Source organism: Zalophus californianus, chromosome 5 (genome assembly GCF_009762305.2).
Source record: "Zalophus californianus isolate mZalCal1 chromosome 5, mZalCal1.pri.v2, whole genome shotgun sequence".
Lineage (NCBI taxonomy): Eukaryota > Metazoa > Chordata > Mammalia > Carnivora > Otariidae > Zalophus > Zalophus californianus.
Genome location: NC_045599.1, coordinates 114,263,758 through 114,543,701, shown reverse-complemented (window position 1 = coordinate 114,543,701; position 279,944 = coordinate 114,263,758). Strand labels below are relative to the sequence as shown.

Genomic DNA, 279,944 nt, shown 5'->3' with positions numbered 1-279,944 from the left:
AGTTCTCTTCCAGTTCTAGGTTTAGCTGCAAATTATACTGAATTTAGAATTCTTTAGGCAAATAGACCACTTGTTACTTTAGAATTTCAGTAGAAAATTACCTATGGATATATGCTTTTTGCAAAAGCTGTTCATCCTAAAACTTACCTAAACCTTAATTATTTGAAAACTTTAAACCAGGCTGACCTGATATACTCTTCTTTGTAGTTTTTCCTAATTGATGCAGACCATGGGTTCAAGCTATAGACAGGAAGCTATGTGTATGTACTTGTTTGGGACTCTGACTGCAGCCTTGTGTCAGGGTTTGGCCATCTGCCTGTGAAACTGCAGGGGGTGACCTCACTGAGTTATCCAAGCTGCAAGTTCATGGAGATCTCAGTGGGAGGTCCTTGGGCAAATCACTTGGAGCACCATACAGCAACTGCTGAGTTTGTATCTTCCCTGGGATTAGAAAAACAAAGACTTTGGCCAGGTCATTCTCTCCAAAGCTACCATAGATGTGATTCCAGAAAATGTCAGGACAGTTGTCCCCAGAACTTTTAGGGCCTCAAACAAACATATAATTCTAGCTAATAAATGCCTCAAAGAGTGAGTGAAATAGGTGTGAGTATTCAGTTTTTTTTTTTAAATCTTCTGTTTTTAAAAGACAGTTTGACCCATAACTAGGGTTTTTTTTTTTTTTTTTTGAGGACCTTGACTAATTGATATTTACATTGAAGAGTAAAGGACTACATGTAGTCAAATGTTAGAGATCACTGAGAAGGGAGAGAGGCAGGATCACTTTTTACCAGATTGCTTTATTTGCCATCATTTTAAAATAAGAGAACAGACAATGGACCAATGAAACCAAACAGAACCCAACAGCAGATTCCACCTATCACCACACATTTGGTATGATAGACATGGGATTGCAGATCACTGAGGACAAGACTGTTTAATAAATCTCACTGGGAAAATGTTATGTATACATAAAAATAAAATAAAACTAGATCCCTACCTTACACCAACAGACTGGTAAATTCCAGGAAGATTAAAGATCTAAATGTGAAAAGTATAACTTTTAGAAAAATTGTAGGATGTAAATTATTCTCTACTCCTTAAATCACAAAGATAAGACAAAAATGCCAATAGAAAACAAATTTGAAATTTCCCTGCACAAAATTTAAAACTTCTACATATTAAGATAGCAAAAAACAAAATTAAAAGAAGAAAATGCAGACTGGGAAAATAGATTTGCAATACATAGTTGATAACACTGAAGGTTCTTACAAAGCAAGAAGACCAAAAGAAAAATGGGCAAACAATCCAAACAAACTATTCACAGATGAAGGCATCATATTTTCCAATAAACGTGCCTCTCCATTAATTAGGTAACCCAATTTTATTTTTTTTCAAAAAATTTTTTTATTTTAAGTAGTTTCCACACCCAATGTGGGGCTTGAACTCATGACTCTGAGTTCAAAAATCACATGCTCTACCAACTGAGCCAGCCAGGCGCCCCAAGGGAAATCCAATTTTAAAGTAATATACCATTTCATACCCATCAAATTGACAAAACGTATAAAGACTGACAATATCAAGAGTTGGTGAGGAAGTTGAACAATGGGAACCATCAAACACTGCTATGAGAATCAGATGGTTTGGAAAGCAACTTGACAATACCTAGGAAAGTCTGAAGGTGCGCATATCCTATAGCCCAGCAATATCACTTGGAGCATGTATCCTAGAGAAATTTTTGCACACGTGGAAGGAGATATTAAAGAAATAGACATTCAGTATTCACTATCAAAGCAAATAATTAAATAAAACTGCTATCAATCAGAAAAATGATAAGTTGTGGTATAGCTCTGCAAATTAGTGAGTTAGCACTGTGGGTGTCAGTACAGAAATGTCTCAAGTTAAGACTGAGTGAAAACTAGTTGCAGAATGATGTTCCATGTGCTATTTATATAAAGGTTAAAACAAAATAATTTATTATTTTTACATAAAACTACCTACATATAATTGTCCTACATATGTAAATAGTTATTAAAAACATTCATGGTTTCATTTACTATATGGAAGTAGGATGAGATTTGGGAAAAAAACACAAAGGGTTTTAAATATATTCAAAATGTTGTATTTATCAAACAGAATGGTGGAGTTGCAGATGTTCGTTATACATAGTTTGGATCTCCAAAATGCTTCAGCAAGATAAAAGGCAGTAGGTTGATGATCTTCCAAAGAATATTTATTTTTTTAAATATTTATTTATTTATTTTAGAGAGGGAGAAAGAGCGTGAGCAGAGGGAGGGGCAGAGGGAGAGGGAGAGAGAGAATTTCAAGCAGACTTGCCACTGAGCACGGAGCCTGACATGGGGCTTGATCCCAGGACCCTGAGATCATGACCCTGAGCCAAAACCAAGAATCAGATGTTTAGCTGACCAAGCCACCCAGGCACCCCCAAAGAATATTTAATGATAAGATTTTGGTGATAAGGAACAACAACAACCAAGTTACAACTTGAGAACTCTCAGACTCCAACTTAAGGAACTCTCAGATATCCAACAATATAACCAATGGTTATTAAGCTTGTATGGGTGGTGGGTATGTAGCTGGGTCCAAAACACAGGTGTGCAGGCAATAATTCTTAATTTTAATAAAGATAAACATCTTTTCTATTTCAGGCTACCATTTGGGTCTTGTCATTAGTGACAAAGAGGAAGCTGTTTGGTTTGGGTTGTAATCTATCCTGGAGATCTTTGTCTGGCTTCACCATCCTGATTGGCCTTTTGTCACTGACTGTTGCAAAATGTGCCCCTCCACTTGTGTAGCTCTCTATGCTCTTCCCCAGACATGTTTTGGGTGCAGAAATCCTTCTGTGAAAACGCCTGACCTGGCCTTGACTACATGGGCAGAAGGTGGAGTGAGAAGCATTAATTGCTATTTCAAGAATAGTACCCTATTATATACTTTCATTTTGTAAGTGGGCTTACAGTCTAGAAAGTGAAGGGGATTAGAATATGCCACCACAAAGTATGCTGCTTTGCCATAAGGATTGTTTTAAGCTGGAAGTAACTGAGAAACAGCGGACACACAAAAAGATCTCTATCCTCTCATTTCTGTCTGAGGGTAGGGCATACATTTCCCTTTGTGAAGCTGTCCCCTTCCTTTCCCTTGTACCTGGAAGAGAAGATGATTATTGTCATTGAAGACAACACCAACTTGAATCTGCATAAACAAACGTTACTGAATAATGCTTATCTCTTCTCCCAGTTTCTCCCATATATTTACCTTCCCCAAATTTACTGCTCCTGGAAGTCCAAACCCCTTTTCCTTTGTCTTGTTATTTCTCCACAATTTATTGCCCTTTGTTATAATGGTATATAAGCTCTCAGGTCTAATTGCTTCTTGGGATTTTCACTTCTTTTATATGTAGCCCTCCAAGCCACATAAAAGTATTGACATCAAATAAAGCTTGTATGTCTTTTTTCCTATTAATCAGTCTTTCCTCATTTTTATTAGCAGGGCCTCAGGGATTGAACCTAAAAGGGTAGAGGAAAAAAGATTTTCCTCCTCTACAAAATGAAAGTGACATACGGGAGATGGGGGAAACATAACTGCTTTTTTTTTTTTTTTTTTGACACCTGAAAGGTAACTGCTTAGGTAAACATGGCAAGAGTTAAAGACTTATCTGATCAGTAATTTTTTAAAAAGATTTTATATCTTTATTTGAGACAGAGAGAGAGAACAAGTTGTGGGAAGGGGCAGGGCGGAGAGAGAGAGAGAGAGAGAGAGAGAAGCAGACTCCCACTGAGCAGGCAGCTCGATGCAGGGCTCAATCCCAGGACCTGGAGAGCATGATCTGAGCCGAGGGCAGATGCTTAACGACTGAGCCACCCAGGTGTCCCTGGTCAGTAATTTTTAAGAGCTCACTTATTTAAGAAAAAGTACACATATTGCAAGATAGCTAAAAAACACTACATTTCAACTCCACATATTGTCAGAAACATTGTTCCTACTAGTTAATAGATAATAAAAGCTAACTATTAACTAAATGACATGTTTTTAAAATTTTTTTAAGATTTCATTTATTTATTTGACAGAGAGAGAGAGAGAGCACAAGCACAAACACAAGGAGGGGGAGCGGCAGGCAGAGGGAGAGGGAGAAGCAGGCTCCCTGCTGAGCAAGGAGCCCAATGTGGGGCTCGCTTTCAGGACCCTGGGATCATGACCTGAGCCGAAGGCAGAAACTTAACCGACTGAGCCACCCAGGTGCCCCAATAACACGTGTTTTAAAAAAATAGATTTTTATAGACTGAATGCTGTGTGCCTGTCCCACCAATTTCATGTATTAAATCCTAACACCCAGTGTGATGGTATTAAATCCTAACACCTAGAATACCATCACACTGGGTGTTAGGAGGCAGGATCCTTAGAAGAGCTCTGCCCTCATGAATGGGATTAGTGCCTTCATGAAAGAAGTTCCAGAGAGAGAAAAAAAAAAAAAAAATTTCCAGAGAGCATCCTTGTCCCTTCTGTCATATGAGGTTTTAGAGAGAAGATGGCCATCTATGAACCAGGAAACTGGCTCACCAGATACTGAATCTGCCGGCACCTTGATCTTGGACTTCCCAGACTCCAGAACTGTGAGAAATAAATTTCTGTTGTTGATAAGCCACCCAGTCTATGGTACTTTGTTATAACAGCCCAAATAGAATAAGATGCCGATGCATTGGAATATCTTCAGATTTGGCTAAGACTGTTAGAATTGTGAAGTCCTGATTCAATTCAAGCAGGGTTAAGAGGTGGGTGTAGTTGTATGGGCAGACTTCCAGAGAGATGGTGGAGGCCTCAGGTCTAGAAAGTTTTACTGGACCATCATCTTCTGCCTTGCCAGGTCTTAGCTTGGCTGCTCCATGGGAAGTGGCCTTCTGATTCTCTTTTTCCTTTTCTCAGGTTTATCCCAACTCTTAGGAGTTTAGAATATTTTCAGGAGCCTGTTGGTACCCCATATTCTCTCTACCTCTGATGTCTATAACTCTTTTGCAACTAGAGACACATTTTTTTTTAAAAATCAGAATTGGAGACGTCTTTAAGATCTGTTGCTGGGATAACAGTGGCAGGAACTTCTTGCTCAGCCAGTAATCCTCAAAAGATGGTCTTCAGATCTGCAGCACCAGCAGGACCTGTGGACATGTTAGAAATGCAAATTCCTGACCCCCATCTAGACCTCCTGAATTAGAAACTCTGAAGGCAGGCCCGACATGCTGAAATCTGAGAACCACTGTGCTAAACTGAACAAACAAATGACTAAGATCAGAGCTTTCCACACCTCCGAGTTACAACTTAATTGGAAGTGAAGTTGAGAGACCAAACAGAAGAGCCTTAGGGCCTTGGAGGAGCAGGTGTAGAAAGCACAGACGCTGCATCAGTCGGTGGTCAATGGGAACCAGACCTGAAGATTCGTCCTGTTCTTGGCTGCCCGGTGGACTGGTATAGAAGCCAACATTGACGCAGTTTGTTAAGTGCTTAATTACCTTGTTGAATGACTGGCTAAGCACTGATGACCTACTATGTGTGGGGCATGAGGGACAGCAATGGATAAGCTTTGATCCCTGCCCACACACAGCTTGGAGTCTAGTGGGAAAAGCAAATAAGTAACCCAACAGTTGCCCTCACTGTGACTCCTGTGACAGTGTGGTAGATGCTAGAGAAGCTGATGAAGGGTACCTATGCCCAACTTGGGGGGTTGGGAACGGTCTTGAAACTTAGAGCATCAATAGGAGTGTGTCACGTGAAGGGAGTGGGGCCTGGGGTACAGAATTCACTGAGTTTTCTTTCTTAATAAAGGAGCTCTGTCTCCAGATGATTTATCAATCTCTACCATCCCACGCAGTACATAAAAAAATGCCCAAGATGTTTCCTAACCTGTTGAGAAGTGAAATATAATGTACATAATAAATAAGACAGCTTCTGATTTATTTGGGCCCTTGAGGCCCTCATTTTGGCCCGATAACACTTCACTAGGTTACTCACACTACAGATTTAGATTAGAAGCTATATAGGAAATTATACCCAGCAAAATTGGAAAATGTGATAAAAAGTGTTACAGGATCATTTTGCATGGAACTTACAAATCATTGTTGTTTGTTTGACCAGTGTTTCAAGAAATAAGTGGTAGTATCCTGAATTTATCAAAGGAGATTTTTGTTGAGTGCCTCTTTTTGACATTTTCACTGAGCATCTATTAGATGGTGATAATGGGAGATGAAACAAGCTGGTAGTTAAAAATTAATAGTACTATCAATAAGGAATAAGGCCCAGTGTTCCTTCTAGTTCACTCCACATAGCTTCTTTCAGGGTAAGTTACCCCGAAGAGGGGTTTCCTTCAGTGTACATCCTCCAAGGCAGTACCCTCAGCCATCGGAACACTTGGCTCTAGATCTGTCGGTCTCAAATCTATCAGACCCAACACCCATTTCTATTGTAAATACTCTGATTATCCCTAGATGAAATATTTATAATGTAACTACTTTCTTTGTATCCATCTTTTATATTTCCATTAGTAGATTACATTATGCTGATTTTTATAATTGTATGTAGGGAGATTTTCTTGATAAATGTCAGTATTGCAGTAGAGCTCAATTGCACTAGAAGACATAATGAAATTGTAAGAATATTTTTGTAGAATCATCTTGAATGCTACAGATACAAATGCAGATTGATAGTTATGTTACTTTTTCATATTATGACCAACTTAGTAAAATCCAAACAAAACAATGTGTAATAGTTCCTTGATTTATGTGGTAGTTGCATTCTTGGAAATTTTATGAATATTAAAACCATACACAAATTTTCTCCCTTCCTTCCTTCCTTCCTTCCTTCCTTCCTTCCTTCCTTCCTTCCTTCCTTCCTTCCTTCCTTCCTTCCTTCCTTCCTCCTTCCCTTCCTCCTCCTTTCTTCCTTCCTTTCTTTCTTTCTTTTTCTCGTAAAAGAAAACATAAGTCCTTTGCCTAAATAATTATAAACAGGTTTTTTAGCAACATGAATATTCTTGGCACATTAAAGTTCCTGTGGGTTTACTTTCTGTTGTGTGAAACCATCCCTTTCACTACAGGCAAACTAGCATCCCTGGACCATGGCCCATAATCAACGACTCTCCTCAATTTCCAAAATGCCTTCCAGTAGACAATATAAACTTTGTTCCCCACATACTTTGAGAACCATTATTCTAGAATCTATGACCTAGTTGAATTTTATCTACTCCTTTCTCAAACCAGGCTTATAACTAGCTGCCAAAATAGAAAACATCTGAAACTCAACACAAATGTCTTTGCCAACGTTACCTCTATCTTTCTTCCAGGGATAATTTACCTTTTGTTGGAATGAATGATTATCTAAGGGACAAAACTGGAGTTTTGAAGTGTAGCAGCAATTTTGGTGATAGGAATTTTGCCAGCAGATCCTTCTAAGTTGCCTCTTGCCATTTGGTATACCTACAGAGCAGGACATATGATGGCCAGAAGGTGGTGTTTTGCCTTTAAATCAAAGTTGTGGTGTGAGCCTGACCATCTGGACAGCAGCAAGAATTCCAAAAGGTTACTGGCTTTTGGGAGGATGCCACAAGCCTCAAGCAAAGTCACCTGGGCTAGGTCTGGAAAAGCAAACTGGTAAACTGTGCCTAAACAGGTGTGTACTCATGGTCCCAGCAGGAAGTGTTACACTCATATTAGGATAATTCAAGGAGCTAGTTCTAAGGGATTGTTTACACATGTGTGGACAGGGTGAAGGAAACCTAATGGACAGTGCAGGACTCTGAGAGCTATTACTGCCCCTAGGTCTTGAAGGGACAAGGGAGGAAAGAATTCCGGAAAGCTGGAAGGAAAAGTTTCCTTAGAGCCGCTGCTTGGGAGGACCATTGTTTTTTGTGAAAGAATGCAGTCAGTCCAGGTGACCCTACAAGAAGGGATTTGGGAAAATTGCTTTCCTCCTCTGTTTGCTTCTGGGGAGGATGAACCCAATGCGAAGCCTGAGGGCCAGGAATCCTGTTGTAGTTCATGGAGGTCTACTTCCTGGGCAGTGAGAGGGTGAAGGGTGGACTTGGAGGGCAAACAGTCAGAGAGTTGTTGAGTTGGACGTTTTCTAACTTCTTTGGTAGAACTTTTAGAATACTAGTATGTTGTAAATTGATATAGTCTTATTCTTTCTCCTTAAGTGTAAACATATTAATCTGCCTCTAAGATACATATACGGGGACATGAGACCAAGTTGAATATATGGTACCTAGTGTATAATTAATGTTGACAAATAAAAATGGAGAAAATCGTGCTTGTGACCATAGGTCAAGAGGATGAGGGTGGAGTTGGTGAAAAGCAATTGCAAGAAATTACTGTTTAGTTTTTAGGCTACACCCTGGGTCCTACCAATATTCAGTCCTTAGTAAGTGATGGCAATCTTGTGTAAAGGAAAGACCACAGGCTTTGGACTCAGATCTGGGTTTGAATGTTGCCTTTGGAGGACTAGGATGATGTAAAGTTGGCCAAACAACTTCACTTCTGAGCCTTAGTCTCTTTGTCTAATGGAGGGAAAGGGCTAATGAAATCTAGCTTACACTGTTATGAAGACTAATGAAACTGCGAATGAAAAATGAGATACATGGAGGCGCCTGGCTGGCTCAGTTGGAAGAGCTTGTAATTCTTGATCTTGGAGTCGTGAGTTTGAGCCATGGTGGGGGTAGAGTTTACTGAAAATTTTTTAATTTTTTATTATTTAAAAAAATTTTTTTAAATGAGATACATATGAAGCACCTATGCAACATAGCTACTTGGCCAGTGTTAGGCCAGTGGTTCTCAAAGTGTGTTCTTAGGTCAGCTGCATCAGCATATCTAGGAACTTATAAAGAGAAAAGCAAATTCTCCAGGGGCGGGGCCCAGCAATCTGCATGCTCAAGGTTGAGAACAATTGTGTTAGACCTTCTTGTGCAGATGAAGAAGAGGCAGCACAGATTTTGGTAGATGTGTGGCATGAGGGACACCTGAAACTGAAACTCAGAGAAATCCATGGTGGGTGCCCCCGTTTCTTATCCTCTTGTCTGTGTGGAAGAACTATAGTTAGAGGAACCTTGCTGTCCCACTCCTCTCTTTGATTGAGAGCACTTCTCCCTGCACTTTTGTTTTGCTATTTATGTGTTCTGTTCTTTCCATGATTGGGTGGGTTGGTCTAATTCTGAAGTCAAGTATTAAACCTTGTTTATGGCCATATAGTTAAGCCACCTCCTCCATTTAGCTTCTATCAATAATAAAGTTAATATTTTGATCTCTGTTTAATTCTTGCATGGTATCTACTTTTCAACTCATTCTGGCAAGGGTATATAAAGGAGTGTTTTTTCAAATTATAGCCTGTAATAGCCTCCCAAATCTCCCCCACCCCCAGTGATCCCAACTTCAAGTATTCACACCCTACCACACAGTTCCAGAGTTGGTGTGTCCAATACGATATGTCAGATGTGATGGTATGTCGCTTCCAAGATTAGGTTATGAGATTCTGTGACTTCCAACTCTCTCTCTCTCTCTCTCTCTCATCTCTCTTTCTCTCTCATAGATCATTCACTCTGGGGGGTACCAGCTGCCATGTAATAAGCAGTTTGATTGAGAGTCCTACATGACAAACACCCATGTGAGTGAGACTGTTACTTGGGACCATCAGCCCCAGTCAAGCCCCCAGGAGATGGCTGGCCTGGCTGACACTTTGACCACAACCTCATGAGAGACCCTGAGCTAGAATAACTCAACTAAGCTGCTCTGGATTCCTGGTCCTCAGAAATTATGAGATGGTACATATTTGTTGCTTTAAGCTGCTAAGTTTGGGGGGTAATTTTTTACACAGCAATAGATAGCGAGTATAGATGTAGTACCTGGAAGTGGGGTGCTACCAAACAAATACCTAAAATTGAAAAGTGGCTTTGGAACTGAGCAGGGGATGGTAGCTGGAAGGATTTTAAAGAGTGCCTTAGTGAAAGCCTAAATAGTCTTCAACAGACTGTTAGTTGAATTTTGGACTTTGAGCAGGTTGCTGGTTGGGGTTTAAAAAAAAGCGAGGAAAATCTTATTGAAAAAGGAGTATGGGGTGCCTGGGTAGCACAGTCAGTTGAGCATCTGACTTGGTTTCAGCTCAGATCATGATCTCAGGGTCCTGGGATTGAGCCTTGCTCCAGGCTCTGAGCTCAGCTTTAGCATTCTCTCTTCCTCTCCCTCTGCCCCTCCCTTGGCTTGCACATGCACTCTGTCTCTCAAATAAATAATAAATCTTTATAAAAAAAAAAAACAAAAAAGAAAAAGAAAAAGGAGGACAGAGAACCCTTCTTATACAGGGGCAGAGAGTTTAGCAACATTGTTATCTTCAGTAGTGTGGAAGATAGAAAATGTACCTAAAGAAGTGAGTGATCTAGCTAAGGAGATTTCCAGCCAGAGTGCTGAAGGTGCCACTGGTTTCTCAGAGCTCTTTATAACAACATCAAGAAGAGAGCGATACAGTTAAGGAAGAAATGGTAAGCAAAAGGAGCCAGGACTTACTAGTTTTAAGAATGGTAGTCTCTACCTATGACAAACAATGCTAAAAGGAAGAAATGTCTTTAGAGCGAAGGTTAAATCTAGGACACGGTCAGGCGAACATGGTCTAAAGATGAAGCTGAGGGTGTGACTATAAAATCCTTTGTTATTATCCCAGAAAGATCAAAAGTTGTGCCCTGGAGTACCAATTTAGTCACATAAAACGTCCTCTAATGTTGATAAGGGTATAGCTCACAGATCCTCTCAAGCAAACAATTGGGCCCTCAGCAGAATCCCTAGGTAGAGAAGAGGTTATCTCAAGGAGATTTGTGGGTGTGACTTCTGTCTAATAGAATGGATCTGATAAAATTTGTAAGAGATTCACAAAATTTCTAAAAAAGAATAATATCAGCAGAAACATTGCCAATTAGAGCTCAAAGGGACAGAAAAAGTATAAAATGAAAAAAGGCCTTTGTACCTCCCCCCCCAACCCCCACCACACACATTCTACTGTAAGTTTGGAAAATTATTCACCTGTTTACAGGTACTAATTTTCAGGAAAAAAAGGGGGGGGGGATGGCTCAGGAGGTGTAGCCAAGAGCCCTGGAGAAAAACTCCTGGTAGGAATAGTGCTGAGTCCTAAGGAACTTCCAACATTCACCTGGCTGAATTTCAGAGTAACTATGATTCCTCCCATTTCCTCCCTTTTGGAATAGGACATAAATGCCTGTGCTGTTTACCCTACATCTGTTCTACCATTGTACACTGGCTGTAGGGAGGACAGCTAACTTTTCTCTTTAGTTTACTGGTTTTTAGATTAAGCAGGACCATACTAAAGGAACTATACCCAAGGAGCCTTCTGTGAACCTGGACCTGACTTAGATGACATGATTCTGGATTTCGAGCTGATGCTGTAATGGAAAGAGGATTTTAGAAGTCTTGGGATGGGGTGAGTATACTTTATAAGTGCTGGGGGGGACATGAATCACTGGGGCCCAGAGAGCAGACTGTGGTAGCCAGTGTCCAAGTCAGTCCCCTGCTGGTATCCTGGTATATCTCTGGAGAGTCTCCTTCCACACTGTGCCAGGATGCACCTGCAACATACCACTATTCCCAAGATTAGGTTTTAAAAGACACTGCGGCTTCTCTCTCTCCCTCTGTGCTTTCATTACTCACTCTAAAGGAAGACAGCCACTGGGTAATGAACATTATCCCATATAATTAGCATCCCAAGTGACGAGGAATGGCACCAAATGAATAAGCTTGGAAGCAGATTCTCCAGCTCCAGTAAAGCCTTCGGAAGTCTGTAGCCCCAGCTGACAGCTTGACTATAATCTCATGAGTCAGAACTACCCAACTAAGCCATTTCTGGATTCCTGACCCTAGAAACTGTGTAAGATAATAAATGTTAAGTTCTTAAATTTGGGGGTAATTTAAAATGCAATAATAGATAATTAATATGCAGCTCTAATGCATTCATCATACTTTTACCACATACCATAAGTTCTCACAGAAGAGTAATTTTTTAAATTTGCGTGCATAGTTTATATTTTCAGAACAAGTCCTTCATGCATGAAGGAGCAAAGAAGATTCTTCCTCTTCCTTCAATATAATCCTTCTGATAGGAGTGAAAACTTGAATCTGGCAGAAATCCTAATAGATATTATTCACACTTTTTCTTTATTTTAGACAGTTCTAAATGGATGAAATCAACCTGAGAATTTTCTTGGATTTAATTTAGAATCAATACCAGTTGAGTTTTCATGCAACTTTTAAGTTGGGCTGGCTTTAATCTTAGCAATATGAATATACTTGGAATTCATCCAAATCTCTAAGCAATAATCTTACTCGATTTCCTTTAGTTTCTTGAAAGAAGAGCCTAGTGAGTTGGTGGAAATTCTATTCTTTTAAGGTTTAGTTTTTGTGGAGGTATCTTTAAAACACCCAAATGGGCTCCAGAGACAGGATAGGAGAGTGTCACTCATAACTTCTCTTTGTCTATGTTTTACCTATTTTTCTAAGTTCTTATGTGAATTTTGATATTGTATTTTGATCCTTAACTTTCGTAGAGAGTGGTGTTGAACACAATGAATTTTTAAATGGTCCAGCTCTAACATTTGCATTCTCCTTCCACAAAGCCCATACACAGCAATCAAAATCCACCTTCACCTCATGAGTGATGTTCACCCTCAAGTTCCTACGCATTTCACATTCTTCTTCTACCTACAACTAGTTTGTCCAATCAACCGGACATCTGCTTTTCTTCTCCCTTTTTGGAAAACAGGCTGCTCCTGTGTTTTCAAACCCTCCTATCTGGAGCATGTGAAAGCTTGTTCTCAGACTCCTTGCAAGCGAAACACTCGCTCTGAGGATCCAAGTCTGGAAGCACTTTATGAGCAACAATTGGAGATCTGTCTGTTCTGTTAGCACATTCCATGGGAGTCTGGGAAGAAAAGCTCTGTGCAGGCCACTTTTTCATGGACAGCATGGATGGCGCTAAATGTCATTTCATTTATTAACATTAAATAACTGGTGACCAATAGCATTTGGAAAAATAAAGACAGAGTGAGGAAAAACCTCACTTAGGTTTGATTAACAATGTAAATGACTTTAAAGATCCTTTACTTGGTCAAAATCTTTTCTCCCTCACAGTTCATACATTTTCATTATGAACCCCCAAAGGGCCAAATTTCTACAACAAAACTATGAATCCTTTCAGGATATAATCCTGCAAATTCTCTCCTCTTAGCAACTTCCAACTATAGAATGCAGCATTGTTAACTAGAGTCACCATGCTGGACCTCACATCTCCAGGACTTACTGATCTTTTAAGAGGAAGCTTGTACCTTTTGACCTCCTTCACTCATTCCCCCTACTCCCTGTTACGCCCTTGCAATTCTTTCCTGAGTGTTTTTAGATTTTTTTTGAAAAATTAAAATATAGGCAATATATGATGATAAAGTCAATATGTGACACTCCCAGGCATGAATAAATCCTTTGCCATTTCTTTTTTTTTAAGATTTTAAAAAAAAAATTATTTATTTGAGAGAGAAAGAATGAGACAGAGAGAGAGCATGAGAGGGAGGAGGGTCAGAGGGAGAAGCAGACTCCCCGCTGAGCAGGGAGCCGGATGTGGGACTTGATCCTGGGACTCCAGGATCATGACCTGAGCCAAAGGCAGTCGCTTAACCAACTGAGTCACCCAGGTGCCCAGTCCTTTGCCATTTCTTAATATTTGAGCCTCATCCTTGCCTTTATTTTCTTTTTCCTACTTTCTTCATCCTATATTCTTCTCTTTTTCTCCTTTCTTTTCTAGACTAGGCTGCCCTCCTGAAGATGACCCTCAGTGAGATCGGGCACTGGGTGCAGTCTGCGGGATGCCCCAGGTCAGAAGGGGCTGAGCAGGAAGGGAGGTGTCATTAGACAGGCAGCTCAGTTATCAGGCCCTCAGTGGGGGCAGACGGGGCGTGAGTCTGAGAAGTCTCACCGGGGAAGTCATGGGCTCTTGTTCCCAGCAGCTTGCTCCTGGGTCTCAGGAGAGCTGCCATGAGCTGCCACGAAGGAAGATCCAGGGCTCTACTGTCAGTTCAACACTGTGTTTTTTAAACTCTCCTCAAGTCTGGCTACATGTATATGAAAAAGCCATATTGGGTAGAGATGAAAGGACTCTTAAAGTTTCTGACCAGGTTCCCTGCATACCCTTCCTCTGCCAGAAGAATTTGCAGTGAACCCCTTTGGGGTTGCCCTCGACTAAGCTTTTGCAACCAGAAGCCATGAGGAGGGCACAGGGGTGACAGGATGGATACTGAGGCCCTGGCCACTGGACTCTGAAGTTGGGAGTTCCTCTGAGGAGATATGTCAGGCCCTGGCTTACCACAGACTGGCAGTGGGATACCTGAAAGAGCCACGGATGGGCCCTCAGGACTGCTTCTCAGCATACAAGATACCAACCTGAGTTACCAGCACCAGAAGCAGAAACTTCCACTTTTCTGAACTCAGCTCAGTTTGCATGTAATAGTCAAGACAATGGGTCAGGGCGTGGCTCCATCTGGGGTTTGAGCTGCAGACGGGAGGAAGGAACAAGGAAAGACTGCTTGTGTTTCTGCGGTTTGGCTCAGCTGGAGAGGAGCCTGTGGGATAATGGCTGAGTGCTCGTGTCAGAATCTCTGCCGTTGGCCTGGTTGCTTCTGAAGCTGCGTCACTGAGCAGTGGTGGGTAGACAATTGAAGCTGGTCCTTGGACAATAATAGCCACTGTTTCTTCACTGCCTCTCATGTGCCGGACAACATTAGGTGCTTTACACACACAGTCTTAACAATCTAGAGAGTCAGGTAGTATTCCCATTTGTGAAATAAAATGTCGGGCAGTCCAGAGAAATTTAGTGGTTCAACATCAGGTTGAACATCTACTAAGTGGTCAACATTTCAACTCTAGTATACAGTTATTTTTGCTACGATGTCATATGCATCCCTAAAAACCCTTGCAGTTGGCAAAATAGTGAACCAGAAATAATAGAGTTTATAGGAGAAATGGGGTTGCTGCTAGAAAACTTTATTATTAGAAACTGTAACCCCAATAACAATACAAACAAATACTAGCCCATCTGAATGCCCTTCAGTGTTTGCAGCTAGCATTACAGTTGGAACACAGGTCCTTTTTACAGCCTTAACATCCTGGGGCTCAGACTTCTTCCTAGCTACCGTGCTTGACCTCAGGGCATTCACTGCCAGTAGAGAATGTTTGCATCAGCATTGGAAATCTGATCTGGGTTTGAATACAGAGGGGTGCATCTCTGATGTATCTTCACCTGCACCTGCGACTCTACCAGAGACTTTTCTATAATGGAAAACTTAGGTGGCTGGTTTATTGGCTTTAAGAACCACTACTTCATTGAAGGTCCTCATGTGTAGACACAGTTTTTTTCCTGAAGTCTTCATATATTTCTTTTTTTTTTTTTTTAAGATTTTATTTATTTATTTGACAGAGAGAGACACAGCAAGAGAGGGAACACAAGCAGGGGGAATGGGAGAGGGAGAAGCAGGCTTCCCGCAGAGCAGGGAACCCGATGCGGGGCTCAATCCCAGGACCCTGGGATCATGACCTGAGCCACCCAGGCACCCCGAAGTCTTCATGTATTTCTAAGACCTTCTCGCTAAATGTAAGAAAGCTTACCATGACTGCAAAAATCATGTATTCAGTGACATAACTTCTGACTCACATTTTTCTCTCCCCCAAATTCCTGGTCATTTATGAGGTACATTGCACCAAAAGAAGCAAGTGCTATTTTGGATCAGAAAATCCCATTTCAAAGCCCATGCAAATTTCTTCCCTGCTTTAGAGAGGCCTCACTGGACTTGAGGAAAGTTTATACTGGCTGGAGCATTTCTAACTGATAAGGTCTGTTTTTTTCTCCTCATATAATCATGACATCATGATCAGACCTAACAAAATTAACAGTGGTTTCTTAATTTCACCTAATATCCAGCCCATATTAAAATTTTTTGATAGTCTCAAATGCTGTTTATAGTTGGTTTGTTCATATTAGGATCCAAACAAGGCCCATTTATTGCATTTGTTTGTTACATCTATTACGTCTTTTGTTCTATACCCTCCTGCCCCCTTTAAATACAGTTCATTTATTAGAGGAACCAGTCCTTTGTATTATGGAGAATTCCACATTTTGAATTTGGTGGATTGCTTTCTCATGGTGTTGGGGAGTTCCTCTATTCTCCATTTTTATTACCTGTAAACTGGTTGTTAGATCTTGAAGCATGATTTAGATTTGGTTTCCATTTAATCAGTAAAAATACTTCAAAAATGGGTTTTTATAGTTCCTGTTGCCTTGTACCTTGAAGTGCAATGCTGAGGCCTAACTCAGTGATGCTGAGCTAGACCAGTGTATTAGGAGGTAGCAACTGGATCTCTCTGTTATAAAGTCCCCAGCAACTTGGCACTTATTGATTGGTTAGCCATTAATCATTTCTTAGATCCACTGTTTCTCCAAGATTGAAAAATGGTGATTTTCTAGGTCTGTTATTTCTTCTGTATTTTTATGAAGAACTTGACCTCATCAACTCTTAGATAAGCTGAAACATAGCTGGTTCAGGAAAGGTGGAGTCTTGATTCTTTTTTTTTTTTATCAATTTTTGGCGTAGAGTCGGTACCTTAGCAGATTCAGATAGTGACCAGTCTTTCCCTGAGAGTCATTGTAAATTACTGAATTTTTCTATATTGATGTTTTAAACACCCATGTCATTCTTTTTTGCTCAAATTGCCCCAACTTTGCCAGCAGATGTCTTTTCAGCTTAGTTACTGTGTACTGTTGACGTGACCTCTTTAGCGTCTAATTGTTTCCTTGCTTTCTGGCACAAAAACATGTCTGACTCATTTTGTAAATGTCCTCTTGTGGACCTGAAATTAACTATTTCTCAAAAGGAACGACTTTTAGTAGAAAATAGTACTTAAAGATCACAATTTGGTCATTAAAGAGAATTTTACTATTAAACAAGAGCTGAATGCAATCAGACATAAGTTTTCTAATTATGCACTAACATTTATAAAACTTTGTACTGTAATCTCTTCAAGAGAAAATATCCTTATTGCAAATTTAAACTTGGTTGTTTGACTCCAATTGCATTATGAAAAAACATTTTCTGTTCTTTGATAACATGAGTCTTAGGAATACAATTCAGTTTAGTCAAATTGATAGAGAAGTGGACTTATAGCAAATATTAGGAAACTACCCCAAGTATTTCAAAATGTCCAGCTACGAAGTTTTGGACTCAGAAGTTATGCTTCAAATTTTAGTTTTGTTTTTGAGTTTAAAAGAATAAACCTTAACACACATTTGCTCAGTTTTTGGTTGGGACGTTGATATATTTTCCATTTTATAGATTATTGTAGTTTAAGAATATTTTGTTTTTGTCCTTGGTTGAAAAGTCTGTTCATTTTATTTGTGGCAGTCATTTGCAATTCTTCAAATTAGCACATGAAAAAAATCCAACTCCAACTTTATTAGTAACCAAATGATATGCAAATTAAAACAAGAGCATTTTTGTTACAACAAATTAACAAAGACTTAAAAAATTATATTGTGTTCCAGGGAGATTTAAATGACAGTCTCACTTTTTAGGCCGGCTCTGCTATCGTGATTCCAAGATTTGTTTTTTTTTCTACTTGGGGTGTCTTCTATTTACTCCCCCAAGTATCAGAACTCCCTGCTCCCTGACACCTCCCCCAAGCCCTCTCTTCTGGCCTGCCAGACTCGTAGAGACAACAAATATACTCTGCACAGAATTCAAGGTTCTGCTAATTCTTTCTGTAAAGGGCTAGATAGTAAATATTTCTGCCTTTGTATGCTGGGCAACAACATAATGAAGATGCTATGAAGTTACTTACATAATCATTTGAAATGTAACCATTAAAACTATAAAAACCATTTTTACTTTGTAGGACTCTACAAAAACAGGTAGCCATTCAGACCTGGCCCATGGGTCACAGTTTGCCAACCACTGGTTAGATCCTCCTGTAAGGAAGGACATGCTGCCCAGCTGTGGGGAGTATTCTCTAATGGCCTTGAATGGTTAGCTTCATCACAGTCCTCCTTAACCCTGAGCCCAGTTTGTACTATTCGTGCACAGCCCCCAGTCAGTGACTGAGCAGGGTCTAGCCTCCTATTGTCAGCCAGCAAGGGAAAGGGACCTAGCTGCAAAGAACGGAGGTCTGCCAACAACCTGGATGAATTAGGAAGTGGATCCTTCCAGAGGGCCTGCAAATTAAGAGCCCAGCTGCCACCTTGAGGGGGACCTTATGAGATCCTGAGCAGAGAACCAGCTGAACTCACCCAGACTTCTGAGTTACATAACTATGTGATAATAATTGGGTGCTATTTTAAGCCACAACATTTATGGTAATTTTGTTATCCAACAATAGAAAATGAATACACTGGGAATTTTTGTTTGCAGGGGCAACAACCCATGTGACACAGAGCAGATGGGAAAGAGAGAATAGATCTGAGAGCAAAGAAGCCAGTGACCAGACGAACCATATCACAATTTTTTTTGAGTACATCCTATAGCTTAGAGGCTTTTGGCAAATATGAATTATTCTGTTTTCTCAATAACTATAAAGATTTCATCAACTATTGAATGAAGCTTTATTTGTGATGACAACAGGAATGTTAGACATCTCACTTGATTATTGTTAGTCTTAGTGGAAAAGGACTTTATTAATTGATGATGGTCATATAAGCCTTCCCCTCACCCCAAACTGGTTTTCTCCATTTACTTTGATGTTTGTAATTGAGAAACAGCTACCAAGAGGTGGAGGCTGCACAGAAAAGTCCAGGGCCATGCAGATGAACAGCACTGAGTATTCCCTACCGGAAGCTTGGTGACGAGCTGCTGTTACCCACCGCAAATACCTGTGACAGCACAGAGGGAGTGACGGAGGCAACCAGAGGTGCATTTAAGTAGAACAAAAAGCCAGGCCCCTAATGATCGCTTATAAAAATCCAAACAGAACAGAGAAGTCTCATTGCCTAGCTTTTAAAAATCCATTATTTCTTCCAGACAGAAGCACTTAGGGGAGCAAAATGGCTTATTTTGGTATACATGTAGAGAAAGCAATGTAACAATAGAGCAAAGCTTCACGATCTTCTGATCAAAGACTTGTGAAACTAATAGCTAACACAGAAAAGAGATAATAGCCCTTTTGAATGCATTTTGAGTGCTCCTCTGAGATGTGCAATCTAATTGGGGTGTAATTGCCAGCTACTGATAATGGTTTCTTCTCTCTGGTTTGTGTTACCTGAGGTCTGCATCTCTTAGGGCTAGAACTGTATGGATGATCAGGGCTAGCCAGGATACCTCTGCAACAGTAACTTAAGGTAAGAAGGCAGATGGCATAGCATTCAGTTTCCCTGATAACCAGTTCAAGCTTAATTATACAGAATTCTGAGGTCTCATTAATGAAACACAATATAGAGAATTTATACTAGAAATCACATTCATCGATTGCCTGATTTCAGAGTAAGGAACTGAAGGGGGAAAAACTTAGAGTGTATTCTGCTTTTATTGTAGCAACTGTTGTCAAGAAAAAGAAATAGTCCTTGTCATTAAAGTAAAGCTCTTATTTACAGAAGAACATTAGCAATGAATGTAGAAATAATGATAGAAATAGAAAATAATAAGTTTACAAGACATAATGAAATAATTAATCCAGACAAAGACCAAGAATGAATGCTAAAACTGCTAGCAGAATGGGTGACAGAGCCCTAGACATTCACTTGGTACCAAAATATCACCCCCACAAATTACTTGCTAATAGCAAATGTGGGGGAAAAAACCCTTTTGAAATAGAGAAATATGGGTATCATCACTTGGTAATTAAACTTACTATCCAATTTTCCCACTATTAGTGATGACAATGCCTTATAAATTATACAGTGTTTATGATGGAAGTTGGATCTGAAGGCTTGATTAGATTCACATTAAAGGAAATACGACACAGAGAAGAACAAATTAAGTAACACTATGAGGAAACAATTGGACACATTCAGAATGTGGGACTTCTATGATAACTGGTTTCCTAAAAAAAGTCAATGGCAAGAAAAAAAAAGGAGGAGTTACTGGATTAAGAGACTAATGAGGCAGAACCAAGTCCAATGTGGAACTTTTGATTGAATTTTGGTTTTTAAAATAAAGCTTTAAAAATACTTTGGACCAATGGTGAACATTTGAATATGGGCCATTCAAATATCAGGCAAGATCTTCACAGGAAACAGATGACAAACTCAAAAGAACTTAATCATGAAGTATTTAATGGCGATACTATTGAGAGGTGTGTTCAGGGCCAGACCAACTAACAAAGGATGCTGATGTACCTGGGGATTAATAGGGAAGCCTGATGTGATGCAGCCAAGGCCAGACCAGCAATCTGGCAAGGAGGAGCAGAGTAAAAGCGTCCCAGATGCTCCCGCCCTTCATCCCTTCCTGGTGCTTCCTGTTGGCCTCCAATACCTGTGGGTGCTTGCTGTTGGCTGAACCCACCTGGGAGCCTGGATATGACAGTCTCTCTCTGGGCTCTGAGCCCAAAAGAGAAGGTGGGTAACAGGTGGGGAGAAAAGGGACAATAAAGCACAGTTGGCTGGTAGAGTAGATTAGGGAATTTTTGTTAATTGTTAGGTATGATGTTGATAATGGTGTTGTGCTTATATAAGAGAATGTCCTTAGGTTTTTTTTTTTGTTTTTTGAAATGCATGTTAGAATATTAAGGGATGAGATGTCATGATGATGTTTTATTTTGGGAAATGGTTCAGGCAAACAGATAGGTAGGTAGATGGATGGATAGATAGAAGAAAAGAAAGAAAGAAAGAAAGAAAGAGAAGAAAGAAAGAAGAAAGAAAGAAAGAAAGAAAGAAAGAAAGAAAGAAAGAAAGAAAGAAAGAAAGAAAGAATAGATACTTGAAGCAAATATGGAAACAAGCTTGTAGGATTTTCTTCTTTTTTTTTTTTTTAAACAAGGAGTTTAGTTTTATTTTCTCTGTGCATTTGCAAAACACTTAGGACCAACATAGAAAAAAAATAAAACCTCCTGTGAAAAATATTACACGTAAGGGGAAAAAAAAAAAAGGCCTGAGAGGGATTAGTGCCTTAGCCATAGGGAGCTACAGCAACTCTGACTGGTCCAAGGAATTGAAAAAATATTGGGAAGATAGAACAGGAGGCAAGAGAATGAGAAATTACTGAGGAAGAGGGCCTCGAAGTGGGCCACGAGGGGGAACTGGAGGCTGGGGGTTGGGACGGGGTGGAGGGAGGGGCCCCCGCTGGTAGCCATAGGGTGGGGGTCGTGGAGGCCCAGTGTATCCATGAGGAGGCATCAGTGGAGGAGGTTCACGCATCCCATGTGGAGGCATAGGACCTGGGTGACCCATGGGAGATCCAAACGGAGGCCCTCGAGGGGGCATGCCCATCAGAGGAGGTCCAGGATGAGGCATTCCGGGTGGCGGTCGGGGTGGTAGCTGCCCCCCAGAGCCTGGGGGCCCAGCATGGGGGTGTCCTAAGCCATGAGGGCCATGGTGGGCCAGCTGCATCTGAGACATCCCTGGATGGGGCATCCCACCCGGTGGGAATGGGTGAGGATGTGAGTGTCCATGTCCAGGATGTCCAGCCCCTGGGGTTCCTGCTGATGGTGGGCCATGTCCTCCAGCCCCAGGAGGCATAGGTGGTGGGGGCATAGCTGGGGGTATCCCAGGTGGAAGGGCTCCAGGAGGCGGCACTGGGGGTGGGAAGGACCCAGGAGGAGGCATGCCTGGTGGAGGAAGCCCGGACCCCAATGATGATACCACAGGATTGGGGGCTGAGGGTGGAGGAGGTGCATCTGCAAACAGCTGATGAGGGCGGTCGGCCTGGGAGAGTGGGTTCTGGGCTGCCAGAAGTCATTCAGCTGCTGAGCCATGGAGCTCACCCTTGGAGCCCTTCTTAAAGGCATAGGACACGGTTACAGAGATACTGCCCATTCATGGCCTCAATAGCCGCATCCGAAGCATCAAAGGAAGTGAAATTAACAAAGGCATAACCTTTGCAGTTGCCTGTGTCAGGGTCCCGCATAATCTTTGGGGTTTGTAAGATGACCCCAAAGGCGCTGAAAGTATCATAAAGCAGCTTCTCATCAATCTCCGGGTCTAGACTGCCAATGAAAATGTTGGCCCCCACGTCCAGGTTCTTGTTGTGAGCTGATGCTTTGTTCACCCGTATTGGTTTCCCATAGAGTTTGATCATGTTCATGATCTTAATGGCATAGTCAGCAACTTCCTCACTCAAGAATTCCACAAAGCCATAGCCTTGGTGCTGACCTGTGACTCTATCCTTTGGCATGTGGGTGTTGACTACTGGCCCTGCCTGGAGAAATAGCTCCCACAGCAATGGTTTGCTAATCTTCTCGTCCAGGCCCCCGACGTAGACAGTGGCATCCTGGTTCCGCTTGGAGATCGGCCCGGCCTCCATGGCGAAAGAGCTCCCGCCGTCTCAGGATTTTCTTCTTTAATGCTAGCTGCTTTGTGTACTCAGGTGCTAATTTTGTCACTCCTGAAGAAAAAGTCTTTTTTTTCCCTTTTCTTCAACCCAGGATCTGGCACATGAAGGATGCCAAAAATCGAATTGTGACCCATATATATATCCCTTTCTCAGTGTATTTGCTGGCTACCCTATACATACTATTACAAATTAATTTATAATGTTGTTATAGTTTGTCTTTCTTGCGAGCTGTGAGTCCCCTGATAGTAAGGGCTTTGTCTTAGTCATTCTTGAGCATTACTGTGTCTAATAATAACCTATAAAATATGTCATGATTCAGTTCTATTGCTCACAAAAGAAATGCTGTAAGAGGTGACAAGATTGAGAGACTAGAAAAAATAGGAACAAAAGTTATATCAGGTGGTAGAGCCTTGCTACAGACTTTGTTGTGTCCTCCCCAAATTCACATGTTGAAGCCCCAGGCCCCAGTGTGATGCTAACATGAAGGGTTGGGCCTTTGGGAGGTGATTAAGTCATGAGGGTAGAGCCTCATAATGGGACTAGCACCCTTACGGGATAAACACAAGAGGACTAGTGCCCTTACGGGATAAACACGAGAGATGACCTCCCTCTCAGCTATATGACGATACAGCAAGAAGACAGCCATCTGAAAACCATGAAGAGGGTCCTCACCAGACACATAATCAGCCAGCACCTTGATCTTGGACTTCCCAGCCTCCAGAACAGTGAGAAATATGTGTTTGTTGTTTAAGTCTATGGTATTTTGTTACAGCAGCCTGAGCTAAGACAAGCCTCACTGAAGGGTCACACATGATCTCAGAAGAGAGAAGGGAAAGTAAAAGACAAAGCTTTAGAGGAGGACGAAATGGCAGACCTCAGTCTGGTCTGAGAGTGAATGGGAGGTCCTAGGGTATGGTAACACAAATTGCAGTAAAGGGCCTGGGGAAGAACTAAGGTCTTTGGGAGGTCCGGGATGTCCACAAGTAAGGAGGAGCCAGGTGGTACTTAGTCACTCAGACCAGCTAGCTCATAGGCAGAAGTGAGGTCCAGATGTGGTCAGGCCTTGGGATCCAGGGATCAAAACAAGTAGATAGAGAGTGTAAAATCCAGACAGGAAAGCTGACAACATGATGTGAGATTCTGTACAGGCAGATTTGAGAGGAGGCAAACTATGGATTGATGTAGATTATTGTCTCTGGAAATTCTAGTTAGTGACTCACTCCAAACTTGTATAGCATGGTTTCACTTGAAAGGCACATGTGCTATAATTATATATGCACACATAATTAGGGCTAATACTTATTAAGCTCTTAGCATGCACAAGTTACTCTTTTATGCATACTGTATGTAACCCAGTTGAACTCACATCAATGCCATGAGGGTAGATACTAATTATGCCAGTGTTACAGATGAGGAAAGTGAGAGATAAGAGTAATTTATCTGAGACTGATCCTCTATCGGCTGACATGGAAGAAAGGAGCTGGCTTACTGCAAAGTTCCTTGGAAACTGACAAGGATTGATTGCCTTAAACTCTGGGCCATCGCTGAACACAAGGCTTGCTCTCCATACCAGTGCTTTACCAACCATCACTGTTAAGGTGATGGATCCTGCCACTGGCATGTACCCTAGTTCCCTGATCTTGCAGACAGAAGGGCTGGTTCTCCCTTCAACTACCATTGCTGAGCTAGAAGAACAGGGCTAGAGGCAAGACCTACCCCACCATATTGCTAGTGTGCTCCAGCTTCTGATGACAGCAGAGAGGAACCGGAGCTTTCCTAATTACCTAGCTTGAAAGCTCCACAACCCAAGGGTAGAAGGCCCCTCTCCTGAAATCCAGGGTCCAGATCTGTCAGATTGCTGTGTGCTATCCTAGAATGAGTAACTGGAGACCCATACACCTAGCTGTTTTCCTATAGACATTTCCAACCGACTTCAGATGGTTGGCCATTTGCCCTTATTTGAATGATAACCTAAAGCATGAAGAGGAATTTCGAAGGTCACATAGTAAGTGGTAGAACTGAGATTTTAACTTGGGCAGACCAGACTCTACCATCTCTTATGCATGATTTCTAGTGGGTAGGTATGTCTCTGCATTTCCCCATGATGTGTAGCATAGAGACTTACAATACATTCTCACTAAATATTTGAATGCCCGTTAACGGTGATCTGAAATAACAAGGAAGGGAGATAGCACTGATTTAATCAGAGATCTTTTATAAAACTAGCCAGGCAAATTCTCTTACACACAGTAGACAAATGCTTTGTATTTAATTGTTAGAGTGTTTTGAAGTCGAATTCAAATTAATAAATACTATTGCATCTGTCAGTTAAATGAAAGGGCCAATAAACAACCAATGCTATTTTCCAATCAAGAGGGAATGGTCCTTTAAGGAATACAGAGAGCTTAAAAGAATATATGATCACTGTTAAATTGTCTGATAGACTTTAAAAGTCTAAGAGATGAGGCAAGAGATAAAGATGAAAATGGAGTGGTTGGCATAAGACTTCTCACAAATGGGCCTCCAAGTGGATTTAGGAGGAAGGATAAGATTTGAAGAGGAAAAGTGCCTCCAGGTATAATAAAAAGCAGATACAGAAATGCACACAGAAGTTATTACGGGAGAAGGGTCATGATCTAAATTAGGGAAGCATGTGATGTTTGGCAACAGTGAGAGAAGGCAGAAAAAATATGATGTGACATATTACATGTTTTCAAACATTATCAGTGGACACTTGAGCTAGAAAATATTACAGAGTTCACAGGTGATAGCAAGTTGTAATGAAAGAAAGCTGAACTTTGCAAAAATTAATCTGATAGTGATGTTTAGATGGACGTGAAAAAGACCCATTAGAAGGTTATTTGCAGACTCTCAGCAGCATAATAAATGGAGCTGATGCAGACAGATGCTTCCTCCCACTACTCAGAAATGTGAGATCAAATATTAATGGGTGATGGACAATGATGATAAAAAGGAACAATATGATAGATGACATGAAGAATGGGAATTGGGAGGATCAGATTTAAGATTCTAAGGTCCTTAAATGTGATGTGTACACTGGCTTGAAAATATAGTACTGAAAGAATGAGAAGAAACATATTTTCCAATCCAGTAGCAGGAATAAAAACAATCCAAGGGGAAGGAAGGAATAGTGCACACTGGAACACAATAATAGATTATAAAATGAACGGTACTTCCTTATATGTGATATAAGCATTACACATATGGGGGAACAGCCCCTATTGATGATAGAATAGTGGTTTATTCTGGAATTGTTAAACACAGGGGGGGAAGCAAATGGAGCTGGGACAGGGTTCAAAAAGGCTTCAACTCTCTATGTACTGTTTTTGGTTTCTTGAAAATATCTGAAGCAAGTACCTTTATCTCCTTACTAAATCTTGGGATGAGTATATAGATGTGTATGTTCTTTAATTTGATGTTGTATAATAAAATGTTTGAAAAGCTATTGATGTAAATAAAGCCTGAGGTGAAGAGTCAAATTAGACGTTGGATAAGAGGAGTCTTCTAACAATACTCTAGGCATCTCTACCCCTGGCAGGAATCCCCTAAATAATATCCATGAAGCTGGTATGGCAATGAGATATGAAGGTACAAATTCACCAAGTCTCAGATGCACCTTCTCACTTTTGTTACTAACAGTTTAAGATTCTGTAAGACAAATGCTGCAGTCAGCTCTGTATGGGAGGACAGACACTCAGGTTTGTTCTGTAATCTGTTTATTGTGCCCTCTACTGGTGGCTCCGCACGATTCTCTAACGCAAAGCTCACTTTTAACTTTACATTATTTTCCAACATATTAATGAAAACCTTCATAGTGGTTCTCTGTCTGATGTTGTAAGTCAACAGGTGCGATAGGGTTATCAGTCATAATTTCATTTCTTATTTAAAACTTGGTTGTGACCTGACTTTAAAAATTTGAACCTAGGGCGCCTGGGTGGCTCAGATGCTTAAGCGTCTGCCTTTCGGCTCAGGTCATGATCCCAGGGTCCTGGGATCGAGTCCCGCATCGGACTCCCTGCTCCTTGGGAGCCTACTTCTCCCTCTGCTTCTCTCCTTCTCTCTCTCTCTTCCCCCCGTCTCTCATAAATAAATAAATAAAATCTTTAAAAAAATTAAAAAAAATAAAAATTTGAACCTAGCATCTTCTTGGCCAGTGGTTTTTACTTGGAGATGTACGTTAGACTTACGTCTGAAGTTTTATTAAAATGTAGTGTTTAAGACTTGCTCCAGACTTACTGACTCACTTTACTTGGTATCCTTGATATATTCTTGGTATATACCACCACAAATTCTGATAAATATAGGAAATCTCATCAGAACAATTTCATATTATTTCTGTGCTTTCCCTGTGCTTCCCATATATTCTTGAAAAATTAGCATATTGACATGTCTTTTGGGGCTTCCCACGAAGTACAAAACTTCTAAAGTATTGTACTGATAACATTTTACCTGTACAAATTTAACAGATTTAACCTACAGTTAAAAAGAAAAGCATGACTCTTTCACTATAGGAGATGAATGAACAATACAATTACATAGCTGAATATTCTGGAATTTCTCATATTTGCTTAATAATAAAAACAATGACTGCCTCAGAACCCCATAGAAGGACTATTCCAGGTACTTTGAACTAACGGCACTTCAAAGAATAGGGACTCTGGGTACAGGCTTCTGTTGGCATTGCTTAGACAGATTTTAGTCTGTCCCTGAAGATTGAGTGAGGATTACCAGAATTCTGTAGTTGAGAAGCAGATTGCTTCATAGAACTGCTAACCCAAGATATGACAGAGCAAGAACTGATCATATGGAACTTAAAAGAACTGATGAAGCATGACTGTGGTTGTGTGTTTGGAATATTATTGATGTTGCTTTAATGCTATATTTTCTGGATATGAAAGGAAGCCTTTTCCTCTTCAGCTTATCTGTACCCCATAACAGTTTCGTTGCCTTTATCTGTAAACTGAAATAAAACATTTTTAAATGATATATTTTTCTCACTAACCTCCCCATCTCCTGTGTCTTGAATTCAGAAACTATTATTGTGTATTCCTACTTTTCACAACAATATAGTTACTTGCAAAAGTTCAATAAGAATCTGTGTTTTTTGTTTTTTGTTTTTTAACCAGGCCATAACTGGGAAAATTGATTGAGAAAGCAAGGCTCCTAAAGCCTTGCCTAGAATGTCATATATGGGAAAGATGCCCATTTAATCAGATATGACCAGACATTTTTGAGGAGCTAAGGGAGCCTCCAAGAAAGACTGTCCTGGTATCTGTCTTATAGGGTCTAGCCCTACAGGTGAGCCAGGAAGATCATTTCTGGGCAGGCTAGGAAGCTTGGGGTATTTGGGGGACCTCCACAACAGAGAAAGAGAATTTGTCCACATTCATAGGTACTGCCAGTGAAATCTGGAGGAGAGAAATTTTTCAGCTTGGCTAAGAGGCTAATCTCAGGATAGCAAATGATAGAGTCCATCTTAGATTCCTTATGATAACTTCCAGGAAACCAAACTTAAGGAGTTTGGTTTCCAAACCAAACCTATCATAAATTAATACCCTTGCTGCTCCTATGTAAATAACCAGGCAAACCTAGGTGGCTTTTCTTACTGGTCTAGATGTCCTCTGTGTTGGTTGAGTATTAATATTCTAATTAAGATTTATGTTTAAATATGCTACTAATATGGTCTCTAGTTCTTTTTTTAGGTCATAAACTGATGCTTTATTAAATCAGATCTGGTTCTTTTTTTTTTAAGATTTTATTTATTTATTTATTTATTTATTTATTTTTTAAGATTTTATTTATTTATTTGAGAGAGAGAATGAGATAGAGCATGAGAGAGGGGAGGGTCAGAGGGAGAAGCAGACTCACTGCTGAGCAGGGAGCCTGATGCGGGACTCGATCCTGGGACTCCAGGATCATGACCTGAGCCGAAGGCAGTAGCTTAACCAACTGAGCCACCCAGGCGCCCAAGATTTTATTTATTTGAGAGACTGAGAGCGAGAGAGCACAGAGGGAGAGTGAGAGGGAGAAGCAGACTCCCCACTGAGCGGGGAGCCCGAGGCTTGATCCCAGGACCCTGAGATCATGACCTGAGCCAAAGGCAGATGCTTAACTGACTGAGACACCCATGTGCCCCAGAGCTGGTTCTTTCTTTATAAATCAATTTCTTGGTTCACTATTTACTACAAATGAGATGGAAAGAAGAATGCAATCTTTCAATTTTCACCAATTCACAGCTCCCTTGTAAGGGAACGGTGCAGAGGCAGAAGAAAAGAGAGAGGATGGTGAAGGGGATGGAGTCCAGGAGAGCAAGGAATGAAAACAGAGAAGTTAGGGTTAGGTTTCAGGAAAAGGGTGCAGGACTCTTGACAGAAAGCCACTCTCCTTTTTCTCTTCTGCCACATTTGAGAGAAAGGGACATTTCCAATTTTGCCCTTAATTCTGAGAAAACAGTATTGTTGCCCTGAAGGTGAGTTTGACCCCCAATAATAATGATTTGAGGTATATTTAGATTTTTATTTACATAAAATATCTAGTAGTATTAATTTCTTATTCCTTTTGCTATTTTCTTTCAAATTAAAAAAAAAAAAGAATTGGAGAAAACCTGGCTTAAACAGCTTTGATTTTGCTCACTGCAACTCACAGCACACTTCTGGCCATAGCACAAATGCAAGTATTTTCATGTGCTTTTTTGTGTTTCCCCCTTCCCCATACTTCATTGATCACTGTAGATTTTTTTTTTAAGATTTTTTATTATTTGAGAGTGAGAGAGAGAACTCAAGAGAGCACAAGCGGTGGAGAGGGGGAAGCAGGCTCCCTGTGGGACTCTATCCCAGGACCCTGAGATCATGACTTGAGCGGAAGGCAGCCATTTAACCGAATGAGCCACCCAGGTGCCCTGATCACTGTTGATTTCAATTACTTGTTTAGTAGTTCATATTGTGTGCTGCACTAAATGGTGTAAATACATTGTGTTCAAGACAAACAAAATGACATTTAGAATGGAAGTGACAAATTCTAGATGGCATCTGCTCTAGTGGGCTTTTCTTCCCCTGGGTCACCTGTGCTATTCTGGAATTGCAAGTGAAGAGGTCATGATGAGGGTTCTTCTGGAAGATTTCAAACCAGTCTTTACTAGATTAAAATGGTTTTGTGTATGCATTTTTTTTAAAAAGAAGATTTTATTTGAGAGAGAGAGCGAGCATGAGCAGGGAGGAGAGGCAGAGAGAGAAGCAGACTCCCTGCTGAGCAGGGAGCCCAATGAGGGGCTCGGTCCCCGGACTCCGGGATCATGACCTGAGCTGAAGTACGCAGCTGCTTAACTGACTGAGCCACCAAGGCGCCCGTGTGTATGCATTTTAAGCATACATTCTCCCTTATTTTATTTCTGAAACTTTCCATGAAATGTGTGTGCCAGTTGCCAGGCATCTCCCTCCCCCTCCCCATTATCAAAACCTTTCTGATGTCATATGAGGTGGGTGGGGTGTGGGAAGCAAACAGCCACCTCCAGGGTGTAGCCCAGTGATTAAGAGCTTGGACTTTAGGGCTCTGCTCCTCATATCCCAGCTCCCTACCTAAAGCCAGCTATTTATATTCTCTGTGCCTCAGTTTTCAAATCTGGAAAATGGGCTTGGTCACAGTACTTAGGTCACAGGGTTGTTGTACAGATGAAAGAAGAAAGCTGTGCAGAAAGAGCTTCGGGTATGGCTAACACATATAAAGCTGCTACAGTGTTAGTTTCAGGCGCTGCAGAGACTGCATTCTCTCACAGGGCTCCTAAAGAACTGTCATCACGATAGGAAACTACAACACAAGACAATGAAAAGTGGCAGGTAAACTTTGGATTTGGAGGTCAGTTATACTTTCTGTGTATTTGATAGAAGTTTTCAGTGAAGTTTTAGAAAAATGAACTTTTGTTTACTGTAATTATCAGATAGCAAGTAACTGAGTTACTTACTTTCTACTCTTCAGTGTTAGTGGAGGCCGGGTGCTTGGAAGCTGGAGCCAGGATCTCTGAAGCTCTTGAGGAGCTTTTCTTAATGAGAATCTGAGGAAGTCTGATGGCTTCTGGGCAGCCCATGAAAGGGGCTTTCCCCTAGGCCCCCATTCGTGTCAGACACTGTTAGAAAAGACTGGGGTTATTACTGTGCATTTCTTTTCCATCATGCCTTTCTCTCTAGTTCTTTTCTCTCCATGCCAATGTATTGGAGGGGAGAACACCTTTCTCATACGGTGCTTCTATGTAGCGTCAGCCCACGGGAACAGTTTTTGTTAGCATCTAAGCCCAATACTTGTTGGCTCATTACCCTGACTGCTCATTTACGGGGACACTTTAATCCCCCTACAGAGGATTTCCTCTACCATACCTTTCTAGGGAACCCCGGGCAGTGTCTCATTTGTGTGCAAATCAGCCTGTGCCTGCTGCGCCCCCTTGGGTAGGTCACGTTTCTCCCATTTGTCCTGTGTCACTTCCTGGAGCCTGCTGCCCTGCCTGGAGTGCTGAGTGTTGGGCTGCAAGGGCTTCCAGGCGCCAAATGGAAAACAATGCCTGTCAGTCCTTTTTGGACCAGGAGAGGGCCAACTGCTGCACTTCCGTGGAGTTCAGAGGGTCTGTGAGCCTGAGCTGGGTGCCTGCTGCCAGACTGAGCCACCACTGTCCTACCTCTCCTCCATGGTTTCTCTCTCAGCACCTCCCTCGCTCTGCCTCTCATGCAAAGCATCCACCTGGGAGATGAACCTCAACCTCTTAGCCAGCCTCAGCTAAGCCTTCCCTCCCCTGCTGTGTTGTCTCACCAGTCAGTCCTTACTTTCCCTTGGATATTTTCTGCCCCGCCGCATGGGTCTCTTGTCAGAGGACAAATAGATGAATAGTCCATAACCAGGGCAAGGTGCATCTCCTGGGCTAGACATGGTCAGCAGCTGGTAGGCTCTCGAAGACTCTAAGAACAACAAAATGAGTTTGGTTTCTGAGGAGAGTTCAAAGCTTCCCCATTGAGAAGCTGACCCCCATGTATTGCCTCTTCCATTCCTGCCTGGAGCCCTTCAGGGGTTCTCCTGATCCTGGGGAAACCCCTGAGGTGTGAGTGCGTGTGCGTGTGTGCGCGCACGTGTGTGTGTGTAAGAGGTAGGTGTGGCAAGAAAGGGATGAGTTTGCTGTCTCAAGTGAACAGCACATGGCTGGGTTCATTCTTCCGTTCTCATCTTCAGACCCACCCTGTTTATCCTTAGGTTTGGGTGTCACTCTTGGCTCTCCCCAAAGTAGCTGCATCGGCGTGGGAGAGCTTCTGCTTTGGACCTTGTTCCAGGTTCTTGCCTTGGAGCTGACACGGAGTTGCCGGTCTGCTCTTTCTGAGGTCTACGAAGAGCCTCGGTGTTGACAAGGTGACACTTCTCTCTGCCCTGCTCCTACCGCTGGTCATTCCCTCCCCGCCATCATGCCACGTAGGAGCTAGAGCTCTACCAGGAAGCAGATGGTATGTTTAAACTGGGATGATTCAAACTGGGTTTATTTACAAAAGGACCAAATATAAAGGCGTGGGTGGGATATAGAGGAACCGCAGGTCGAGCTCTGACACCCAGAGCTAGCAGCAGTAGAGTTGTTACCTGACAAGGTAAGGACTGACAAGACACGGAAGGGATAGGTGATTCCAACTTGAAAGGATGGAGTCCTGTAGAGCAGGTGCCCTTGAGAGAAGTTGTCATCTCCAGTGAGGTACACAGCCAGCCTGGGGGGGCCTTACGGAAAGGCAGCCAGGGAAATAAGCATCCCAGCGTCCTCCCTACTCTCTCTCTGATATCCTGCCAGGGACTCCCACTGGCCAAACCCAAATTGGAGCCAGAGAGCCTGGAAGTCTGTTGCTGTAATCCCTATTGTTCAGCCTCCTGGCCAGGAGCAGGATGGAGGGGCTAGCCGGAGGTATTTGGCAAACTCAGGGCCCTCACAGCTCATGAGAAAGAAAAAACAATAGAAACTTACTTAACATTGAGCAAGTGGCTGTGTATTGACCCTACCTGGTATTCTTTACCCATGAGAAGATCCTGGGGGCATGATCACTCATTTTCCCACCTAATAGTCTTCCTCTCCATGAATGACAGTTAAAATATAACTATGGCCAGGTGGACTGCATCAGATCTTGGAGCTTTCCCCTTCTTCTGGACTGGATGATGTCCCTTCCCAGACTTTCAGGCCCCCACACCCAGAGCAGGGCCTCTGCTGTGGCTTCTGACTCCCTTGCAAATCTAGTCTCACTGGAGCTCTGAGCTTCTTTCCAGATGTTCCCCATCTCAGCTGTGGTGCCTTCAAAACCTGGAAGCAGTTCGCCTAGCAGCTAGAGCTGATGTTCTTAGGCCCATCTTCACAGTTCTGGTGGCAAAATATTAATGCCTAGGTCTGTTTCCAGTGGCCTCTGCTTCCAAAGGGTCCTTTCTCTGTTCCACTGCATAGTGAGAAGTCACAGGCTGCTCTCTCAGGCAGAGTGAGATCCCATGGTGCCTGTCAGGAGCACCTCCAAGTTTGCTCCCTCATGGTATGGCTTGTCAGACCCCTTTCTATTGCTCCCTCCTGCACTGCCTTCTGCAACAGCCTTGCAAAATCTTGCTCCCCTCTCCTTTTAATGCATACTTCATGTTTTTCCATAGCTTTCAGTGACATGAAGCAACTGTCCATGACTCTAAGACATTAGCCCAGTTGGAGCCAACCATAAGGACCTGCAGAAGGCCCAGTCTCCTGCCCCAGCCAGCCCCTCTCCGGGGTTCTAATGTGCCTAATAAAAGTGCATTCAGCCTCCTCCCTCTCTTGAAGGTGCTTTCTAAGCCTTACTAGCTTACTCCCCAGCTAGCAACGGCGGGCCATTTGTAGCTAGCTAATCCACCTCTTTCCTCCTGGTCTGTGGAGACTCTGGTGCAGACACAGGAATTTTTCCAGCTGTCTGTAAAATCAAATGCTGATTCTATTAACACCTTCCAGAAGCCAACACCATAGGAGGTCTGTGGGACTGCATATAAAATTTCTGAAATCCTAGATTTTTATATGCGGTTTCTGGACTCCCACAAAAGCAGACCCTAAAACAAGGATTTGGACGGAGGTTATTAATTTGATTGGTGACTCTAGGAAATATGATGAGGGAGTGGACAAGTGACATAGAAAAGGACAAAAACAAAGTTTGCATTAAAGAGGTTACTACCGTGGGCAGCTGGAGTATGAAGCTTTGAGCAACTTTGGAGAACACCCCTCAGAATTGTCCCAAAGGGAGGCTAGGAATTTGGGGTATTTACAAACTCTGGCCCCTCTTTGGTTGAAGGTACATCCCCAGGAGGGGGGAGGTTAATTCCTTTCCCCCTCCTGCCAGCCTCACATATGGAAGCTCCCTTGCCCAGAGATCACCCTCAGCAGAGCCAAGCAGGAGCCCATCAGCACTTGAGGGAGTTGTTGGCAGCTGAGTTCTGGGCTGGGCACTGTCATTAGTTCTATGCTTCTTTCCAAGAAGCATAAACAAATATCCTTTTCTAATGTGCCGTTTAAAAAATGTAACATGTTAATCTTTGGAAACTTTGGAAATTAAATGTTTTCCCCACCAGCTGCTTCTCATGGTTCACATGATGGGAAGGAAGATATAATCAGGGAATCGTGAGTGACTGTCACGTGTAGGAGTTGGTAACCTCTTCCACAGAAAACTCTTGGCCCAACATCCCCCGAATTTCCAATGTTCTTCATTGACAGATGCAGCAGAATGGCATCCGCAGAGCGGACATGCCCACAGAAGACCCAGTCCTTCTCCCAGCGATAATGGAAATCACTCTTTTGAGTCTTTGGAAGAAAAGAAAAGTTTAATTTTCCCTCCCATTGAGAAGGAAGTCTGTTTTTTTTAAAATAAAATTTGATATACTTAAGGTGTACAGCATGATGATTTGATATACATATATGTAGTGAAATGATTACACAGTCAAGCTGACTAACATATCCTCTCACTTAGTTACGTGTGTGGGGTGAAATCTACTCCCTTAGCACATTTCCAGTATGCAATACCATATTAATAGTTGTAGTGATCATGCTGTACATTAGATCTCCAGTCTTATTCATCTTACGTAATTGCAACTTTGACCAACATCTTTCTATTGCCCCCACTCCCCAGACCCTGGTAACCACCATTCTACTCTCTGCTTCTACATACTTGATTTTTTTAGCTTTCATATATAAGTGAGGTCATGAAGTTTTTGTCTTTTTGCGTCTGACTTATTTAACTTAGCATATGTCCTCCAGGTTCATCCATGTTGCAAATGGCATGATCTCCTTCTTTTCTAAGGCTGAAAAATACTTATATACAAGTATATACCACACTTTCTTTATCCATTCATCCATTGAGACTTAGATATGTTTCCATATTTTGGTTAATGTGAATAATACTGCAGTGAACATGGGAATGCAGATGAGATACTTTCCTTTGGGTATAGACCCAGGAAAGGGGTTGCTGGATCCTATGGTGGGAAAAACTCTTTTTGAACCACTTGAGCAGGGGTACAATCTCCCCACTATGTTTGTTTCAGCTACTGCTGGTCCCATAGCCTCAAATTATGAGTGACTTGCATGGAGAGAGAAAAAAGAGAAGATGTTTCTCTGTGGGAAAAAGGGCAATGGTGGGAAATTACTACTAGGTCTGGTTCATGTTTTGGGGTATTAAGTGGCAGTAGAAGGAGCTTCTGATACAGGGATTTTGAGACTTGGTGTACAAAAAGCAGCACTATCTCCAGATGTAGAGGGCCAAGTGTGACTCAGATGGAGAAATATTTTTTTCTATTTCTGTGCTGTGCTTTTTACAGTGTTTGGGAGAATAAGGACCAGAAGCCACGCATCCCCTTCAGCGTGTGGAGTGATTTGCAGCTTTGGGAACCCAGGAATGATTTGGTAGTGGGGGCAGCCTCCCTGAAGTATCCAGAAGCAATGAATACCAACAAGAAGAGTGGAAGATAACAGTAGCAGAAGACCTGCCCACCACCGTGTCATATCTCCAAGATTATATTTGGGGGAGTCCAAGGGGTATTGGGTTTGCTCAAGACTCAAATCCTGTAGGAGAAGATGGGGGCAAAGAACCAGCAAAGTGGGAAGAAAGCTAAGCTTGACAGCATAGGGATGAGGGAATATAGGAGGCCTGGAACATTTGGCTGAAATCAGAAAATTAACATGTCTTTAGCAACTTCACTAAATGAAAGTCATAAAATCTGTTTCCCTTTCTGTTGACTTCTGTTCTTTGCTGCTTTTAGTTACTCTCCAAATATAGATCAGATGCACAAAAGAAATCAACTTCCAGCATGCTGAATAAACAGTCTCCTAGGGATTACCTTCCCTCTAATCCTTAAACTAAAATCAGCGGGTATCATGAGTGAATATGAATATCCTGTGTGAAACTGGCTCATTTGTGTGGGTTTAGGCAGCTCAGTAGAGAAGCTCTACTGAGCGTCTGGCTTATTTTCATGGGGTCTTTCTTCATGAGCTCCAGGTTTTAGGCAGTAGCTATAATTATGATGATTAGTTATAGAAAGTGGTTGTTAACCAACTTGTTTTATTTTACTACCACTTTACTTAAAATCAATTGAGAAAGGAAAAAATACAACCCATACTTATCTTTAGAGGTTTAGAGAATATATAAACAAAGCCTTGACATTCTTCCCAACCAGAGGCATATTCCCATTATCAAAAAGAACTGAAGTTTCTATCCACAATAGCCAAGATACTTGCTGGGTCCATGGTGCTTGACAGCATTTTCCTTTTGGTGTTTCAAGAAATGTCATTAGTTTCCCCAAAAGTGTTCTATGGCTAAATGAGTGAATCAATGAGTTAATGTCCAACAGATTCGATTACTGCAAGATTACCTCTCCGAGACTTTGATGTGCTTGTGAATGTGGTCTGGCTTCCCCAACAGGGGAGTATGAATGGGTACACCATGGACAAATAACTTTGGGATACTGCCAGGACACCTTGCAGAAGGCTGGTGCTCCAGAACATAATTTCAAAAATGTCATATATGATAGACATGGAGCAGCACCACCCAGATCTCCTTTCAAGGTAGGACTTGTTGCCAAGGTACGGGGAATGTTGTAACAGACCATCTTCAGCTGCCCGCTTCTTCAGAATCTGCCTCAGCTGAAAAGAGCCTCCTTGCCCTTCTATGAGCAAACCATCTGGTGGCTGGGCAAAGTGTGTATAAGGGACCCATCCTCTTGTCTAACCCTGACAACACATGCTTCTTGCAGAGCTGCTGAGCAGGCTGGCCCAGGCTTTGTCAGCTCTGCATTGCTGTTTGACTTCTCCCTCTGTCCAATCTTGCTTCACCTCTTTTCACAGGTGCTGATCCCCAGTAAGTATCTTGTACCCCAGACTCTGTCTCAGCATCTGCTTCTATAAAGCCCAACGAGGGACATTATTTAACTATGTGAGATTATTGTAGTTTATGAATGAGGATCTTAATGCAATGGACTGAATGTTTATACACCCCCCACTCATATATTGAAAACTAATCTCCAATTTCATCCCCTAAATTGGGATAATAGTAAAATATCTTCATAGGATTTGAGTGAGGATTCAATGAGATGTTATAAATTCCCAAGAACAGTGCCAGGGACATTTTGAGGGCTATAGGCCATTAGATGTTTTTGTTACTGAGGCAAAGTATATGAACCTGTTACATTTTAAGTAGATGATCCTGGAGAGGTAGTCAGGGGCAGATGATGCAGGCTTTGTCCAGCCCTCTCAGATCAAAGAATTCCCTCTCATGACATAGAGGATGTGAGAGGAGAGGTGGTGGATTTATTTTAACAATAATAATGTGATCCCATTCACTCTGCAACCACCATCATCCACCTTGGGAGGAACTGAAGCACTCAGCTAAGCCACTACTGAACTTCTGACCCACAGAAACTAGGACAGTAAGTGTTTACGGTTTTAGACCAGTAGGTGTTGGAGCAATTTGTTTTACAGTAATTGAAAATTACAGGAGTCTGGGTCATTTAGCTTTGTATCATCCTTTCTTATGGATATTTGGCAGTGGGGGCAGCCTCCCTGAAGTATCCAGAAGCAATGAATACCAACAAGAAGAGTGGAAGGTAACACTAGCAGAAGACCTGCCCATTCTTACTCATTCTTTCTTTCTGTTTATCCACCAAGTATACTGTAATACAAATATTCTTAGAAATCATTCTTCATATAATACTGGGAAGATCTATTCCTATAGTTGTGAGATCACAAAAAGTATTTTTCTATTCATGTTTGGCTATTTTCTATTCATGTCTCATAGGAGACATGGCTCAGGTAATTTCCTGTTGACACTGGTGTGGGATCTTTTCATTCTTCTCTTGATAAATCTTGGTAGTTACATTTAGTATGTTATTCCTCTTGCTCATTTCAAAATGTGCCTAATTTTCAAAGAATTCCCATTCTTTTTTAAAAAAATGGTATTTTTTATTGCTCCAATGCTTCAGTAACCCTTTGGAAAACTTCTCTTGTCCCTGCCTTTCTTTACTAACAATAATACAACCTAACTAAAGGAAATTTCATTCTGAGTGTTTATCTCTAGATTTCTTTTTCATTATTTGCTCCTGAATGCTTCTGTGCTTTTAAGGGATCAGCCTTTCATCTTTGTGTAACCAATGCTTTTTCCAGACCTGGCACATAGTAGGTACTGAATTAATGTATGCTGCTAAAATATATTTGAATATTAAAGGTCACTGAACATAGAAATACATTCTGTATCTTATCCCCTCTGCTGCCTGCAGAGCCAGTGAAGCCATTCTTTAAAATAGCTTATTTTTAATTGCTTCACAGTTATACCTTTATATGTTTTTTCTTTTTTGGTTAACATAGCTGAAAATGCCCCTTTCTTCCATAGTATAAGATGATTATCACAATTAGTGTTAATGGTCTCCTTCCCCATGTCCCTTCTTCCACTTTGTCTTGGAGGAATTTTCCTGGTGATTTTCCATACATTTCAGACTTAATGGTATGGATGGTGGGTGGGCTAGGGGTGAATATTGAAAGACCTATGTAAGGGGTATAATTAGGGTGGTGGTTTTGTGACCCTAACTCTCCCTTCTTTTTTCAAGAGGTTATCTAAGACACATCAGTTACTTATCTTTATGACAAAAGAGTAAAAACTTAACTCAAGAAAAGATAAAGAAATTTATTTATAGCGTCCCATGGAACTCATGGATGACAAGGCAGTCCGATCTCTTGAAGGAAGTGGAAACAGGTACTGGGAAGCTAACAGTACTCACCTTCTTCCTCTCCTCTCTTTTTATCTATATACAGATTGGTTTCCTCTTCTCTTCAATCCTATGGCCAAGTATGGCCACTGAGTTAGCTGGGTCCTCTGTGATAGAGACCTTGAGATGGAGTTAGGAGCATAAGGTTTGTTGGGATGTAAGACCTGTGAAGGAGAAAAGGAAGAGGAAGCTAGATTGGGCGGGGGAAGTTTTCACAACATGATGCAGACCTGACACCTGCTACAGGAGAGTGGGGAGGAAGCAGGATCCGGCAGGAAGAGCCTCGGACCATAATGCAGACATGAGGGGAGCTCCAGAGTGAAGATTATCTGTTAGAGGTGTTCTGTGTTGGCAGAAATGTCCAGGCTTCAGTACCCTGTAGTGCTTAGTCATTAGGTAGTGGTTGCCTGGAACCAGGTTGGCCTGGGCCCAAAAGTTGAGGCAGATTCTGCACGCTGTCAGCTGACTCTACTCTTGCACTTCCTGACTCCAGGTCTTTCTTGAACTGAGAAGTGAATAGTATACTTCCATGGCTGCCATGGTCACCAAGAAATCAAAGTTCCCTTGTGAGCATCTCCGTAGAGAGTTTACCTATGGGAGGGCCTGTGTGTATCTGCCCCTCAAATTACCAAGGGAGGGTTTGGGCCCAGGAGGGTGTGTTCATCTTTTACAAAATGGCCTCTGGGGCCCACTGCTGTGGTTAAGAAGATGAGGGGCTGGGAATTTTCTCCAGAAGATATTGTCCTTATAAACCTGGTTAAAATTTGAAGGTTGGAGGTCACCAAATAGAGGAACATGTTCACCACTTTATCCAGTTGGTGCCAAAAGGCATGATGAAGAAGCATATTTTTTAAAAAGAACCTATTTTGGGGGGCACCTGGGTGGCTCAGATGGTTAAGCGTCTGCCTTCGGCTCAGGTTGTGATCCCAGGGTCCTGGGATCGAGTCCCACATCGGGCTCCCTTCTCCTTGGGAGCCTGCTTCTCCCTCTGCCTCTCTCTCTCATGAATAAATAAATAAATAATCTTAAAAAAAAAGAACCTATTTTTTTCTTTTTGTAACCTCATTAGAAGAAAGCATACTTCTGTTCAGATGTGTTACTTTGAGATAGTAATCTTATGGAAAATTATCTTTGATTTTTTGTTTAATTGCTTCAATCATAAATAGTCAGTTCTTCTACTCCTGGCCCCATGTCCCCCTCTTAGAATTTTTCCAGGATTCTTTTGACCCATTCTATTCAGATTTATATCATTCATCATGCAAGGGAGAGCAGAGGTAAATTAAATGTAAGTATTGGTAGAAATATATAAAGGGAAAGCAATACCACATTCCTGGAGGAATTGCAGAGATTTTTGAGAATTTGAAAGATGTCACCATTGAGAATTTGGAAAGATGCAGGAGTAGTGCCTCCCACCACATCCCCATTCGACCCTCCAATTTGGCCCGTGCAGAAGATGGAGGGATCTTGGAGAATGACAGTGGATTATCATAAGCTTAACCAGGTGGTGCCTAAAGTATCACTTTTAGATACTGATACTCTTTGGAGCATTTGGCAAGCCTCTATAGGTGAATCATAGTGCAGACTTTTAGGAATTTTGGAGCAAAGCCTGGCCATCATCTGCAGATAACTACTCTCTTTTTGAGAAACAACTCCAGGCCTGCTACTGGGCCTTAGTAGAGACTGAGCATGTAACCATGGGCCACTAAGCTACCATGTGACCTGAGCTGCTCAACATGAACTGGGTGCTATCTTTCTGACCCACCACATCATGAAGTTGGGCATGCACAGCAATACTCAATCAACAAATGGAAATGGTATGTATGTGATTGGGTCTGAGCATGTCCAGAAGGCACATGAAGAAGTGGCCCAAAGGCCCATGGTCCCCACTCCTGCTATACTTCCTTCTCTCTCCCAGCCTGCCTCATGGAGAAGTTCCCTTTGATAGTTGACAGAGGAAGAGAAGAATGGATTATAGATACTTCTGCATGATGTGCAGACACCACCCAAAAGTAAACAGCAGAAGCACTAAAGTCCCTCCCTGGGATATCCCCGAAGGATAGTGGTGAAGCGAGATCCTCCCAGTGGGCAGAATTTCAGGCAATATGCCTAGTAGTTCTCCTTGCTTAGAAGAAGAGATAACAAGATGTGCAATTATAGACTGATTCATGGGGTATGGCTAATGGTTCAGTTGGATGGTCACGGACTTGGAAGAGACATGATTAGAAAATTAGTGACAAAGAACTCTTGGGTAGAGGTATGAGGATAGACTTCTCTGAATGGGCAAAAACTATGAAACAATTTGTGTCCCATGGGAATGCTCACAGAGGGTGACCTCAGCAGGAAAGGATTTTAGTATCAAGTGGATGAGATGACCCATTATGTGGATACCAGCCTCTCTCCCTTGTCTTCACCCAATGGGCTTACAACAAAGGGGCCATAGTGGCAGACACGGAGGTTATGTCTGAGCTCAGCAACAAGGACTTCCACTCACCAAGGCAGATCTGGCTAGGGCTACCACTGAATGCTCAATCTGCCAGCAGCGGAGACCAACACCAAAACCCTGATATAGCACCATTTCCCACAGACAGCAGTGAGGTGGCAGGTTGATTATGTTAGACCGTTTCCATCATGGAAGGGACAGCATTTTGTTCTCACTGGAATACACACTCTGAAAACAGATTTGCCTTCCCTGCATGCAGTGCTTTTGCCAAAACTACCATCCATGGATTCATATGGTGCCTTATCCACCATTATGGTATTCCACACAGCATTACTTCTCATCAAAGAACTCACTTCACAGCAAAAGCAGCACAGCAATGGGCCCATTCTCCAGGCATTCACTGGTCTTACTGTGTTTCCCCACCATCCTGAAGCACATGGCTTAGCAGAATGGTGAAATGGCCTGTAACTGAGTCTACAGTGCTGGCTTAGGTAACAATACCTTGAGGGCTGGGGCAAGGTTTTCCAGAAGACCACATCTGCTCTGAATCAGCATCCAATATATGGTGTTGTTTCACCAATAGCCAAGATTAACAAGTCCAGGGATCGAGGGGATGAAATGGGAGTGACAAAATTCACTATTCCCACTATTGACTCACTAGCAGAATTTTGTTTCCTTTCTCACAACTCTATTGTCTGCTGGCCTAGAGATCTCAGTTCCAGAAGGAAGAATCCAGAGGCTTTCACCAGGACACACAACAATGATCCTATCGAACTGGAAGTTAAGACTGCCACCTGGCCAGTTTGGGTTTCTCATGCCTCCAAATCAATAAGCAAAGAAAGAAGTAACTGAGTGGGATGACTGATCCTGACTCCCAGGGGAAACTGGACTACCACTCATAATGGAGGTAGAAGAGTACATTTGGATTACAGGAGATCTCTTAGGGCATCTCTTAGTCTTACCATGTCCTTTGATTAAGATCAGTGGAAAACTACAACCCCATCCAGGTGGGACTACTGATGGTCCAGATCCTTCAGTGATGAAGGTCTGGGTCTCCCTCCCAGGTAAAGAACTACAACCAGCTGAGGCACTTGCTGAAGGCAAAGGGAATATAGAATGGGTAGTGGAAGAAAGTAGTTATAAATACCAGCTACAGGTACAAGGCCTGTAATTGTATTTCCTCCTTATTTTGCTATAAATACATTTGTGAGTGTATGTATGTAGGTACGTGTGTGTATGTCTTTGTTTTCTTTTCTTTCTCATCTCCTTTCCATGTAACAAAAGATGTATTGATTTTATATATCATATTCTTAGTATCTAAGTATTGTTAATTTTACATCACACTAATTAAATTACGGGAGATCAAGGAGAAGAATAAACATCATTCAAGGATTTTACCTCCTCTTCTGGGAAAGGGGTTAGTGCATTTTTTATTTTACCTCCTCTTCTGGGAAAGGGGTTAGCTGTATCATGTTAATTATGGAATTATGCAATTAATGGAATTGTGGAATTATGATCTTATCATTGTCTTCATTTGGAGATTAACTACCATTTAAGGAGATACATATGAAGGCCAAGTTGAAGGGTGAATTTGTGAATGTTAATTTTATGTGTCAACTTGGCTGGCCTTGGGGTACCCAGATTAAACATTATTTCTGGGTGTGTCTGCAGAGATTGTTTCTGAATGAGATCAGCATTTGAATTGGTGGACTCAGTAAGGTAGAGTACCCTCTTCATTATGGGTGGACATCAACCAATCCATTGAAGACCTGAACAGAACAAAAGGCAGAGGAAGAAGGAATTAACTCCTTTTTTTTCCTGCCTCACTGTGAGCTGGGACATCTCATCTCTTCTGCCTTCTGACTGGGATTTACACCATCAGCTTCCCTGGTTCTTAGGCCTTTGGACTTGGACTGAATTATACCACTAGCTTTCTTGGGTCTCCAGTTTACAGACAATAGATGGGGGGCACTTCATAATCATGTCAGGCAATCCCTCATAATAAATTTCCTTTTTCACATAAACACATATATGTATTCATACAAATGTGTGTGTATGTATATGTATTACATAGGTATTATATATAGTACATAGATAATCTGCTATTGGTTCTGTTTCTCTGGAGAACCTTAAGTAAGGAACTAGAAGTATAGTAAGACTCTGGTTGAAAGAAAATAAACCATTGTTAACTAATTCAAGTAGAATGTCAGGATTTATGAAAGTGTGCCAAGCTATGTTTTTTTTTTTAAACCAATAATACACTAATGGTATATTAGTTACCTATTGCTGTGTAACCAACTGCCACAAACTTAATGGCTTGAGCAACACAAGTTGATACTCTCATAGTTTCTGTGGGTCAAGAATCTAGCTTCCAATGAGCTAGGGCTCATGGGCTACAATCAACTAGTCAGCTGGGGCTCTCAGTTAAAGCTCAGGGCCTTCCTCCATCCTCACTTGTTGTTTATTGGCAGAATTCAGTTCTTTATAGTTGTAGGACTGAGGTCTCAGCTCCTAGAGGCCACCTTACTCTACGGGAAGTTCATAGTGTGATATTTGCTTTCTTCCTTCTTTTTAAGGCTTCTTCACCACATTAAGACAGACCCACCAGAGATAATATCCCTTTTAACTCAAACTGATTTAGGGCCTTAATTACATCTGTACAATGCCTTTTGCTATATAATATAAAAAATCATGGTAGGGATATCTCATATTCATGGGTCCTTCTCAAGGAGGAGGGTGTTATACAAGTGGACCCCAGGGACAGCAAGTTTAGGAACCATTTTAGAATTCTGTTCACCACAAATGGACCCAGTCTGAATGCTGGAAAACTGACAAAATCCCCTTCCCTTCTATCTTACCTCTTCTCTATGACAATCTACTCCCCTCAGATTCTCCAAATTATCAAGGAAGGGCTCTGGCCTAGCTGGGTTGGATGCCCAATTCTGGTTCCATCAACTACGGTCAGGGGCACGGTTTCATGTGTAAAATGGCTCCTGAGGGCCCACTGGTGTGGTTGGGAAGCCAGGGGTGGGGGGCTGGGAAGATGCCCCTAAGAGATTTACCTCCTGCTTGTCTCTTATTCTAAAAGAGGACTTTCTTCTGGAGGGTGGGGTAGAGCAGAGAGTGAAAATGACCCTGGGTAGGAATGAGAGTGCTCGTGATCTCTTTTATGGCACTCTAGAATTTGCCCAGAAAGAAACTCCTCCTAAAACTAGGCTGTGTTCTTGCATGCCACATTCAACAAATCTAAACAATGTAAAACTGAAATAAAAATTTATCTAGAATGATAGTGGAGGAATGGGGAGTGACTGTTGATGGATATGAGGTTTTCTTTTGAGGATGATGAAAGCGTTCTAAAACTAATTTATGTGTATTCCAGTACGGACTATAGAAATGGCCTAGAAATGATGAGCAACCTCAGCCCTAGACCCAGATCTCTTAATACTTACTCAATTAAAGATGGGCTCTTTAGGGGTGCCTGGGTGGCTCAGTCGTTAAGCATCTGCCTTCGGCTCAGGTCATGATCCCAGGGTCCTGTGATCGAGCCCCGCATCGGGCTCCCTGCTCAGTGGGGAGCCTGCTTCTCCCTCTCCTACTCCCTCTGCTTGTGTTCCCTCTCTCACTGTGTTTCTCTCTGTCAAATAAATAAATAAAATCTTAAAAAAAAAAAGATGGGCTCTTTGGGGTAATGGCTTATTTCAAGTTTGGGTCATGGAAAGTATCAGATGTCTTGTGTCACAGAGCAAGAATTCATGAATTAATGGGATCATGTGATAGGTTTGGCCAGTTTTAGCCTCTTCACATTGGCTACAGAGTTGTGGATTCTGGCTTGGCCATATATGTCCTACTCAAGGGAGTAAAACAGAAGAAAGCTTTATTACTTAGGCCCCTAGAAAGTCCTGCAGATGATGCTGGAGGCTGGGGTTGGAAATGTTGCTTGTGCCTGCTGGGTCACTGTGGAGGGCTCTGCAGTTACACCGTACCTTTCCAGTGGTGGTGTGTGCCTTTTCTGATATATTTTACCCTAATTCTGTTCCTCCCATTACCCACTTCATGGAGTTTTACTATCTCAGATACACTGTACAACTGTTTGTGTGCTATGGCCCTTTGAAGGGTCATAGTAATATCTAAGATTTTTTCACCTTCCCCTAACCCCACAAGGATCACTTTTTAGCTTCTAGGGGTTGATATCACACACGCTCTGCATACTGTAGTCCATTTGTGCTGGAAAGCATGGAGAATGTGGACATTTGTAAACTGATAAGACCTGGAAGCCCAGAAAGGGCCAAGGCAAATATACTCCATTATTGGGAATCAAAGCTACATCTTCTCAGGTCGAGACCTTGGGTCACTGTGACAAAGGAACAGCAAGATAGATTTCAGGCCCTTATCTCCCACGGGTGCTGATGCTCAGAGGTCTTGAACCACAGGTATTGACTCTGAATATATCTCCTGCATGCTAATGCCCATGTCAGGGTCAGCTTCCTGGGAACACATGTGTCCCAACTTGAGTGTGTTGTTGACTTATTATTGCTGTGGCAGTGGGCAAAACCTTATCACCATGAATACCTGCTGGATTTCTTTCATTGCCCTCCAGAGCCACTCTCCCCTGCTCTGTGCTCAAAGAGAGACTGACCGCATGGATTGCATCAAAGGGTCCCTTGCTTCTGGTTTCCTGAGAGTCTTGGCCACTGCAAGGCAATGTGGTGGGGGTTGGGTGGTGAGGTTAGAGTGTTTCTTCTCCCAGCTCCTCCCCTCTCAGGTCACAGTAGTCTGCCTATGTGTCTCTAGAAAGGCCTCCCTTCTGTCAGATGGACCTGTCTATAGTTCTCACTCTCGGTTCCAACAGTTACCTCCTCTCCTTGGCTTCTCCAGGCCTAACGCTCATAAGAACGTCCTGTTCTTGCTAGCCCTAGGGGCATCGCATTACCTCCGTGCTTCTCCCCAGTTCTGCCCACCTCTGTAGTAGTCGATTTTTTGAACTCTCCTAAAATTACCCCGCTCGCAGATGACACATTTCCTGCTGGGAACCTGGCTGACACACCTAATGCAGTGACTTGAATTAGGAACAGTGTTTTGAAATCTGGGTAAATGTTTCAGTGGGTAAAGGTCAAGTGGGATGTGTGTGCTTGCAGGAACAGGAGGAAGGAGAAGGAGATTCGGGTGATGAATGTATGAAGATGGGTTTTGAGGGGTACAGTCTTGAAGGCAGTAGAGTATAAAAGTACATTTTTCAGGGTTTGGGAGAAGTATTGTACAGTGCTGTGAGAAATGAATGTAATGCAGTTCATAAAAGCACATGCTGTAACTACCAAGATGTTATCACAAGGAGGTGCTTAAGAGATGGCTAGATTGTTGCAATGCTACATGGTGGCTCCGAAAAGTTAATGTTTTGTAGAAGAAATGAACACTTGAGTGTTTTCTCTGTGCTAGAGTGCTGACATAACACTGCACTTAAGGAGACAAGTCTGTTGATTTTGTATCCTTCAGTCTACGAAGCCCATGAATTTGCCACGACATGGTGCATTTTGCTTTGGAACTTAAGAAAAAGACATCATCAGAATAGTCCACTATGAGGACTACTGGCTGAATGTATCTTCCGCATGCCAGTGCAAACCTTTGAGGTTTCTCCTGCTTTTTGATTATTATGGACAAATTCTTGTAGGTGGTAAATTTCTAATACAAATTTTCATTAATCCCCACTGGATATTACAATTAAAGGATTAAAAATGGGTTCCACACATGGACACAACCCACACATCCAGTTTCTTAGTGGTCTCTCTAGTTTCTCCTGTGATCAATAAGCTAATACAACCTTAAGTTTTGATTATTCTTTGCATCTATGAGATCTAAGGTCTTGGTTATGCTCTGTTTTACAAACGACATAGACAGCTTAGTGAAGCATGTTCCTCTAGAATTCCCACCAAGGCCAGGAAGATGGTTCAGGAAGTTGCTTACAAATTTGAATGACCCCAAGAAGATCCTTCTGCCCCAAAATACGTCTCTAATAGCTTGTATTGTGTCTGAAGTACTCTTTCCTAGAGTTAGTCCTTCAAGTCATGACTCTTTGGGGTCTTGAGCCCCAGAATAAATGCCTCAAAGCTCTTTTTCCAGTAGGTATTTGCTTTTTAAAGGCTAACAGAAACCTACTCAAACTAGCTCTAAAACTAAAGACAATTTTATCCAAATGATACAAATGTTTCACAGAACACAAAGGTACAGAGCAGCTTGGGAATTGGTTCTTGGTAATTTTTTGGTTTCTATAGAATTCCTAACTCCAAGGCAACTATCCTCTCTGAGGTTGTGTGCATTCTCATTTCTGATATTCCCTACAGAGAAGAGTGAGGCAGACATACAGACGGACCTTCTCTGCCTTGGCCCTGTCATGGAAGGAAATGGCCACTTCAACTCTGTGCCCACTTCAGTCCAAGGGTCAACAGGGCCTAATGTTTCAGAATCCCAATTCCCATATCTCCATGAGAACATGGTTGGCTCAGCTCTGGTCAGGGGTCTACCCCTGGACTGGGGAATGACGCCACACGGTAGCTGCCCAGCCATGGGTGCCATTGGATCAGGCATCCATAGAAGGGGACATGCAAGGCAGGTTTTCCAAGAGTGTGGGGGAACCGTGTAGAGACATGGGAATCTCTTTTACAACATTATGAGGACAGATACCTATTAACCAACTCCTCTTATCTGATGGCAGGGCCCTCAGATAAAAAAATGTGCTTTTGAGGCACCCGCCCCTTTGCCAGCCTTCAGTGCTGGAGATAAGGCAATCCTGGATGGTCTCGTGAAATGGACAGGAAAGGAGTTGCTGGAGTTGAGAAGTGGGGGTGCACATGGAGGAAAATGATCACATTTTGGAAAGCACTCTGGCAGGCTGTATATAATCAGCATAATACCTAAGTCTTTTTTTTTTCTTTTTCCATTCTTCTCCATTTTTTTTTTTAACTTGAAAGAGACCTTGTAAATTTAGTCCAGTCCCTTGTTCTCTTTTCCAGCTGAGAATGAGGTTCATGGAGGTTATAATGATCTGCCTGGTGTTACAAAGCTAGTTAGGATCCTGACTTTTATCTCTGCCCCTGACTGCTGGTCCTTCATGCTACTCTCTGCCCTACCTATCTCCTATCCTGCATTTTCTTTAACTTGACATCCTTATCTGACCTCTCAGTTAAACTGTGTTGTGGAAGAAATCACTCACAAACCCCCAAGAACCATTTGTGAGCAAGCTACAGTAAATATTTCTTGGGAATTTCCCTCAGGTTAAGAAAGCAGCCTCGAGTTTCTCAAGCTTAGTAGCTCAGCAACTAAAAAGTAATGTTAATACCACCAAAGGGCTTAAAAGCAAATTGTGGAAAAGGGGAAAAAATAATTTGATCATAGTTGATAAAGACAGTCCTGGTATGACAGGGAAGCTTTAGTACTTTCCTCCGGGGGTCTGGCTTGGTCTGAACCTTGTCTGCACAGAATTAGTGACTTGTAGAGTTACCCAGTAACATCTTATATTTGCCAAGACCTTGATTAATGTTTAAAGAAATATGGGCAATGGTACATGCTATTCTTTGCAAAATTGCTGCTACTGAGTGAAATGGGTCAGCTTTCCCCTCAAAGAGCTTCATTCCTCCTGTGTGTTACCAATAATAACACCTAACATTTCGTGAACACTTCCTATGTGTAGGGTTCTGTTCTAAGTGTTTGATATCTCTTCTAATCCTCAAAACAACCTTAAAAGGTGTATGTATTTTTCCCCTTTTTTCCTGGCTAAGAAGAAATTAAGCCTTAGAAATGTCGTGACTTGCTCTGGAACAAGCAGAGAATAAAGGGCAGAGTGAGGATTCAATACAGGTCTTTATGTCCCTAAAAACTTTACTCACATTAGTATGATGCCTCTTTAGGTATATTTAGGTAGAACCAGCATAGTTTACGCTTGGTAGTTTTCAATCGGAAAGCAAGGGTTAAACATTTATTCTTCAAAAATTTCCCAATTTTCATCCTGCACCCCCTCACAATAAGAATGACCTAAAAGCTGCAAGGGTTAGACCAAACTGGGAAATGGGCTTAGTGTATGAGGACTTTTATTTGGAATATGAAGTCAAAAGACAAGAGGAATAAGAATTTCTCATTTATCATTTCAGATACTGTTGTCTCTTATCTGTGTAATTCTAGTCTCTCCCACCAGAGGGCAGTTATCACATAAAAATATGAAACCCCTCCTGGCTTCACTTTCACACCACCAAATCACATCACATCTGGATTTAGTTTTACAGATCAGTACAGATCCTGAGAAGATCTCTGCTGCTTTCAAGTATGAAGCTAATATGTCATGCCTTGCTTTTCTTTTCTTTTCTTTTCTTTTTTTTTTTGCCTAGCAACTGAAACGAGCTTCTGACATCTTAGAAACCATCTCTTCAAATGGGAAAGTTAATATGGGGCCAAAGACAGATGCTGGTATGTGTCCTATTTTGGAGGTAAAAATCTTGTACCAAATACTCAGTGACAGTCAAAAGCATTCTTCTGTGTCCAAGAGTTTATAATCTATTTCATTTAAATACCATCTGGGTTTCAGTAACCTGTATTGCTCCAGAAAACTGGATTTATATGATTTTTCATGAGGATTCTAAAGATTAGCAGAGAAAAAAGATTGAAGTTTTTGATAGACAACAAATAACTTTTCAAGTGTCCAGCCTATGACCTAGAGAGGCAACTAGAAACACTTCTATTTATTGATCACTTAGCACAATGCCTTATAGAGAAAATGCTTTATGGCCTGAATCAAATCCAAACTTCCCAACATCCCTGGGAGGTATGTTTTGTTATTATACCCATAGTAGAGATGAAGAAATGGCAATATACTCAGGTGAAGTGACATGCCAAAGGATACACCCTTATTCCATGTTCTTAACCACCATGAAGATCTGTAAGAGATGAGATGGGTCCAAGGACAGACACTTGGTTCAAGATCAAGGTCCACTGGTGCTCAGAAAATCAATGTCAGGAAAAGGAGGATGAGCTGGTGTGGGTAGGCTACCTGTCTGCTCTCACTGGCTGCACTGCAGGTTCCACTGAGTCCAAGGCACAGCTGCTTGAGCAATGGTTACAGACCATCATTCCATGGCAGGCCATGATCCCGGTGCTGTTTTAACTCAGAAGGCAGGCAGTCTGGCAGGATCCTGGCTCGCAGGTGGAGGGCAGAGAAACTAGTATCTGTGCCTACAGAAAGAACAGGTGGGCTCTAGAGGGGTACGCTGGCCCCAGCCATGGGGTTAAGATTCAGGACAGGATCCAGGCTGTAAGAAGGACTGTGGAAGTTGGCAGGGAAGAAAGCAATGAGAGGAGAAAATCTTGGCCAATGTTCAGCTTTACAAATTGGGCTAACTCCAAGAGTAGGAAGGGCTATGATTGGAATCTGGCTGGAGACTCAAGAGCACAGGCAGACCCGGTTGTGTGGCTCTGCCACAAGGTCTGGGGAGGTTGGCTTCATTGTAACAGTGAGGCCAGGCTGTTGATGAGTCATCGGCCTCGGTTACAGTGGATTCAGGAGCAGGAGCAGGGACGAGCCTCAGAGTGGGTGCCTTGGTGAACCCAGCAAGAAGGACTTGAGGAAGGCAGAGTAAACACAGTGGGAATTCATTCTGAATCTGAACTCCTGCCCCTCACATGTCCATTCCTGTGCCAGAAGAACCTGAATCTAGGATGATAACACTCTCCTCAGCAGACATAAGTGGTCTCTTCGGACCTGTGGACCTGAAGGGTCATGAGCACATTAGAACCAATTGAATTAGTAGAATCTTTCAAAGCTCTTCTCCTTCACTAGTTTTTTTCCTTTTTTTTTAAGATTTTATTTATTTGATAGAGAGACACAGCGAGAGAGGGAACACAAGTAGGGGGAGTGGGAGAGGGAGAAGCAGGCCTCCCACTGAGCAGGGAGCCCGACATAAGGCTTGATCCCAGGACCCTGGGATCATGACCTGAGCTGAAGGCAGACACTTAATGACTGAGCCACCCAGGTGCCCCTCCTTCACTAGTTTTTGAACACCTGCTCTATGTCCCATGATTCCTAGCATTAGTACCTAACTTAATAATGTGTAAAACTAGACCCAAGAGTTTAGAACTAAGGTTCCAGGTGAACCTCATCCCTAGCAAGTACAGGACAATTATTTTCAGCTGAAGATATATGGGCACTCTACAGGGAGGAGTACTGACCCTTAAAGGAAGGACATCAGAGCATCAGCAGTAAGGTGAGGTTGAGGGCATCTGTATAGTTTCCTGTGATTATTGTAACAAATTACCACAAACTGCCTAGTTTACCAATAGGTGTTTATCTTCCCCCAGTCCTGAAGGCCAGCAGTCCAACGGCAGGGCTGCCTCCCTCTGGAGGCTCCAGGGGAGAATCCGTTCCTTGCCTTTTCTAGTGTCTAATGGCTTCTGGGATTCCTTGGCTGTGACCTCATCACTCCAATCTCTAAGACCAGCATCTGCAATCTCTCTCTGCTTCATCTTCTCTGTGCCTGCCTTCGTGTGTGTGTGTGTGTGTGTGTGTGTGTGTGTGGAATCTCCCTCTGCCGCTCTCTTATAAAGACACCTGTGGTGGCATTTGGAGCCCAGAATAATCTCATGTCAACACCCTTAATTTAATCACATCTGTAACATCTTTACCAAGTAAGGGAACATTTATAGATTCCAGGGATTAGGCCATGGACATCTTTTGGAGGGCCATTATTTAGCATCTCATTATATTATTACAGCATCTCAGCTGAAAGAAAGAGCATGGGAGGTGGTGCGAAGCAGAAGGAGTGTTTGGAGGACAGCAGAGTAGTTAGTCTAGAGGATAGGGATCATCCAGAGCAACACTCCCGACCTATATTTTTGGTCCTTTTGGTGGCGACCAAAGAGTTGGGAACATATGATGGAGGAAGTCCTATAAATGTAGGTTTAGACAGAATTAATCAAGATCAGATTGTACAATGGCAACAGTTTTCACATGAGAGAGCCTAAAACCACCGCAGGTACTTGATCAGAGGAAGGACCCTGTGATCGAATCAGTGTCTTAGGAAGACTGCGTTCTCCAGCCTCTCAAACCCTGTTAAAATGTATTTGTGCTTTTTATGGCTCCCATCTAAAGTAAAATCCTTAATAGCCATAAGGCTAACATTGCAGAGCTGAATCCAGCCTACAAGATTGCAGTGAGGTCCAATCAAATCTCCCTTAAATATCTTGGGGTCTCTGTAGGCAGGGGTGCATGTTGCAACTTGGCTGTCACTTTACCTCCTTCCAGACTGCTGCTATGGTCTGTTGTCATTTCATGACTGCTTCTCTGGGCAGCCAAGGCCCTAGACTCTGGTTTACCCAAAGCATGTGTACAGTACCTTTCTTAATTCCCCCAAAGCCTAGTTGATACCAGGCTGTAATGTGGAACAAAACCTTATTCGTGACTTTAGGATGACAGAAGGAAAATTCTTTAAAAGAAATGTTTAGGGGCACCTGGGTGGCTTAGTCAGTTGAGCGTCTACCTTCAGCTCAGGTCATGATGGCAGGGTCCTGGGATTGAATCCCACCTCAGGCTCCCCAATCAGCGGTGAGTCTGCTTCTCCTTCTTCCTCTGCCCTTCCCCCACTGTTTGTGCTCTCACTCTCTCTCAAATAAATAAATAAAATTTTTTAAAAAAGTTTAAAACAGGATATTGGCCATCCAGTTCTCAGCTCTATCAGCCATGCCCCCCTCAGAAAGCCTTGCTAACCAGTTCTCTCCTTTCCATCAGACTAATGGGCAATTTTCTTAAAAGCATCTAATTAAAACAAAACAAGCCTTTGAGGCCTTATGTCAGCCTCTAGGGAATTCTTTCCATCCCCCTCCCACCTGGCTCCTTGAAATTGTAGTCTGGATGCGATATTCATTCCCCAACCCACTGCAGTTTAACTTCTGCCCCTGCCTTGCCTCTGACTCTCCCCTTAGTTAAGTCAAAGACACCCTTGCCGCTAAATTCTATGCTCCCATTCTTGTCTTCCTTAACCTCATCAGAGTTTGACAGAAGCCATACTGTTCGGCCTTGGTGCACTTCTCACTTCCCTACCTACTCAATGTCTTCCCATGGCCACAGAAGGAAAACCAGTTCAGACCATCACAGTCTCTCTGCAGAGAAGTAATTCACCCCACAAAGACGGTAAACTGCCTTCCTTGATAACGTAAAATGTTAACTGTTTTCCATACCGTGGGTTGTGACCAATTTGGGGGTTGTGAAATCAACTTAGTGAGTTGCAAGGCTCACTGTTAAGCTCAGTGGAATTGAATAGAGACCATCAGAGTGGATCACAGTACTAAAGCTAAGTGTTTTGTGCCTAGGATGTGCATATGTGTGCTCAATGGGTGGGGATACTAACCAAATTTCTTATTGTGGGTCTAGTCAGAAAAGCAAAAAGTAAAAAAGGCACTGATTTGGGTCTTCATGAAGGTAACTCCAATATTCCAGAATAGAACCTAAGTTTTAATTTGGAAACACAAAACAAAAATCTTTCACAAAAATCTTGATTTTGAAGAGATAAAAAAAAAGTGTTTATTTTTATTTTTTTTTTTAAAGATTTTATTTATTTGACAGAGAAAGACACAGCAAGAGCAGGAACACAAGCGGGGAGTGGGAGAGGGAGAAGCAGGCTTCCCACCGAGCATGGAGCCCGATGTGGGTCTCAATCCCAGGACCCTGGGATCATGACCTGAGCCGAAGGCATATGCTTAATGACTGAGCCACCCAGGCGCCCCAACGGTGTTTACTTTAAAATAGAATTGTGCTTCACTCCTAGAGCAACTACTAAAAATTCAGACAGTTTTGACAATGTTATTTTGTCCCAACAAAAATAACACACAAGGTTCTCCACAATCTGGTTCTTGCTCACCTCTCCAGCCTCATGTTCCTGCTTCATAGTCTGTAGTCTGCATGGCAGCCACACTGAGTCCTCTGCGTCCTGCAGTCACACAGTTCTGGCTCCAGGCCCTGCCACATGCCATTCCGCAGCAGGGAACACTCCAAGTCCCCCCCTTCCCTTCCTTGCCCAAAGCTTCATCTGCCCCACTCTGTTGTCCATCTCATCCGTGAGACATAACTCTTCCTAGGGAAGCTTCTCAGACTCCAAGCCTTGTTGTTACTGGAATCCCCCAAATAATTCCCTGTCCATGGAGGTCCAGATGAGCAATTCATGAAGCCGACTAGAGCAGTCTTTCCCACCTGTTTTGTTATTGCACCGTGCCCCCCCCCCCCAGGAGTCTTTTAAGACATTTTTCACCTAATGCTCCTCCCTCTCCCCTGTGAAATTTTAATACCAGAGATATACTATGTGTCTGTTTATGTATGTGTGGCCCTTTGGAGGGCCACAGACCATTATCTAATAGCTAAGATTTTACATAATCTTAAATTATATGCATTTTTTTTTCTCCATGAGGACCAATTTTTGTCCCCTTGTGGGTGATATCGTCCCCACTAAGAACACATGGAATAGAATAAAACTCTGCTAGTCCTCTTGAGAGAGCTAAGAAAAAAGCAGTTCACATTCTTTCCTGATGAGATGCTTATGTCAAATGCTGAAGAGGTGCGGGAAGATAAAGTTAAAGTATAGACCTAGCAAAGAGGCTGACTTTGACCTAACTAAAGGTGGAGTTGGTGGTAGGGCAAAAGTTATTCTGCAGCAATGTGGAGAGTGACCACTGAATCCAGGCTACAAACCCAAGGAGCTGGGCTGTGAGGGGATGAGAATAACTAGCTTATAGGTGACAAAAGGTCTAGGAGGTCTTGTTTTAAAAAGATGAGGCACACTTGACTTTAGGCTGATGGAGCGTGGATCCTGAGAGACTGGAGAATACCCAGGAAGGGGTAAGTGGCTGGATGAAAGCCCAGAGGAGGAGGAAGGGAACAAGGGAACAAGGGAATAGGGCAGGGATAAAGGGGTAGAGGAAGATTCTCTCCCTCTGAGATGTCTGGGTGTGAATGTTACAAGGCCTCAGGGGAAGTCAGTTCATTGGGAGAGTGAGACCAGGCCACAAGGGAAGACCTGAGGAGTGGAAGACATCTACAGCCTCCACTTTGGAGAAATAGGAGAAGCTGATCGAAGTACAGAGAAGGATGGCCAAACGGCACCAAGGACCAACAGAAATAAGAAGTACAAAATCTATAGCAGTGTGACGTCTTTTTTCCATCACTTTCCAGGTGCTGTCTTAGGTGCTGGGGATGCAGCAGTGAACCCTAAGTTTCTGACCTCAAACTGCCATTGTCTGCTATTGTCTGCCTTCCCCAACTGGAATATAAAGTCACAAGGAAGAGAAAATACATTTACAGTATTAGACTGGGTTTATAGAAAAAAAAAAAAACAACCCAGGGAGGATGGACAGTAGGGCAAGAGGTGGGGCAGAAAGACCAGTTTGGAAGCCTGGTAGACTCTCCAAAGGGAGAAAGGGTCGAGGCAGTTGATGAGGAGGAGGAGGGCAGTTCAGGGGTGGGCAGGGTCAAAGGGCAGTTTTGGGAAAACATTGAGAGAAGTCTTGGGTGTTGATCAGAAAAGTGGATGCTCATTTCTAACCCCAGCAACTCACACACACAATCCCATATGGAAACACCTCTCACATCTGGTCCTCCTTGCCTCTTTTAGAGGTTCTTGGAGGCGAGAAAGTATAAGATTACTAGACACGTTTTTCCTCTGCCCACCCTAACAGTATCTTTGCAGTATTTTTTAAAGAGTTTATTTTTTAGAACAGTTTTAGTTTTTAGGTTTTCAGTTTTAGTTTTTTAAATAGGCTTTATTTTTTACAGCAGTTTTTAGAGCATGGTCAGAGGAGGGAAGGATGAACAGGTAGAGCACAGAAGATTATCATGGTGGTGAAGTTACTCTGTATGATACTATAACAGTGGATACATGCCATTAAACATTTTTCCAAATCCATAGAATGCACAACGCCAAGAGCAAACCCTAATGTACACTGGGGGTGATCATGGTATGTCAATTTAGAGTCATTAGTTGCCACAAATGTAGCTCTCTGGTGGGGGATGTTGACAATGGGGGATGCTATGCCTGTATGGGGGCAGGGGTTAGATGAAAAACCTCTGTACCTTCTCAGTTTTGCCTTGACTGTTGCAAGTATTTTAAGGCCAAATCCTTAATATCTTATCTATTTCCTGCCACCGGCAGTGAGTTCTATTCTTGACTTACCCCTCAGAGCAGCACTGATGAAAACAGCTCTCAATATTTTATGAGTTGGAGGACATTAAAATATCTGAAAGAGTACATGTTCCCCTCCAGGGCCACGTACCTATAAAGCGCAGGTCAAAAAAGCTGAGTGTGGACAGCATTATTAAGGCATGTTCTTAAGTACATACCAAAATGTCCGCAGAGGTTTTTAGAGTAAAAAGGAGCTAAGGGAGGTCATTCCCTTCTGTTTCTGATGTTTAATTTTTCAGACATTTTTCTTTCATTCTAAGAAAATGGATGTATGATTTTTAAGGAAAAGTATTCCTGAGTCTACCCTTTCTAGAAAATACTATCCTCTGTGGAGTGGAAGTTTTCTATATCTTAAAACTTCTTGTGCATTTGTACCTTACACACACTGTAGGAATAAAAAGCACAAATGTGTTTATGGTGAAAAGCCAGTCTCCCTCCAGCCCCTGCCTCCCAATCACTGTCACCATCACAGAAGGCAGCCGCTGTTCCCAGCCACATATCTTTCAGAGAGGCTCTATTTATATAAGCAAATACCTACTTACAAAAAAAGCATAAATAGTAGCATATTATATGCTGTTCTGGACTTTTCTTTTTACTAAGCATGTCTTGGAGATCCTTCTACAGCAATGGGTAGAGAGTTGCCTCATTTTTTTTAATGTAAATTGAATATAAAGGGTGTGATAGTTAAGAAATTATGTGTCATTTATTTTGCCAATTTAGTAGCAGAACCACAACTAGATTAATCCTTAGTTTTTTGGGCTTTACTATCAAATAGTTCCAACGCTTTAACATTTTTCTCTCCCCTGTGGCTTTATTTTCATTGCTAAGTTCCCCATTCTATGCCTTCCTCAACCCCCATCTGAGGTTTGACATCATTATCTAACTTAGTCATCTGATCTCATTTTTGATGAGTCAGATGTAATAAACCCAGATGACTTGGCTCAGATATCCCTTAAGGACAAATGATGAAAAGATGAAAGAAAAGAAAATCTATAGGACAGAGGGCTGAGAGTTGGTTGCATGTCTGAGATTTGAGTATCTGTGTCAATTATAGCTACCTTCATCCCTCCCAGCTTTGCACTTGGAGACAAGGACGAATGCAGTCTTAGCTCATATTATAAGATGAGTGCATATCTCTGGACTGTTTTAAGAAGCCACAGTCCCTTAGATCACTGCAGTTCACAAGGACAGACACTCACTCAGAGATTTTTTTTCAAAATACTGTTTCTGTTTCTAATTCTCTTTTTCTCTTGAGGCAAGCAAAGCAGACACACTTGCCAAGAATAACCGAGAATGTAAGGAAGATCCTTGCCTGGGCAGCTTGAGCGGGCTGCGTGCTAAATGAAACTTCGAACCATGCTCTATAAATAGCTGTTCATTGTCAGCGTGTGTGAAAAGACAAGAGTGGGTGTGTGGTGGTATGATTCAGGCTTAATTAAGTAGTTGTGTCTGCGCAGGGTTACAAGGAGCAGCTGTTCCAGCTGATAATCTAGTCAGTAGGCAACTGAGAGGTTCGCCTCTGACCAAACAGACGGAAGGGAAGCCGTTCGATACTGGTTCTGCCTCCCACCATGGCAAAAATCATCTTGAGGCACCTCATTGAGACTCCAGTGCGCTATGAGGAGGAGTTTGAAGCTCGAGGCTTGGAAGACTGCAGGCTGGATCACGCTTTATACGCACTGCCGGGGCCAACCACTGTGGACCGGAGAAAAGCCAGGGCGGCCCAGGTTCCTCCGGTGGACTCAGAGGCGGAAATGCTGGCCCAAGCAGGCAAATCCCACTTCCAGATCCTGCTGGACGTGGTCCAGTTCCTCCCTGAGGATATCATCATTCAGACCTTCGAAGGCTGGCTGCTGATCAAGGCTCAGCACGGAACCAGAATGGATGAACATGGTTTTATCTCAAGAAGCTTCACCCGACAGTATAAACTGCCAGATGGCATCGAAACCAAAGATTTGTCTGCCATCCTCTGTCATGATGGAATTCTGGTGGTGGAAGTAAAGGATCCAGTTGGGACTCAGTGAAATCTTAATCAATTCTTGTTCATACGGCAAGAGGAAGATTATAGTTCAGCCAATGGTACCACAGGAATGTTTGTATTAACCACCTTTGAAATGATTTTTATGAAGATTAAAAATAGAGACATAGTTCCTGGTATGTTGAGGTTGTGTTTGTTATTCTTACTCAGAGAGGAAAATTGTTAAATGTTCCTATAGCTCAAAGGGATGCTATTCTTATACCTGAAACGACAGTTTAGGAGATGACTCGGATACTAGTGAAGACTCAGAATTATTTCTTCATTACTCCAAAAAATGCCCCAGAAACTGCATTCGTAATAATTGATGGCAAAAGAGCCATATGAATTTCTTATCCATTTTATGAAAACCTCTTGTATTGCTAAAAAAAGTTGTGATTCCCTTCACTTGACAAGCTTTTTAATGAATTTTAATTAAAGTGGAATTTGTAAATATAGAGTCTGAAGATTAAAATGTAGCACTTAGAAATTTGGCCTGAAATATATTTGATTCATTACAGCTGTTACTGCCTTAAACATAATACTGGAATTTTCAGATGTAAATTCTATTTTTAAAAAGTTCTAAATCTGTACCTCATTTTTTAAAAGTCTATTTGAGTCCTGTTTGAATGTATTTTTAACAACAGCATATGTTCTGTGGATATTTATGCAATATTACAAAGATATGTGTTGACTCATTCATATAAGTTTGTATTAAGTTTAGGAGACCACTTTAAAAAGTGTAATTACTGAATTCAAAGAGTTTTACTCTACATTCTTTGATGCTACTTAACATTTTAGATTTCAGAAGATGGCAAAATGCACCACATCTGCTCCCTGCATAATCCTTAGCTTTAAATAGCCTGGCAGGTAGTAGAGGTTCCTGGGCTGGAGCTTGCACAGGGGCCAAGAAGGGCTGAGACATTGGTGTAGGTTAAGGATTTGCTTAAGGAATATTGCCATCTATAGCTGGTCTGTGACATTCCAAAGATTTGCTATCTCATTCTGTACATGCTAAATATTTCTCGGGAGGAAGTAGCCACTTTTACCCCACACCCCACATGTGTTGCTGGTGAGCCCGTGCACAGCACTGGGAATAGAAGGGGCTGAGTGTGCAAAGAGCCGGGGTGGATGCAGGCCACTGACCACACCCCTGTGCTCCTCCACAGGGCTTTGTCATTTGAGTGAAAATGCAAGAGACACGAAGCAAGAGAAAAAGAAATCAAACAGTTCTCAAAGAAGTTTTGAAAGCAAACTTGATTGGAGAGATTTGTTTACAATGTAATTAAATTGAAAGGATTTTGAAACTATGTGTTAATGCTTATTCACTGAGGTTTGTGCAACTTAAGAAATTTTGTTTGACAAAGTGAGTATCACAGACCAGCTCTGCTACATTACAAAGATGATCATAATTAATGGGATTCTATCTATTATGATTACAGCTGGGATACCATTTGTCCCACATTAGATAATTCTTTCTTAATGATTGGCAGGATGGTGTGAAAACAAAGTAGTGCTTTGAGAAACCAATCAATAAACAAACAAACAAACAAAACCCTCTCATTTGGCCTTAACCCTACTCTAGCTGAGATCCTACTTCTGGAAAAATTCAGGAAGTAAAATTCTTTTTTTCTCTTTTTTTAAGATTTTATTTATTTATTTGAGAGAGAGAGAGAGAGAGAAAGAGAATGCACACGTGTAGGAGCCGGGGGGGTTGGGGGGATGGTCGGGGTGGGGGGACAAGCAGACTCCCTGCTGAGCAGGGAGCCTGACATGGGGCTGATCCCAGGGCCCTGAGATCATGACCCCAGCCTCATGACCAGAGCAAAAGGCAGACGCTCAACCGACTGAGCCACCCAGGCGCCCCAGGAAGTAAAATTCTTACCATGAGGAACCACCGATAGAAACTTTTCCTTTAAAAATGAACACTAAAATAACCACATCATCCAATTAGCATTTTTTCCCTAAGATATATTTTAAAGTATTACACAACCATTTTTTGATTTGGAAAATATATAAAGCACTGTAACAAATAAAAAAAAATTCTTTTATTACTATGAGGTTGCTACTTTAAATTTCTAGTTCAGTCTTCCCTTATGCATAAATACATGTATCACTTTTCACAAAGTTAGGATTATATTTGCATGGAGTTTGATACCCCAATAGTACTGGTTACTGTCTGTTGCATGCCTCACTTCATGCCAACCCAAACCCGTCCTTCCGCCCTTGCCAGCTCCACTCTGCACCCAAGCAGGCTGACCCTCACGGGCCTCCATCACTCTAGTTTCTAACTGGGTTCAGACAATGGGAGTGCTGACTGGAGACCAGAGATTGGAGAGAGAAGACTGGTGGGCAGGAGGGGAGAAAGGTCAGGGCATTTCCTTCTATCAACCTGCTGGGGACTAGGTCCCAGCAGGTCTGTGTCCCTCCATGACTACACCTCTGGAGAAGCGGTGTAGTCTAGGCCTCCCACTCAGACTGGGTTCGGGTGTTCTAATGCCGTATTTCTTCCTTTTGCCCCGTCAGCAGTTGGCATGATCATGTTTTCTGCCCTTTCTTGTCCCTGGTCTTCACCATCCTCTATCGATTCCTTTTACTCTGTCTGCTTTCCCATCAATGGGTCCCTTCATTAGAGTCTCTTTCAGATGACGGAATTCTGTTTCCCTCCAGAACTCTGCTTGACTTCTTGAATTTTTTTTTTTTTTTTTTTCAGTGCATCACTTGCGGGGCACCTGGGTGGCTCAGTTGGTTAAGTGACTGCCTTCAGCTCAGGTCATGATCTCAGGGTCCTGGGATCGAGCCCCGCATCAGGCTCCCTGCTTGGCGGGAAGCCTGCTTCTCCCTCTGACCCTCCCCCTGCTTGTGTTCCCTCTCTCGCTGTCTCTCTCTCTCTGTCAATTAAATAAATAAATAAAATCTTTAAAAAAAAAAGTGCATCACTTGCTTTTACTACCAAACATAAACTGATTTGTAATGGCTATGCACTACTCCAACACAGATAAAACATATTATAATTTAACCATTCCTTTTCACTACTGGTCCCAAAAGGAAACAGATAGCAATGTCAAAATTAGAATAATTCAAATTGGAATAATTTATTTACGAAGAGATACATTCCAAAGGAGTGGGCGTGAAGAAGAAGAAGAAGTGAAGAAGTGGGGTGAAGAAGAGCTGCAAGGGATGGTGTATAAGCTGAGAGTAGCGGTGTGGAGCTGTTCTGTTCTGTAGGTCCGAAGAGATGAGAGGAGGAAGCAGGTCTCAGAAATCAAGAAAGTCAGATGGAGGAGACCATGACCTGTGACTTTCTTTTGATGATACAAGCAGCCCCAGGTGACCTCTCCCTGGAGCCAGGACAATAAATGCTTTATCCCTCTAATCTCCTACCAGGGCACCCCCACTGGTGGGACTTAAGTGGCAGCTGGAGGTGTGGGTGCCCTGTTGATAGAGTTCCACAGCCTCCCCGAGCAGGGGGCAGGGTGGGAAAAAAGTGGACAGTGACTACTCCTGGGGACAAGGGGAAAATATCCAGCCCTCCTGTAAAGTGAGTACTGTTGTTTCAGCTCTTTCAGAAAAACTTTCCTACAGAATACAGCCTGAAATAAGGATTGGAGTGCTGACACTTTATTTGGGAAGTACAAGCCCAGAATGGTAAAAGTGGGAAGACAGGGGAAAAGAGGCGAGAAAAAAACAGGAAGCCAATTGAGGTGAGGTGTCACCCTGCTGGCCACTGCTTCACAATGAGTCACGAAGAAACTCAGCAGGCTCTTGGCAAGGATGTTGGCTTAGCACCTGGAACTTCTCCAGAAGATCTTTGGGAAGAAATAAAATCTTAAAGCGATCCACAGGGAAGGAAAAAAGAGGGAATTTGTTTGCCTGGTCCCTACTACTTCCTGTTTCCGCTTAGTCAAGGTTTAGCTCACAGGGACTAGACTCTCCTGCACTTCTGGGGTGTATCATCCAAACCCTTAGTGGCTGCTCAGAAAACCAGACCCCATACCCCAACGGTGTGACATTTCATCCATGCTGAGAGCAAAAGGAGACTCAGCATGGTTAGGGCTCACTCAGGGTGAGAAACACAGGCTCAGGGTTTCAACTTGGCCTCCAGCCACCTTAGGAGACTTGGCAGTGGCTCTGATGGCAGCAGCATGGTCTGCAAAGCAGGTGATACCCCCAGAAAAAAGAAGGCAGATGGAAAGGCACACAGGGTTTGTATCCACCATAACCCCAAATTCAGAGCTGCGGGAAGGGGGAGCCAGGCAAATTACATAGTCTTATAGCATTATCGCCTATGTACTCCAGACTGCCTTCAAATATTATGGGCTCTAATATCCTTATATTTTTATCTAATTTTTTACTGGCTTAAGTGCAAAGTCAGTTCTCTTAAACCTCTCCAGGATTTTTCTTTTCCTATAGATTGTGGATCAAAGATTTGTTTTTGTTTTAAGTTGCCTAATTCTTATCCTGGAAGCCCAGAAGTCATTCTGATGTGGGAAACAAAGGCAAAAGAAAAATTATAAATTTCCTTACTCCTTACAGCCCATTGACAAGTCCTTGAAACAGGCAGAGTGACATTCCTCTAGGAGCTCAGCTGCCTCGATGTTAATACTTTGCTAAGGGCAAAAGGTAATCTCAGCCTGACCCTCCAGAATCAAAATCCTATGTCAACATTGACATATAAAAATTCCTTTGGAAACTTCCTTTATCTCTATTCCCCAAGATACACATTGGCAACCATTCCCCAAGCATATGATCCACCGATATACATCTGAAGGATTTCATGACTCAGGTTTTATTAGACGGTAATAAATGACCTTTTCCCGACAACAGCTAGTCCCCTCAAGGTCCTGGAAACCTTGCCTCCAAAATTCCTTAGAGACTTAGGTTATCCCTAACCCCCTCCCAGCTTGAAAGTATATAATGGGCCACTCGTCATGACCCCGGTGCAGCTCTTCCTGCCCACAGGTTCTGTCCCCGGGCTTTAATAAAACCACCTTTCTGCAACAAAGGCGTCTCAAGCATCAGCTTTGGACCCTAATGTCTTTCCTATATCAATTGAAGACTTTATTTCCCATTGACCTCTCTGAGTCCAAACTGCACTGGGATCTGGAACGTGCTGTTGTTGCCTTACTTCTCACCTACTTGTGATTGTCTGAAAATTACTGTTAGTGGTCCTTAGCACATACAAAAAGTAATTTTAAAAAACACAAATGGCATACAACTTCAAGGGAAAAAAATACATATCATTTCCTCAAGCTTAACAAACATCTCTTTTTCACAAGGCACTGTTCTCTTCAGAGATTCTCAAATAATTAGTTGGAAAGAATAAAAATTGGTTACACATTTATGTACCAAATTGGTTTGGTATACCAAGTACAGCTCGCATATTATATTTTGAAAATAACTTTTGTCTTAGCAATTCTGATGTCCTCCCCAAAATGTGAGACAGTATTTTAAATTTGAAAAATAAATGATCCTAATGTTTTCTTCTACATTTCCTCAGCATTGTTTAACACACAAGAGCATGCGTGTATATATGTAATATAAAATCCTGTTTATTAATGTCTTCTAACTTCAAGGACAAATACAATGAAATCTACTGTAGTAAAATAAAAAGGTCTATTTGATCCCATTCTTTGTAATTTGTTGAGATTTTCTTCATGACCTGGTGCATAGTTATTTTTAAAAAATGTACCATATATATGTGAAAATAATTTACACGTATATTTTCTATTTGGAGTATATATTTTTTGCATATATGTAATTAATTTTGCTATTTTTTGGTTCAAATATTCTTCCTTTTTTTGTTTATGGCAACTAGAAACATAAAGATTGGCATTCAAAAATCTTTCCATATGGGGGGCGCCTGGGTAGCTCAGTGGGTTAAGCGACTGCCTTCGGCTCAGGTCATGATCCTAGAGTCCCACATCGGGGTCCCTGCTCAGCAGGGAGTCTGCTCCCTCTGACCGTCCCCCTCTCATGTGCTCTCTCTCTCTTTCTCATTCTCTCTCTCTCAAAAAAAAATGTTTCCCTATGAAAGGACAATTGAAAATTTAAAAAAAATTATCTTCCATTTTTTCCTTTGTATATTTCCAGGTTATGTTTTTTTTTTAAGATTTTATTTCTTTATTTTGACAGAGAGAGACACAGCAAGAGAGGGAACACAAGCAGGGGGAGTGGGAGAGAGGGAAGCAGGCTTCCCCCTGAGCAGGGAGCCCGATGTGGGACTCGAACCCAGGACCCTGGGATCATGACCTGAGTCGAAGGCAGACGCTTAACTACTGAGCCACCCAAGCGCCCCTCCAGGTTATGTTTTTATGTGATTATACATTTATAGTTTATTTCAGTTGAATTATGTCTTATATTATTATGTAGGCTAACTCTATCTTCATGTAATGCATTAAGTTGTTTTATCTGATAATATCATTTTTTTTTGTTTTACACTGTGACACCTTTTTTTCTTATATAGTCAATGTAACTATGTCTTAAGTTTGTTTCTTAGAAGCAGTAGCATGTAGCTTGATTTAAAAAATATAGTCTGATAATCTCACTTTTAATAAATTTAACTCCATTACTTATTGCCTGAAATATTTAGATGTATTTCTTACTGTGTGTCTTTATTTATCATGGTTTCCCTTTGCTTTTTCCCTTTTCTGTCTTTGGACTATCAAGTTTTCTAAGCTTACCTCCTTGTTTTTTTCTCTTGATCTTTAAGGTGTTAAAATTTAAACACTGTTAGAAAATGTATAGGTTAATATACATGTTTGAAGGAAACTAATAAAAGCATAAAAATGTAGACATTTAAAATTCTTTCACATTTCTACTCTCCTGAGGATTTGGAGAACGTTTGTGTCCTTACTACCCATTGACTCCTTCACCCCATCTTGCTGCCATTGTTAATTTTTTTTACCTTTAACTATTGATTGTTGTAAAATCCCACTACTAAAATTTTTTTTTATGCATTTGTGTGCCCCTCTTTGTTTCTTATTTTCCACAGTTTTCCTTCTGGATTTCTGTCTCTTCCTAAGGCAACTCATTTTTTTGCAAGGGTCTATAAGTGGAAAATTCTCAGTCTTTACACTGCTTCATTCTTGGATAATATTTAGGAAGGTATAAAATTGTGGATGAACAGTTATTTCACCTCAGCCCTGTTCTGTGTCCCAGGGGACCGCACTCTGGTTTTCGGTTGGATTCACCCAATGGAAGGTGCCGGCAAGAGAGCAGCACGTAGAATGAAAAAGATACTGGGGTAGTTTTCTCTGAGTTGCTGCTTTGGTTCCAGGTTCAGGAACTGAACTGCTCTGATGTACAGCTGTGATGAGGCATACCCTCTCCCCACTGGGGCTCTAGCCCACCCTGGAAAGTAGTTCTATTTCCTTTCCCTTGTTCCTTCTGGCTCAGCAGGGTAAGGGCTTCCCACTGTTCCTGGTTTCTGGGTGCCTACAACTGTGCACCAATTTTAACTTGTGGGTTTTTTTTTTCCGGTACCACCAAGCAACTCTGTGACACCAGCTGGGTGTCCTACAGTTCAACTCAATTCTACCCAGAGAGAACATCAGATCCCAAAGGTCAAGGGTTCAGTCCTATAAGACTGCCTTCCTCCCCCCATTTCAGACACCAGGCACAAACCCAAGCTGTCACCCATACTTCTGACCCACTGGCTACAGATTGGAGGTTCCAAAGACCCCCTCCGTGCGTTCAGTTAATTTGCTAGAGGGGCTCATAGAACTCAGGGAAACACTCTACTTAGTTGATGACCGGTTTATTATAAAAGGATATAACTCAGGAAGAGCCAGATGGAAGAGATGCATAGGGCAAGATATGGGGAAAGGGTGTGGAGCCTCCACGACCTCTCCAGGTGCACCATTCTCCCCAAATCTCCAGGTGTTCACTAACCCAGACACTCTCTGAGCCACCCCTTTTGGGTTTTTACGAAGCTTCATAACATAGGCATGCTTGATTAAATCATTGGCCATGGGTGACTGAATTCAATCTCCAGCCGCTCTCCTCTCCTTTAGAGGTTCCTGGGTGGGATTGAAAGTTCCAACCCTCTAATCACATGGTTGGCTCTCCTGGCAACAAGCCCCCATCCTTAGGTTACTTAGCGGCTTTCCAAAAGTCACATTAACATAACAAAAGTCATCTCTGAAGCACTCGAGGTTTAGAAAACTCCAAGGGTCTTAGGAGCTCTGTGCCAGAAATTGGGATGAAGACCAAATATGTATTTCTTATTAGAAATCATAATAATCATAATACCATGTGCCTCAGCATTTTTGTTGTTTCCTCAGCTCTGCCCACATCTCTGTAAATCATCACTTTATTATACATTTTTTAAAAATCCAATCTGAGCATGCCTTTTGTTTCCCTCTGGGACTCTGAATGATGTATCCACCAAGGTATTCTTCTTTTGGCATGAGAAAGACCCCTTTTAAACAAACAAACAAGAAGACAACAACAACAACAACGACAAACCAGGAAAACAAAGAAACTTTTACGAATTAAAAAATATTTGCAATTTTTTGGATTTTGTCTCGTTTGCGTTTGAGACCAAAAAGCATGATTTTCTGTGTTGCTGAGTATGGTAAAAACAAAACAAAACAATATTATTGGCTGCTGGTCTGTACCATAAATTTAGCACAATTTTTCTGTTGGTAGTTTTAAGGCTCTTGATATGATTTTAGAAGTGAAAGAGCAAGAATTAAAGAATCTACTCTAATGATACAATAAAAACTTTGCACAAATATTTGTGAGGCATTCTTTAATTTGAAGTATTGAAAATATGAGACATTTGTTAAGCAAACTAAAGTCTATCCATATTATAAAATCCTGTACTGCCACTAAATATCATCTTCTAGAAAAATATTAAATGGAGTGGAAAAATGCTCACTAAAATTAAGGAGGGAAAGCAAGCTACAAAAGTCGTACCAAATTTCCACCTTTAATTTCAGTGGGCATATTTCCATGTCAATATGTTTTTGTTTAGGACATGATTTTAATGGCAGTGTTGCACTCCACAATATGGAAATGCCATAACTTATTATATGTAGGGAAGGAAGAATCAAAGGTAATCTAAAAATATCACAAGTGATTATATATTTGGGATTTTAGAGTCTTTATATTTAACTGTAGAAATACAGAAGACAAATTATTTTATAATTAGGAAAGAAATAGAATAAATAGTCTATAAATGTAACATTTAGTAAACAGCACAGTGTCTTGAAATAAAGTCCTAGCTGCACCTGCATAGGATGTTATAATACTGGCAGAAATCAAGTGTTTTACTCATTTGATGAACATATCCCATCTCTCTTTAGTTATTCCAAAGAAATCAGAACTTTCAGGACCAACAATCTCAAGAGGTTATGATTCTATACAATGCAAGCAGCACAAATGACTTTCTAAAAATCTAAATTTCAGTGCATTGCAAGTTATTTTCCAATTTGAACTGTAGTTGCAGCCCAGAACCTCACTTAAGCTCGGAGAGTTTATTAGTGAGGAAAATCCAATGAGCTGTCTTGGCTGAATGGCAGGCCAGGAAAGCATATCGCCTTTCTTCCCCTCCCCTGGTGGACTTGACTGGATGAGACAGCCACCATCACTTCCCTCTGTGAAATGCTACACTGGGGTTGCTGTGCTCCTCAAAGCAGCTGTCAGGCACATACCATTCTCCTGAAACACTGCCCTTCTAGAGGGTGGAATTTCCCCGTGCCCTTGTTTTGTCTCCCTAAACACAGTTTTCCAAGCAACATTCAAAGTCTTAGAGAACTTGGGGCGCCTGGGTGGCTCCGTCGTCAAGCATCTGCCTTCGGCTCAGGTCATGATCCCAGAGTCCTGGGATCGAGCCCCGCATTGGGCTCCCTGCTCCGTGGGAAGCCTGCTTCTCCCTCTCCCACTCCCCCCTGCTTGTGTTCTCTCTCTCACTGTGTCTCTCCCTGTCACATAAATAAATAAAATCTTCAAAGTCTTAGAGAACTCAATGTGGCTTTAATTCTCTGTTGCTGTTGAATGGGATACAATTAATTTCTTGTGAAACTGATTTTTAATTTGCCAGGAAATTCTAAATAGGCTATTTTGGTGCTAAGTCCATAAATAAACTTTATCATCCCGGGGATAAACCTCTAAGGATTGTAGCTTCCTGGCAAAAAACAGAGTAATTAGCAAAGTAGACTTTGAGAGCAAATAAATGTAGCAAAACAGGGGTATGAGTACCAACTCTGCAACTTTCTAGTCTGGTGATTTGGGTCAGTTTGCGTAACACCCTTATGCCTCAGTTTCCCCATCTGTAAAATGGGGATAATTATAGTCTCTATCACATATGGTTGTTTTGAAGAGTGAGATGAAGATGTAGGGTGGCCAACGAGCCTGATTTGCCCAGGCCTGAGGAGTCCTTGTGATACAGGATTTTGAGTGCTAAGATTGGGGCATTCTGAGTAGACTGGGATGGTTGGTCACCCTATAAAATGTCAGGTACTAACACAATGCCTGGTATCAGTAAATAAGAGCCATTATTTTATGTATTACAAGTATCTTTGAGAACATTTCCATGGACACGTTTTCTACATACATTAATTAGACACATCCTGATTTTGCCTTTTATAAAGAAACTAACAGGTACAATTAAAAAAATAAAAAGCTTCATCAGTGAATCAATATCACTGTCCAATGCTAAGGTCTACTTGGTTATTTCTAAAATTCTACAAGTCTATTTTTTTGCTCACTGAAGCCAACACTTAAAAAACTTCACATTGTTCTGTGAATTAGTATGCAAGAGCAAAATATTTTCAAAAGTGCACCTATGGCAAGATAAAAAGCTTTGTCATGATAAGAAATGAACTGTAAAATAATCTTTTTAGTACAATGAATAAAAAGTCATTTAAGGAACACAAGCTTTTGGAGACAATATTCCCATCTGGAACATTTCTAGTTAAGATGGCAGACTAAGCATATTTCTTTGTCTTTCTTACTTGTCAATCTCATTTACCGACATAAATTTCTTTTGTCCTTTTTCACTGGCATTGCAGAGACCCAGGCGGGGGCTCCTCAGGTGACCTCAGACTGTAACCAAATTCTGGCTGACCAAAAGTAATTGGGGTCACATGGACAACGAAGGAAAAGGGATCCAGAGCCTAGTCATTGTTTTCTAAATTTGTCTGGTTTTAAGAATCACCTGGGGCTTTTTTTAAATATATAGATTTCCAGGTCCCTCCAATAGAGATTCTGAATCAGGTAGAGGGTGGGGAGCCCTTGAATCTGTAACTGGTTGCTGTCCCCTGAGATGTTTATGATGGGGCAAATTTGGAAATGGTTCTCAACCTATGCCCGGGTGCCTCTCAGCATTTAGTGCTAAATACTCCACAGTGCTTGAGCCAACACAGCACATGAAAATAAAACACCGAAAACAGGACAGCACTGTGTAGAATTTTAAATGGAACTCTATCATTTAGACACTTCATTAATGTTTGTTAACTTAACAAAATTATAGATATCCCAAGGAGCTAGACTAAATATAGGCTGACCTGGTAATTTTCCAGCGGATGATAACACCCTCTTTGAGGGACAAGGGAGAACTACTTTCAGGCAAGTAATTATTTTTAACTGCTCTATTCCTGCTATTATTTTATTCAAACGTTACTCCAATGCTATGCTGTAAATATAACACCAGGGAAAGAGGTATACTGGTCCTTCCAGAATAGACATTCTAAAAGAAAAAAAATAACTGTGTAGAAAGGTATGTTTTTAACAAGTCTTATTCTCCATTTCCTCCCTCCTCACTGCTCATCAACATGGCATGCACTGTGTTTGTTCTGTCTCTGTCTCTATTCTCTCTGTGGTGGTCCCCAGATATTTTTAATTAGGTGCTCAGGAAGTAGTTTTTAAATGAGCAATAGATGCTCTATGGTGTTGCCATAGAGCATGGTGGATGTGGGGCAGTGCAAGTAGTTTAGCCCAAGGGTTCGAGGTTCTGCATGATTGGGCCCCTGCCTCCCTCCCCAGTTGTGTCTCCCATGCGCTGCTCCCCTTCTCTCATGCTGAGGAGTTTGAGCTTTACCAGAAGGCAGTGGGGACCCACTCCCCACAGGGGAGTTTTAACCAGGGCCGTGACATGATCAGCTCTGTGTTTTAGCAAGGTAACTCTGGCTGCAGTGTCAAGGATGGATGAGAGGGGGACGACTTAGGAACCGAGAAGGTCATTTAGATCAGTAGTAGTACTTCAGGTAGGACAATGCACAGGATAATCACCTGGTACTTTTCCAGGGCCAAACTCAGACCATTTAAATCATCTCTGGAGATGGAATCCGGATATCAGAAGTTTCTAAATTGTCCTGGTGATTCCAATGAGAAACCAAGGTTCAGAATGACTAACAGAAGTTTAGATAGTTGCAGAATGAGAAAAGGGGGCACAGACACAAGGGCTGTTAGTTGTAGAAGAACAGCATAATTAGTGAACAGAGCAGGAGCAATGAAGATAGGGAAGGAACTGAATTACTTACAGGTTCTAGTTGGAGTCATGGAAATTGGGAGGTAGGGTGACCAAACTTCCTGTTTTGCCAAGGAGTATCATGGTGTTGTACTGAATCAGGTCCCTCATCCCAGGGGAGTTGGTGACCCTCCAGGGAAGCACTGCCATCCAAGATAGGCAGCGAAGGATCAGAGTGCAGTTGGAGAAAGATGATTAATGTTAAACATGGGTGACAGCTGCTGAGTATTGGTGACTAACACCAACCTAAAGCTCATAGCTGAGGATCAAATGGGCTAACGACCCCACATTCTAAATTCCTAGGATGACAGCTACTGGGGCCATCCATATCTCAACAGTGCTTGTTAAGAGAGACCAGGAAGCAGAACCAGTACTACCACCTCACACCCTAATAGAAGATGAGGTTGAAAGGGAGAAGGTTGTTGCCTTTTGTAGAAGTACACTGCTCATGTAGAACTATTTATTCCTCCAACAAGGTTAGGGGTGGGGCTGGGCTACCTCTCCTCCTCAAAGTCAAGGGAGGGAGCTGTCGAGAGGACTGCTGACAGGTTTGTGGGTATCTGATGTGCTAGTCCCTTCTGGGACAGTTATGAGGTTCTAGGCTCACTGTCCAGCCCCTGTGCTGCCCGGATAGAGGAAAAGTACATTGGAAGAGATGGCATAGAGGGGGACTGCCAGGTGTGGTGGGGGCAAGACTGCCCCCACTCAAGGTCTGAGAAGTTTGGAAGATGGATCCTACATAAGCCTGAAGACCTAGGAGTTGGCTGTGGTGAGTAGATCATATTTAGAGCTTCGGTTTTATCTGGGAAAACACAGCATTGGGTGAAGAGGGGTACATATCAGAGAAATAGGACACCAGGCTGCCCCCTCAGGAGCGGGGACTGAAATTGAGAATGAATCTCTCTCATAAGGGCCCCCTAGCACCTTGAGTTTCTGCTTGGGAGCAAATCACCTGTCAGATGACATTGACAGTCTCCATCTGTCCACACTGAGCACAAAGACTGGTCCCGCCAGGGCACTTCTCCCTTCTCTGTCCCTCCTCCCTGGCCATTACCAGCAAGGTATGTGATGGGAAGACACTGGTAGGAGGGGGTGAACCAGGCCACACTCTCACACCCCCATTTTGCTGCAGGGGTTGGAATGGGAAGAGGGAGAGAAGAGAGTCATTCACTGGATATGAAAATAAAGGTTTGAAACAAAATCACTGAATCTTGATGATACGAAGTCATTGTTTTTGTTTTTGTTTTTTTAAAGATTTTATTTATTTGACAGAGAGAGACACAGTGAGAGAGGGAACACAAGCAGGGGGAGTGGGAGAGGGAGAAGCAGGCTTCCCGCAGATCAGGCAGCCCGATGCGGGGCTCGATCCCAGGACCCTGGGATCATGACCTGAGCCAAAGGCAGACACTTAACGACTGAGCCACCCAGGCGCCCTGGAGTCATTGTTTTAACAGCTGTCAGTAATCAGTAATGTTACTGTAACTATTCTAATAACTGTGACTGAAAAGTTATAGCATTGGGCTAAAACATTAAGAAAGTCCACTTTTTATGGAAAAGGGGATTTTGACACAGAACTTATTGCCGTGTCATGAGCAACTTTATGGAGCAGCCCAGTAGTGAGAACCTGAAGCCTTCTGCCAACAGCAAAGAGGATCCTCCAGGCCCCTCCTCAGATGACCAGCTTGCCTGCAACGTCATGGGAAATCCTGACACACATCCTGGAGCTTCAAGTCACCTGATCTGCTATGACTTGGATCTTGCTTCTGTCAAACACAACTGTTGTTGCCTTGAATAAGGAAGAATACTTTGCAGGCTCAAGAGAGAGGCCCAAGGCCTTGGAAAGCCAGGAAACAAAATGGACTGTAGTTGAGTCTGTCTCCTGCACATGCCTGGGTCCACTTCTTCCACCCACACTGTGATAGAGCTGCTCTGCTAGAGACAGATGTAAAAATCCTCAGATGCTGTTGCTCTCTTTCAGAGGCTTTCAGTTAATGGAATTAGCTTATTTATCATTGGAATAAGGAGTAATTTAAAAAACAAATCTATGGGGTGCCTGGGTGGCTCAGTTGGTTAAATGTTTGACTCTTGATACCTGCTCAGGTCATGATCTCAGTGTCTTGGAGATCAAGCGCCATGTCTGGCTCCACGCTGAGCACAGAGTCTGCTGGAGATTCTCTCCCTCTGCCCCTCCTGCTTATGCTCTCTCAAATAAATAAATCTTAAAAAAACAAACAAACACAAATCTATGCTAATAGGCTCATTTGGGGAAGACAGTTGGCTCCAAGATTCCAGAGGAGAAGGGGAATTACAAATCTGATCCTGGTCTAAGACATTTCTAGATTGAAAGTTGCCCGACGTCTAACTCAATTGAAATGAGTGTTAGGAATATGTGTGAAATATATAGTTTCCAAGTTTCCTTGTACTTTTTTCCCCCAGATTTCTTTTAGCTCTATGACTTTACATTTCACAGACTTAATATAGAAATGGCTTCGTAGGCTAAGGTTACAGAACAAACAGAAGTCTTGATCCTGAATCTCACTGTTGGATGTTATGTGCTCTTTATTCCTATGCTTGAAGATGAAGATTTAAGTGGTTTCATCTTGGGGACATGTTTCATACAGATGAATCTAGATGCCCCTTTTCTATATATAATTGGTACAATTGAGACCGAAATTTTATTTTCCACTTCCTCATATGAAAATAATATAAGCAGCATATTAAACAGCCCCTAGACCAGGAAACGTACGGGCATTATAATGAATAATCCTAAGCTCATTATGATCTTAGTGAATAGGTTTAGATTCAGGACAATACTGGAACAGATATTTACTAACTCTGATGGCATCAAGTGCATGCCTGATCAATTTCAACAGTCATTATTTTGTATATGGGATAAATTTAATGCACATCACTGCCAAATATAGTTATGCTTATGGAAAAATGAATTACAGCACAATTTCATGCCATGCCAGAAATAATGCTATACATGTATACATGTCGGTTATACATGTAAAAATGGCCCCTTTCCCAGGCATATACACTTATATTATGATCCCCCAAGAAAGAGTAGTGGATGATGGTCACCCCAAGGCAGAAACACAGTTCCTTTATGAAATAAAACATCTTGTAATACCTGGCCCCTTCAATTATCACACTACATTTAAGCCAACAGGGTGAGGACAAATTAGATTAAGTGCAATTTAAAGCAAAGCTATCTAGCTGGCTGTTTTGGTGGAATCTATTTAGCTGTAAATGACATTTAGAGTTGTTGCTGGTATTTATCTTACACTCCTTATAACCTCCCATCATCAAACTGAACTGCCAGATGCTCTATTAGGAGAAATAAACTCCCCTGGGCCTCTTCTTGGGTCAGGAAATCAGTGAGCAGCATTATGGAAATTTTCTTTTTTTTTTTAAATTCCATCCTGGTCTGGATTAACAGCTTGAATTAAGTCCTGTTTGTGCAATTGCGTGACTGTGGGGAAGGTATATGACTTTCCTGAGCTTCAATTTCCTCACCTCTGAAATGAGGGTAGTGCTGTGGCCTATAGTCAGCACTGAATCAACAGTGGTCACCACCAGATAAAATGTATCAGCAGGTTTGCTTTGAAATTCATTTCTACTTTACATGACTTCATGATAAGAAACCTGCGACAGAATGTTCATTCTGTTCTTTTCATGGCTCCTCTCTCCCTAATAAACACGGGAAACAAAGGAGAACTCTTAGGCAAACAAGACTAGATAGTGTCCTCTAGTGGTAAACAGGCAAAACACATGAAGACCATTTATTTATTTATTTTTACTTTTTAGTATTCAGACTGAAATTGATCACAGAAATAAAATGTAAAGCTATAAGGTGAAATATAATTAACATTTGGACAGGACCTTAACTTTCACAACTTCCTATACAACAATAAAGAGAAACTTCTTTGTCTGTTATAATACAAATTGTAGTTTAATTATATGAGCCACAAAATTATTGAGCCAGAAACTATTTTGTTGTTCAATCGAGTGTGAGCCACTTTGATTCATTTTCCCACTTATGATTAAGTATTACACAAAGAAATTATTTCGGTAGTTCAGTGGGATGCATTAACAGAGTTCTTTCTAGGTTCATATAGTAGTATATAATTTGATTATTTCACAGGATTTCTAATAGTTTAGGAAAAAATAAATGTGCAACAGAGCCTTCTCCAGTGATTCTAAGTATTAGATGTTAGTCACAGAACTTCTCTTAACTTGACATGATCAGAGTTGTTCCTATCCATCTCTGATCTCTCACAATCTCCATTTCTACCAACACTATTGCTCTTGAAATTCATCAGGGCAGTATCAGAGAGTGATTAAAAGCATGAATTCTGGGGTGCCTGGGTGGCTCAGTCATCTGCCTTCGGCCTGGGTCATGATCCCAGAGTCCTGTGTTCGAGCCCTGCTTTGAGCTCCCTGCTCAGCGAGGAGTCTGCTTCTCCCTCTCCTTCCCTTTCCCCTCCACTAGTGCTCTGTCTCTCACTTTCTCTTTCTCTCAAATAAATAAAAATATTTTTTTTAAAAGCATGAATTCTGAAGCCCAATTGGTCTAAATCCCAGCTTTACCATTTATTGATCATGTGAACTCTATGCCTCAGTTTGCTCATCTATGAAACATCAGTGTTAATACCAGCTGCCTCATACAGTTGTTACAAGAATTGATTAAGCTCAAATATGGAAGGTGATTAGAACACAGCCTGGACTTACTATTAGTGAATAGCTTTTATATGCCCATCCTTTTCAGTATTATAGAGAATGCATGAGAGGCTTAAGATACAGGTCCTGACCTCAAAGAGTTTATAGTCTGCGTGAGAAGATCTTGCGGGATTAGTGGTAGGGGTGATTTATCCCACTTCTTGGTTTGTAGGAGGAGGACTTTTCCTTAAACATACCCCTGGCACTCACATTCTTGTTCTCCCTGGGAGAAGTGGAATGACTTCCCTGGAGTGGAGTGGCTTTGGGAGCAACCACATGAGGAAGAGACACATTTTCCCATGCAGTTTGAAGCCCATTTGACTCTCGCTCAATAGTACATCCTACAATTCAGCTCAGTTAACAGGGTGATAATTTGGGCTCCACCTGCCAACCACTTGGTGTACAGTTCCTCATTTCTTGAGAACTCAGTTTGAGAGTGGGGAGTTATTTATCGATGGATGGGACCCCCTGGAGATCCCAATAGAACATACCGACTCACAAAAACAATTCAGTGCTTATTTGTATGGTGTGAACCTACCATACAAATATTTCCAGAAATGAGAATTTGGAGTAGGCTGAAGCGATAGGAAAGAGTTTCACAGAAGTGGGACTTAGGCTGGCTCTTAAAGAATGGGATTGAATTTGGAGGAGGGAGAGGGAGGAAAAGGAATCCTAAGCAGAGAAGTTTTTTTTCTAAGACTTCTAGCAGTTTGTACTTCTGTGCAATTGGAAAAAAGCATAAAATACTGGCTAAAATTAGAAAGTCATATCTCTGCTTGATGACTACATGGTGACACAGCCAAGCTATGGCTAAGAAGTAGGTGACACAGTTCCTCACCACCTGGTTTTCCGATCACGTGTGACATGCCAGGAATGTTTTAACTACTTTACACATATTAAGACACTTACTCCTTACAACAGCCCTATGATAGAGATATTATTATTTTCCCCAGCTGAGGATACCAAAGCATAGAGAGTGGCAATCTGTCCAAGGTCTGTAAGAGATAGAACTTGGGTTTGAACACCGGCAGTCTGACTCTGGACTTCATTCTCTCATATCACTCTGCTTTGTGATTTCTCAGTCCAAGAGAGGGGGTTGCAGTGGTCTTTCCTTGTGAAGGGACTCAGTGAGGAGACCAGCCTGACTACAAGGAAGGTTTGGACTCTGGAGGCTGTAACTTGAGCTGAAAGGTAGGTAGGGCTGGTTTAATGGGGGTGGATAGTGTGTGTGGGGGGGAGGGTTGAAAAACCAAGCACAGGAGTTTGGAGGTGGAGATAAAAAGAAAAGGTAGGGGCGCCTGGGTGGCGCAGTCGTTAAGCGTCTGCCTTGGCTCAGGTCATGATCCCAGCGTCCTGGGATGGAGTTCCACACTGGGCTCCCTGCTCAGCGGGAAGCCTGCTTCTCCGTCTCCCACTGCCCCTGCTTGTGTTCCTGCTCTCGCTATCTCTCTCTCTCTGTCAAATAAATAAATAAATAAAATCTTAAAAAGAAAAGGCAAGATTAATCCTACCATGCTCCTGCTCAAGGACAATTTTGTATTACTCCGGGTATGAAGTCCAAAGATTTCAAGGGTTTCAGTATGGGGAAATGGACACTGTAAAAACATGAGGAGATGGGAGAACAAAAAGAGAGCTTGATCCTCTATGTCTTGGCTGGGCCACGGATGGGCAGGGCATGGTGACACATGTTCTCATCCTTTCCAAAGGGCCTGCCTAGAGGACAAGCATGGCTGGAGGTATGAATCTGAGATTTTATACATACCTAAGAGCTGAAACTGTAAGAAGTGAAGCTCCCTGACAAAAAGATGCCAAAAGAGGCAGAAGAGAAATATTGGTGGGAGAGGGAATGTGGGCAACCCAGTGCTGTGGATGGTAACTGATCCCCTGCATGACTGAAGAATTTCTAGTCTAGAATTTCTTCAAAGAGGTGGTTGAAGATGAGAATTGGTACAAAGCCAGGAAATTTAACAATGAGCTTGAAAACAAGGAAGAGGAAATGAAACATGGCTTCTTCCCTTACAACACTGTCACATCAGGTAAAGAGAGGAATGTCTGGTTAATGTCAGCCCATGTTATCATAAGTATATACTCTTTCCTGTATAAAGGGCATAGTTACGTTATCGAGTAGATATTTGTTATGAGTCCAGTTCCCCCCAGGAAAGCAGAAACCATGATGACTGCTTGAAATAGGGGATTTGTAATGCAGGTAATGGAAAAGGGGAAGACAAACAAGGGATAGTGAGACAACCCAGAGATTAGGAACCACTTCTACGCCAAGTCTAGAAGGTCAAAAGGAAGAGGCAGTGTTGCCGGAAGTCAAAGGCCAATTTTACCCGTAGAATTTGGTAATGGTGGGCCTGTTGGGGGAAAGCTGGATGGGGAAGAGCAGCAGCTGAATAGGGATAGGGGGATACTCTGGTTTTTCTCTTCTTCCCACTCAACAGTCTCCCTCCAGCACCTTCAGTGACCAAGCCCAGCTGGATATTAGCTGACAGGCGACCCAGGGAAAGGCAGCCAGCAGAGGTCAGGCCCAGGATACACAGCAAAGCAGGCCGACTGGCAAGAGGGCACCTGAGGACAAACACGTCCCAGACCTGCATGGTACTCTTGTAACATTTGGTCTGATGTGAGGATGGTCTTTTCCTTGTCCTGGGGAGCTAAGGCCCACCTGAGGTGAAGTCACTGTTCCTCGACAGTCTCCACAGTCCTGTCACCTGCCTTCTCCTACCAGAATCCAATTAGACTCATTCTTTAGCCTCAGTTACAGAAGAATCAAGGTGTCCAATGGTGGCTCTCATGGTAGACCAGGCAGTTTCTTCTGCACGCTGAGAGGCTGCTGGAGCTAGAATGAAGGGTGAGGGACGAAAGCCCATGAGCACCTCCCATCCCCTGCCTTTAGAAGCTGGGAGGGAGCTGCTCTGTCCTGAGACAGGTGGCAGAATGGCACCCACGCTGGGTGCTGGAGGCTTACGAGTTGTGGTAGGAAGAGAGACCTATACCGCATAAGTCAAAGGGTTTATGTTTCAAATACTTCCTCTTTTGCTCTCTTCCAGTATTTTGGTAAATTAAAAAAGACATTTGGGGCCCCTACGTGTGGTGCTGGTGTTAAGGAGGTGAGTGATGAGTGGGGTGGAGTGGTGGGTTTTTGTCCAGGCTTGTGCCATAGCTCTAGAGTGGCAGTAGGTCCCTGGGGCCAGTGTTGGCGGGAAGATTGCCGTGACAGAAGCCCAAGAATAAAGTGAAACTCAGATCAGAAGCTCCAGGCACAGGGAAGCAACTGGTTATGTGCCCTGACTACAACCCTACCGCTAAGGCTTAGCAGTTTGGGGGTTTTTTAGCTAGTAGTTACTGAGCACTGTCTAATGCCCTGCCCCATTATAAGCACTTTGCCTGTATTAATGAATTTCACCCTAATAACAACCCTCTAAGGTAGGTACACATGATAGATGTGGAAATAGAGGCGTAGAAGTTCAGCAACTTGCCCTGGGGAAACTGTAGTGCCAGGATTTAAATTCAGGCAAGATGTCTCCAGAGCCTTCATATTTAACAATTACAGGGAAATCTGAGCACCTTGGAAAACAGAAGAGAAGATGTCTGAGAGGAAAGAGACAGAGAAGGTTCTGGAAAGGGTAAAATGAAAGAGGGAAATTTTAGGAGAAGATGGGAATGACCGGAGAGGAGAGGACAAGAGACTGATTCGGTGAGAGCTTATGTGCCATTCAAGATTACACCAGCCAAGCATGGAAATGTCTGTGAGGAAATGGAAACCACTCTGGTACAGTCTGTGTCTAATGATTCCAGTACTTAGATTCCTGGTATATTTGTTGTTTATTGCTTCTGTTGGATCTTATTCATGGTCTTGTCTCCTCATAGTTCTGGCTATCACTGAATGTTGGGGTTGTACTTGATCATAGTTTATAGAAGTATTTTGAAGCAGAGACTTCTGAAATCATCTTCAAAAATGTTTGCTTCTGAGGAGTTGCTGGCAATCTGGGGTCAGCTTAACTCAAGTTCAAGCTTTAAGGTTTTGTGAACCACCAGATGGTGATAAGCCAAGCCTGCCTTGTATGAGCTGGTTTATTTCTGATTTACACTTTCTCCTGTGGCTGTGGGAGGCCTTTTGGGTCTCAGGCCAAAGCAAAGGATTACTTACCATGGGAAAAGTGTTATAAAAATAACGAGAAAGCAATTAATAGGTTACTATCCATTCCTGAGTGGGTTCTGCATTTCTTCTCTCAGATCTCTGCTCTCTCTGATCCTATCAGTAATGGTGATTGTGGCACATTGATTGATGCCGGTGGCATAGCAAAAGGTCAGGGTGGGGAGCACAATCAGTAAACTGGAGAGACAGAAGTATAGAAGTGGTTGAGTGGAAATTCAGTGCTGAGCTTTTAGAAAGACCCTGAACAATTCTGCCTCACTCACTCTGTTAATGAGAAACAAAATTCACAATGACAGTGCCACAAGCTATGACATCCTCTCATATCATGAAGAAACAATGAGGATGAAGAGAGGAGGCTGAAAAGGGGGGCTGCTCAAGCACAAAGGGGCCTGGGCCGAGTGGGCTCCCTCACCTTGTTTTTCCTTACATATCTTATCACTTGGCTGCTAAGGGGGCTCCCAGGAGCTGATAAGGGCAAACTGAGTACCATGACTCAAAACTGTCAGGGGCAGGGATGGTCAGGATCTAGGATATGACTTTATCTTATTTCTAAGCTAATAAATTAGCCTGTTACTGTTTCATGAATGCTGGCAGAAGATATCTACTCATACTTCAGGAGAGAAAGGACTTTAATGCTCACGGCACAACAAGCAGCATCACCACCAGCACATCTGCATTGGTTCCTCTTCCCCTCACCCCTACCGAGTCTCACAGGAGCTACCCAGAGGGGCCCAGATGGCCACCTGTGCATGCAGTGAATTGCATTACAGCAGAGGACACTGTGCTTGGGGAACCCACTGTTTTACAGCCAGCAGTAAACAGCCTCCGCTTTGTCCCAGAGGGAGACATCATCTCATTCCTCAAGGTTGCTCTTTGCAAACACACTCTGAGACTAGGTAAAGTGTGGCCAGGGCCTCGGTTTCTTGATACACCAAGCAAGCATGTGTAGGGATGCTCAGAGCTCATGGTAGATGACCTTCTCAACAGAGATGGTGTAGAGGGATTATTTAAAATATGCATAATCTAAAAAACCATTGTTTTCTGTTGTATTCTCTAAATTTGGGTTACCTAGACTGGGTCAAAGCCCCAGCTGTTGGGATTCTGCTATGTGGTCCCAGTCTGTCTATGTAGCACACTCCGTCTACTATTCTCTCTTGCAGTTTTTCTTCTCATTTTAATCAGCTGTGCTTGTTTTCAATTATGTTCTTTCACATGCTCTGCTTTTTTCACAAGCAGCATGCACAGTGGAATGATTGCTGATTTTTGGCATTAAGAAAGCTGCATTCAGGTCCAAGCTCTACAACTTGTCAAATAAGAGATCAACACACCCATCTGGCCACTCAGGTAGTAAAGCTGGGATACCACAGTGCCCTTTATTTAGTGAAGTATATCTTATCATTTTGAAAGTCAAATTTCTCCTCTTCCTTCTAAAACTTATTCCTCCACCTGCACACTTTATCTCGCTTACAGACATCATCTGTTCATCCAGATTCTCCATCTTCATGCCTCTGCATCATCAAGGCTTGACAGTGTTATCTGCTAAGTATTGTTATTATCCTTTTCTCTTCCTGCTGACATTGTTTACCTTGATCATGTTTCACCTGGAATCATTCAAGAGTTCCCTTAGGCTTGCCACCTTAAATGGATATTACTATTGCTTGATCTTGTCATGTCCCTCATTGCAGACACCTCCCATCCTCATACAGCCCCATTTCTTTACAGCATGTGCTCCCCTTCACTGCTCCTATACCTCACCCTGTATTATTTTATATCGTAATATTCCTGATTTTCTGTATTTCTCAGTACCCACCATGGGTATTTCATATTCTTGTGTTTTTGATGTTTTCCCTGCCTTACATACCAATCCTCTTTTTAACTAAGCACTTTCCCTTTAAAAACTGAGGTCTTATAATAGCCAATGACATGATACAAGAAAAGGAAATTAAAAGTATAATATTTGGAAAGGATATTGTGATCCAGGAAACCCCAAAAGAAAAAAAAACAGAAAAATTACTACCAGTAGTAAGAGAATTCTATGAGGTAGCATGGTCAAGATAGTACCCAGAAATGTCCATCAAATGGGGAATGGAACACTTAAATAAATTATGGTACATCCATATAATGTGATGTTACGGTGCTGTAAGAAAGAATGAGAATACTGTATTCTGACATGGAGGTATTTCTAAGATACACCATTAAATTTGAAAAGCAAGTTGCAGAACAGTGTGTATAGTGTACCACTCTGTGTAATGCAGGGGGAGGGATAAACATGTTTGTGTAAGGGAACTTTTGAATAACAACAAGGAACTACAAGAGTTTTTGCTTTTGGACAAGTACGGTGAAGAGGGCTGGCAGTAGAGAGCGGTCAGTACGGGAGCAAAACTTCCCACTGTGTGCTTTAATGTTGTTGAGTTTTGAGTTATGTGAATTTAACATCTATGCAAAAGACAGATACCTAAAACAAAATAAAATGTAAAACCTCAGGCATTACCTCTACTCTTCTATGTCTCTTTCATATGAGAGGAAGTCCAGTGAGGTGGCTGAGAACAGAGGCTTGGCACCAGGCCCACCTGGGTTTAATCCCATAACTGCACTTACCAGCTTTTTGACCTTAGGAAAGTCTTGTACCCTCTGAGTCTCCATTCTCCTCCTTTATAATTTGGGAATGACAAACCTCAAAACAACCCTTCTGAGTGAATATTAAGTGTGATAATGTTTGTAAAATAATTAACACAGTACTTTACATACAATTAGTATCTGGTATTTTATACATACAGATGAGCGATATATAGCTATATGCATATATACACATATATACATGCATAACCACCTGTAAATGCATACATATATATTTGTCTATATTAGCATATATATCCATATACGTATGCATTTGACTAATACACTGCATTGAAATTATCAAGTGATCCATTTGTGTCCATTTCTCTCTGCCTCAACTCTCCCTGTTCCCATCCCCACAGACTTCTATGATTTATTAATATTTTTTTAAAGATTATTTATTTATTTGACAGAGAGAGACAGCGAGAGAGAGAGAGAACACAAGCAGGGGGAGTGGGAGAGGGAGAAGCAGGCTCCCCACAGAGCAGGGAGCCTGATGCGGGGCTCGATCCCAGGACCCTGGGATCATGACCTGAGCCGAAGGCAGACACTTAATGACTGAGCCATCCAGGTGCCCCTGATTTATTTATTTTTTTTTTAAATTTTATTTATTTATTCATGAGAGACAGAGAGAGAGAGAGAGAGAGAGAGAGAGAGAGAGAGAATGGCAGAGGGAGAAGCAGGCTCCCAAGGAGCAGGGAGCCCGATGCGGGACTCGATCCCAGGACCCTGGGATCATGACCTGAGCCGAAGGCAGACGCTTAACCATCTGAGCCACCCAGGCGCCCGGTGCCCCTGATTTATTAATATTTTTATCTCTAGTACTGGCACAAGAAATATTTGTTAAATTGTTGATGAACTAAGCATGGCCAGTTCTTAAGACTCTCTGAACAGAGGGAAAAAACCAACAGAAATATCCTGAAAAATTTCAGTCAAGTCATCTAACTCCTAAGGTGGGTATTATTGCAAGTTCCTTCTGTCCCTATACCTTGCCCCTCTATGAAGACCAGGAAAGTACTTATGGACCAATCAGAGCCAAAGTTGGAGATTCTCTTCCCTTCTTTTTTATTTTTTTTTTTAAGATTTTATTTATTTATTTGAGAGAGAGAAAGAGAGACAGCATGAGAGGGGAGAAGGTCAGAGGGAGAAGCAGGCTCCCTGCCGAGCCAGGAGCCCGATGTGGGACTCGATCCCAGGACTCCGGGATCATGACCTGAGCCGAAGGCAGTCGCTCAACCAACTGAGCCACCCAGGTGCCCTCTCTTCCTTTCTTATCGTAGGTTCTCATTAGATACAGTTGAAGGTTGAATGGAGGACAAATGCTGTCCCCACGTTGCCCTTCGGCTCTCCCCAGGAAGCAGCTCCCCCAAGTACTTGCACTTACAAAACTGCAGATCTAGACTATGCTTCAATTTGCTGATGAAGTTGGCTTAAAATTTATGGAAGCCCAGATTCTAATCAGCAGCACAAATAGGCAATGCTAACAGCTTTCTTTGGATTCCTCTGAAAGGAAAAATCCCACTTTAGTTAGGCAAGAATGTGCATCCCATTTCCTTCTACTAGTAGTTTAACTTACCGTTGAAGCTGGGTTCCCTGAGAATCTGCTGGGGTCGAGGAAAGCCTGATTATCTCACTGGGGCAAAATCTCTTCCTCCCGAGAGTTCAGGTTTGGTAGTCCACCCGGTGGTGCAAATACTCTTCCCTTCTAGACACAGAAATGGCACAGTGTTACGTCTTCTGCCAGCTCCCAATCCACCCTGCCTCTTTGCATCAAGGCAAAAGCTTAAGCCTCTTATGTCCTTCCCAGAATAACAATGCTGTTTAAAAGAAATTTCAGGTTTATAATTTTTCTGCATGCCTGATTTAGCCATCAGACTTATCTCCAGATATTTATATATAGAAACATGAATTTATAGAATTTGTATGAATTTATATAGGAATGTAAATTTATAAGGACCCTCTACATGTCTATTTCATATGTTGAAAGGATTCTTTCCTAAGGAATTCATTCATAAGATTTCCTAAAAAGAAAACTGTCCATGTTCACTTAAAATGTTTTATTTACCTGAACCTTAATTTTTTAAATTTATCCGTTATAAAAGGAGTGCTTCTGATATATGTGTATGTATGTGTGTAATACCCTAGATTAAATGATTCCAATATATGCTTTTTCCTTTTCAAATTCTTCTGTAGGTATATTTCTTCCTTTTTTCTTTTAAAGATTCATTTATTTATTTATTTGAGAGAGAGAGCGAGCACACAAGCAGGAGGAGGGTCAGAGGCAGAGGGAGAAGCAGCCTTCCCACTGAGCAGGGAGCCCGATGTGGGGCTCCATCCTGGGACCCTGAGATCATGACCGGAGCCAAAGGCAGATGTTTATTGACTGAGCCACCCTCGTGCCCTGTCTAGGTATATTTCTGAGTCAGTTTAGAAAACTGTCATGATGGCATTCAGCGGCTCTGTAGATCTTGAAGCAAATTTGTTGATGTCAGTGCTGTCTCTGCCACTGAAAAGTCATCTGACCCATTCCACTACTCCTCCCTCCTCCTCTGATTTTTATAAACATGTTCTATCCGTTGCGCCAATATGCATAGATGGGACGGGGAAAATGTTTAATCCCAAGCAGCCTGCCTTTTCCTGTTATGACAGGAGACATTTGAATGACATTTGTCATCTTAAAGGGAGCAGAGGTTTTCTTTAAAGCCGTCCACAGCTGCTCTGGAGAAAATCAATTCTAGTACCTTGATTGGAAATGGGCGATTCTCCTCCAGATGTCTGTTGTGCTTGTGGCCTGACCTCCTTGAACCTCTTAAAGCATTTCCAGGAGAAACACAGTTCGTGCTACATAGCATCACCTCGAAGGGCTCAGATGTTTTCTCCAGCAAGGATTAAGGCAGGTAAGAAGTAACCTGGACTTTCAAAACGAGTGTTGCAAACTGGAAGCCAGTAGAGCAAATGTCTTCAGAGACATGTCATTTGACTCACATAATGTTTTAAAAATCAGGACACTTGATATGCAAGTGAAAATTACTGGCTTCTTAGAAAAATCAAGCCATGTGGCAATATAGGGCCCATATCTGCCCTGTCCCCTGCCCGACTCCCTACCCCTCTGGACCCCTCCACCAGGACTGTTCACGTGACTTGCCTGCCCCATGCAGGCATTTGAATTGATGGCTTCTTACTTAAAATGTTATTTATATCTCATATTGAAGCATCCATCTCTCATGTTTAAATAATACGTCTGCTCTGTCCCCAGCCCATGTAGGTTAGATGGCCTGATTAGCACATGGTGTTACCCTTACAAAATCTAATTTGTAAAAGCAATACTCTCCTACAATGCTATGTTAAGTTCTTAGTGTGATAAATGTTCTATTATGTACATATTATTTCTCTTCCAAGTCATTTCCTTGTCTTAGACATTAGTATGTTTTGATCGGTGTCGTCAATATATTGCAAAATCAATCTTTAGTAAAATTTCACTTAGGTTTTGTTTGGTTGTTTATTATTCAGGTTTGCTTGTTGATTTACTTCTCTGAATTTTAGATTCTCCTGTAATTTCTGACCTCCAGGCAAGGTGAATGAATGGACTCCTGGTAGGTTAATGAGATAAATATCCCACTAGAATTAATCAGAGAACAACGGACACAGCTGCTCCAGAGAGAGCCAACATTATCAGCAATAAGGGAAGTAAGGGTTCTCTCAGAGTACCAGGTTCTTTGCTTGGAGTAACAGGATGCTCCCCCCACCCCCTTCTTAATCTCCTACATTTTAACTTTAAAAATGACATTTTTCTTTTTTGAGCTAAAGGACGAAAACAGAAGATTCTTTCCACTTCTGCATCTAGGAACTAAAACTCACCGTGTTTATCCCAAAACATCTCCCTCAATTTTTTTCCCAAAGTTGACTAATGTCCACATTTATAATACGCTTACATTTCCTATAGCTACTATACATCTGATTACTTCCAACATGAAATAGTTGAGTAACTCCTGTATTCCTGCCATTAGGACAACCACAGAGAATGTAGATATAAACCCAGGATAATGACAGTCTATGAAAACCATCACCTCAAACTCTTGGAGTGTTCATCCTGAAATCCATGTAAAGGGGGCAGATAGGTAGGCTGGTAATGCATCTGTAACACACTGGTATAGACACCACGAAACAGGTATGAACAGAATGCTTTGAGAACTCAAGGGAAGAAGTAAGTTATTCTGCCAGAAGCTTCTTGGGGGAAGAAGAATGGGATTTTGAAGGATGACTAATGATTTTGCCAAGCACATGAAGAAAGGTGGGTACTCCAGGTAGAGGAAAGAACCTGGTGAAAGTCCCAAATCTCAACACCCATATAGCCTGTTGAGGAAATGGTGGATGAGCTAGTATGGCTGAAGAGAGAAGTAAGTAATACCAGCATTTCAGGGGGCATTTGCAACAGTTCATTACAGTAAGAAATGCAGTGGACAGGGTGAAGAGGGGCTACCTTCAGGGTATAGGTGGGAGATGAAGGAGCAGTAGGAGTCAGTGGTACCTGGAGTTCCCCCCGCACGAGCATCTCTGCATGCTGACAAAATCATCAGAGGAAAAAACCCAAGTAGCAGCAGATCTGGGGTTAGCCAGCAGGGTTGGGACACTGTGGATCTGTTGAATGACCTCTTTGGCTAAATCCAAATGGATGTTCTTCATTGTTTTCTGATATGACTTTCCCCTTCTTCCCTGAAATTTTTTCTCTTATTTTCCCAGACATCACCCTCCTACACTTCTTCTTACCTATGCAGAGGAAAAGGAGTGACTGAAGGAGGCTGTGGGTCATCGGTCTGCAGTTCCTCTCGTGTGTATGCTCTTTCATTCTGGTAATTTCCTATTTCACAGCTCCTCAATTATCACCTATGGACTAACTTCTAACTCCATGTCTGCCTCCATCTCTCTCTAGGTTCCAGACTTTTGTGCAACTGCCTCCTGGGCATTTCCACCAGGGTGCAGGCACCTCAAACTCAATATCCAAAACTGTACTCACCTCCCTGGACTCTCATGGATGCCTCATCTCAGCAAATGACCCTCCATCTACTTGGTTTCCCAGGCTCCTCTCGATTCCAAGTTCCACGGGACCATTTCAGTCTTGGTTACCACTAGCCCTGTGGGTGGCCCGCACATAGCAGACACTCAAATATTGGTACAATAAATGAAGGAGGCAGAATGGGCCCTTAATGTTTCTGGCTTCTATCAAACCTCCGGGGAAAAAAATGTCATCCTCTACACTTCTCCCATCCTACTTTCGCCTGAGTTAATCAAATTAGCTTTGATTTGCTTCAGAAAGCCTTCCCTGACTACTACCTCACCTCCCTCCCTGGTCTGCTAAATTCCATAATTTACTACACACACCCTAATCATATCACATAGCATATGGTTTCCATGCATGCCAATTTCACCCACCAGCTCCATAAGGGATAAAGCGGGTATCTACATCCTGGTGTCTATTTGCTTGATGGGAGGAAGCAAGCAAAGAGGGAAGGACAGACTGGCAGATATTCTGTGGAAAATGTCCAGAACATATATGGAAATGAGTGTGGAGCTCAGAAGAGAGTTGTGGCAGAGAGAGATTTGAATTACCTGTGGTGATGCCAATGGGGTGATTGTTTTCACCCTGGAAGATGTGTGAGGGACAAACTCTCCCAGGTCTATAGGGGCTGAGATGGAAGACAGTCTTGGGTATAAGACACTAAAGAGTAATGGGGACTGTGATGAACTAGCAATAACAGCCCTCTTTAAAGGGGACAAGCTAATAATTGCTATGCAGAAGTGCTGGCCCAGTGTAGCCAGATCTTCTGATTTTTTTTTTTTCCAGAAGAAGTCAAAAGTCCCTATTTTTTAATGAATGAGAAGTCTCCTACATTTTAAATGCTAGTCAAAGTAAACATTAGGCCAGATTCAGGCTGTGGCTTGGCAATTTGTGACTTTTGGTATAAAACACTAAGGAATGCTGACTTATAAACTATGAAATTGTATATATATTGATGATGGGAAGAAAAACATGTCACAAATCAAAAAGGGGACAGAAAAGTATCTACAAGAACACACTCATCAGCCACTAGATGAGTTAATTTAGGAAACACACATTTGAGGAAAGAGGAAAATTTATAAAAGGGGCTATCAGATAATGAATATTGGATCAGTCCTCAGTTTGATTTTGGAGTAGGAATGAGCTGTGTGTGAAAGAGGTCCAGTATTGAAAAATGAGGGATTTCTTTAATAGTAGTGGATAATTTTTTAGAGACTTGTGGTATATTCTCAGCTATTCATAGCACTGCAGACATGAACATCATAAAATCCAAATATGAAAATATGTCCAAGTCAATGAGCTCTCTACTCACCTCAAGAATGAATTACAAAATTTGAGAAATTAATTTTAACTAATAATTGAACCATATTTTAAATTATATTAAAATTAATTCTATACCCTGAGCATTGTGTGAACTTCTGAACACTATATAAATTTATGTCATTAAGTCCTGTCATGACTCCATGAAGTGAGTTTTTTATTTCCATTTTTCAGACTAAGAAACTAAGGTTCAAAAAGTTTCATTTGTTCATTCATTTATTCACTCATTTGACAAATATTTCTTTGATTTAATATGCGGGGCATACAGTAGTGAACAAAGCAGATAAGATACATGCCCTCATGGAGCTTATACTTCTGGTGAAACCAAGTAGACATAGAGGTATACAGTAAGTAGCCTTCCTTCCAGACCTAGCGTTTCCTTTGAATCCAGGCCTTCTGTTAATTCTCATGTACGAAGGTTCTAGCAAGTGGTCATTACTCTCCAATAACAGTGGTTTTATGGAGGCAGGAGGGGGGCAGATCTATGACACAGACAATGAAAGTCCTCAGGACAGCTAAGTAGCCCCTGGCCTACTCCCCAGCCATGTGACCTCAGCAGAGACCCCTCTGCAGTTGGGTTTCCTGCTCTGTGACAGTTGAGATAATATCTACTCTGTCCATGGAAGAGCTGTGGTGAAAGTACATCAGGAAATAAGATTTTAAGAAGTGAGAGTTCTTACGAAATCCTATGTATATATTTGTGTAATGTTTGGTATATTTTACAAAGAACTTTCAAGTAAATATAGTGTAATTTATAATACCATACAAACAGCCAAATACAAATATAAATCAACCAATGGAGAATTTTCAGCAATCTCAGGAAATCTGGAGTACTGTTCTGGGTTGTTGAGTTAGCTTTAAGGTTGCTGATTTGAACAGAAGTGTCGTTTAATTGTCCCTAGAAGCATTTAGTTACAGCTGGCAACAGAGGGGCCGAGGCAAAAAGACCCAAACACCAAAAGAGTTGCTGAGAAAAGCTGACTCCGGGGAGGAAATTCATTGAACAAATACTTGTTAGTTGCCTACCATGTCTGTTTTGTTCATTGTTTATCCTCAGTGCCTGGGACAAAGTTCCTGCTCTGAAAATGTCTGCATTCTAACAAAGGAGACAATTAATATATACATGTGTTTATGGTAGGTAATCAGTGCTACAAAAAGAAGCACTAGATGATGGTGGGGGTAGGTGCAAGGGAGGAAGAGAGTATTACTTAAGATAATTAAAGCCAGCTGCATCAATAAACAAATCATGCAGTCTCAGTGGCTTAACCAACAAAGGTTTCTCTACTCATAAAGTCTGATTGGGGTTGGTGACTCAGGGACCCGGGCCCTCTCCATCTTACTTCTGGGTTCTCCAAGGCAGAAAAAGAAAGGAGGGATAGAGGAGCCATAGTGATTGTGAATGAAATGCAGCATGGTGGATCTCAGGGGGAAAGAGGATTCTAGACAGAAAAAAAACAAAACAAAACAAACAAGCAAAAAAACCCAGCAAAGACAAAACCTGAGGCAAGTTGTGGTTTCTGGTCTGACATGTAAGAAGCTTGGAAGTTGCTACTCCATTCTAAGGAGAGGTAAAGAAATGAATAAACTGAAAAATAAAATCTTAGATCCATAAGAGAAGTGAGGTCACAGGGCAAACCACTATATCCACAGTGGAAAGACTGACAGATGAATATAGAGAATCACAACTTACCAGAGCAGAAACCTCTATAGGAAATAAGTGCTAGGGTAGGAAAACCTGAACTGTAATTGGTGAGTTGCTGGAGGATCAGTGTGGACAACCCAGAGGTAAAAACCCCTGGGAGACCCAGTAAGTAATTAGAGCATCCCCACACTTTTGTGAGTTTTACCCCTGGATCTCTACCTCTTCACAGTGAATACTGGAGAAAAAGCCTCTAGTGCTTCTGGCAGGGGAAGGGGCAAATAAACCATTTTTAAATATGCTAGAGCATTCTGTTCTTTTAACAAGGTCTGACCTCAGGAGAAACTATTTAACCTGAGCCTAACATGCTAGGATTTTATTAGGGCCCAACTGCCCTGGAGGAAAGGGAATACTCAACTCCAGCCCACTCTAGCCATCATGTCCCCCTACGGGAAGGGAAAAAACTGAGAAGTGCGTGCGAAGTTCACAGTCCAGAAGCAGAGGCTCACTAAAAGACTGCAGCCTAATCATCATGATAAAACGCTTCCCTTCCCCATTATACCTTACCATATGTAACAAAAGGCCTATTTACAAAAATTCCTTTTACCCAGCATAACATGCCTGACTATGAAGAAAATATTACAAAGCATACTAAAAGGCAAAAAAACGAAACAAACAAACAAAAAACCCAACAAAACAACCAAACAAAAAACCAAAAAAAAAACCAAAAAACAGTTGGAAGAGACAGAACAAGTATCACAACCAGATTCACATATGTCAAGGATGTTGGAATTATTAGATCTGGCATTTAAAACAACTGTGATTAATATGCTTGGGGCTCTAGTGAATAAAGTAGACAACATGGGCAATGTAAACAGAGAGGCGGAAATTCTAAGAAAGACCTAAAAATAAATGCTAGAGATAAAACAAACAAACAAAACACTGTTAAAGAAATGAAGCATGTTTTGATGGACTTGTAGTAGATGGACATGACTGAGGAAAGAATCTCTAAGCTTGAGGATATCTCAATAGACTGAAAAACTGAATAACCAAGGATTTCTCAAAAACTGAAAAGCAAAGAGAAAAAAAGACTAAAAAAAAAAAGATAACCAGAATAGAATATCAGAAATTAAAGAGAAAATATAACTACAGATCCCATGGAAATTAAAAGATAATGAATACTATGAACAACTTTATGCCTACAAATGTGATAACCTACTTGAAATGGACCAATTCTTTAAAAGACACAAAGAACAACTACAAAAGATGTAACATACATGTAATGGGAATACCAGAAGAATAGAAAGAAAAGAATTATTTGAAACAATAATAAGTGAGAATATTTTCAAATTAATGTCAGACACCAAACCATAGATCCAGGATGTTTAAAGAACACCAAGCAGGATAAATACCAAAAAAAACCCCTACACCTAAGCACATCATTTTAAACTACAGAAAATGAAAGAGTAAGAAAAAATCCTGAAAGAAACCAAAGGAAAAATATCTTACTACAGAAGAGCAAAAATAAGAATTACATCATACTTCTCCTCAGAAACCATGCAAGCAAGAAGAGAGTGGAGTCAAATATTTAGAATTCCATAACCTTAGAAATTAAGACTTTCTCAGACAAACAAAAATAGGAAGAATTTATTGTCAGGAGACTTGCCTTGCAAGAAATGTTAAAAGTTCTTCAGGGAGAAGGAATATGGTATATATTAGAAACTCAGATCTACATAAAGAAAGGAAGAATATTAGAGAAGGAAGAAGTAAAGGTAAAATAAAATCTCTTATTTTTCTTAATTGATCTAACAGATAACTGTTCAAAATAATAATATCAATGCTTTATTTGACTATGTATGTTTATCTACATATGCATTTACACACACACTTAGGTATGCTTATATATACATGAAATGGATAATATCAATAATACAGGGGACAGGAGGGAATTAGTATTATTTTGTTATACGGTACTCACACTACCCATGAAGCTGTATAGTGTTATTTGAAAGCAGACTTGGAATTAGTTGTAAATGCATATTGCAAACTCTAGGGTAACTACTAAAAAAGAAGTATAACTGATATGTAAGAAAGGAGAAAAAATGGAATCATTAAATGCTCAATTAAAACCACAAATGGTAGAAAAAGAGTAGAATAAAAAAGGACAAGGGCAACAAATTGAAAGCAGTAGCAAATATGATAGATATTAACCCAATTCAATCAATAATCACTTTGAATTTCAACGGTCTAAATGTACCGTTAAAAGAGATTGTCAGAATGGATCGAAAAACAAGACCCAATTATATGTTGTCTATAAAAAAATCCACTTGAAATATAAAGACATATAGATTAAAAGTAAATGGATGAAGAGAGATATACCATACTAACACTAATTAGAAGAAAGCAGGAGTAGCTATATTAATTTCAGACAGAGTAGATTTCAGAATAAGGAAAGTTATCAGGGTTAGAGAAGAGCATTACATAATGATAAAGAGGTCAATTCTCCAAGAAGACATAATCTGTAACATGTATGCACAAACAACACAGTGGCAAAATACATGAAGCAAAAACTGACAGGACTTTAAAGAGAAACAGATGAATCTACTATTATAGTTGGATATTTCAACACCTCTCTATAAGAAATGGACAGATCCAGGGGCGCCCGGGTGGCTCAGTTGGTTGAGCGTCTGCCTTCTGCTCAGGTCATGATCCTGGAGTCCAGGATTGAGCCCTGCATGGAGCTCTCTGCTCAGTGGGGAGTTGGCTTCTCCCTCTGCCCCTCCCCCCACTCGTGCTCTCTTTCTCTCTCTCTCTCTCTCAAATAAATAAATAAAATCTCAAAAAAAAAAAAATGGACAGATCCAGCAAGCAGAAAATCAGTAAGAACATAGTTGAACTCAGTAACACTCTCAATTAACTGTATGTAATGGACATGTATAGACTACTTTATCCAACAACAGTAGAATAAACATTTTTCTCAAGCTCACATAAAACATTCACCAAAATTGACCATACCCTGGACCATAAAACACCCCTTAACAAATTTAAAAGAATAGATATCACATAATGTCTGCTCTCAGATCACAATGGAACTAAACCAAAAATCAATAACAGAAAAGTAGCTGGAAAATCCCCAAATACATGGAGGTTAAACAACATACTCCTAAATAACACATGGATCAAAGAAGAAGTCTCAAGAGAAATTAAAAGAAATATTTTTGACTACATGAAAATGAAAAGACAACATACCAGAATGTGAGAGATGGGATGCAGTGAGAACAGTGGTCAAAGGGAAATGTATAGCTGTGAATGCGTATATTAGCAAAGCAGAAAAATCTAAACTCAGTTATCAAAACTTCCACTTTCAGAAACTAAAACAGAAGAGCAAGTTAAATACAAAGTAAGCAGAAGAATAGAAATAGTAAAAAATAGAGCACAAATCAATGAAATTGAAAACAGAAAATCAACAGAATCAATGAAATTGAAAGCTGATTCTTTGAAAACATCAATAAGCCTCTAGCTAGGCTAAGAAAGAGAGAACACAAATTACTACTATCAGAAATTAAAGAGAAAATATAACTACAGATCCCATGGAAATTAAAAGATAATGAATACTATGAACAACTTTATGCCTACAAATGTGATAACCTACTTGAAATGGACCAATTCTTTAAAAGACACAAAGTGCCAAAATTTACACAAGAAGAAAGACAACTGAATAGACCTATATCTATTAAAGAAATTGAATCAATAATGAGTAACCTTTAAAAACAAAAAGTGCTGGACCCAGGTGGGTTCACTGGTGAATTCCACCAAACATTTAAGAAATTATACAAATTCCCTACAATCTCTTTCAGACGATAGAAGCAGAGGAAATACTTCCTAATTCATTCTATGAGGCCAGCATCACTCTAATACCCAAAACAAACAGATGTCACAAGAAAACTACAGTTCAATATCTCTCATGAGCATAAATACAACAAAATATTATCAAATCAAATCCAACAATGCATAAAACAAATTATACGCTTTTATATGACCAAGTGGGATCACGGAGGTATGCCAGGCTAGGTCAACATTTGAAAATCAATTAACATAACCTATTATATCAATAGGTCAAAGAAGAAAAATCGTATGATCATTTCAATAGAAACAGAAAAATCATTTGATAAAATCCAATGCCCATTCACGATAAAAACTTTCAGTAAACTAAGAATAGAAGGGAACATCCTCAACTTGATGAAGAATATCTACAAAAAGACCTTATGCCTAACATTGCACTTAATGGTAAGAAGCCTGAAGCATTCCCACCAAGATCAGGAACAAGGCAAAGAATGCCCCTCTCACCAATGCTTTTCAACATCATATTGGAAATTCTGGCTAATGCAATGAAGAAGACCACAAATAAAAGGTATACAGAGGAGGAATAAAACAGTCTTTGTTTGCAGATGACATGATTGGCTATGTAGAAATCCCATGAGAATCAACTAAACCCTTCTCCGCACCCCTGGAGCTCAAAAGTGATTATAGCAAGATTGCAGGATCACAGTTAATATGCAAAAACCAATTGTTTTCCTACACATACTAGCAATGAACAAGTGGAATTGAAATTGAAAACATGATCCCACTCACCTTAGCACCTTGTGAAAATGAAATACTTAGGTATAAAATCATACAAGATCTATATGAGGAGAAATAAAAACTCCGATGAAAGAAATTAAATAACTAAGTAAAAGGAGGATATTCCATGTTCTTGGATAGGAATACTCAAGATGTCAGCTCTTTCCAACTTGATCTGTAGATTCAATGTAATCCTAATCAAAATCCCAGCACGGGACGCCTGAAGGGCTCAGTCGGTTAAGTGTCTGCCTTTGGCTCAGGTCATGATCCCAGAGTCCTGGGATTAATTCCCGCATCTCATCAGGCTCCTTGCTCAGCAGGGAGCCTGCTTCTCCCTCTACCTGCCGCTCTCCCTGCTTGTGCTCTCTCTCTGACAAATAAAGAAATAAAATATTTTTTAAAAACTTTAAGAATCTCAGCATTATTTTGTAGATATCAACAAATTGATTATAAAGTTTATGTAGAGAGGCAGAAGACCCAGAACAGCCAAGACAATACTGAAGTAGAACAAAGAGGACTGACACTACTCAACTTGTAAGTCTTACTCTAAGGCCACAGTAATCAGTGTGGCACTGGTGAAAGAACAAACAAATCAATGGGACAGAATAGAGAGCCCAGAAACAGATTTACATAAATACAGTCAACTGATCTTTGACAAAGGAGCAAAGACAACACAAAGAGGCACAGATAGTCTTTTTGACAAATGGTGCCAGAGCAGCTGGACATCTGCATGCAAAAAAGAAATAACCTAGACACAGACCTTACACCTCCCACAAAAATGAACTCAAAATGGATCAGAGACCTCAATATGAAATGCAAAACTATAAAACTCATAGAAGATAACATAGGAGAAAATCTAGATGACCTTGGGCATGGCAATGACTTTTTAGACATAACTCCAAAGGCATGATCCATGAAAGAAATAATTGATAACCTGGACTTCATTAAAATTAAAAACTTCTGCTTTGTGAAAGACAATGCCAAGAGAATGAGAAGACAAGTCACAGACTGAGAGCAATATTTGCAAAATACACATCTGATAAAGGATTTATTTCCAATATACAGAAAAATTCTTAAAACTCAACAATAAGGCAACCACTCAATTTAAAAATGGGCCAAAGATCTTAACAGACCACCTCACTGCAGAAGATATATGGATAGCAAATAAGCACATGAAAAAAATGTTCTACATCATGTCATCAGGGAAATGCAAGTTAAAACAACAATGAGATACCACTACACACTTATCAGAACGGCCAAAATCTAGAACACTGACAATACCAAATGCTGACAAGGATGTGGAGTAACAGGAATTCTCATTCATGCTGGTGGTAATGCAAAATGGTAGATTCATTTTGGAAGTTGGCAGTTTCTTTCTTTCTTTCTTTTCTTTCTTTCTTTTTCTTTTTTTTCTTTTTCTTTTTCTTTTTCTTTTTCTTTTTCTTTCTTCTTTCTTTCTTTCTTTCTTTCTTTCTTTTTCTTTCTTTCTTTCTTTTCTTCCTTTCTTCCTTTCTTCCTTTCTTTCTGGTTTTATTTATTTATTTGTCAGAGAGAGAGAGAGAGCACAAGCAGGGAGAGCGGCAGGCAGAGGGAGAAGCTGACTCTCCGCTGAGTGGGGAGCCCTGTGTGGGACTCGATCCCAGGATCATGACCTGAGCCAAAGGCAGACGCTCAACTGACTGAGCCACCCAGGCGTCCTGGAAGTTGGCAGTTTCTTACAAAACTAAACATACCCTCACCATACAATCCAGTAATCATACTCCTTAGCATTTACCCAAAGGAGTTTAAAACTTGTATCCATACAAAAACCTGCACAGGGATGTTTATAGCAGCTTTATTCTTAATTGCCAAAATCTAGAAACAACTGAGATGTACTTTAGTTAGGTAAATAATAAATAAATTGTGATACATACAGACAATGGAATATTATTAGAGCTAAGAAGAAATGAGCTATCAAGCTATGAAAAAATATGGAGGAAGCTTAAATGCATATTACTAAGTGAAAGAAGCCAATCTAAAAAGGCTACATACCGTATTATTCCAACTATATGGCACTCTGGAAGAGGTAAAACTATGGAGACAGTAGAAAAGATCAGTGTTTGCCAGGGGTTAGGAGGGAAGAAGGGATGAATAGGCAGAGCACAGAGGATTTTTAGGGCAGTGAAACTAATCTGTATGATACTACAATGATAGATGCAGATACATGTCATTATACATTTGTCCAAATCCATAGAAGGTACAACACCAAGAGTGAATCCTCATGTCAACTATGGACTTTGAGCAATAACTATGTGCCAGTGTGGGTTTATCAATGGTAACCAATGCACCACTCTGACTAGAGATGTTGATAGTGGGGAGGGGGCTACTCACATGCATGAAGAATGGGTATATGGAAAATCTATTTCTTCTGCTCAATTTTGCTATGAACCTAAAACTGTTCTAAAAAATAAAGTCTATTAAAAAAATCTGAGGCACAAATGTGCTTGGCTTGTTCCAGAAATAGCAAAGAAACCACTGTGGTTTCACTCTAGTGGGAGAAAGGAATGGAAAGAGAGTTAAGGGCCAGGCCACATAAGGCGTCTCAGGCCAAAGGAAGAAGTGAGAAAATATGGGTGTTTAGAGCATTTAGTGTCCCCTAATGATGTGTTTTTATAAACACATAATGAAATAGAAATAGTTGATGGTTATAACAACGATTGCATACATTATGAATATGCTGTTTTCTAGAGAAATCTTTTAAAAATGTGTTTATCTACGTCCTTGAGTGAACAGTTACCAATTTGTAATACTTGAGCACATTATAAAAAATATCTAAGTCCCTAAGGGGCATTTCCAGCCACTCAGGTGCCATACAGCCAGGCACCATGTATAGCTGGACTCTGTCCTTCACCAAGCCTGATGCCTGGCCTCCCACCGGACTCCTACAAACTGAAAACCTGCATGTCCATTGGTACTGCAAACAACCTCTGACGTCCAGTAGTTCCTGAACCACTGTTTCTAAGGAGCAGCCCAACCTGTCTGTAAAAGCCATCACCTCAGATTCCTGGAATTTCCATATCTGAAATAGATTTTTAGTCTCTCTGTTTTAAAACCTGAAGCACTGCAAGTTTCATGTTACGTTAACTCTTTAACCTAAAAAAGTAACTACCAGATGAATAGTAAGGGTGAAATTCAATGTATTTATCCTAAATATTCTAGGTTATCTTTTCATAGTTAATAAGTAAAATCAATTGTATTCTAAGATGTTTCATAAATGTTGACTTCATGTTTCTGACCACATAAATTGTTGACACTGAAATTCAGTGACCTCTGTTGCTTACCGTAAGAAGGATCCTAACCCAGAATTTTCAGCTGAAAATGTTGTAATTCAGAATTTGCTTACAGAATTGAATTAAGGTTTTTGCATTAGGGATAAACACTGTGGGAGTAATTCTGGTATACTGGGTTGGTGGTTTTGTGCAAGATGCTCAGAATACCACAGCCCTTCCTTAGAATAATTGTAAACTCTTCTGGCCTATTTCCCAGATTTGCTTGAAAAGGGTCAGAGGACAGGCTGAAATTAATGACATATGAATTGTGAATCCCAATTAGAGGTGTCTTCAAAGGAATAATTAGGCTAAACTTAATAATTATGAGAAGAAAAAGCTTGGGGCAAATTACACACTGTAAGAAAAGAAGATGTGAAACAAGGCAACTTTGGAGATTGGAGTTGATGAATATTTCAGGAAGTTACTTTTTTTTAAAATCTACTTATCTTAAAGATAATATAATTTGAGTGAGACAAAGATGAATGGAGAGAGATGGTCACTGATCTCAGATTAGGAGTCGCGGTGTGAACACGGCGGTCCTTTCTGGTGCACATGCCCTGACACTGTGATTTTAGGATCCCTATTCTCTTTAGGTAGGAGGACAGGATTTTTGCTTCCCCAAATAACAGTAACATTGGCAACAGCGGCAGCAAACACCTGAACTGTACTCCCCATGTAGAGTACTTGCCATCTATTAATCTCTCTGTTTCATTTTCTTCATCTGTAAAGTAGGGACTACATGATTATCGAAATCCCACAACAACCCTAGAAGGGAGGTACAGTAAGTGATTTGCTCAAGGTCATAAGCTAGGTGGTGTCAGAAAGCAGATTCCAACCCAGCAGCCTGACTCCGAAGCGTGAGCTCTCTCCCATCCACTGCACTACCTGTGCCTCGGGGAGGAGAAGGGACACATGCAAAATGCCCCCTCCGTGCCCACTTATTTTACTGTAATCCTCCCTACACCGACGCCTCTCTTCCCACCCTCTCTACCACCCTTAGCCTCTTAACTTGTCAAACACACACCTTCCTTACTTTGCTCGAGTCATCCTCCTCCCCTTCTTGCAGAAGGTTCCGGCGGGTGGAAGATGAGAGGGAGCGGACAGCGCCCGGCACACGCATCTTGTTTTTCTTCTTGGTGCTGTCGCTAATAGTCACTGAAAATCCTTTATTAGAGGTGTGGTTAGTAGAACGTTTGTCAGGAATGCGAATATTAATTTACTTTCTAGGATACGTTTTTTAACCTAAGAGCTTAACCAATTCTCACACAATTCACTTCTGAGTGGAAACCTTCACCCGGCGCCTGACGACGCGGCGCCGGCCTGGAGGGGGCAGTGGCGGCCGCGGAGTGGGTCCCGCCGGCGGGTGCGGGCGGCTCGGTCATCGCTTGCTCTCGCCTGGCGCGCGGCTCTCGGCCGTGGATTAGAGCAGCTGGGGACGTGGGAGGCCGCGGGTCCCGCCCCCGGCCGGCGGCGGCGGCGGCGGCGGCGGCGGCCCAGCGCGGCAGTCGGCGCTGCGAGCCGAGCGGCGCGGAGGGCGCGACCGGCGGGCCGGGGCGCGGGGCTGCGCGCTGTCTTGTGGGCTCCTTCTGCGAGCCGGGGCGCGGGCGACACCGCGGACCCCTCGGGCGGGCCCCGGGCTCGCGGCATAGGGAGTCGGGGACCGCCCGCCGGGGAGCCGGGACCATGGCGCTACGCGCCCGGGCGCTGTACGACTTTAGGTCGGAGAACCCGGGCGAGATCTCGCTGCGGGAGCACGAGGTGCTGAGCCTGTGCAGCGAACAGGACATCGAGGGCTGGCTCGAAGGGGTCAACAGCCGCGGCGACCGTGGCCTCTTCCCGGCCTCGTACGTGCAGGTGATTCGCGCCCCCGAGTCCGGCCCGGCGGGCGATTGCGGCCCGGGAGCCCCGGCTCGCTACGCCAACGTCCCGCCTGGCGGCTTCGAGCCCCTTCCCGCCGCGCCGCCTGCCTCCTTCAAGCCGCCGCCCGACGCCTTCCAGCCCTTGCTGCAACCGCAGCAGGCGCCTCCGCCGAGCACCTTCCAGCCGCCGGCCGCGGGCTTCCCGTACGGCGGAGGCGCGCTGCAACCGTCGCCTCAGCAGCTCTACGGCGGCGGCTACCAGGCCAGCCAGGGCAGCGACGATGACTGGGACGACGAGTGGGACGACAGCTCCACGGTGGCCGATGAGCCGGGCGCGCTGGGCAGCGGCGCGTACCCGGACCTCGACGGCTCATCGTCCGCGGGCGGCGCGGCCGGCCGCTACCGTCTGTCCACGCGCTCCGACCTGTCGCTGGGCTCCCGCGGCGGCTCGGCGCCCGCGCAGCACCACCCGTCGGGGGCCAAGAGCTCGGCCACCGTAAGCCGCAACCTCAACCGCTTCTCCACCTTCGTCAAGTCGGGCGGCGAGGCCTTCGTGCTGGGTGAAGCGTCTGGCTTCGTGAAGGATGGGGACAAGCTGTGCGTGGTGCTGGGGCCCTACGGCCCCGAATGGCAGGAGAACCCTTACCCCTTCCAGTGCACCATCGACGATCCCACCAAACAGACCAAGTTCAAGGGCATGAAGAGCTATATCTCCTACAAGCTGGTCCCCACGCACACGCAGGTGCCGGTACACCGGCGCTACAAGCACTTCGACTGGCTGTACGCGCGCCTGGCCGAGAAGTTCCCCGTCATCTCGGTGCCCCACCTGCCCGAGAAACAGGCCACTGGCCGCTTCGAGGAGGACTTCATCTCCAAACGCAGGAAGGGCCTGATCTGGTGGATGAACCACATGGCCAGCCACCCGGTGCTGGCGCAGTGCGACGTCTTCCAGCACTTCCTGACCTGCCCCAGCAGCACGGACGAGAAGGCCTGGAAACAGGGCAAGAGGAAGGCCGAGAAAGATGAGATGGTGGGCGCCAACTTCTTCCTGACCCTGAGCACACCCCCCGCCGCCGCCCTCGACCTGCAGGAGGTGGAGAGCAAGATCGATGGCTTCAAGTGCTTCACCAAGAAGATGGACGACAGCGCGCTGCAGCTCAACCACACGGCCAATGAGTTCGCGCGCAAGCAGGTGACGGGCTTCAAGAAGGAGTATCAGAAGGTGGGCCAGTCCTTCCGCGGCCTCAGCCAGGCCTTTGAGCTGGACCAGCAGGCCTTCTCGGCCGGCCTGAACCAGGCCATCGCCTTCACCGGAGATGCCTACGACGCCATCGGCGAGCTCTTTGCCGAGCAGCCCAGGCAGGACCTGGACCCCGTCATGGACCTGTTAGCGCTGTATCAGGGGCACCTGGCCAACTTCCCCGACATCATTCACGTTCAGAAAGGTAAAGCCTGGCCATTACAGCACATGGTCCAGAATATGTTGTTGAGGCAGAAAGGGGTGATTTGGACAGAAATACCATAATCTGTTTCAGACTAGTGCCCGAGAGGTTGGGAATCAAGCAGGGATGTGGACAGCTGGCCTGTTTTTCCTAGTGTATGATGGATTGCGGGCCGGTAGCTGCCTCCGTAAAGTATTTCCAGACAGGGAGTGGGTACTATTCAGAGAAAGTTCTGAGAGTACTTCTTATGACAGTGCTATCATTTTAGAGTTTGAATAGTTGGGTAATGAGCTTCTGGGATCTGTAATCTTGTGCCTAGGGTAGAATTAGAAGAGGACCCAAACTCTGTTAGGCATCTATTTGAACACTGCAGGGTCACTTAGTGATGGGTTTAAGGAAGCACGGAAATAATGGGGAAGGACGGATATCTGCAAATAAAGGTTGGATATCTGCAAGTAAAGGTAAGTCCGCTTCTACCTTCCACACCTCTCAATCCCTGGTTTGGTAGAGGAATTAGAATCAATTCTCTGAGGTTCTAGCCAGGGCAGTTTAAGAATGTCCTGCATAGACTTCTTGCTTTCAACCTTTGTAGAATGAGGTAAAAGGCTCACTCTAATTTCAAGAAGTTTTAAGAAAAATCTCTTTAATCTCAGTCATTTTGAGTTTGGAGTCTATTAACCCACTGAATTTAAAGAGTATTATTTAGGAAAATGATGTAGGGAAACTACAAAGAATGCACAAAATCTGAGTATTATGTCTGAGGGCAGTGCTTCTGGTATTCCAGTAGTTAGCTGCCCAACTGTCAGCTTGTTTCATTATTAGTTGTTAGTGTCCCTTTTGTTAAAGCACTAAAATTTGCAGATTTTTTTTTTCTTAGAAAATAAATTAGAGCAGTAAAGCCTGGAGTGAGAGGATGGGGAGGCGTTGGACTTTAGGGAGGTGGTCTTGCCTGTGAATGTCTCCTGTTCAGTGTGGGGGGGAGGGAGGGAGTTACTTAATCTAACTTCTGTGATGGTGGAAACCTCTTTGAGTCATGAGGTTTGGCCTTCAATAAGGAGGTGCTCACTGCCTTTCTAGGTGGGCCAGTGCAATTATGAACAACCCTGAACTTCTGACATAGTTTTCCTTGCACTGAACTAAAATTTGCCTCTCTCCTTTGTTGTTCTCTTCCCTGGAACCACACACAGTAAGTCTATTCCTCGTCCACACGTTAGCCCTTTACGCTTTGGGAGATAGCAGTCTTGCTTCCTTCCCTTCCCTCTGCTGCTTTCCTCCCCCTTTCAAGTGTGTGACTAGTCTTCTTACTCCCCAAAGGGGGGCTCCTTCCAAAGCCTTGAATGTGGTGTTGGCCCTGCTAAAATGCAGTATCCTGAAGCATCTGCAGTACTAATTTTGGTAGAAAATAGTAACTTTCTTGGCAATTCACATTTTGTAAATGCAGCCTGAGATTCAATAGCTGTTTGAGCAACCATACTGAACCCGCATCTACATTCCTCATGCCTTTTTGTGTGTAAATTGCCGTGACTCCTTGACTTTTTGGTTGGTGCCAGTGGGACTGACTCTTTGAGCTTTTAATGCAGGACCTTATATTTAAATACCGTTGTGTTATATCAACCTGGACCATGCTGCCTTTTTACGGATTTTGTGAGTTTATGCAAATGGTTGGTAAAAGTTGAAAGGGTGGAGACAAGTACAGACATCTGCAGGCAGAGAGAGGCCAGTGACTGGCTACTACAGGGTGGCATCAGTTCATTCACTGACTTTACTGTCACTAGACCACACACAGCTTTGTCAAGTGTCCTGCCATTGGAACTATTTATTAGAAAAGGTATGGTGTTTGTTCTAAGGTCGATTTTGAGTTTACAGCAGTAGTTTTTGTAGTTTATTAAACTGTGTAGTTTGCTTATTTTTTTTTTAAATCCTAGAACTAAAATTGTATTCAGTTTCTTGGGATTTGAAAAACTTAATTAAAACCAGTACCATTTTATGTTGTTTAAACAAATTCAAGGGCACTAAACATAATCTTTAGGAAGTTCAGAAAGAAAATCAGTTAATATTAAGTATAGTTTGTTTCTGCTGTAGCCTTGGTATATAATGTACAGGGAGTGAGTGTCCCTAGATAACATGTCTTTAGAATGTACTTGCCGTTTAAAGGTATAGTGTGCAATGCATAACGCTAAAAGGATTTGCTTGCAACCAGTTTTTATCAAGGATGCTAGTGTTGGTGATTTTTAGGAATACAGATGAGACAAATTTCATAAGTTATGCTAAAGCTTTTTGAACATGTTCTGAATATTCAGAACTTGTGGTTGTGAAGAGCAGCTCCCTGCCCCGCCCCCCCAACTTAACCACACAGTTGCTATTGGAATGAATCTTTTTTAGTCTGAGCACTTGGGGATTTTGTTGACAGGTTGTTTTTTTCCTCTAAGGTCTCAAAGTGTAATCACATGAAAGATTTTACTTTGACTTTTGAGAGGAGAACAAAAAGAAGAAAAAAATGATAAAAAAAATCTTTAGGCAGCTTAAGCTATCTTTTAAGTATTTGGTTCAAAGTTTACATTTCAATTTAGGGAGAAATTTAAAAATTCAAAATAATTATTTCAACTCTTAAGTTCTCATTGTTTACAGGAAGAGAAAAAACAGTTTTAGCACTCCTACGTTTGACGTGTTCTAATCAGATGTTAGGTCCGCATTCAGATGAGACAGAAATGATTAGAATGTGCTTTTCAGTGACTAACACAGTTAAGAAGGGGAGTTAATTAAGTTTTTTCCCCCCTTAATTCCTAGGAACATTAGTCTCCTCTGAGCTTTTTTCTTATCCGGGAGACTGCTGTGGTCAGCTTTTCCAGTGTTCTAAACCTGTGCTGTTCGGTGCTGGGTCTGTGAGCCACATCTGACTGTTTAAATATAAGTTAGTTAAAATAAAATAATATAATTCAGTTCCTTAATCACACTAGCTGTATTTCATGTGCTTTGTAGCTAGTGGCTACCACATTGGACAACAGATACAGAACAGACCATTTCATCACTGCTGAGGGTTCTATGGGATAGTGCTGTGCTATCACAGTCTGTCAATCCTTTCAGATTTCTCCAGCAGTTGATAATATTTGCACATACTCTCTAGATAGTCTTCTTTTCACTTGGTCATCTCATGGCATCCCCTCCTTTCTACATGGGCTTAAGTAATAAAAACCGGGAGGGGAAGCATGCCCTGCCCGACCCCTCTCTACAGAACATCCCAGGCACTCAACCAGTGAGTAATATTTCTGCGGTGTGAGGATGTTCATCTGCTTTGCATCCTGCCTTCATTGTTCATTCAGAAAATACAACTGGTTTCAGAATGGACATCTGAAACTGGTGAGGAACCAGCTCCAGAACGAGCGTGGAAAACTCAAATGCCCTTAAATGTGGTCGACTGACATTTTTCTGACTATACTTAGTACTAAAACCATTGCTTAAACTTAATAATGGTTTTAGTGTAAGTACTTTCTGCAGAAGCAAAGAAAGCCATATGGTTTCTTTAGCGAAAAGAGAATTCTAGAATTCTAATTTTTTTCCTCAACTCATGGAGTCTAGGTAAACAGACCTATTTTGGTTAATGGAGTTGAGTGTAGGAAGAACGCAGTTTGCTGTAGTCTGAAGTATAGTAGATGGGAATTCAGAAGCTGTTTGAATTTTATTCATACTTTGCTCTGTCTTAACAGGAGTCCCTTAAATTCTTTGTTCACAGGCGGCTCACTGATTCCTGACTAGTCACATGTCTGTCACTGCCGAGCTTTGTAACTCTGTGGTCTGATTTTCTTTTTTTGAAATGGTAGCATTTTATCTCCTCCCATTTATCATCCTTGCCTGGGGTATGCCTTTAGAATGCTGATGTTGGCCAGTTTGGCGTAGTACACAGAATTGATTTCACTATCAGTTTCTTAGCTTACTCGGTTCTGTTTCCAAAGATATGATTAATCTCTAATATTTAATAAAGCTTAATCTGGATGGCAGTGAGTTGTGGTTTAAAAGCATTAAGCTAATTTCCTGGGGGATATCGTGAAAGGGAAAGACTGTAAATGTGGGGTGATGAGAAATGTTGGTTTCATCTTTATTTAGGAATGTGGACTGGATAGCAGGAGGGAGTCACTTAAAAGGAAATTTCTTTATTCCTGAGAAAAGGTACAAGGTACAGGAAAAGTGATTTGTTGATAAAATGTAGTGTGAGTCTGTGAAGCAGGGTGGCAGAACTAGGTAAACAGACAGGCAGTCCTGTTTTCTGTACTCCTAAATTAAATATGCAGGGTGTCCACATTGCCTTCGGTAAACGTTCCAGATGGAGCCTTCTTTTCAACAAAACACAGCCCTGGGACCTCACGAATGGTACACCAGTCGTGGGCTTGTCAGTTCTCCGGGGTAGAGTTTCACCATTGTGCTTCCTTTTACCACATGCAGGGTCCGTCTTAGGTCCCTCAGACATTAATTAAAGATAGCTAGAGTCCTGACAGGGCCCCTAAGGTAAGACTGGGCCACAGTTAGCCCTTCCCTGTCTGCTCCCCATTCTTCTATGACTAAAAATAGACCTGAGAGGGTGGTATCATGAATACAGAGAAAAGGTCTAATAAGTGGGCTGTTTACAAACTCATCCTTATTTTGAAACTTCTGGGCTAGAAATTGAGGTTGTTCATTTTTTGTTTTGTTTTGTTTTAGCTCCATTTTAATTGAATCCATTTCTCCTTTCCCCTACTTCCACCTCCAGCTGTTTTTTAAGGAGACTTCAGTTCTAGCTGTAACCTTTGTCCCTATCTGTATTTTCTTAATGAAAAGGAGGTTACCTTTGGGGCTTTTGAAAGAGATGACTGAGTTCTTTTGGTAAAATGTCAATGTGACCAGCCACAGACAGTCTTGATCATGAAGCTGGGTGGGGGATACTGCTCGTATCACCCTGTCATTGGTTTCTCAGACTTCTTTTTTGAGCTAGGAATCCTTCTGGAAATCACACTGGGGAATCATAGCCTGTTAGACTGATCACAGTAGAATCAAAAGGAGGCAGGTACCTCCACTCCCACTCATGTTTTTAGATAACTCTTGGGCTCAGTTGGATTTCCCTCTTTATTGGGAAATGTTATCCCACAGGTTCCTGTCTGGTCATCTTAGGATTTCCAAACAGGAAGGCAGAACCCAAACAAAGAAGAAGTTCTTTGTGAGAAGGTATCAATTCTCTTATAAACATGACAATTCCTTTAAATTATGTTCTTTTTCTTCAGGCTAAATAAAAAGGTACTGCTTTATTGTTTCAAAGTGTTTTAAAATCAAAGTTTAATATGAAGTTCGATTTAATTTGCCATGTATTTATGAAACTTTGTGATACCACAGACTAAATGATTATCACAAGTAAAATGGCACAGTAATGCTTAGCTCTTGTTTGGAGAGACCATACTCAGAGGACCTGTCCCATCTGTTGCCCTTCACTTAGCACAGGCTAGATGCCCATGTGGAGGGGGATCGGCAGGACTCTGGTCCTCACGGAGTTCTTGGACTCGTGGCAGAGAAGCCAAGTGCCAGGTCGCTGAGAGCCCTCCCAGGGCGATGCAGAAGAGATGGGGCTGGCCTGGGTTTGTCAAGGGAGCTTAGCCCCACAAACAAAGGAGGTTCATGGTAAACCAAGAGCCCCATGTTCAGAGTCTTCCTCACTGTGGGCCACTCTGGAATCTGGGGACCACTGTGGGGCTGTGAGAGGAGCTTTGGGCAAGTTAAGTTATTTTAGCCTTGGCAAGTCTCAGGTTCCTTGTTGGTAAAGTGGGCACGCTTCCACAGAAGGTCACATTGAGGATTAAATCTTGTGGTTCTCAGTAGTTACTCACTAAATGCTTGATTTTGAAAAGTAGAAAGATACTTTGAAAACAGGAAGCACTCTTCTTTAAAAGACAATTCCAGTAATCTAATCTTCCATCCTGGTAGCCTACTGCCACCAGAAGTGCAGGCAAAAGTATAAAAACCCAATAAGTCATTGGTTGGTATAGCAGTTAAATATTGTATTTTAACACGGCTGGTGTGTACTGCACACCAGAAGTATGGTAGCAGAAATAAATGCCAGTGTTATTTAGAGTCACTGGTGTGTTGTTCACATTAAGGGTTTGTCAGCCAGCTGTTCCTTTCCTCTAGATTACTTGTATCCTTGCACAAATCACTTTGACATTTCTGAGCTTCAGTACCCTCATCTGTAAATATGAGATTCATGATCTCCTAGGTATCATTTGTTGATTGACTTTAAAAAAAAAAGCAACATCCATACACTGAAAATAAAATAGGAAAGTACACGATGAACATTTAGATATCGTTTCAGGCTGGTTTCAATAGCATGCTCTCTGCTTGTGTGATTTTGTAATCTGGGAGCATGAACATCCTATATCAGTTGATATGGGCACCTGGCAAGTTGATGTGAAAGAAAATTCATGAACTTTTGGTTCAGATCAGCAAACATGCATTGAGGGCTGACCCCACCAGGTGCTGTGAGCGTCAAAGTGATGACAGTTCTCTGCCTTCTGCCACTGGTGAGTGCTCCCTGGTGTCCGGAAGCTGAGGTGCACTGGACAGCTGGAGGAGTTCCCTCTGAGCCGAAGGAGGGCTGTCACCAGTAGAGCCCCCAGAAAGAGAAATTGCGATAGGCTTTCCCTCCTACAAAGTGTGCTTCACTTTGAACTCTAAATACTGTCTCCTCTCCAAAAGTAGAAACAGTCATGTATTGTTAATCTTGTATTTGTAGCTTGATTAAACTTGAGTGTGAATGAGTGTTAACTTCACTTGTCATTTTTACTCCTTTTCTTAGACTTTTTTTTTTATCTCACTGTAATTGGACTTTTCTGATAAGGAAATTCTTTGTATTATTTGACAGGGAGGGAGACAGCAGTTAGGGAGGAGAGCCAAGATCATTAACATTTATTCATTGGATCCTCTGAGAGATAAATCTGATTTTATTCAACAAATAAGTGCCCATTATAGATCGGGCACTATTAAAGATGCTCGGGTTGCATCAGTGGTCAAAACAAAGATCACCGCCCTCGTGGAGCTTACGTTCGAGCAGGGCGGAGACGCAAAGGAAAACACAATGAGTACATTATCATGTATGTGATAGGGGAAAACATAAATGTGGAGCAGGACAAGTGGGCATGGGGAGGCAGAATGAAGTATGAAAAGGGATGATCAACGTAGGTCTCGTGAAGAAGGTGAGATTTAAGTGGAAGCGTGGAGGAGGTGAGGGAGTTAGTCAAACCGATGTCTGCGGGGAGAGCCCGTCAGGCAGAGGAGAGAGCGAGAGCAGAGGTGCTACGGTGGGTGTGTGCTGCCAGGCAGTGGAAGGCCAGGTGATGGGAGCTAAGAGGATCTGGGTAGGAGATGAGGTCTTGAAAGGTCCAATTAGTAGGGCTTTGTAGGTCATTGTCAGGACCTAGAGTAAAAGTCCTAGTGAGATGGGAGCCGTGACAAGCTTTTGAGCCAAGGAATGACATCTTTCTGGACCTTTGAACAGACTTACTCCAGTTGCTCTGTTGACAATAGAATGGAGAGGAGGTAGGGTCCCAAAGGTAGGAGCAGAGAGCCAGTAGGAAACTACCCCAATAATCCAGGTGAGAGACCATGCACGTGTGGACTAGAGTGGGAACAATGGAGATGGCGAGGAGGGAATCCCAGTCTGGATATATTTTAAAGGTAGAATTGTCAGGTTTTCCGAGGCAATCAGATGGGGCACACGAGAGGAAGAGGAGTCATCAAGGGGAACTCTGCAGTTTTTGGCTTGACCAACAATACAAATGGAGTCTCCATCCACTGAAATGAGGAAGGCTATGAGTGGAAGAGAGGTGGGAATGGGACTCAGGACTTGAGTTTCTTCCTTTTAGATTGATGGCCTCCTACATTCTGTTGACATCTCCCCACCCAACCCATACACAGACAGTCAAGCCTTAGATCTAGTTCCCTCCTCAGAGTTTTCTACTTGGAGCCCTGTCCTTTCCAAGTAGTCCTGGCTGGTAGAATGCTCACTGGTGTGCCAAACAGTGTACATTGTTCGGTTGTGGGGGAGTGTGTGGGGGTCATGTTTTTATGTTCCTCTAATATGTAGCTCCACTATTTTGTATGTGCATAGTTAATGCTTAAGGAATGCTTGTTGAATGAGAAAAGTAGGCACTCAATGGAGTACTTCTTGATTTTGAAATAGATGTCTTCTATTGTAGAATGTGTTTTTCTATTCCTATGATGATGGATACCAGAGTTTATAAAAGAGTATAGGCAATAAGGATAGGATCTGGATATATTTTATAGGTGAAGTCATTAATTAATGTGAAAGTGATTTAAAAGTCTTAAACTTAACATATCTATGAAGTAACTTTACAAAACTTATTGGGGAGAAGGGAGGAAATTTAAAAGTGTTTTACTTTATGTGCCAGAAAAATTAATGTTACGTACCTCATGATTTCACTTTATATTGATTCTTGATGTTGAAACTTGCACATATACATACTTTTTTCCTCTTTGGTAAGCTTTCATGGTAATTTTTTATTGGAGTCCCTTTTGCTGAATTCCAAGCACAAGATCTAGAGAGAGTACATTTCACCTTCTTGAATGACTTGGATACACAAAGCACTGAGCTTAGGTGTTGAGCAGTAGGTGCCTGCCCTCATGGAAGATTTAGTTCTGTAACGGAAGTAGGATGTCTGTACAGAGAATTGGGAGATAGGAGGTCGATTTAACTTGGTGCCTCTGGTAAGAGTGTGTGGGAGTCCAGAGGATGGAGAGTCACTCAACTGTGTTAGGGGCTTGGGTGGGTAGCATTTGTTTTTTTGCCTCTGAAAGATGGTCGTATTTTGACTTTTCAGAGGAAAATAGAAAGTGCATTTTTTTTTTAAAGATTTTATTTATTTGACAGAGAAAGAGACAGTGAGAGAGGGAACACAAGCAGGGGGAGTGGGAGTGGGAGAAGCAGGCCTCCCGCAGAGCAGGGAGCCCAATATGGGGCTTGATCCCAGGACCCTGGGATCATGACCCGAGCCGAAGACAGACGCCCAACAACTGAGCTACCCAGGCACCCCAGAAAGTGCGTTCTTGATCTTGGAAATGTTTTAGGATGAGCATATAATAGCTGATACACTGCATGCCCCGTGCTCAGGTCAGTGACACCGGCTGACAGGTGAGTAGCTGTCTCCATACAGTGTGGTACATGCAGTCATGGGCATGTGCCATGGTGTGAAATAGGCCAGAGTGGGGAGAGGAGAGAGTTCAGGGGTGGCTTCTCCCAGTCTTACTCTGAGAAGACTTTTGAAAAAAAATTGGAAGTTTGCCTAGCAGGCAGAATGGGGGAAAGCATTCTGGGCAGAGGGAATCAATCATGTATAAAAATCAGGGATTAAATTCTGGGTGCTTCTCTGATTCAGCTCTCAAGTGGTTACAGCTGTAAATTGGGCCACCCCCCTCTATCTAATCAGAATGTTAGAGACATGTGGCCTATACGTTGGTGTTCTTGAAAGAGCTGCTCACGGGATTTTGATGTGCCACTGGGTTTACAGCTGCTGCTGCAGGGGATGGAGGGCAGCATCATGGAAGATCAAACAGGGTATTGACATGCTCAGACCTGCACTTTAGATGGACAGGTCCTAGTGGCAGGTGTAAAGGGAGGCTCAGGGTGAGGTGAGATAGGAGGCTCTTGCAGTGATTCAGTCAAGACATGAAATCCTAAACAGGCGGTGTCTGTGGGGTTGGGGAGGAGGAAGACAGAAGGGGTATTTGCCTAGAGGAGTGAGGTAAGGGACAGGGAGGAGAATAAAATGACCAGCGAACTAGAGACTGGAGTTACCAACAGAGATACTGGGAGATAGAGCAGAGGTCTGCAGGCCAGACCCACCCACGTGCCTGTTTACAGCACTTGAGCTAAGAGTGGCTTTTACATTTCTGAATTATTACATTTTTCCTGGGTATAAAAGCCTCGGTTTTGCCTTGACATGCAAACTTCAAATATTTACTATCTGAGCCGTAAGGAAAATGTTTGTTTACCCTTGACTTTGAGGGCAGGCCGGTTTGGGAGCTGGAGTATGAGGAGTGATGGCCATTGCTCCGCTTGAGAGTCCTTACCGTGTGGCAGCTACATACACTGTGTCCGATTCCACTTAGGAGCGGGCATGAAGACGTGCCCTCTACGGCCAGGGGGCGTGCAGTTCCCGCCAGCTTCACTGTGTAACCCGTTGCAGTTTCCTTGTTTATAACGTGGAGTCATCATTTTGCATGCCAGATACTTTGCAGCATTAAGTATTAGCTATTGTATTAGGTCCCTGGGGCTGCTGTAACAAATCACCACAAGCTGGGTGGCTTAAAAAACCAATTTATTCTCTTATTCTGGAGGCTAGAAGTTCAAAATGAAGGTGTTGGCACAGCCACACTCTGTATAAAGCGTCTAGGGGAGATCCTTCCATGCCTCTTCCAGCCTCTGGGGGTTGCTGGCCATCCTTGCTGTTCTTGGCCTGTGGACTTGCCACTCCAGTCTCTGCCTCCATCTTCACCTAATGTTCTCCCTGTGTGCCCGACTCTTGGTCTCCTCTTCTTTTAAGGACACTAGTCATTCTGGATTTAGGGCCTATCCTAATCCAGTATGACCTCACCTAAACCAGTTGTATGTGCAAAGACTATTTCCAACTAAGGTCACAGTCACAGGCTGTAGGTGGTTGTGACTTTTCGGGGGGATACTATTCAACCCAGTACAGCTATGAACTTCCCCAAAGGAGTATTATCCCCATGTGATAACCTTTGAAAACTGAGGCTCTGGGAAGTTAAGTGAATTTCAGGATTGCACAGCTAGTAAGAAGAGCCAGAATTTGAGTTCATTTTTTGCCTTAACTTAAAGCCAGTGTTCGTTATGCTGCAGTAAGTAGCATGCCTGCTAGAATTTTTTTTTGTTCTGTGGACAGTGACAGCTATTGAAGGTCTGAAACTGAAGAGTGACATCTGAATCATGATAAAAATAACATATTTTGAGGGCTTACCATGTGCCAGGCATGATGCCTATAAACATGAATGTTTATATTCATTATATTCATTTAAAGCTCATAGGAGATTTTGAGGTAAATACTCACATTATCCCCATTTTGCAGACAGGATGTGAGCCACAGAATTTTAACTGCGAGCTCTTGGAAGTGTCCCTCCCTGATGTGCAGCCTGGCCCCCGGGGCCAGGGCTTCCGGAAGCTTCTTCCTGTTGGCTGAGTGCAGAGATGAGAGGGCTGCTGGAGTAGACCAGGTCCTCTAGGCATGAGGGTGGCTTTGGAAAGTAAGCAGGTAAACTTGAGATACCTGCCAAGTAGAGTGGCCAGACTTGATGAGGAGTGGCTCTCTTGAGGAGTCTAGAGTTACCTTCCAGGTTTTAAATTTGGTGACAGAAGGTAGTGATGCCAGGAAGAGAAATAGGGAGGTTAAGAGGAAGAGCAGGATTACAAGGAAAGATAAGGAACGGGGCTGAAGGGAGTCTTAGAAATCCTATTTTCTGGGCCTTTATTGTATTTAGTTATACTGACATTTTTGAAAATCACAAAAGCTACCTTTTGTCTTCAGCAAGACATCTTTAAATAAAAATGGATGTCAGCATGGGTCCTCTAAGTTTTTTTGTTTTATGACACACGTTTCAGGTCTTTTTAAAAATGACATATTTCTAAGTGCTTAGTTTTGTCTTTAGATGGTTATTTATGGTCTAGTTCAAGGAAGTCCAGATGCCGCCAGAGTAAAAACTCATCACCCCGGGAAACCTGGTCCCTGCCAGTATGAGGAAGCAGGAAAACCCCAGGGTTAGAGGTGTTCTTAAGTTTGAAACAGCTGATTTAGGAATTGTCCCCAGAGTTTAGTGCTCATAAAGTGCTGTGAAGTACTAGTTGTCAACCGAAGAAAGAGACCGAGCTGAAATAAAAACAAAAGCATTTATTTGGGGTCTCAGGATTACAATTCTATGAACACAGATTTGGGCAGCAGCCCAAATAGTGCCTCCCAGGGAACAAAATCCAGGGTTTTTAAATCAAAAGGGCATGGTTGTATATGTTGCATACAAAGAATTTGGTTGGGTTTTGATGGCAGAAAACCAAAGGCTGGGCTGAATATAATTGGTTCCTAAGACTGTCACCCAGCACAGTCTCACTGTGGCAAGCTGCAGGGGTTTGGGCTGAGTCCTTGGAACACTTGTCTCTTGGCCCAGTTCACAAGTTCTTGGCCTCACGCAGTGAGGACATGAGGACATACAGAAGGCCCATCTCCTTCATGGCCTCCCAACTGCACCTTTAAAACCCCTTGACATAAGTGACCCTCTTTCATTAACACAGTCATTGACATAAGTGACCCTATTTCATTAACACAGTCATAGTGGACACAATGGGTGGCAGCAAGGATGATGATAAATGCTGTGCTGCTCACCAGTTACTCCCCCTCCCCCCCATAGCTTATAACACCGGGGTTTACAATTATTCTAAAGTTAAAAACAAGACGTTGTTTGGGAAAAATACTTGAAAGCAAGAGATCCATTCTTTGAAAATACTCTTCTGAGTACAGTGTTACCTGAGGTGCTGTCAGAAGCGCTCATACAGTCCAGGACCTGGCTTCGGGTGGGTGGCTCACACCTCCCTAGTTTCTCTAAGAGCTGGTGCCACTTCCCTCTCCTTCTGCCCTGGATAGAGTGGCTTGGCTTGTCTGTTTAGCAGCTTCTGTTAGATGTTTTAGCACGGGTCTCCCTTTATCTTCCTAGAAAAAAAAAAAACTATTAAAGGCAGTTTCCAAAGTTCACTCTTCTCTTTGGTTCAGATAGGTGTTGTTGTACATCAGAGACCATCTGCACCCAAAGTGCTGGCAGCTCACCAGTATCCCTAATGCCGCTTGATTGGTACAGACCAATATCCATGTACATATGTCAGCCTACAAAAGAATTAAAAGAATTAGGAAATCAGGGATTGTGAGCTACAGACTGTAGGTTATCAAGTGTGTTCTCTGAATCTAAACCATTATGTGGACTTTATTCTACAAAATTCGTTGTTTTAAAAAGTTTTATTGTACGTGATCATCAAGGATGTCCTTTCTACCTCATTTTATTAGGATTCTCTAAGTATAAAATCTTTAAGAAACAATACATGCGTTTATATTTGCATGGCCATAGGCAAATAAACATTTTCACCATTGTAACCAGACTCTTCTGAAGTAAAAACATACTGTGTTTACAGAGTTCTTTTGAATCTATCACCCTATTAACTTTAATACATATTTAATATTCAGTGTAAGCCGAAACACAAGGAACTTTATGTAAAATTTCCTCGCAAAGAACAGCCTATTCTGCCAAATAAGCCACAAGGGATACAATCATACGGTTTCCCTCTTCATTTTTGGAACAAGGTGAGGTGTGGGAATGTATGTGCGTGGTGAATAATAGTAATCAAATTTTGTAAGATGTGATACACTCACGTGAGTGGCTTTCCTTTATACTGTCATTCTTGCCCTTACACATCTGGTGATTGCTGAATGGACGCTGAAAGGGTTGCTTCATTAGGATAGAATGAGACTACTACTTCCTCTATCTTCAGGACCCAGTCAGGCTTAGAGGGCTGAATTCTTTAAATGATTAATTTTTACATCATCAAGCAATCAATATTTTTTTCTTTTTGCAGTTTATTATCCTTGTATCTGACCCTCTTCCCTCCTTTTAAAAATTACTCAAAAGTTCTCTTTGCCATTTATTATATTTATGAATTGAAAGTAAATTTTACATTAATTTTACCTTGAATTTTGATAGTTCTTGACTTTTGGGACCCATAGTCCCTTCAAAAAATTGCTTTCACTGACTTGAGTTCAGTATTCCTATGGGCACTCCCCAGAGTTTATTAATGTGGTCCAAACCGGAGCCCACGGGGTATGACTTGATGCAGGAACGGAGATTTGAGAGCCTGGACGGAGGTGGTTCTTGGGCTGCTCATCCCCGAGATGAGGCTTCCGAGGGGGCCTGTCGTTGTGCCGCCCTTGTGCCTTGCGTCGGGGCTCCTCTGAGGGGCTTGGACATGATGGGTGGGGCGGCCTCAGTTTGGCCAAGGACAAAGGGACTAACTACCTGAGTTGGGAAGCTGGGCAGACCCGTTTCCTGTGCAGCCGCACATCTTCAGTAAAGTGATTTACCGACCCTAAACTTCACTTTCTGCTCTGAAAATGGGAGTGGTGATTCCTTTCCTTTTGAGGTTAAAGAGGTCAAAGAGAAATGAGACAGGTAAAGTGCAGAGCACAGGCTTACACAGGTGTGATTCACGTATGACTCTTTCGCCTGGATGGACAACCATTCTGCCTCTCTCTGTGAAGTGGATGTTGGCCTTTGTTGAGATGTTTTATTCGAAAAATATAGAAAAGTAAATACTGGAGCAGAGACGGGAAAGAGTATAATCAACCAGTGGGTGGGTGGAGACCGAAAGGGAGGAAGGAAAGGGGTGGGGCAGAGGTTTAATGGGGAGTTAGCCAGGCCAGAGGGTGTGGGGACCAGTGATGAGAGGATAAGGGCAAATTGGTCACATTGACCAAATTAGCATTTTCTTTCAACGTTTTATGTGTAGGAGGGAATGAAGAAAAACAGGCCTCCTCCAGTCTTGGGCAACTTCTACTCAGCTCTGTTGCCCTTCTGCCCACCTCTTGTTCTGTCCCTCACACCAGGGCTTTGGGTTTTCTGGGACAAGGCCCTGGGAAGACAGAAATTCTAGTTAATGTTTTTGCCACATTCATGATTTCAAAATTAAATAAAGTGCTGGCTTTTTTTTTTTTTTTTTTAAAGAGAAAATGTAGCCTTTGGATCCCTGTTGCTTAGTGACTAGACCTTTTGTGTAATTGGTTTAGGAGGGACAGAACCTACTGAGCATAAGAGATTTGGTTGAGGGAAGGAAGGCAGAGTTCAGGTGCCGACACTGGCTCTGGCTGAAGGTGGGAGCCGATGGGGCAGCCAGCAAGCCCTGGGGGGGTGCCTGAGGAGGCAGAAGAGAGGCACATGAAGAGGGAAGCTGAAAGGCCACTGCAACTTCTTCAACTGAGTTGAAGCCTCTCCCTGGTTAAAATGCCTGAAGCAAATTACAGCGTTTGAGAGGTTTTTTTCCCCTGTCCAGTTTTTTGCTGGGTCAAAAGTGGCCAGGAAAGTCATTCTCTCTGTAAATCAGAAGGAACGGATAGAATTTAGTGTGACTGACTGCATTTGCCGGTGCACCTAGTTTAGCTGCCAGTGGGCTCTTCATAATGTGCTCATTGGCTACATGACACCAGACCTTTGCTCTCTCATTTTACAAAAACCAAAATGACACTGAAATGCTTCTTAAACAGTTTTTACTGATGGAAATAATTTAATGCTATGTAAATAATAGGATGCTTTTGAAAATGATGCTGGCTTCCTGGATCATAATTAATCTATAAAATGAATTTGAGTCCTTTAAAGTTGTAATAGGAATGAACCCTGTCATGATTAAATTCCTTAGTTATAATTATTTTGTATTCTTCGGAAACATGCATAATGTAAACCCTCGGAAATTGAGCACATATGGATTATGAACCAGGACATAGTTATTTCGTGCTTGGCTGTTTGCAGCCTGAGCATGCTTTAAAACTGTGAGATGGCTCCCATTGGAAAGATCCAAAGACACTGGTAGAAGAGGGGTGGGATTGAATTTAGGACGTGAGTTCTGTGGAGCTTGGTGTCGTGATGAGGCAGGGGGCAGAGTGACTTTCTTTGAGCCTGGGCAATTGCAGCAAGTATAAAAATGAACCTGTTAGGAAGGAATTTTGCATGTGCAGAGTCAACTAACAATGCCAGAGAAGTGCAGGAGATTGGTTGATAACAGGTCCTGAGACCAGGTGAAAATGCTGGTTTAATTTTCGTGTTACTGCTCCCACTGTGGATAGGGAGGGACCCTCTTCAGCAAGAATGGGGCAGAGGCCCTGCAGGGAGTGTTAAATGGAAAGTAGTGGGACTGGCTGGCAGGTAGGGATGGGGGCTCTTTGTCACGAAGCAGCTGTGGTACTTTGAAAGGCAGGCATGCTCACCACCGTAACGCTGCACTGTGGCACTTTGGACGAGGCACTTAGCCTCTTGTAAGATTTCGAGAATTGTACCAGAAACTCTTTCTTCTGAGGCCCTTTCAGCTCTTAAGAAAACAACAGCAGCACACACGCAAACTCTGGGAACTAGCTCTACTCTTGTCATCTCAGAATCAGCCCTCAGGGTTCCTTCTTCTCCTTTTGGAACAAAGTCTTAGGGTTATTAGTTCCTCAGTGAACTCTGTTTTGGGGAGAGATTCTAATAATTCGCCCAGCTAATTTAGTAAATTGAGTGGCCAACCGAAAGTTCATTCTTAATCTGTAAGCCTTTTTGGGAGGTGATCTCTCTGGTCCTTTCTGCCTCCTTCCACAGATCCCTGAGGCAGAGAAGCAACTGAAATGTGCTGGACTCAGCCTGGGGTCCTGGGGTGCAGCTGGGTTACTCTTGCCTGTTTGGGAACGGTCATGGGGAATGGTTGAAATAATGTTGCCTCACTTTCAATCATACTTTTTCCTGTACTTCAAGTAGAAGAATGTATTTTCTTGCATAACTTGGGGAAGCTGCACTGTTTCATGTGTTACCTTCTTAAAGGTTTCTCTTCCTCTAAACCAGAAATGTTACCCTTCTCTTGGCTGTTTATTTTATGAAAAAGAGTGCACTCACGCTGCTCTGTTGTCAGTCCCCTCCTATTTAATCTCAGTTAAATACTTGCCAACGTTTTCTTTTCTTTTTTTTTTTTTAAGATTTTAATTTATTTGAGAGAGAGAATGAGAGATAGCACGAGAGGGAAGAGGGTCAGAGGGAGAAGCAGACTCCCTGCTGAGCAGGAAGCCCTATGTGGGGGGACTCGATCCCGGGACTCCAGGATCATGACCTGAGCTGAAGGCAGTCGCTTAACCCCCAACTGAGCCACCCAGGCGCCCCTACCAACGTTTTCTTTTCATAATAAAATCTTAGTCAGCTCATATATTATTCCAGATGCAACTACCTAATGTCGGCCCATTAGCACAATAAACAGTTTCATAGTTGTGTACTTATATTCCCATTCTAAAATGCTTTTCCTTCTCATCACACCTATTTTAAATTTTCTTTGGTTTTAAAACCGTTGCCCTACCCATGAGTATTGTGGGGGCTCTTGTTTAATCCAGCAGTGACCACTTTGGACCTTCAACTTTCGGGTATGATTTCTCTGCTGTGTTCTTTGATTTCCTTTTTCTGTTTGGAAGGCAGTGTGGCGGGATGATGTTTATGAGGGGAGGGGGCTGGCAAGAGGCAGATTCCTCCTAAATTAGCCACTTAAAAAGTAGAGATTTTGAAAACCTTTGCCTGTTTTTGTATTTATTCCATGATAAAAATGTGTGTTGCCTTTGTTCTTTAGATTCTGGGCAACGTTTTTGACTTTTATTTACACTCCTCTTGGGTTTGGTAAGAAACAGTGCAGCTGAGAGAATGTTTAAATGATGCTGTCATGCCTTGTTACAGCTCTGCAGCTGGTTACAGGGAACCTCTGCTCTTGCTTCTTAGGCAGCTACAAATTAATTTTTAAAGCCGTCCTAAAAGTAGCAAGTGTGTAGTGTTGTAACTCTGTCCCAATATTTTTTTTCTCCAGGCTCTCACTCCTTAGAGGCTAAACTAGGGATTGAAAATTTGGCTATTTCCACCTTCCTTGTGATATTTAAAATTTTAAATATGAAAATGTGTGACATGTGAAAACATGTACAGATAATTCCCAGTTTGAGAATTGTCAAATCAACTCTGGGAACACAGCTGCTTATGACAAAACCCCAATTCTAGTTCTAATGATAACTATTTCATTTACATCCAACCAGTATTTGTAGTACCATTTCTATTGGAGAACTCTCTTCCCATGTTCATCTTGACAGGGTGCAGGGTTTAGAAGCACAGTGGATGGAGAGAGGGTAGAGGGAAGCTTTTGGGGTAGTTGTTTGTCACACCCCAAGAGTTGAAACACCCTTGCGGTTTGTTCAGATGGACAGCTCGAGCTGTTCAAAAGATGTCACTTTTTTTCCGTTTATTCCTAGGCAGTAAACTGGTCAATTAACTTATATAACTAGCTTACTGAATAATTCGACTTTATCTGTCTCACAAAGAAGAAATCGTGCTAAACCCTTCCTATGTGTTAAAATGTATTTGGAAAAGCTAGCTGGAGGGTTGTGAGATGAATATTTAAAACCAAAATGGTTGGGGCACCTGGGTGGCTCAGTCGTTAAGTGTCTGCCTTTGGCTCAGGTCACGATCCCAGGGTCCTGGGATTGAGCCCTGCATCAGGCTCCCTGCTCTGTGGGAAGCCTGCTTTCTCCCTCTCCCACTCCCCCTGTTTGTGTTCCCTCTCTCGCTGTCTCTCTCTCAGTCAAATAAATAAAATCTTTAAAACAAAACAAAATACCAAAATGGCTTTCTTCTTAAAGGAAATATTAAAAAAAAGCTTTGTAAAATATTTTACAAAAGATAACATATATTTTTTAATTGGCTTAGGATGTTGTTGTCATCTTGAGCTTTAACAACCAGCTCATAGAGGGAACTGTCACTTCAACTCAGGTTATATTCAGGAACTCTTAATGATTTTTTAAAAAGTATACTGCTGTCAACTTGTTTTGTTGTTAATCATCTTTCTTCTGAAGGCAGATCTGGAGTAAATCAGTTTATCTACATTTCAGTTAAAAAGGAGGTTGTTTTAAAAATTGCTCTTAATTCATGGTACAGTCTCACAACTCCTTATACATGGCACTCACTATTCTACTAGAGTTTGTACATTTAAAGTGTGCTGTTCAATACCTTCATACCCTGTTTTGTATAGGTCCTTAACTGTTTCAGGCATGTAAGTCACCTTAAAAAATAATTTGAGCCCCCAAAACAGGAACTATGTCTCTTAAAAAAAAAATCTCTTATATCTCCTATCACCCTGATACTGTCATCGTGATACATTCTGCTAATGGATTTGAATTGCATTAAGTGGGTTAAACCAAAATTCCAAGTGGAATTGGCCTTTGGGCGCTTACTGTCCTTAATGGTTTGTTCTGTCCTTCCTAGTTTGCAAATAAAGTAATTTTTTTTTTGGCCAGGATGTCCAACTATATCAGAGCAAACAGAGGCCAAGCCTGTGTATCTCTAAAGGGATTGTGTGTTACTATTTTTGGTTGTAGTTCTTAATTTATATAATCTTTCAATAGGATCTAAACAGAGTGAGAACAAGGGAGAGAAAGACACCTCCTTCCCTCCCATGTACTTTTGGGCTTAGATTTTTCAAAGTCATGAAGTATGTGCTGCTTCTCCAATGTTTTGTTTTGTGGCACCTAAGTGTTGTTACAAAGACAAGAAAATCAGACATCTTATAAGTATTAATTTGCTTTACAGGCACAATTACTGAATTCAGTGAGGTTAATAAGATTCCAGAGGGAAATTTTCAAAACCTATGTAGTTTTTTTATATGCTTACAAGGCCTTCTGAATTGCATATCAAAATAGAAGCCAAGGACTTCATAAGTGTGGTACAGGGGCTTCAGCCACAGGTACAGGGCATGTGGGGAGGCCCGTGGCCAAAACGAGGACAAATAGCTGATTTTCAGCTGCCCAGCTTTTATCCCCCAGCACCCTGCTAACCTAGGACCGCCTGGCTGCCATTTTGCCCATTCAGTCTTCAATTTCTTTTCTAAATATTTCTAAATAGTGTTTGCTTTGAAGTCAATCATGCATTCACATTCCATCTCTGCATCTTACCTAGTTATCTGGCCAATTTGACACCCAAAGAGGTTGAGTAGCTTCCCCAGTTTTCTTTTTTTTTTTTTTTTTTAAGATTTTATTTATTTATTCATGAAAGAGAGAGAGAGAGGCAGAGGGAGAAGCAGGCTCCCGCAGAGCAGGGAGCCCGATGCGGGACTTGATCCCAGGACCCTGGGATCATGACCTGAGCCTAAGGCAGACGCTTAACTGACTGAGCCACCCAGGTGCCCAGCTTCCCCAGTTTTCTTAGAAAAGAAAGAATTTTCTGCAAAAATTGCAATAGGGTTAGTGATAGTGATAGTATATGAAAAGTGCCTAAAAATATATATATGTGTGTGTAGGTATACACACACACACACACATATATTTTATACAAGTGTACTTAACAGAGTGTTACGTTAGTGTCAGGTGTACAGTATGCTGATTCAGCGATTCCGTACAGTGCTCATCAAGATAAGTGCACTCTTAATCCCCTTTATCTGGTTCACTCGTACCCCATCCACCTCCCCTCTGGCAGCCACCAGTTCGTTCTCTGTATTCAAGAGTCTGTTTTGTTTGTCTCTTTTTTCACTTTGTTTTGTTTCTTAAATTCCACATGTGAGTGAGAGCATATGGTATTTGTGTCTCTCTGACTTATTTCACTTAGCATTATACATCTTCTTGCTCCATCAGTGTTGTTGGAAATGGCAAGATTTCATTAATTTTTATGGCTGAGTGATATTCCAGTCTGTGTGTGTGTGTGTGTGTGTGTGTGTGTGTGTGTGTGTGTGACACATCTTTTTAATCCATTCTATCAAGGACTTTTCAGGTTGCTTCCATATCTTAGCCATTGTAAGTAATGCTGCAATAAACATAGGGGGGTATACATATCTTTTCAAATTAATGTTTTCATTTTCTTTGGGCAGATACCCAATAGTGGAATTACTGGATCATGTAGTAATTCTGTTTTTAATTTTTTGAGGAACTGTACTGTTTTCCACAGTGGCTGCCAATTTGCATTCCTATAAACAGTGTATGGGGGTTCCCTTTTCTCCACGTCCCCACCAATACTTATTATTTCTGTGTTCTTTATTTTAGTCATTGTGACAGGTATAAAGTGATAATTCATTGTGGTTTTAATTTGCATTTCCCCTGATGATGTGTGATGTTGAGCATCTTTTCATGTATCTGTTGGCCATCTGTATGTCTTTGGGAAAATGTCTGTCCAGGTCCTCTGCCCATTTTTTAATTGGATTATTTGGTTTTTTGGTGTTGAGTTGTAGAAATCCTTTATGTATTTTAGATATTAACCCCTTATCAGAAATATCATTTGCTGGAGTATTATGCAGCCATCAAAAAACCCCCGAAATCTTGCCATTTGCAACGACATGGATGGAACTAGAGGGTATTATGCTAAGCAAAATAAGTCAATCAGAGAAAGACAAATATCATATGATCTCACTGATATGAGGAATTCTTAATCTCAGGAAACAAACTGAGGGTTGCTGGAGTGGTGGGGGGTGGGAGGGATGGGGTGGCTGGGTGATAGACATTGGGGAGGGTATGTGCTATGGTGAGCGCTGTGAATTGTGTAACACTGATGAATCACAGACCTGTACCTCTGAAACAAATAATACATTATATATTAAAAAAAAAACAACAACAAAAAACAGAAGATAGTAGGAAGGGAAAAATGAAGGGGGCGGAATCAGAGGGGGAGAACCATGAGATACTATGGACTCTGAGAAACAAACTGAGGGTTCTAGAGGGGAGGGGTTGGGGGGATGGGTTAGCCTGGTGATGGGTATTAAAGAGGGCACGTTCTGCATGGAGCACTGGGTGTTATATGCAAACAATGAATCATGGAACACTGCATCAAAAACTAATGATGTAATGTGTGGTGACTAACATAACATAATAAAATAAAATAAAATAAAAAAAAATACCATTTGCAAATATCTGATTCAGTAGGTGGGATTTTTGTTGATGGTTTCCTTTGCTGTGCAAAGACTTTTTATTTTGGTGTAGTCCCAGTAGTTTAATTTTGCTTTTGTTTCGCTTGTCAGAGAAGACATATCTAGAAAAAGTATCTACCACTGATGTCAAAGAAATTACTGCCTATGTTCTCTTCTAGGAATTTTATGGTTTCAGGTCTCACATTTAGGTCTTTAATCCATTTTGAGTTTATTTTTGTTCATGGTATAAGAAAGTGGTCCAATTTCATTGTTTTGCATACAGCTGTCCAGTTTTCCCAGCACTGTTGTCTTCTTCCCATTGTAAAGTCTTGCCTCCTTTGTAGTAATTGACCATAAAAATGTGAGTTTATTTCTGGACTCTATTCTGTTCCATTGATCTATGTGTCTGTTTTTGTGCCAGTACCATACTGTCTTGATTGTTACAGCTTTGTAGTAGTATCTCCTGAGATCTGGAATTGTGATACTTCTAGCTTTGTTCTTCTTTTTCAAGATGGCTTTGGCTATTCAGGGTCTTTTGTGGTTCCATGCACATTTTAGGATAGTGTCTAGCATATAGTATTACTGTTTTGGGAAACTACCATTTACTTATTTATATATGCCTGTTCCCTGCTCACTTCCCACCTCCAACCTTGTCCTTAGCACAGTGCCTGGCATGTAGTAGGTCTTCTGAGCATTTTCCCTGGTGATACAATTTCACATATTATCCTGAAGAAAGACGTGTTTAACTCCCATGCAGAATTATGCACTTCGTGGCTCTGTTTCACTTCGTGTCCTGATTGTGTGCCTGTCCTCCCCCTGTGCTTTGCCAAGTGGCTTCCTCAAGACAGAAGCAGGGGTGGAGTCTTGAATGCTGAAATACGTGAAATCTTGCTGTAGCAGTATGCTCTATACACACCAGGTCTTCCGTAAACGTTTGTTGAACGAATTAAAACCCTTGCCCCAGCCAAACCTTTTGCGGACTTTGAAGGTGGCAACATTTGTGTTATTTACTAAATTCATACTTGGGAGAAAAATGAGTCTTAAATTTCTGTTGACTCCTTTGGGATGTACACTTAAAAAACTTAAATGACAAAGGTCCTTAGGCCTCAGAGAGATTTAATACTTGCTGTTGTGTCCAAGAGTTTTGAAAATGTATGCCTGTGTGATAAATTGCAAGAACTTGAGACTTGTTCACTTTTAAGTTGGTTTTTAGAGAGGCACATCTGTAATTCTGTATACTAGAGGGTCATTTCTAAGAATATGGTGATCTCATTTAGAGTTGGATGAGCTGCAGCTTAGTTGACGTTCACCCAGCGCCAGGCCAGCCTTCAGAAGCCCTGTCTGCGGGTCTCTATTCTCCAGGCTCTAGTAACTGGAACAAGTAATACTTGCAGCATGCTGCAGAGATGCATCACGGATGCTCAGGGTAGGACGCCGCATGTTCTCACTGTTTGCCCAGTGCGCTTGGGCACCTGGGAGTGGAATCATGATAAAATAGTCAAGTCACCTGAGCCTTTTCTCTTAACTTCTCGTTTCCTCTTTTATCTCTCTCTTTGCCATTTTAAACATGTATTTCATAATTGCATGTTCTCAGTCATCTTTTTGAAAATTTTTTCCTTTATTTCTGTCTCATATGCTTTCCTGGTCTTTTTGACTTTAATTTTTGTATTTAAATTGCGAGACTGGTACAAATATACGAAAGATAAATTCGCTATAAAAATTTCTTTGTCTTTTTGGGGGGAGGGTTCTTTCTCTTTAGTGTAAATGACAAGCAGGCAGATTTTATGGCTTCACTAGTCCTGCTGGCAATGGCAGACGGGTGACAAGTGCCCACTTTCAGAGGGATGGCTTCCTAGTGGGATTGGTCAGGGTTCTTCTTGAAACCATGTTAATGCAAATGATTGCTCTCTACGGAGGAGACCCCGCATGTCTGCTGTGGGGTCAAGTGGAAGTCTCTGCTGCTTCTCACTTAAAGACCCTATTTAGAATAAAGAAATGAAAATGTACATACATAATCACTAAATGTATATATAACACTTTTAATTTCTCAGGTCTTTGAGCTATGCCAAAAAACGCCCCCCCCCCCCAAAAAGCATGCTGTTTACCCCCTAAGGGTTTTATGCAATGCTAGGTTTAACTCTGTATTATTTAGGAGATTTGAAGAAATTTAGAAATAGGGCTTTCCCCTTGTATATTTCACCATTAGCTAAAACTGAAAATTTCTGAACCAGAATTCCTCAGCTTTCCCACCTCCTCCTAAACAGGTTCCCTTCTTTTGTCCCCCTTAGTATCACCATGTTGAAGACTGCCCAGCCAAGTGTCCTGGACATTTCTCTCTCACCTTTTGTCTTGGGTTAGTAGAGTAAGTGCTAGATGGAGTCAGGAAATCTGAATTCTTGAGCTGGCCATGTTTAAGTGATTTGAGCTTTTATCATCATTCATTCCCAAGAACCCATGAAGATCCTTTGTTTCCTACCCCTAACCATCCTTAGCTCTCTGTCTTCATGTGATGATGCTTTTGGGGGAAGGTCTGCCCTCATGTGGCACCTGCCAGAGTGACCATCCCTTTCCTTCCCCCTTGCACACACCCTGTGGTGACATTTCTTGACAAGAGGCTATGGGCCCTCTGGCTTCATTCTCAGGTCATCACTAGAGCAGACTCAAAACTCCTTGATCCTTACAGCCCCTCAAGAAATTCTTACTTCACAGGGCCTCAGTGCTCCAGGTGTGAGTCTCCTAGTGGCACATGGAATCACCCCTTCTTCATTGGCCAACCCCCCATTGAGGGTGGCCTCCCATTGTAGACTGCCATCATTTCCAAGGCCCCTCCATGACCTGGCATGATTTCTAAAACACAAAGTGGGCACTAACATGTTTCAGGATCTAGTTCTAGAATCTTCAACAAGAATTCTTCGGGGAGACTTTCTGTGGAAGTAGATATATACCTTCTTTGGGGTAATGTGTTTATAGATAACTTTCTTATTATAGGCGTGTGTCATGGTGTCATATGCTTTCTCTTAAGTAAAAATCGCAGTTTCTTGGTTTGTGTTTTTAGAGACAGCTCCTTGCAGTTTATGATCTATTCCATATAGTCTCTCTACTTGGAGGAGATGACACATACTGTAGATACTTGGTCACTTGGCAAGTGCTGGTTTTGAGAAGTGAAGTCGCAGCAGTGGAGGGGTTTTCAGAAACCCTATCAGATTCCTTTGTTTTCTAATAACAGTCATTTAAGTTCCCTTTAAGTTCCAAAGGGCTTTAAATAGCTTAGGCAAGTATTTATAATGCTCAAGAGTCTGTTTACTATGTAGCTTTGCCATTGGGATACATGTGTATATGTATTTAATTAATTTTTTTTTTTAACTACAGGAGCTCTTACCAAAGTAAAGGAGAGTAGGCGACACGTGGAAGAAGGGAAGATGGAGCTGCAAAAGGCTGATGGCATTCAAGATCGCTGTAACACTATTTCTTTTGCCACTTTGGCTGAAATTCACCACTTCCATCAAATTCGAGTAAGAGACTTTAAATCACAGATGCAGCATTTCTTACAACAGCAAATAATATTTTTCCAAAAAGTGACACAGAAGTTGGAAGAAGCTCTTCACAAATATGATAGTGTTTAATGACTGGTCATTGGGTTGTGGACTTTTTTCAGTTCAAGGATATTTCTACAGCAGAATAAAAACTGCTATCAAAGAGCTATTGCCAACTATCAGTGGTGGTACAAGGATGGTTTTGTGTTCAACTGAAGCTTGGCTGAATATATAATTATGTAGGAAAGAAACAGTTAATATGGTTACATAATAGAAACAGTACCACACATTGTAACTAAATTATACTATGTATGCCTACACTACCATTGTAACTTTTGGAATAATGATTATACTATTTGCCTTATTGCTTTTTGAAGTATGGGTATTTTAGTGCATACTTTGTAGACCTCACAACCCATGAAGGGTCTCAAAGAAGCTGGCTGGATAAAAGCCTGCTGTGGATGCCTTTTTACTCTCATAGATTGGGATTACCTAAATTCAACCTATTCTCTGTTTACAAACTCCAACTAGAGCAGCTATGCGACTTTGTGCCTTTAAACTCTTGGTTTTTCATTTCTCCACCCCCTCCCTTTTTTTTAAGTAACCACAACTTTTCTGATCTAAAGAGTGAAAGGCTAGTGCATATAATGACAAACCCGTTGGTAACCTCATATTGGCGCTGGGGGCGGGCTGGGCGGATCAGCTGTCATCGATTTGCACAGCAAGTTTTGTCTCCTGATACACGCTGGTGAGTGCAGCGGAGGGAGGCCTGATGCTCATCTTTGAACATGAAGTCTGTTAGGGAAGAAAATGGTGCCACTCTATACCCTTAGATGCTGTAGTAGCATAGCCTCTTCACTCAAGTGTCCTGGAAACTTGGCGTGGAGATTGAAACGAACATGTCTTATAACACAGAGAGGGAGGAGTCTAATCAGTTGAGGACACAAGCACAGAATCAGTGATGACACACACTTGGTTTTAAATCTTAGGAGGGCTTTCTTTCTTTTTTTTTTTTTTAGCTTGAAGATTTTAATATTCAGTTTTTTCTTTTTTAATGGATCTACACTGTTAACTGATTGAGACTCCACTGTGATTCACTCGTTTACTTAAAAACTTTTCAGGGATGTCTGTAAAATTCAGTGTTATACGTGATTGAAAGTAGTGTTGGTTGATCTAAAGAGGGACCAGAAATAATTTCTACTATTCCAAATGCTGAAGGAAAAAAAAATTTGTTTTTTTTTAAATATTGATAAGCCCCCAGGACATTTAACCTTAAAAATTATTTTAAATATATTCTTTTATTATTATAAGGGAAATATGAATGGCTGATAAACACCAAAAAGATTCAAAAGCAGCTTAATTTAAAAAGCACAAAGAGATTCTGGCTTCAGATGCCAGAATCTCAATGTTTTTATAGTTGCTGAGCTATAAATAATGTGATTCTTGAGTTTACAGATTAAAAAATTGTCACTGAAAGGTTAAAGTATCTACTGTTTTTATGAAGTCAGACTTATGCTGCCTCAGAAGTCCCTGGATATTGAAATGGTAACACGGAAGTAAAGAGGTCAATTTGAAATATTGGTGAGTCACATTGATTAAAAAGAAAGGGTCAATTTGCAGATAGTCAAAAAAGAAAACGGTTGTTGAAATAATTACTCAATAGCACATTTACTCTAAAAAATCATCTCATATGGGTTGAACTTTTTTCAGACTATCATAATTTTGATCAAAATTTTATACCTTAGGTAACCTAGAGCCAGATTTAACATCATGTGGCTTTGTCTCTACTCCAGATACATGGGATTGTAACCAAATATATTGTTCTCTCAAAAGTAACTTCCTCTTGTTGATTGCAAAGTACAGTTCTATAAACAAAACCCATATATATATATGTGTTAACTTTATTGCAGAAGTTTGGAGATTATAATTATAGCATTTAATTTAAGTTTGAGTCTGTATCGGACAGATAAGCACTATGCTTTTCAAATGATTTGAAAATCATTCTTATTTGCCTCTTTATTTTGATGGTGGTTTGATTTTTTTTTTTCTTCTTAAGTAAAATCACTAAAGTTGTGCAGTGGTAGCATGGAAATTATCTGAGGTGTCTTTATGATTGTGCTTTAGCCAGGGTGGACATAGCTTAAATTATAAAAACTAAAGATTAAAGTATAAGGAGGTATAAGTTCATGCTGCCTACTTAGAAGAGAACTTTTGTTCTTCATAACTACATAACATTATAATGCCACTGATTCATAAGGGGTTTAAATGAATTCTGTGGGGGTAGGACACCAGAATTACTAGTGTTCATTTTCATCTAAGATCTTTATTTCTCTAACGTTCTTGGTCCTATTAAAACATTTCAGTATACAAGTATACTGCAATGTTAATACCCAAGAGAAAAGCCATCATAATGTGTATGCTGGTCATTATGATCAGTGTGGTACAGTTTTTTAAAATAAACTATCATGCCCTTCATGCCATTATTTGTCTTTATTTCTGTAATTTGTAATTTTGATATGTGATGTATTTATAACATGAGGGCGTCCACTTGAGCCTGGTTTTGCTATTTTCATTACAAACGGACTTGATGTGCTGTAATAATTGTCATGCAGTGAACCTGGGTCTGCAGCCATGCATTACAACCCCATGACGTTCAGCCTGTTTTATCTATAGGTACAGTTTAAACCCAGAACAAGGGAACACATTTGAAAGTGCAGCAGAGTCCGTGCACATTGGCTTGCATAGAGTAGTAATTGGGAATAGAGTAGTTTCCTGGGCTTCACTGATATAGTTGTCCTACATGTATTCGTAACAACACAGCAGAGTCCTAAATGCCAGGTTTTAATTGTCTTACGTTTTGCTGCTGTTTTCATAATTAAGGACTTGAAAAATGTTTCAGTCTGTCAAGTCAAGCATGTGAAATTTATGTTCGACCTTTAAATGTCATTCTTTGCCAAGTTTGTTGCTATAGGCGTTTTTTTTTTTTTCCATTTATGTCTTCATTTCCTCAGAATCAAATACCATGTCTGATACCTTTAAATCAATAAGCATTATCCAGTTTTCTCATTTGCAGTCTTATCTTTGGCTAACAGAATTAGTAAAATAGGGTATTAATTATTTATAGACTAAAAATGTTGAACATTGTTTTATTTCATTCAAATGTTATGATTAGTGCAGATCAGTCATGTTTATCTTTTAAAAGAATAAACAAAGGTTGCTTTATTTCTCAGCTTCAGTGGAATATGATAATTATTTTTTTCTCCAGTAGTCAAGGAGGTATTTATTTAATGTGAAAGACTTATATAAAAAAATAGAAGAGTGTGTTCACTGTCCTACGCTTCCTTCTGCAGTTGCCATAGACATTGTTCATGAAACGAGCTAGTTTGACTAAGCCATTCAGGTAGTCCCACTGAGTATCTGCTTATGTTAGTATCTTCCATTACTATTAGGCATATAGCAGTAAACTGTGAGTGAGATGTTTTGAAATAATAGCTACTGTGAGTCTAGCACCTGACACATAATAGGTACTTGAGTACAGTACTTCACACCGCCTCTCTTGGGGTCTGTCACTGTTGGTTGCCAGAAATCGGACAGCTCAAACCATCCTCGTTCAAGATATAAAGGATCATGGATGGGTACAGGGACCCGGTGAATCCCACATGAGGCCAAAGTCCCATCTGGAACTAAGCTTGCCTTCTGTGTGGGGCTTTGTAATCTCTGTCAGCTTCTTTTCTTTATGAATCTGTTTTATTCTTTTTTCCTTTTTTTATGTCCTGTGGCTTGGCTTTCTCAGCATCGTCCAGGATGTCTAAATGGCCCAGATATCTTTTAGTTCACAGGGTTCCTTAGGCCAGTAGGGGACACCTGACCCAAGCTGGACAAATCAGCTGTGGGTTGGGGGTGGGGTGGGTATGAGATGGAGAGGTTCTCTTAAAGGGTATGTGAGGGAAGAAAGGAAATGGTTGGAACCTCTTAAAATGGACTTCCTGCGGTAGTCCTCACAATAAACCTGGAGATTCTATCTCCTGTTCATAGATGAATTAAAAGGATCAGAGATAATCTAGTATCTTTTGCCCAAGATTACACAAACTGAGTGATGGAGCTCAGAGTCAATGAGGATTTGGCTCAAATCTGTGCTAATTTAAACCAGATTACATTGGATGCCATGTCCCTGCTTCTCAGAAACCCCAGCCTGTTTCCCAGGTCCCCACTGCTAGATCGATAGGTATTCTGTTCTGCTTTGTGCACTGGGCATGAAGGTGTGGTGCAAAGGGAAGCTCTGAAATTCCCCTCTCTGCATTCATTTCCATTGGAGAAGATGAGAGTCTCTGGTCCTGTCACCGTGTCCCCAGCGGTTTATGTGCTACTCTGATCTGTCTCAATTGGGGAAGCAGGCAAGGTGTGACATTTCCATAGTGATATGAAGGGAGAGGAGAGAAGAACCAAAATCCAGTGGTTTCGCCTTCTTTCCAACTGCCACCTCCATGAAAATATAAACGGGTTTCAGTTGCCGTCAGAATGGCCCTGGCAGAACCACAGGAACTAATGTCAAGTTGAATGTTGAATTCCAGTTGGTCAGGGTCACAGTTAGCCACGGCAAGTTCCACTTGGTCACAGGAGGAAGCAGCAGAACTCCTCCCGTAGTAAGCTCTGGGAAGTGAAGCGGACTTCTGGGCAGAGTACAGAGGATGCTCTGCTAGGGATCTAGGAGCAGGAACCTGGAGAAACGAGCTGGGCAGCTGAGCATCTTCCATGCCAGGCCTCTGAGCTAGGGTGAAGTTAATCTGGGATTGGGTCATGGCTAGAGCCTTTCTAGGGATCATTGGTTCCTCCCACTTGGCTCTGTTCCCAGGATGTCCCAATCCTATCATTCCTGTGGCAGAGATGGAGCTCCAGTACTGCTATAGTGGCCTGTCTGGTTTGAAGAACGGTTTCACTTCTTGCGTGAACTTGTACCAGAAGTCTGCCTAGGACAAGGCCAATTGTCCCTGTGAAGCTACCTTCAGAGCGGCTTAGAAACGTGATATTCTGTTGCTGTGAGTCCTATCAGCCTATCTGGACATGCTTTCTAACTTGAAAGGGGCCAGATGCATCAGACCTTATTTTAGTAGTGGTTTAAATTTTCAGTCGCTCCAGGAAATGGCTCTCAGGGCTTAATAACTGCTGAGTTGTTGGACTTGTCTGCAAGCACAGTGGGGAAGCTGACCCAGCATTACAGTGAGAAAGGCAGTGTGCTGGAACTAGGGGTCACAGCCTCACTTCTCTACTGAGTGACCTCGGACAACTCACCAACCTGCCTTTGAGCCTCCATTTCCTCAATGGTAGAGGACAGGATTGGATTTTATCAAATTATTGAGAGTATTAGATGAACCAGAAAGCTAAGTCCTCAATCATTTTGCAGTACTCCCTTTATAAATAACATGGGAAGTGATAAAAAAAATTCCAGAAGTAGGTACTTAATAAATAATAGCCACATTCCCAAACACTGTGTGACGTTGAGCTAGTCACTTAATCTCTCTGAGACAGTTTTCTGTCTGCAGAGGGATATAGTATCCCCTTCACAGAAATCTTGTGAGAACTGAAGAACAAATCAAAAGCCCTGAGCCCAGAGCATGGCAGGACTGAGAACAATAAAGATCCTCTTGATTTTGTGAGAAGGGAAGGGGTAAGATGAAGGATTTAAGCCATAAGAACTTCATATCAGCTGTGCTGTGGAAAATTAAAGAATCCACACTTGGGGCCTGGTCAGGCAGGAGATCCTGCTTTCGGCACGGCTTTCACCTTCTACCTGCTTTGTCTAGCTGTCCCCCAGTCCAGCGCTGCCCCAGGTCCAGACCCCTCTCCAGGTTCTTTCTCCCAGAACCCTGCACAGCATCCTCGCATATTCCATCTGGAAGCGTCGTTCATCACTTCCCAGACTCATCAAATTCCTCCTGTTGGGCTTGGGGGAGCTCAGCTCTTCAGAGATAACCCCTTTCTAATAAGGCGCTCCCCACTTGGTCTAAAAGAGCTAACTACCAGTATATTCAGAAAGTGGTCCTGCAGCTCTTACCAGAAATATCTGCAGTAGACAGCTCAGAATTCTGTTTCTGTTCACCAGATTAATGATGATTGTATTGATGTCTGCTGCTTTCACACCTTAAAAATAGGTACTTGAAGCCTAAGACTAAGAGGGGCACTATGCTCAGTGTTTAGTATCTTGGCCCTGACCTCATGCCAATTGCAGATATTTCTAAATGACGTTCAAGGCATTCACTCTGAGAAGTTGAACTTAATGCCTCTGAGTGGCTTTTGGAATAACCGTGCCCTGAAACAAATCAAATATTAGTGTAGATCAAGTTTGGTTAGACAACTCGGTTCTGCTTTTGTTCAACCTAGTAGTTTTAGAAAATGCAGTTTTCGGTTTTGATTCATAATGGTTCCCTTGAGGAGAAAAACCTTGAAAAAAAATTGGAGAACAGGTAAGGATTTAGCAAATTAGGTTCAGCTTAAAACTGATGATGTTTCAGTGTATCTGTTGGTATTTCACATCTAGTTTTGATCATTTTTTTCATCACCTCGCCCATTTGTGAACTCCCCTGTGAGCCGATTGGAGTAGCAGGTGCCAGCTACATATTTGGTACAAGGCTGCAACTGGGGAATACCATCAACTCCCTGAGCCTGTGTTCTTTATCTGAACCAAAGTATTTACAGGGAAGGTGAAACCTGTAATCCCAGAAAAAGGGCTTTCTTGAAAAATGTTGCTTTTTAATGGCTCCTATTCTGGAATCCATGGAAAGAAAATTTGACTTTTTAGGTACTCATGCTGACAGGTGATTTCATGATAAATTGCACAGTTATCTGAAGGATTAAAAACTATAGGTGTCAGTCATCTAAAAAAAAAAAAGACAAGAAAGCTCTTTATACAGCATTATGGAATTTTCCCAAGGGAAAAAAAATGGGCAGAACTATTTTATATGCTACACTTTAAGTAAAAGAGAAAATAAAAATAAATATATTTCCTCATATATTCGTAGGTTATTTCTGTAAGTAGATGGAGACCGTTGGTAACAAGGTAACATTGTTTGCTCTGGGGTCTGGGAACTGGGTGGCTGGGGACAGGGGTGGGGGGAGGATCTTTATTGTATACTTTTATATCTTTTGAATTTGAATGTATTTTCCATTTAAAAAATAAAAATAAAAGATAACTAAAGATAAATTTTAAAATTTAAACTACCAGGAAAAAAAAATGTTGTAAGAAGGAGGGTGGACGCTAGCTCTGTACCAATCCCTCTGAGACCTGGAAGCCCACTGTACAAGCATAGAAGGAACAATCTTGTACGGACAATGGACTCACAATAATGACCGAGTCAGTCCTCATTATGTTACTCCTTGTTGAAATACCATAGCGTTAGGACGTATGCTGTTCAGGAGAACATTTAAAGTGGGATGTAAAGACAGAGATGACCAAACCATAGTCTGTTCTCTGTGGTAGCCCCTCTTCTTCCTCCCTGTCCTGTGAAGCCTTCCACAATGCTCCAGTCCCAAGTGTCTCAACCTTTGCCTACACTTTGGTGATGGCATTTAGCAGCTAAGTACCCGCAGATCCTGGGCTGACATCTACTTCTTATTCCTACCACTTAGACATGGAATGTTCCTCATGCTCTAGATTGGATACTATGACCTGCCATCACCTACACGATTTGATCTACAGAACTCTCCTGCAAAACCATTTTACAAACAAGAAAACACTCCTCAGTGGTCGCTCAGCCCGAGAGAGGCCGCGCTGGGATTTGAACCGAGGTCACCTGACTCCACAGCGTGTTATCAACCACCCCACCGCCTACTTGAGAATGCGGGGTGAGGTGCTGGAGCCGATGAGGAGGTGGTGTGGTAGTCTCCTTGAGGACAAGCCCTGTCCCTGACTTACTCCCCCTTGGGGGATGCTAGGCACCGGCGGTGAAGACAGGAAAGGTGTGGTTTGGAGAACAGAAGATCTTTGTGACTCACCAGGTTTTTGAATAACACCGAACTTCATCTTCTGAAAGGAACGAAATGCCAGAATGCTAGCCCTCTGCATCCGCACTATTAGCACAAGTGCTCGGGCTGCTCAGGCGGGCGGTTTTCCACAGACAGACCTCTGTTGTACTTGCAGGGGACGGAGGAGGCGGCCACAGGAGGAGACAGCGGCCGGGCCGAGCCACAGTGCCGGCTTTGTTCCGCGGCGGGCCGGCCGGATTCAGATCTGTGCCTCAGCGATGAGACCTGTGACGGCACCTCACGCCCTACCCAGCCATTTGGGAACGGCTTCAGTTTGGACTGTCAGATCCCCGCCGGGTGACTGCTGTCTGCTCTCCCGACACACAACCGGCCGAATTTGAAAGAGAAGCGCAAGCCGAGCTCCGGGAGTCAGGAGGAAGGCTGGCCTCTGAGCGGGTGGCCGGGGCCTCTCACGGTCAAGACCGGGACCGGGAACTCACCGCCATCAGAGCTGTTTGCCGTCTGAAGCCTCAAGTGAGATGAACAAGTAATAAATTGCCATGCTGGTTCTGACTCCTTCATTACAGGAACTTTGAATGGGACCAGGCTACCTGTCTTCTGACCAGCATATTTTCTCCTGCTTTACCTCGTGGGAGACCAAATCATCATCGAAAGGTTGCTATGGAAAAGGTAGTTACCCACCATCAACTCACGTTTGAGTCATTCAAAAAGCTGGATGAAGCCACCGGCACAGCAGAGACACCCTAGACACTTGGGCTGATTGATTTGTCAACAAATATTTATTGAATTCCTAATTTCCAGGCATTGGTCTAGGCGCTAGGAACACAGCAGTGAACAAAACCAGCCCGCATCCCTGCCCTCGTGAATTTATATTCCAATGGGAAGAGATATAATATTCAAATTAGTGAAATATATACTATATAGGTGGTGATAAGGGATATGGGGAAAATAAAGTGGGGAAGGGGGGTAGGAGTATAGTGAGGGGTGGGAGAATTTGTTATTTTAAGTAAAGTGGCCAGAATGGGCCTCCAACCTGAAGTAAAGACCTGAAGGACTTAAGTTTTGAGCCATGTGACTACCTAAGGGAAGAACATTCTGGAACATTAATAGCAAGTGCAAAGGCCCTGAGGCCAGAGAGCTTACCTGGCATGTTAGAAGCCCATCAGGGAGGTAGGATGGGATGGGAGTGGGAATGAGGTGTGGGGGGTAGAGTGTAGAGGTGGTGGTGGTGGAGGCCTGAGCAGGAAGAGATGCCTCCCAGAGGTGGGGGGATCCAGTCATAGAAGGCCGTATATAGGCTGTTGTGAGGACTTTGGCTTTTTCTCTGAGTTGGGGAGCCCTGGAGGGTTTGGGCAGAAAAAAAAGCATGATTTACCTCATGTTGTGACAGGGTCACTTTGGTTGATCAATGGGGGTAGCAAAGGCAGAAACGGAGACCAGTTAGGAGACTTCCTGATAATCCAGGTGTGATGGGGGCCCACACTAAGGTGGAAGCTTAGGATAGTCAGGTTGAATTTCTTGACGAGGGCACTATGTCCCCATTGTGGAGCTTAGCAAGCCCAAGAACAGTGTCTTCCTTTGTTTTCTATGCCTCCATGGCTGAGGATTATCCCTTTGATGGGTAACTTATTACTTTGTAGTTAAATGATCTATCTTGCTCTGATTCAAGAGCTATTTGTTCTCCTTAGAGTGACTCTTCTGATCTATTAAATAATGATTTTATAACTCAGCTCTCAGAGAATACTCTTAAGTTCTTAGGGGCCACCTCATCACTGCCCCCAGGTATAGAAGCCTGACTAGAGAGGTCTGACACAGAAAATTGACTTCCAAGGTTTTGGGGACACATACCCATATTTCAGCAGTAGATTGGCCGTCCTGTTACGGCCTGAGAATCTTTTCTTTCTCTTAGTGCAGTTCTGTCTGCCTGGTTGCCATGGTGACTCTCTCTGACCAGTGCTGAGATCTTCAACATAGGGCTTGAGGGCCCAGCAGGTGTCTCTCCATCCACCCTCGGGACCTCATAACTGCCAGCTCAGGATGCTGCCACATGACATTTGCAAACTGAATGGGCGAACTTTAGCAGACTGTTCACAATTCCTTTGGATTCCTTCCCCCTTAATGTGCAAACATCTATCTGGTCTCTTGCTCTTTGTGGTTGGGCCTTCCTTGTGCCCTGTGTTCTGCCTGCTGGCGAGGGTGCTTGTGCTGTGCCCTGCAGTCTGTCCTCAGTGAGACTTTTTATTGAAACGTCCTTTTACTCCCATTTGTTGATCTATTTTTTTTTTTCAACCATTGTTCGTCTTTTAACAAATAACCTGCAAATGAGTTAAAACTTCAGAGGATTCCTCTGCCAGGCTCTCCTACTTGCAGGTATGGTATTTTTCAACCCTGGCTTTACATTAGCATCAGCTGAGGAACTTTCAAAACTATGAAGATGCCTGGACCACACTCTAAACCAACTGAATCAGAACCTAGAGAGTGGGACACAGGCTTCAGGATGTTTTAAAAAGCCTCCCCCGCCCACCCCACCCGACGATTCTGATGCACAACTTTGCTTTCTTTCTTAAAGGCAGTATAAACAGGGCCTAGCACCGGCAGGCTGTTGAGGCTGCTCGTTCTCTAAGGCGCTCAAAGGTTCTCTCTTGTCTCAGGGAGGTTTTATGGAGAGTCAGAGAAAATCAGTGAAGGGACTGAAAGAAGAAAACGTTCATTATATAAAGTCAAATGTCCCATTACCAGAACACATGGCCTGCAATGAACGATGAATTAATATAATTTTAGTCTGTAATCCATTTGAAAAGCACAATTTTATTTCATTGTATTTTGTATGTATTAAGAGCAGTGATCTGTTAAATATAAATGATTAAAATATACCACGAAATGTTTTCCATTCTTCAATGCATCGAGGTTTTAAAGAACCAGAAGTGGTTCCAGCCTGCCTGGGGCCAAGGGGCTCCTCTGGGGAGTGGCCTGGGCCTGGAGGAATGAGCGTGGGGCAGCGACTCCCGTGAGCCAGGTCTTCCTTTTCTGGCCCTGAGACTCTGGGCAGATCCCTCCATCCTCTCCTGCAAGGAAGGTTTCAAGATTCTATAATGAAGGTGTGGAAACAGGTTCCGAGAACGTAAAACAGCTAATTCTGTAGCATTTTTGAGTTGACTGGTTTTCTCCTGTGCCAGCCCACCCACACACCACACTGGACACCATGCCAGCCTTTTGCAAGCTGCTTCCTCCGCCAGTAAGGCCTTCCAAGTTGTCTTTGTCTGGCTGAATCCCACTCCTCCTCTGGGGCTGGGTTCAGGCTTTTCCTCCTCCTGGCCGCTCTCCCTGTCCCTCCTTCCTACCCTGACTTAGTGAGGTACCCCTCCCTGTGCTCCCAGCACGCCCATGCTTTCCTCTGCCTTGGCCTCTCCTGCATTTCATGGAAGTCTCGTGCCTGCTTCTCCTTCTCTACTCAGTCAGCTTCTTTCCTCTGTACCTCCTCCTGGTTAGCACAGTGCTTGGCATATTTATAGATTTATTTTAAGAAAGAAGACTGGGTGACCCAAAGGTACTACCGTCTCCGTGTTGTGTTATATTTGCGATGCATTTACAAGCAGGACAATTTATGAACTGGAATATCTTTGCTATGTTTTCCCACTCTTTTATTTTAAATCGACTGGCAAGCTCTTGCCCAAAGTAGAGAGAGAGGTTACCTCCAAAAGCTCTCTCTTTGGTGAAAGTCTAAAATCTTCTACATCCATGGTGATGACACAATGTTTTATCAGGCTTTTATTGAAGGACTTTAGGTTGCTTACAGATTTTGTCACAAATGATGCTGCTCTGAACATCTGCGGTCATTGTGTCAGTTTCCTACCATTGCTATAACAAATTATCGCGAACCTGGTGGCTTAAAACAACACAAATTTATAACCTTCCTGTTCTGGAGGTCAGAAATCCAAAACAGATTTTATTGAGCTAAAATCAAGGTGTTGGCAGGCTCTGGAGGGTCTTGGGGCGAATCCTTTTTCTTGCCTCTTTTAGCTTCGAAAGGCAGCTACATCCCTTGGCTTCTGGCTCCCTTCCACCTTAAAAACCGGCAAATGTTGGTTGAATCTTTTCATACTAACATGGAATCACTCCTCCACTGACTCTTCTGCCTTCCTCATCCACATTTAAATAACCCTCAGGGTTACATTGGGCCCACCTGGTATATCCAGCAGCATCTTATATTAAGGTCAGCTGATTGGAAGCCTTAAATTCTATCTGCAATCTTTATTACTCCCTGTCATGAACATGACCCACAGCTTCTCAGGTTCTGGGGATTAGGATGTAGACATTTCTAGGGGACCATTATTCAGTTTGCCACAGTCCTATATCTTTTAACATTTGTATGATCATCTCTGGAATAAATTAACGAGAAATAAACTTGCAGAGTTGTGGGGAGGGGAAGAATGCACACAAAAAAATTTAACTGCCCGCTTAAAGGTTTCAATTTCTACTATCACTTGTATTCAAGCCCCTATTTCTTCTCACCCTGACCACTTCTGAATATTTTAATGTTTAAAATCTTTGTCAAGGGCACCTGGGTGGCTCAGATGGTTAAGCGTCTGCCTTTGGCTCAGGTCGTGATCCCAGGGTCCTGGGATCGAGTCCCGCATCGGGCTCCCTGCTCCTTGGGAGCCTGCTTCTCCCTCTGCTTCTCTCTCTCTGTCTCTCTCTGCCCCCCTCTCTCTCCTTCTGTCTCTCATGAATAAATAAATAAAATCTTTAAAAAAAATAAAATCTTTGTCAACTCTGCTGTTACAAATCAATTAGTACTACAGAATTTGAAAACTAAACAAATCTGACACGTGTTGACGTTAAGAAGCTGATGGGACACAGAAGTGTCCATGATCCAAAAGTTGATCTTTTTTGCATTGTCTAAGTACCATCAGTTGATGAGTAAAGATGTGGCACAGAAATCAATAGTAAGGGAAATGCCCTATGATAAATACTTTCTTGCTAGCAGTTCATAGATTGATTAATTTATTAATTAGTCTTTTAGTATCTATCATGCTCTTAATGCAGGCCAGCAACCACCTGACCTCTAGGAATTTACAAGCAGTAAAAGGGATAAGTCACAAGTGATGGCAGGTGATTTGAGAATTGACTAGTGTAAAATCCATCCATGCAACTCACATGATCTAACCCATAATGGATCACCTTTATTTTTGACAACTTCACGCTTTTACCTAAGTAGTTGGGAACCATGCAATATTGCAATATAACATACAATTGCCAAAATGTGTCTGAGTGTAAAAATTTGTCACGTCTCAGGGAGTGACCTAAAAAACTGATTATCTGAAATAAGCCAGTCACAAAAAGGCAAATTCCACTCATATGAGGGACCTAGAGTGGTCAAATTCCCCACAAAGAGAAAATAGAACGGTGGCGGCCAGGGGCTGGGGAGAGGGGGAGGCAGGAACCGTTTGATGGATGAAGCATTTCAGGTTTGCAAGATGAAAAGAGTTCTGGAGTTTGGTTGCACAACAGTGGGACTAAACTGTACACTTAAAAAGGAATGAGATGGCAAATTTTATGTCATCTATGTTTTGCCATAATTTAAAGAAAAACCTAAAAACAAAACAAAAACCAAAAACCAATCAGTTATCTACTAAGCAGTCATGGGGAGGAAGTTACCGCAAGCATTTATTGGGTGTCAACTGTGCTGGGCATTTCCAAGCATCAGCTCATTTAATCCTCACAACCACCCCGGGAGGTAGGCATAACTGACACTATGTTGCAGGTGAAGAAACTAAGTAATTTGCCCAGAGTCACCCAAGCAAACTGGGGTTTGAACCTAATTTGTCTTTCTTCTGCATCCTCATGCCTGACAATTAAAGATTGCATGTGTGAGATGAATGTTATTTCCATCGAGCACCCTCCTAAGTATTCTCTAAAGTAGAAAGGCTCTTATTAAAAATGACACAAGGACACAATTACTTAACTAGGATATAAAATTCCTAGAAACATGTACTGGCTTCTCCAGCTAAGGTTTATCTTACTAAATAATTAGAGCTTTAACTTCCTCCCTCCTGGCCGCCCCCCTTCCCTCTTTTCTCATTCTTTGTTTCTTTCATTATTAATGTCTGCATCATGGTCACACAGAGCAGTACAATCCATGTTGAGGTAACATAATTAAATTTGGTGCTGCCTGTACCATTCTTTCATTCAGAGAAGGCTGGGAAAGATCCGTATGGGACAAAGGACATGCCCCGCCCGTCCCCGCTCTGACACAGGCCCTCGATGATGTCACATACAAAGTCATTTCCTGCTTGGTCCTTATCTGTAATGCCGACCAAATTAATAGCTTTACTTCCTTTACTTGTGTGTAATGGACTTTGGAAATAAAAGTAAAATCACTTCCTATTGGGATTTATACTTAAATCCTTTAAAGTTCACGTACTTGGATGCTTTTTTGTCTCTGGAGACCATGAGGTTGTTTGATGTAGAAAAGGAACAAGCTATGAAATATGCCACGCTGAAATTCAGTGACGGTCCTGCTTTACCTACTGTCCATGCTCTGGTGACTGTCTTTCCAACTCCCAAACCTTCTGAAGATTTGCAAGGAGTAAAACCTGACTCATCCTAGCAGGGAGGTTTTTAAAAGTAATTAAAAAGGGTGGCTGTTGTTATAAAGTGAATCGCCCACGTGGCCTTTGGAAGATGTCCTCTGCAGCACAGGGCAATGACCAGAGAGCACCGGACTTGATAATCTCCTTTTGGCAAGAGAAGCTGGAGCTGACTAACCCAAAGGGAAGCCGTGGCATCGAGGGACAAAGCATGCATGTGAAAACGTGAACTGTCAGGCATATCCCCTCAGGGTCCCTGTTGCAAAAGGAGAGATAGTGGCGCCCGAATCTGGGGACCAGGCTGGAACTGAGTAGCCACTACCAAAGGGGTCACCTGAGTTTACATTTAATCTGAGTTTACATCTGAGTTTACATTTAAATCAGTTATAAATGTCCATATTTAGATGGCTGTATAATCAATAGTCAGCCTTCGCTGAAAACCAGTTGTCTCCTTTACTCCTTTTTATTATTACAACATCTTCCCTTTGTCCCCCCAAATGTATTCATTCACTGTCAAATGCCAAAACAGGGTGCTTTTTATGCAGAAGATGGAGAGTGACATTTGCTGTGCAGAATTAATGGCCTTGAGAATGAAAATACTCAGTCTACTGACTCTTGACTTTTACATGGAACTTGTGTCTTTATTCTTCCCCTTATCAACAGGAAGCAGATATACAACGGACAGAACCTGATGCAAGGCAACAAGTTTTGAAAGTTATGTATTTTTCTTCAGACTGTGATTATTTTTGGAAGCTTAACATCCAGCTTGGATTTTCCTAAAATGAGGTTTTTGTTTCTCTGCTGATAAAATCAATACATGATAAATAATACCTGATAAGTATAGGAAAATATTAGAAAAACAATCGCTACCATTTTTGGAGCAGTTTAACTTTACTAAGTGTGTGGCCCCCTGACCTTGTCGACCCTCAGGCAGCCCTGTGGGGAAGACATTGACATTACTCCCTTTACCAACAAAGGTGCTCAGGTGCCAAGAGGGAGGGTTGTGTAGGAAAATACGGAGTGGGATTTAAATCTGGGTCTTCGAACTCCAGAGCCTACATTCTTCACAGCAAAGATTCTTTGGTGTTTGTTTCTTATTTATAAATATGGAGGCAGGAAAATGTGGTGTTAGATTTAAACATTCTTTACACCATATGAGTAGCCTAGTGGTTATGGGGAAAGGAGGGAAGAAAAGGGACCATCTCTCCACTGCCTTGGGGGGCACAGCTTCCAGCTAGGCTCCATCTGACGCTCCCCCTTGTGGGATCTGGCTACTAGGACCTTGGCAGGCTGGCCGACCTCTCAAGAGGCCTCTTGAGTCCCTCCTCTACAGTTCCCCTGTGATTTTGTATAGATCTGATTTTTTTTTTTTATACGTCTCTTTCTATTTGAAGTAGCTTGAGTAACTTCTCTTTTCTGTGGCTGAATCCTGACTGATGTGATGTATATATGAGTATATGATTTCTATAATTGGAATCTGATACAAGTTTACAAATTGCTTTTTTTTTTTTAAAGATTTTATTTATTTGACAGAGAGAGACACAGCGAGAGAGGGAACACAAGCAGGGGGAGTGGAAGAGGGAGAAATAGGCTTCCCGTGGAGCAAGGAGCCCGATGTGGGGCTGGATCCCAGGGCTCTGGGATCATGATCTGAGCCGAAGGCAGACGCTTAATGACTGAGCCACCCAGGCGCCCCACAAATTGCTTTTTTTCAACTTAATATTTTCTCATGAACATTTTAAAAATTTCAAAATCAAATGTTTGCCAGTAGGGTAATATTCCTTCATATAAATGTAGCATCATTTACTTTCTATTCCTTGGTTAGTGGACATTTAGATTCTCTCCAGATTTTTTACTCATAAATGAGTATTTCTTTGACAGAACGTATTAGTTTTACACTGCTTTCTTAACAAATTAGTACAGACTTGGTGGTGGAAACCACAAACAACATAAACTTATCTTTCAGTTTTGGAGGCCGAAATTCCAAAATGAGCTCACTAGGCTAAAATCAAGGCGTTGCCAGGGCTGGAGGCTCTAGGGAAAGATTCGTTTCCTTGCCTTTTCCAGCTTCCTGAAGCTGCCCACATTCCTTGACTCATGGCCCCTTCTATCTTGAAAGCCAGCAATGGCCAGTTGACTCCTTCTTATACTGCATTATGCGAACACTGATTCTTCTGTCCCCCTCTTTTACTTAATAAGGATCCTAGTGATTACATTGGGACCCCCTGGATAATCCTGGATGATCTCTCCTCTCAAATCATCTGATTAGCAACCTCAATTCCCTCTGCAACCTGATTCCCTCCTGCTACGTAACATAACATATTCACAGGTTCTAGGAATTAGGACATGTGGGACCATTTGAGGAAACCATTATTCTGCCTATCACACACAGTAATTCTGCTTTGGGGAATCCATCCTTCAAGAAGAATCAGAAATGCCGATAAAGGAAATTTTTAAGGCTTCTGACATGTCAATTGCAACTATACCAACTTATATCCGATTTGCAGGTTTTAAATATTCCCATCTCATTCTCACCATGCTGTTGCTAGCATAAAATATTAGTTTCTCAATATCTTCTTGACATAGAAGCTTATTAATAAGTATAATACCCTTGTGTGATAGAAAATTCAAAGAGTACAAGAGAGTTCACAGTGGAAAGTAAGACTCCTGCTTGCCTGTATGCTCCAGTCTCCCCCAGAGGCTACCATTAATGCCAGATTTTTATCTATCATTGTAGAGATATTCTGTACATATATAAACATATGTAAGGATGTGTCACTCCTTTTTACACAAATGATGATATACTGTGCCTATTCTTCTGATCTCCTCATAGGTTTTGGAAATAGGATTGATATGGGTAAATAAGAATAGTATCTCAGATCTAGAAATTCTGTATGTTCTAAAATAGCCACAATTAAGTATGACTTATTTTATTTTAGTGAGTGATGAGCCACATAGAGACCTTCTCATCTTTTACTTAGAAGTATGAGTGCAGGAGCGCATGGGTGGCTCAGTTGGTTAAGCATTTGACTTTTGATTTTGGCTTAGGTCATGATCTTAGTGTTGTGAGATTGAGCCCTGCTTTGGGCTCTGTACTGGCTGTGGAGCCTGCTTAGGATTCTCTCCCTCTGCCCTTCCCCACAGCTTGCACATGCACACACTTACTTTCTCTCTCTTTAAAAAAAAAGCATGAGTGCATTAGGATTCTACTTTTTGTAGATGCAAAATTTCAATGGGCAAAGGCATATTGAAACAAGTTCAATCTTAGGACAGGCATTTGCAACTCCATCACTGGAGCTGAATGCTGTGTTTACACTATGAAAATGGATGGTGTGTCCTGTAATAAGAAAACAGGAGCTATTTCTAGCTGAGAGAAACTTACAGTGTAATGTATCAAAATGCAGAATAAAGCAGATTTCACTACTATGAATTCATATTTTCATAAAGAATTATACTGTCACCCCATATAATAACCACTTTCTGACACTCTATAGTGGCATTCTCCAACTGTGTTCTGGAAAGTAATAATTTTAGTAGAGAAAAGAAATCTATTAAAGAAATTCAACCAAGCTGCCTTATATTCAAATAATAATCCATCGTAAAACAGAGAGAAAAAAACCTAACAATCAATCACACTAGTAGCAAGAAATGAACACATAGGAATAAACATTCAATACGTATAAAATAAGCTATGAAATTTCATGAGAATATTGAAGAGGGTGAATATACCCATATACACACTAAAATGGGGTGGGATGGGATATGCTGTGGTTCTCAGGAATTGTGAGTGAGAACAAAGGTCACTGGGAAGGAGTTAGAGGGAGATTTTTCTGGCCCAGGAAAGGTTAGTGAGGGTGGAGTGTGAAGCTATCAGAGGTGTATAAACACTGAAGACCAGCCGGAGGGGGTCTCAGAACAGGCAGAGAATATCATATAAATTGTAAAGTAGCTGGGTTTGGGGCTTCCCCCAGACCCAAACTGCCTTGCCTGGGAACTGAAGATGTTTCATTTTGTCAGGGCAATGTGATGGGAAGAACAAAAGGAAGGAGCTCGAAGTTTTTGCCTTTCTTTCCACTGCATGTCTTCCTCTCTAGAAACCAGAGCCACGTAAGTAGTTAACTCTACCTGAGTGCCTGCTGACGGGCAAACGGGTACACAGAGGATCACAAATCTAGCAGAAAAGGCTATTGGCTGTTACTAGAGTGATGGCACCTTGGAGGATACACAGAAGGTATCTCACGTTGGTCCAGCAGAGCTCAGAGCACCTTAGCACCTACTTCTTGCCTGGTCTCTTGAGACTCCCTCCACCTGTGTGGAGGCCACTGGGTGCCTTTGTGGCAGGGATCCTTGGCATGGTATGTTCTGTAGAAGCTGGAAGGGGAAGCTGGTCCCTGGGATTGGGAACTTGTCTGTGTAATGAGTGCCTTCCTCCCTGATGCACTATTTGCTTTTAAAGTTTCCTTAGAAACCATGCATATAATACTTAACTCATCCTTGGCTCCATCCAGACATTTTTTTGTGGAAGTCACAAGGGCTGTTCTTTTCAACTGTGGCCTTTTGCTTCTCTCTGCTTTCCCTTGGTTTCTAAAGTGTGGCCATTCCAGAGGGCCAAGGCCTCATTTGTCATGCCAAGATTTGTGTTTGTGCTCTTGGCAGGACGTGTTGTTAACCTTTGAATGCTACGTCTCTGAAGGAAAAGGATGTACTCCAGTGACACACTTTACATTAGAAACATTGTTAGCAGGGGCAGACATGACATCGGCAGCGCGCAGGCCCAGTTCCGTGGTTGTGTGAGGGCACCCCTATGCCAAGCCAGAGGAGATGGGTAAACTGTCCCCTTCCCTTGCCAGGGGAGGGAAGCCCCAGCACCCTGTCTCCATCTTCTAGGCCCTCAGGGTTCACTCCCACTTCTCTTCTCCTTTCCTCCTGCTTCCCCCCCCCCCCCCCGCCACATCTCTGCACAACCGTTGCCCTCCCCCATTCCCAAAGAACGGGGTGGTTGTCTGAGCTCTGGGCCTGGCCACCTGAAGGAGGACAGTGCTGGAGAAGTGCCTGAACCTTCTTTTCAGTCACTGCTACTTCCCTATGACCCAGCCCTGAAGAGACTAGACTCAGCTCTGGGATTTGTAGTCACATCGCTAAAACAAGCTCTGATCGCAAAATAATCGGTGTGTTGATTATGGTTACCAAACAGAGACACCTCAACCTTCACCAAGAGTCTATATATATATATATATATATATATATATATATATATATACCACATCTTCTTTGTCTATTCATCTACCGAGGGACAGTTGGATTGCTTCCATATTTTGGCTCTTGTAAGTAATACTGCCATAAACATAGGGGTGCATATTTCTTTTTGAATAAGTGCTTTCATTTTCTGACACCTCGATTTTGGACTTCTATCCTCCATAACTGTGTGAAAATAAATGTCTGTTTTAAGCCACCACAAAGTACAAAGTACAAAGTGGATTTTGCACTTTGTCCTTTGTCACAACAGTCTCAGGAAATGAACACAGTTACCCATATCCATATAGATCTCATTGTCATTTCATAGTTGTACAAAGTAACCATTCAATGTTTAATCATCACTGATTTAATCAATCTTAAATAGATCTAAGGAATTTAGCCCAATAATCAGCATGAAATTATATTCTATGCAATTAAGTGGGTGACTCATAGCCTCCCTTTCTTTTCCCCATAGGGCCAGCAAGGTTAGCACAGAGTTGGCATTCAAAAAATATCAATGAACTTGTTACCACCACCAAGAGAGTGTCAGAAAATAGGAAGTCTGATCACCTATAAGCATTATATTAAAGGATTCCAAATATTAAGGATTTTCAGAAAGTCCTGTCACTTCTGGAAACCTGCTTGGTCAGGTGACCTGAGCAACAGGTAAAAAACTTCAACCTAAGAGAATGTTCCCATAAAGCATCAAGTATTTTAAAGTGAAAGTGGTTATAGTACAAAAACGTTAAAACCCATTGTTGTGTACAGATGGGATACTTCCAGGTCCCCGGCCAAAAAAGGAGTTTTAAACATCAAAGCCCCTTTGCCAAATGTTAAGAAATGATTCAGAAATGTCAGCCTGGCAGACGACTACGGAAACCTACCCCGTGCATTATAGACCTTTCCTGCTGTTCCTTTATGACTTCTGGGTTGGATGAGGCCTCCGGTGTTTTCCTTCTCAAGTTCAACTCTCCGTTTCTTGGCCCCATTTGTGACTTCCTGGACACAGAGGGAAGACATGGGGTAAATCTGGAAAGGAACCATGGGTCTCCTCCCTCTCCCTCGTGGGGCCAACTCAGAGGAACAGGCCGAGTGGCCAACTCGGGAAGTGATGAGGCTGCAAGCCCTTCCAGTCTCGTGGTTTCTTTCTTCTACAGACCAGGAGTCTTCTCAAAAAGGGCCTACAGAAAATCAAATCAAATCAAATCAAGCCCGTTTTAATTCTAAGGCGCTTGGCAGTGTGTTTGCCATTTCCAGGGGATCTTTAGCTGCTCTGAGCACAACAGACTGGATGACTAAAGTGCAACAAGAGTCCTTAGTTCTTATATCAGCCCCAAAATCCAAAGTTGTGGCTCCTTCAATCCCCATCCACTTCATTAGAGTGGCATGTGAACTTGAAACTATGGCTGAACAAGGCATGGATCGTTCTCCTTCCTCCCAACAGAGCCATGGCAGCTTTATTTGGTGTGGAGCAAGTAGCTGTGTGGTTCTACACGAGGACTGGATTCTGAGCTTAGTTCGAACCTCAGCCCTCTAACTCCATCAATTCCTACCCATGATACCCTGGCAAGTCATTTATCCACAGAAAGCATTTCCTGTGTCACAGGATTAGGATGAGGATGAGGAAGACAGATGTTTCGTGAACGCATACCAAAATATCCCCCCCCCCACACACACACCTGCCCCTCTGCCCACCTGCTCCAGCAATTGGCAGGAGAAAGCATCAGAGGTGATGCGTCCTGGAAAGTGCACATTGAAGCCAACTCATGGGAACAGAGCAGAGTCCCAAGCCTAGGACTTTTGCTTTTGGTAGGACTCATTTTTATTGAGGACAACATTGGAGCCCAGAGAGATTAAGCAACTTGTCCACAGTCACACAGCTGGTTTCTGGCAGAGCTCGGATCAGTACTGAAGCCTCTGCTGTTCTTTCCGGGACATCCAGCCGAAGGAAGTAACTCAGGAGGAAGGGACGTAAGAGACTATATAGGGATGTAAATGTAGGGATGGAGCGGCATCCGGTAAGAGCTGAGGGCTTGGCCGATCTGAAACCTTGCGAAAGACTGAGCAAAGGTGGCTGAAGCTCTGGAAAGGTCAGGGTAGGACTGAGAGTCATTTCCTTCCAACCGGTTCTCAGCTGTACGTGCAGGACCTGAGCCAGTTGCTACAATGCTGTGTGTGGTTGTTGGAACTCCTTCTAGAGGAAGAACTGAAAGAACACAAACTTCTAGAGCCCACAGTGTGAAAAAGTAAACTAGGTCAGATCCAAGGCTGACACAAAGCAAGAAGGACGCCACAGATTTGCAAGTTAGGTTGCTCATCATTACACAAAAAGGCCATTTTCTCCCAGGCTGGCTGGGCCGCACCTCCCTCCCATCTAGAATCATAGCTCTTCAGGAAGGGGATCGATCTGTAGCTGTGGAAAATTCTGGGCAAATCAATGCGCTATTTCTAGATGTCAGGTGAGCTCCAGGACTCACAAGTCTTCACTCTAAGCCCATTAATCAAGTCTGATGACTTAATTTACTGTTGAAACAAACATGTCAGTTGTAATGTGATACATTACAAACATCTCTGCTTCCCAAATGTCGGGGGAGTTACTGCCAGGGAAGAAAGGAGAATTAAGCCCTTCTCCAAACAAAGACATTCTCCCTTTGTATAACCAGAGAGAGGAGATAGGATCTGAGTGTGTATTCACTGGCTTCTGAGCTGGAGATGCCAATCATTTCTTCCCTGCCCCCCAAAACTTGCAGCAGAGGCCCCAGAAACTGCTCCCCTACCTCCAAATGTAGCAGCTGGCCAGCCCTTGCCGAATCCTTCCGACTTTCCAGCCGTGTACTTGGGGATAGGAAGCCATGATCAGTTAGCTAGAGGCTATGTCGACCGAGGAGCTGAAGCTGCCGTTGTGAGCCGCCATTTTTGGCTTGATCCCTGGAGAACCTGAAATGACTCACAGGTACAGCAGCAGTGAGAAGCCCCAGTGCTCCAGGGAGAGAGACAGTGATGGAGATAGTAGGTGACCTGGTTCCAGATACTTTCCTGTTGTCTTCATGTGGCCTCCTATACTTCCTCTGTCGATTAGAAAGGAAAATTAATCAAAGATGGGGAAGAATCTTAGTATGTTCCCAGGAGGACTTGCAAGGCAAGGTCCTGGGGAAGGTGTGGCTGGCCTTAGGAATATTGCAGGGTGCATTTTCCTCCCTTTTAAGGATTTTTTTTTCTTGAAAAACAAACAGTAGTTTCTAAATATAGGAGTTGAATAAAAGAAATATATTTTCCTTAGGAACAAGATGTTTTTTGCATCTGCCAGATGGACCCAATAGTCATTTGTCAGTAATGCATTTGTTTTCCTCATGTAGACATTTAATCATTTAATGAGTACATACAGGCTGGCTCAGGTAACACTGGCCGCAACACATGTACGCGAGCACGCGCTCGCGCGCGCGCACACACACACGCGCGCGCGCGTGCGCGTGCACGTAGTTCCAAGGGAGGCATTTGCCTGATGGAGATTATAAAGCTGGTTAATAAAATAAAAAGCATTTACAGGACAGCTTTTCAAAGTCCAGCCTTAACAGATACTATGCCTCTGTCATTTCCCCTCATAAGACCTAGATTTACATCTGTGTTTTAGATAGACTTTCGAAGGGTTGCCACATTTAGCAGAAGGTCTTGAAAGGTTTGTTTTGATGGCACTTTAAAAAAAAAGTTGGAATTTGTGGATTAAGAAAGAGATGGGCTAATTGACTTCTCAGGGGGACTGCATTCTCTCTCTCATTTTTTGTTAGATGCTTACTCTTGCAATTTATGATTCCTGTTCATGATTTTAAAGCTCCTAAGAGCCAAGCAGTTCTAGCCCTAACTTATTTAATTCATTCACTAGCTAGGTCAAATACATCCCTTCTATTTGGCTAAAGACTGGGCAGTGGTGTTTTAAAGTGTACTAAGATTTCAAGTTATTTTAAGTTTTATCTCTAAGGCCCCTTGCAAGTGTTGATTTGTCTACAAATTACAAGTGCAGAAAGAAAAAAATGGCCACTTTTTAAATTCTTTCCCCAAAATATTGATTGCGCTCATCCTAAGTACCAATCTGTCTCAGCAGCGTTGAGAAGAATGAGACACCGTCTCTGAACACAAGTAACTCACAGCAGAGGCATTCCGCCTGGTAAAAACAGGATGTGTTTCTTGGGGCAATTCTCACAGTAGGACATAGCTCAGGACTTTTGCCCTTTGCTTTGGAGGAAACTTTGCTTAGAAGTAAGCATGGTTGGTCTAAGTGGTGTGAAATGGGGGCCAAGGGTTCCCCAGGGAAGGGCCATTCAGGGGGCTTAATGCAGGAGGTAGGACTCAAAAAGATGCTGAGCAAGCACTGGGGAGCTAGAAAAATGGAGGGAAGGAAGAAAGGGTCAGCTCTTCGGATGGGCCCCATGGGGGCAGAGGCCTATTAAAGAGCACTGTGGGAGATGAGATCAGCTTGTTCCGGCACGTTGTGATGGACCTTTGAATCCCATGGCCCAGGGTCCACCTCTGTTCTCTTCTATATCCTCTTTGTGCTAAGGCGTAACATGAACAAACTCTGAATAAACAAGAGCTGCAGGCCAAGATATATTTGGGAAGACTAATCTGGTTCCACTGTGTGGGAAAGATCAGAATGTGGGAGACACTATAGGTGGGAGACAGGGACCAGTTAGGAGCAATTGTCTAGGAAAGTAACCAGTGCTTTGGGGGAATTCAACTGGGATTGCTGGTTTCAGTCTGGGGTTATAAATTCCAGAACAACACAATGTTGACAGGGAGAGTTAATAGAATAGGACCACGCCCGGGTTCACTTGGGAGGGAATGAGGACAGTGTCTCATCCAGCTTCTGCCTGAGCTCTCTCCTCTGTCCTGTGGGTTTACCCCCTACCCCTGCTCCCAGGGCTCCCTTCTCCTTGCCTTGTTCTGGGGATGGGGGTGCAGACGGAGCTTTTTGCTTCCATCAATCAGCAATCAGCAAGCCTCACTGGCAGCTGACCATTTTGGGGATCTCTGGTCCGGGTGGAGCCTCCCCCAAACCATCCTCCCTATCAAAGTCCTCCACATGGGTGGTGGTGGTTTTATTTAACCCAGTTTCTCTTCAGTTACTATTGCAATGTAGCAAAACATCTAATTGTGCCCATTCATATCTAAAGATGCAAAGCATGCTGTGTTAGGGGACAAACCCAGAGACATGGCCACAATCATTCCACCTGCCGCAGCTGACACGAGCCTGAGCTCGGGGCCCCTGCCAAGGAGGTGGCATTTCTAGCCCTTTGCAGAGCGTCATTCAGGATCTGAGAGCCAAGAAAGCCAACATGTTCAGGTTGCATATGAGAATTTGTCTCTACTTTGGCATAAGGCCTAGGGACAGGGCCTCCCTACAAATGTAAAGTGGAGAACTTCAGAGTAAAACTCAGTTCACGGGTAAAACTCTGCTTTCCTTTAAAGGCTCTGGTCGTCTTGTTAACAATTAGGAAAGAGAATAGACCCTTGGAAGTAGACCTCCTAATCCTATATCTTTTATTATAGTTCTAAAAATCTCTCAGATGGCAGCAGATGCCTTTGTCCTACATTGAAATTATTTGTGACTAGGTCAGAAGAGTCAGTCTTAGGAAATCACAAGACATCCCATGAGCATGGGCCAGAAGTTAGATACTTTTAATAGCAACATGTTTTTTTTTAATTTTGTGTTTATATCATTTTGTTCTAAATGTAGAATCTATTTGGAATTTGGAAAAAAAGAAAAGAAAAGCAAAATATATAACTCACTATCACTGGCTTTAAAAGAAATAATCCAAACTTGGTATTTGGTTGTGGGAGAGAGGGTTAGTAAGGGTGTCTGAGTCTCTTCCCCTATGCAAATCCCACCCACCCTGGAGTGTTTGGTTCTGGTTCCTTCTTTATAAAGATTTTCCTGAGTCAGAACAGCCCAAATTCACCTCTTTCTTTTCTGAACTGTTATAAAAACTAGTCAGTACCATACAATTTAGTTCATTGTTAACTGCCTTGTAGTATATATGCTATTATATGTGCATGTTCCTGTTTTCCCAACCAGATGGCAAGGTACTTTAGAAAGTATGGCTCCTGTTAGGCTTCTCGTTATCTCCTAATAATGGAGCATACTCCTGAGAATATTGTAGGTGTTTGATCAGGACTTCATGAATGGAACATTGAGCATCTAAGTGGGGCTCATTTCAGGAGCCAGATCTGGCTCTGGGTCTGCCCTTTACTGCAGGAGGAGTTCAGGCTCAGCATGGTCCAGGGCTGGACATATGGACAAGGTGTGTTGTGACGATGTCAGTCACTCATTGTTGACAGTCACAAGTAGCCATGAGACATACTGGTTAGGGACAGTCTGCAAACCTCGGCTTAGCTCTAAATTCTCCCACTTGTTAGCTATGTGGTGTTGGACAAGTTACTTTACTAAACTGTAGTTTCCTTATGTATAAAATGGTAACAAAAATAGTACCACCTACTAGAAGTTTTTTGAGGAAGAAAGTAAGTTATGTAAAACCATATGTCCCACTTCATCCATTGGGTATGTAAGTAATGTAATTCCACCCACATCCTCAGAATATGCCATTTGAGGGCCTACATGTCCAGATTAGGAAAGTTCATCTTCCTATTTCTTCCCTGTGGACCATTTCCAGTGTCAGCCTGGAGACCCAGAAATACCTACTTAGTGTCAAGTAAGGGTCAGTCCTGGATCTTCTCTCCTTGTGTTGGGGTGGGGGATGATAGGGAGAAAGGTAAAGAAGAAAGAAAAAGCTGCATATGGATTCCTTTATGCTACGTCACCACTCTCTCTACCAAAAAGACTCTTAGGAATAAAGAGAGCATTCCAGAGGGATCTCGGAGCGGCTGAAAGGCCTCCAATGTTGGGACTTTGTTCAGGGCTGGCCTGTTGGACTGATTTGGCTGTTGTTTGTCCCTATGGGACAATAAGCAGGAGAGACCTCTTCTCCAACTCAGCAGTGGGAGACAGTGGAGCCTTGATGACGGTTAAGTGAGGTTCATATTTATTCACTGCTAGTGCTCGGCCCAGGGCCGTGAAGGCTGGCTGTAGGAGAATGTTCTAGTGTAGGAGTCAGGCAACCTGTGTCCTAAGACCTTCTGGAGCTACCAGCTGCCTATTCTGTGGCCTTAGCAAGTCACAGTCTACTTCCGATGTCTCAGTTTTCTTATCAGTCAATGGGATAGATAACGTCTACTTTATCCTCTGTGCAAATTTTTGCGGGACTGCAACCATCACGGGTTGGAGCTTGCGGTGGGAACAGCTATACTTCTTTCTTTCCCCTCCCTCTCCTTGAAGGAGTGGCTTCCAGCGGCTCCCCGGACAGTGTGTACTTGGGTATGAGTGAGTAGCTTGGACTGGTCACCAGAAAGGGCCCTAGAAGATTAGATTCAGCTGAGTACTGTCAAAAAGGATGAACTGTGGAAACTTCCTGCTATCTATCCACCTATCCATTTATTAAATGCCTATGAATTGAGTATCCAGGGTGTGCCACACACCCTGAGGTCCTTTGCATTTCTCCTCTGGGCCTGAATGTTTGCTAGGCTCTAGCAGTGAGAAAGCATGAGGACAATCTTATTTGTTTTTACCCCTTTCTTTGGGCTATCCTGAGAGTCCTTTCTGTCCTAACCATCAACCCAGAACAAATCTACATGGGACCTGAGGGCAGGGGCAGCTTGGCCTGACCAGAGAGCTCTGACCCCCAGTTCTAACCTGTTCGCATGAGCTAGCCTTGCTCCCGCACACTCGGTAACTGGCAGCGGCACTGGGAGGGGCAGGGGACTTTTAGGATTGACAGGGGACAAGAGATGGCAGATGAAGTTTCACCTGGGGTCACCCTCCCTGCCAGAATTTCCCACTCTGCCTTCTGCTGCTCTTGACCTTTCCCTCACTCTGCTCACTTCCTTCTGACTGATCAGTTGAAACACGGTCAACTTTCCTCTTTCATCTGCTCCAGTCCAGGAGGTCATAAGAATGACATGATTGGGGGGAAAAAATTGCAAATTATTTTTGAAAGAAAAAAGGGCACATTGGAAAGTAGGGATTTGGAAACAGATTCGGGGTGTGGCGTGAAGGCCTGTCTGTGGCTTCACACAGGTTCCTCTTCTCTCCGTTGTGCTGTTGGAAACCAGCGTTTCTGTTTGATAGACAATAATTTCACATATCCTCCTCACCCCCAGAGCCAGATGGTGCTCTTCAAGTGAGCACAGCTCCTCCAAGCACCACGGCCCTACCAGAATGGCGCTGGCCAGGGCGGAGTCCCGGCAGTACTGAAGTCTCACGAGATGTTCAGGGCTGGGAGCGGCAGGATTGGAGGGATGATGGAAGCTCCGTAACCCGAGGTAGAAGGCCTGAGGTTGCCGGTCTGGGAATCGTGCAGTCGGCAGACACTCTGGACGCAGGGCCTGAGTGAAGATCAGTAGCCCCGGGACAGAGGGCCGGAGACAGCTGGGAGGGTGGGAGGGAACCCTGGGAAAATGGTCAGGGTCTGGTGGGCCTTGGCAGCCTGCTCGTGTTGCAATTCTAGGAGGTTTCTTTCTTATTCTACTTTGCCTCAAACACTGTTGGCTGAAATGAAGAGTGTTTTTTTTTTTTAAAGATTTTTATTTATTTATTTGACAGAGAGAGACGCAGCGAGAGCAGGGAACACGAGCAGGGGGAGTGGGAGAGGGAGAAGCAGGCTTCCCGCGGAGCAGGGAGCCCGATGCGGGGCTCGATCCCAGGAGCCTGGGATCATGACCTGAGCCGAGGCAGACGCTTAATGACTGAGCCACCTAGGCGCCCCGAAATGAAGAGTGTTCTTAACGGTAAAGGAAACTGGCAGCATTGGGGGAGAAAATTCATGGAAATGGTTCCAGGTGCCAGTTGGGTGTTTCTTACTTGGGTTTTGCTACCCACATTGAGCAACCCATTATTACGGGCAATGTTCATAAATTGCGATATGTCCTGTGTGTAATTTATTTATTTATTTTTTAAATATTTTATTTATGTATTTGAGAGAGAATGAGAGAGAGAGAGAGAGCACATGAAAGGCGGGAGGGTCAGAGGGAGAAGCAGACTCCCCGCTGAGCAGGGAGCTCGATGCGGGACTCGATCCGGCACTCCAGGATCATGACCTGAGCCGAAGGCAGTCACCCAACTGAACCACCCAGGCGCCCCTGTGTGTAATTTATTATATAGAATACAGTTGGTCAAATATATTAGTCACCTGTATATGGCATGTATAATCAGAATTAATTTATTATATAGAATACAGAGTGGTCAAATATATTAGTCACCTGTATATGGCATGTATAATCAGAATTAATTTATTATATAGAATACAGTTGGTCAAATATATTAGTCACCTGTATATGGCATGTATAATCAGAATTAACCAGGCTCAGAGCTTTTTGAAAATCATTTAAATTTCTAATCCAAAGAATGTCACTTAAAATTTTTAAGAAGTCTTGGGATATCAGAATTTGTGTTTTATCTGAACCCAAGACTTAAATTTTAGGTTTGTTTTCTTTTGTTTTTTAGTTGAACCTGCCAGCATGCCTCAATTCCCAGAGACAGATGATGTAATGTAACTGATTTTTCAGCTGTTTGTGCTTCCTTCAGTCCTGGCTCTGGCAGATGCTAGAATCCAGAAACTAAAGGGAAAGGATAAGAGAAAAAGAGTCAGAGATGCCTAGGAGGCACATGTCATGTGAGCCTCACTGGCCATTTTCACTACTCCATACTCATCAGGTGGAATCTACAGAGTTCAACCGAGAAAACCGAACTAAAAGCAAAGAAAGGGGATTTATTTCAACTTAACAAGAGCTTATTGAGTGCCTTCAATATGCTAAGTGCTGGGGTCACACAGATGAATGAGACCTAGCCCTGGCCTCCAGGAGTTTGTGATCTGTGTAAGGACAATAGAAAGTAAAGGAGAGAGGGGCGCCTGGGTGGCTCAGTCGTTAAGCGTCTGCCTTCGGCTCAGGTCATGATCCCGGGGTCCTGGGATTGAGCCCCACATCAGGCTCCCTGCTCAGCGGGAAGCCTGCTTCTCCCTCTCTCACTCCCCCTGCTTGTGTTCACTCTCTCACTGTGTCTCTCTCTGTCAAATAAATAAATAAAATCTTAAAAAAAAAAAAAGAAAGTAAAGGAGAAAGAACACTTAACAATTACTGATGACCTATTTCATTCATTCATCTGACAAAAACTTTTGAGGGTCCTTATGTGCCAGAAATCATTCTAGGTGCTGGGGATGCAGGGATGGGAAAGATGGATGCAGACCCTGCTCTCATGAAGGTTTCATTCCAGTGAACCAGGTAAACAAACACTTATTAAGAATGCCATACTGATTGTGTTGTGGTTTGTCAAAGAGTTAAACATAGAATTACCATACGAACCAGCAATGCCACCTCTAGGTATATACCGCAAAGAATTGAAAGCAGAGATTCAAACAGATATCTGTGCACCCATGGGCACAGCAGCATTATTCATAATAGCCGATAATGGAAACAACACCGGTGTCTTTGAGGCGTGAATGGATAAACAAAATGTGGTGTCTACACACAATATCCAGTCTTAAAAAGTAATGAAGTTCTGACACCTGCTGCAACATGAATGAACCTTGAAAGCATTACGCTGAGTGGAAAAAGCCAGACACAAAAGGACAAATTATTTTATAATTCCACTTATGTGAGGTACCTAGAACAGGCACATTTCTAGAACCAGAGTGTATAATAGAAGTTATCAGGGAGTAGCGGTGGGTGGGTGAGTAATTGAGAGTTACTGTTTAATGGGGAGAGAGTTTCAGTTTGGGAAGATGAAGAAGCCCCAGAAATGGGTAGTGGTGACGATTGTGCAACACTGAGCACAATGGCTCAATTCTGCTCCATTGGTTACTTAAAAATGGTGCAAATGGTAAATTTTATGTTATGTGTATTTTACCACAGTGAACAAACAAAGAAACAAAGAAATGCCATGCTGATAAGTGAAGGAGGGCAAGAGCATGACGAAGTATTGACTTTAGATTACATGGCCAGAGATGGACTTTGAGCAGTTGCCATCTAAGCTAAGATCTGAACATCAGAACTAAGAGCAAGCAAAGGGCGATCAGAAGGAAAAGCATACCTAGAAGAAGAAACTGTTAGAGCAAAGACCAGAAGGTAGAAATAGGCTTGAAGTATTTGAGGAACAAAAAGAAGGCTAGAAGGATGGAAAAAGTGTAAGGGGGTGTGGTCAAAATGGGGACTTTTTGAAGTCAGAATAAAGAGTTTGGGCTTTATTCTACTGTAGTAGGCATTTGTTGGAGGGTTTTAAGCAGGGGGTAACGTGATTTGATTCACAAGATCAAATCATTTGATTCATGGCCACTATGTGGATATTGCAGATATAAGAGGTGAAATGGAAGCTGGAAACCAGTTTGGAAGCTATTTCCATAGTGTGCATGTGCAATAATGGTGCCTGGCCTTAGAGTGAATTTGGGATGTGTTAGGAGGCAGAATTGACAGGACTTACTGATGAACTGAATATGGGGGTATCATGAGGGGAAAGAGAATCTGGGTGGCTTCTTAACATTTCTGACTGAGGCAATGGGTGAATCATGGCCCCTTTTGTTACAGGATTGCAGGGTTCTTGTCTCATGGAGTTGAAGAATGAATCTCAGACACAAGAATGAAGTGAAGTGAAAGTTTGTTAGATGAAAGTGAGAACAGGAAGGAAAGAATAAAGCTCTTTAGAGTGAGAGGGGTCCCGAATGGGTTGCCACCATGGGCTTTTATTGGCAGTCTTTTCTTGAGATCTGACCAGGAAGCTTGTGGCTTTGAAATTCTGGTACCATCTTGGTTTGAGCAAGGACTGTTGATAACATCTTTAATGGCTTACTTCTTTGAGGTCTGGTCATTTTCTGTGATTGCAATGTAGCTGCCAAAAACAAAACAAAACAAAAAACCCAAACTCCCTAACATTTAGAGCCAGGTGGTCTGGTTTGATCCCTTATCTCTTCTCTCTGTTTCTACCTGCCAGGAATAGTCTCAGAGCCCAATCAGGGGACTCCTGTCTCTCCCTGCTTGTACCTTAACCCTTTCCTTACTCACTTTGAATGAGATGGGAAGTCTTGAGGAAGAGCAGGTAGGGTGAGGAATCAAGTTTGAAATGTCTATTAGGCAGGTAAGTGGATGTGTTGAGTAAGCAGTTGGATATGCAAGTCTGGAGTTCCAGGAGAGGAAGGGATGGAGCTATAACTTAGAAAGTCCTCAGCATTTGGACTGTATTTATTTAAAATGGTGAGCATGACTGAGATCACCTATGAGAAGAAGTGTAGATAGACCTAGCCAGGGGACCTACCACCATGTTTCTAAGTTACTAGGTATGGACACACATTCCATTTTAGAGTTGCTCACGTACCTAAGTGGGAGCACAGTGACTAAACTAGAGGTAGGTTTAGGAATACAGAGAAGGAGGAAATCCATTCTGACAGAAAGTCTGAGAGGGATTCATGGATGGAGCATTTTATGTGGACTTGAGCCATAGGCAGGAGAGAGATTCATGGGGAGAAAGCCTCAGGAAAGAGTTCCAGATGGAAGGAGTAGTATGAGCAAAGACTCGAAGTTGGAGTTTAGCCATTTTTTAAAAGAAAGATTTAATTTGAAGGTCTTAGAAAAATGTAGAGCTATGCTTCTCACAGTAGAGTGCTATGTTCCAGGGATGGTTGTGTGTACGGGCCACAGAGCATTCATTGTCCTGAAGGTCAGTTTTGCTCAAACTAAATTTTTTTACATGATTTTAACTAAAAATTTTAAATTAAAAATACTGTTATGTGACATTTATATAAATTTTACAGGTATTTCAGGTTTTGAATGGCTGCCTCTGGGTGCACACCAGACTCTCATTCACACACACACACACACACACACACACACACACACACACACACATTTTCTTTCTGTGGTTAGAGAACATTTCGTTGAAAAAAATTGAGAAAGACAGTATTGTAGCTGATATTTTTACATAGGTAGTTATCAGGGGATTCCTATGTGAATCTTTTTCTGCTATTCATCTATATATTGCAAATATTGGTCTTTAGATTATTAAAAGGCCTCCTTTCAATTTTAGCTTGCGTTTCTCTGTCCTTCCAAGTTAGTCCCTCAAAAGTTTGCCTAGCTTTTGGTCCTAATGATAGTTATGATGTCTGACCCATGGTTGGCTATTTCATTCTTGAAAATGCCTTTATAAGGACCTCTTAGCAGTAATGGGTCAGTTGGCTCCGTTCAGAGGCATTCACTCAGCCTTATTCTTTCTCCCATCCAGAATGTCCTATAATCCAAATGGACTCCTCATCCTTAATTTAAGTGTTTTTAAAATTGAAATTTTTATTGAGATAATTGTAGATTCACATGAATTTTAAGAATTAATACAGAGAGATTGTATGTACCCATTACCCAATTTCCCATAGTGGTAACATTTTGCAAAACTAATATAGCATCACAACCAGGATATTTTTTTTAAAGATTTTATGTATTTATTTATTTGAGAGAGAGAGTGAGCATGAGTGAGAGAGCACAAGCAGGGGAAGCAGCAGAGGGAGAGGGAGAAGTAGACTTCCCACTGAGCATGAAGCCTGATGTGGGGCTCGATCCCAGGACCCTGAGATCATGACCTGAACTTAAGACAGATACTTAACCGACTGAGCCACCCAGTTGCCCCTCACAACCAGGATATTGCCACTGATACAATCCATGTATGTTTTTCAGATTTCCCTAGTTTTATTTGTACATATACTTGTGTGTATGTGTGTGTGTGCAAGTTCTACACAGTTTTATTACCTGTGTAAATCTGGATTCACCACCACAGTTCAGGATATGAATGTTCCAACACTACAAGGATCCTCTGTGTTGCCCACTTATAACCACCCTACCTCCTCATCTCCTCCCTACACCTTGTCAATAACTAAATCTGCCCTCCATTTCTAAAATTGTGTCATTTTAAATATTATATAAATGGAATCAGACAATATATATCCTTTGGAGATTAGCTGACTCCATTTTTTTATGTCTGCTGCAGCTTTTTAGCCTCCCTCTTCCCCTCGGTCCCATATCTGGGCAAGCTGATAAGAAAGCTCGAGTTCTTCCTCTGGCACTGGGGGGAGATTAAAACCATGTGAACCCTTGCCATGTGCAGGAGACCTCCTCCTGCTCCAGCTCCTAACCACAGTGAAAACCCCAAGCCAGTCTCTTTCCCAACTCCCTCAAGCCATTTTTGGGTCTGCTTGGGAAGCTTGCCTAGCTGGCCTCTGAAAAATATATTATGTGAGAAATAAACCTTTCCATACCTCCTTGATGTGTATGTATGTAGTGTTATTAGTATTAATATTTGAACCATAGTTTTGGTGGGAGTCCATCCTCTTTCTACCTAGCTCTGGATGGCTACCATAGCATAATTTCTTACATATTCATCTAGGTTGTTGCATGTATCAGTAGTTTGTTCCTTTCTATGACTGACTAGTATTCCATGGTATGGATGTACCACAGTTTGTTTAACCATCTACCTCCTGAAGGACATTTTTTTTTGTTTTTACGGTTTTTGGCTCTTACAAATAAAGCTGCTATGAACTTCATGTGTTAGGTTTTATGTGAACATAAGTTTTTATTTCTCTGGGATGAATGCCCAGAAGTACAGTTGTTGGGTCTATGGTATTTGTATGGTATTTGTTTGTTTGTTTTTAAACTGCCAAACTATTTTCCAGAGTGATTGTTGCCATATTCCCACCAACGATGTATGAGTGAGTGATCCAGTTTCTCTGCATCCTCATCAGCATTTGGTGTTGTCAGTATTTTTTATCGTAGTCATTCTGGTAGGTGTGTGGCAATATCACACAATTTCTTTGATGCTGTTAATGTTCATAAAATATGGAAAGAGCCCCAAATCTGCTGCATCTGTCCCCACCCTGCAGAAGTACCAAACTCAAGTAGCCTGACTATGGAGTGTTACAAAGTGAGGCAGGATCTCTGGGGCAACCCATCATGAAATGCGGAATCTATGCTTTGATTGTGAGAGATATTTATTATCAGGAGCCACTGTGGAGAAGAAGTCTGCTTGTACTCATGTTAGTCATTACTCGGTATTGTGATTATTATTAGTCAGTAATGAGCCATTTCTAATATGGACCATTTAGGTTATGATCTTGGTAGAAGAGTCATTGGTGGGGGGATTCTTTTCCAATTTTTCCTCTTGGGAGGAGGGATTTTAAACGAACCTTACTGGCAAATGCAATGGGGTGTACCCTTGTCATAAATATCAAGACACAAAACAATGGCCACAAGAAATGGTGAAGCCTGCCTCTGTGCAGAGCCTTTCAACCATGGTCCATCTTCCTTCTCCACTGTCCCTGAAGACATGTTCAAAGGCTGTCTTTGTTCTAGTTCTCACCAGGGTGAGAGCACTGACTAGGGAAGGTGACGGGAAGCAATCTGCAGTCCTTTAGCTCAGGGAGTGACACTCTTTCTCCTGGCATCTTGTGGGCTCCGAGCCCCTGGTTTCCCTACTCCGGGGCTTCTAATCCAGGCCTGTGATCAGAAAAATTTGCTCCTCCGCCCTCCCCCATTAATCTCACCCCACAACAAAACTTCCATCGTGGGTTGAACACACCTGGCCTTGCCAAGTAACTGGCGAATGGGATACACTTCCTGTAATGTGACAATGGGTGTAATGAGGAGAGCCTGGGATGGGGTTCCTCAGATGTCTTCCAGGGCAGGCAGGTAACTGTATGATACAGAGGCTGTGCCAGAATTGGGAGGGCTTGGACCAGTGCAAATTGGGGAGCAGCAACATTCCACCTAAGGAAATGTAAATGACTCAAAATGCTGGTGGGGGTTGCGGCTTGCTGCCTTGGCTAATCTCTTTAAGGAAAACAGCAAAGTGGTTGTGATGTCGTTCTGGAATGTTGGTGAGGTCCAAGCCCAACCCAATTCTTGAGACATCTTTGGTGCAAAAAGGTGATTTTTATATGAAGGCACAGGGACAGGACCCCTGGGCAGAAAGAGCTGCTGCACTGGGGTTGTGCGAAGTGGCTGATGATGTACTTGGGAATTGAGGGAGGTAAGGACAGAAGGAGGTGTCCAAAAGGACTTTGATATGCTAAAGAAGATTTACAGGATATTGGAGGCCTGGCTATTGCTGAGTTAAGGTTGTTTTTCCTTCGGTAAGGCACTAACATGAAGATGGGAGCTTCCTGGAGGAATGTTATACTCTGCCTATCTCAGGTCCTTGTCAATGGGCTGCAGGTCATAAAGAAATTTAATTTTGTTTACTTTCCCTTCTGCCTTGGTTTCCACCATTCATGGAAGGGAGGATGATATTAGGGCTCCAGAAAATTGATTTATGGGTCTCTGGAAGTTAAGCTATTGATAATGCTTTTTCCCTTGTAAATCACTAAGACATTGATTGGTGCACTGATGGCGACTCATGTCCATCGGGACTGTGATCCTTATCAGCTAACCATTTGGTTTTCCCTTCCTTTAGTTTTAGGGCAGTCAGGAGTGCCTGGCAATGTCACAAGTATCTCACCTGGGAGTGGGGGGCAGGGTTTGGTTTGCAGGATGCCAGCTTGCGCTTTGACCTCAGCTTGCCTTCTGCTCTCTCATCCTTTGTTTAACACCCATGTTCAGGGCCGCCTGGGTGGCTCAGTCGTTAAGCGTCTGCCTTCTGCTCAGGTCATGATCCCAGGGTCCCAGGATCAAGCCCCTGCACTGGGCTCCATGCTCAGTGGGGAGTCCGCTTCTCCCTCTCCCTTAGCCCCTCCTCCCAACTCATATCCTCTTTCTCTTGGATAGATAAAGAACATCTTAAAAAAAAAACAACCCATATTCAGAATCAGATCAGCAAAGGCCTCTTGTGAGAACCCATGTTCGGCTTTTTGAGGGGATGGGCTACATGAGAGGAGAATATGGGTGGGGGAACTTTCTGGGAGGGGTCTTCATTTGAAAATCCTGTTAGGGCTAATGAAGTTTCCTTAAAAAAAGAGGTGCTTCTCCTACAAGAAAAGTTGCCGAGGGCATGAAGTTAAACTTTGTTTTGACTAAGGTAGTGGAAAGCTGCCCTGTCGGCCCACTGGCCATCATGATGCTCAGAACTTAGGGCTGTTATATATACACAGACAGACACAAAACAGAAAGGAGGGAGTTTTAGAGATGGAATCTGTGATTATCTTGCTGGGTCTGGGACTAGAAATAGAAAAGGATGGCTTTCTGGAAACAAAAAGAGGGCCTCACCATGATATTGATGTGTGTTTTTGGAGTGGTGTTGTTGGGGTCCGGAGCCGAGGGCCAAGAAAGAATTCTTGAGACATCTTCGGCGCAAAAAGGTGGTTTTATTAAGGCACAGGACAGGACAGGAGCTGTGGGCAGGAAGAACTGCTGCCGCCTACCGCCCTGGGGTTGGGAGGAGCGACTGATTATATACTTAGGGGTTGGGGGAAGTAAAGATAAGGGGAGTTCCGAATGATTTTCCTATGCTGAAGAAGACTCACAGGATATGGAGGTCTTGCTATCGTCAAACCGAGGTGGTTTTCCCTCTAGCAGGCCGTTAACATTAAGACTGTTGGAAGCTTCCTGGAGGAAGGTTATACTCTGCCTGCCTCAAGTATTTGTCCACAGTTCCAGGTTATAAGGACATTTAATTTTATCTACATTTCCTTCTGCCTTTGTTTCCCACATCAGTATGACCAGAGGGCAGATAAGAGAGGCTGTGGAGTTTTTCTAGAGTCAGAAGCCTTAGGACTAAACTCCTGGATTTTAAAAGATTTAGAGCCCAGATGCCCATCAACAGAGGAATGGATAAAGAAGATGTGGTATATATACACAATGGAATACTCCTCAGCCATCAGAAAAAGAGAAAGAAATCTTGCCATTTGCAATGACTTGGATGGAACTAGAAGGTATTATGCTAAGTGAAATAAGTCAATCAGAGAAAGATAATTATGTGATCTCACTCATATGTGGAATTTAAGAAACAAAGCAGAGGATCATAGGGGAAGAGAGGAAAAAATAAAATAAGACGAAATCAGAGAGGGAGACAAACCACAAGAGACTCTTAATCATAGGAAACAAACTGAGGGTTGCCAGAGGGGAGGGGGGTGAGGGGAAGGAGGAACTGGGTGAGGGGCATTAAGGAGGACACTTGATGTAATGAGCACTGGGTGTTATGTAAGACTGATGAATCACTGACCTCTACCTCTGAAACCAATAATACATTACATGTTAATTAATTGAATTTAAATTTAAAAAAAGGTTTAGAGTAAGATTTAAGGCCAAAGTCAAAGATTGGTGATCTCTAGTGATAGTGAGATAAAGTACTGCTTGTACAATATAGATCCTATTCTTCCTTAGAATTCATAAACAAGAAAAAATAATTACAAAGATTTAAAAGACACAAATACTAAAAATTAGTTGAGCCTCTCTTCTACACCAGATAGTCTTGATCTTTGCAACAGTCCTAAGGAGGAGGTATAATACCCCTTTTATAGATGACAACACTGAGGATCAGAGATGAAGAAACTTGTCCAAGTCACCCAACCAGTAAATGACTCTAGGGACCGTGGTCTTTCTACTTTGATTTTTATGGGGAAAACTGTGGATAGAATGGATGTTTAGGATGTCCAGTTAGAAAAGTTTGTGAAGAAGCCTGATCTTTGTTGGATCTATGTGATGTAGTTTTGGAATGTTGGTGATGTCTGGAGCTGACAGCCAAGAAAGAATGATTGAGATGTGTTTGGTGCAAAAAGGTGATTTTATTAAAGCATGGGGACAAGACCTGTGGGCAGAAAGAGCTGCTGCACCAGGGTTGTGAGGGGTGACTGATTATATACTTGGGAGTTGGGGCAGGTAAGGAAAAAGGGAGGTTTCCAAAAGGACTTTGATAGGCAACATGGTGAAAATGAGAAATGGGATCTCTTGGTAAATACAGAGCTATTCAAGATAAGTTGATTAGTTAAATAATTTAGAAACCCTCCACTCCTGCATGAATAGGATATATATATTTAGCTAGAATTATAACCTACACCCTTAGAATGATGCCTTAGGTAAGCCTTTACCTGGCCTTCAGTCTAGCCATGAACTCTGGAAAATTCTGGTTGCCTCATGCTAACTATACTGGGGACAGAACCTTGCCTCTGGAATCCTGGCAATTTCTTGCGAGAAACTTACGTGCAAGGTTGTATGAACCACTTTTTTTCCCCTCCTGTTTACTAATAAATATTTAATTAATGAGTGTCTGTAGGTGCAGCAGAATTTGGCTGGTGGCTTGCTTTTACCATAACCGGGTAACATGTTTGTAGAAGAGAGTAGCTAACATTCCCGATTTAACAATTCCTCAGTGGCTCCCATTTTAGCATTGAGTAACCTGGCTCAGGTCAATTTGCAAGATCCACTCACGAGGGTGTGAGTTTCTGGAGGACTGAAACTTAGCTCATTTATGTAAGTATCTATGAAATGGCTGAAAGTGAAAGGATTTTGAAAGATGGAGTTTAAATGTCAAAGTATCAGCATTTCAGAGAAAAATGGCACAGCACAATTGAATTCTGAAAATGCAGGACCCAAGATTGCCTCTTTCCCCAGTGTCTGGTTCTGAAATGCAGACCCAGTGATGGGGGACCTGAGCAGCCTCCATAAGACAAAGCTCACAAACTCGCACTACTAAGCTCCATAAAGACCTTATTCCCCTGAACCCAGGAAAGTACTGTTTTGGGGCCTCTTGAAGCAGACTACCTGCTCAGGATCACTCTGGGTGCTTGCTGCAAATGCAAATTCCTTATCATATTCCAGACCTCCCGAATTGGCACCTGCTCTTATGGGGCACATGTGTCTAGATTTTTAACAAGTTTCCCGGGGAGTCCTTATCTATTTAATACAAATGAACTTAACAGTTCTTCAAGGGAAATAAAGAAGCAGTAATACATTAAAAAGTTACATTGTAAAAATGCATCCCGATTCAGAAACATTAAAATGTGGGTAAAATGTGCATCTTAGAATAAAGGCAAAATAGTATTGCATCTTCCTAGATATTTTTGTATTTTAGCCCGGCTCTCACTGCCTAAGCGAAGATGGGGGTAAATGTGAGGTTTCTTTTTATGTTCTGGAGCAAGCCAATGGGAGATGTAAGGGGGCTAGGAAGTCTCTCCCGGGTCCCTTAAATCACATTAAGCCGGTTTTATCTTTGAGTCTCAGACTTAGCTCGATTGTCTTGTCCCCCATGTCCTTAGATATGAAGGAGCTCTTTTAATTTTGAGATTTAAACAACCCCAAACTAACAACCCCACCAAAGCCACCTTCAAAGAAAGTCAGTGCTAAGGCGAAATACACAAGCCGTGCTTTGACTCTGTTACTTCACCAAGAGGCCACAAGCCTATCTTTCCTGGAGGCTGTATCCTGGAGCCTTGCAACAGATGAATTCCTGACCTAAAGAGTTCCTTCATAAATTCATAAAGGCATGACAGAACACAACAGAGCACTGAATGGAAATAAATCTATTCACTAGTACTTATTACATCTCCTATTTGGTTCCTTAGGAAATAAGAAGGGAAAATATACTTTTTATTGTTCTCCAGAATAATTTTTTCTTCAAAAAGCAGGGTGGGAATGGTGCACTTCCCTTTCACAAGCAAAAGTTTTCCAAATTTCTAGTTTTTTTAATTCTCCCAGTTAGTCAGTGGCATCTGTTGAGACTGTCCCGTGTGCAGAGAACTGAAATAGACTGTAGGGAGGATTGAGTGGGGGAATGCCAAAGGAAAAGGAAATATGGTTTCAACCCTCAAGAAACAGAAGTTCTAGCTTAGGAGACAGAAACACCCCACAAATGAGATGATTATATCTCTGCATGAAATTCTGGAAAGCATTTATTCATATCTCTGTTTATTATCTGTCAATAGCCATAGCCCCACATTGGGTAGTCAGCCATGGAGGAAATGCTGGAGATGAGGTCTAAGTCAGGAGGATCATGGAGGGAACAGCATTCCCTGTTGAGTGTTCTAGATGCAGGTGAAGGTACTTAGCGGGAGAAGTGAGCGGGCAGCAGCAGAATCCCAGGTGGCATGGGTCACACTCTTTGGGGTCCCTTACCTGGTGCCTTCCCAGCCTTCACTTACTGGTTGTATCCTGTTGGACAGATCACCTTCCTGAGCCTGTCTTCTTGGTTATACAAAGGGGATACTTAGATCTGCCTCAGAGGGTTGCTTTGAGAATGAAAATAATGTGCAATGCCTGGTAAATAGTAGACGTTACATAGATGGGCAGTTTGCCTTTGGAGTAGAGGATGATTAAATTCAAAACTAGTGAAATGAGAGAAGGGGTTGAGGTCACTGGCAAAAGGAAAGGAAATCCCAAAGGTTTCCACTTTGTATTGATTCCCCAGGAGATAAAATCCACACCACAGGATAGAGCTTTTTTCACTTTTCAGATATTGAACTCTGAAAAAAACAAAACCGAAACCATGGCACATTGCTGACTGTGGCACAGGTGAAAATATTGAGCAGTCAAAATTATCAGACACAAAGAGGTTTCAATCAATAAGCTGTGGCCACAAAGAGTCTAAGATATAAGTATAATTAGAAAGCAAAGGTGAAAGAAGTTCTCCAAAGGAAATAAACCTTTAGGCAAGGGATTTCTAATGACAGATGGCATGTTAAAAAAATCTCTCATCTGACATGGACTTTGTGTATTAGAGCCCAATGTACTTTGGAAACTATCCATGGTCCTTTTTCCAGGTGGAGAAGAGAAGGAGGCTTTGTCCTTTAGTTTTTTCCACCTCTGTTTTATAGAGAGCTCTATCAGTTGGGGAAGCAGATGTCATACTCAAATTGGAATGATTTGGAAAGGGTTTATTTACGGAGTGACTATTTGCAGAAGTGTGGGCATAGAAGAAGCAGAAGAGATAGTGCAGTGGCCCAGGGCTGGTTTCAGCAGAGCTGTGACTATCCCTAGGTCTGAGACTTTGAGAGAAGGAGAGAGTCATGTAGGAGGGGACTATCTTGAGAGAAGATGTAATCTTCAGTTGAGGGACATGGTCAGCCAGAGATGACCTCACAGGAAAAGAGCCAGAGGAATAAATATTGAAGGGTAACAGAGTACCCAAAATATGCCTCTTTGGCAGAAGGATTATTTTGAGCTGGTTGTTTTTTTTTTTTTAACCTTTTTTTTCCTGAGAGAGAGAAAGCATGTGAGCATGGGGGAGAAGGGCAGAGGGAGAGGGAGACAATCTTAAGCAGATTCTCCACTGAGCACAGAGCCTGATGTGGGGCTCAGTCTCATGACCATGAGATCTTGACCTGAGCCAAAATCAAGTGTCTGACACCCAACCAACTGAGCTACCCAGGTGCCCCTTGAGCTGATTGTGTTGAGAAACAGCAGGCATAGTAGAAGTCCTGAAAATAGAGTAGAAGTTACCCCTTTGTAAGGGACATTTGCACTTATAAAAGAACTTTCCATTTGTAAGGGTGTCTCCCTCTTTGTACCAGGAAGAGAAGGATGACTAAATCACAAGAGAACTTTATTGATGGAGAAGGTACCCACTTAAATGGGTATAACAAAAACCTTAATTTGGTGTAAACAAAAGTTTACCTTGCTTTTCTTGGTAACCTCCCCATAACTGGCCTCCTCCCACACCTTTCTTTCGTCTTTACCTGAAGAGGGAATTTAAGCTGGAGTTCTAAGCCACCTTGGAGAGTTACTAGTTTTTCACAGGGTATCTCACATGTATACATGACACATACATGTTAATAAACTTCTATGTTTTTTCTCTTGTTAATCTATCTTTTATTACAGGGGTCTCAACTGAGAATTGAGAGGAGTAGAGGGAGTTAAAGCTTCAACATATGAGTTTGATGGAGGAGTAGGAGACACAATTCAACCTGTAACAGTTGGACATAGGGTTTATACCACTGAACTCTTTAAATGATTGTTATGAACTTGTAGGTAATTGGAATAGCTCACAGAACTTCCAGAACCTCTCATTTTGATTTGATTACCCATCACATTACTCTTCCAAACACCCTCTTCTGGTATTGGATGTCCACTTCTGCCACTCTGACTGTAAGGCCCTTGAGACACAGAGACTCTCACCTGGGTCACTGATTTCCAGGTGTTAGATCCAGTGAACTCCATTCTAATCTAGAGCTTCATTCAATCCTGTGAGTAAATTTGCATTCTTATCAGCAGCATTAGTCAACAAATTCCCTTTTTACTCAATCTAAGTTGAGTTGGGTTTCTGCCATTTGTGTCCCCAACTCCTGACTAGTCCTGCTTACAGATAGAGGGCATTTATTTGTGAGAATTTTGTTGTACTTACATAGGGAGAGTGAAGAATCAGAAATGTCACTCAATAGAGATTTGAGGCCAGTTTTCTAAAATAGCAACCAGCTTATCCCTATTCCTAGCAGATGGGTCTCCCCTTCGAAGGGATCTATAGAGCTGAGAGGGGACACAGCACCCTTGTTTAGTGACCCCTGTGGCCAGTCATGTTTCTCAACACTGACCTTTAGAAAGATGTCACACACAATGTCACTATTCATTTCTGGCATTCATAGAATCACTCAGGTATCAGAGAAGGGTTAATCCTAGATCCCCTGGCTGCTCATTTTGCTATTCTCCTTGTTTTTGATGAAATGGGTGGGTGGCAGCCAGGATGCTCTGGACACAACAGTGGCTTCATCAGCTCTCTAATAAAATGCCTTGAATATGTTGCTTCAGAGGCTGCAGACAGCTACTGTGCTAAATTATTCACCCTGACTTTTACTGGGTACCTTCCTCCCATTTCAATTACTTGGGATTTTTATAGAAAATTGGCTGTGGGAATTTGACTGCTCCAACTGCCTGGTAATAATCTGGTCTGAATAGTAAACTCAGCATGAGTTGATTCTGGGACAAGCCAGAGCATTCTCTAAAGAATTTGTGAGAAGCTGCCCTCCACGGCAGAGAAAGCTAGGAATTGTTTATACAAAATGATGCTATTTATTTGTGAGACTTTTGTGCTATTTACATAGTAGAGGAAAAAATTAGAAATGTCACTCTTAATCAAGATTTGAGGCCAGTTCTCTAAAATAGCAACTAGCCTTTTCATAAATACTTTGACCATTGTCAAGAGGGGTTTGAAAATGCTTTTGAACATCTGTATTATAGTATAAAGAAATACTGATGTACACATACACAGCCATACATATAATGGGCAAACACTTGGCTGTGTTCTTACTCAGTGCTGGGTACTGTGCTCTGCTTACATTCATTAGCTTATTTAATGCTAACAACAATTCAGTGGGATAGTGGTGATGTTATCCCCATTTTACAAATTAGGAAACAGGGTCTGAGAGATTAAGTGACACTGTGAATTTAATGTAGCTTCTAAGTGGTGGTTTGATTTCAGAGTCTGGTTCTTTATGACGAACTACAATATTTTAAAGTTAGGCCATGTTTGAAGCAGAGAAAAATATGCATGAAATTCTTTAATTAGTTTGTTTACACTCCACAGTCAATGCTAATTGTTTCTTGAGTTTTCTTTCATTAAGATCAATAGTGCCCATAAACACAAGAAAATTGCCTTGGATCTCCCCAAACACACTGGATTATATTTCCCACATGCATTCAGTCTCACTTGACAGACATCTACAGTGATTATCTCCTGGTGTAAGAACTGGGGAGTATCTAAGCTTGAGGGACTAAATTACATATCCAAGGTTTTCAGACAGTCTGGATGGCAAGACTCACCCTTGAGGGCAGAGAGAGTCCTTTACAGAAACTTGGCTCAGGGAGGAGAGGCCAGCGTCTGGAGAGAGATCAGTTTAGAACTTTTGAGATTTGCTCTTTTTCCAAATCTCCCAGAACATGTGCCAGAGTCCCAGGGAGATGAAGTAATAAAATTAAAAGATCCAGGAGCCTCTCTACTTATCTCTGTAAGGAGCTTGAAAGCAGAATGCAGTGTAGCCCAGCACTGCTATACTTTAGTGAGGGCACTGGAGGGGCACAGGACACAGGGGCCAGTGTGTCTCTGAAACAGGTCAGGTGGGAGCGTTCTAGATCTGGCACCCAGAGTCAGCAGTCTCCAAAGCAGGAGAGAAGGAGCTAGCAGGTCCCACATGCAGCTACAAGAACTTGTAGGAAGTAACGGTGCTCTCTATTCCTAGCCAACTCATCTCCATTCTCACAGTCACTGAATACAACTGGGAGCTTCCTCAATCAGTTGGGAGAGTTTTGAAGGAGCTGGACACCCCAAAAAATGTGTGAGTGGGTTGGAGCCAGAGGAATTCTGTCCAGTTGCCATTAGTGAGATTCTGATGGTCTCAGGAAATGTGGATCAATGCAAATTTAAACAATGAAACTTTTTTTTTTAAGCTTTTAAAGTCCGCCCCCCCCCCCCTTTTTTCTTTGTTTTGGAGAACTATACAGTGAAAGACAAATAAGGGTCTTTCCAACCTGGTCCTTGGGTGGAATCTTTGGGTTTTCAAAGATCTTATTTGAAGACATGTCCTTCTTCCCCACTCCTTCAGCATCTGAAATTTTCACTAACTTTAGGTCAGAGAAACACAATAGGAATTTTTTTTTTTTTTTTTTTTTTTTTTGAGTAAGCAGATCTTTAAAGTGTGCTCAGTTCATTATAAAGAAATGTAAAGGGAAGGTCTCAATGTTGATGGAAGGATCATGGGTATCTGATAACCCATCGAGCCACTATTAATCTAAAAATATACACTGACTAAATCTATTAATGTCACGTGCAGCATTTTACTAGATCTACTCTCCTGGAAATAAATCAGTCAACTGCATGCTTTAGAGCATCAGATACCACACTATGTAGAAGCTGCATAAAATAATAAGGTGTGAATGGTCCTAAGTAATACTACTCATGAGTACTACTGGTGAATTCTAGTACTCAAGTACTGGTTCTCAAGTCACTCCCTAAAATCTCTCCACCTTGTGACTTGTCATCATGGGCAATGTGGACAGAATTGGGCTCCAGTGGGTTAATGTCAGCAAGTCACAGTCTCTTTAGTACTTACCTTCTGCTCTTTCTGGTGATCAAATACTTGATGGAGGCTTTATTTTTCCCAAGGTATTTACCATGATCCAGACAAGGTAAGCGAGGACTTAGAAATGAGCAAACAAGGGGAAATCCCTCCTACGTATCACATGTTCTAGAGCACCTAAAGTAATTCAGAGCCCCCAACTACCTTATCTTAGTGCTTCAGGGACATTTTAGAAGAGAAATTTCAGTCAGGACCTCAATGCCACTATTTCAAAATTGAACTACAAATTCATAATAACATGGCCAAGATTCATTGATATTTCAGCTTCTTCTTAGGTTGTTCAATTACCTGTTTAATAGGAAGAGAAAATAAACTGTCCCTGTCAACAAGGAGTAAGTCAAGGCTTATATAATAGTGGAAACTAAAAATCCAGAGCAGGCAGGTTTAAAGGAACAAAAAGGTTCCACTCAAACTTGGTGTCCAGCAGTTTCCATCTCCAGGGGTGAATGAAGAAAAAAAATGTTGTCAACATGGTGCTCTCAGCCGTCACCCTCAGGATATGTGGCTTTGCAAAGTCTCTTGTGAGCCAGGTCAGTATAAACCCATTCCCGATGCAGTCACATGAAAGTCCAGTTTTTCTCCCTATGGGGAGAGTATCAGAGAGTGTTTTCCTTATTTTTTTTTTTTTAAGATTTTATTTATTTATTTGACAGAGAGAGAGAGAGCATGAGAGCAGGAACACAAGCAAGGGGAGTGGGAGGGGGAGAAGCAGGCTTCCTGCCGAGCAGGGAGCCCGATATGGGACTCGATCCCAGGACCCTGGGATCATGACCCAAGCCGAAGGCAGATGCCTAATGGGAAATTTATATGTTCGTTCAGTCCAAACAACCTGAATTGGGTGTTATAATGAATATGTGTTTTTGAACACCAGAATGCCTTTGGGCTATGCCTCCCCCAATCTCAGACCATGGTGTTTGGTGAAGCGGTCCTCTCCTATGTCCCTGGGGGTATGTATGTGTGTGTTGGGTGTGTGGGGGGGTAATGGTACATTGTATTAGTTGTCTATTGCTGTATAACAAATAGCTCCAAAATGTATTGGCTTAAAACAACAAACACGATCTCATGACTTCTTTGCCTCAGGAATCTAGGCACAGCTTTTCTGTGCCTTTGTCCCAAGACTTCTTGTAAAACTGCAGGCAAGGTCTCAGCCAGGGCTGGAATCAACCTCAAGGTTTGACTCAGAGATCTGCTTTTGAGCTCACTCACATGATTATTGGCAGGCCTTTAGTCCTTGCTGGCTCTTGGATAGAACCATCACTTTCTTGCCATATAAGCCTCTCCACAGGACAATTAGCAATATGGCAGGGTGAGCAAGACAGAAGTCACAATGTTTTTGTAACATAATCTCAGAAGTGATATCCCATCACTTCTGGCTGTATTCTGTTCATTAGAAATGAGTCCAGCCTACACTCAAGAACATAATACACATAAAAATAAAACAAGATGAAATGAGAGAGGGAGACAAACCATAAGAGACTCTTAATCATAGGGAACAAACTGAGGGTTGCTGGAGGGGAGGGGGATGGGGGATGGGGTAACTGGGTGACAGGCATTAAAGAGGGCATGTGATGTGATGAACACTGGGTGTTATATGCAAATGATGAATCACTGAACTCTACCTCTGAAATTAATAATACAGTATATGTTAATTAATTGAATTTAAATAAATAAATAAAAAAAGAACAGAATACACAAGGGCATGAAAACCAGGAGGGAAGAACCATCTTAGAGGCTCACTATTACAGTATGTGCTGACAAGCCTGGGAGGTCATCTGGGGTGTTCCATTTCTTTGGCTACAATGATTGGCTACAAAAATTAAGTTTTTGCATGATCAGATGGTATAGGCATTTAATCCAAGTCAGGTCAGTGAGACTTAACCTTGGAAACACTTGGAAAAGAGACCTTCTCTTTCCACTGGAGTTTCTAAAACGTCATCCTGGAGTCTCAGTGGCCATCTCTGTCACCATCTCAGGAAAGCACCTTGAAAACAAGGCCAAAGTAGAGGAAAATATGACCAAAAAGTAGAAGTGAAATATTCCTAGTGTCACTGAATACCTCGATCTGGGTGTAACTAGAGCCAATTCTACCCCTGGATTTTGTTTCATGACCCAATAAAAAGCTTCTCTCTCTCTCAATCTCTCTCTCTCTCTTTGCTTGAATTGAGTTTCTGTCACTTGCTACTGAAAGACTACTGATGTACAGATATAGTATAATAATGATACTCTAATTATTTAAAAAGTTTTCTGCCTGGTAAAAAAGAATCAGCAAGATCTTAGGGTTCAGCAGTGATGATAGACCAAATCACTTCTCACATTTGTAGTAAACTATTTAGTCAGTATCCTGAATTTATTGGGTCTGAGCCAGTGAGAGAGTTTCAACTCATTTGTCCTAAGTCCTTGTCATTACAACAGCAGGCCGTAGTTCCCTGTTGCCCGTCAGATGCTCAGCTGACCCCTTGTATCTGGCTGAACTTGTAATTGAGATGTAGTGCCACTCCAAATCAGTGTTTCTCAACCAGGGGTGATTTGGCAATACCTAGAGAACATTTCTGGTTGTGATGACAGAGGGAGATATGCTACTACCATGTAATGGATAGAGGTCAGGGATGCTGCTAAACTTTCTACAATGTAGACCACCTCCTCCCCCAGGCTCCCAGAAAGAATTGTCCAGCCCCAAATCGCCATAGCATTGAGGTTGAGAAATCCTGCTTTGTGCCCTCTGTGGTTACTTAGCAAATTACAGGGTGGGACTGTATTTGCTTGTTTCTGGATAAATAATAATACAGGAAGGTTCAAGCTTGAACATGTCAGAACATGTTGTGTCAGAGGAGAGTTTGTCTTCATCTTGTCTCCCATGGTGGAGCCTAACGCCTGTAAAGTGACTCAACAGAGAATGGGTTCTTAATGTTTTTCAGTCCCTGTTCAAATATGGATTCCTCAGACATGTATTCATATCCTCTGTTCTGTTCCCATAGAAGGACTTCGAACCGAGGCTGACGGGGTTGGGGTGTTAAGCAAAGGGAAGGAACAGGATCGGGCTCTCCTGATGGAATCTGGTTCCACAGCGTACTTCCTGACACAAATCCACCTTCTGATTTTAAATCTTAAGGGCTTTTTCCTCTAGCTGGAAAACAGGGCAACTCGTATCTTAATCTGTGAGATTAAGATCTGAATGAAAACCAGGAATAAAAGCCTAACCGTACTCTTCTTGCTATTAAGAAATTTAGTTTTTGCATGATCATGTGGTATTTAGCTTCCCTGCTTCCATCCCTTCCTGGGGATGTGTTTTGGGTCCTATCTAGTATTGCTATTAATGGAGACTTGTTCTTTTGTTTCTTCAAGTGCCTGGTACATAGTGAGTATTCAACACACTTTCCACTGTGCTTTGTTGTAAGAGATTCTCCAATGTCCAATAGTAAGTTCTCATGACTGGGCCCTTCTGAGGATTGGGGGCTATGAGGGGGTTAACAGCTATTATCCAAGGCCCTGGGGCTGCCTCATAGTGGCTGCAGTTATATCAGGTAGGAGAGAGCATGTGAGGGGACCAGTGTGGCCTAGAATCCAGGCCAAGCTCCCCTTATCAAGCTCTGGGCTTGACTAAGAGCTGTGTTCACCAAAGACACTGACCATTGGCCTGACCATGCTCTCTGTGGTGATACGTCCCTCTAGAAGGGATGCCCAGGCCTTCAGAAGAGGTTAGTAGAGACACCATGAGGACCCAAACCTAAAATGCCCACAGGCTGTTTGAAAGAGAACTTTCATCCTACATGCAGATTTCCTTGAGCTCCTGGAGCCCATGACTTACTGCAGGCTTCCATTATGCACACCTACAGTCTGGGCTCATAGGCAGTGTAATTATCATTTCAGCAAGGTCCTATTAAGTCCTACTACCCAGCTATAAAAATATAGCAGGTGCTTATTAGGCCCTGACACAAACCCAAAGACAAATTGCCTGGGCACTGTGCTTAGGGCACGCACCTGTGTCTTTCACTTGAAGTCCACGTTGCCTTTATGTTTTACTGCAGGGTAAACATTTGGAAAATAGAGCTGGGATGTTATGTTTCCCCTCTTGCAGTTAATTGTTAGCAAAACACCAGGAAGGTGAATGAAAGAAAACTTCCCAGAATCAAAAGGTGAAGTCATCTGTAATGACTCAGGTCCAAAAAAAGTAGCTGAGAGGACGTCATCAAACCCACTATATTATTATCTTCCCCTCTTGGGTTTCCCTTCCCAGTGAATGACACCAGAGTTCCCCCAATACTCAAATTGGAAACCTGGATGCCAGCCTTGACCTCTGTCTTTCTCTCTCCTCCACGCTTGAAGAACGACCAAATTCAGTTAACTATACTCTTTAACACCTCTTCTATCACCTCCGTCTCTTTGCCTTCATGACTTCACTGCCTCAGGCCAGCAGTCATCATCTGTTTCCTGGCCTGTCAGAGTGGAGAGTATCCCTGCTTCGATTCCCTTCTCCCAGCAGCTGCCCCCAAGAATGTGAAAACCTAAGTCTGATCATGCTGTTCCCCAGCCTTTGCTGTGCCTTTGCCCCGACCTTCTTTCTCCCCACCGCTCTTCTTCTGATGAGCCTCTAGCTACCTAGTTTTGTGAGTCAGTTCGTGTGTCTCTTCCTTGGGAAAACCCTCTTCTTTCACCTTTCACCTTCTTCACACCCTGCTGTGTCCTGTACGTACTTCCTCAGTACACTTGTGTCCCCTAAACTGGAAACTCCATCAAGATTGGGGTATCTTCAACCCACAGGGTCCTACATGGCCACTGGGGCAGAGTAGCTGCTTAGTAAATGCCTATGGTTCACAAGAATACTGTTTCATACTTTGCTGCTGACAAAGACCTTTCAAAAATACTGTTGCAGGATTTCTTTTCCTTTAGTGCCTGCGGTTCTTGGTCATGCTGCTTCGAAGAATAAAGAGGTAGGCCAGATGAAAAGCGGTGGGTGGCAAAGCAAGGTTTATTGAGCGATAGTAAAGCAAAGTTTATTGGGCAATAGTACAAAGCTCCTGAAGAGGGAGGGGACCCGAGAGGGTTGCCAATTTGGTGTTTAAATCTAGGGGTTTTTATAGGCTCTTTGGTGCGGGCTGTTTTAATCTGATTAACGCTCCATGGGCCTGTCATCCAATCAGGTTGTCCATTCGCTCATGAACCTACCAGATAGTTATTCACATGGGAAAAGGTGGAGGGCTCTTTCCAGGGTGGTGTAAAATCCTTTGAAGGGTGGTATCCTTTTAGGGCAGGGGCCTCTTGTCCCTGCTTGCCTTTCTTCGGACTATCCTTCATTAATACTAATACTATCTCACTTAAAGGTCTTTTTCTGAGACTTGCATCCTGGCTCTGGAAAAGTCCCTTGATATCTCTGAACCTCAGTGTCCCTATATATCAGGTATAATCATACCTATTTGTGGCCTAAGATACATGTTCTCCCTGTCGTGCAGTTGGCCCTCCAGGAGAGACAGAAAAATGACCATTTACTATGTTAACAAGTACAAATGCTCTCCAGCAAAGTGCAAGCTTTACATCAACTTTAATCAAATTCAAATCTCAGTGTCCACTTTTCCACTGACTCCAACTGTCTATGTAGAGTATAAGTCACTGTAAAGATGTTTAAGATGAATTTGAAATGATCACATACAGTTTAATAAATCTGAAGGACAACTGGATTCCTGTCACTGTGTTAGAACCTTTCACATTCATCAGGCCAGTTATGGTGTGATTATTATAAACACTGTGCCCAGTGTGCTGCATTTACTTTTGGTGAACCTCCTGCCTGCTGAAGCCAGAAATCATTTGATTAAAACATTAAGTGCTCACTGTATATTTTCCATAGCAACTAACATAGTGGTTTGTACAAAGCTGGGATCTGAGTTACGTATGACTTGGCTCTCTTGAAAGAGTTCATGGACATCTAATCCCGTTTAGATATTAGGACTAAATGATGAGCTCGAATTCCTAAAAGAGAGGCCTAGAAACTAGGAGCACAGGAAGGCAAAATCACCCTCAGCTGAGAGATCAATCCATCCTTGCATTATGGAGGAAAATGAGAATTTCCTTGAAGACCAATTAGCAAATAACATTAGCTGACATTTATTAAGCTCTTACCATGGTAAACACTTTACGAGGAATATTTCATTTAATCCTTTAGAGAGTCCCATGGGGTTATGATTTGTAATTACATTTTATAGAGGAAGAAACTGAAACACAGGGAAGCAGAATCAGAGGAGTGGCAGCAGTAGGAGTGGAATCAGTTGGTTTCTGATCCTATTCAGTTAACCCATCCTCTATATGACAATCAGGCAGCATCTGGTGATGGCATTAGGTTTCACCTCTGCAGATGAATGATTTGACAAATCTATCCCAATTCTGCTATCCTTGGAGAACCGCCCCCCCCACCCCAGTCCCTGTTCTGTGAACATGGGTGGAACGACCCAAGCTAGTGTCTGGATCACCTCTCTCTCTAAAGTTAAATGTTCCCAGATTGGTTACACAAGATGGCTTGGGGTTTTGGAGAGATGTGGAGGAGAACTCTGTGTGTGTGTGTGTGTGTGTGTGTGTGTGTGTGTGTGTGTGTGTGTGTGTGTGTTGGGGGGTAGTGGGGGGAATGGGGTACTTTGGAGACTCTGCACCCTCACTGCTCTTCTTGGAGCCTCTTCTCATTTTAAATACTGACCCACCATTTCTTTAGTCAGTAGAGTACTGAGTACTCTGGTCTGGATCCAGTGACTCTAGCGAGAGCCAAGTATGGACTCTGACTCACCACCCTTGAATCTAGGACCTTAAGGCCTTAAAGACATGCCAGTCAACATCTGGTGCAGAAAGCAGGGCGCGGGTTGCAAATCTACTGCTGTACAGTCACTGCTGAGTGCTCTTTTCAGGCACCCAGAGGAGCACAGTTTTCCAAGTGTCTCTCCATGGAACTTGGAGTCCATTGGAATATCCCATCACTTACAGAGGCAAAAATGAATTTTAGAAAGCTGTAGTAATTCAAAGCAAAACAAAATAATCCATTTCCCTGAGGGTATTTGAATTTAGCGTCTGATGAAAATAAGACTATTTCAGTGACATCATACAGCCGTGTTTATCTCATCCTGCCATCTCTGAGTGGAGCCAGCTCAGCGCTTGTCCCCAGCCAAAACCAACAGCCGGGCCCCTTTTGCAACATTGAGAAGTCACTCTTTTATTTAGTGCTGAGAAATCTCCCTAAAGGAACGCTTCGCAGAACTGTGGTCAGTATCCTGCTCTTCTGCAGGAAGACAAATCCAGGATGGTTTTAATGATGATCGGTTATCCCAGAGTCAAAGTTCATACCATTAAACCAGGCTATTGTTTCACTAGATGTTTCACTTAGTATGTGCTCAGAAGGGCTCCAAATAAAACAATCTGGCCAATTCCTTCTTCACTTCTCTCTCTGCCAAGAAATAAATGCTGAATATTATAGTTCTCATGACTGAATTTATTCTCCCCTCCACAGGCTGTTATTAATGTAACTTCCATTTTATTACATGCCTACTGTAGGTAAGTCTCCCTTCTGGCTGCCACGGTGAAGGTAAGGATAAGAAAGACACTCCTCCTTCTCTCTAGAAGAGACTGGGGAGACGTCAGCACAAATCAAACATCTGAACAAGCTACGTAATCATCGCCATTAGCTGACGGACCCTTTAGGACTCAAAGGAGGAATCTGAGTGAAGAGGAATTTGAACTGGACTTACAATGATGCACAGGGCTTTCCTGAGAAGATGGGACATTGGCTGAGGATGCAGGATTGATTATGTTGTACAGGTATTTGGGGGAAGAGCCACATTCGCCCTAGCCATTTGTTATCATTGAATGCTGTGATCTGTGAGTTTCAGCGCCCACTGCAAAACCCAGCAGGGGCAGTGCACATTGCACAGTAACTGACTGTCTTTAACAGAGGTAAGAACCATCCTCCACCCCACCCTCACTCCCCACTGCACAGAGAAGGGTTAATCAGGGATCCCAAAAAGGCTTGCCTTGTTTTTGCTCTGGCCTGCAATCGAGTCTCTGAAAAGGTGGAGGGGCTCATGGCAGTCTCAGGAAGATGCTGGTCACTGGTCCAATGAGCACCTGGTCACCGATGGTACACATTTCCGTTGTAAGGCCCTGCATTCAAGCAGACAAAAACTCCAGCTCCCCATCTACCTCCTGCACCGTGTTTCTCTTAGCTCAGTTTCCCAGGGATGTGCAGAGGCCTGGGTAGTGGATCCAGCCAAAACATGTCCTTGGCAGAGATGCCAAAAGAGAGCCCTGAAGAACAAAGGAAGTCTAGCAGATAACTGGCTTCCTCTGAAGGAATCTGGAGGGTTATGACCATAGTGAGCTGTTGGCACCAGCGGGGGATGGAAACTGGGCCTTGCAAACTGAGTCCCAGCCTGTCTGTGCATCTTGGTGGCCTGAATGCCGTCAGACCACACCCCCTCCCTGGCAGACAGGATGGTTGAATGACGGCTGGGGGCAGGAGGCTATAAGGCTCCCTCTTAGTTGTGTGGCCTTTCCTAGGAGTCCAGCCAAACCAGGGAGAAGGAAGCTGAGCTACACAGAGCAGCTGTGTGCTCTGACTACCAGAGGGGCCTGCTCCTCATTTCCCTCACCCCCCCAGTCCCAGCCAGGGGGTGGGAGGGGGGGCGGTGAGGTTGAGTGGATTTGTCTTGGTTTCTTTATGCTTTTTATTTTTCAAAGATTTTATTTATTTATTTGTCAGAGAGAGAGAGAGAGAGAGAGAGTGAACACAAGCAGAGGGAGTGGCAAGCAGAGGAAGAAGCAGGCTCCCCGCTGAGCAGGGAGCCCGATGCGGGACTCGATCCCAGGACCCTGGGATCATGACCTGAGCTGAAGGCAGAGACTTAACCAATTGAGCCACCCAGGCGTCCCAATGTCATGGTTTCTTTGAAAAGAAAATACACAAGTTCTTTCTATCTAGCCAAGCCTCAGGCAGATAAGAAGTATTCCTTCCAAATACAGGACAGTATCTTTCTCATACTGGAATCACTTGTTTTGCTAGCTACAAGGGTAAAACCCTCAGGCCTGGTGAACCTGAGTCTGAAGATGGAACCTGAGAATTTACAAAGTTTAATGTGTGCCCCTCGTGAGTCTTTTACCCCGGATCAGTAAAATCCTGCTTCTAGTTACAAATGGAAGGACTGAGAAACAGAGGTGCTGGCTTCACAGAAGACGTAATGGAATACAAGCCGTTCACTCACTCACCAAAACGTACTTAGATCTCAAAGGTGTGGCCTGATAATTTAGATACCAAAAGGTTCAGTGTCTGTGATGGTACCACACCTAGTCACCTAATTTGGGCAAGACGATTTATATATCTAAACCTTTGTTTCTGTATTTTCAAAAGGGCAGAGTTAGCTGGATGAATAGAGTTGGGACCAAGAGTTGACCTGGTTTTGTGCGGGTTGAACACAGGACCCCCACAAGGCCAGTGAGTTCCAGGGATCAGTGACCAGCATCTGCCTTCATTCTTCTGAGGTTTAGTGACAGAGAACTTGGACTGGTGCAAGGCCTCCTTGTTTGAAACCGAGCTCTGAACACTTAGTAGCTGTATGACTTTGGGCAAGTTGCTTAATATCTCTATGCCTCAGTTTCCCCATCTGAAAGGGAGTTCAATAATAGTAGAGTCCTCATATATAACATAAGCATGTAAAGCACTGGTAAAAACACTCAATAAATGTTGGCTGTCGTTATGCATTTTGCATTTTACAAATAATCCTTTGAAGGACCTTCTAGCTTACTTACTGAGAGCTCCTCTGGGTCTTGAACACAAATTTACTATGTGTGCCGGGATAGTAGGCTACATTTTTTCAGAGTTAACAAATATTCACTGAGTGTCTACCTTGTGGAAAGGGTGCAAAGATGCAGAGAGAAAAGGCATATACTTTGCCTTCACGCAGCTATTTGTCTTGTTGGGAGGTACTCATTTTATTGTTGGTTTACTTGTCTGAAACGTAAAAAGTATTACGAACAAGAGAAGCATCCTTAGGTAATTAGAATCCTTTTTTCTTCACTTTCATGGCTAGAATCTCATTTTGAACCTGACAACAGCCCTGTGCAAAGCAGACAGTATTTGGAAGTGTGGTTTTCAATTCTCAATGGCTTGATGGGTTCTTTGGAGGTCCTTAGAAGCCAATGGAGGTGGGAGGTAAAATGGGTATAAGGGTCCATTTGGGGGACCACTTCCAAGTACACATGTATGTACCTCCTCCAATCAGGATATCTCTATTGCAACATGTTTGACATTGAACTTCCTCATGTCATTAAATCAAGTTTCTGCTGGAGGTAGACAGTGGCGTGTGGAAGAAGAAATCCATGATCTGATTTATTTCTGCGAGTTAGGACTTCTGAAAGGTTGGCCTTGCCCTAGGACTGAGACTCAAGAAGGGAAGGCAGTGCCTCAGGGCTCCTTCTAATGGAGGTATTTGTTTCCCTTTGGGGTTTGCCTGGAAACAATTTAGTCCGGCGTTCTAGAGGATAAAACCATTTCCAAGCACCTCCTTCCCTCAAACATTATAAAACCTGCAAACATTGTGATTGAAATGAAGGAATCAAACCCCAGATTAAAATACAAAGCACTACAAATCTGAAAGGTATATAATACATCTTAACCTGTTTTATAAACATACTCCATTTAGGAATATTAAAAATTATTGACCTCATATTCACAAAATATTTTTACATTAATTCATGCTTATCAGCGTATTTGTTTCAGTGCACTAGAAATTTATTAATTGAATTTACTTTAAAACTTTAACTTTTTGCTACAAATAGAACCATAAGGTATTGAACTTAAAATGTTGCAATTTTAAAGCGGCCAGAAAATAATTCCATAGTGATTAAATTCTGAACTTGGTGTCCAGAACATCTTTTGTTTTTTTCTCCTTATTAGTAGTCATAAACATATTTTGTGGTTTTGAGAGTCTCAAAAAATACTTTTGTTGATCTGGGCCATTTGGTGGAGAATATTCTTAAAGGCGTAATAATCAGAAACCTTAAGTATTAATGTATATTCATTATATATAATATATACCATATAATATAGAATATATTAATATAATTAATGTAACCCTCGTGATGTATACAAATTTTATATATATTACTTCAGAAATCTTGGCGCTGGAATATAAAAACAGACCCTTTAGGCCTTTAAAGAAGACATAGAGGCCTCCACGGTGTGACTAGAGGAGGCCTCCGGGCCTGAGACCAGGGATCCCTGCTCCTTTCTGAATGTCCACCTCCTCCTGGGGCTCTCCCATTTCCAGTTTATCTGCCGCTGCCTCGTTCAGCCTGGAAGACATGCTGTCCCCCATCTCCTGAGCCAGACAAGGACAGAAATAGGCCCCTTGTCTTCCCTTGTGTTCTTTCACAGAGTTCATTTTAAAACGCTAGCATCTCTTCATTGTGAAAAGGGAAAATATAAGAAAATAAGAAAACAAATACAGATAATAAAAACAACGTAAAAGCTGCTAAGTTCTAAAACACCTGCTTCAGCTTCGGAGCCTCCCTGTACGATCAGGGCTTCTGATCTTCTGCCCCTGGCTGGAGGAGGGGCACACATCCCCGGAGCTTTTCCTGGTATTCTTTTTTCTTGCTGTTTGCCTTGTTTTATTTTATTGAAGTGACCTTGCCACACAGTCCCAGAAGGTCATCAACTGCAACATCTATTTCAGGAATGGAAAATATTCGCCATCCATCAATGGGGGTGGCGTATGCAGTGGTGCTCAGCCCCAGGCTACTTTCAGGATGGGGCCCTCTGGCTCCCTGCTACTGGGAGTGGTCATGAAGCACTTGAAGCACTTGGTGGAGTTTCTCTGGGAATTAGCCTCTGCCAAAGAGAGCCACATTGCCCAAGGCCATGCCCCTTGCCTGGGGCAGCCTGCGTCCAGTGAGTGTTGGCTATTCAGTGTGTGGAGCATAAGGTCCAGGCCCCTTGCCTCTCTAGGGGCAGTCTCAGCTCCAGGGCTCCTCAGGGAATCCCCTGAGGCCTCTGCCCCAACTGCAGGGCAGTTCAGCTTCTCCCCTTGCCCTGTCCCACTCCCCTCACCCCCTTATAGAAGTGCATTTAAGAGCACTCCTGGATAAGCCCTCCACATGCACATCTCGGGCTTCTGGGGTCTGCTTCCCAGGGAACTGACCTGTGGCAGACGGGGCTGACTCTGGGTGGAAGACCAGAGCCCTGTGCTCAGATGCCTGGTTTTTATCCTTCTAAGTTTCATAGCTTCAGGCTCGGGGGCATGCTCTCTTCCCCATCCTCTGCACAGTTGGCACACTTGCACGTGGGCCGGCCCTGGGAGGTGGGTTTCTGAGTCGACCCATTTCCCCTTTGCAGTTTCGCAGCATGACAATGCCTCCCCCATTAAATAACTCGGCACCTGCCTTTCCTATGAGGTCTTCTTGGTGTAGTCATTTTGACGGTGGAACATTTTGGTATGGGGAACAAATCAAGTAATTACATTTTCAATGAAGAAAAGATTCTGAGTAATACTCATGAGAGAAACATCAACTCATCTCTCATTTTCTCCTTCAGTAGCACTTTGACAAAACTACCCCGTGAACATGTGTGTTGTTCACACCTGAGCCACACGCAAGCCCGAGAGCTTTCCCCAGTCCTATTCTGCTTCTTGTCCCAACCACAATCCCGACCACCAGGGTTGCATCAAAAAGAAAGAAAGAAAAAAGAAAACAATGGCTTATTATTATTAAGTGAAACGTCTATTTAAACAATGTACCCAATTTAAAATTGGTAAAAATAACAGCTAACATATATATATATATACACACATACATATAATTTGAAAGAATACTTGACACATGTAATAAGCATGGGTAATGTATTTACATATATAATATATAATATATTTACATATATTAACTCACTTGATCCTCACAACATATAGAGGCACAAAGAGGTTAAACAATTTACTCAATATTACTTGGCAATGCATGTGGATGGTGCTAAGGTTCAGAACCAGGCAGCTTGTGTTATTAGCGGCTATGCCATCTGACACATGGCCTCAAATCGAATGGTGAGGCTGTCACCAAATGCATTATTTTTTACTTTAAAGTTTAAGACAGATTAATAAAAGGTGTGTCCAAATATACAACTTGATCAAAGCTACTCATTGGTAGATGCAAATGGAATTCACTGTGAAACAGCCGGCATGAGGCAATTGATAAATGAACTTCGTTTGTCCAATCTGGAAAGAGCAAGAGTCTGAGCAGGCCCTGTATAGAGAAGACAGACCACAGACACTGTGGAATGTGAGAGGACTGAGGGGAGAGTTTTGAGCCTTTTGAAGCTGGAAACAGAATAAATGCAGAACTACCTTCAAACATCTATGAAGAACCTCATAATTTTCTTATGAATGAATCATGAATGAAATATTATCTATTGGTCTTTTGCCCATTTAGAATAAGTGTTGATATCAGAATTCATTTTAATCAAATGTCCTTGGGGTCAGAAGAGTGGATTTTAAGACACTTTATTGAAAGCAATTTCCTAGTAAATAGGGATTTTGCTGGTTCCTATCAACAGTGAGGAATGGAGCAAAGTGGGGTGGGGTGGGTTATGTTCAGGGTTGGGGAGTGCAGAAAGGGTAGATGGAAAATATAATACAAACAGCACGTACTAGCCAACAGGTTTCAACAGAAATGGTAGATGAAGAGGTACATGGGGTGGAATGAGGGTCAGGATAAGGCAGTTAAAAATACCTGGTAATATTTTTTAAAAATGTGACGTTGTGGGGCGCCTGGGTGACTCAGTTGGTTAAGCGTGGGACTCTTGATTTCAGCTCAGGTCCTGATCTCAGGGTTGTGAGATTGAGCCCTGCATTGGGCTCCATGCTAGGCATGGAGCCTGCTTAAGATTCTCCCTCTCTCCCTCTGCCCCCTACCCCCGAGCGCTGTGCGCACGTGCCTGTGTGCACGCGCGTGCACTCTCTCAAAATGAAAAAGTGCAGTTGTGTCAAAACAGCTTCTTGGAAGCACCCTCCCTTGACTATGGCCCACTAATATACAGAGCCCTCTGGACAGTCTCTGTCTGGAAGCCCTGGACTGCTCTCCAGTGTCTGCAAGACTTCACTGTTTTTGAACTGATAGATTAGAGAGACAGAGCATATTTTCCCCTATTTCAAAACCTCTGTACAAAAATGGCTTTATTATTCTTACACTTAGTGTGATTGCCCATTTGTCAGCTAGACAGGGGCTCCCTCTATAATTTTTGGAATTCAGTACCTATTGGTATTCCAACTGGACATGAAGCTTTCTTGAAGAATGGCTGTTGGATAGATAATATGTTGAATTGAATGACCTAAACATATCCTGCCAGGGTGCATTTTCAGGAAGAGCCAATGGTGCTTTCTGAAGAGTTTGTGGTTTTTGCAATAACTTGGTCATTTTTTCCTCCTTTGGCCCACTGGTACAGGAAGGTTAAAAAAAAAAAGAGCCTTGTGAATGGAGTCGCATGATTTGAGTTGGTGTTCTTTTTCTGACCTGAGTTTTATAAACTTAGAGAACCACTCTCCAATCACAGTTTTTACATGGATGAATGAGTGTAATTTTACCTCTCATATTTAATGACACGTGGGACAGCTGAAGAGTAGTATGTGAAAATTTTAAAAGTTTGGCAAAGAATTTTCCTTTTAGGAGACTATCAGTGTCTAAAAGTCTGGCTCATGGAAGAAAATGATTGATCAGTGACTGACATTGACAGCTGATATTTATTATGTGCTCACTGATTAGATGGATCACTTCATTTAGCTCCATAAAAATTTTATAGAGTAGGTTTTTTTTTTCTCACCTTTATAGGTAAGGAAAACAGAAGCGTAGAGAGTCAACAACTTGCCAAAGGTCACCCAGGAGGAATGGTAGAAGCTGGGATTTGAACCCTGGCCACATCCCTCTAGGGCTTGACTTTATAACTGTGAGTCCTTTGAAGGCCTGAAGTGGGGACCAGCTAGCAGAGCAATAATTCTGTCCAGACATAATGTCTCTCTTTTAAATATCTTTTTACCTTTTATTTAGTTTATATGTCTCACTTTAGGTAGTATTTATCTCAATAGAGAGGAATATAAATGTGGAGAAACATCATGTCCACATTTTGGAAAACCTAATTAGAAATGAAAATTTAAAAGACCTGCCATGAATTTCTACCCTGAGGCTGACAATGGAAATTTGCTCTCAGAGGTCATTGTGGGTTAGCCACTGGAGGCTTTCTTAACAGGAAAATAAAAGTTTAAAACCAAGAATATGAGGAAATGAACATTTTAAAACTTCAGGGTTTTGGAGGCTATCATGTTAAAACACCTTCTGAAAAATTAATATATTGGAATCTGTATAGGTATTTATAATTTATGTAAAATGGCTGCCCTTAAGTTGTGGCTGATCACAATAGCTGGTGTTATCATAGGTACTCAATAAATACATTTTTAAAAAAGATTTATTTATTTATTTGAGAGAGAGAGAGTGAGTGTGAGTACAAGGAGTGGGGAGGGGCAGAGGGAGAGGGAGAGAATCCCAAGCAGACTCTCTGCCAAGCATGGAGCCCGATACCTGGCTTGATCCCATCACCCTGAGATCATGACCTGAGCCAAAATCAAGAGTTGGCTGCTTAACAGACTGAGCCACCCAGGCGCCCCAATAAATACATTTTAAATGAGCAGATGAATGAACAAATCTGGCAAAGACAGTGTCAATTCCAGCATTGCTCAAATAACAATATCTAATATTTATTGATGGTTTATTATATGTTGAGTATGGTCTAAATATATAGCACACCCTAGCTCTTTTAACTCTTAAACAACCCTAGGAAGAGGACTATTTTTAATCTTAATTTTGAAGCTAAGAATAATGAGGATCAGAGATATTTTTAGTAACTTACCCAAAGTAAGCTGTACACCCAAGATTTAAACTTGGGCCCTGTGGCCTCGAGTCTATCCTGGGAACTGTAGGGACAAGCACTTGTTCCAAGAAATGAAGCTCATTTGGGCCTGATTAAGCTCTGCTTAGTCACGCCCAGGGGAGAAGTGGTCTGCAGGCTTTCTGGAGGGGCCTCTTGGAACTGAGTGCTGGGGCTAATTAATGAGGTTATGTGAGGGCAACACTGAATTGGGTAATGAGTGAGGGTGGGTTATGGGCCAGGCCTTTAGTAAAGACTGAGGGTGTCATCACTTTCTGTGGCTAACAGAGATAGTGCTCCTTGGGCAGTCCTTTAGGTGATCCAATTGGTGCTCTTAAAAGTGAATGGAGGAGTGCCTGGGTGTCTCAGTTGATTGAGCATCTGACTCTTGATTTCAGCTTGGGTCATGATCTCAGGGTCCTGGGATTGAGGCCTACATTGGGCTGCATGCTCAGCGGGGAGTGTGCTTGAGTATTCTGTCTCCCTCTCTCTCTGCCTGCCCACCCCCGCTCATGCACACATTTTCTCTCTCTGTCTCTCTAAAGTAAATAAATAAATCTTTCTCTTGTATGATAACATGATGCTTTTTTTTTTCAGATTGCTCTTTACCCCCAAATTATTGCAATATACATTTTTTAAAAGATTTTATTTATTTATTTGACACAGAGAGAGAGAACACAAGTAGGGGGAACAGCAGGTAGAAGGAGAGAGAGAAGCAGCCTCCCCACTGAGCAAGGAGCCTGACTCCAGGCTCGATCTCAGGACCCTGGGATCGTGACCTGAGCCAAAGGCAGACGCTTAACCGACTGAGCCACCCAGGTGCCCCAAATATACATTTTTAAAAACAATATTTTCCTCTATAATCACAAAGCAAAACAAGAGGCAGAATACCCATCATCGTTACAGAAACACTGATTGTATACTTTTAACGTAATATTCAGGTATTTTTAGGGGCACCTGGGTGGCTCAGGTGTTAAGCATCTGCCTTCGGCTCAGGTCATGGTCCCAGGGTCCTGGGATCGAGCCCCGCATCGGGCTCCCTGCTCAGTGGGAAGCCTGCTTCTCCCTCTCCCACTCCCCCTGCTTGTGTTCCCTCTCTTGCTGTCTCTCTCTCGCTGTCTCTCTCTCTCTGTCAAAATAAATAAATAAAATATTTAAAAAAATTCAGGTATTTTAAATGACTATCTTATACCAATTTTTAATTATATATACTAAGTATATACACTTACTAGTTGAAAAATACATTGGTTCTACCCACCTACTACTCTTAATACACTATACAATAACTTGTGTCTTCTTCCTAATAGACAATTTATAAGGACAGGAACACAAAAGATATGTTAGAGAGGTGAAGAAAGTATCAGAAAAATTTCCTCAGCCTTAGTTTACCATCTCTTTACCTCTTCTTTATGCACATACTGCAATTAGCTAGTACTCTTTCATCCTCCTTTCATCCCATTCCTACCTAAAGACCTCTCAGGCTTCAGAGCAAGGACAAGTATTCCATATTGTTTATTGTTGCTATTTGAATTAGCTTATAGTACAAGTCAAAAAAAGAAGAAAGAAATGCTTGAGGTTAAGAAAGATACACGGAAACCAAGAGAGAATAAAGAAAAAAATATGGAAGTGGTTGTACCCCATTAGTAATTATCTGGCAACTCTGGAACAGAGGTTCCTTTCTGGACTTAATATCATTAATATAGAGTCAAAAGTCGAGAGTACAACTCTCCAATGATCAGGCTTTATGACTTTCCTTTTTGGAATAAAGCTCAATTTCATCTCTAATTAGCTGAAAAAACATTTCATTCTGAAGGAGAATAGCTTATTTCCCATCTAGATGTATAATAGTAGAAATGGCAATGCTTTCTTTACTACCTGTGGAAGAACCAGGGGGGCAAAATCAATTTTTCCTATATTTGTACTCATGATTCCCCTTGTCTCCCCTGCTGCCCTGCATAAAGACAAACTTCACAGGACACTGAGAGATTATACAGAGTACAATCATCTGATTAAAAAAAAATAATTTTAGCTTTTGTCCCTGACTCTTCCCACCCCACCATCCCCTCACACAACAAAGATCAGTGTGTTGAGTTTGGCAAGGAGAATAACTAAAGAAGGTAAAGTGAGAGCTCACAGAACACTTAATACTAAGTTAAAATTCTAACATCATAACATCAAGGTGTCAATCCAACTTTAAACCCACTTGGGAAATTAAACTATTAACACCTACAAATATGGTAGTACTTCTTTAGTAACTGTAACCTCTGTATATCCTCTTAATTGCTCATGCTAACAACTTGATTGCATACTACTGCTTCTTATAAATAAATAAATCTTTAAGAAAAAGAAGTGACTGGAACTGGGAATAGGGTGATTGAAGGACCTCAGTTTTCAACACATAAATTCAATATGGTACCTAACATGTTGTCCCATGGCAGGATGAACAAAGGTCAGAGAAGCCCAACCTCAGAGAAGCCCAAGAAAGATCAATGCCGTCAGCAGAAATAGGGTGCCTTCTGTTGGCATTGGCCCTCTAGGAGGTCCTGGGTTGCCCTGAACAATCTTGACAAGGTAAAAAACAGAGCAAAACAAAACAAACTCTCAGCAGGGGGGTTGTCGGGATAAACTTAAAAAGGGATTCATAAGAGTCTTTTGGCTCCTCCTTGACTGTCATAATGACAGAAAGGGACTTGTGGTGACAACCAAGAAGAAATTCTCCCACAGTCCTCCAGGATGGAGTGGGGTGGGATGGAAAATTAAAACCTGGAAATCTGTCCATTAAAGTCAGGTTGATAAAAAAAAAATTAGGGAGGAATAAAAAGCAGTTTCAGGAGCCCAGTGTGGACCCGCCACTTTGCCTCCTGTGAGACTTCATCCGGGGGTTCAACACCACCTTGCTCCTCAGCGACATCAGGCCAGGGCTGTGCAGGTGGGTCCTTGTATAGGTGTGGGCTGCAGACTATCTACTTTGGCTCAGAATTATTGTTATATTCTGATATATTATTATATACAGTAATTTATTATTATTATTATAGATTACAAAATCTGATGGTTGAACTACAACAGACAGAACATATTACATTTATTTTTAAAAAGATACTTTTGGTTAATTTATATAAATTATTTTCAAGGAATGAAGCTCTAGTAGTATTAGATGAACACATATAGTCATTTACCATTGCGAAATGTGTTTATTATTTCAAATTATAATTTTGGAGATATAAATTCCTTGAGATATGAGAAGGGAAGGAAAACAAATGACAACCTCTCTCTTGCCTGTTTCTGATTTAAGCTTTTCACTGTCTTTCACGTCATGACTTGGGGCACAGGGCAGGCACCTCACCTGTGTCAGCCACCAACAGATGCCATCATTTTAATCACTCAAGAAGCCTCCCTTTCAAGAATGTATATTGCTTCTTGGCCCCTGCCTGCTCCCTGGAAATTTTGGGCAAAGAGGCAGGAAAAGAATGTGATTGCTCAGGCAGAAATCAATGGGCTGGGATTGTTTCTTCACCTTGGGTGACTCCCTTGGTACTCAAGGAATAAACAGAATTGGCCCTGAGCAGGGAAAACAGCACATCCCCTTTGGACTGTCTCCCTTACTTATAAGCCATAACCTCAGGGACAATAAGCTGGAGGACCTGCCAGCATCCTTGAGCCAGGATCTCAGCTAATGTCACAATAACAGTGTTTCTCTGACATCTAAGAACCCATGGCTGCAAATAAAGCCTGAATCAAACTAAGCAGTGAATAGTAATGTTATCCCAAAGAAGAAGTAGAAAGGGTATGATGAGCTGGTTCCCCCCAACTTTCTTCGTTTTGGAACCATGTGTGATGATGGCTTCAGTCAAGAAATAAAGTCAGGGAGTTTACAAGACTCAAGAAACCACAGAGATAGCTCCCTGTTTTGTGTCTTTGAACAAAGTAACAGCACGATTGCTTCAGGTACTGGGCACAGTCCAGAGGTTAAGGCCATGGGTAACTAACGGGATCCATGGTAATCTCATTTGTTTCATAGTAGAGACTGCTAGTGTCTGTCTGGCATCCATTTTCCCCTTCTTCCTAAGAGAACCTCAATTCAGTGTTATCAGCAATGTACCCAACTGGAAAACCACACTTTCAAGCCTTCCTTTAGATAGTGACTAAGTTTTGGCCAATGAGATATAAATGAATGTGGTGTTGTGATTTGTAATAAGAAATATATATTTGGTTTTCATCCTCATTTCTGGCTCCTAAAACCCTTAAAGTTTCTTAAGTGATGAGAACAATAAAACTGTCTTGATATTCATAACAAACCCCTTTCAACCACACCTGAGATTATGCTAGCAGGTGACTTTTGGACTGCACCCAAGGGTGGGGCTGGTTGCAGGGAACCCAACCATGTGATTGGAGGGCTGGAACTTTCAGTCCTCACCTTCTGGGGAGGGGAGAGGGGCTGGGACGTTGAACTGATCAACAATGGGCAATGATTTAATCAATCATGCCTATGTGATGAAACCTCTATAAAAACCCGAAAGGATGGGGTTCAGAGAATTTCTGGGTTGGTGAGCATGTGGAGGGTCTAGCAGAGTAGCATGCTCAGAGAGGACATTGAAGCTCCAAATCCCATTCCCCATATCTCGTCCTGTGCATGTCTTCTATCTGGCTGTTTCTGAGTAATATCCTTTGTAATAAGCCAGTAATCCAGTAAAAAAACTGGTTTTCTGAGTTCTGTGAGCCACTGTAGCAAATTATTCAAACCTGAGGAGGGGGTTGTGGGAACCTCTGATTTATAGCTAGTCAGTCAGAAGCACAGGTGACAACATGGACTTCTGATCGGGATCTGAAGTTGTGGGGCGGGCAGTCCTGTGGGACCGAGCCCTTAACCTGTGGATTCTGAAGCTATCTCCAGGTAGACGGCATGAGAATTGAGTTGAATTGTAGGACACCCAGCTGGTCTCAGAAAATTGCCTGGTGTGGGGAAATAACTCACACATCCTATGTCAGAAGTATAGTGACTGTGGTAGCTGTGTATGAGAAAAGGAGAAACACAGGGAAGAGAAGTGAATTTTTCCCACACAGTGAAAGTTATTGAGTGGGGTTCTTCCTGAAAGCTTCTATTGAAGGGGTTGACCCAGTCATGTACCCATTTGTTCTTGGTGCTTCCTCTTCTCTCCTGACTGTAGTATCAGCAGCTGCCATCTTGGGAGAAGAGGAGACCCCGAGGTTGTAAAACATACCGAGGATATGAAAGCAGTAGGACCGAAGAAACCTGGGCCCCTGGTGACACGGCAGAACTTCCAAAGCAGCCCTAAATGGCTCATCTCTGAAATTAACTGCCAGGAGAGAACATTGAACCTCACCTGGTTTCAAGTCACTGTTAGGTTGTGGACCAACCATGTTGACATCACCTGGGAGCTTGTTAGAAAGGCAAGATCTCAGGCCCCTCCCTAAGGCAACTGAATCAGCATCTGCATTTTAACAAGATCCCCACATGCTTCTCCTGTACCAAAAAGTTGGAGCAATGGTCTAGATGTAGTAAGTATCTGTACCCGTTTCTCTGTTTATAAAATTGTTAACTGATATATCCTGAAGAATCATGCATCCTATTTGTTGGCACTAAAAAAATGATAATAATTATATACTCATAGGGTAGAACAACAAAAGGGACTTGAGTTCTTCAGATACAAAGAAAGAAAGCTTTCGTGTAAATTAATCAACTCATGTTCCAGCCACTACACTTTGTAACAGAGATGTAAAAATACCAGGGTCTCAAGTTCACGGTCTAACGAGGGAGACCTTAGGCACTGCATTACAATAACTTGTTTAAATGCAGCAAGAGATATGACCAGGTGTTTGGGGAAAACAGATGAGGAGTTTAAGCCTTCCCTCCTGGGCTATGGAGCAGGTGGGGAAAACTCTTGAAGAGATGTCACCTGTGTAGTTACAAATTATCTTGCATCTTTCCCCAGCTTCAGGGATGCACGAGCTAATCTTTTTGAGCTTAAGTCAGCCTAAGGGCCTCCTCCAGAGGAAGAGTTGGTACTTAGAAAACATAGGTTCTGGCACTAATGTCTTCACCATATGCCATCTTCAGTCTCTTGGTTTATAATGTGTGCTCCTTGGCTCACTTAGAGATGAGGAAAATGCAGATACTGAATGGGGAGAGAATTTCAAGGGACACAGGGTAGGTGACTTAGCCTATAGGAGAGGTTAGAATTCATTAATCACTAATACCTTCTCAATTTTGTTAACACTGGGTTTTGAATTCTGGCATTGATTAGGTATTTCTCCTGATCTGTCTTCTCTAATCTGAAGTTGGAAATCCTTTTGACAGATGCTGAGAATACATTTTTCTCTTTCTCTTTATATTTCTATTTGATATTCTTCAATTCATTATATTATTAAAAATGAAATCACATTTTTGGGTATTTGTGGTTTGGCTGACTGGCTGGGAAACTGTTTTTCTGGCATTCATCAATAGCTTTTTCTTTCCATTTAAAGAACATTTATTGGATTTGGTACTTGAAGAAAGAAAATGCCAAATTAAGAAATGGGAGAGAGAATAAATGCCCTGTGCCTGCAAAAACCCCAGAAAGATTTTTTTCCTCCTAATTTTTATGGCTTTGAAAGTATTGGGAATAGGAACATTGTTTCTAACAAAACCCACATTTTTATTTCTCTCTTCAAGAGCTATGGCTTTTATCACCCGCCTCCCCTCAGCCCCCAGCTGCTTTTCTGACATGGTCTTCTAGGGTCTCATTTCCTTCTTCCTTAAAACAGACCAAAATAGCCCCGTTGGTGAATACCATCATGGAAGTGAAACACAAAAGGACTCAACTTGCCTCAAACTCGTGGTCTACTTCTCTAGACAGTGCTAGGTCTATGGCTCACTGTTTCCCACTGCCCTACATTAACTGCAAGGAGAGGAAGTCAAGGAGAGGCTGGGAATCTTTTTATATTCTCTCTTCTGAAGAACTCCCAAGTTAGCAAGTAGCCAAACAGTGCTAACTGGAGAGTATTGCCAAGCATAATAGACTATACGCACATCAACAAGGCCTCCCTCATATTGCAACCCCAGCAGAAAACAATGTGGCAGAAGCGATCCCCAATCCCTGGTGGCCTGCCACACAAGTTCATGCTCCAAGCTATGCGTTCAGCCAGTGCTAGGATGCTGACACCTCTTCATGTGTCCAACATGAGCTTTACAGCCACAATTCCCTCCACCCGAATGTGTGATTTGGCTCTCATGAATGCAAGAGGAAGTGCCCTTCCCTGCACAGAAATCCAAACACAGGATGAAACCACAACTTGTTTTCAACAGGCCTCCTGTTGAGAGCCCTCCCAGTACTATGCTGCTTTTCTGCAAGTGAGCAGGGGACTGGTGGTTTGAAGCTGTGGCCTCTGCCCCTTCCTAAGGATGCCTCTAATGAGGATCTTGAGATCGATCATTCGTCATGAGCTGGGGATTTACCAACGCGGCTCCACTGAACCAGACTGGGCTTGGTCGGATGTGAAATTCTGATGTTTCAACACATGGCTTGTTTGCAAACCATGCCTTAAATAAATATACTCATAAAATCTAACAATATAGTGCTTTGAACTGGTGCATCATTTATGGCTTCACTTACTCAATAATTATGTATTTTTTTAAAGATTTTATTTATTTATTTGACAGAGAGAGACACAGAGAGAGGGAACACAAGCAGGGGGTGGGGGTGGGAGAGGGAGAGGCAGGCTTCCTGCCGAGCAGGGAGCCCGATGCGCGGCTCGGTCCCAGGACCCTGGGAGCACGACCTGAGCTGAAGGCAGACGCTTAATGACTGAGCCACCCAGGCACCCCTCAATAATCATGTATTAAGTGCCCAGTATGTGCCAGGCTCTGTGCTAGGTGCCACAGTTACAAGGCAGAAAAGAAATGGCATTGCCCCGAGTGCCTATGGGTTCAACTCTCTCCCTCCACTAAACTCCAAGTTCAGTAAGTGGCTGCCGATGGGTATGGGTATGGTAGGGATACCAAAGAGGTCGTGGCAGATTCCACTTGGGCGGAAGGGTTGCAGCTAGCCTGTGCAGTGCCCTGTTGTAAATTAGAGCCTCATCCTCTGGGCTCCTATCGTTCCTTCCCCAGAGCTCAGGATTCGGTGAGTGGAGTGTGGACTGGACTTACCACACACTCACCTCTGTGGCAGGTCCTGACCAGGATGGTTTTCTTTAAGGTGTGAGGCTTGAACTGGGTCTTGAAAAATATGCGGGTGTTCACTGAGGGACACGCTGGGAGGAAGGGACCTTGGAGCAAAGGTAAGGAGATAGGACACTACCTGGCATATTCTGAGAACTACAAACAGTTAAACTTGGAAGAATGGGGCCTAAAAGGAAGAGGGGGTAGGCGGAGGCCTGACTATAGATGTCCCTGTGTTCTAAACTAAGAAGCAAATTCTTCATCCTGAAGTATGTGAGGCAATATTGAGGGGGTTCCCAGAATTTGAATGAGATAATCGTATTACTCATCTTTGTGGCAGCATTGAAGTGGTTTGCAGGGGTTGAAAGCAGGGAGAGGCTAAGTAGAAGAATATTGACATAGTCCAGGTGATGGAGAATGAGAGTCTGAACTTGCAGTGGGCAACAGGGATGGAGTGGTGAGAATAGATCTGAGAGAAAGGAAGGTGGTAGAATCTGTAGAACGTGGAAGTTGATTGGATTCTAGAAGATTACAGAGATGGAGGTGTCTGGGATGAATGGCTCCCAGGCCTCTCACTTGGGAGCCTGGACCGATGTTGGTACTTTTTGTTTAAGAGGGATGCAGGAGGAAGAGGAACCTCCTGGTTGCTCTCAGAAGCAGACTGCTACATACTCTCTTACTAATGGCGGCCCTCTGTTCATGGCCCTGTTCTAGCAGCAGCCGCAGCAAGGGGTGTGGCCGGCACAGTGTGGGGAAGCTTACCAGTCTTCTCTTCGTGTTACAGGTGACTGAGAAGGCTTTAGTCAGATCGCACCCAGAACTTGAGCTGCCCGCTTTCACGTCACACAGAGAAAAATGTTCTTTCAAAGCTTCCAAAGGCTCTGACCCTATCGGAAGAAGCCAGTGTCTGCCATTGATCATAGGGGATGGTGGGGGTTGTGGATCAGCCTAACGATACTATAAGGAAAGCCACTAAATCACATGCCTTGATCCATGTCAATGCCATCCACTTGCCCAACACAATGGGAAACCCACCCTTTTTAGCACCAATAAAACCTTCCACTCTTCAGCTGTACAGTATGCATTAGACTAGAGTTCTTTTTACTGATGGCTGATAAAGATAAACCTGCAAGCACCATTTTCACTGTAGATAGACAAGTAGATATTTTCTTCTTCTCATTTCTCAATTTAATGGTGATATATGTTTTTGAACTTTTTACTATGGAGAAATGCAAATATGTAAGAAAGTAGAAGAGATAATATAACTTATCCATCCATGTATCCACCTCCAATATAATTCCACCAATTATTAAGTCGTAACTAATCTTATTTCCTCTATATCCCCATTAATATCCCCCTTGTCTCTTAGATTATTTTGAAACAAATCTACTGGATATACATATATATATATATATATATATACACACATGAAATACTATAATACATATATTGTATGAAATATGTCATATAATATATATAAAAATCTATATTTTGAATAAGCTTTTGGAACAGTCTGAAATGTAAAGAAGATTGGGAAGATAGTAGAGAGGTTTTGCATTCCCAATACCCAAATTTCTCTGTTATTAACATTTTACATTAGTAAGTTACATGTGTGACAATTAATGAACCAATATTAATATATTATTATTACCTAAAGTCCATACTTTATTGAGATTTCCTTAGTTTTCCCCTAATGTCCTCTCTCTGTTCCATGAGCCTATTTGAGGTATATTTTCCTCTGCATTTAAAAATCTCTGTGGACTTAGGGATGTGATGCTCACTTTTCCCCATTATCTGTACGTGTTTCAGGTCTGAGAAACCTGCCTCTGATAGGGTGTTTGCTTTATGCCCTCCCACCCTCCCTTCCCTTCCTCCCTTCCTCTCTCCTATTCACAGCACACACACCCACTGAGTTAGGAGCACTTGTCCCTTTGCTACTCTTAGGAGCCCTTTGGGCACTTGCTGGATTCCTTTGGAACTGCCACTGTGGAGTTCCGGCTAGGATGCACCCCTGAATGTCATTTGGGACAATGACGAAGCAGAGAATCCAGAACAAGGCAATGTATGTTTAAAAATACGTTTGTGAATCCAGCACATTAATCCATGAAACAGAACGAAGGGCTCCTGGACTGTTTGGGTTTATTCTCACTTTGGCTGTTCACAGCATGGGGTGGGTGGGGAGGGTTCTGTCATTTGCAGGCCTGGTTGGGGGGTGGGGGAGGATGGTGCTGGTTGGTATTGGGTCAGTTCGCCCCTCCTCACGATGAGGCCACCTGGACACAGACCATTTTCTCTCGGCTGGCGTCACAGGAAGTCATTTCCCTTTGGGGGTGCTTAGCCGGAATCAGCGCAGTGTGTGCGGTGCCACGTTTCTGATGCGATGCCTGCCTCCAGCTAGCTTGTCGAGCACACCTACGTGCAGTGGGTGACTGGCTTGCAGCCAGGGTGGCGTCACTGCCATTAATAGCGGTCGAGGGAGCTCAGAAAAATGCTTTAGGTCTGGCAACGGGTCTAGGCACTTTCGCCGCAAGCATCTTTCCCATAGACACGCTTGCCGCAAGCGTTTGCCACACGTAACTTTCTTAAAACATTCCCTCCTAGTAGGTCCCCATTAAATATTTGCTGCATAGGTGCTTCCTTATTCTTTCTTTTTTTTTGCTTTTTTTCTTTTAAAGCTGCTTCTTTATTCTGACAACACCAAACCGAAGACCTAATACTCGGAGAAAAAATGGTGTTTTGTGTTTGTTCAGAAATGTCCATATTGTCTCTATTTCTGTTGTGGAAACATATGATTTTTAGCACCTTGAGTTTGGATACCATCATTACTAGTTTCCAAATAGGTCATTAGGCTCCAATGTCTCAGTCTTTCTCATCTATCGAATGGGAATTAAAATTCCTACTTTGCAGTAGAATTGTGATGATGAAGTCAATGACATATGTAAATGACTAGCACAGGTGCCTGGTGTATTGTGGGTATTCAAGAATTGTCTTATTATCCAATTCGCTATATAATTGCTTTGCCTAATTTTCTTTTTTTTCTTTTTATTTATTTTTTTTAAAGATTTTATTTATCCATTCATGAGAGACAGAGGGGGAGAGAGAGAGAGAAGCAGAGGGAGAAGCAGGCTCCCAAGGAGCAGGGAGCCCGATGCGGGACTCGATCCCAGGACCCTGGGATCATGACCTAAGCCGAAGGCAGACGCTTAACCATCTGAGCCACCCAGGCCCCCGCTTTGTCTAATTTTCAATCGCCTTCTTGGCTTACTGTTGATCTTTCCTTTTATGATTTTTCTTTTTACCATTTGATGCATATGATTGCAGTGCTTTTGGTGACACAAAACTACAAGTATGGCATTTTTGGGCTGTCATAAAGAAGCACAGGTGAGAAAAAGGCAAAAAAGGAATATTAATTCTACACTGAGTAGTTCACTTATTCACAGAAAAGAACTGGTGCTGGCAGAGCGTGAGGTTTTCAAACCAAACTATATATGTTTGGCTAAGGATCGGCAGGAACACATCTGTCAGGTTTATGACTTGTCGCAGGGAAGCAAACTGCACACCAGTGAGAAGGAGTGGGAAAGAATTGCAGGATTTGGGCTTGTGTTAGGTGAGTGGGGGAGGGCTAAAGGAACAGGGCTTGTGTCTGGATTGGATGCTGTCATGGAGAGGGGCGAGTCTATGATTGAGCATTTTAATAAATCTGAAAGGGGGAAGGCAAAGGTTATCATTAGTAAAGAGACAGCCGTCACTCAGAGAAGCAAGAATAGGGGGATGTTTTGTCATTTTTGTGATTTGGACAGCGTTCACAGTTTTGTCTGTGTTCAGACATGATACAGAGTGTTCTTATTTATGTCTTGACCTGCCGCAGTCAACAGAGTGAGCCTGTCTGAAGCTCACGTCCTGAGAAACTGTTTACGTTCAACGGGAGAACCCCATGGCCTGTCTGTAAGTGCCAGGCTATTTCCCAACCACTGTGAGATCCAGCTGTGAGCGTCAAGCCAGTCTCCATAGGTCAGGCTGCTTTTCTCATTCTTAGGTATGAACATGCTCTGAAATAGAATTTAGGTGCAGATAACAGGCACAGCTCTAACTATTTTATGAGAACTGGATTTAACCCAGGGTATTAGGTACTTACAAAATTGTTGGAAGGACTGGAATAATGGCTCTGGGCTTGGAATCCAGGAACCACCCAGACAACCAGTGCTCCAGCAGAGCTGCTAACCACTTAATTTCCCACCTTCCTGATTGTGACCATCACCACTGACATTGTTCACTCCGGGAATATGTTAGCTTCCTTGCTCATTAGAGATCAGGAAGCCATTGTTGGAACTCTTATCCTTAAAGCCATATCACATCTTCTAGGTGCAAACTAATATCTCCAAGCTGGGCCCCTCGGCGCTCACCATGCTGGTGACCAGAGCAGCAGGACTTATGCCGCCTCTGCCCAGAATAGCCAAGTCCTCTGCCACCACCTTTGCCGGCAGGAGCAAACCAAGTTGTAGCAGCCCATTCTCTAACTCACTTCTGATTTCCACATCTCAGGTCAGTGCTCTGACTGCCTGAAACTGAATCACGTCCAGAACCCCAGCTGCAAGAGAGCTGGGGAATCACGATGGTTAGGCGTTCTGGCCTCGGCGAGAGGAACGCACAATAGGAGGAGACTGGGGTGGGTGTTGGTTTCTAGGCCAGGGTTATTCACCACAATCCCAACTAGGAGTAAAGAGGCTTGGATCTAATCTTATTTCAGTGACTGATTTGCTAAGTTAGGTTAGAAAACTAGCATCAGCTTGCTGGGTCTCAGTCTCCATGACCAAGTTAGACCAGATGATATCCGAACTTCTTCCTGATTCTAGAATTCTGTGATTCTATAGTTAATTTTTCTGATATTTTCTTAAATGTATTCATTTTGGAAAGTATTTTCTGTCCTCTTTTACATAGAATTTTCCTTTCCCATTAATACTCAGAATAGGAAGCTTTCAAGGTGGTTGGAGGTCCTAGATGATTTTTGCCTCCATATATTCTTACCTTCTCACTTCAAATAGGGTTGACTCATGTGATCACTAAGATATTGTAGAAATGACAGAGCATGGCACCTAAGGCATGGTCATCAAAAAAATTACAGCTTCTACCTTTGCTCTCCCTTGGGTTACTCACTCTGGGTGAAGCCGGCCTTCATGTCATGAAGACACTTTAGCGCTATGAGGAGGTCCGCGTGGTAAGGACTGGGGCCTTCTGCCCACAGCCAGCATCAATTTACCCACCATAGGAGTAAGCCCTCTTGCAAGGGAATGTTCCAGTCCCAGTCAAATCTTCAGATGACTCTAACCCTGACCAACACCTTGACTGCAACCTTAGGCAAAACTTGGAGCCAGAACTACCGATGGAAGCCACTCTCAAATTCCTGACCCCAGAAACCGTGTGGAGATAAATATTTAACGCCATTTTAAGCCACTAAGTTCTGAAATATGCTTTTATGCAGCAACAGAAACTAATATATTCCCCATTACTATGCAAAATGGCATAAAAATTGCTGAATTTATTTCCTAATCTCCAACATGAGATTTCACTTGCTTATCCTTTTCTGACATAAAGCTAACCTTTTAGATTACATCTCTAGGTATATTAGAAGCCATTAAGAAGTGTGTAGATTAGAATGAAAACTAAGCAATTATTTTCTTAGATTTTACAAAATGGGGTAATGGGCAGACAGGAAAAGTCCTCATTGTTAATACACTAAATAGCAAATATTTTCTCAGGCAAAAAGCCAGGCATTCGAAGCTTATCACAGGACTAGTAAATTCCTTGAAAATAAAGCTAATGGAGACATAATAAATAGTTGAAACGACTCCAACTTTTCACAGACATCCCGATCAACTCTGCAAAATGACTTTTAATTAATGAAGGCACTATGCTGTGTCTGTAAGTCAACAAACATTCCCACATGTTAATGAAAGATGAAAGTTGCCTGTTACTGGCTTATTTTTGGTTTTCATTTAAAAGGTAAAGAAATTAATCATTTCTTGCTCTTTCTGATGGCTTGAAGTTTCAACGAAGGAAGACTGTTTCAACAAGACTTATATTGGTTTCACCAAGTTTCATTTTCATGAAGACTCTTTCCTTGATCCTGCACCTCCATTGGTAAGAACAGTCACTTATGGACCGCAGCAGTCTTCCACTTATTATTTTATTTTATTTATGTATTTTTTAAAGATTTTTTAAAAATTTATTTGAGAGAGAGAGAGAAAGCACGAGCAGGGGCAAGGGCAGAGGGAGAGGGAGGAGCAGACTCCTGCTGAACAGGGAGCCTGATGCGGGGCTTGATCCCAGGACCCCGGAATCACGACCTGAGCCAAAGGCAGACGCTTAACGACTGAGCCACCCAGGTGCCCCTCTTCCACTTATTATTGAAATAAGAGTGCATAAGTTTTGGAAATTGTATTAACTAGGAGTCTGAGTTGCAAGTGCCACAAACCTTGTATATATCAGCCTGAGCAAAAAGGAATTAATTGGATGGTCGCTCCAGTCTCGTGGACCTGAAGTGTCAGCCAGGTCCCGAGAGAGCTGGGGCTTCAGTCACCAACGGAGCCAGGGCTGGGACACTGCCAGTTCTCTCCCAGCCTTGCCTCTGCTTCCCTGGGTGCCAGTGTTGTCTTGTGGCAGACTGGCTTTTTGTTGTTGTTGTAGAAAACATGGTTGTTGGCAGCTGTCGGGTTATATTTTTTGGCTTCCATCACTGGAGACTTACTTTCCTGGTCTCAAGTGCAAGTTTCCAGTGAACTCTGGCCAGGGTCAGAGTCATGTTGTTCAACATGGCTGCTCCCATGGTAGGTGGGGATGGAGGGAGATTTCTCAGAACAATGGTGGGCGGGAAAGACAACACAATATGTCCTGTGTATGAAGTTCCTAGGGCTTCTGTAACAAAGTACCACAAACTGGGGGGCTTAAACATCAGAAATGTTTTGTCTGACAGTTCTGGAGGCTAGAAGCCCGTGGTCATGGTGTTGGCAGCGTTGATTCCTTCTGAGGACTCTGAGAGAGGATCTGTTAGAGGGTTCTTTCCTAGTTTCTGGTAGTTTTCTGACAATCTTTGGGGCTCCTGGGCTTGTAGAATTGTCCCCTAATCTTGCCTTTCTCCCTGTGTGTGTTTTATGTCCAAATTTCCCCGTTTTAAAGGACACCAGTCATACTGGATTAGGGGCCCACCCTAGTGGTATGACCTCACCTCAACTAATTACATCTGCAAAGACCCTATTCCCAAATAAGGCCCCATTCTCTGGGGACCACGACTTCAACATGTACATTTAGGAGGTGGGGCACATTATTGAACCCATAATATCCCATACAGGGCAGCACTGTCTATATAGGCTATCACAAAGCAAAGAAGGGAAGCAAGAAGCAAAGGCAGAGTTGTAACCTAAAATTATGAAATCCTTCAGATTTTGTCATCCAAGAGAGAAAAATAAGTAAAAACCTGTACCCAGAGAAAGAAATGGAGAATGTCTGTGTGTGTGTGTGTGTGTGTGTGTGTGTGTGTGTGTGTGTGTGGTGATGAGGTAAGTTAGACTGGCAGGGAGATATGCTGATGTGGGAGGGAATACCACATGGCTATCATGACTCATTAGACACATCCACATCCACCTGCATGGACTGTGCCGTTTTTCCTCCTCAGGCCTGGACCTCTTGAGAACCGAAGCTCCGCAGCCGCCCTCGCTCCACCAAACGTGTGCAGGCCAGCAGAGGTCACAGCAAGTGGCTTCCGTGGCCCCGGATGACAGAGGAGTCCACCAAATTCCTGAAACCCCCATCTCCTTGCCCCGCCCATCCCAAGAGAAGAGAGGTGCCTCCACAACAGCAGCACCAGTGGGGGGCAAGGCAACCATGATGTCACCCAGTCCCCCAGTGACCCCAGCTCTAGCCTGTGGCAGGGGAGGGTCAGAGTCTCTCATGGTGTCAGTTTTTAATCAGAAGAAGTGATAAGGTACGGAACTGAGCTAAATTCGGTACCTAAAATTACCATAAATCAACAAGATGGAGATTTCCACTGTCTGTGGAGATGCATCTGATTTGCAGAACCGATCAGTGGGGTCTTCCTCTTATTATTGGCATATTACAGATAAAAAGACTAAGGCCCAGTGAATTCGAGAAGCTTGAATTAAACCCCAAGTATGGGTGAACTGTATGGTATATGAATTATATCTCAATAAAGCTGTTACAAAACAAAATACAACAAAATAAGTCTGCTTGATAATAAAGCCCACATATCATATATCATAGAAAATGCCTTGCTTAGGTGGGGCTAGAAAGAAAAAGGGGTTGATGGAGGTTACATTTTTCTTGTTTAGGAGGGTGTGATATATCCCAAGACAGAGATTTATTGATTCTGTTATAAAAAAGTTCCAAGGCCAGGGTCTGACAAAACAAACTGATGTAAGATCTGCCTTTCTGTGCTCTTGGGGATGTGTCTTCCATGGAGAGCTACGCTGTCCTCCCAGAGCATGCTGGGTGGACAGAATCCTGCTTTGCTCATGAGGAAAAAGGAAAGTTCACTCTCTCTCTCTCTTTTTTTCTTTTTGACATTAACTTAGATCCATCACTTTTCGAAAGCACATTTTGTGTGGTTTTGATGAAATCTTAATTCAATCCCTTATTTAAAAGCACTGTACCTGTTTGAAGAGAGGATTGTCACATACACGCAGAATTCATTCTGTTTTCATGTGGCCCTAAAAGCAAATTATTGCCTTATAAGATTTATGAAAAAATATTCATACCAATTTTTTCCAAGTCTGGTAAATTCACAAGCATGATGACCCCTTTGTTTCATAATTTATGGTAATGGATCCAAGTTGGATCTCATTTTATAACATGTCCTCTTAGAGAAATTACTTGACTGTGGCTGTCAGTATGGATATTTGTTGAAATGACAATTTTGAAAGCCTTTGAGTTCTGTTCATGAGCCATAGGAAGAATGAAGGTGACACAGGAAAGTCTTTTAATTATTTCATACGAGGTGATAAAGAAAATAATCTACTCACTGCCAAAGCCAAGTCATACATTGGGATGAAGTCAATGACATACACAATAGATTCCTTTCTCTTGAAAACCACGGTCTGGACATGTTTCAGTAACTTTCTTCTTCAGACACAAGCAGTGAACCACAGAGAAACCATGAGGTCTGTGATTCTGCCCGGGGCACTTTAAAAATGCTAACTTGCTGCCATGGGCGTTTGCCCAGGGTACTGAGCAACATGAAAAATGCAAATTGCCCCACAATGTGGATAGCATAAGCAATTTGCAAGGGGAAAACAGATATGATATGATTTATTATGATTTGATATGATACTGCACTTTATTATAAACATAGAAAGCCAATTCTAAAAAGACTCCAAAGAAGCAGTTAAGAGTTATTGTCTTTGGGAAAAACAAATTGGGACTGATGATGTGTTTTACCTGTCACGGTGAAAAAGATTTTATGCCGAAGGTATTGGGAATATTAAAATTAACGAGTGAAGAAAATAAAGGGAAAACAAAGTAGCGAGCTGCCACCTTATAGAGAAGAGGAGGCCAGGAGTGCTGGGCTTGTCCCATGGGACTGAACCCCGGCAGCCCATCATTTGCTGACCCACCGGTAATTAATTGTTTCATCCGTATCTGAATGTTCCTGTGTGCTGGTTGACCCCTTTCAATCCTTTACACCATCCATGGAGCCACCAAGAGATGAGAGCACATTGCGGGGTATGGCTGAGGCTTCTGGGGGTCCCCACGCTATCCACTGTACCTTGCTGACATAGTATTAACACCTCATATAACCACCATCATGATGATGGTGGTGGCTATTGTTCGAATGTGCGCCATAGCATTTCAGTAGGTATTTAGGTTCGCTAAAACTGCAGAGATTCACAGATGAAAAAAGATTTTGGGTTCGAGAGAAAGAGTATTGCAGTCTTCATTGTTGGGATAACCAACAACAAAAAGCAAACTTTGCAGAGGTTAAGTTTTGACCTTCTCCTGAACCATCCTGGGATATTAAAAACATTTATTCCGTGAGACTTGTAGAATGCAGTGTGATTTATTTTACTTCACTATACAAATTGTATGCTTTTATTGTTTTAAAAACTGCATATTCACATGGAAAAAGAAACATCTGTTTTCTGGACATTCTAAACTTCTCTTAAATACCATTTCATTCTTGATATTCCAACTTCCTCCAGCTGGAGATTTTATCTGCTGGTAGAGAATAAGAAATGGGGGTGTGTTTTCAAAATCAATGCTGCGTGATGTGACGAGCACTGGGTGTTATACTGAACTAATGATCATTGAACATTATATCAAAAACCAATGATGTACTGTACCTTGGCTAATTGAATTTAAATAAAAAAATAGATAAAAATCAATGCTGATGGGTTCTAACAACAAATCAAGAGATGGGTATTTCCAGTGAAAGATTTCAGAGGTTAAATGTAACACTTAATTTGTGTGTGTGTGTGTGTGTGTGTGTGTGTGTGTGTGTGTGTGTAGGTTAAAATAGAATATAAGATTTTGAAAAATTTTGCAAAGTGTCAGGGATAGGCTGCAAAGAATATATCAACATGCAAATAACTGCCAGTTGTGTTTTCTGACTCAAGATGGTTTGCTCTGCTCTGATTTCTCAAATGTGACAGGTCCTTAGGACAGCCCTCTTTTCCAAAGTACAACAGAGAAAACGAGACTCTGGAAATGTGGCTTTGTTTCCATTTTTCTATCCCTTAAAGTGCTATGTTTATTCCTACCCCAGAGCCTTTGCACTTGCATTTCCTTCTGCTTGTAATGCTCTTTCCTAAGATCTGACTTTGTTCCTAAGGCTGCCCTTGTTTCACCATTTAGGTCTCTGATAGACCGAATAATGACCTCCAATGATGCCCACATCATTGAATATGTTACCTTACATGGCATGAGGGACTTTGCAGATGTGGGTGAGGATCTTGAGATGAGAAGATCATCCTTCATCATTTGGGTGGGTCCCATGTAATCATAAGAGTCTTTATAGGTGAAGGAAAGAAATCGGAGAGTGAGTATCAGAATCAGAGATTTGAAGGTACTGGCTTCGGAATCAGGGGAAGAGGGCCACGGTTAAGGAATGCAGGCAGCCTCTAAAAGCTGGAAAAGACAAGGAAATGGGTTCTTCCTGGAATCCTGCTGATGACGTGATTGTCACCCAATGACACCTGTGTTGGACTTCTGACCTCCAGAATGGTGAGGTAATAAATTTGCCTTGTTGTTTTAAGTCACCGAGTTTCTGGTAATTTGTTACAGCAGCAATAGGAAATTAATACAAGGTCTTAACTCAAATACACTTATTAGAAAGAACTTCATCCCCTGACTAAATAGTCTTCAGTCATGCTACCGTATTATCTTCTTCATGGAATCTATCAGTCCTTGAAATTACTACTTTAGATACTAAGTACATTAAGAAGTTTTTTCCTTCTGTTAGCACATGAACTTTTTAGGAACAGCAAGGACTCTGTCCTGCTCCCCACGATGGCCCCATCACCTTAGAAGAGTGTCTGGCACATAGTAGCTGCTCACATAACGCGCAATGGTTTCTTTCCCCCTCTTCTTTTTCAGGACATATCTGACAGAAGGGGGATAACATACTATTTTCATTTTAAATGCTTGTTTTTCCTGCAGAACAAATCATTTGGAGCCATTCTAAACAAGGAGTGAGAGCGAGTGTCCTCTGATTCCCTCCTCTCTCCTGCTTACCTTTCAACCCAAGCTTGGGAATAAGTCAGCCCAACTAAGTTATTCTAGAATTCCAGCAGATTGTTCAAGCCAAGAAGGAGGCTGAAATTCCAAGATTCAGATCTCTGGTAAATTTCCTGAGGGATGTAACTTGGGCCTGAGCTTGATGTACTCCCTGATATGATATTAGCATTCATTTGTGACTTCTTGGAAGCCTTCCATGGCATGTACAGCAGAAGAAATTGGCAGGTGGAGTGAATGGAGGGATTCCTCAAATGCCTGTGCTTCGCACACAGGGTCCTGCCTTGCTGGGCCATCGTGGACTCATCCAGCCTCATTCTTTACCCACTCTCTTCCATGCAGGTTATGTTCTTAGGCTCCAGGAATCTTTGTTGTCCCTTAAAACACTGTACTTTCATGCCCTGTGTCTTTCTCATGCTGCTTCTGAGCCTAGAAAGTCTGTCTCCTCCTTGTCCACTTGGTAAGCTTGTGTGTTCCTTCAGGGAACCAGTTCTCCTCTTCTACTTCCCACCACATCTTCCCAGGGTACCTGGTATTGACTAAGAGCTATAACAGAGGTACATCTTCATGGTCATCTGTCTGAAGGCAAGGACATTGTCTTGTGCACTCTTGAATCCTGAATGCCTAGCATGGGATCCAACGTGGTTATCTGTTGGAGGACAGCACCTCTCTCCTGTGCTGGACTAGACCAAGGCCATGCATTATTCATTTCTGTATCTCAGAACAGTGAAGTGGTCCAGAGTGACTGAATGCATGTTTAATGACTTTACTTAAATTAAATGGTATGGGTGGTAAAAACTGCTCACTATCCCCTGTGATATTCTTAGCTTATAAGAGTTTTAGTTTGACCTTTAGCTATTGAGAACATTTCTTGGTTTTACAGCTTACTGTGGCCAAACAAGCAAGTTCTGGCCAATGAAATGTGAGTAGAGGTGTCCTGTGGCAGCTTCTAGGAACCTCCATTGAGACATGGATGGCACGTGCCCCCCTTGACTCTTTTTGGGTCTATCTCCCATTTTTCTGTCTGGAACATGGATGCCTCTAGTCATGCAGTGCCAGAATCCCAATGTGGCTAGTAACAGTGGGATACTGTTGATACCCCAGGCCTGGAACAAAAGAAATGAGGAGTTGTTGGTATCTAGAAGAAGAGGGCTGTGTGGAGAAAGCCACCCATCAGGAGCCATAACTTTTCATGGACAGACTCAGATAGCTCACACAGAGATCACTAAGGGAATAAATATCCGACCTCACTTTCCTCTGTCCTCAAATCAATGTTCCCCATAAGCTGAACTGTGTGGAAATCAGAAAGTGAGAGAGCCCATTGATGTGGGGATCTCCAGAGGCATAACAAGTGAAGAAGGGTGGAGACTGAATGTGGCTGGGTAAGTAAAAGATAACCAGTACATTTGGGTAGAACTATATTCTCATTTCAAAAGCAAGGAAATTGGAGTAAATAATCTCCACTATTCTTTCTGCTTGTAATATGCAGACTGGATTTTCTGCATTAATTGGTTTCACTTTCTCAGAACTTTATGCCAAGGCTACAGGCAACCTACAGTCAGGCATTCCAGAGTACCAGTTACAGACCAATGTTCCAACTCAAAATCGTAATAGTTGGTGAATAGAAGACACATAGAATAATGGGTTGTATGAAAAAGTACAGAAACATGGGGCACCTGGGTGGCTCAGTCAGTTGGGCATCCTACTCTTGATTTTGGCTCAGGTTATGATATCAGGGCTGTGGGATTGAGGCTGTTTGAGATTCTCTCCCTCTTCCTCTCACTCTCCCCCTGTCCCTAGCCCTGCTCATACCCTTTCTCCTTCTCTAAAATAAATAAATGTATCTTTTTAAAAAAGTACAGAAACAAATCCACACATACATGAACAGTGGATTTTATGACAAAAGTAACACGGCAGTGCAGTGGCAAAAGGATAGTCTATAATAAATCATGCTGGGTCAATTGTATATGGACATGGGAAAAATAAGTCTTAACCTATACCCCATACACAATTCCATATAGACTGTCAACGTAAATGCATAAGTAAGTAAGTAAGTAAGTAAGTAAGTAAGTAAAGCTTCTAAAGAAAACATAGGAGAGTATCTTCATGACGTTGTAAGCCAAAAGAATGAACAAAAGGCTTTAACAGCACTTCATAAAATAAGCATATCCAGATGGCCAATAAACACAAGATGAGAGTTCAACTTCATTAGTTATCACCAGAATGTCTTACATTTCAGAGACTGATGATAACAAGTGTTGGCAAGGATGTGGAGCAATTGGAACTCTCATATACTGCTAATGAGGGTATAAATTGGCACAATCACTTCCTGATATCTACTAGAAATATGTTTTCTAGTATCTACTAAACGTATGACCCAGAACAACTAGGTATATCCACAAAAGAAATCCATACATATGTTCACTAAAAGACATTATCTAAGAATATTCATAGCAGTGTTATCTGGGAGAGCCAGAAACTTTAAACAACCCAAGTGGGAATCAACAGTAGAATGGGTACCTGAGTTGTGGTATCTTACATAAGGAAATACTGGTACAGGCCAATAAAAATAAATAATTGCTATATGTGGTAACAAGGATGAATCTCATAAAAAGTACTCAGAAAAGTATACACAGAATGATCATATTTATACATACTTTAAATACAAGCAAAACAAAAATCAGTGGTGTCAGAGAATAGGGTTATGCTTGCTTTCTGGAGGTGTGTAGGGGCTGGGGAAGGGCAAGAAGTCAGCTACTGGGGTGGCTGGTAAGTTTTATTTCTTTTTTTATTTAAAGATTTTATTAATTTATTTTACAGAGACACAGGGAGAGAGGGAACACAAGCAGGGGGAGGGGGAGAGGGAGAAGCAGGCTTCCCGGCGAGCAGGGAGCCCGATGCGGGGCTCGATCCCAGGACCCTGGGATCATGACCTGAGCTGAATGCAATGACTGAGCCACCCAGGCGCCCCTAAATTTTATTTCTTGATGTTGGTTGTGGTTCTATGGGTGTGTTCACTTAATGAAAGCTCTTTGTACACCAATTTGTGTGCCCGTTTCTATAAATATAAACTTACTGACTCTAATAAGTAAGTCTTATCATTTAATACAGCTTTTTTTTTCCTTTTTAAATAAAAGCAGGGACAGGAACCTGAGTACCAGCCCTTCACTATTCAATACAAACATAAAGATCAAGACAAGAGCATGTCTGTATTGCCACTAAGGAATTAACAACAGCGGGCGCTTTCAAACATGGTTTCTTTGAACAGGTGTTCAAAACCAAAAAGGTTTTTTAAGTCATTTGTAAAACCAAATTTTATTGCAGTCTGGAGTCCTGGGTGTTGTGTCAGGAATCATATGCAATGAGATCATTTTCTTTTGCTCACATTTTTGTTTGATAAAGAAAATAAATCTGTCTGGCAGAACAAAGAATTGCCTCAGATGAAAATATATTGAAGAAAAGGCAGCATTATTTTCAACTCTGAGTGCCTAAAAGATAGGAGGTTTAAAAGAAAGAGTTCTCTGTTCCGGGAAAGATTAAATTTTTACACACTTTCTCAACAATTAAACATTTTTAAAGTAAATTCCAATTACCTCCAACAAATACTTATGTGAATGACCAGAAAGACAAATCAACATAAAATTATAATAAAAATGACATTGATAACTAAAACACCCAAAACATGAGACATGTTGAAGACCAGAGGGGTGGGAGGAGTTTTACCATAAAAATATGTCTACACCCAGGTTCCTCCAATTGGGCACTACATTTCACTCTTACTGTCCTAGTGGCCAAGGCAAAAGAAAAATTTAATAAATTATTTAGCTCTCACTTAAAAAAAAAAAGAAAAGGAAGCAAAGATGTGTGCTTGTTCAACGTGACAGACAAACATTCCTTGCATATTATGAGAAAGTAATTAGGAGAATCGTTTACATAAGGTTTGAAAACATAATAAAAACTGTCATTATAGTAAGTTTTATAGTATAGACGAAAACATTTTTAATTATCTCTGGCAAAAGGCAAAGCTGTAACAACATTGAATCATGGTTTCTTGAAGGCACAATAAAATATAGATGCCCCTGGTGATTTCAGTTGGCACCCAAGTGACCGCGTAGTGCTGGGTGTGGGCGTGAGGAGTGGTGGATTTGTGTCATCCCTGTTTCCTTGGCCACACCACTCTGGGGCACAAGTAGAGTAACGCCACACAGTTTGGCCCTGCCCTTAGTCAGCACTGCAGAATGCCGGTCCCCCCACTCCTCCGGCTGTTCACGGGCATCCCCAGGGCTGGCCCTGTGTGCTCTCCTGCGTGATCCTCTCAGCTGCCAAGTGACCTCTGCACTCAGCTTGCTCTCTGTAGCCATGTGTGTGTTGGGCCATGATGTATCCATTTCCACTGAGGACACCCATGCCACTGAGCTGCTATAGCTGTGCTGCAAAGCCATGAAACGTGTCCCCTGCTGCTGCAGCTGTTGGCACGCATCTCTGCCTCTCTCTTGTCCACTTACTGTGATGCCTCCCTCCCATTCTTCTTCTGTCCGGATTGGGCTGAGGTGGTCCTGGCACAAGCTCTCGCCATTTTGGGCTCCAGCCATTTTCATCCCAACCCCAGCCAGGAGTCACCATAACTCCCTCCCGTGTCTCCATCCAAACGCTGCCACTGGGGCTCCTGGCACGGTCATGCTCTTCTTTCCTACTGTCTCTTCTCCTTTAGGACCCAGCCACTGGGGGCAAGACCAGAAATGTCCTGAGTTCAGATAAAGTGTGGGGCTTGTCACCCCTTTCCTCTCCAACGTGAGTCTATTAACTCGAACCAAGCTTGTGTGACAGACTTTATTCCCCTAGACTAAAGCCTTAGGTCCCAGGATGGGGGACCTTCTGTCGGGAATGCCCAGGTATGAGAATGAAGGGGGAACACGGCTGGAATCTGAGGGGGGACGCCAGTGACAGCAACATGTCCCTAATACCATTCCCTTGAAGTGTTTGTCTGCGCTTTGATCCTGTCTGAAGCCAGCCTCTTCCAGAAAGTGCACATTCCTCTTCTGGCCTTGCATCTTCCCAGAGAGGCGGCTCCATTTAAGTCGCAACAGTCCCGGTTGCTTAAGGGGCACTTCGTGTGGGCCATTTGAGGTGTTATTTCTGCTTTTTATAATCACTCAGGAAGGGAAGTGCTGGTCTCCAAATTTTAAAGATGAAGAGGTTAAGCAGTAAGGTTAAGTGACTCACCCAGGGCCACACTGAGCGACTGGTGGAGCTGATTCAAGGCCAGATTTGTGGGAACCGAGCCTGGCCTCATCTTGATGAAATGGTCGAGTATTCCACAGTCCTTGGAACCAGAGCCTTCTTATAAACAGCTCTCTTCAGGCACATTCAGATATTTTCATCTTCTTTTCTGAGCATTTAAGACACAGATACGAGCTCCCAACACATAGCTTCTTGAGTCCTGGCATAAAGTCTGCTCCTGGACTTTTTATCTTTGGACATTAATTCCATACATTCATCATTTTTTAACTAAGGGAAGCTTCTGGCTTTTGCATACTAGGAATGCATCCCAGGGGTTGATCAATCCAAATTCCTTCCCTTCACATGGCTCCTTTCTGTAGAACCCCCTGGGCTTGCCCAGGCGGAGGAAGACCTTTCTGTGCCCTCTTGGCACCCCACCTAAGCCCTTTCTCTGAAATGGACATTTCTTGGTCTATCTTTCTTCCTTTTCCACACACTCAGTTCCATTTAGGGATTCCTGTGCTGCCCACACCTGCCTCCTCAGTGGAGCACGTGACCATCTCCTGATCATGGGACTGATTCGCTCAGTTTAGGCCCCGAGTGCCACCCCTGAACCAGACCGAGTCCTAGGACCCTTTCCACAAGTGCTGGGGCAAAGACACTATCTCTTTTTGGCTGGATCTGAACAAGGAAGCATGTGACACTGGTCATCTTCAGACCGTGAAGGAGGGCAGCCAAGGCCCCAGAAGACAAAAGGCATGGATAGGGAGCCCGGGGACGGAGCCACGGAGAGGGAGCTTGCTGAGGCAAATCCCCTCAGGGAGTTTTCAGTCATGTGAGCCAATTGACTTCCTTCCCTGTTCAGGCCCGATGGAGCCATCCTTTCTGTTGCTTGCGTTACAAGCGCTGTAGACATACATTGTGCAATACTGAATTACGTTTTTAATATCTCTCTTGCTAGACGGCAACCTGCCTGATCCCCGAGACACTATTGTTTGAATGAATAAATGAAGGGGCAAAGAAATGAGGGAAGAGAACCCAGTTGCTTGTGTATGTTGAGGGCTCATTTAAGGCCATTGCCACTTCCCGAACTATTCATTTCTCCTCCCAGTTCATAGCCAGTTACCAGTTAAGAGCTGATATCATGATATCCATGGCCAGAAATGGAGCTCTTCTTGTTGGCAAGAAGCCCCCACTCCGTCGGAACTTACGAAATCTTGCAAAGTGAGAAATAGCTCAAAGAGAATGCCGAGGATGAACCTGCATCTCTTATCACGCAACAAACGGAACAAGCTCTGATGCGTCCATTTTTCAAATCAGGATCTTGGCAAGGAAACACTTTGGAGGAGCCCTTTGCAGGGATGTTGCCACTTGACTCTAAGCTCAGAAAGATTGGTATTTGGAGGCCCCCACAGCCCCCTGCTCCACAAACGAAGGCACAGGATGAGGTGGTGAGTGGGGTTTGAGTAGGTGTACGTCTTTCAGTCTTTACTGTAGGAATCTAATGAATATCCGATGTTTTATGTATATTCATGTGCAACTCCCCCCCCCCACCGTCCCCCATTCCAGGCCACATTTTCCGTTGAGTCTCAAAATAAAAAAGTGAAGTTGTCGCTGAAGCCCCAGGAGCAAAAGAAGGTATGTGGGGATAGATTTCTTGCAGTTTCCCCTGGTTTTGCTTGCCCTGGCTTTTGCCCCCACTAGAACAGCTTTGCTCTTCGGGAATTGCTGGTCAGGAGGAATGCCTGTCCTCAGCCTCTTGCTTTTACAGCATCAAAGGTCAGGGGCTATGAGCCCTGGGCAGGAAGCATTGCACACATAACTTTGGGTTAGCAAATCGGAACTAAAGGCTTTCAGACAGCAGCTGGGAGGAAATAACGGTTGACAGAGAGTATTGCTCCAAGAATTAGGTTCTCGGCCTGGCTCTGCCACTATTTTTGAGACTCTTGGCAAGTCCTTCAGCTTCTCTGGCCCTTGATTTCTTCAAGAGCAAAGCAGGGAGGTTCTGGGTAACAAGATAAGGCCAAAAGGCTGCCCCCGCCGCCCCCCCCCCCCCCCCCGGAGACAACCCAGTGGCAATCAGCAGAAGGACGAAAGTCATTTTTCTAGTTCCTCAACGGTTTGTCTCACCAACACCGATAGCTGCCTGGGAGCTTGCCTCCTGAATTCCTTCTCTCGTCCCCACAGAAGGTCAACAGCCTCCCCTTCCTCACTCAGAGAGCCTCGTTTCCAAAAGGCTCATGCCCCCTGCCATGCTTTCCTATTTAGGATGAGAGAAAACTAATATTCACTTGGCAGGTGCTATGGTTTGAACATTTGTCTCCCCTCAAAGTTCATTTGTTGAAATCCACCCTCCCACCCTGCCCCCCGACGACGATGGTATCAGGAGATGGGAACTTCAGGAGGTGCTTAGGTCACGAGAGATTTTGAATGAGCTTAACGCTTTATAAAAGAGGCTCCAGAGAGTTCCCTAGCCCTTCTACCAAGTGAAGAAAAATGAGAAGTCTGTGATCCAGAAGAGGGCCCTCATCTGGCCAGGCTGATGCCCTCATCTCAGACTGCTAGCCTCCAGGACTGTAAGAAATACATTTCTGTTGTTTATGAATGACCCAGTCTGTGCATTTTGTTACAGTAGCCCAAATAGACTATGGCGGACTCCCAAATTGTGGGGATCACGACTGAAAGACCACCTGAAGGGGCAGCACAAAGGACCACGCAACTGTACAAAGGCACAGTCTATCAACTCTTCTACCAACCGTCATTTATTCATTTTTTTAAATTCACTTGTTCAACAAATATTTATGTTGAATTCATTCACTTACTCAGCAAATCTACACCGCCAGGAATTTGGGAGTACAAGAGTAACCAAGGTATAGACATTGTTTTCTTGTTGTTTAGTTTAGTGGGAGATACAGATTAATAAGTAGCCCTAAAAACACTTAATTAAATTCCTTTTGGTAGAGAAGCCATGGAATGATATGGGAGTACACATGAGGGGTACCTATGTCCCTGGACTTCCCAAAGGAAACGATGCATGAGGATGAGCTCCAGAAGTTAGCCAAGGAAGAAGGGATGGGGGAGGGTCTACAGAGAGTGTTCCAGGCAGGAACAGCCTGTGTGAAGGCCTGAAGGTAAGAGAAGACACAGTGGGTTGCAACAGAGATTGCATGAAGATGAGGGTGGGGATGGGTGGAAGCTTGAATAAGGTAGTCATAATAAAGCACCGCTGTAGATTCTTGAGCAAGATAATGGCCAAAAATGCTTTAGGAAAACAATTCGTCTTTTCCTATATTCAGTGTGCACCAGAGGTGACAGAGACCAGAGGTGGGGAGAGGTTGAGCGGGTATTGGCACTAATGGAGACAAGGACCGGAGTGCTGTCCATGAAAACTGAGAATACAGAACTGGTAGCCACTGACCATCTTTCACATTAGCCTATGCTATATTCGGAGAGCCTAGAAGAGAACTCTGCTGAGTAATAAATGAACCCAAGAACTGTCATCCATTGGGTAGAATTTGCCCTATACTCATCTGGACTTATTCAGTGTCGTGGTTTTCAAACTGTGTCTAAAGATCCCTAGGCTTTCCCAGAGGGGCTCTAGAGACCCCATTCAGCCAAAATGGTTCTGTTGATCTATTTTGGACAAATGGACACTTGAAAACCACTAGTCTACTTTTTCTACAATGCACATGTTCTGTCCAAAGTCCAGTGTTCCTGGTGATTATTAAATTTGGATCTGTGTGTGTGCATGTCCAGACCACTATTTTCTCTCTCGGAAGTTTCCTAGAAGCAACCCCATCCAAACCCCGACTAAGGATGTGATTGCTCTTTTTTCCGTTGTTCTGTTTTCTGTTGCCCTGCCCTCCCTGCTTAATTCCGGACCCAGTTCAACAAACAAAAACCTTCCTTCAACAGCCCTCCCCGTTTCAATTCTCTTGCAGCTCTTCTCTGGAGGGTGAAAAAAAATAATCTATTATTACTGTCAACACCAGTCATAATAAAGCATGAAAACTGGGGAGTTTTAGTTCAGTCAAACTTCTTGAAGAGAAATGGAAAAGAAAAACAGTATTTTTTTTCTTGACTAGAATGATCATTTCCCAAAAGAAATAACAGAAGATCTGCATTTTGTGGGAAGGAAGAAAGGTACAGGGGAGGGAGGTAGAGGGTGTGGTGTGCAGGCACGGTCCCTGGCTCACGGAAGTTGTTCAATAAATGCTGGGCTGGGTTCATAGAGTCTTTCATTCCTTCTACAAACGCAAATGCTAATCTCTAAGACAGTATTTTATTTGCCTCCTAAGTTATCTCTTGGCAAAGCCAACAGAGTCACCATGTAAAGGATATGCAGTGTCTGTCAGCTGGCTTGCATGTTTCCCAAGTTACCCAAGTTCAGGACAGTGAACAAGAACTAAAGGCTCTCAGACCCTCAAAGGGCCTTGAAAAATGACCCGAAGTCAACTGCCCAGAGAGATTCCCTACTTGTTTGCACAGGCCCACCCTCTCTGTCTTTGAACAACTCTAATAGAAAGCCCTTCCTGATATTGAATTGAAATTAATCACCTGTAGCTTCTCTCTATTGCCCAAGAAACCCAGTGTGGGGGCCGGGAGGCAGCACAGAATTATTCTAACTCCTCTCCCTCTTGGCAATCCTAGGAACACTGGAAGGTGGAGACCAAGTTCTCTGAGTCTTCTTGCCTCCAGGGTCCCTGTATCCTAGTCTTTCAAACATTTCTGTGAAATGGGTTTTCAGATCCAATGTTATCCTGGTCCTTCTCCACTAAGAAGCTTTACTTTCCTGCTCCTCAAAGTATACTGCCCAGAGTAGAAATACCTCTGTATCATCTTACAAGTGCAGAAGAAAAGGGACTCTACTCCATCTGATTCCAGAGCCGACTGCTCGCTACCAGCTTTGGCAAGTTTCTTAACCTCTAGGAGCCATGGTTTAATATATAGCCTCATGTAAGGTGCCAACTCAGCTGACCCACGGCTTCCTTATTCTTTAGTCACATGTTGTGTGTGTATATGAGTTTGCGTGCCTTTGTCCAAATGTCAGAATTTCAGTTTATCTTATAAAATTGTATCTGTTAGATTCAGGCTATTGTTTTTTTTTCCCCTAGCTTTATTGAGGTATAATTAACAAAATTGCAATATATTTAAAGTGTACAATGTGATGATATATGTATACTTTCCCACCAAGGAGTCAACGCATCTCTCACCTCAAGTATTTTTGGGTGTGCTTGTGAGAAAACTGAAGTTCTTTTCTCTTAGCAAATTTCAATAAGACACTACACTATTATTAACTATAATCACCACATTTACATTAGATCCTTAGAACTTACTTATAACTGAAACTGTGTATCCTTTTACCAACCCCTCTCCATTTCTCCACCCTGCTGCCCCTGACAACCACAATATTCTACTCTATTTCCATGAGTTTGACTTTTTTTTTTTTTTTTTTTTTTCCAAATTTGCCGTATAAGGAATACCATGCAATATTTGTCTTTCTCTGCCTGGCTTATTTCACTCAGCAGACCATTGTTTAATGTGAGCAAATTAAAAAAACAAGAACAAAAAAACAAGCCCAAGCCCTCTTTCGCTTTATCTAAATAACTAATAAAAATGTTTGCCTGGTTATAATAAAGAACCAAGCCCGGCTACCACTAGAAAACCTCCTTGGGGTTGATTCTAATCTATTATTAACCAGCACCTTTTGAGTAAGTAATAATCCACTCAATTTCATTTTTCTTTTGTGAATAATTTTCCCTGTTAAGCAAAAGAATATGTGAAATTTTGTCAAATGACTTGAAGAAGCCCAGAAACACCAGGGCTCCTGTGTTTTCTTTCTTTACCAACCCAGGAAACTATCACAGTAGGCAATGTGTTTTCTGGGAACTCCTTCAAATCCTAGTAATCATGGCTCTTTCGCTTCTATGTTTATGACTTACTTCAATGACTCACTTGGGAATCTCATTGAGGAATAGAAATTTTTTTTATTTTCTAAAAATTCTACTTAATTAATAAGGTAATGCTAGTGATTGAAGCAAATAAATCCCCATAAAGTGGTAGCACTTTATTTCTCATTCATGTGAAGTCTGTAAGGGGCATTCCTGATCACTGAGTGATTCTATCCCCAAGCAGTAATGCAAGGAAGGCTCTTGGCTTCCTTCACCTTGTGGTTCTGCGAGCCTCCTGATGGATATATCCGATGCAAAGGCTAATGCGGGATTGAATGAAAATGATCTGAAGAGATTTCAGACTATAGGGGAAGAAAAGAGAAACAAAAGCAGGGATCAAAGAAGTGTAGAGTATGTGGCACACTCAGACTCAGGTATGTGGGGAAGGTTTGCGGGATGCGGCTGCCTTATGTCAATGAACAAGGAGGGAGCCAGGAAATCCATCCCCTAACCTCACTGTCCTTCTCCAGGGTTCCACATTTTCAAAACTGAACCATTATCTAAAAGGCAGGGGAGTTCACTGATCCTGTCCACACAGGTTGGCCCTGGGGGCACAACAGAGGGAGAAGGGTAGAGTGGGTCTTTAGAGGCAAACAAAAGATAGCACAGGAATCACATTTCTGAGGTGAGAGTAGCACAACCCGACTTGTGTTTTACAGAGATTAGTTTGGTGGCAGCGGAAACAGGGGCTGGAGAGGGGAGATACTGGAGGCCGGAAGACCTTTAGGGAGGCGAGGGCCAGACAGCACAGGGCAAGGGTGGGACCAGAGGGAAGGGGGAGACACTGGAACCCGTGAATTCCCGGATGTGAGAGAGAGAGAGAAAAAAAAAAAGTCTGAAGGGGACTATAAAACCATGGTTTTAAAAGGAAGATGATGAGTTCATCTGAGGACAAATTACCTTGGGACTTCCATATAGAGATGTCCTGAGTCAGCTGAGCCCCAGGGGAACTGATTTTGTCATCGGGTTCTGCTGCTTTCTGGAAAGTGCTCAGAAATGCACAGATAATCAGGCCTGGCCCAAAGCAAAATCTAGCTGCCTATCTAAATCATGTCTCTCTTAACAAAAAAATCCCTGGGGAGCAAAATTTATTTTATATGAATTCCATTTCTTCAGGAATGATTTATTTCACGCTATATTGATTGCATTGGTTTCCAGAAGATGCCTGGTAGAGATGAGTACAAGGCAACACGTGCTCCTTGTAATTTACATTGAACTTAAAAGTGCATGTTGGATTATCTCCCAGAAGGATGGAACTGAACCCGAGTTCGTAAACGTTAGCATTAGTCTGAAATGCATGTGTTAAAATACAGATTGACTCTGAATTCGTTGCTTAAAGACGTGAAAATCAGCACAACAGCTCACCAGGCTCAGACTCTTGCTTGCCAAATATTTGTCCAAAATTAAGGTCACTTGATACGATAACAAATTCAATACTCCAACTTATTCTTGACTGAATATTAGAAATCACTTTTAAGAAATACAAAATTAATTCTAAATTGAACCCAGGTAAACAAATCTGGAATTTAACGTGGGTGGCATTAATCTATGTGTGGTGCCAAAATTCCCTTCATTTTTTAAATATCTTTACCCTCAACTATTTACAGTAATTATCTTTCTAAAGGGATTTGGTGAATTTTAGGTTGAACTATTTTAAGTAAAAATGTCCGGCCATTTTTATATTTTCATGTTTATAGATTGAAGTACAAGTAGCTACTCTTACATTGAGGCAGCTATAGTATTGATTACAAAAGATCAGAAAAACACTTTGAAAACAAAATGACTTAAGATGGCGCATAAGATTCAGGATAAATTAGGCATGTGATGTTTAATCATGTGTACGATATCTCACAAGACTAGCTGGTTTCATAAACATTTACTCCGACAACATTTGTAGTAAGTGAGTCACATTTCAAGGATGGTTGACTTTTCAGGGCCCTCAGTAAGTTGGAAAATGTCCATTTCTTCTAAAAAAAAAAAAGTTTCCCTAAAAACAGAATATCTGCCTGAAATATTTTTGGATCTTAGTTACTGCGGCCTGAATTATCAGTTATTCTAAACAACATGGGCTGGGGTATGCTGTGGAAACAAACAACCCTAAATTCTCAGTGGCTTAAAACAAGGTTCATTTCTCACTCCGGCATTCTGTCCATTGCCCTTCAATGGGGCCTCTGTCTCACATGTGTACTCAGGGAGCAAGCCTGGTGGGGCCTCCGCTAACTGCAACACTGCTGAAGACAGCAAGATGAGGGATCATCACTGGTAAATCCTTAAAGACTCCCACCTGGAAGACATACATATCACTTCCATTTCCTTGTCATTGGTCAAAGCAGACCATATGGCTATGTCTAACGTCAGGAAGGCAGGGAAGGGTAATCTTAATCATGCCCAGAGGAGAAGAGTTGGAAACATTAGTGAAAAGCACCAGTGTCTACCACACCCTCCTTTCTTTGAATTTTGTTTTTTAGTTTCAGAAGAGAGTTACCAGATCAAGTGAAATCAGAAAAGAATTGAACTTGGCATTTGGGGTTCCTGGATTTCAAGGACAGAAATGGTACTGGAATCGACACGAACTGGGTCTTCTGGACATAGATTGGCTTGTCCTGAAATTTGCAGAGCTGTTAGGAACATAAATCCTGGTGAGCAAAGGGTGTATGGCCATGGACAAGTCAGAGTGAGGGAACATTCCTTTTTGGAAGAGTGATCTCCCTTCTGATCTCTCTGCCCCAAAAGCTGCTCATTCTTGAACAGCTCTAGCATTTTTAGTTTAGGAACGCCTCATCTTTTGTTGCTTAGGGAAATACTTCCTGCCAAATGGTTTTAATTTTCTTCTTAGCTCCTTTTTTTTTTTCCCTTGGTATCATCTGTATTTAGTTGAGAAGAATAGTTTGGGAAGGCATTAATCTGAACCATTCTAGTTGCTTATTTTCCAATTCATTACTTTTTATTTTGGATCAACTGACTTTTACCCCTCTGTTTTCACATTTTTTCCCTCCCTTAAGTGGCTCACAATGTTGATTCTTGGGATTTTTGAAGAATATAATAATTTGGCATTAATCGTCTTGTCCTAAATTGGACCCAAGCACATACTGGTTTTCCTAACCACTCTAATTTGTGGTTTAAATCTTCTCTGAAACCAGGTGGTATGCAATTAAAGTTGTTTCTTTTTATTTAAAAGAAGCAATCTCCATTATGGAATAGGTTCTTCCAAATTTTGAACAATCAAGAAATTCCTTTAAACCGTTCTATAATCAGGATGCATCAGAGGTTGGAATGACTTTAAGCCCGAGTTTGCTTTGAGGATAGACAAGATGAAAGCTCATGTTGACAAAGAGAAAGAGCTTTAGGATGGAGTCTAAGCCAAGTCTTTATGGAGGGTTCCATCAACTAGTGGGCCATGGAATTGCTGTGATTGCTGGCTCTAAGAGAGGAGAGAAGAGGAAAAGAAGGAACTAGCTAAGTTCTCTTCTCGTAGAGCTCCTCATTCCCTGTTCCTAAAGACATATTATTTAACAAGTTAGCATTCTTTTCATACAGTTAGAGTGAGTATAAATGAAGGCCCACGTGCTAACCACCCATAGACTGAGTTTCATAAAACAAATGAAAGTTTCCTTTTTTTTAAATCGATACACTTTATTTTTTACAGCCCTTTTAGGGTCACGGCAAAATTGAGCAGAAGATACAGTTTCCATGTGCCACCGTATCCACAAGTGTGCAACCTCCTCCACTGTCCATATCCTACACCAGAGCTTCACAGTAGGTTATTTCTACTCCAGTGCCCTTTTTTTCTTTATGTAGATCTGAGTTTCTGACCTCTATCAGTTTCCTCTCTTGAAAGAACTTCTTTTAACATTTCTCGAGAGCCAGATCTATTGGCAAAAAATTCCCTCAATTTTTATTTGTGTGAGAAAGTTTTTATTTCTCCTTTACTTTTTTTTTAAGATTTTGTTTATTTATTTGAGAGAGAGAAAATGAGAGATAGCATGAGAGAGAAGAGGGTCAGAGGGAGAAGCAGACTCGCTGCCAAGCAGGGAGCCCCATGAGGGACTTGATCCCAGGACTCCAGGATCATGACCTGAGCTGAAGGCAGTCGCTTAACCAACTGAGCCACCCAGGCGCCCTCTCCTTTACTTTTGAAGGATGACTTTGTAGGGTGCAGAATTCTAAGTTGGTGTGGTTTTTCTTTTCCTCAAAACACTTTAAATGTTTCATTCTACTTTCTTGCTTGTATGGTTTCTGGTAAGTCAGATGTAGTTCTTATTTTTTTGCTCATAGGTAAGGTGTTCTTTCCCTCTGGCTTCTTTCAAGATTTTTTTTTTTTCTCTGTCTTGATTTTCTGATATTTGACTATGATATGCCTAAGCATAGGGTTTTTTTTTTGTGTTTTGTTTGTTTGTTTGTTTTTTATTTTTTGCCATTTATCTTGAGTGGTGTTCTCTGAGCTTCCTGGGTCTGTGGTTGGGTGTCTACTATTAATTTGGAGGTAATTTCTTAGTCATTATTGCTTCAAATATTTTTCTTCTTCTTTCTGTTCTCTTTCTTCTTCTTATTGTATTCCTGTTATGCCCATGTTACACCTTTTCTAGTTTTCCCACAGTCCTGGGATATTTGGTTCTGGGTTTCCTTCCTTTCCTTTTTCTCTTCTTTTCCTCTCTTTCTTTCTTTTTTTTTTTTCAGTCCTTTTTCTCTTTGTTTTTCAGTTTTGGAAGTTTTTATTGTCTTAGAGTTTCTTTCCTCAGCCAACTCCAGTCTACTGACAAGCCCTTCCAAGGTGTACTTCATCTCTGTTTCAGTGATTTTGATCTCTAGCGTTTCTTTTTGTTTTTCTCTTAGAATCTCCACATCTCTTCTTACATGATCTTTCTGTTCTTACATGTTGTCTACTTTATCCATTAAAGCCCTTAGCCTATTAATCATAGTTTGAAAAAATTCCTGGTGTGAATAATTTCAACATCCTTGCCATATCTGACCCTGGTTCTATTGCTTGTTCAGTCTCTTCAAACTAGGTTTTCTGCCTTTTAGTATGTCTTGTAACTTTTTGTTGACAGGTGAACATGATGTACTGGATAAAAGGAACTGTGGCAAGCAGGCCTTTCATCACGTCTTGGTAAGGTGGCGAGGGAAGGTGTTCTGTGGTCCCAGGACTGGAGTTGGTATTTTCCTTCCGGCGGGTGGGTTAGGCCCTGACAAAACCCTGGCAAGTTAGGCTCTGATTAAATAGTTTTACAGGGCATGTCTTGTTAGAAGAATAGAATGCTTGGGAGTATTTCAAAATGGTGCCTGTTTCCTGACTCCTGCCGAAAGCATGAGGGGATTTTCCCCAACATCATTGTGAGAACCTCGTAGAACTCCTAGAGGTAAAACTCAGAGAAGTTTAAAAAAAAAAACAAAACAAAACTCACAGAAGCTTGGGACCCCCCCAAATAGCTGGATCCCCCTGGAGTGTTTAGCTCTCAGACTTTTCCGCTGCTAGCCTCCGACGATCATCACCGACAGCCCAGGTTTTCCCCCCACAGAAGTTTCTGTTCATGGGCTTCTGCTCCAGTAGTTGACATTCTCTGTAACTGCCTCTCTGCCTCTCTTCAACTTGGGGAGCATTGGTTTGCTCTGTGACCTCACTTTTTCAACAGATCTAAGAAGAGTTATTGATTTTTCAGTATGTTTAACTTTTTACTCACTGTTAGGATGGAATGACAACTTCTAAGCTTTGTGCATGCCAGACCAGAACCAGAACTCCCTCTCATTTGTTTTTAAACTTTAAAAGTATTGAATGAATACCCATATTATAAAATGAGTCAGAATCCCACTATAGTGGTGTTAAAAAGACACACACACACACACACACACACACACACACTTTATTTCTAAATCGGGTTTCCCCCAGGCTCGTGTAGGTGTTTTCTCTTTTCCTCTCTGTGCTGTCTCTCTTTGGGCTCTTTGCGTGGGAAAGGCAAGAATCCGAGTCCTGGGATGGATGTGATAGCTGGTGAGGACCTCCTGCCCCTCAACCTTCCCACCTCCCAGATTCTGGAATCGCTCAAGCTGGGACTGGGCTTGGCCTTCTTCTTCAGGAGCTCTTGACCAGGCTATGGAAACGGTAACTGTTTTGTGAACCCCACACTCAGGGCAGGAGGAGGCCTCCTGTCCAGGTGTTGTCTGGTCTGTTGGGACTCCCTTGAGAAAAAGGTAAGATGGACAGTACGTGGGACATAGAGCGAGGTGTGGAAGGTAAGCATGGTGATGGAGCACAGCCTGGGCCACACGAGGCCCAGACCTTAGTCCCAATTCTGCCACGAACTCATTGTTAAACACCAAGTCACTCACTCATATCCATAGGCCTCATTTGAGGTTGGATTCTGTGCTCCCTAGTGCTCGTCTCAGCTCCAACTGTCTATGGATATGATCCTCGCAGGCCGGGCAGAAACCCCTAAGGGTTCTGTGAAAGCGACGTCTCTCAGTCAGCGAGGCTGCTCCCTGGCAGAGAGACCTAAGAGTGGCCCCCGAGGCACATCATTTCCCATGCTCACCGGTGTGCTGCCCATTTGGGGACCCTGGGAGGTGCTTTCCCCAAAGCCCAAAGCACATTCTAGGAAACTTCACCCGGCTCTCTCTTTATAGAAGTCAACCTGGGGCAAAGGTACCAGCTCTGTGGGGCGGGAGGGGGCCCCTAGCTAGCCAAGAACTGGCGCAGTGCTCGGAGCATGAGCTCAGAAAGTGGGCAGGGTGTGGGCTCGCGCTGGGTGGAAAGTCCGAGGCTGGGGTGTTGCTCTGGGAGCCAGAGCACTTTAGGAAAAGCTGCCAGAATCATTCAGACAAGCACTTGGGGGAATTTCAGTTGTCCCCAAAGTACCTTTTAATTTGAAAACAATCAGGAGGCAGGTCAGAAGGTTTTTCATCCTTTGGCAGTGAGTGGCAATGACTGGGCTTGGAGAGCCTGGGCTGTGTTGTTACAGGCTCCAGTTAGGTGTGAGAAGTGGCTGCTGGGGCTGCCAGCTGGGGAGGAGCCAGGCAGCTCATCATCCCTTGTCATATAAACACAAGGAGCTCTAGCACCAAGCCCAGAAAGACCAATGATACCACTCATCACACAAAACTTCCCAAACACTGGAGGAAGCCTCAGGTTCTGCAGGGAATGCATTCCCCCAAGAGCCTGACATGACAGCACTCAGAGATTTCTGAAACTAAAGATGCCAGTGACATAGCAAATGTAAGTGGAAGGATGGCGCTGAGCACCTCCCACCCGTCTTGCCGAGCCAGAGGGCACCAGGTCCCCACCAGGAGGAGGCGGGGAGGAGAGCTTCAGTGGGAGCCCCGGGGCAGAAATGAGTGGCTACTGTCCTGAGGAGGCTCCAAGGTATGGGCTCTGGGTCAGGCTGTGCGGGCTCTGAGCCGGTGATCTTAACTTCAGGCCTCAGTGTTCCCAGTTGTAAAATGGGATGATGATAGCGCCAAATCCATGGCGTGGTGGTGAGAATAAGTGAGACAACAGACCTGCGCGTGGAATACAGTGCACTCGATAGAGAAAAGGTTTGAAAAGTTAGAATTGTAGTAAATGTAAGCAATAAGAGAAGTGTTATAAGCCTGAGTAAGACGCTACAAACTACTCTCCCAAGTTTCTGAGAGGCTTGATTTAAAGACTGCCAGTTGGGTGCCTGGGTGGCTCAGTCGGTTACGCGTCTGCCTTTGCCTCAGGTCACGATCCCAGCGTCCTGGGATCAAGCCCCGCGTCGGGCTCCACGCTCAGCGGGAAGCCTGCTTCTCTGTCTCCCACTCCCCCTGCTTGTGTTCCTGCTCTCGCTGTCTCTCTCTCTGTCAAATAAATAAATAGAATCTTAAAACAAAAAATAAAGACTGCCAGTTGTATAGCACTTTGAGTTGAGCCTGAGGAAGACTTTTTAAAAAGTTAGGTGTTATCAGCAGCCCATTTTATAGATGAAGACATTGACATTTACAAAGTGTGGTGCGCTTGAGTTCGTATAGCTAGTTGGTAAAAAACGTCAAGATTCAAATCCGGGACTTTTGACGCTAACTCCTGTCTTCTCACGAGAGCACACAACAAGCCAACACAAAAATTATGTCAAACATCTTCTAAAGCCAAAGTACGCATAGCATAGGTATTAGAAGAATAGAAAGAAAAAAAAATCTATAAATGCCGGAGTTCCCTAACTCAGAATTTCCCTTAATGATGAGGTGCTCCGGGTCACATGGCCTGACCAGCACTGTGGACCCACCTGACCGGGAAGAAATCCTCTTCTGATTCCTCTAGAAGTCCCACATCTGTGGCCAAGGGGCCACTTGCAATCACTTTCTATGCAATATTTTCTTTGTTTTCCCCTTCACGTGGCAACTAAGGAGTCACACAACATCTTTCTTTGTTATTACTATTTTTCATAAGAAGTCACTTCCAACACAACCTAACCCTACACCTAAAGGAGCTGGAGAAAGAACAGCAAATAAAGCCTAAACCCAGCAGGAGAAGAGAAATCATAAAGATCAGAGCAGAAATCAATGAACTAGAAACCAAAAGAACAGTAGAACAGATCAACGAAACTAGGAGCTGGTTCTTTGAAAGAATTAACAAGATTGATAAACCCCTGGCCAGACTGATCAAAAAGAAAAGAGAAATGACCCAAATCAACAAAATCATGAATGAAAGAGGAGAGATCACAACCAACACCAAAGAAATACAAACAATTATAAGAACATATTATGAGCAACTCTATGCCAGCAAATTAGATAACCTGGAAGAAATGGGTGCATTCCTAGAGATGTATCAACTACCAAAACTGAACCAGGAAGAAATAGAAAACCTCAACAGACCTATAACCACTAAGGAAATTGAAACAGTCATCAAAAATCTCCCAAGAAACAAAAGCCCAGGGCCAGATGGCTTCCCAGGGGAATTCTATCAGACATTTCAAGAAGAATTAATACCTATTCTCCTGAAACTGTTCCAAAAAATAGAAATGGAAGGGAAACTTCCAAACTCATTTTATGAGGCCAGCATTACCTTGATCCCAAAACCAGACAAAGACCCCATCAAAAAAGAGAATTACAGACCAATATCCTTGATGAACATGGATGCAAAAATTCTCACCAAAATACTAGCCAATAGGATCCAACAGTACATTAAAAGGATTATTCACCAGGACCAAGTGGGATTTATCCCTGGGCTGCAAGGCTGGTTCAACATCCGCAAATCAATCAACGTGATAAAATACATTAACAAAAGAAAGAGCAAGAATCATATGATCCTCTCAATAGATGCAGAAAAAGCATTTGACAAAGTACAACATCCTTTCTTGATCAAAACTCTTCAGAGTATAGGGATAGAGGGTACATACCTCAATATCATAAAAGCCATCTATGAAAAACCTACAGCGAATATCATTCTCAATGGGGAAAGGCTGAGAGCTTTTCCCCTAAGGTCAGGAACGCGGCAGGGATGTCCACTCTCACCACTGCTATTCAACATAGTATTAGAAGTCCTAGCCACAGCAATTAGACAACAAAAAGAAATCAAAGGCATCCAAATCGGCAAAGAGGAAGTCAAACTCTCACTCTTTGCAGATGATATGATACTGTATATGGAAAACCCAAAAGACTCCCCCCCAAAACTGCTAGAACTCATACAGGAATTCAGTAAAGTAGCAGGATATAAAATCAATGCACAGAAATCAGTGGCATTCCTATACACCAACAACAAGACAGAAGAGAGACAAATCAAGGAGTCGATCCCATTTACAATTGCACCCAAAACCATTAGATACCTAGGAATCAATCTAACCAAAGAGGCAAAGGATCTGTACTCAGAAAACTATAAAATACTCATGAAAGAAATTGAAGAAGACACAAAGAAATGGAAAAACGTTCCATGCTCATGGATTGGGAGAATCAACATTGTGAAGATGTCAATGCTACCTAGAGCAATCTACACATTCAATGCAATCCCCATCAAAATACCATCCACTTTTTTCAAAGAAATGGAACAAATAATCCTAAAATTTGTATGGAACCAGAAGAGACCCAGAATAGCCAGAGGAATACTGAAAAAGAAAAGCAAAGCTGGCGGCATCACAATTCCGGACTTCCAGCTCTATTACAAAGCTGTCATCATCAAGACAGTATGGTACTGGCACAAAAACAGACACATCGATCAATGGAACAGAATCGAGAGCCCAGAAATGGACCCTCAACTCTATGGTCAACTTATCTTTGACAAAGCAGGAAAGAATGTCCAATGGAAAAGAGACAGTCTCTTCAACAAATGGTGTTGGGAAAATTGGACAGCCACATGCAGAAGAATGAAACTGGACCATTTCCTTACACCACACACAAAAATAGACTCCAAATGGTTGAAAGACCTAAACGTGAGACAGGAGTCCATCCAAATCCTAAAGGAGAACACAGGTAGCAACCTTTTCGACCTTAGCCGCAGCAACTTCTTCCTAGAAACATCGCCAAAGGCACGGGAAGCCAGGGCAAAAATGAACTATTGGGATTTCATCAAGATAAAAAGCTTTTGCACAGCAAAAGAAACAGTCCACAAAACCAAAAGACAACCGACAGAATGGGAGAAAATATTTGCAAATGACATATCAGATAAAGGGCTAGTATCCAAAATCTATAAAGAACTTATCAAACTCAACACCCAAAGAACAAATAATCCAATCAAGAAATGGGCAGAAGACATGAACAGACATTTCTCCAAAGAAGACATCCAAATGGCCAACAGGCACATGAAAAAGTGCTCAACATCCCTCGGCATCAGGGAAATCCAAATCAAAACCTCAATGAGATACCACCTCACACCCGTCAGAATGGCTAAAATTAACAAGTCAGGGAACGACAGATGTTGGCGGGGATGTGGAGAAAGGGGAACCCTCCTACACTGTTGGTGGGAATGCAAGCTGGTGCAACCCCTCTGGAAAACAGTATGGAGGTTCCTCAAACAGTTGAAATTAGAGCTACCGTTCGATCCAGCAATTGCACTACTGGGTATTTACCACAAAGATACAAATGTAGGGACCCGAAGGGGTACGTGTACCCCAATGTTTATAGCAGCAATGTCCACCATAGCCAAACTGTGGAAAGAGCCAAGATGCCCATCGACAGATGAATGGATAAAGAAGATGTGGTATATATACACAATGGGATATTATGCAGCCATCAAAAGGAATGAGATCTTGCCATTTGCAACGACGTGGATGGACCTGGAGGGTGTTATGCTGAGTGAAATAAGTCAATCAGAGAAAGACATGTATCACATGACCTCACTGATATGAGGAATTCTTAATCTCAGGAAACAAACTGAGGGTGACTGGAGTGGTGGGGGGTAGGAGGGATGGGGTGGCTGGGTGATAGACATTGGGGAGGGTGTGTGCTATGGTGAGCGCTGTGAATTGTGCAAGACTGTTGAATCACAGTTCTGTACTTCTGAAACAAATAACGCAACATATTTTAAGAAAAAAGAAAAAGAAGAAGATAACAGGAGAGGAAGAAAAGGGGAGTATGTCAGAGGGGGAGACGAACCATGAGAGATGATGGACTCTGAAAAACTGAGGGTTCTAGAGGGGAGGGGGGTAGGGGGATGGGTTAGCCTGGTGATGGGTATTGAGGAGGGCATGTTCTGCATGGAGCACTGGGTGTTATGAACAAACAATGAATCATGGAACACTGCACCAAAAACTAATGATGTAATATATGGTGATTAACATAACAATAAAAAAATTAAAAAAAAAAAAAGAAATCACTTCCACAGAAATAACAGAAAATTTTTCACAGGGCATAAAGTCCCTGAAGGAAACATTCAGAAAGCTGCCACCCCATAGGAAGGAGACTTCTAAACACAAGGTCTTAGCAAACCCTATTCTAAGGAGACTTGACCCCTCAAGGGGGAAGTCTTTAGGCAGATGACACTGCAGTGATTTCTTCACACCTGATAGAGGCATGACCTGCACTCCTCAAAGTTCCTCCTTCCCACCCATGAACACCGCCTTCGGCCTCAGACTGTTAGAGAAATGATCTTCTTGTATGGTATCCATATATTCACATGCCTGCCTTACTTGGGAGAAGGGTCAGTATCCTTCTGAGTTTGTCGCATGCAGGGCCCAGCACCGATGGTACGGCAAAACCAAATATTGAAAGAGGAAGAGAGTGCTCTTTTGTATTCTGGATCCTAGTGTTGGTTTTACCAAATGGTATGTTATTTTCTTTCATCTGTATGACACGGACGTTGTCTAGGGGGCCCCTGCCTCCTGGAGAATCCAGCTCAGCTGAGCTCAACCCTACTCTCCTGAATCCAGAGCTGGTGGAAGCCTACAGCCCCCTAGGAATCCCGTGAGATCCTGAGAGCCCAGTCCTCCCTCTGCCTGTTGGCTCAGTGCCATCCCTTGCCGGCAAGCAACCGCCCCTTTTCTGAGTTCCCCTAAAAAGGAAATAGGAGCTGAAAAGTCTTGATTGATGATTTTGGAGTAGAAATGGAGTCATGACCCAGCAAGGCAAGGGACTTGTGGCGGGAATCAGCCCCAGCCCTCTTCAGTGGCCTCTGAGGCCCATGACCGGGTACTTTCACCCTGGTGTCATCTCTCTCTGTTTTGCTCTGTGTCCCTGATACCTTCCCCTTCCCTTTCTTCCTTTGTCTTCTCATCTTCCTCCTTCATCTCCAAAGCAAAAAGGGAAGCTCAATGCAGGCCAGCTGTACTCTCTTCTTTGACGTTTTATGGCCATCAAGCACCCAAGCCCCTGGGGTCCCAAGAACATTTCCAAACGAGAGCTATCAAGGTAATGAAGATTTCTTTCATCTCCGAATACAAGGAAATTAAGCAGTTTATAAATACTGCCTGATGGAAAGTCTTCTCAACCCCGTCTTACATCAAGAGAAAGTGAATGTTTTGATATTCTGAGGCAAAGTCAAAATAGAAACGAATTTTCAGCCCATCAGCCTGATTCTCTTCTGTACAGTGTATGGGCCAAAGCCCTCCTGGGGTTACAGACATCCGGGTCAGACTGTCCCCTCAGAGAAGTTCCTTTTCACCTCTGCCGGCCCCTTCTCTTGTTTTCCTTGCCTTCTCATGAAAGAGAAACCCAGCAGTGAAAGGTTAAGTGGCGCATGTCTCAAGCTCTGCGGCTCCGTCCCCACCCAGCTCTGGAGTGAGGACCTGGCCCCACTGGGGGTACTGCCTGGGGAGAGGACGGGTCATCCCAGATACAGGGCTCACTGACAGTTGCTGTGCAAACAGCCTCCGTGCCGGAATTTGAGGAAATAGTGTTGCTATTTTGGGGTCAAGAGAGTGCGTTAGCCACTTTGATCATTTAAAACCCTAATTGACTTTCGTCCCTCACATCCATTGCAGGAAAGTGCTAAGCCTTCCTGGGGCTTTCTTCTTCCTTTGATTGGCAGCCTGGGGCAAGTCTGTTTTCCCAAGACTGGGTTCCAAGTAACCAATTTGCAGGGGAACTTTCAGAATCCTATTCAATTTTAATGCAGAATTAACTGCTTTTCATTGTTGGTTGTCTTCACCCAAAGCCTTTAACCTCCTAGTTCCCGGTTCTCCTTTAACCCCATCCCTCTCCAAACCCATTCAAGCATTTAAAGGGAAATAAATCCATGAAAGTAATTCTTAACCCTAAACACCTACATTTCACTGAAGCCACTGAAATAGGCCAGTCAGTCAAGCTTTCCCAGCGCTCCTCTCTCCATGCCCAAACCCAAAAAGTATCCCAGCTTTGTTCATTTTTAATGTGTCTATTTTTCTTGTTAAAAATAGATGTCCCTGCATGTCATCCGTGTCACAAAAATAAAACTCATTTGCAAAACTGAAAAAGGACCTAATGCCAAGAAATTGTATTTAGATCGATCTGGAGGAGCAATTGCAAATGGATTAAATGTTAAGAATGACGGCCATTGATGAGGTATCTGCTTGATGATACTCAGACAGGGAAACTAAAGGGACCCCATGAAAAACTGCTTTTTTTGCTCCTTTTCTTGCTTCTATTTTTGCTAGGACCTACACACCTGCCTTACATACACCTGATAGAACAGACAATGTATGTCCTCCTTGTGAAGGTCAAGGATTTAATGATTTCTTTGGAATCTTTCAACACAGTAGAGACCATCTAAGGAGTGACTGGGCAGGGTCATCGGGAACGTTTTCCAAGACCCCTGACTCATCAAGACCCCTCGCTCCAGGGCATAAGTGATTTATGGAGAACTCCTAAATACTCATCTGTCTTTGTTCCTGGATTACTGAGAAGACACGTGCACCAGACCACACACTCCTCGATAAAAACCCCAGGCCCCAGGCAAAGATGAGACTCATGCTTCTTTTCTTTCTGAGTCTCCCGGGCCCTCTGTCCGTATCTACACTCACTCTCTGTCTTCAATAAACTCTGCTCTTACTTCCTCTCAGCTTGAGTTTGCTTTCTATACTTCTCAAAGCCAAGGACCCTCCTGGCTGGTCCTGTAAGAACCCCACTCTGGGTTCTTGGACCCAGCCTGGCTGCATCAATATTAACCTCAAAGTGCTAGAGGCCTAACAAAAGGGAACAGGTCTAAGAATCTAATGTATTACATGGTGACTAAAGTTGATAAAACTCTATTGCATAATTGAAATTTGCTGAGAGAACACAATTTAAATGTTCTCACCCATCCCCCCAAAGAGAAGCTAAATGTGTGAAGTGATAGATGGCCTAGTGAGCTTGATGGAGGTACCCTCTCACCATGTACACATATATCGGATCATCAGGGTGCACACCTTAAATATCTTACAATTTTGTCAATTGTACCTCAATAAAGCTGGAAAAAATGCTATGGGTGTGTGTTTGTCCTCAAAAACAGAATAATTTAATCAGATTCTATTTTCAGTCCTTCGGAGGCTGGAGTAGATGGAGGAAGATGAAAAAACTTTGCTTCTAGCAACCCCCATAGTCACATAGTGATTTTAATTAAGGCAACCTGATCAGACAGTGGCTCCACCTCCCCCTCCCAGGAGTCACAGAATCAAGCATCTCCACAAGATGACTGATAGTTTGTCTGCTGTGTGCCTATTTTAGAGCTATTCCTACAATTTCCAACCAGCTATAGATACTGCTGGCACTCATTAAGAGAAAAAGACTGGATTCTTAAGAAACTAAAAATGCCAATTCTTTGAATCAATTCAGTGTCCTCAGCTGTGATTAGGAATGGCACTAGCTTCTACTTAAAAGAATCAGGACTTTGCTGTTTCCCTGAAGTCACTGTCAAACATGAGAAGAACCAAGAAATGAGTTTGGTAGGATGCGTACTAAATCATGATGCTTCTTGCAGAGTGATTTCCAAGAAATTTCCTGAACATTGTCCAGATTGGCAGAAAGAATAGAGTATATTTCCTGTGGCTTAGATAAAATTCTTACAATTAGAGCACCTCTGAAGAAGAAATGTTTGAACCCCAATAAGGTACAAGGTTCACATCAATGAGCATTCAATGTCACAGGCTGGGTCCCCTGGATAGCAGACTTGAACACAGAGATTAGTGTGTAGGAGGTTTCTGAAGGAATCCTCTTGGGATTGACACCTGTAGAAGAAAATAGAAGAAAACAGGATTGGGCACAGGGAGCAGTTGAACTTGGATGCTAGATCGGATATCTCAGTGGAAGACACAGTCATCCCTATAGTGAATTCTGAAGATGGGATCATGTTCAGAGGGGCCCCCCTGCAGGAGGAGGGAATATACTCTATACCCCTGTTGATTAGTTACTGGATATGGGCTTCCCAGGAAGGAGGTGAGGCCTTTGGGGTGGGGGGCTCTCTTCAGCTGAGGCAATCCCAATGGGGGTGGACAGCCAACAGCAGTTTGTCTGAAACACTCCCTGTAGATTAGGTCTTTTGTTCTTGAAGAGAGATCTGGGAGGTGCATCACAGTGTCTACACCTTTGAGTGACATGGAAGCGAAGGAGTTAAGGTAAACAGTTGTTGCTATGAAAGATGGTAGAATTTTTCTCATTTTTGCAGCAAATACAGGAATAAGAATACACTCAGTTGGGTAAGTTTTTTTCCCCTTCACATTTGGCAAGATATTTCTTCACGAAGAACAATCTGTTGCTGATTTAGCACTGCAAGTGGATATTCTTGGTTTACCTGAATTGTGATCAAAAAAGTATAAATATTCTTATCCAAATCCACTTTAAAAAAAGGACGGGGAGGTGGGGTAGATAAGCTATTCCTAGAGGATAACTTAGGACCCAAGTCGAGGCCCAAGCAGAGGCAAGGAGGTCCTCATCTTTCATAGGACTGGTCCTGCCACTTTTTAGTTGGGCTCTCCAGGCTCTTAAGTGGAGCAATTTGTGCACTTCTCACTCTGAATGTACAGTGCTGCCAGAATGTGGAGGGATTTGAAGGCATTTTGTTTGTTTGTTTGTTTTCACAAAGAATTTGGCAGTGCCCATGGCCTTTTGGTAGTTTCTCATTCTCTGGAGATCTATGTTTATTTTTTTCTAAATATAAGAAACACAGATATTGGGGCGCCTGGGTGGCTCAGTCGGTTAAGCGTCTGCCTTTGGCTCAGGTCATGATCTTGGGGTCCCGGGATCCAGCCTTGCATCAGACTCTGCTCAGCAGGGAGTCTGTTTCTCTCTCTCCCTCTGCCCATCCCCTCCTGCTCTTTCTCACACTTTCTCTCTCTCTCAAATAAATAAAATCTTTAAAAAAAGAAACAGATATTTTATAATATATGCATTTTATAATTCTAATTTGAAATCTTTGTGCTCTGATTCTATTGTCTGTTATTTCTGCTTGTTCTCATTCAGGTTACCTTGTTTATGCGACTGTATGTTGGTCGTTGTACTTGAAAAATAATTTAGGAATGACTGATGTCTGAGATGATGGAACTTTTCTCTGGGGAATATTTTTTTTATCTATTCCTGGAACATTACAAGTAAGGGACCTGCTTAGTCCAAGTTCAACACTTGTGGTTCCTGAGACCATCCAGGTGATAGAAACCTGGGCTGCAAATCTACACAAGGGCCGGTTTAGTTTTGGCTTTCCATTTGCCTGAGAGTATAGGCCTTTGGATCCCATTGTAATGTATTCGGGGAGGAAATGGGACTCCCTACCATGGGTGGGCTCCAGGCTTTTACATCTTTTTGTTTCCTTTTCGCCAAAACAGCCCCTTGGTTTTGCGTGTTTCTTCAGGTTGATAATTGCTGTGAGGTCAAACTAGGTTCCTGTTTGCCTTCCTGGGATTTTGCCTTCTAGAGTTTTACAGATTAAGCCCTCATTATCTTATTAACTCCTAGATATTTTAATTAAAATAAAGTCAACAATTAATTTCACTCAGATTTTTTTTAAGTTGTTCTTATTGGAAAGGGAGAAACCTCTGGTTCTTCTTATCTATGGCCAAACCCTGCGGTATTCTTTATGAGAATTCAAGAGAGATTGGGAGGCATGTCATTCAGTATCTCAAACTTACAAGCTTATTTTTTTAGTTGCAGCTGAGTCAAATAGAGTCATATATTACCTCTATATGGTTCTAAGGACTTCAGTGAAATTTAAAACTCTCACTAAGCATAGATCTGATTTTCCATCTAGAATGTAACCACATAAATATAAGATTTGGTATCGAATTATTAAGGTTTCTCTAAAACTAACAGGCTATGAGACCCAAACCTTTTAAAATAAAGCTACAGAAATGCCCACATCATCAATGACATTTTCATCTGTATGTTCTTTTTAACTTGTGGAGTGTGGATTAGCTTTTGATAGCTTAATTGGGAATGAGAAAATTTTAAAAAGAAGTATTTTTTCCAATACAGAAGGAGAGTTATTGTCAGTGATAAGGAGAAAATTCAGGTCCTCCTTATAATTATAGAGCTAGCACCTAGTAATTACATGAGAAAAGCCTCTCCCAGATAACAACATAATCTAAACCATCCAGTTTAGGGTCATTTTCCTTATTTAAAAAGTTCCAAACACAATTAACATTGAATAATTTTCGGAAGAATCATGAACTTTCATGTCTCCCGTTCACGATGACTCCAAGCTGTACAGACAAGTTCCTGCTTTTGGGAACCAGTCACCCACAAATGAACCCTTATGACATAAAGGAAACCTGAGACTCCTTAAGTGCTAGATTTATTTCCATGAGGTCAGTTTAAACCAAAAAGATTTTGTTCTCTCAAAGAAATTATCCCATCGTCCTTGCAACGCTGTGGTTTATAACAGAGTTATTATTAGCTTTGACCACAATTATGCCACTGTTAAAGCTTCGCCACCTGCCCAGACCAAGAGTGATCTCCCTGTCTCTGGAATGCAGGTTGCACTTAAACTTCATACCACTCCACTGGCACTTAGCATTGCATAATGTTACTCAGCCTTTTAAGTGCATGGCTATCTCCTCTGGGAGACCGAACCCTTGAAGGACAAGGGCCCTGCCATGCCATGCCTCCTTATATGTCCCTGAAGTGCGTACCCAGTCCCAGCGCCTCCTACACGATACGTGTTTATTGTGGGTAGTGATGATTCCTATTTGATTTGAGTGAGAAATGTATTTTATTCGTTGTTTCCTCAACTCCCAGCACATTGCCAGGTCCACAATAGGCAGTCAAGAAAAGTTTACTGAAGGAATGGACAAATGACTGAAGGGATGACTGGGTAGATGAAAACCTGGTGAGAAACATACACACAGAGTGTGGAGAACCGCGTGATCAGGTTGTTCTTCAGGCTTCCTTTCTGAAAATGCAAAAATTACCATACTTTCTTCTTTTTCTTTTCAGTGGACCACGAAAGGATAGACAGACTATGACTTAATCACTTTAACCAAGTACCATTAAACTGCACAGCCCTTTTACTTGCCTCATGGATACAGGATATAAAGGTCAAGTGCCCTCACTCTCTCCCCAATGCCATGTGTGGTGTTTTGTGAACAAACTGAGAAGTCCCGTCTGTGACATTTAGTCCTGATCTTCTGCTCTACTTTAGAGGGAGGATGTGACCCATTCCCTGGGATTTAGAGAAAATAGAATATTGGGAATCTCTATTTGACAAGTGTTACAATGATATAAAGGAAGAGCTTTAAACGTCACCCCTATTAGCTGAAAGTTAAGTGTATCAGTATTGGATTAGCATTGAATCACTCCTTTGCTAGAGCATTATTTTCCTAATTAGAAGTACTATTCTCTGAGATTCCTGCCAGCTCAACAATGCAATGCATTATGGTAGGAAATATAGATTTTAGAGCTTGATTAACTGAGTATCACATTCTAGCTTTACTTTTTGCAAGTTGCACTGACTTTGAGCAAGTCATGTAGATCTGTTTGATCACCTCCCTGCTGAGCTCAAACAACATATGAGTTGGGATAGCCAAAACTCTTGTTTTCTTATGGCCTCTCTTATCAAAACTTTTGCCAATTAAGGTATTTTTCTCCTTTTCAATGCTTTCATAGTACCAGGCTACTAACTTGCCTTTGGACTGAGTTCCCTTTTTTCCAAAATTCAATTCCCAAGACAAAGATAGAGTGGGCATGTTTGCCACCATCAAACTCATAAATCTGCACAGTAAAAATTATGTTAATCAGTACTGGTGTTTTAACTATAGGCACTTATTTGATTTTTTTCTTATTTTTAGAAATAACGTTGATTTAATATTATTATCATATACTCGAACTCCCCATTAAACACATTTACCTGGTATAAACCTACTAATCTCAACTGGCTAACTCCCTAAAAGCCCTTTGCCCAGGATTCTTATGATGTAATTACTACCGAGGACACATGGATAGTAAGCGTTCACATTAAATGTCAGTTTGTAGGAGTGAGGCTGTGGATTCAGGCCATATAAGCATGAAGTGCCTGGGCACCGTGTGAAATGCAAGTAAGGCTAGTAACTGCCCTTGTGCATATGCCCTTGTGCATATGCCTATCACAGTGAGTATAATACTTGGTTGGGCTCTCTGCATGCTCCTTGAAACCAGATACTCTGGGGGCACCTGGGTGGCTCAGTCGGTTAAGCATTTGCCTTCAGCTCAGGTCATGATCCCAGGATCCTGGGATCAAAGCCCAAGTCCGACTCCCTGCTCAGTGGGAAGCCTGCTTCTCCCTCTTCCTCTGTTCTTCCCTGCTCCCCACTCATGCTAGCACTCTCTGTCTCTCTTTCTCACAAAGAAATAAACAAAATCTTAAAAAAAAAGAAAACAGATACTCTGTTTTCTCTCTCTTACTTCCATTGCCTCCCATCGTTACCGGATGAAGGAGCACTGACTTCCTAAAAAACTGTGCCAGAAATCCTATATCCCAATGCGTGTGTGGTTTCTTTGGGGGGGGGGGGGTTGTTTTTTGTTTTTTTAAATAGGATCACCTTTGGAGGCAATGCAGTTGTTCCAACATTGCTGGCATTGCTAAAAAATCTTTGTCTGTAGCAATTTTTAATTGGAAGTCTCGATGGTAGGAAGTATTTGTCTTTTGAGGACAGATTTTTAGGTTTATTTTATTTTATTATTTTATTTGATGGCTACCAAGTCTAGTGAAGAAGTCATGCAGCTGATACTTATTTGAGAAAAAAAAAAAAGCTGCGTTTATAACGTGGTCGGATTGATTTTGCTGTGTTGTTAACCTATCCTTTCAGGCTCAGTTGCAGAGGACAAAATCCTCTCCAGTCAGTTCAAGCAAGTCATTCAGTACGGGTGTGTGAAGTGGAAGCTGGAGAACAAAATTCAGGTTGTGCTTTCAAGAGTGATGCCTAAAACTGGACCCCGGAACAAGGCTTCTGAGGGAGCACATAACTCCTTTTGTCAAGCCTGGGAAATGCTGGCTCCCAAACCACATGGCCACTGCTGCCAATGATGCCACGAGGAGCCACCCTGAGCAGGAAGCTGCCCCGAGTGCCGCAGGTGCCCGATCTGCCACACCTGCCCTCATCAGCACCAGCAGAATGGGTGCCCCACACCTTGCCTTTTGACACCAAGATACCATCGTGTTCCACGCAGAGGTATAAAAGTCAAATGCCTTCATGACTCAGTTTGCCAACAGAAAGGGCAGAAGTGAGCCTTCTCCCCTGCCCCCCAAACTCCAGATGTCATATCTCGTGCATGTGCATGGAAGGTTGAGCCTACATCATAGTTGAAATGGGAGAACAGAACTGTCATTTCTAGATTCATAGAGCCTACCATACACCAAGGTTCTAGAACAGAGTTCCTCAAAGTGGGACCTTCCCACCAACCTGCAGCAGGATCCCTTGGTGAATTTGTGAAAATGCAGATTCCTTGTCCCCATGCCAGCTCTCGGAGGTTAAGGCCCAGGAACCTGCATTACAAGGGCACATACCATGGTTTGAGTGGTTTTTACATTGGCACTGTGTAGTTCATCACCCAGTTATGGGCACTGAGATCAATTTAGTGGGCTGTGATTAGTACTTTTAAAACAAGAAAGGGAGTATAAGAGACGATAACTGAATGTACCACATTGTAGTAAAGAAAAAGTATTATTTCATAGAGCTTTTGTTGTAGTTACATACATATAGATCTGAGCAGATCACGAGGCCAGACCTATTTCCTAGTGTGCCTTGAAATCAACCTGTTGGAAAAACTCTTCTCCAGAAGGAGGCAAAACAGCTGTCATTGCTAATCCTCCAAGTCACTGCCGCCATAAATAACCCAAAAGACGTTCAAGAAAGAAGTTTCAAAAATGTTCTGCGGTGACAGACCATTATTGTATGTGTTTAATTGCCCAAGAGGCCGCCGTGAGAAATACAATTGGGGAAGAAATGGGCAGTTATCAAACACCTCCTGTGGGCCCGACCATCTGCCAAGCGCTTTCTGAGTGTCCTTGGATGAACCTCATCACCACCAGGGTGAAGTTGATATTATTCTCATCATCTCACAGAGAGGAAATGCCGCCTGGAAGTTCAGTAGCTTCCAAAGGCCCCTGGGCAGGAAGTGACTGGGCGAGGTGTTGGAGAAACAGTAGTCTCAGAGCGAAGAGGAGACGTTGACATTTAATGGGGAAAAAAAATTAGCGCCCCTTGAGAAATGAGGTTCTCACTCATGAAGCGATAGCCTCCTTACTGAGCGGCACCTACCACAGTGCCCTGCAGAAGGCACCGAATACATATTGTGCTTTCGTTGTTGTTGTTCCTAAGATTGATCCATAGCGATTTTAATTATTCCAGATGATAGAAGTAATATAATTTATTAGAGAAAACTTGGAAAATAAGAAAACGTATAAGGAAGAGTATAAAAAATCCCAATCATCCCACTGCTTAAAGCTAACCACTTCCACACACAAATACAAGCACAGACAGGAACACAGATTGCAACTTTATTTTTATATTAATACATGCATAGATATGCATATGTATTATATATGGTATCCTGATTTTAGTTAATGACATTTACCCATGCCACTAAATACTCATTAAAAACATCAATTTTAAACACTCTCATAGACTTTAAGAAGTGTGTTGTTATTCATTTAAATGAGGTCTTACTTTTAAACATTTAGGTTATTTTGAATTTTTTTTTTTTAAGATTTTATTTGTTTATTTGTCAGAGAGACAGAGAAGGAGCACAAGCAGGGGGAGTGGCAGGCAGAGGGAGAGCGGGCTCCTTGCTGAGCAGGGAGCCCGATGCGGAGCTCGATCTCAGGACCCTGGGATCATGACCTGAGCCGAAGGCAGACGCCCAACCGACCAAGCCACCCGGGCGTCCTGGTTATTTTGAATTGATGACTGTTAAATAATACTAGGGTTAAAATCCTGCATCATGAATCTTGGTGTGAGCTTTGATCTCTGTAAGTACAAACTACTGGTTGTAGAGTTACTCACTGGTCCTGAGTTAAGAAATTTTTGAAGGCCATTGACACACGACGCCAACCGCCCTGCAGAAGAGTTGTACATGTTTTCACATCATCAGCTGGCAAGAAGCTGCCTCTTCCCCAAGAGCAGAGTTGGTAAAACCCTGCCATGGTGACAGTTTGGGGTTGGCCCTCTGAAGAAGAATCATGGGAATCTGTCATCCTAATAATCAGGTGACCCTTGTATTTTACACAGTTAGATTTTTTGGACCCACTGACAGCATGATGATGGGGTTTTACTATAAGGTATTTTAAATCTGTGCCAATTTGAGAGGGGAAAAATAAAAACAAAACCAAATTGTTTCATTTTGCATTTCTTTGAATACCAGTGAGGTCAAACTTCCGTTCACAGATGTTTTGGCTCTTGTTTATTTCTCTTTCCTAAATTGCTTACATTATCCTTTGCTCATTTTTTTTCCATCAGAATATTCATGTTTTTCTTATGACTTTAAAGAATTATTTAAAAAACAGTGAAAGCTAACATTAGAGAGGCACTTAAGAGCTAGGTACTCTTTTAGGAGCTTTACATGTTTTCTCTCTTTTAACCCTCACACCAAACCTAGGAGGTATTATTCCACCTAGTTTGCAGATGCAAAAACTAAGGCGTAGAGAGGTTAAGTGACTTGTCTAAGGTCACATAGCTAGAGAATGGCAGATCTGGGATCTCAGCTCAGGTCGTCTTGTTCCCAGAGATCATTAATTCACCAGATTAATCATGTTGCAAACATTTTCCCCATTCCATTACCTTTTAATTTTTTGGGTTGGTTTGGGATGGAAAACAGTTTTTGCTAAATTAATTTAATAGGGGAGTTTCTGGATCCATCTCGTGTTATTCTGGGAAGGAAGTGCATTTCTAGTAAATAGAAGTGCTTTCTTTAGGAGGTCCATTGTGCTCTGGTGCTCTGCAAATTCAAGCTGGCCCCAGGACCGGGGTGTGGGGGTTACCTACCTACCTGATGGCAGCCCACTCTCCCGACTGGAGACAACCTTTGCCACCAGACACTTTAGGGTTCCCAGTCACGGGCCTCAGGAAATGTACTCATGCTCCAGCTCCTGCAGAGCATTCTGTGTCCCTTACTCTCTGAGCCCTGTGCGGCTACCCAAGGCAGAATCATCTCTCTGACGGAGATGTGGTGGTGAGCTCAACTGAAGAGGCAAGGGACCATTTTTAAACTCCAGATCCACAGTCTCTTATACAATATCCTTGAAGTCAAATGTACTTCGGAATTGAGGGTAGCAAATTTTTCTGGAGCAAAGTGAACAAATATTCACCCAAAGTGGGGTAAAAAAGGAAGACTATGCACGAACTTACAAAAAGGTCAGGTTTTGATCCTAAATGAGTTTGTCCCACATTTATGAAAGCACATCAGCTTTTAGACTTTTAGGATTTCCGAACTGTGGACAAGGGCTTTGGGATCTGCAGTTCCTCAGAGGGTCCCGAATTTATTGTCTGTTGGGAGATAATGTAATAAGGTCAAATCCCCCATGTAGATTCTATCCACCTCGGAGTCCATTCATTATTCTATACCTGATATTTACAGAGGTGTCATGTCCTGTGTTCCCTCTTCCCGGTTCGCAACTTGGGGGGAAATGTATGATTGTGAGGTACAACAGAGACAACCCTCCCATGATCCGGTGCCTGCTCCTTGTTACCTCTTTCTTGGTCTTGGCAGTTCAGGGAGGCTGGCTCACACCAGAGAGCCAATCTCTGTCTTCTTGGCAAGTGCTACCACTTTGCACCCTCAGACCAGGAGTCAAAAGTAGGTGGAAAGCTGCTCATATTCAGCAGCTGTTCTTCATGAGCAATGAGGTAACTTAAAATGTTCTGCAGCAATGTCAATCTTTTACTTTTCCCCCCATACTCACTAGAAATGGAGCCCTTCTTGATTCAGATTGGTCAACATTTTCTGAACAGAAGAGTGCTAGACTCATCTTCCTTAAATTCTGCTGTGATCATGTCATTTCTCTGCTCTAAAACTTTCAAAGGCTTTCCATTGCAAACTGAATGAAATTTTTCAAGACTGTTACATGCTTTCTTCTGGCTTCTTCCCTGGTCTCCCACAGATGTGCAATGTTGTCTCTCTGCTCCTGCATTGGATCCCAGAATGCCCCAGCGGGATTTGGCTCTAGTTACCTTAGTAGCAACTTGCTTAGTAACGCACACTCTGTTGGTTTTCTTTCCTTCTCTGCCTCATGTCCCCATTCCCTTACCAAAATGCCCTGGAACTTAACTTTTTTTTTTTTTTTTTTTTTTTTAGAAGGAGAAAGAGAGAGGGTGTGGGAGAGGCAGAGGGAGAGGGAGAGAATCTTGAGCAGGCTTCACGCCCAGTACGGAGCCCAATGAGGGGTTGGGTGTGGGGTTCGCTGGAGGGCTCGATCTCACAACACTGAGATCATGACCTGAGCCCAAATCAAGAGTCCAATGCTCAACCAACTAATGCCCACCCCCACCCCCCACCCCCGGAATTAACTTCTAAATAAATTACTTGTACTTGAGTTTTACCTGGTCTGGCTTGGGGGAAACCCAAAGTTACTTCCTAAATAGGCTTGTACTTCCTTATGTCTACATAAGACGTAGCACAGAATGGTGGGGTAAGCACGGGTTTTGCATCAGACAGACCTGGGATTGAAACTTGGCTCTGCCACAGCCGAACCTGTGGCCCTGGGCATATTTACAGAAGGGGAAAGTTGTCGTTAGGATCATGTGAGGCTGATATTGACAATGGCACATAGTTGGCACTGGAGTTGGATTTTGCCTCTCCAAATTTCCCAGTCTTTATTTGAGCTAGTCCCTCTGGCTGGAATGCCCTTTCCCCACCATTTTTGTCTGTAGAAACCTTGCATTTGTCTCGGCCTCAAGGCCTTCTCTGAATAATGCAACAAGGAATGAAGCTTTGCCCCTCAGTGCCAGTAGTGTGTGTTATTAGGAACGCTTGCATGGCGCTGATCCTAAGCTGACCTGCTCTGTGATGATTTGTCTCCCTCTTTCCTCCCCTACTCATTGTGAACTGATAGTAGCAGAGACTACATCTGGATCTAGGACAAGGCGTTCTGTTTGCTGAGCATCTGGTAGAACTTCCCCCAGCCCTGTGGTTGAGTGGACCTGTGATAACCAGCTCACATGCAGGGGAAGAAAGCCAAGATCCCATAGCACTAATATTATACCCATATAACTTCGTTTCTAATCCCTATTATAAACACCTTGTATCTGTTCAGCTTCCATAACAAAAATACCATAAACTGGGTGACTTATAAATAACACATTTTTATTTCTCACAGTTCCTGGAGGCTGAGAAGTCCAAGATCAAGATGCCAGCACATTCGATGTCTGGTGAGAGTCTGCTTCCTAGATGGCCGTTGTTGTTTTTTGTTTTTTGGATATTTTCTGTTGTAACTTCACATGGCAGAAGGGGCAAGGGAGCTCTCTTGGGTTTCTTTTATAAGGGCACGAATCCCATTAATGAAGGCTCGGCTCTCATGACCTAATCACCTCCCAGTGGTTCCACCTCCTAATAGCATCACCCTGCAGGCTTAAGTTTCAACATATGAATTTGGGGAGCTGGAGGGGATGCAAACATTCTGACCACAGGACCCTGGCTTTTCAAAGTTGAGAAGAGAAAATAGATTGACCTTTTATTTCCCAGGATCTTAGGACCTAAAGGCAATGGGGAGTCAATCTCAGGGCAATTTCTGCCAGTGAACTGTTCCCTCTACTTAGACAAAGCCCTTCTTTGTGTTCTTCTCTCACCCTGCCTTGTGGGACCCTCCTGGAAGGTGAATGTCCTGAATGCTTTATTCATAGCCACGGTGACACTTTGATGAGACTTCTTTGCTGGGCTGTTGCTGCTGCTGTCCTGAGGTCGTTGGGGAAGCTTCCATAGGACCCAACAGGCCCCCTGCAGATGACCATCTTGTTTATGCCATCTGCCCACCAGCCCTGGCAGCAGAAAGGGGACAATCCACAATGTAAGATCACATTGCATCTTCTTTTTGTTGTTGCTATTTAGTATTTATGCAATGGAAACTGTACGTGCACATGTTAGTTTAATAGTCCACAAGGCTAATTATCAAAGCCAAGAGTCTTCTCCATGCCCAGGCCATTCGAGTTCCCCAGAGGCAATGACAAGCAACATTTTTAACTCTTTCTTTTGATATTTACTTTCATATCTCTGACTAACATTCTTATATTATTACTTCTTCACAATGGCTAAAACTACAAAAGAACCAAGATTTAACCTTTTTTCCATAGCATTACTCCACCTCCTGAAGCCCACTTCCTATCCTGTTATTCTTTCAAAATAGTTATATCATCATGTAGAATATGTCAATAATCAGTGTTTACATGATTACAACTATGTAAACACTGGTTTTCATCACTGAGCCATGTTGTATACTCTTACTAGTCCTGTGTTGCACATTTATTTTTTAATTTTCCTAGAAGTTAGTGATTGCCTTGTTTTATCATTTGCTTAATTTTCTATGTACCAATCACTAATTCAGCTCCAAAGCCTCCCCCCAAGAGTTGAAATGTTCTCTCAGTATTTTCAAATGTATCAGATATTCTATCAATTTCAGCCTTTTGAAGACATCTTCTCTGGATGGAACATTCTGATGTGTTCCATCCTGGCCTGGTTCTCTCTACCCCAAGTACGAAATTGTCATCTTGAGAATCTCTCTTTCCCATAGTCCCAGGAACTTTATTTACTCCTCTCTTTCTGAGACTTTGCATGTTTGAAAATATTTTTATTCTACCCTCACACTAAACTGAGAGTTTGGCTGAATAGAGATCTCTTGCAATTTTAAAGGCAATTCTCTATTGCCCTTTAACTTCCACTGAAATAACCATGGCTGTATATCAGCATTTGCATCAGTTTCCTGAGCATAATTTCCCACAGGGTAACACAAAGAAGGCTGGATGATGCCTGCATATGCAGTCGGTTATGGGAGAGGAACCCCAAGCTTAGGGAGCCCTAATCTTTTATAACGCATAGGAAATCTTTCTGGCTTTTGCTCGGGGGTAAGATGGTATACTGGACAGCAAACAAACGTACCCTCTGCCTAGCAGGGAAACGTTATCTCTATCTTTCAAGGCTGTTTGCTATATACACATCTTTGAAAAGACAGCCTGGAGCAAAAGCACAGTGCCGGTACTTGAGAAACATCCAGAAATGTGAGAGACTCATAAAGAATTATCTCCCAACATTGTTTGTTCTCTATATTTCATGCTAAACATTTTCCTCAAATGTCTGGTGGTTCTTGGCTATGTGCTCATGTTTAGGAACTGCCTCCGTGCTATAAACTTAGCTGTCTGAGTTTTGAAAGCCAAGTGGAAGAAAGAAGGCTGTAGGGGGTAGTATGGTAGAGAAGCAAGTTTCAACTTTTAGGATTCAAGCTTCTACTTAACCCTCATTTTACAGTAAAATTCCTTAACTTTCAGCTATGCCTGCTGTCCTTCAGTCCAGAGGCCCTTTGTTTTATGCTCTGTAGGCTTCACTGTTCCATACAGTGGCCACCTGTCACATGTGGCTATTGAACACATGAAATGTGGGTAGTCCGAATTGAAGTAAACGGTAAGTGTAAAATACTCCTTAATTTCAAAGAGTTAGTACAAAAAAAGGTGAAATATCTCATCAGTAATTTTTATACTGATCATGTACTAAAATGATAAAATTTTGTATACATTGGGTTAAATATATTATTAAAATTATGTTTGTCTTTTTCTTTTTACTTTTAAAAAATGTGGCTAGTGGAAAATTCTGAGGTTTAGGAAGTTCTTCCTCAGCACTTTTTGGTGATACCTAGACAGATTATCTCTTCTAATCAAAGGAAACCGATTTCCAGGATCTTTTGGTCCTTTTCGTCAACTGCCCAGTAAGCCCTTCTTCTATCATAGCGTCTTTCTCTTTGGCCACCTCTGGGAAAAGTTCTTTCATTTTTCAGGGATGGAGATGATTAGATAGGGTCTATCCAGATAATTTAATCTTCCACTAAGAGGTCTGTAACCTTAATCACACAGAGTCCATTTTCCAGGTAAGGGAGCATATTCACAGGTTCTGGGGATTATGGTGTGGACATCCTTGGGGATCATTCTTCTGCGTGCCACACTATCCTTGTGTCCATTTTACAAGTGATGAAACTGAGGCACAGAGGCTCAGATCCTTCCTTGTTGAAGGTTGCACAACCAATGAGCCAACTTTTGAACCCATGCTGCTTGGAACCAGAGTTGGACGACATCAGGGCTTGGATGACTGGGAGGTAAGAACAGAACAGGAAAGGACAGGAGGTTAAAGAGTGGCAGAGGCGAAGTCACCTTTTGGCAGAGGTCTAAGTATGTGAACTGCATTCCTGTTGAAGGCTTATCTCTATCATGTCTAAAAGCCTAGATAATGAGAACAGAAGAAACATCCTTTTGTTGTTTTTCTGAAGGGGTATAAATCATGCAGGGCTCATTCACGATGACAAGTATATTGGCTCCAGGAAAACCAATCAACTGTGGGTCTGTTTGAAATTGATAAAAATTCCTGACTCCTATTGCGCTGGGAACAGAGGCATATGTCTTTAGCAGCTTTCCTGACTCATCAACTTGAGGAAGCCTTTGTTTCAGACCTGGAAAAAAAATGTAAGGAAGGATGTTCCGGATATGATGGAAACACAACTCAACCCGATTCTGAACAGTTAGCTTCTCACCACCACTGAGGAGCTGGACTGTCGCGAGCAAGCAGCTCCCTTTACTTCTCTGAGGCCCAGTTTTCTGTTTGGAAATGAATAGATACGTAACATTTAGAAACTTTTATGATGACCATTTTGAAACACATATACCAATAAGCATGTATACACCTACTGCCTCTGTTTAATAGCTGTTAACATTTTCTTCTCTGTATTTGTTTATGTATATATGTAACACAAATGTGTGTGTTTGTGTGTATGTATATAATTAACTTAAAGACTTGTTTTTGCTGAACCACTTAAAAGTAAGTTACAAATGTCTTGATACTTCACTCCTAAGTACTTCAGGGTTCATCTTTTAAGATGGAAGACATATTCCAGCATAACCATACTTTGTAACCATATTTATGGAAATTAACAATTCCCTTAAGATTATTAATAGCCAATGCATTTTCAAATTTCCCTCCCATTGTCCCTAGAATGTCCGTGTAGCTCATTCTTTTTTTCAAACTAGGATTCAACCAAAGTTTATGTTAATAAGTCTCCGTTAATCTAAAACATACATAATAATATAACATATTATTTTCCTGGAATACACATTCTAACCACTAACAGTGCTTCATTCTAATTGTGATTTTAAGTGGGGAAGGACAGAACCACCCTTAGATTGTGCAGGGGCTGTCTTTGGGGGTAGGAGAGGACTGGGGCTCTTATTCTTGGGGCAACCGTCCAGAGGCATTGCTGGCCCAGACCAGACCAGGCACCAGAAGAGGACTTGGACACATTTGAGGAAGACTCTCCAAGGCAAGATGCCTGCTGAGGTGTGGAGGCTGAACAGGGGCCCTGCTTGCCCAGGTCGAGGGCAGTACTGGAGATGTAAATGGGATACTGAGAGAAATATCGTTGTAGTAGAGAAGCATAAGTAACGTGTATAGTGAACGGATGCAGGGTCTTTTCCAGATACTATCCTCCTTAGTATCCTCCCTTTCCTGCCCCTTCCCTCATTCAACAAGCATTTTTTGAACACCAAATATGTGCCAAGCACTGTTTTAGGCACCTTTCAAGCCAAAAATAGCAGCCCTCATAAAACTCACATTTTAATGGGGGAGACAGACAACAATATATATAAGCAAATATATGTAACACGCACATTTTATAATAAAAAAGGTAAGGAGAAACAAATGTGTGATGGGGGTGAAAGATAGAAAAAGTCAAGGTCGGAGTGATGTTACATTTCTGATAGTACATTGGTTATCTATTGCTGAATAACAAATTGCCCCAAACATTAGAGGCGTAAAACAATAAACATATCTTGTCTCACAGTTCCTGTGGCTTGTCTGTGTCCTCCGGCTCAGGGTCTCAAAGTTGGAGTCAAGGTGTTGGTAAGGCTGCAAATATCTCAGGGCTTGAATAGGGAGGGAGGATCCACTTCCAAGATCATTCCTGTGGTTGTTAGCAAAGATTTGGTTTCTTGCAGAAATATTTGGTTTCTTATTCAGTTTCAGTAAGGCCTTAGCCCCTTTTTGGCTCATGGCCAGAAGCTTGCCCCCTATCCTTACCACATCAATTTCTCCATAGGCAGCTCATGATATGGCAGCTGGCTTCCATCAGAGTTAGCAAGTGAGAGAGCAGGGTAGGGGATTCAAGAAAGCCACAGGCAGACCATCTGTGACCCAATCTGAGAAGTGACATCCCATCCCTCTTATTGAATTCTGTTCCTTAAAAGTGAGTCATTAGCTCTGGTCCACACTTAAGAGGAGGGGATGATACAAGGGCACGAAGACTAAAGAATGGGTATCATTGGGGATCATCGAGAAGCTGCCTAGCACAGGTCGAGTAGTCAATGGAGGCCTCACTGACAAAGTGACATTTAAATAAAGACATGTGGCAAGTAAGAGAGGGAGCCATCTCTGGAGGAAGAGCATTCCAGGCAAAGGGAGCAGAGCATGCAAATGTCTCCAGGCAGGAGCAAGGCTGGTATATTCTCCTGTAAAAGTCATCAACTAGATGGTCACCAAGGCTCTTCCTGACTTACTTTAATGCATTTGGAATCAAAATGTGTTATTCAGTAGGATCTCTTTATTCAGTGAACATATACCATCTCCATATGTCAGGCTCTGTGCAAGGCCAAGAGTGCCAGCCACTCTGAGCTCAACAAACGAAAGGAAAGTCAAATCAGACCCAAAGAGGGTGGTCTGTGATTCTGATGATCTCACAGTACTCTTCTTTGAGCTCAAAAAATATCTAGAACTATTAGGAGTTGTAAACCTGGAGTCTGTGCATCGAACTCAGGGTTCAGGACCTTGGATGAGAAAACTTTTTATCTCTAGTTTTACTAAGCTTTAACTGAAAGTTAGCATGATCTTTCATTGTTAGTGTCTGTGTGGTAGCCCCCTCCCAGACAACCCCGATGACCCTACTCTTGATATTGACACGCCCGTGCAGCGTAGCCCCCACCATTTTACCAGGGTTGGTCTTTGTAACCAATAAGATGTGGAAGTGATAATATGCCACTTCTGAGATGAGGTTATAAAAGGCTGCAGCTTCTGCCCTAGGCTCCTGCTCTCTTTCTCCAGCATTCATGCTGAGGGTAGCTGGCTGCCATGTCTTAAGGTCATGTGACAGGAACTAAGGCATTCAGCCAAGAGCCAGCCAGGAACTGAGACCCGTCAGCAGCCTAATGAGTGAGCTTAGAAGTGGATTCTCCAGACTTCAGAGATTGAGCCCCAGCGTACAGCTTGACTGCAGCCTCATGGCTCTGAGTGGAGGCACCCGGAACTGGTTCCTGGATTCCCAACCCTCAGAAACTGGGTGCGATGGTGTTTGTTATTTTGAAGTTGCTACATTGTGTTATGCAGCAATAGATAACTAATACAGTGGGTAGAAAACACAGTAGTAGTAGTACCTGGGATTTTGTCATGAATAGAAATCACGGTCACTGTTATATCATATTATTGTTATTACGGAGAGAATCAGTATGCTATCACTATTCTGAAAGTACAGAACTTGTTTTTCATATATATTTATATAGAGAGAATATAAAGAAGCATAAACATTTATCAAATTCAAAAACATTTTGATAATTGAATTTCAGTATAACTAGTGTCCTTTATATTCCTATGTATGCATCTTAATTTTTTGCATTTAAAAACAGTCTTCAGAGAAGGGGCCCATAGGCTTCACCAGACGACTGAAGAACACAAAAAAAGTGAAGGGTTCTGGATTTGGAAGCTGGGCTTCGTCCTGCCCATGTGCAAGGAGACTGAGAACACTTCCTACAGGCACAAGTAGGTTCCGCATAGGCAAGGGAGCAGGATCTTCTGGCCGCCGGGCCAGCTGCCTGGCTAGGGACATAGGATGAGTGTGGCGGGCCAGGCTGGCCTGTGGGAGCCTTAGCCTCAGGAGGGTGGAGCAGCTTCTGTAGCAAGTTTGGACTCCTCCAGCACTGGGAGTTCCTCCTGCCCACAATTTGCACCAAACACCGCCCTCCCCTTCTCATCCAGCCTCAGAACTGCTCTTTTCATCGGCTGCCAACCCTGAAGCATGCAGAGCACAGCGGAATGCAGTCGCTGTGCTGACAGCCATGTGAAAGTCAGCAGCACAAAGCCCCCATGCGCGGAGAGGCGGGAGGCCAGCTCGTCAGAGGCAGCCCAGAGCAGTGAGCTGACTGGGAACTCCTGTTGGAAGGCCATTGCCTCTCCCGTAGATGCTCAGAAATTGTGTCTGGAGGACACTGGCTCCTGGGGGGAGGGGGGGGAGGCTCCCCGCCCTTGTGGAGGAGTAGGGAGCACCAGGAACTCTATTTCCATGATGAGGGTTTGTCCCTATTCTTAGAGGTCCCAGGTGAGAGAGCTGGAAGAAAGCTAGAGAATGCTGGCCACCCTCTGGTCTCCGTCGCATTTTATTTTATTTTATTTTATTTTATTTTTAAGATTTATTTATTTATTTTAGAGTGTGTGCAGGAGAGCACGAGCGAGGGGAGGGGCAGGGGGAGAGAATCTCAAGCAGACTCTGTACTGAGAATGGAGTGACTCGGGGCTCCATCCCAGAACCCTGAGATCATGACCTGAGCCAAAACCAAAAGCTGGTTGGTCGGTTGGTCAACCGACTGAGCCACCCAGGTGCCCCTCAGGCGCATTTTAGAGATGGGGACATTGAGAGGTGAAATGTCTTCTCAGGACCACGAGATTCATTTGCCAAGAGGCAGGTCAAGGTTTTGGCGTCCTAACAGACTGTCTTGTTGACTCTTGTATTTCTAAGGCCTGGTAGGAGGGAAGACATGTAAAAATGTGTTGAAAGAATGAATGAGTGCCACCCAATTCTCTCTATCCCATCAAGCCTTTACACACTTGCACTCAAGGAAATGGAAAAAACAGTGAGCCTGGCTGAACCTCTTCATTTTAATTAGCTCTTTGTCACAACAAATGGGACATCGTTTCCCTGTCTCTTCTTCTTCTTTGGTTCGCCCCAAAATCTGAAGTGCACCCACATTTTAATCACACTCCTAGGTCACAAGAGTTTTATTGTGAATTTGATAATCCTAGCGTCCTTATTACTTTAGCTTTAAAAAGAAGCTGTACTCTGGCTGGATCCACCCCCACCTGGCTGGGGTGAGCAGGAGTAGAGGAAGCGAAAGTGCTAGGAACTCTCTGTGACCTGGTATGAGAGGCGTTGGGGTGCGGGGGAGTGAGGGAGGCCCCCCTCTCAGAAGCTTAGAGGTCTAAGGACACCTGGGCCGGGGAACCCCCTTGTATCTCCACTGACTACAGCAGTGCGAGACATGCAGCGCATACAGTGGGTGCTCAGTGGAGACTTGTTGGTTTGCTGACTGACAGATGAGTGAAAGCGCCCTAGACGCTGACCCCTGGTGGCTTCCAGAGCCTTCTCTCTGTTCTTCTTGCAAATGAGATGCGCTGCCAAGAGCTAAGGTCCTTCCTAATGGATTCGACCCAGAGCCAGCTCTCAAACGTGCCTTTCTGGGCCCCAGTAATAAAGATACGAAAAGTCCAGGTGAAGTTGTGTATTGCACACATATGCATATACTTTGCCGACTCTCTAGTCAGCTAACAGCAGCAGGTGAATATCTACCAAGGACAGACAGCGAGACCCAAAGCTGTGGCATCATGATCCCACAGCTGAAGGAATTTATCTTCTCCATCTCCACAGAAGCAGCAGGAACTAGGTCTTAGTTTTAAAGAGTCACTGTGTGGCTTTCAAAAACTGTCCCTGGCCTAAGGTTTTATATATATTTATATGAATCTTATGTAACATATATTTATATATAACATATATATAACATGTGTGTATATGTGTGTGTGTATATATATATACACATATGGTATACTTTTTTAATCTAGAAATATTCCCATAAAAATAAAAATTTTAAAAATGAAATAGAAAAAAAGTATATTCTATTTTAGCTTGCTTCCTTTTTCTAACCTTCTCCAAATTTTTGACGCATGCTTCCTTGATGAGCTTATGAATTGGATACTGTATGTGCTTTGAACTTCGATAAAATACTTAAAAAAGTATACCAAATAAAGGAATTTTTTCCTTTCTGTGACATATGTGAGAGGGAAGGAGTAAAGGAAGCATAGTCCCCTAAATAGTTAAAGGTAATGTAATTTTAGCAATTCTGATTGATAAATATTTATTGATATCCTAGTATATGCAAAGGCATGCCTTGGAGACTGAGAAAGGAGCATATTACATCTCCAGAGATAAGGATCTGTGCCTTGGGAAATCCCAGAATCTGTTATACACACAATAGATAAAATGCATAGCACACAAGTGATAATGCATGCAGAAAGTGTGAGATGCAATAGAAGACTTGAAGCAAAATATTTTGGAATGACAAAGAACAGTTTTGTGGAAGGAGTGAATGAGATATGAGATGGGGAGATAGTGAGTGTAGGGATATAGAGTTAAGGTAAAGACAGGAATGAGAGGAAGGGCAAAAGCAAAGAAAGAATTATTTTCCTTCAAGTGGGTAATATGGAGTCCAAATCTGCCACTGGACCATTTGATCTCTTCCTCTCAATCGGTTCCAGAGACACAGGAGGTTGCTGAAGGGACTGCACAAAGATGGGGAGGGAGTGAGGAGAGGGTTAACATTGCCGAAGACCAGCTTTACTCTGAGACCGGAGAAAGGAAGGTTGAGGGGTCTTAGGACCTAATTCCTTTCTACCTTCGAGTCTCTATCTTTACTTTGCCTAAGTGGTTTTCCATGTTCCTGCCTCCTTAATGATAATGATGGATGTCAAGATGAAATAAGGCGAGAGGATGCATCCGAGGACTGTCTTTTTGTCTTTCAACCAGGCGCCTAAGTACACCCACAAATCCAACTCTACTCAGAAGAATGGTGACGTGGAAGGCATTGTCATTGTCCTTGATCTTTCAACCCCTTTCTTTAAAATGACTCTCTGACCTTCTGCAGTTAGCACTTTTTCTTGGCAACTTTTCTTCAATATTATCCTTCCTGTTTTCTTTCTAGCCATTATGTTATCTATTTCACTGCGGAATATGATTTCCTCCCTAGCCACTCATTAGCTTATTTTAGCTACATATTCTCTCCTGACTATCGCTTTTTTTGTTAACAAACTTCCCACATATGTTCCCTTTGGCACTTTGCCAGCCATTTTCTTTCTTAACTCCTCTTTTGTGGAGAGCTCATAAAAATGTATATGATTATATCTATAAAGCCCATTCCCAAGGTCACGCTTCCCAGGAAGCATCTCCCAGGCTCCATTCTTCAAATCCTACACTGTAGCCTGGCCCCAGAGTCTTGTTTAAATACCGCCCTTCTGATAGCAGATTCTATTGGAGGCCTTTGGAGCAGAGTCCTGAGAATGTAACCTAGCACCCTCTTGCCCTGTCCTGCTTGCTTGTCAGGTGAGAGAAGCTGTGTGAAAGGTTTTGAAAGCTTTAAAGCCCCTACTGTGTGTGGAATTTGTTGTTGCTGTTGCTATAGTTTGTTTGCTCATGGCTTCGTGAAGTGAGAATTTATTGAGCACCTACTATGTGTCAGGCAGTGGAGATCAAATGCGAACAAGATAGCGTGGTCCAGGATGCAAATGGTGAGAACCAAAAAGCAGAAAGAGAGAAAATGACATCGTCTCTGGCTTCATAGATCTTACAGCCTAGACCAGAATATGGGTGTCAATCCACTAGTGGTGTGACTAGGTATAAAATTAGCCCTGGGCTCAGTGCTATGATGGAAAGGTTTCTCATACCATGCGGTAGGGAATGGGCACCTGATCCAGCCCGGGGAGGAGACAGCCACCCTGCTGTGTGTGGGAGCTAGAGTATCAGCAGGAGCTGGCTGTGACAGCACAGGGGCCAGCCCGGATGGTGGAGTCGCATCCCAGGCACACCGTGCCGCAAGCTGGGAAGCCGCAGGGTTAGCGGTTCGAGGAACTGCAAGAAGGCCAACGTGACTAGGTGGGAAAGCAGGGAGGCTGAGATCAAAGAGGGATGTGGTCTGTGAGGAGGCTGGAGAGAAAATGGTTGGGCCAAGCCAGACAAGGCCAAGTTTCATGATGATCTAGCTTAATCCGGAGACCTATAGAAAGACAGCCAAGCATTTAAACAGAAAAGAGTTTTGTTCCGAAACCTCATTCTCTGGATACATGAAGCCCATGCAGGCCTCCTCCTAAACGTTTTCTAGGACAAGAGGGATTGATCACCTCTCTGCTGGGGCAAAATACAAAAAGATCTGCCTACAGGGTATTGCTGGGGGGTACGATGGGTCCCAAGGTAGACAAGGTAGACCTGGATGCTTCTCTTTCTGAACTCCTACTCTAAAAGTTTACTCTTGCATTCTTTTTGGACAATAAAATGTGATTATCTTCAAGGATGTTCTTGCCAACAAATACAATAAATCTAGAACCCAGTCTTTATGGCTAGAAATGAAGAAAAAAAACATACCTCGAGTCATTCCTAAATGCTGCCCAAAGATCCTCTGAGCCTCACTTTCTGTAGTTCACAACAAAAGTGTAAGTTTAGTGTCCACCAAGGCATTCTGCTACACCTGTTACATTGTCAAAGAAGCTTACACTTGTGGAGAAGGCCTCCAGTTGTCTTCCAAAATCCCATTTCCAGCTCCGCCAGGACCGGACTAAACTCCCAGCCTCCCTTGTCACTACGTGAGTCCTTAGAACGAAGTTCTCTCTGATCAGTGTGAGTCATAGTGATTTGCCCTACTTCCAGTCTGGGTCCATAAAACCCTCCCACTGTTGGCTGATGGGGCAGTTGGTGCTCAGGATGGCTTTGGAATCCACACGTTGAAGATGGCAGCACAGCTGTTAGCCTGAGGTCCTGAGTGATTGTAGAGGATAATGGCTCTCCCGACCAGAACACCCACCATGACTATTGCAGGAGAAAGAAATAAGCATCTTTTCATTAAGCTGATTAACTTCTGAAATGTAACAAGTAATAGACCTTTTACTAACCTGAGGAGGCTCAGCCACTAAACTATGGGCTTCTTAAAGGCAAGGACTACACTACTACTTCCTTGAGTCTGTAACCCCTAGGATAGTGCTTGGCATATAGGGAGCTTTCAGTAGATGTACCTCAAGGAGTGGTACGGCTTAGGAAAATTAGGTAATAAGCTTGCGAATTTGTTCACATAACAACTCAGATATGCAGAGAGATGCACTTCTGGACCTGGTCTTTCTCATCATGCATTCCTAGCTTGGTGGTTGGGGTAGGTGGAAGGGATAACCAAATGTCAATCCAGTTAAACCTTTGTCTACTGCCATATTTAAATAGCTTCAGTGGGTAATGTTTAGTCTTTTGGGATGATTGTTCATTTTTAAAAACGTTTTTTTATTGTTATGTTAATCACCATACATTACATCATTAGTTTTGGATGTAGTGTTTCATGATTCATTTTTTGTGCATAACACCCAGTGCTCCACGCAGAATGTGCCCTCTTTAATACCCAACACCAGGCTAACCCATCCCCCCACCCCCCTCCCCTCTAGAACCCTCAGTTTGTTTTTCAGAGTCCATAGTCTTTCATGGTTCATCTCCCCCTCCGATTTTCCCCCCTTCATTCTTCCCCTCCTGCTATCTTCTTCTTCTTCTTTTTTTTCTTAACATATATTGCATTATTTGTTTCAGAAGTACAGATCTGTGATTCAACAGTCTTGCACAATTCACAGCGCTCACCATAGCACATACCCTCCCCAGTGTCTATCACCCAGCCACCCCATCCCTCCCACCCCCACCACTCCAGCAACCCTCAGTTTGTTTCCTGAGACTAAGAATTCCTCATATCAGTGAGGTCATAGGATACATGTCTTTCTCTGATTGACTTATTTCCACTCAGCATAACACCCTCCAGTTCCATCCACGTCGTTGCAAATGGCAAGATCTCATTCTGATCGTTCATTTTTATACTCGACTTTTTCCAAGATGGTGTCTAGGGTGTAAAGTAAGAGGAAAAACACTTGAGTAAAAGGGTCTCAGAGTTACCTGAACTCTTCCCACCTTGTAGGTGGCCTTGGCAATGGAAAATCTAATCTGAGGTGTGTTGCTGCTGAATTTTTTCTCAGCTTAGTCAGGGGCCTCTGGCCACTTTTTGTTTATTCAGACCCCCTCAGTTTTTGCAGGGTGGCCTTCCCTGGATCTCTGTTGTGCCCCTCTAGAGTCCTGACTCAGACTGCCCCCAGCCTTTACTATGAGATCTCCTCACCTTGGCTATGGAGGCCCCAAGGATCACCCCCTGGCTGTCTCTTTGGTGTTTGTGCCATGTAAGAATCAGGGTAGAAGCAAGAGTGCAATCTAGATCCTTATCTGAATGCTGTCTTCTTAACTCAGCTGCACGCTCCCCTTTTAGCATGCCGTCCACTGCATAGAGGTGTCTTATAGATTCATGACAGGAAGTGAAATAAAAGCCCAGAAAAGGAAATTCCGGACCCACGTGCCCAACAGTTTTTGTCTCCTACTTTGTCTTCCTTCTTCCTATAGTCTAGAGCCAAAAAAGGATAAATTTTTCCTCCTTCCTGCAGATCCTCCTTCTACCCAGCAAACAAGCCACAAGGGCTGAAAGCTTGTCTGATCCCTAATCGTGCTCTAGGTATGGTTCTTGCTACATTAAATGGGACATAAAAGATTTGAAAAAGCCTTTCTCTGTCACATACATGTGACTCTCAAGTTGTGTTGTGAAATCTCTTGTTTTTTTAAAAAAGATTTATTTATTTATTATTTATTCTGACATTATGACAACAAACGAGCTGTGTTTTTGTTTTTGTTTTTGTTTTTAAATCGAAGTATATAATATTGTGCAATCTTCACAGTAACCCAATGAAGTAGTCACAATATTATTTTCCTTTTGTAGATGAAGAAACTGAGGCTTGGAGAAGTTAAGTGGCTTAGTCAAGGTTCACAGGGAGGAAACGAGTCATAAATGGAGTCAGGCCTTGAGCTGAAACCTCTCGGGTCTATTTTCATTTCATATACACACTGTCAGTCCTCACGTCTAAATGTTATTCCTTCTGATTTCCAACATCTGCTGTGGGTTTTTTTTTTTTCTTTTTAAGACCACTGTGGCATGTTAATTGATCAGAGCCCAAACAAGTGGATGGTGATGCTCTGCAGACTTCCATGACGTAGGTCTTGACTTATTAGTAATTTAAATCATGCTATAAAATAATCCCACTCCTACTCTATTGCTTTAAGCCATCTGCTTTGTGATGATCAGAGTTTCAACCTAATGAAAAAAATATTGAGTTGGAGGTCTTGTTTTGTTTTGCTTTGTTTTTGATGATAACCTAATACCAGGGGTATTACTGGGAGGCATTTGCCACAAACTTCAAACTGGGTCACCTGCCTCATTTGTGTGCGGAGCAGACACCTGCCAAGGCTTGTCTTTCCAAGATCTTTGTCTGTGAGAGAACGTGGGAATAGGAACAGGAAGGGATGAGGAACATGAGCTCCACGGGTCTGCCAAGTCAGTAACAATATAGGAGCAGGAAATACATAGCTGAAAACTCCTTTAAACATTAGCCAATCTGGATTTGGTTTCTTTTCTTTTCTTTTTTTTTAATATTTTATTTAGTTATTTGAGAGAGAGAGAATGAGAGACAGAGAGCACGAGAGGGAAGAGGGTCAGAGGGAGAAGCAGACTCCCCGCTGAGCAGGGAGCCCGATGCGGGACTCTATCCCGGGACTCCAGGATCATGACCTGAGCCGAAGGCAGTCGCTTAACCAACTGAGCCACCCAGGCGCCCGGGTTTGGTTTCTTTTTCTACACAACTGTTTGTAACAGTTCTTACAAATGTAAGTTGTCCAAAACCACAGACAAATTTTAAAAAGAAGAAGAGGAGGAGAAAGAGGAAGGAAGAAGAGGTGTATTTCTGTCTTGAAACACTCTGAAAACCTTTTGTAGAATGACTCTTCCAACACTGAGCCAGGGTAGACATCATCCGACCCCTACTCTTTCACCTTTCCTTTTATATCGCTTTATCCAGACAAGACATCCATTCGTCCCTCCTGGGATGTGTAATCCAAGCAATAATTCCTGGCTTTATTAATTTAAAACATAGCTACTAGCTTATACCTTCATACTGTGAAACTTAATTGAATTCTCGAATTGATCAAATAAAGCCACCCAAATTCAACTGGCCATCCACGAAAGTGCATTCATAAACTTGAACATTATTAGGCCAGAACTATTTCTTCCATGCTCCCGCATCAGGTCTGAGTGTCTCCTCCCTCTCACTGAAATTTCTTAGCCTTATTCCATGGGCACTTTCCAATTAACATGGCTTCTTAGGAACGTTTAGCAAAAGTTTAAACCTTTCAGTGAAGTTTATTCATTTTTTTTACCTATTAGCAGAGATTAGCTTCAGCAATTACAATTCCCATTTGTCATAGATGCCTGGTGCCCGTTGCTCAGAGCAGGCTGAGAATAGGACAATAAGTGTAACGGTATTTTCAAAGCATGAATGGGGTTAGTCACAATACAAGTGTGAAACCAAACATGTCAGTTGGTCTCAAATATCTCTCTGGCTTCCATTTTGTAATCCTGGTTTATGTGTTTACTCTGAGGACAATTGAGTAGCTGTGAAGACAGAGAACAACTTTCTAAAGGGATGGGACCCAAAACTAATTGGTTTTGAAGAGGGAAGGTGGTCAGGACTATGGGTCATTAGTGATCAGTCACCATATAGGTCTGGGGTTCCTGGGGGTGAACAGAGAGGATGCCTGGGGAGCAGGAAGGGGTACAGCAGAGAGTAGAGCTATTTCATTGTTCTTTCGAGGGTTAGCCTGCTTCCAGGCTCTAGTCTTTGTTCCCATTACTATTTTTTTCTGGTCAGAACCAAAATGCAAAATGTCCACAATCCCTGGACTTGACGTATCTATCTGATTTATGAGACTATTATTGTATCGACAAAAAAAACCCTCTGCTTTTCTTCAGGAAAGTATTGCCAAATAAAGCCCAGGTCCTGCCTCTTACTGAGTGAAGATGAAGAAAACTTCCTCTCCAGCAACTCAGCACCTTTTGATTTGAAGAGCCTTGAGGAATAACAAATCAAATGAGCATGACAGACAGCCCCCACTGGCTTTGGGGCCAGAGTGGCGCTTCCTGGGCCATGCCTTTTTCATCACTATCACAAATTTCAGTGGTGGCTGGCAGGCAACAGTAAGTTGAGAATCTAAGTAAATCTAGAGAGTATTTGGTCATAAATTGAAATTTATAAGGCACATTGGTATATTCCTGCTTTGAAAGTAGAATATAGGATCACAGATTAAGGGCATGGTTTTCCTAACTCTTGGCCATAAGAGAACCTCAGTGTTTAAGCCCCACATTAGTTATCAGGTGTAGTGAAATGAGCTATTATCTCTTAGAATGGCATCTTTGAGAAGAACAATATACATGGTCATTTGGGAGGAAAAAAATTATATGATTTATATGTGTTTACAGTGCTTAGGCCCAGTATGGTGGATTACATTTTTATAGATGCTATTATAATACTCGAATCATTACATATGATAGTAGGAATGTAGAATCATTCAAAATTAAGCATCTATTATTTACGGTGTATGGGTTAGCTTGGGAAGCTATAACAAAATAGCATCAACTGGGTGCTTAAACAACAGAAATTTATTCTCTCATAGTTAAGGAGGCTGAAATTCTGAAATCAAGAGAGCAACATTGTCCAATTCTGGCGAGACCTGTCTTCCTCTCTTGCAGATAATCACCTTCTCACTGTATCCTCAAATGGTGAGGAGGGAGAGAGCAAATTCTTTGGTGTGTCCTCTTATAAGGGGATCGTCCAACAGACCAGAGACCTCCCCTTATGACCTCTAATCTTGATTACATCCTAAGGGGGCCATCTCTAAATACCATCACACTGGGGAGTAGAGCTTCAACATATGAATTTTAAGGGAACACAAATATTCAGTTCATAGCATAGATCAACACGAGACTCAAAAATGTGGTCACATGGAATAATGAGAAAAAAATTTTAGATACTTATAAACTTTAGAAGCAAAAATTTATACCATGTGTGCCTCCCTATTTTGTGACTCTAAAATCTGCACTTCCAGAAATTTACCTAGAGACATACTCAGATTTCACACACCTAAAAATGGAAGAACGGAGTTATATATAAGAAGCACCATCTGCTTCAACAAGTAACTTAATATTTTGAAACTGAATCATCTCCAAATGATGATTAAAATTCAGTGCAGAAAATGGAATGACTAAACAGCTCAATATTTAAATAAAATTTGGACAATTACTTATTCTATCTCATCATCCTCATCTGTAAAATGAGGGGAATGTATACCCTACCTATGGTAGAGAATTGATATTAGTCTTACGGGAGTTGTTATAGTTGAAAAGGCTTGCCTAAATAAGTGAATGTTATTATGGTCTGATTTTGCAAATATTTTATTTAGCTGTATGTGTCTGACACCTTGCCATGTTCAAGAAATGCAAAATTAAGTAAGACATGAGTCTCTACATTAAGGAGCTCACCATATGGTGGCAAAGACAAATCCATGAATTACTCTGAACAACTAATTAGGGTACAATGTAACAAATGTTATAATAAAGCTGTGTGTAGGATACAAAAGAAAAACTACACACTGAGAATCTAATACGGGGCTGGGGAACTCGTCATGTGGCATGAAAATCTGACTGATCATTTGCTCAGGACTTTCACCTGGCTCCTAAATTTCTTGCCAAGATTCTTCTTGTGTAGCCTGGATTAGCTGCATTCATTTTGAAGCTCTACTATATGATGCAATTAACATTTAAGATTTTACATCATCTTGATAAACTGACTCCTTTATCATTAGCTTTCTTTATCCCTGGCAATGTTCTTTGCTACGTTGATATAGTCAGTCTTAGAGCTTTCTGTGGAATTGCGTTATATGGTATATACTTTTCAATCCTTTCACTTCTAACCACTTCTTATTTTTATATTTAAAGTGGGTTTTCTTGTGGGCAGTATATCATTGAATCTTGCTTTATAATTCAATGTAGCAATCTCTATCTTTTAAATGGAGTGTTTAGTCATTTATAATTAATGTAGTTACTGATATGGTTGAGTTAAAATCTACCATCATGCTATTTGTTTTCTTTTTGTTTCATCTATTCTTTGTTCATTCTATACTCGTTTTATTCCTTTTTTGGATTGAAATTTTTAATAATTTAATTTTATCTTATTTGTTGGCTTATTAGGTATAATTCTTCGCTATGGTTACTTTAGGGCTTTTATTATACATTTTTATTATACATTTTAACTTTTTACAGTATCCCTTCAAGAGACATTATACTTATTCACCATAATAAGAATATAACAAAATTATACTTCTGTTTCTCCTCTCCTAGCCTTTGTGCTATGATTGTCATGTGTTTTATTTCTACATATGTTATAAACCCCACAGTGCATCATTATTATTTAAAGCAAAAATAAATACAATACATTGTTAACAATACATTGTTACTTTTGCTTTAGAAAGTGGATTATTTTTTTAAAGAAATTTAAATAACAAGAAAATAGTTTTTATATTTACCCATGTAACGATAATTTCTGGTGCTCTTCATCCCTTTATGTAGATCTATGCTTCTATCTGATGTCATAAGGACTTCATTTCAAATTCCTTATAGTATAGATCTGCCGGTGATAAGTTCTTTCAGCTTTTATATTTCTAAAAAAATCTTTATTTTGCCTTCATTTTTGAAAGATATTTTCCCTGGATAAAAAAATTATAGGTTAATAGTCCTTTTTTTTTTTTCTTCAGTACTCTAAAGATGTTGCTCCACTGTCTTCTAGCTTACAATGTTTCCAAAGAGAAATCTGATAGTATTCTTACCTTTGTTCCTCTTTTTCTCTGGCTGCTTTTGTGATTTTTCTCTCTATCAGTTGATTTAAGCAATTTGATTGTGCTGTGCCTAGCCATAGAGTTCTTCATGTTTCATGTGCTTGAGGTCTGTTGAGAGTTCTGGATATATGTGTTTATAGTTTTCATCAATTATGGAAAAGTATTGACCATTCTTTCTTCAAATAAGTTTTAGCTTCATCATCACTCATTTGAGGTGAAGCTAATAAATACACATATATTTGGTTTCTTGAATTTGTCTCATAGTTCAATGATTCTGTTTATTTTGTTCAGTCATCTTTCCTCTCTCTCCCTCTGCTGTATCTTAAAGTCCATTAATCTTCTTCAATGTCTTCTGCAAGGTTAATTCTGCTAGTAATCGCATCCCGTGTACTTGTTGTCTAAGATGTGGTAATTTTCATCTCTAGATTTTCAACTTGGGTCTTCTTTTTATATCTTCTATATCTCTACTTAACATATTTAATCTTTCTTCCAGTTTCTTGAATATATGGAATACCATCATAACTGTTTGAATGTCTTTGTTGATGAATTCTATCACCTGTGTCATTTCTGGGATTTTGGTTGATTGATTTTTCTCCTCATTATGGGTCATATTTTCCTGTTTCTTTCTATGTCTGATAACTTCTGGTTGAATGTCAAAAGTTGTGAATTTGACCACACTGGCTGCTGGGTATTTTTGATTCCTGTAAATATTATTGAGCTTTATTCCGGATGCAGTTAAGTTACTTGGAAACAATGTGAGCCTTCAAGTGTTGCTTTGAAGTTGTGTGGGCTGGACTGAAGCTGCCTTTAGCCTGAGGTCAATTTTTCCCCAATACTGAGGCAACATTCTTCATAGTTCTCTAATTCTATCTGAATTGTCAGTTTTTCCACTAGGGCTTTACGGAACAGGCACTTTTCTCAGGCCTGTGTGAAGTCTGAGGACTATTCCTCTAATCCTTTCAGGAGATTCTTTCCCTGGTCCTGGGTAGTTTCCTCACGTGCACGCACTGGTTGACACTCAACTGCATACCTACGGAGGACCCTCTCTCTGCAGCTCTCTGGGGTTTCTACTCTGTGCAGCTCTTTTCTTGCTGGTACTCCACATTGTAAACTCTAGCCATCTCTATTTCCCTGGATTCTGAGCTCTGTCTCGTCAACTTGGCAAAACAGTTGGGCCCTGCCTGGGTTCTTTATCCCTGTGCTGATGGAAAATTTTCCCATGTCGTAGAAAAATTTCTGGGCAATCATCTAGTTCATCTCATTTCTTTCCCATATCTCAGTGATCCTTCATTGCCTGACATCCAATGTCTTGAGCACTATTACTTCACAGATTTTTTTTCAGTTGTCTCAGGTAGGAGGGTAAATCTAGTTGCTATTACTCTGTGTTAATCAGAAATGTAAGTCCTTGTAGAATATATTGTAATCACTTCAATACAAAAGTCACCATGCCAAGCCTTAGCATGGAATTGTAAGACTGAAAACTTGACTTTATTATACTGACCAAAGAATGTAAAATACCAAAAGGAAAAAGAAGTTAGCCTTCCTACTCATCCTCTAAGCTTGTGCTACTGAGCAGCTGAGGGCCATCAACAAGTCTAAATGAAAAACTGATGTTATAATTTCCTAAGAGCTGTGAATGAAAGTGCTATGCAGTGTTGTTAAGGATTATCATCCTAGTCCTGGGAGGATAGCCAGGGACAACTTGGTGTCCCTTTGTACCCCGAGAAGGACGTATGGGAAAGAGTCCCACATAGGAATATGCTCCAGAGATACTGTGTCCAGCTACTACATGGACAGGGATGAAGCCCCTTTGGCCAATTGGACTAGACTAAGCAGCTTCTAAAACTCCACCCTATTTTAATTTTTTTTTATCTTTAATGTAGGGACAAAGGCTACTAACTTTCTAACCACAAAGGCTTTTCAGTTTCTGGTTCTTGTTTAATTAACACCTTGCAAATTAGAGCTTCAGTTTGGAAAGTATTTTAAGCTTCTTGGGCACAATAAAGTACAGTTCCAGAACATTCTTAATCATATGTGAGTGGACCAGTTAGAACATTTGAAATCAGCTATATGCTTCCATGAATATTTCTCAATCACAGCCACTATCCCAAGAACTTTATGTCTTCCTTACTTTATATACGTTTGACACTTGAGATAAGCTCTAAAGTTTCTTTAAGCACCAACATTCTATTTTCCTCAGATATTTGCTAGTCTAATCAACTTATGAGGAACTGAAGTATAAAGAAGTGACATTTAAAAGAATCTGGGTGTAGAAAGAACATTGGATTTAAGAATCAGAAAGCTGTTTTGAGACAAAAATCTATATATCTGACAGGTAATCTTTGGGCTTAACTTCTCGAGATTTCACTAACTATCTTTATTTTTTTGGGTGAACACACCATCAGTCCAGACTCACCTGTGATGTGAGAGTAAGTTAAATAAACGTGAAAGCACTTTTGAAGCATAAACTGCAATTTTCCAAGGCCACCAAAGACGTTTCTAAAAGAACTCAAAAGAAATATATATCGAGGATTCTAAACACCAGAAACAGCCAAACAACATAAATATTCCAACTCAATTGTTTTTGTGATTGCCCATGTTAAAAAAAAAATCACATAAAGGTAACAATTGAAGGTGATTGCCATATTGTGTGGTACGATGTTCTGTGAGGTCACTGTGGCCAAATATGTACCACAGAGCAGAAAATTACAACAGCATCTTGTCAGTGATGTTCTGCCACAGTAACATTCATGATGAGACAGTTCATCAACATTTCTCTATTAGGCCGGTTATAAAGTATTTGCTGCTGTGGTGCAACTCTTTATCATGTGATGAAACATTTTCTTGTGATCTTTATTCAGTTTCCGAACTTTCTAGGTGAATGATCTTCAGTGAACCCTCCGACTGAGGTTTTTCTACCCTTTGTCAGCCACTCTCTGCACTCACTTTTCCATCAAAGCAGAAATCTCTTAATTTTCAACTAGAAAGAGATCATGAAACACATTTTGCATGCATTCTCCCCCCACCTCCACCCTCCTGACCAAGGAAAATTCGTTGGAAAGAAAAGACATGAGAATAATGATTGGTCTAAAGAAGAAAAAAATTGAAAATTGTAGATGTTTTGATTGCTTCCTCTTCATCTTGTTCACGAGGGAGGGATTCTACAACAGGGTTAGGGGGCTGGCCACACATATGACCCCCACTACTGGAGAGTGATGGCAGCCTGTTGTCCAAGGAAAGAAGTTATTGCACCACCACAGCTGGGCAGGAGTTGTCATCAGGAACAGAGCAAACAAGCAGGGGCTGTGCGGGGCGGGCTTTATAGTAACAGGAGGTTGGAGGGACTCCTGGTTTCTCTAGGAGGACGTGATTGTTGGATTTGAATATTTCTGTAGCTGGCAGGGAACTGAAGCCTACTACTCAGGTAGGCACTGTGCCTCGTCCACATGATAAGGTGGGTTGTTTGGCTAGGGGACCTTATCAGAGGGAGCAGAGTGGGTAAGGAGATGCAGTTAGGCCATTCGAGGACTTCCCAGTTTCCCAGGGCCAGGCAGCACAAAATATTAATCGCAGGTCTGACACCACTATAGAGATGATTGAGACACATTTACCCAGGTGGACAAAGAAGTTCCTCGCCTGTACCTGGCGGGTCATTGCTATAGCCCATTACTTCTCACCCCCACTCTTAAGTCAAACAAGAAGTCCTTTCAAAACTAGAGATAAAATTAGGAATGTTGGAAGCATTGTTCGGGTTGTTCCATCCTTGCTCCCTTCTTTGGAAAAAGGTAGAAAGACCAGGGCTCTGTGTGATGGCCTGGAGCCTGCGGTTGCCCTGTCTGCAGGCAAGCATTCTTGTGACTGTTGAGACATTTGACTGACTCCCCAGGGACTCCCCATGGGCTGGCCCAGCTGCAGTTTCTGGAACAAGGAAACTGGAGTCAATTGGCCTTGTCAGCCACTATAAGCCGTAACTTAGAAAAATAGAAGCCCAGTAGTGAGTACAGTTTACAAAAATACAAAGTCGGCAGTTAAAAAAGACATTTGTGACTGTTCACGGAAAAGAATTATAGGGAAATGTATTGAGAATAGTTTTAGAAATACACATGAAAGGAGGTACTCGATACACTATATTATAATAAAATTAGTAATGTAATACCTGTGGTATTTACACACTCTGAATGAACTTAAAACAATGTAATTAAATGAAAATCTTTTTCCTGTGCACAAGAACAGTGATATTGCCTTTTTTTTTTTAAATTCTTAAATGTTAAATGATGACATTTCAAATATACAGCCAAGCACTGAAAATATTAACAGATACTCATGGACTGACCTCCCATATTAACAGATGTGAATATTTTGCTTTATTTGCTTCAGAATCAATTTTCTCTCTTGTTAAGAAAGAAAACATTAAGTACAGACAGAGCACCTTCATCTCCTCCTTACCTCTCTCCCTAGGGGCAACCGTGATCCTAACCACTTACATATGTTTAAATTTTTATTATATAGATATACCCATAAATGATATATACTATATTGTGTATGCATTAAATATTTATATAAACATTAGAAACCATATGGTACATTTCTTTTTGTAACTTATTGTTCTTATCAACATGCTTTGACATTTATTCATGTTGGTATATATAGATCTAGTTTGTTCATTTTACCTTTCATTCATAAATCAGTTTACTCATTGGCCTCCTGTGATATTGTGATTTATAATAAAAAATATAATTAATTTGCTGGGCCATGGTAAGGACTAAGATAGCTGAAATTTAGACTGGATAGAAGAAATATTATTTAAATGTAAAAAGAGCACTTTAGTTTTCCTTGTGCCTTGTAGAATTATATACCACTCATTCAAATTTCCTTGTTTCAAAACTGTCTTAAGGTGAGGCAGAACTGTCAATTGTCCCTGACATTCATTTTCCTCTTTTTTCCTTAATAATGGATCCCACATTTTTTGCTGGGCTCATAGCCTCTTGGAATAAGGTTGTGTAGCTAGGTATGGTGAGGAGACTAACTTCTACTAAAGTAGAAAATAAACTTTCTCAGAAGTTTTCTTCAGGTGAGGAAGTGAACTCTTATTTGTTCTCTTTTGCACTGGCTGGAATGCAGACACAGTGGCTGGAGCTTAAGTAACCATCTTAGGCCATGAGGTGATAGCACATGTTGAGGATGGCAGAACAACAAAACAGAAGAATCCTGGTTTCCTGATACTGTACAACAGGAGTCAGCAAAATGTTTCTGTGAAGGGACAGATGATAAATATCTCCAACTTGGCAGACCATATGGTCTCTGCCCCAACTAGTCAACAGTGTCATGTTAGAGGGGAAACAGCCATAGATAATATGCAATGAATGAGTCCCAATATGTTCCAATATGTGTTCCAATAAACTTTTGTTTACGGACAGTGAAATGGAATCTCTTATCATTTTCATATGTCATAAAATCTTATACTTCTTTTGATTTATTTCCAACCATTAAAAAATATAAAGCAATTCTTAGCTCACGGGCTTACAAAACAGGCAACAGGTCAGTTTTCGTGCAAGGCCTGGTTTGCCAACCTCTGCTATAGCACCTTGTGGTCTCAGATTGCTTATCTTTAGTCTTTGTTTACAGGAAAGAGGTTTTTGTGTTTTTTAAGATTTAGTTGAGAGAGAGAGTGTGTGTGCCCTGGCGGGGAGGAGCAGAGGGAGAGGGAAGAGAGAGAATCTCAAGCAGACTCCCTGCTGAGCCTGGAGCTCAACTCAAGGTAGGGCTCAATCGCACGACCCTGAGATCATGATCCTGAGATCATGACCAGAGCCGAAATCAAGAGTCAGACACTTAAACAACCGAGCCACCCAGATGCCCCAGGTGAGAGACACTCTTGTTGTTTCTGGGAGATGGGGTTTGCTGTGATTCAGCAGAGCTAAATCCTGATAATAAGTAGGTGCCACAGCCCCTAAGGTTCTCCCCCCACACACGACCCATAGCAGTCCTGCACCTGTTCCCCTCAGGACTTCCACTGACTCACCTTTGCTTCCTGTCCCATTTCCCCTACATTTCATGGACTCCCCACAGACACACTACCTTTATAATCCCTTGTACAGGGACCTGTGTCAGGGTCTGCTTTTGGCAATCCGGCCTTCGCGGTGGTAGCGATCATGGCTCAAGGAGTCCTCTTCTCAACAGCAGAAGCAGCAGCCTGCTCCTCTATAGAACCTCAACCCCGGTGTTCTAAGCAGGGCTCATTCCTAGTGCAGCATAATGGCTGAGAGCTGGGGATCTGGGGTCACCCTGCTTGCACGGAAATCCAAGTTAGCTTCTCTGAGCACCGACATCCTTATCTGTAGAATGGAGCTAATATCACATCCCGTTTAGCACACAATGAATACCCTCTACAAGTTAGTTATTATTGTCAATATTAACACGTTGTCCAAGCGACACAACCACTGCTACTTGTGAGTTTCAACACAGCGTCTTCTTTGCAAATGATAAAAGAGCAAGTGGGAAGTGTTCTGTGGGAAGCTGAAGAAGTACCAGATGAGGGTTCTTTGTAGGGAAAAGTTGAAGATCAGTACTTCTAAGTACAGTACAAATATAAAGCAAGGGACATAAAACTTCAGCGACAAGTAAGGCAAATGGCTGTGCTCTGAAACCAGGCCCCCGGGGCCATAATGCCCAACTGGCCACTCACTGATTCACTCAGGGTGTTATGAATTTATGCAACAGGGCTGCCAATGCTTATCTCCTAAGGTGATTGGTCCCGTTAAACAAAACTGTGCACATAAAGCCCCTAGCTACTCCCTATGCAGAACTTTGTATGTACGAGGCACCACCGTGCTATTATTATCCACAACCTGACTTCAAAGACGAGGAGCAGAGAGATGCCAAACTTTGCTCAGGCACCTTGGCCCTGATGACAGATGTGGCAGTAGGGCTGGTTCCCAGAAAACCTTTTAGGGATAGTTACTGGTTCTTTCCTTGGCCATGGAATTCCACCTTCTTGGGTCAGTATGCTTGAAACCAACACCCACCCCCACCCCAACCCAGCAACCACCACCGGGGAACACGAGGGAAATAAATGGCCCCGTTGCTGTTGAGAGCAGGGGAAGCGCAGGTCCTCTGACACTCTTTGCTCTGCTTGATCCCAGCAAGTCTGCATGGCAACCAGTACCAGCCACGCAGCGGGTCGTAGGTGTCCCTGCACAGCAGCTTGGAAGCTGCCAGTGTTTGTGCTGGTGGAGACCGTGCTTGCCAGAGCACAGAGCCCCTGTGTGGACAAGGCAGACTGCCAGAACGCAAAGGGAACACAGATCCCTTCTGTACGGCCATGAAACTCACCAAGGAACCTTTCTGCTCTGCCTGGGGAGGGAGGAGAAAGAAAAAAGGAGAAACCACACGCTCCAAGGGATTCAATCAATATTTGCAGTCTGCCTGACTCACCAACTTGGTCTGACCAAATAAGAATTACCCTTATTTAAGTATTTAATAAATGATCAATAGCAGGATTGTATTTCCACGAGCTAGAGGGTTCTAATTTAGTGGCACAGATTTTTTTTTTTAATTCAAACTTTTTTTTTTTTTTTTTTTTGCCACATTCAGCAATTGCTATCAGATGCTGAATGTCTGTGGTCACACACTCAGCTTCCTGTTTATAAATGCGCTCTGTTTTCAGTGAGTCAGCGGTTTCTTGTTCTGCAGAGAGGTATAACTGGCCATGTCAGGCCAAGGAGGTGGAAAGAGCTTTGTGAAGGGCCCAGGGTGCATGGGCCTCTGTGCATCAGGCCTCACGGTTTGTGTGTTTGTGGCCAAACACAGGTTACAAGTTATTCTGCCCAGTGAGTTGGGTAGCTTCTTATCTGGTTTCAAGCTGAACTGTTGTCAGAGATAAACAAAACCAGACACTAGTTAAAGTGATGAGGACAGATTTTAACTAGTACTCACTCCTGCAGGAGGGAAGAGAGTCTAGTGTGACCTCAGCTTGACTTGATGTATACGGAGGTGACGGGGCTTTTTAGGGAGGGAGTGGGGGATAGGGAGGGTGAGGCGGGCTGAAAGGAACTGAGAACTTACAAGGGTTGGTCAGTGTAAATGGGATTAGGTCAGCTGGTCTGTTAGCTTGCAGCGATCAAAGTTAGGAGTCCGCCCTCCCACTGAGACTGGGAGGCGGAGGCCGTATCCATACTGATGATCACACTTCAAGGAAAGCCTTTTAGGGCCTTGAGAAGATACTCCTAAATTGTGTGAGATACATGTCTACCTCAAAGGGACAGCGGGAGGATTTACAAGGGTGGACCCTTCTGAGGAAATGTTCCAAGACAGGGTGGTCAGGGTTCGGCTGGAACAAACGGTCAATGCTCCTGTCAGCCTTGAGTTTTCTCTTTGGCGGGCACTTGAAGGGGACTGAAGTCATCCCAGGGATATGGCCTTGAGCTGTTAGAAACTGAGTTAGTGTCTGTTCAAGTCTTTAGAGGCCAAGGCTGAGACCCACTTGAGAAGAGGACTCATAGGAGCCTACCTAGAGTTTGGCCAAGGAGCGAATCTTTGTCACCGTGAAGCAGGTCAATGTCTGTCTTTAGCTTCATTCACTTCCTCCGATATCGCAAATCCTCTGCCTAATAACCGGACCACCTGTCACCCTCAGTGCCTCCCAGCCACTAGCTGGGTTGGAACTGCAAATGCCTAATCTCCTTCCGGGGCATCTGAGCTCTGCACTGTTCGCTCCCTCTCCCCCTCCAGCCACAGCCCAAGCTGCTCTGTCAGCCTGGATGGGTCTCTCGTTACTTTCCCTTTACACAGCCCCGCTAGTAAGCTGACCGTGGCTGCTTTCTGAGTTCAGTTTATCGTCCTCATCCCCGGAAAAACCTTCCCTGATCGCTGAGAGGCGGCTGTGGCACGCTGTGTGCTCCCCTCTGCAACGTTTATCACTCTGAAGCGTGGCACCTGCTTGAGGTCCTTTTCCCCAAACCCTAAGCCATAAGAGGGCAGGAACCATGCTCCATTTATCCTTGCTTTCCCAGCACTCAGCTACAGTAGGTGCTTAATGAGTGCTTGCTGAGCACGTGAATGGATGGTAGCTGTCCCTCGACGTGTCCTCGTAGGACCTTGTTCTCAGTGGGGTTCGAAGCCCAGCTTCCCAGCTTCTGTGCTGTGGGACCTTGGGTGAGCTGCTAACCTCTCTGCACCCAAGTCTTCTGGTCTGTAAAAGGGATGCATGACAGCATCTACCCCAAGGGGCTGAGAACAGAGCTGGGCACATAGTGAGGCTCAGGAAGTACCACTACTACCGTTGTTTGTTCTAGGATGCACTCAGATACTCTCTGCCAGTGAGCTGTTGAATGAATGACAAAGAATCCAAAAATGTCCAGCATCTCAGCTGACCCCTAAGCCTTGCTTCCTCTGCCCTCTGGGCAACATTTCAACATTTTCCATTACTGCTTTTGTTTTCTAACTTAGCAGGACACAGCATCCTCCCCACCTCCCCACCCCCCCACCTTGGCCCTACTGACTGGTGTTCTAACTTGAAACAGACGCTGCATGGTGATAGAAGGTGAGGAGTACAGCTTGTATCTGGTCCGGACACTCTGCTTGGAGCCCCAGGAGCTCCTGTCCCTCTTCCCTATGTTCATGTCTCTGCTTCTTCCCAAATTGTCTGGGCTCAGGTCAGCCTTGCCTCATCTACCACACACTCTTCCGCCCGTTCCAGTCTGGAATCACACACACACACACACACACACACACACACACACACACACACACACACTCCAACAAAGCAACAGTGGCCAAACCCACCAATGGCTCTGTGTCAGTCAGCCGACCTGGGACCTTTTCAGTCTCCAGCAGACCATCAGAGGTGGTTGCCACACCACATAGAATATTCTCTATCCTTGGCTTCTATGTCCCAAGTTTCTTGTCCCCCCCCTCCCCCCTGCCTCTTCTCTGTTTTCTCTACAGTTTTGGCCTTTCTTACCCACCCAGTAGGTTCTCTCCTAGGACATCCTGCTCACGCCCAAGGCTTCGAATACCACCCGTAGGCACATGAACCACGAGCACCCTCCTGCCTCTATGCCTCGAGCATATCTCACTTCTGAGTCTCTGTTCAAATGTCACCTTATCAGACAGAACTCCCCTGACCATTGGGACTACAAGAGCTCCACGCCCGTTCTCACCCTCTTACCCACTCACTCTGTCTTCATTTTCTTCTTAGCACATGGTACCACCCAGGATGTTCTATATTTGTTTATTATCTATTCACCCTTCCTAGTGAGTAAGCTCTGTGAGACTTCGTGGCAGGTATTATTCTAGGCACTAAGACAGAGCAGTGAACAAAACATACTAAGGTCTTAGTGAATATTTGATAAAAGGTGTGGGTGGAATTTAGGTTTCTAGCTACCATTCTCTTCTGTGCTCCAGAGCGAGATAATCAACTAGCTGCCTTGACAGGTCCTCTGGATGTCCCCAAGGCATCTCAAACTCAATCTCTCTGGACCAGTGGGGTCCACTAGAACTTTCTATGAGGAAGGAACTATTCTATCTCTGCATGGTCCAATATGGTCGTCAACAGCCACATGTGACTATGGAACTCTTGAGATGTGGCAATTGCAATGGAGGAGCCAAAGTTCTAATTCTCTTTAAATTAAATTAAGTTTAATTTAAATAGCCACATGTGGCCTAAGAGCTACCTGTGGGGCAGTCTAGTTCTGGACTAAGCTGAAGATCGTCCTCCCAAAACCTGGTCCAGAAGCCTCTATCTTATCAAATGGCACCACCATCCACCCACATAAGAAAGCAGAAAGGCGAAAGTCATTCTTGACTAGCTCCCTTTCCTATACCAACTGGAGCTGATCCTTCATGAAGTCTTATTTATTTTATATTTATTTTTTATATATATTATCATATATTTATATTTATTTATATATATTTATTATTTGTATTTAAATTTTTATATTATTTTATTTTTTATTTATATTTTTTGCTTCCCGGATTTATATTTTTTAATCTGTCCATTTTTTTTTCCATCACTACTGCCACCCGAGAGGGAGATACATAATCTCTTACTGTGACTATTTCATTTCTTATCTTGAGTAAAGCCTCTTAACTGATTTGCCTATCCCATTTTCCCTTTCTCTAATCCATTCTCCATATCCTACAAGAGTGACTCCAAATGCATGCAGCGTACCCTGATCACATTACCACCACCTCTCTTCCTTCCCCTGCTGCTTTGGATGGCCTGCAAGTTCCTGCAATGGTTTGAGTCTTGCCCATCTTTCCTGAAGAATGGGTTCTTTCTGGGCTCTGGCTGCAATGGCCTTAATTCCATCCTGCATTTGGGCCATTTCCCTTCCCACCGTAGTGTCAGTCTTCCCTAACCACTAGACAAGGTCAAACCCCTATAACATGCTCCTATAACACCACGGACCACTCCTCAGCCCTTTTATGCTTATTTAGTCATGAATTATGTCTATCTTTCCCACTGGAAAGTAAGTCTGCTAGAGAAGAGACCTCTTACGTTTTGTTGACCCCTTAGTAATATCTGTCTAATAGTAGAAGCTCCATGAACGTTGACGTGTAAATGCGTAGCCAGACATTCTTTTGAGATAATATAAGTTCTCTCTTAGTATATATTTTCCTGATGTCCCATAGAGTCAATGGGAGTGAATGCAGAACAAGAGAATCAACTGGGTTTCTCAATGAATGTTTTAAACTCATAGCAAACATGAGTGCTAAGGGTGTTTGAAAAGACAGACACTTCCTGAATCTGAATATTCAAAATTTTCCTTAAATACCAAGGCCCACATTCTGGTAACTATTGCTGCATTACAAAATATCCCAAATTTAATGGCATTAAATGATAATTATTTTATTATGTTCATTGGCTCTGTTACGGACTGAATTGTGTCCACTTCAAAATTCATATGCTGAAGTTCTTATCCTCAGTATGTCAGAATGCAACCATATTTAGAGATAGGGTCTTTACAGAGGTAATTAAGTTAAAATGAGATCACTAGGGTGGGCCCTAATTCAATAGGAGTGATATCCTTATAGGAAGAGGGAATTTTGAACACAGACATGAATGGAGTGAAGACTTGGGGAGAAGATAGATGTCTATAAAGCCAAAGAGCAAGGCCTAGAATATATCCTTCCCTCATGACCCTCAGAAGAAATCAACCCTGCTGACACCTTGATCTCAGACGAGATCGGGACGTTTCTGGCCTCCAGAACTGTGAGAAAATACATTTCTTTTGCTCAAGGCACTCAATCTGTGGTACTTTGTCATGGCAGGCCTAACAAACACACCGTTAGGAGGACCTGAACACCAGAGCACCTATACCAAACTTTCCATGTGGCTCGGCTCCAGGAACTCGGGCTTCTAACAGGGCAGCTCAGGACCTCAAGTGCATGTGGGCTTCTGTGAACAAGACAAAATGTTTATCACCATTGATGACTTAGCTTGAGAAATTATCCAATGTCACTGTACTCTATTATAAAAGCAAATCCCTAACTCACCCAAATTCAAAGAGGGGAGAGTTAGACTCCACCTGTTGATGAAGGAGGAGGAAAATCACATAGAAGATGAGCCTGTGAAATGAAAGATATTGGTGTCACCATTTTGGAAAATTAACTGTCACTGCCCAGAACCTGAGGGAAGAGCACGAGGCATAAAACAATAGATTGAAAGAGACTAGACAGAGAGCAAGATTTCTGTCGTTCTGAGGGAGAAGTTTTTCATGGAGGGGAGAAGAGGTAGAGAGGGAGCTATGCATTTGACTCCATGAGAAAGGTGGTGAGAATCCTCCTCTCTTCCGAGGTAAAGCCCAGGCAGTGAAGTGAGAGAAAGAGACCCACGACAGGAGGATACCAGGGCAGAGAGGACCTGGGCCTTGCTGCTGGTCCTGTAGAGAAGCTCTGACCACCACGGTACCTGAGTGGTAGAACTAGAAAGGCTGAGTGAGGCATCAGGAACGTGGGCCGAGGGCAGCCATAGGCAATCCCGCCCACCCCACTTGTAGAGCACAGACAGTTCTCTCAGGAAGTGTCTCCTGGGCTCCAGGTGTGTGGCTCTCTCCCAGTAGAACCAAAAACCTTAGCAATGGAGGCCAGTTCCTTGATAATTTTGAATTTTTAGTGCCTAACTGTGAGTTTTACAGAGACAACACTATTCAGAGGTTTGCTCTGTTATTTTTAAATTATCTGATTTATTAAGTTTACAAATTTAAAAACCTGGTTCTACCCGTAGCTTTTAAGTACAGCCTATAAATAAAGTTTGCTAGTCTTGCAAATATTATTTGGGCAATTGCTTTTGGGTCCCTGCCAAGTCACCCTGATTGGGCAATTGCTTTGCTTAATACTTGGTTTCATTTACAAATATTCAAAAAATTCAAATATCTCCAGTGATGTTTATATTTGAATATGTTTAGTTCCACTTTATTTCCACTTCAGGTTTTTTAACTTCCCAAGAGAAATTGATTTGATTTATATGAATTACTTAAACTTCCATAGGGTGAGTCAAAGTTGGGTCATAACTGTTCTAGGAGTATATGGAACAGTAAAATTTTTACTTACAAATGACAAGTTAAAATCAATTACTTAATTATACATTCCAAATTGGAGTTATAAGGCTGACCTATTATTCTAATCGGGCTAGTTCCCTTAAACATGATAAGCACATGGAATAGAAAATATTCTCAATTACCTTAATGTAAAATATCAACATTATTGCTGAGAGTCCTTGAACAGTTTTATATGTAATTCTAAATCTTCTCAGTTCCACTGAGGAAACTGCTGTCTCACCCCCAACCCTATTTAGGGCTCACTTTCTCAGCTTGTGTGTGGTCGCCTCAAACCAAACCAGGGTCCAGATGACCTGGCCAGCGGCATGAGCTCCTGGTGGGATGTATTTAGCTCTACTTATAGTTGCTATGTAGTGAACATCATTACTTCAAGGAGATTACCTCTACCCTCTTAAGGTCAAGTTATAAATATCTTAATTCTTCTATCTGCCCAAAGAGATTGACATTCTTACTCAGGATTATCACTTGATTGAAGTCCCTGAAAAAAAGACACTGGTGTCTTAAGAAGCAACGAAATGCAAAATCCAAAGAGGAACTAACATTCTCTCATATCTAGAAATTCTCTAGCCCTAAGATTTAAAAATGCTCTCAAGCTGAGTTTTATACAAGTCTCACAGCTTCTCTGATTAGTCATCCGGTCCTTGCAAGGCTATTCAGCTGACACACAAGTAAGCTGTTCTGTGGACCAAGCCCTGCCCCTGGACCTCTGCTAGGCTGTCTGTTCCGGAGCCTTTGTGTGAATTAGTAACACGTGTCCTTCTTTCACACTAAAGCTGCCCCACGAAGGGCTCTAATTTGGAGAGGTGAAGAATTTTTGCCTCTGGAACCAGGCACCTTATGATGGGCAGATGGCACAATTGTCCATTGCAATCCTGCCTTGCCCCTCCGATTCCAGAACCGAAAATGAGACCCCTGGGCACTGGGCCACCCCTGCATAGAAGGACAGGGTAAAAGAGTTAGGGACCATCTTGCGTTGACTGCTTACTCAAATAAGACTGAGAAAATCCAGAACTGCCAAGTTACCCTGACCGGGCAAGAACAAGATTTCTTCTATAGAGCAGAAGTCGGGACACAAAAGCCAGGTTCAATTACAGGGAAATAAAGCCAGTTTGGCACACCTACCTCTAAGGAAGATAGGTAGGTCACATTCCTCACCCTTCCTGGGCCTCACTTTCCACGTCTGTGAAGTGGGATGTTCTCTAGACCAGAGCTTCTCCAATGTTGTTCTTACTGTCACCTGGGAATCCTGTTGAAATGTAGATTCTTTTGAGTGGGGATGAGTCAGAGTCTGAGATTCTGCATTTCTAACAAGCTTCCGGATGTTGCTAAGGCTGCTGGCCCTCTGACTACACTTTGAGTAGCAAAAGAATGGAGACAATTCTAAGGCTTGTTATTTTATGGTTACAAATTATCCAGGGAGAACAATCACCTAACTGTCTCCTGCTAGGGACGAGCCTTGCAAAACCAGAGGTAGCTTTTAAGTTAAGCTTCACATCTCAGAATGGAAAAGGAGAAATGTTTTATTTTTAAAAAACAATCCACCTCTCCCTTCCTCCTTGGACTGCCCCCTGTCCCCAATCCTGCCATTTTGGCTTTCTTGTCAGTTGCATGAAATCTCTGGCAAAAAGAAAAAAAAAAAGGACAATGCTGCCAGAACCAAAGCGGAATGCATAAAACGGCCTTAAGAAATATGTTTTGGGGAGGGCAAAAATATCTGTTTTGATAAACTTT

The 279,944-nt window shown here is 42.4% G+C and overlaps 2 protein-coding genes, 2 long non-coding RNA genes and 1 pseudogene across 7 annotated transcripts; 2 read left to right on the top strand and 3 right to left on the bottom strand.

The window, feature by feature from the left end:
* Positions 1–21,270: 21,270 nt before the first annotated feature.
* LOC113928489 lies at positions 21,271–22,534 on the bottom strand (annotated as a pseudogene).
* Positions 22,535–38,851: 16,317 nt separating this feature from the next.
* Positions 38,852–99,666, bottom strand: LOC113929165. The gene is made up of 3 exons (XR_003522120.1): positions 99,433–99,666; positions 84,042–84,170; positions 38,852–39,000 (listed from the first exon to the last, which is right to left on the bottom strand). It is a non-coding gene; the product is annotated as an uncharacterized LOC113929165 (long non-coding RNA).
* HSPB3 (heat shock protein family B (small) member 3) lies at positions 57,881–60,048 on the top strand. Its single transcript, XM_027605858.2, has one exon. The coding sequence runs from the start codon at positions 58,048–58,050 to the stop codon at positions 58,498–58,500; it is 453 nt and encodes a 150-aa protein (XP_027461659.1). The 5' UTR covers positions 57,881–58,047; the 3' UTR covers positions 58,501–60,048.
* A 241-nt stretch (positions 99,667–99,907) lies between the features above and the next one.
* On the top strand, positions 99,908–180,457 carry SNX18 (sorting nexin 18). Of its 4 annotated transcripts, XM_027604947.2 has the most exons (4): positions 99,908–101,712; positions 126,797–126,939; positions 133,977–134,014; positions 134,584–138,000. In XM_027604947.2, the coding sequence occupies exons 1-4, from the start codon at positions 100,092–100,094 to the stop codon at positions 134,606–134,608; spliced, it is 1,827 nt and encodes a 608-aa protein (XP_027460748.1). In that variant the 5' UTR covers positions 99,908–100,091; the 3' UTR covers positions 134,609–138,000. The 4 variants fall into 4 exon arrangements, with proteins under 4 accessions (XP_027460748.1, XP_027460747.1, XP_027460749.1 ...); XM_027604946.1 differs by lacking the exons at positions 133,977–134,014; positions 134,584–138,000 and adding an exon at positions 180,353–180,457; XM_027604948.2 differs by lacking the exon at positions 133,977–134,014 and having other exon boundaries at positions 134,584–137,997.
* Positions 180,458–258,599: 78,142 nt separating this feature from the next.
* LOC113929768 lies at positions 258,600–279,449 on the bottom strand. The gene is made up of 4 exons (XR_003522321.1): positions 279,336–279,449; positions 277,150–277,221; positions 276,940–277,051; positions 258,600–258,733 (listed from the first exon to the last, which is right to left on the bottom strand). It is a non-coding gene; the product is annotated as an uncharacterized LOC113929768 (long non-coding RNA).
* Positions 279,450–279,944: the final 495 nt, after the last annotated feature.

Coding starts and splice junctions, on each gene's coding strand:
- HSPB3 (XM_027605858.2), top strand. CDS start 58,048: ATGGCAAAAATCATCTTGAGGCACCTCATTGAGACTCCAGTGCGCTAT.
- SNX18 (XM_027604945.1), top strand. CDS start 100,092: ATGGCGCTACGCGCCCGGGCGCTGTACGACTTTAGGTCGGAGAACCCG. Junction 101,713..126,796: donor CATCATTCACGTTCAGAAAG/GTAAAGCCTGGC, acceptor TTTTAACTACAG/GAGCTCTTACCAAAGTAAAG.